The sequence below is a fragment of the Episyrphus balteatus genome, chromosome 3 (genome assembly GCF_945859705.1).
Source record: "Episyrphus balteatus chromosome 3, idEpiBalt1.1, whole genome shotgun sequence".
Lineage (NCBI taxonomy): Eukaryota > Metazoa > Arthropoda > Insecta > Diptera > Syrphidae > Episyrphus > Episyrphus balteatus.
Window position 1 is genome coordinate 52,326,626 of NC_079136.1, and position 240,194 is coordinate 52,566,819.

At 28.5% G+C, this 240,194-nt stretch overlaps 3 protein-coding genes across 3 annotated transcripts; all 3 read left to right on the top strand.

The window, feature by feature from the left end:
* The first annotated feature begins 16,739 nt into the window (after positions 1 to 16,739).
* On the top strand, positions 16,740 to 203,194 carry LOC129915383 (protein similar). Its single transcript, XM_055994883.1, has 11 exons — positions 16,740 to 17,909; positions 44,299 to 44,486; positions 44,567 to 44,829; positions 44,890 to 45,114; positions 49,231 to 49,397; positions 49,464 to 49,570; positions 100,761 to 100,902; positions 171,160 to 172,139; positions 188,338 to 188,600; positions 191,017 to 191,899; positions 201,125 to 203,194. Exons 1-11 carry the CDS (start codon positions 17,365 to 17,367, stop codon positions 202,105 to 202,107), a joined length of 4,746 nt encoding a protein of 1,581 aa, XP_055850858.1. The 5' UTR covers positions 16,740 to 17,364; the 3' UTR covers positions 202,108 to 203,194.
* LOC129915384 (intraflagellar transport protein 88 homolog) lies at positions 111,415 to 112,820 on the top strand. Its single transcript, XM_055994885.1, has one exon. The coding sequence runs from the start codon at positions 111,560 to 111,562 to the stop codon at positions 112,736 to 112,738; it is 1,179 nt and encodes a 392-aa protein (XP_055850860.1). The 5' UTR covers positions 111,415 to 111,559; the 3' UTR covers positions 112,739 to 112,820.
* Positions 203,195 to 230,228: 27,034 nt separating the features above from the next.
* Positions 230,229 to 231,184, top strand: LOC129916313 (SAYSvFN domain-containing protein 1). Its single transcript, XM_055996174.1, has 2 exons — positions 230,229 to 230,508; positions 230,574 to 231,184. The coding sequence occupies exons 1-2, from the start codon at positions 230,362 to 230,364 to the stop codon at positions 230,982 to 230,984; spliced, it is 558 nt and encodes a 185-aa protein (XP_055852149.1). The 5' UTR covers positions 230,229 to 230,361; the 3' UTR covers positions 230,985 to 231,184.
* The last annotated feature ends 9,010 nt before the right edge of the window (positions 231,185 to 240,194 follow it).

Consider the following 240,194-nt stretch of genomic DNA (forward strand, 5'->3'; position numbering starts at 1 on the left):
GTAGCAGTTTCCCGCCATTTGTTTAAATGTTTTCTAATATCACATAAAAGACCTATTTTGAGAGACATTAGTAATTTATCTTAAATGCAACCAAATCGACAAACAAGCCCCCTCCAAAATGACATAGATCTTTTTTAATTGTTGCATCTACTGTAAATATAATTCTCTTCATACCCACATTTTATAATATGGCAAGACTTGCTCATAAACATTATTAATCAGTCATTTCAACGTGTAAGTATTCCCATTTGAGAAAACAAACAGACCAAATAAACGCCATAAAAATGAAAACAATAACGAGTTTTATGAATTGTGGAGAGAAGTATCTCAAGTGTGGAGGAGGTAAAAGATAGATAGGAAAAGAAAGGAAAAAAAAATTGCAAAAGGTCTGCTAATGTCAAGTGGAGAAATTAGATAATTATCGTTTTTATGAAATTTCTATCTGAATTGATGAAATACCGTTCAACAGTTGTTGTTGATTTTTTTTTATCGTGTTGAATAGGTATAAGCAATATATACATTGAATACAAAGTTCAATAAAATGACTCAACCGGTAGACTTAAAAACGATTTTCTCTTTTGAAGGTTATCTTTGACCTCTTTGTTTTTAAGTGTGTTAATTTTTGTTGAATAGGCTTCAGGTTATCTTTTAAAATATCAGATTTTATGGCGAATAAATCATATCCGATCTTTCTTTTTTTTATTTTTCTAAATGTTGTACTCTAAGGGTATGTTATGGTTCTGTAAAAAAAAATCAATTTTTTTTGTCAAAGTTAATAAAACGTGTTAGCCTATATCAGGTGGCACTTTTGTCTCATTCAGGTTTTTGAGAAAAATTTAAAATAGAGGTTTATTGTTAAAACATGTGTATATGAAAGAATAAAACCAGTTCTTATAGGCACCGCTACAAATTTATTCATAATGATTTACCTCACATAAAAACAGAACCTCGAAAACATCCAAAATGACGTTTTTATAATGGTAATATTTCAAAAACGGAGGTCAATCAATTTTTTCTGACTTCTGATTCGGATTCAGCACCCCAAAAAATACTAGAAAAGTATATTTTGGTTCTTGTGGCAAAAAAAAGTTAAATTTTGTTGACCAGTGTTATTTTTCAAATTTAGCCCTGATTTTTCAATCGTCAGTTAGACTTTCAGAAGAATAAATGTCAATATAAAAAAAACTTTCATTCCTAGGAATAAGCCTTAACTGGGGTTTATCTAGCTATTGAAAAATTTGGCTCTTAATGAATCTTCAACCCGAAAACTTTTTTTTTGGAGTTCTTCATTATATTATGTTGGTTTTAATATGAATCTTGAATTAAAGCCAGTTAAAAATACCTTGGTAATAACAGTTTTTGTTTCTTTTCGCTAAATTTGCCAAACGATGAAACATAATTTTAGAATTATTCTTATGCTACATAATTCTTGTATTTTATTTTTAAAAAGCAACAATTTTGATAATTTTTCTATCATTTTTTTTCATAAAAGAGTTGTAGATGTTTGCCTACCATTGTTGCCAATTATTTCAAACATAAACAAAAATTGAAATTATAAAAAAGAAAATACAAATGTTCCACCAAATTGAAAATTTAATATTTCTTTGAACCAGGTATTCTATTAGATTTTGATCTATGACTTCACTCAAAACCATGACGTCACCGGTTTTTCAGACTTCATATTTCAGCAATTCAAGCAAAATTTGAATGTTGTCATCACAAGATGCTTCATCTCTAAGTCCAGAATAGGCTTTTGTGGATAAGAAAATAGACAGCATAGGTATTCTGTCTAATGAATTCAAAAATTCAAATTTCTGTCCACCTCGAGTTCTTTACATACATAGGTATACCAAAAAATCGTCGTTTGTCCACCCTGGGCCCTTATTCTGTAACTTTATCACTTGAGGTAAACGTTTTCCAACGTCTCTATAAAATCCATTTTCTTCCATAAATTAAGCTAAATTTCTTCCAAATTCAGAATTTATGAACGAAACGATTTAAAGTCAATAAAATATTTTATCGTCAGTGATAAAAGTTAAAGAACACAGGCACTGAGTTGAGGAGACATTCAAGTAACAAAATTTTCAATGAAAAAGTCTCCTAAAATCTCCCCGTGGTAGAGATTTAAAACAGAATTTTTGAAACAAGTAAAATTTTGGGGTTTAAGGGGACTTTAAATTTTTCAGTACAAATCTTATTTTTTTAATATCTCCTAAACATCTTGACAAACGATGATTTTTGGTGAACAAACATGGATAAAAAGTGGACAAACTAATTAATTAAGTTTGGTTCACAAATTTTGGAAAAGTTAGAAGGTACTTAGTTCAGGAAGAACAACCTTACTAACAAAAATTCTGTAAAAAAATATTTGCCCATAATAATGATGATAAATTTAATGCAAACTACCTATGTATAATAATTATTTATTTGTTTTTTTTTTTTTTTTTTTCTAATAAAATGTTGATTTGTTGTTTAAGAGAAAATTTGTACGACACAGTTGTGCCTCTTATTTTAATTTCGTAGTGTTTCCAATATGATACAACATTTTTGTATATTTAAATGAAAGTTGTTTACTTTAAAAAATGCAAGTCGAACAGCTGAAATTAATTTGCTAATTTTTTTAACCACCAATTAGTTTGATTTTATGAGGGTAAATCAAGATTGCACAACTTGAATAAATTGTCTGAGTAGAAAAGGGGGAGGCATGAAGTTTGAACTTTTGGTGCTCAAACATTATCACTTTTATTACCTATAGGAAGATAGGACATGAGATTAAGATAAAACGTCAGTAAAACTTATTGTAATTTTTTTGAAAAAAATATTGACGATTACCAGCCGAGCCGGTTGGATTTAATGCAAAATCAAAGGTTGCATAAAATAATAATAAAAAAATATATTATGGAAATGTTTAAAAATAATATTAACGGTCATTGAATGACTATTAATTTACAACAACGTTTATAATCATTTGTTATGAAATATTTAACGAAATACGAGTAGATTGTGAATTTCATTGTATGAGTCAGCAAGATTGAAAAAGTTGATTGGATTTTGATTTTTAGGTGATTTTACCTACCTACCTGTTTAAAAATTCCCTTTTTTTTAGTTTTAAAAGAGAAAGAAACCTATTATATTCCAATTCTATCACTTTTGATGAGTCTACCTGCAGGGCCTTATTTCTTAACCATATTCTATAGAATGAAAGTCAATTAGTTTCAAGTTAATGAACTTTTGAGCATGAATAAAAATAATAAAACTGGTTTCGAGAAGATATATTGATAAAAGAATATACAACTTTTTTTTATTTGCTGTGAATGACAAAAAAAAAATTAATGTTATGTATTTGATTGGGAAAAAATATGCATTTATTCTTGGACTTGTTTATCACTTATTTGAAAATGGTCACTGACTCTATAGCTGGAGAGGCAGTAAAAGTTGAAGTCTTAATTATTATTAAATAACAAATTATATTCATATCGCCCAACTGGAACATATTGAATTAATTTCTTAAGGAAGTTAGTAATAAAATTAAGTTATTATTGCATAGCTTTAATTTTATTTTTATCTAACATTTAAGTTTTTTGATGAAAATATTTAATGGTCATTGGAAGGATTCTCAGGGGCTTCTAAAAAAATGTTAAATGTTTTGTCTTATGCCAATTACCTAGCGTGTTATAAGAACATCGTTTTAGCTAAATTTCACCCTTGACATCAAATCAATCAGTAAATAATTATAATAAAATCAAAGAATCCATAAATATTAAATACAAATGCTTGACCACCTGATCATTTGACCGACAATTTCAATGCCAAAAATACATTTAGCTATCAATTTATCATATTACGGCTGACCAAAGATGCTTTTGTCTATGGCCCCAAGGGTAACTAACACATGATTCAATGCAAAAGACCAAAATACTCTTCAGCTGAAAAATATTACTTAACGAAAAAAAAGTCAAATAAAATAGTTGTGAACAGTTTTAACAAAAATTAAAAAAAAAATAAAATCTCATGTGACTTGGATGATGAGGATGACTTTTTCAGGCCACGTAGGTGGAAAAAAAAACAGCATCACGCCCCTCGCAGTTTTCTTTTCTCGGAAATGTTTTGTTTTTTTTTTTTTTTTTTCATTTGGTATTTTCTAATGCCACCGCAATGTAGATGTACCTGAAGAAATTTTAAAAATTCAAAGACCATAACATTTAATGATATTTGAATGAGTTAATAGAATTTTTCTTAAAGAAACAATGGATGAATTAGATAGTAAAGTGTGGAAATAACTTGTATTTAATTAAATTATTTCTTTCAAATTTAAATTAATTAGAACGGTTTCAATATTTGGTTATATTTAAAATTAAGTTGAAGATAAAATCTATTCCACTTTATGAAGCATTCAAAGTAGTTGTATAGAAATTATTAATCCCGCAGTTTTACGAATATACGATGACAAATTTTATCAAACGAATTTAAAATAAGTTAAGAAAAAAACTCTACAATTTGAAATTACACCAAGTAACAATGTCACTACTTTGCCTAACTTTTATAAAGGAAATGGAACCTGAATGTGAATTTATCCCCATACGTTGTATCTGTAAGCATCATGTCAAAAACATTATTTTCAAATCAATAATAATTTCTTGAGTAAATAAGGGTCATATAAGGTACATAAGGGTTTGTTTGAGAAGTACTATTACATTTTCTTATGTAATTATTTTTTTTTTCCAGGTAGGTATCCTGTGATTGTTAGTACATACCTATGTAATTGATTTAAAGGTAGGGTAGAACCTTTTTTTGGATTAAAATAAAAATGGAAAAGGAATAAACACAACGTAGGTAATTTTTAACCTGTGAAAAATAGATTGGATGTATGAAACTTGAGTGTCAAAATTATTACTTTCTGAAAGATGTCATTTTAAAGGGACTTGATACTTTTGAGGATTAAAATGATGGATTTTTGATTGCATGAAATTGATTGTCAAATATTTCCAGAATTATTGAGACAAATCAGATAGTCTGCCTTTTTTGGTTTCATTTTTGTAATCTAGTTACTTAGCATAAAATAAATCTTCTTAAAAGTTTCGAAATAAATTAAAAAAAAAATATTCTTAGCTTTTTAGTAACTTAATTTTCAATTTATTCATACAAAATATGAGTACCTAATTAACGGTTAGTTGAGAAGTATTACGCTTAAAATTTCGGTTATGCTTTAAAAGTTGATAACAATTTCAAACTTAGAAAATATTATAAAAACTAAAGTAACAGTGGTATTTATTGGATTTTTCTGTTAAAAAACATACACATATTTGACCAAATATTTGATCAAATATGATTTTGTAAAGCAAAGAAATGTCTAGGGACAGCTCATCCCAATATAAAAAACAGCCATATATAAATTTAGAACTGGTTTTATCCTTCCTACATTAAAGATTTTATAAAAAAAATTATTACATTACTACATATTAAATTACAGCGGAATGTGTTTTCTAGGAATTATAATTATACATAATAAACAAAAAGACAAACCTGCTAAAAAAACAGATGGCTGTCTGACTGATAACTGAAGTTATTCAGAAGTAGAAGATTTCCTTAAATACCTATGTAGCATGTTAGATTTGGTATGCTCACGAGATTATGAAAGCGTGATAGCTTTGTAATATGTCTTAACATAAACACGTGCAACAAGTAACAATTGTTGACATAATCTGTAAGGTGAAATTTTGGTTGCGTACCTCATTTATCTATCACGTGTCCAAAGCATATAGGAATTGTTTAATGTAGGTGTGTGAGATATTTTTTTTGTTCCAGACAGATAATAATGTCGGATCAAATCAAAAGGAAGATGACGAAATGACATTTTTCGTCTGAGATTTTATTTTATTTCATTCTTTGCAATGTGAAAGACAACAAAACAATGGCACCACACTGTTTTAATGTTGCCACCCTATAGTCTTATTTTAACGGTCTGTTGGTTTTACGGTACTAGTTAGAATATATAGGAAGATAGCAAAGAATTTTTAGGCACAAGAATAGGGGAGCTGCAAAATAAATAAAAGAAGGGGCTCGAACCAACATCTTTAAGTATGCAGCCAGGGAATTGTTTATGGGCCAAAATTAACGGTATCTGCCATATTACCAATATGGAAAAGCTTGTTTTTCTCGGAAACGGATCTAAGGATTCTGATTAAAAATATCTGTGTTTTGTCAAATAAGGTCCTTCTCATTTTGAACCATTTTCAATCGTTTTTTGTTCTATTTATTTTAAGGGGTCTGACGATTTAAAAAAATGTAAAAATTCTTTGTTGAACAAGCAAATAAGTTAAAAAAAAAAAAAAAAAAAAAAAACTGAAAAACATTTGGGACCATTTTTTTTCACTCGAAGTTAAACATAACTTGACTAATTTTATCTTCAACTTTCGAATTCAGTTTTATTCACCACAAGTTGACGTTTTCAACTTTTGATTCTCTCAACTCGAGAGTTGATAAACTTAAGATTTCTCAAATCTTGGAAAAAGTAGAAAGTTGGCTGAGGTAATTAGAAATTTTACGAGAAAAATTTTGTACTCTTCTTTAGTTTTGTCATAATAATTTGATATTTTTTCACAATTTAACAAATTAAACACAAAATAGAATACACATATGCTATCGACATGACAGATTCAAATTTTAATTTAAATAAATGACAGTTTTTGTTCCATATTTCATAAATATCCCAGGAATATTTATCAAACTTGAAGTTGGCCAACTTAAGATCTTCAAGTGGAGAGTTGAGAAAATAATTAGTGAATAACAGTAACAGTTTTTAGCTCGTGCGACCATGATACGACCTTTTGAAAAACTGGTTATTTTGACCCTTTTTGAAGAATACTCCGACTTTTTTGAACCCATCTGATTGTAAAAGAATTAATAGAAAAACTTAGTTTTCTTTTTGATACGAACCTTTCAACCTTCCATTGAAACAATAAATTTATTTGCCTTCAAATCAAACTCGATCTTCCGATCAAAAACTATTTTTGTAGAAAATTTCTTGCACACGCACCTACACGCTTTAGCCTCTTTTTAGTTTGTTTGAACATATTCCTCTAAGTTCCGTAACTTTGGCTTGAAAAATCGCATTATCTTCAAAACAATACCCACCTATTGAATATTTGACGCTATACAACATTCAATGTGAGGAAAAATTATATAACTATCATAGGCACATAGAAAAAATTGAAAAAAAGTATTATTCGCAAAGAAAAAAGTAAGACGATTTAAGGCTCCTTTAAAATCCTAGCATTTTACAACAAAAATCCACCAGAGATGTGAACAGAGACAATTTAATTTTTATGTGTTGCAAATTTAATTTCACGTCTGTCAATGAGCATGGAAACCAGAATATATAGACAAAATGAAATACAAATAAAATTATACTTGAAGTCTGCTTCGCAAAAGTTATGTATCTAGAAATATTAAAAAATTAAAAAATTTCAGACCAAAAAAAATGTTTGCGATTTTTTGACTATTTTTGAAAGCGGCTTTTTTTTGCTCCAAGACTTTTCAAAATCGGTTCCTTGACAAAATGAATTATAAATAAAATTATACTTGAAGTCTGCTTCGCAAAAGTTATCTGAAAATATTAAAAAAATCAAAAATCGCAGATCAAAAAAAAATGTTTTCGTTTTTTTTTGACTATTTTTGAAAGCCTCCAAATTATTCTGGAAACACTGCCTTAATACCTTATTTTTTGGAAATTTATACGAATTTCGTCTGATTTTAAAATTTGAATGCGACTTTTTTTTGGCTGGTGACCCCTTTTTTGCGACTTTCTCGAATTTCTCAGCGGCAACACTGGTGAATAAAAAGAAATTACAACTTTCGTTTCAACTCTCGAGTTATAGTCAACTCTCAAGTTGCCAAACTCGAGAGTTTGCTTTCAGTTGAGCAATAGTGAAAAAAGTGCACATTAATGATAGGTACATTTTACAGAAAATCTTTTAAAATCAGTAAGTTAGAGCTTAGAATTGATAAGAAATCATTTCATTCTAGTCTAATTTTTTTTAATGAAAATTCTTGTTAAAATAAAATCAAGTTAAATTTAAATTTAACTCAATTTAAACCGATTCCATTCATGTACCATTGTTTTAAGAATATTGGATTTAATGTGGGCATTATTTTATTTTAAAGTGCCTTATTTTATAAAAAATTGTATAAGAAACTACCTACAAAACTTAGGCTCGTGTTGCTTTGCATATTTTATAAAAAATTGTTTTTCCAATTCTGAACCTTTGCCTCAATTAAGTTTTGTGAATATCAGATAGAATTTGTTTGACTGGAATTCTTTGAAACTAACAAATGAATGGTTAAACACACACAATGTTAGGGTGACACATCTTTTTATTTACTCTATACTAGCCGCTGCATATTGTGCAACAAGAATTAAATATAAATTTGGGGGATAGGACCCAGCCTCAAAATTTTTTCCAAAATTATTTTTAAGTGAGAGAAAGAGAAATTAATATCGATCTTAAAAGTTTAAACTTTGCACTCAACAATTTCTTGATTTATAAAATCAATAAAAATTCATCCAAAATTGACAACTTAATAACATATCAATTCAAATTCTGATCATTCATTGATACCATATTTTAACTACCGATCTTCTAGCTCTACAAAAAAATGCCCTTCGATCTAATATAATTTTTTTGTGTGAACTTTTAACTATTAAGAATACAAATCCAATTAACCTCTTTGTTCATTTCCACATTAAATAAACACACAGATTTGTGATAAGATCATGAAAAATTTATAATATTATATTTTTCGGTTCATTTGAAGTTCGCCTGAAACTTCTTTATTCAATAATTCTATCGTTAAAAATGCTAATTTGACATAGAAGAAATATTTTAATTAAATTTAATGATACTAAAATTTTAAATTTTCCCCTCTTCTTTCCAATTCTTGTAACACAACTACGAGAATTAATAAAAGAAAAATAGAAAAAGGGGAGAAAAAAGTAAAACTTTTTCTTTTTTTAAATAAATCAATTTTATTTATGTTATTCCAAAGCGGTTTCGAAATGCCTGCACCAACATCATCTCTCCACAGCCCTCAAACAGAGATCATCGAAATGCATAAGATTGCAGTGAAAAAGATGTTGAAATGATTCTGTAACGAAAGGGATCAAGAAACTTTAACGCATCTCGAGTCCAATCGGACTCAACACAACAATCTATTATATGAGAGCCTTCTTCTTTTCATTCGTCTCGTATCATTTCATTCAGAGGCCCAGAGTCGACCCAAGAAAAACCGCATTTTTCTTTTTTTTCTTCTGGGTTTTCTTGTTCTTCATTTTGCTTTTCTTTTTTTTTTCTTCTTTTTGTTCGTCTTATTTTCTTATCTTTCCTTTGTGTCTGAAGTCTAAAATCTATAAAGAGATACGAGTTCAGCTCAAAATGCATGGCCACAACTTCAATCAAATTTATTATTCTCTGTTATTTAATTTTTTTTTATTTTTGTTTTTTTTTTTATTTTGTTTTTTTTTTTAATTTTGTTTTGATGTTCATTTAAATAAGTCGACCTACTTAACGGATTCAACACGCATTATACATAAATACATACATAACCACATGACTCAAAAGGACCGGACCATCGAATACAGTAGGGCGAAATGATTTCATAGTTGACAGAAATAAAAAAAGTTGTCTTAGAGTGAATTTTTTGGTATTTAGACTAAGGTGAAAGAAGTTTTACCTGTCGCAATACCGGAAATTTTTGGTGGGAAAACGTTTCAAAAAATTAAAAAGCTCGTAATTATGGATTCAAATTTGCCAGTTCGATGATATTGCCCCTTTTCTATTTTTGCTAAATTTACGAATCTCGTACCCCACTGTTAGTTTTTCGAATAAATACAAGTTTATTTGGCATAGAATAAAATACAAAAAAAAAAAAAAAACAAACTACCAGACACAATGACAATAATTATTTTTTTTATTATAAATTTATTTATTTACTGATAATGATAAAATATACGAAATTTTAATGTTTTGGTTACACAAATAAAGTTATTCTTATCAGTAGATATAGTAACACCATACAAAATTGCTTTGGTTTGAGCTGATTAGGTGGGGCAGTAGTAGGGGGCAGATGTAACGCCTTCAAGGTTTTATATTTTATTAGTTTCGCGTTCCATCATGGCCAATTGATGTATATGTGTAGGTGGTTTAGTAGGTGCATTTTAAATGTGTTATCAAAATATAACAACAAAAACATAAATTTTTTAATTAAAGTTTTTTTCTATTTGAAAATACAAAAAACTTATTGCTTATGCCACAAACGATAGAAACTTAAGTCCGAATGCGTTATAGGAAAACTTGATAATTATAATTAATTCTGCTCACCTGTAGGTCGTTCTGTCAATGAACGAATGGAATGATTGCATAGAGGTATTTATGTACATCTAACGTTAGTTGACTTTTTATGCAAAACTTCTAGAGTTTGTTTGATCAATAATATTTGCTCTTTTAATATTCATTATCTTTTTAGAAAATACGTACCTAGTTTCAATTGCTTAAAGTTCTATGCTTTTTCTTAGAAATCTTGTAATCTTCAAATGTTGGACATATACCTAGCTTAATTAGGACCAAATATTCATCAATTTTTTAGCAAACAATGTTTTAGGTTCGTTAAAAAAATGTTAACTCAGTTACAAAGATGAAATGAGTTTTTCAAAAGAAATACTGTTTTTGAGTTAAAAAATAAAGATCAGCATCTTTAAGGCTCAAAAATAAGTCTCTCAAACACAAAATGAAAAATTAGCCATTGGATGCCTTTCTGAACCTGAATTTATGGCGGTTCTATTGAGATATCGGCAAATTCATAGAAAAAATTGTATGTAAAAGCATAAAAAAGAATAAAATAAAGAAAAAAGAAAACATTAACTATGAACATTTTAAGTTGTCATAATATTTTTATTTTCCTACTCTAAAATGGACTACTTAAGTTATCTAATTTAAAAAGTATTTTGTGACTATTTTAAAGCCGATTTTTCCATTATGCTGCTCATGTTGGTTACCAGTAAATTCTAAACAGAAGCCGTCTGCATAGCTTCAGAAAGTAATGTGTTTTTATTTGTTAATTTTCGGCAAACAATTTTGGCGACTCCCAAGAGGGGTCTTTGGAATTAATTTTTCTGGACCAAAAATAACAGTACCTGTCATATACCGATTTTGGAAATGGCTCCACCGATTTTGTTAAAAAAAATTAAATCTTATTTTTTTACAAGGTCTATCTTTTAATGAAAAAAAAAAAAAACTTGGTTTTTTAAATAAGATTTTCTCCCAAACTAATTCGATTTTAACAAAAGTATTTATATAATTTTAATATATGTAGGTAGAATAAAATTTTGAAAAAAATACGTTTTGGATTTAAAAAATACAATTTTGAATTTTTATTTTTTTGAAAAATCAAATTTTCGAAAGAGGAACATTGATTTTTTTTTAAATGCTGGATTAAGATGTTAATTAGGTAATAATTGCAACATTTTTATTGAATTTTTTTTTTTAATGTTATTTATAAAAAAACAAGTCTTATAAAAACACTGCTCTCACGATTTTGAATTTTTTTCTTAATATGCATCTTTATAAAAGAAATGAAATTGCATAGGTACTTTGTTTGAAACCTTATTTCATTTAAAGAGTTGTTTTTACTTGTTTTTAGCGCATTTTATTTACTTAAGTAAAGTGTTCCTGTTCAGGATGTGTTTAGTTATAAAGAAACACAATTAAATGGTGAGTCTAAAAAATTAATGAACATTCTTTAAAATATGCACATCAAAATTACAAATATAATTACTATTTTTGTTGTAAATATTTGTTTTTTTTTTTATTAATAAACCCGGATTTTGAATTTTCCTTTGATATTGTTTTAATTAGAAATTAATTGATAAACCTGCCATTTAAACCTGCTTCATAAAAGCTATTGACAGTAAGCAACATGCTTTATCTTTAACATTTATAGCTACATGTAATATTATTCCTAATTGAACTTGTTAACCTAAGCAAACTAATTCATTCGAATAAAATAATATTTAATTGATTTTAATCATAATTAAAAGCAAACAATTGTTATACAATCAATTAATTAAATGCAAATATTTAAGATTTTTTTCTGTCTGTTTGAAGTTTTCTTATCAATAAAAAGAAATGATTTCAAAAGCATCCCGCTTTTACTTTTAAGTGAACTGATTTTATTTTCTTTAATTTTAATTTATATAAACATCGACTCAGAAACAACCCTCAATGATGATGAGTGTGTTAAAGTAGAGACAACATGAATAAAAATGACATTGGTAAAATATACAAATTGATGCTCTTAGTAAGTGCATAAAAACAAGGCATAATTTATTTTGAATGCGTCCAACTCATGTTTTAATGGAACCTGAGTGACATTATGAAAACAAGAAAAAAAAAATACATATATGATTTACAATCATTTGTCATTGTTAGAATGCGAGAGTAGTTTAGTTGAAAGTTTTGTTTTTTTTTTTTTGTTGCTGGGGGACCTGGATATTAATTGACTTGAGCGAGGGAGCAATGTCCCGGTCATATTCTGTGACATTTGAATTTTGTGATAAGGTCAACGATGATGGCGCGCATTTCAATCAATGCATGGCTAGGGAATACTTCATTAGACCATCAAAGATCTGACAATTAGACATTTAAAAAAAAAGAATAGTTATAGGGTGGCCTTTATTTTCCATTTTTCTCTCAAATCAAAAGGATGATGCATTCTAAATTTACTTAAAATTATAATACTCCAAGAAATTCCAATAAGTAAAAGTTTTTCATTCATAAGCGCTCTGTTTTGTTCACAATATTTTTTTTTACAATTATTAATTTTTTTATTTTCTTTTTCTTTCAGGTGAGAAATGGGTTTGTACTAGAGATGCGCAAAACAGTTCCAAAGCCGGAACGAACATGGAACGGTTCTTTTTTCGGTCGGAACTAGAAAATGTATCAAAAAAAGAAATAGTATGAAATTGAATATTTTTTCCTTCTAGTTCCTGGAACTAGTTCCGCGGAACTATCAAGAATTTGAGTTTTTTTTCAGGAAAATGTATAAAAAAAAGAAATAGTATGAAATTGAATATTTTTCCCTTCTAGTTCCTGGAACTAGTTCCGGGGAACTATCAAGAATTTGAGTTTTTTTTTAGGAAAATGCACCAAAAAAAGAAATAGTATGATATTGAATATTTTTTCCTTTTAGTTCCTTGAACTAGTTCCGCGGAACTATCAAGACATGAAACTGGAACTATTAATGTAATTCCAAGTCCATGAGCATGATTCATAAGAGTGTAGTTGTGGTTTTGCTTTGTGAATTGTTGACGCTCAACTCGTTCGCATCCATGTGTGTTGGCTTTGGATGAGAATTCTATGACATGCGTGTGTGTATTGTGTATTTCAAACAGAGACATTTTCGCTTTCGTTTTGTTTCTTGTTCCTATTCTTCTTTCTTTCTTTTGTGTGTGGCTGTGTCGGAACGATGGAACTGTTTAAATTAATTTTGTGGAACGAGTGGAACTAGTTCCGAGTGAGGAACTAGTTCCAGGAACTATTTGGCTCCGGAACTACACATCTCTAGTTTGTATTTACTAAAACTCAAGAGTTTTATCAAAAGATTTGTCTAAATCAAGAAGATACAAAAAAAAAAAAACAGGAACAAAATTAAATAGCTCGATGAAAGAGAATTACCTGAAAATGACAACGAATACAATAAAACATAGTCGCCTATGATCTGCATTTCATTTTTTGCGAAATTAATTGCCGAAAGTGAAATTTGGTGTTCTCCATTTCACTTATTTACATTTTCTGATCGAAATAAAATCACTTTGTTTCTGTTCGTGCAATTTGTGCTTTTTTCAATGAATTTGCAATTTTAGGACAAAATATTATCAAAATTTATATTTTTATTGTTTTGTAATATTTATTTGTTGTTAATTTAGTACAAAATACAAAAATTAAATACATAAATACTAAATATTACATATGTATATTGAAAAAAAAATCATGTGTGCAATTCACACGTGGTAGAAGTGAAACCTTAAAACCTTTTTTTATTCCATCATCTTTAAATCTATTTTTTTTTATATGACATCCTATAGTAAATTTTATATCATCTGACAGCTTATTGTTTCAGCTCAAAATATTTATACCTATCGACCATGTCTATACAACATCTACGAAAAGAGCTAGAATTTTTTTAACCCAATCAGTTTTGATAAGTTGAAATTGGGCTTAATGATCTATATATCAATCAATTAATAACTAATTTATTCTTTTTCCCAACGTTTCTCCGCTTTTTCCGGCTTCATCAGTGTTTTCGTCAAAAAATCAAAACCACACCTAGAGAATTAACAGAATACATACCTGTTTGAACTATAATATCTGCGGTAATTCTAAGAAGAAATATTATTTAAAGTTCATACAATTTATACCAAAATTAACCTATAACTCTTGAATGCTTACCATTATATATTGTAAATTTCCTAAACACCTTGGAGTGTGTAGTTCCCCGAATTAATCTGTATAATACGAGCCGTTATGAATGAATTCTCTTTAGACTGTTAACATTTTTCTTCGTGATTACATACTTCTATTTGAAATTAATAAAAAATTATTTAAAAACTGTAAACATAACATAAAAGCAATATTAATTTTTTGAAGTGAAAACTTCTTTAGTATCGTAGTGATTTGAAACAATAGTGAATAGAATAAACTATAACTGTACAAAATTTTAATTAGTTTCATATTAAAAATTCTCAGATAACGGTGAAAAGATGTTCTTTTTCTAAACACGTTATATCTTTTGATCTAGAGCACGTACAAATTTGATGTAAATTCTGATAATATTACCTTTCATTTAATATATCACACATAACGGTACGTTCTCTACAAGTTACACAATCTTAAATTGAAGAACTTGAAAATTACCTCAAAACACCTGTCTAGATCTGTTGCCCGGAAGTACCGTAATCTCAGTTTGAAATTTCGACATGGTTTGGCTTTAAAAATTTCTTACTTTTTTTGTAGGCATGGTAGAAATATGATTGAAGCATCATATAAAAGGTGAAATTAAAAGCTTTCAGATGATATAAAATTTGATATACAATTTATAGGTTGTCTTTTAAAAAAAATATATTTAATTGTGTTAGAAGAGAAAAAAGATTGATTTTATTGATTTTTTGGTGAAAAGTGATTGGTTCAACAAATTCTAACTCTTTTGGTAGATGTTCTATAGACATGGTCGATATAAATATTTTGAGCTGAAACAATAAGCTTTCAGATGATAAAAATTTACGATAGGTTGTCATAAAAAAATATGGATTTAAAGGTGATGGAATAAAAAAAAATGTAGATTTTTTCGATTTTTTTTTCTGCAAAAATATGATTTTTTAAGGTTTCAATTCTACCACGTGTGAATTCCACACATGATTTTTTTTTATATTGGAAAGGGCCCAATTCCAAAAATTACCTTAAACTCAACGACAGAATTTTTAACCGTGTACCTACCTTCTATGGAAGTGACATCGAGAAGAAAATTCGTTAAAAGAGAGAAGGGGTGAAGGTACAAAAAAAAACGGTGGAAAAAAATGTGTTTTTTTAAGTAAATTTGAAATTCAGAATTAGTAACAAAAATTTTTTTTACAAAAATGGTACCCAATTAAACATGGTAAAACTGTTTCATTTAACACAAGCATCAAGCATCCAAGAAGTCAATAAATTTTTCTAAGGTGGAAATGTGTTTTTTTTTTTTGGGAAAATAAAGAAAATCTTTGATAAGTCCCATAAGATTAAAAATGTAAATTTGCCATGGGAGTTACAAACAAAGAAGTCGATACAAATTTTCCTTGTGAAAGGATGTTTTTTTGAGGTGTAGGTAGTACGTAATAAGTAATAATAATGGTACACTATTGAAATTCAGCAATTTTGTTACTTTTGAGATTGAAAACAAGAATCTAAGGTCTATAAAAATATCATGATTGAAAGGGTGTTTTTTTTATCGAAAAAAAAAAAATATTGGTCACCCTAATGAAATTTGGCAACAACGCCTTAATTTTTGCCCCTTTGGACGTAACCTTTGCCCCCTGGGAATCAGTACCTACTATAGATTTTGGTTCGAGGGTTTTGTGGCAGGCGTTTGTCAATGTACCCTATTTACTAATACTCAAAAGCTCAAAAAAAGCTCTTAAGCTTAAAAGATCTGTTTGAATTGTTAAGCGCGTCTAAACATTCCTATCCAAATTATATATTTATCTCATTCATTTATTTATCTCATATATTTATCTGATCATTTTTCGAAGAATTTTTTTGTTTTGTATACAAATACTTTAATTCCTCACTGATAACGCGTGAAAACATTCAAAAGTTTTTGTACTTTCATACTCCTACTGATAATGTTGCTTCTAAGAAAAATTTCTTTCCCCTGATGATAACTCATTTATGAAACTAAAATTAATAAAAAAAAATCACATAACGTCATTTACATTATGTATTTTTTTAAATAAATTTTGCACTTGTAACTCTGTTGCCACTTATTTTATATTATATCATTAATTTTGTTTATTTAATTAGTAACTTAAACACATGTATAACATTTTTTTAATTCATATCTTATCTTTTTGATTTTTTTGTATAGTCTTATCTTATTGTTATAGTATAGTCTAACTATTATACCTATACTTTTTTTTCAAGACTAATTTACTATAAGTCTTGGCATCTAATATTCAATTGTTCTTCACCATTCTTTCGACATAAGTTGAAGCTGTCAAAAAATAAAAAGATCGGCTTTTCGTGTTCGATTTAGCCGACCGACACGGCAACGATTGCTGACACATCACGGTTAACATTCCGTAAAAAAAAAGAATTGAGCTTTATCACTGACAACGAGTTACAAGATAATGCTGCACATTGACGTGTCCAGAGTCGGAGTGCTTTATTTAGTGTTAAAGTGAAAATGTGCCTCTGTCATATTAATATTGATAGATATTCAAAAATTAAGTCACTTTGCGATAAGTTCGAAATAGCACGGTGTAAAGAAGTTGATTTCGAAAAAAATTGTTTAAAATATAAATACACCAATACAACTGTAAAAAAAAATCGGATTTTCTAGTTATTCTATTACCGGCAGCAATACTTGATTAATTGTTGTCACAGTTGTTTGTTGGAGCCTCTTTAGTTTATAACTTTAAAGGCTTTGAAGTGGAACGGTTGTTGTCTAGACGTGAGTCGGTGTTGTTGGTTGACCTCGTATTGATTTCTTTGTTCAATTTAGTTTACAAGCAAACTAAAGTTTTTGTTAATTTTGAAATCGAAAATTTCCACAAAAGTCATGTACAACAACGGTAATGTCTGGGAGTCGTGTCGATTCGATCAGGACACCCAAGAATTGCTATTCTATGAAGATGGGGATCAGTTTTCGACGTATGATCCGAAAATCGCGATGCTTTCGAATTCGAATCTTTGTGTAAATGTGCCGGTTGTAGTTAATCAACAAGTTCCAAGCCCTCAATTTTTGACAGCTCCTAAAGAGCATTGTGTGAATTTTAATTCACCGTATAACCAACTGCCAACAGTTCCTTTAGCTTATACACCACCGCCCCTGCCAATGCTGCCAAATCATCAATTTATCTCATCTCAACCATCACCAATAATACCTCCACCGCGACCACCACCAGTGCAACAGTTTGGTTGTGGTGGAGGTATGCCTGTTGCACGTCAAGTTATTACAGCAGCACCCTATTATAACATTGAGTGCAGGGACGCGACTTTTGCACCCTGTCAAAATGTCCAACCTTGGACTTATGCTTATTGCTATGGATATGTTAATCAACAGCCCTGTCAGTTTACAGAGTTTGTTGATATCGAAGATTTTATGTAAGTTTTTTTTTGTTTGTAACAGTAAATAAGTAAAAGATATGTCAAAACAGCTGGATAATATATGTTAAACATGTTGGCATATAATTTATGGTATGCTAAGTCATTTTGGTACAAAATTTCTTCAAAATCTAGTACTTTCATCGCTGCCGGCGGTGTTTATTTGGCTATTAATTTATAGTTGACAACTAAACAATCCATATTTAATATGTCAATGGTTATACATGTGTTGATAATATTATTGATACAACACAATATCATAGCCTAGCACGTTTGTTTATTTTGTGGATTAAAGAAGAGTGCTGTTATTAAAAACTTATTATGTTCAATAATGCAATTTACTTATAATGCTACTGTATTTTTATTTTTATTTCGAGCAAAGTTCAACTTGGTAACCCTGGAATTGTGTTAGCATTCTTTCCCTACCTTCAATTATTTAAAAAAGATTTAAATCAACTAAAACGTACAATTGATTAGTCGCACTTAGCTTTAAAAAAAATCGAAGTCATATTTTATATGAAAAGATTGATTACAATCATTATAATTGATGTTTTTAATGGAAAGTGCTTTAAAATAATTGAAATTAACATAAATAATTTGTTTGATAATAACAAAAAAAAAATTGATCCAACGATTTTTTGTTTTTATCATTTCTACGTGAGTTTTGCTAAAATGTAATTATAGAAGAAAGAATTTAATTTTTTAATTATTATCATGACCGATATGCATTTTCGGTTCAAAGTTTTTTTTTTTCGTTTGTTTATAGCAAAAACATTATATAATAGATAGTGGGTGGGAATGACATATATCTATCATTATTAAAACATCGGATATTTACTTGGTATTTTGAAATTAAAATCATTTACTCTATTAAACTTTATACAGTGTTGGTATTGAATCGTGCCACAAAAATGGAAATAAAATCATTTTTTTTTTCTGGAATTCTTTCTTAAACAAATAAATCAACAATTGGAATGATGAAAGTCGTATTTGCATTTTGCGCTACTATCATGCAATGTAGTCAATAATTTCCGTTGTTCCATGGTGCCATCCCTTCAAATAGATTACCAATATAATGTTGGTAAGCGTTTTTTTTTGCCGAGCTTGAGACAATCACTCGAAGGTCTTACCATCGAAATCTTTGAATTCGGACAGTGGAAACAATTCTTGTTCTGGCTGTTTCCATACATGTAACTTCAAGCTTTTCGCTAAAAAGAAATCATAAGCCCAAACGAGTATCAGCAAATAGTCACAAATATCAATTTTGCAGTCCACAAAGATTTGAATTTGTTTTCTTATAAGGCTCAATAACAAGTACCTAAATTAAACCCCACATACTCTCCCAATTGCCTAAGATTTTGCTAGAAACTCTTTCAACTCACCATATTATTATGCTAGATAAGACCAACTTCGACACTTACACAGAGGTCTACTAAATAAGCAAATTTGTCGAATATGGAATGACGAAGAAGTTATTCCAGTTCGAGTCACACTGGGTGGTGCAATTTATTTATTGTCGGCCCATTGATTGATTGATTGTGATTTGGGGTGTAAGCTGTACTGCGACCTGTAAGATCTATTGTACCCCCCTATTAAGCTATATGAGTTAGTACCTCATTTTATAGCTCCTCCTCTAACCTAATTCCTTTCATGAAATTGATTATTTGGGGTATTTTCAAAGAGTGCAGTTTATCCTCTTCGACTTGGTAGCGACCCATGTGTTTAAATCTTTGGTGTATTAGTGCATTGCAACTACCCAGGATGTGATCCGGTGTTTCTTCTTTCTCGCTACAGAATCTACATGTTGCACTATTTACTAAGCCCAAAATATGTAGGTGCCTTCTTAACTTACAGTGGCCCGTGAGGAGCCCAGTGATTAACCTGAGATTGTTCCTACTTAGACTGATACATGATTTGAAACGCTCACGGTTGTAGTTCCCGAGAAGCATTTTCGCTTGTCTCAGTTTTTGTAGTTCTGCCCAGTTTTTTGCTCTCCTGGTCTCCTCGTCTAGTTTTATTTTATTTTTAATAACATTTTCTCCTATTCCGCAATACGGTTCGGGTCCCATTAAAGGGGAATTTGCTCCCGTTTTTGCTAGAGAGTCCGCCTCCTCGTTACCCTGGACACCAACGTGCCCAGGTACCCAGTGGAGACTGACTTTGTTTATTTTGCCAAGTTCGTTAAGTTTTCCTATACACTCCAATACTAGCTTGGAGTTGATTTCGTAGGATTTAAGTGCTTTTAGGGCAGCTTGACTATCAGACATAATGGCAATATTTTTATTTCGGTGATTTAATTCGAGGTTTATTTCTGCACATTTTACAATGGCATTTACCTCAGCTTGAAAGATACTTGGGGATTGACTTATAGGTACGGAGAGTTTGGTACTAGGCCCAAAGACGCCTGCCCCTGTACCTTCCGCTGTTCTCGACCCGTTTGTGTACCATTTGATGGTATTTTCTTTAAAAGAGTAGTTGATAGATTCACCTACCCAATCTTTTTTACTACTGAGATGTATATTGTAGTTTTTCACAAAGTTATAATTTGTGACCATTGCATCTCTTGGAAAGTCAAGGAAGTTTTCTTCTGAGGATCTGGACAGGAATTCTCTTTCTTTGTCGGCCCATACAATTTCAAAGAAAACTGTCGCACTTTTAAGGTCACTGGATGCGGTAATTTTTGTGCGGTTTTTGAAAAAAGATAGGTAGCTTTCAAAACCAGACCAACAAATATAAATGATTTTAAACAATCCATTTAACAAATGACTGTATCAACTCCTCGTTTAAAGTTTCAGGCACCAATGAGAACTATTTTAGCTTCATAATTTTAAAAATTAATTTAATAAACGAAATAAAATTGAATTATATTCTTAGTCCTGATTTTTCAATCATCAGTTAGACTATCAAACGAACAATTTCCTAGGAATAAGCTCTAGCTGACAATTGAAAAATTGGCCCTTAATGAAATAAAAAAAAAAAAAAACAGAATAAATTATTATTTATTTACGCATATCTCGAAAGGATGGACCCAATTTATTCAAAACCATATCCACAAATATTTCTTATCATTTAAGGGGGGAAATTCCTCTGGACAGCTTTTTCAATTATTTTTTTTTTTGGAAAACCGAAAGCATTTATTGAAATTTGGAAAAGTATACATTTATGCTATTATTGACATTATGAAGTAAAGATACAAAAGTTTTTGAAGTAAAACAAAAGTTTTTGAAGTAAAACAAAAACAAAATGGCGGCTCTACAACTCTTTAAAAGTGACGTCTACAGTTTGCGCCGTGCAATCCCAGGTCGAGAAAATTAGGTATTTATAATCAAAAAAGATTTTTTTTTTCCAATAAAACATATATTGCATGAACCTAAGTAAAAAACAGTGTAAAATAAAAATTAGATACCAAAAAAACGAAAAAACACAATGTTTTTTTTTTAATAAATAAACTGTTAAAAAAAAATATTTATTGTAAAAATTATATTGAACTTTTAGGTTCAAGCAATGGCCAATAAGTTAATTGTAAGTAATTTGCATCAATTTAAATCAAATGAAATTCAAGCTAACTGTTTTAAAAAAAAGTGTCTAAATTGAAAACTATCGAACTATAGCTAAATTTACTACTATTGCAAAAAACATTTAGTTTTTTTTATTAATAAATTGTTCCAAAACAGTTCAAAATTTACCGAGTATTGTATTTAAGCATTCAAAAATAGAGAGCAAAACGATTGCGTCAGTTTCGAATCTGAATGTTATGAGAAATTTCAATTATTGATACTCGTAGAAAATTTGATTTCAGACTGAGATAAAAATGCTTCAAAACTGATTATTACTGTTAATGGTTCAATTGATACAGAAAGATTTCTTAAAAATCAAAATGCATAATCGCAAATGGCGTGATAGATATATTTATGTATTTTGTTAGATGTATGAAAAGGTTCAATGTCCAACTTTTAAACTTGCTTATAATTTTGTAGCTCACATTTGCGATAAGGTATTAAAATTTGTTATACATCTGTTCGAATTATTGGATGCCATTTACTTGCTCCTTATTTTATGTATATTACTACTTAAACTTTGTGTTCAAAAAATGATTTTAGATGCTTAAACATTTTTCAAAAGCTTAAACTAGAGTGTTGAATGAAGGTCTTACAAAGAAGAATTTGTTGAAATTAAGGATTTCCACGAGCAAGTCAACAACTAGAAATTTGGATAAATACATTGAAAGATTTATGTCGTTTTCGATTGGAATCACTCAAGGATTCACTCATTCTGAAATCCAATAAAACAGTTTGAATCGCTTCCACTCAATTCTGTTTTTTTTTTGTGTTTGTTTTTCTTTGAAATTTAAAATGTCAAACATGGCATACGACTTGAAAAATAATTAATATTTAAATAAAATTGTACCTAATTTTTAACGAATAAATGGGAAATTCCTTTTGCAAAATATTTTAAAGGCATAATTTATTTGTTAGAAAATAAATTAACAAATTATTTGCAGAAAACAAAAAGAAAAATTGAATGGAAAACAGAAAAAAACAATGATTGAGTTTTTCTTTGACATGTAAGTATAAATGTATTAGTGCTTCTTGATTCGATTCTGATTTGAAATCGAGAAGAGAATTTCTCTCCTGAGAAGAGTTCTGGCTGTCATTTTCATGCCAATAAAACGGTATCAGAAGGCTTCTGAATGCTTCCGGACGCTTCTGGACGTCCAATCGAAAACGACGTTAGCTTTCACTCCACTGATCAAATTATCTAGTCGAATCGACCATTTAAATATTTACTAATATTATGGAGTTTTCGATTGGCTCTCCGGAAGCGTCCGGAATCATTCAGAAGCCTTCTGAAAGTGTTTTATTCGCACAAAACTGACAGACAGAACGCTTCTCTTCTCGATTTCAAAACAGAATCCAATCAAAAAGCACTAATACATATATACTCACATGTCAAATAAACACTCAATCATGTTTTTGTATTGTTTTTCATTCACTTTTTTTTTATTTTTTGAAATTAATTTGTTAATTTACTTTCAAAGAATTCAATTATGCTTTTAAAATATTTTAAAAACGTTCAAAAAACGAATTCCACATTAATTTGTTGAACATTAGGCACAATTTTCTTTTAATATAAATTATTTTTCAAATCCTATGCCATATTTGACATTTTGAATTTCAAATAAAAACAAACATAAACAAAAAAAAAAACAAAATTGAGTGGAAGCGATTCAAACTGTTTTATTGGATTTCAGAATGAGTGAATCCTTGAGTGTTTCCAATCGAAAACGACATTAACTTAAGGGCGTCGAAGACTGGATTTTTGTTTAAATTATTTTATTAAAATTACCTATGCTCTTAGTTTTAATTTGAGATGAACTCAGAAATAGGATTTCTTAGACAGAATTTTGAATAACATTTTTGTCTAAATTACAATGGTTGAACTTCATTTTAATAACGATCATTGTTACCAAAATATTTTATTGGACTAAAACCATCAAATAGTGATCAATAAAATTATAATTTTCCTTTTTCTTCTTTAAAAAAAGTTTTTTTTCCTGATTGAAATTTACGTAGATTGTTAACAAAATATTTTTCATCAATGATTACTGTTTTATTTTATTTTTAAATTAATTCTAATCAAAACCATATGCAAATTCTAAATTGGTTCTGAATAAACTAGATAAAAACTTACATGTACCTTGAAAGTTCTATTTGTTTACATAATTTTTTTTTTGTTGAAACCAATGACCTTGAGCTAGATTATAACTTGAATACTAATTTTGATGTAAACAATAATAATAAATTATGTTATTTAATATTTTCTCCGTTCAGTTCACTTCAATCATTTTTTTTTTTGAGATAACATTGTTTCTTTTCAAAGATACGAAATTTGTATCCAAGTGTGGTATATCAGGATTTCTTTAATGTGCATTATCAATTTTCGTTTGAATTTTTTTTTCCTCATCAATCAAAGTGAATTGTTTCTTGATGACATAATTAATAATTCTTTTTGACATGATAAATCATAAAGTATAATGAAAAATTCCTTTCTTCTTTTAATTTTTTTCAAACAATTGTGATTAAAAATATCTTGACAGACAAAAAAAATAACCCACGCGAGTATGGACAAGGAAACAGAAGCTGTCAACGAAAAATTTAAATAAATCACATCAAAAAACATTAACCGCCATAGGTCAAAAGTGATTGTGCCGAATTTTATTTCATTTACTTAAAATTGTGGCAAAGATTGAAAAGTTCATTTTCTTATCTAACAACAACTCATTTTATTATTTGAACATTTTTGATTTTTGTTTAACTATCAATTTGCTTTTTTGTATCTGATTTAAAAAAAAAATTGAGGTCATTTACATTAATTCATGCATTTATATTGTTTAACAGGTTTTATGTCTGCGAGCAAAACTACATTTTTGTGTGTGCTCATTGCAGTATTTTGATTTATTGGCGCCTTGTCTTATTTACCTTTTTATAAGATGATTATTTGAATTTCGACCATAGAGCATTTCATAATTTCGAAACTCAAAGTATCTACAGTAGGTAAAACTTGAGATTTGTAGAACATAAGATAAAGGCTTAAAATTTCGAGGGAAACATAAATGTGTCAACTGTTAGTTGAGCATTCCTGATAAATCCTTAAATTTTGCAAAGTCATAATTTTGTGATATTAGGAGAGAAAATGCTTTAATTTTTTTTTCAATTCATTCCTTTTATTTAACCAAAACCGAACTCTCTTTATTTTTCAAAAAAACATGACTTTGTTGAAAATCCAAAATTTATAACAATCCTAAAACTAAATAATTTTCTTCATTCATTGATTGAAACTGTACCCAATATAATAAGTTTCCTCAAAACTTTGAATGAGACTGCGAAATTGTAAAAACAGAGATTGAAAAGAAGTTAAAATTATTTTGGTTTCGTTTTTTTTATATCGGTCAATTTTATTTCAATGCCAAATTTGTCAATGAATCTTCCAGGCTTTCATTCATAAATAAATACCAATAGTTTAATGATAATGGAAAATAGTTTAATGATAATGGACAACAATGATAAAAGTGTCTGCAGGTATAGGGTATAGTTTTGCACTTGAGATATGTTTAAGATTAAACTCGAGATTTTAATATAATTAAGACAAAAATTTGTTTACAGGAAACAACACTTCAAAATAATAAAAAAAAAAACATACAAGATAAAATCTTTAAAACCATATAAAAAGTTTGAAAGGGTAAACCCGATCATAAACACACAAATGCCATAACCTAATTTCACTAAAGAAAATGTTGGCCTACGAGTATGATAATCAACAAGGATTTAAGAAAAGATTTTCTACTAACTCTATTAGATACGTGAGACGTGACCATGATAACGATTTTATGAGTGAGTCATAAAAGAACACAAATTGATATTCAAACCCTAAAATAGACTTGTCTATTTGCATAAATTTATAATAAACATAAAGACTTACAAGCATTTGAAAAACTTATAATTTATTCTGTGGTCGATGTTTGCTACAGGGTGGTTCAGAAAAGAGTGAACAATTCTCACAAAAAAAATAAAAGAACTTCTTAAAGAAAAATAAGATCTGTTCCAGGATTATAACCTTTTTTATTTGGTTCACCCTGTATAAAACATAAATAAAATACATAATACTAAACGTCTAAAAACTAAGAACTACAAAAATTAAATAATTAAAACCAATAACAAGTGTGTTTTCATTGGAATAAAATAATATTATAGTTATTGAATAGCCAAACCAAGAAAAGTTTTTAGCCTTGTTAAGTTTTTTTTATTTATTTTTTCCAATTTTAATTTTGATCAAACCCATCATATCTTAGATCTTTCACTTATTTAATATTTTTTATTCGTTGTGTCCGAAAGTATTTCAGAACAGAGATTGATCAAAGACACCAAACTATATGCGTATATTTTGTGGTTGTATTTGCTTTTTTTTTATTTTATTTTTAATTATTATCGAGGTTAACGACCGAATCGTACGATTTATGTTTTTGTGTCTCACTTATTTAATCATAAAGCATTTGTCTGCCAGATAAAAACTATCTTTTACACAAAATTGAAAATAAAAATAAACAAAAAAAAACAGAACCAGAAATGTTGCAAGATCAGGGCCGGACCTATAATGACAGAGTACTATGTTTAGTAAGGGCATAATTTTTGCAGAAGGTCTAGCTAATTAACATAAACATATCAAAAACGCTCTCGAATCTTATTGCTCTGAAATATTTTTCTAAAAAAACTAATTATTCATTTATTTGAAATCAGTTTATACAGGTTGTTCTAAAATAAAAAATAAGAAAAAGTTAAGGGGTAATTTTTGAGTATACCTATTCTAAAAAAAAAAGATTCCACAGCAACGCTCTATCTGCAAAATTGATACCACTTAGCAAGGTGGACAAACGACAGCAGTTTGAATTTTTGAAAAAGAATTTTTTATTAGGATTTTAGGGGATTTTGAATTTTTCAGTACAAAATTAGTTTTTGTATATCTCCTAATAGTAGGGAGGACAAAACTATGATTTTTGGTGTTTAGAAAGAGCTCAAGGTAGAAAAACGATTACAATTTATTTTAAAGGTCTTACTCTAAATTTGAACGTTTCAGACAATTTTTCATTTATAAGACTTCTTATAAAATAAAATGGACTACTCGGCTGGGATCGCACGTACTTTCTCTTATGATAAAACTGGATCATATCTTAAAGCTTTTCATGAAAAAAAATTAGAGAAAATTATTATTTAATTTTATTTAAGAATATTTCTGATATGTAATGTAAAAAAAAAATAAAATTTGTTTTTATAATTGAATCGTTTATTTTCAAAACATGATAAGTCCACTTTCGTTTCTTAACTGAATATGTTCTTGGGGGATAACCACACCTGCCTTCAAAATATGAAGCATCTACTAAGTCTATACAGCTAAGCGAACAAAATGTTTACTGTCAAAACATGTTAAAAGTTTCGGACTTAACATCTTTTGAGAATGAACAGCAACTTTTTTATGAGTAATTGACTACACATAAAGAAGCTGACTACTGACTCAAAATCTAAAGTTGAAAGCGTCTTTCAAGTAAAACAACTACTCGAAACATTATATTCTACTCCTAAATTCAATTGTTTAATAGACTGAAGCTTTTAAAAAAATTGTATATTCATTTTAAAACTAATTTCACATTCGTTTTTTTTCAAAGTAGGATGAGTCCAAAATCGTTTTTATTTTTTATCTTTTGAACTATCGGTCCAAAAAGTAAATACCAAACGATATTCTGTAGCTAGGTAAAAGTTCTACAAAACATATTTTTTATACATTTTTCTACACTTAACAAAAGAAAATAGAACGTTTTTTTCTTCTCCTGAAAAATTTGAAATCATGGACTTATCATGTTTTGAAAATAAATGATTCAATTGACGAAACACCGTTTTGAATGATTTTGAACACAAAATGTAGTATGCCATCTGATTTCTTGTTTGAAAAGGAATTTTATAAAAAAAATTACATTTTTTCAAAAAAAAAAGTTGACATGCCATTTTTAAGAAATAATTACCTAAGTAACACTTAAAAACGAAATTTCGAAATATTTCACTAAAAATTTTTCAAAAAGTTGATTTTTCAAAAAAAAAAAAAATTGAAGAAGGTTTTCCAAAAATTTGTTTATTGAAAATTTGCGTTTTAATCGCGTAAGTCGTGTAAGAAATATTCAGAAGCCAAAAAAAAAAAATGGTTCTATGACAGATACCGTTAGTAACGGTTCAAACAATATTTTTCTTATTTCAAAAGTTGGGTCTTATCTATAAAATTACACACACAAATTTTAATCGAAATCAAAATTTCCGTAGGTACCGTTAGTTTTGATCCTAAAAAAATTTCAATTTCTCCTACAGGAAATCACCTATAAAACTGTTAACTAATAAGTTTGAAGAAAATCGCTCAACAGGTTTAGACTGTAGAAAAATCGGTACCTCTAAATACTTTTGTTAAGGGCTCATGTTTTGACAGGATCAGTTTATAGGGATATAATGTGATGCATCAATAGCGGGGGTTTTAAGGACTAATTTTTGACAGAGTTTTTCACGCTTATTATCCAGTTTATCTCGTTGAAGAAGCAATCTTTTTTCTTGAAACTTGGTAGGTCTTAAGGGCTCATGATAAAGTTGAAGTTCTAGAAGTTTCAAGAAAAACTAATTCAAAATAGCTAAATTATTAACAGACAAAGACGGTGCCGTGAAATAACGCCGAGCGAAATAACGCCGAATTCCAAAATTCGGCGTTATTTCACTTTACAAAAGCGAAATAACGCCGAATTTCAACATTCGGCCTTATTGCACTTTGTCAAAGTGAAATAACGCCGAGTCCCAACTGAGAAATGAGGCCGAATGTTAGAAAAGTCAGCATAAGAGCAGACGCAAGTTAACCGGTATGTTACCCTTTTTCTTATTTTCAAAGGCATATAAGTCCCAAATTTATTTGGGCACAATGGCTCCCATACCAATTTGGGACTTATGTCCATCCCATCGAGGTATAGGTTCCAAAAAAGTTTTGGCTCTTATTTCTTATATGCCTCTTAATTATTCATTAACCTAGATAAGTTTCAAGATGCGATAAAAATGTGGCGCAGGGACATAAGACCCAAGGACATAACGCCCACTCTTTATTTTTGGGAGTTATGTTCCACTTGAGTGGGACGACATTTAATTTAAGAATTATATCCCACTTGAGTGAGACATTAGCCCAACATATTTTTTATTTAACTGGGACATAAGCCCCACACTTTTCGAAATATAAAATAATAATGTAGAATAACTTTTGTTCTATTTTATTCGCGTTTTGTTTCAGATTCTTTAAATGAAAAAGAAACTTTGAATACAACCAACCTCGCATGATAAGCGCGGGTCATTTTGAAAATTATCTCGCAAATAGGGCGGTCATCACAATACAAAGATAAGAAACGAATAAATCCCACCTGTTTTAATTGGTGGAAGGCAAAGCGGAAAAAAATTTGCTTACATGAGAATATATTTAATTTTCGGAACCCAAACGCGAAGCGGAAAAAAATTTTGCCCACGGGAGAATCAATTTTGATAGGCGTATGTGCCAATAGGGTGGGACATAAGTGCAAAATCGAATTTTGTAACTATCCCAAATAAAGTTGGGAAATAATTTTATAATTTGTGAATTCTTCGTTAGTGAGACATAACGTCCATCTTTTATTTGTGGGTCTTATGTCCAACCTGAGTTTGACAATTAATTTGGAACTTATGTCTCACTCAATTGGGACTTAAGTCCACAAATATAAAGTGTCCATGTCCATGGGCCTTATGTCCCTTTGCCAAGAATATGGCATTTCAATACCAAACTGACTACAGGTGGTTACATTGCAATTTTTCCTAAGCTCCACTTAGCAGGATTTGCCTCACCGAAAAAGTGAAATAATGCCGAATCGGCGTTATTTCACTTTGTCATTGTGAAATAAGCCCGAATGTTGAAATTCGGCCTTATTTCGCTTTTGAAAGTGAAATAACGCCGAATTTTGGAATTCGGCGTTATTTCGCTCGGCGTTATTTCACGGCACCAACAAAGACGGTAACGGAGAAGACTTGTACGCGTCTTCTCCGTTACCGCTTTATCTGTGAATAATTTGGCTACGAACATCAACTTTATCATGAGCCCTCTTAAGACCTACCAAGTTTCCAGAAAAACAAGATAAACTGGAAACAAGGTCAATATATGTTCTCCGGTACTTTGAAATGGCCGAGTTTTAAGAAATAAACTAAGTCTGGCTTGTTTTTATTTAATATTTCATTATAGCTATACCGAACATTTGATCACGAAATTTTTTATTATAAAACAAATGTTTCAGACCTTGAAATCTTTCACCTCTATCATTTTGACCCTTATGTTATTCCAAAGAGACTATTTTTGGATAAATTTGCTTTTTTCAGCTATTTATGTGGACTATATTACCTATGTATTTCTGCTTATTTCACATAAATCAGATACCAGAATAAGAATAAAATTGTCTTACTTATCGTAGTTTACTAACGAAGAAAAAAATAACAAAAATAATAAAAATTATTTAAATTATTTCTATTTTAAGTGGAGCGATTGAATATAATTCAATTTAAAAGTTCAAGTGACCTCAACTCCAAATTTATAAAGCGTTTCGCCCAGGTACGACAGTGGGCTCATCAGTTAGATCTGTCGTACCCTTACTAAGACGCCTTATTTTGGTCGATGTTTACCGACACTATATAAAACTCACAGCATGAATATACTGTGAATTCTAATATTCAAAGGGAATTTGTTTAAATTCAGACCTTAGAAAAATGTATGCGTCTTAGTAAGGGTACGACAGATCTAACTGATGAGCCCACTGTCGTACCTGGGCGAAACGCTTTATAAATTTGGAGTTGAGGTCACTTGAACTTTTAAATTGAATTATATTCAATCGCTCCACTTAAAATAGAAATAATTTAAATAATTTTTATTATTTTTGTTATTTTTTTCTTCGTTATTATATCAGCCTGACCACGGGCATACATTTTTCTAAGGTCTGAATTTAAACAAATTCCCTTTGAATATTAGAATTCACAGTATATTCATGCTGTGAGTTTTATATAGTGTCGGTAAACATCGACCAAAATAAGGCGTCTTAGTAAGGGTACGACAGATCTAACTGATGAGCCCACTGTCGTACCTGGGCGAAACGCTTTATAAATTTGGAGTTGAGGTCACTTGAACTTTTAAATTGTATCGTAGTTTACTCTAAAAGTTGTTATGCTTCCGAATCATAATCAAAATTAACAAAATACATAGGTACTCGTAATATTATGCCTCTCATTTTCATTTCGCTCTATAAGAAAAAAACTACAAATAAACACATTATTATTTTAATCAGGAAATTGATATTCTGAGACATCCTCACCATCAATCCAAAATAAATAAACAAAAACAATTCCAGAAAACGTCAATTAGCCATTGTTGGAGTCTATCTTGAACGTCATTCAAAGTTCGTAACAAAAAACTTGATACTAAATAAAAACAAAAAAAAAAAAAGATGTAAACGCTTTTGAATCTAACCAAAGATTAAACATGCTTCGAATTTCAATTAAACCACTCGAGGAATCAAATTGAATTTTTAAGCATTGTTTGTGGCCCATAATCATGTGCAATACAATGCCTCAGCCAAAAACTATATTGTTTGGTATACTAAAACCGCAAAATTTGCATAAGTATTTTTTTCACACTGTTCAAAAAAAAAAAAAAAAATGGTAGGTAGGTTAAATTTTTTGCTAACGATTTTTATCTAAAAAATTATACTTAAATGCCTGGATACGTTAACTGAAACGTCTCAAAATTGTCACTTCCGAATTCAACAACGTTGATCGTGAGTATTCTCTCATTTTAATTATTTTTTCTGGTTTTCCCATAAAAATTCAAGCATGTGTTGTATATTTTTGTTTGAGACTTTTCCATACTCCTCGAGAACATCTCGAAAAGTCAATGCACTTCGACCATTCAGGCCATTCTATGCGAACAAACTTTAAAACTTGGGCACAAAATAACACTGGATTGTCACGTTATTTTGTTTTGATCTTGCCTCCATTATGATCTTGATACTTTTATTCAAACAAATGCGCATTCTTAAGATTCTAATGAACCTGGGATAAAATTAGCTTTAATTATGCATGTGTAATGCAGTCGCAGGCGTATTTTAAAGAAGAGGAAGTAGTAGTAAAAAAAATATAATTGAAAATTGTATTTACTTTTGCATTATTGACTTTAAAAATTGTATTTAGCTATATTAAAAAATATAATTAATAAAATTATAAAATTTTGGAACCAGTCCTAAGTTTAGCTCTTCACAAAAACGAAATCACAATAATTTGTAACCGGAATAATATTTTGTTTACCCTTTTACAAATGTAACTTTTTTATTTTCATTCGAGTACCATATTTTATTTCTGTACTTTCTTGTCACATTTCAACCCTGACTCCTGCCATGATATTCTGGTTAAGGGAAAACAGACAGCGCATTATTTCCAATATTTTTAATGTGAACAATAGTGATTTAATTGATAGCATTTGATTTTGAGAGGGTGAATTTGATTTGCAAAAGTGTCGTTTGTAGAAGGGTCAACTTGATGTAAAAAAGGTAACGCATTAATATATTACACAGGTCTACAAGGTTTTTGGTGCCGAGACTATGATATATGCTGAATTCGAATCTGAAGTCAGAAATATCCTATCAGCTCCCGTTTTTGAAATTTTGAAACGGGAGCTGATAGGATATTTTTGACTTCAGATTCGAGTTCAACACACCCAAAACCTTCAGAAAAGTATATTTTGGTTCATGTGGAGAAGATCTTGTTAACTCCAAAAAAGTCAAAAAACGATTTTTTTCGAACTTTCTAACGGTAATATTTCAAAAAAGGGAGCTGATAGGATATTTCTGATATTTCAGATTCGAGTTCAGCACATCAAAAACTTATAGAAAAGTATATCATAGTCTCGGCACCAAAAAAAAAATTAAATTTTGTAGACCAGTGTTATGTATATGTTTGATGGTCCTTTTTGTCCTTTTTTTTGTCCCTAATCAAGACTTTTTGATAAACTTATCATTTGCCAAATATGACGTAAAACAGGTAATATTTGGAAGCCCTCAAAATTTTGATTAACTGGATTTACTTTCAAACAAAAAAGAATATTAGCTAAATAATTATATAATCTCACTTAAAATTTCAGAAAAAACAAACTATCCCTAATTATAGCAGGTATAGGTACTTATGAATTATGATTATTTTATTTATACTCTTAAGTGACTTATAAAAAAAAAAATTATCGCTGAGATTAAGATAAGTTGATACAAAAATCAAATTAAGGACGGACGTTATGTACAATAATAATTGTTAATTAAAAAACAATAAAATAATAAAGTTAAGAAACCGGATAACCATAAAAACTAAATACTTAAAAAAAAAAATGTCTACCTAAAGCAAAGCAAAAAAAACCAAAGTTGATAAGTGATCACTCTTTAGTTACATTCTATCGCCGGGCCGCACTAAAGGCCTTGGTCTTGTTTTGAATGGAATTGTGGAAGTATTTAGCCGACAAAAGTTGATTTTGGCTTAGATCAGTGAAGAGATAAGCGAAGAGATACTCAGTCTGAATTCTGAAACTATGCTCCCAAAAAGACAAGCTTTATCTCAAAGATTATCAAAATAGAAAGTTACGACAAAAATTTTTTTTTAATAAATCTGGTTTTCCCACAGACTACTTTTATCTATATAATCAAGTTAAGCAATCTCGGAAATGCTTACAAAGCAGAATTTAATATTTGTTTGTGCACGTCTAGTGATAAAATCAGAGATTTTAAGTGGTAACTTTTTTTATGATAACAACTAACACACAAATTTTAGAGAAAACATCTACATCTCAAGGCCTTTTTCTTAAAGATGAAGACAGAGAGTACGCTATTTTAACAGGAATTAATTAAAAAGTTAACTTCTTCCAATATTGCTAATTTAAGTCTTATTCGATAGATAAATGGACTAGCTATAACTGTTCATTCTAAATTGAGGTTTAAAAAATAAAAAACAGAATCGAAAAGCAAGTTTTCGAAAACTAACAAAAAAGGCCACTTTTTCCTTTATCCAGATATTCGTTTACTGGGTTTGTTTTAACGGATCGACTGTCAAAATTTTGCTATTTTATCAATATGTGATGTATCAAAATATAGTATTTGCTAATAAATTGTTATTATATTGAACTTTTGTGTATACATTTTAAAGTAAATTATGTTACTAGCACGGATTTCATATAAACCGAATGTTAGTAAGCTTTTAAAAAAAGGCACGAGTAGGTACACTTTAGAAATAATTTTAAAAGTAGCTAGCCTGTATGGCTTTTTGTTTTATTTTAAACTATGTCCTACAAAAGCAAACTTTTTTCGCTGTAACTCTGAAAGTATAGTGAGCAAAATATTCAAAAAAAATCACTTAAGATGAAAAAAAAAAACGAGTTGAATGTTTTCAAATATCGTTTTTTTTTATTTGCATTAACATTTTACTTTCCATATTTTGTAAAAACAACTTTTGTTCGCGTCCAATGACACCATTTTCGAATTTGATGCGTTCAAACTTCAAAGAACTCATTTTTTTTTGTTTATTATCAATAATATCTGTTGTAAATTGGAAAACCTTATTTAACATAATATTTCGTTTATTTTTGTTGCTGTTCTTAATTTAGTGTCTGGTCTGTTGTACCATAAAATTATCATTATTACATCATTCGACATCATCTTAATGCCCTTAACTGCAATTTTAGACTATTTTGAGAATTTCTATAATTAATTCCAGCTAAAATAGCGTTCAAGTCCACTGTGCGGCAAGTTGAAACTCATCTGTGAGATCCATACAAAAAGAGAGAAAATCGGACTCAGTTTCATGACTTCGTGCTCAATAGAACTTGTTCTTGTTTTGCAAAACATTAATTTGAACACTTTTTTAGCAGCTAGAATACGTTAATTTTCGATTCTAAAACATCCATGTGCATCGACAATTTAAGATCTAAACGCCTTTACTTTCTGAACAAACGTCAAAATTTAGCTTTTCATCATAAGCAATACATAAAAAAAAGGAAATAAAAAAAAAAAATAAACAAAGCACACAACACATCTTACCATGAACAGGGTATGAATACCAAACACGCAATTCACCCGATTTAAATTAAAAAAAAAATACACATTACGTAGGTATATTTTCATGCAATATTTACTTTTAACTTACTACAGTTCACAGTGACAAAATGGTCAATCTTATGATTTCGTCCAATGAGCGTACCAATCTTGTATAAAGATAGATGAGTAACCCTGAAAATGCATGCCGATTAGAGATAGCCCTTTTAATTTTAGGATCCACAGAGTTTTTCTTCGATTTTCTCTTCAAAAAGCTCGTTGTTGTCGTTCTCGTAGCTTATACCGACCAAAATTTATTCCCGGTTGTATTCTAGGGACATAATGGTTAGGAATTAGGTTCTAGAATCTATTAGGTCTTTGGACATATGTAGGATCTTTTCCTTTTCGTGGATTCGGGTCAGAATTTCACCAGATTGCTTGCTGATACATAACATAAGGTATTTCCCATATTTGGAATACCCCAGGCTGCTTTTTTATAAAAAAGTTCCTCCTAGCGAGTTCTAACCAGATTTCCCTGCGGTGCCATGCCGAAGACACAAACTGTTTCTTTTCTTGCAGATCGGATCATTCAAAAAAAAAAAAAATTTGCGTTCAGAGGTATTATAAGAAAGAGGCATTATAGAAAAGTATATCAAACAGAGAACAGCTTTAAAAATGGTTTGACCTATGTTTTAGCACAGATCACACCTACACAAATGCAGCTAATAGTTTTTTTCTGACTTCGGATTCGATATAAGTACCTCAAAAACCTTCAAAAAATATATTTTAGTTCTTGTGCAAAAAAAAGTTTAATTTTGTTGACTAGTATTATCATTGTAGCCAACCAACATATTGAATTCGTCAGGATAGTTTTGGGGGTACAAAAAAACTTAATGCACCAAAATGTAGGAAATTTAGAGTTGTACCAAAGTTTTTATGACAACTTTTTCGCTCAGACGAATTTAAACCGAAAAAAAATGTAAAACTCATGATCATCTTTTTATACCTACTGATTTTATACTGACAAATCAAAAAAAAAAAATTTATTGAATACAAAAATTAGAGGGAATAAGTTTTTCTACATAACAAGAAGAAAAAAATCAATTCTACGATAGGTAATCAGGAACCGAGAAAATAAAAAAAAAAACATTTTTTAAAATGGCGGCCAAACCACACATTTTTGGGATAAAAAAAAATATTTTTTTATGTTTGTCTCAATGTGCATCTTTTCCAAAAATTCTCAGATGACCCATTTTCAAATCCCTGTTTCATGTAGTATCTGTTGGGTTTCTTTTTAGAAATTTTGAAAAGGCATGCTTATGCCAGTAACTTAAAAACATTTTCTGAACCAGATCAGTTACATCAATTTTTTTTGCCATAAATATCATGTGTATTAGGGTGTGTCAAAATGCTAAAGTATGGAATTTTCAAATATAATAGCTTTTAAAAGTTGCATTACTTATCAAAAATAAATCCTGCGTTTACAATTTTGATTTTAATTAATATCTTTGGCTCGCTCAAAATATATAAAGAAATTGAATTTTTAGAGATTTTTTGAATACAAAAACAATTATATTAAATATATATCTTTATAAGAAAAAACTTTTAAGCTTATATTTGTCGGAATTGAACACTTAGTAAAGAAGCTGCGATATAATATGCGAAGAAAAAAAATCGTTTTTTCCTAACAACTTCAACCGATTTGAGCGAGCCAAAGACGAACGATATTATGATTTTTTTTAACATATTATTAAACCTTAGACCCTAATAAAACTTTTGACCACTATAACATTGCAAAATTAGGGTACTTTTTTTCGGCCATACAAAACTGACACACTTGTCAATGTCTTCTTTTAGTTAAAATATTAGAAATGACAACGAAAAAGGGGACTGTTCTCTCTAAAAAAGGATACATGGCCACACTGAAAATAATAAATTTCGTAAAATTACGAAAATCGTTTCATACACTACATTTTCGTTGGCCCAATGAAACTTTCGTTGGCTCAACGAAAATATGTAATTTTTCGTAATATGAAAACCTTCATCAATTATTGAAAACGTTTCATACACTTTTTCTCCCTTTTTAGTGCCAAAAAAATCCAATTCAATGAAAAATTCATCAATTAACGAAAAATTTCATACTCATTTTAAAGAATAAAAATAAGAATTTTTTCCTTACTTTATCAAAGTTTTAATTAAATAACGAAAAAATTCATTAACTTATGAAATTCAACATTAACTAACGAAAATCTTCATAAGCTTATGAAAATTCTTCATATACTAATAAATGAAATATTACATTGGCTTATGAAAAAATAAATCAGTTAACGAAAAAAATCGTTGCCTTACAAAAAAAAAACCTAGACTTGGGTGCATTTCTGTTTTAATGATTAAAAATTGAATCTTGCTTTATATAGTTCACATTAGGTTTTTGTTTAAAAATCTATGTAAGCTGAGCTGAATATAAAAAATATTTGCGTATTAATATTTTTTCGTAATTTAATTAAAATATTCATAAAATTTACGAAAAAATTCGTTAGCTAACGAAAGTTTTTTCATAAATTAATCAAAAAATACATTGACTAACGAAAAATATCACCGTGGTTAATTAAATTTTACGTTAATCGATGAAAAATTTCGTAAAGTGATGTAAAAATTCATTAACTCTCGATCAAAAATTTTTATGAAAAATTTCATTAAAATACTACAGTTTTCGTTGATTGATGAAGTTCTTCATTAACGTATGAAAGCCATTTCGTTGAGACGATTAAATTTTTCATCGGCTGAAAATTAATTAAATTTTCGTTGGCTCAACGAATTTTTTCGTTGTATTTACGTAAGGATTTGGTTCAGTGCACCGTATTTTAAACGGCATAACGCTATGCACTTACTTTCAAAAGATATGGTTAATTGAAACTATCTAGAAAACTTTTCCGATTGTTCCAAAAAAATAAAAAAATTCGTTCAACTATTATGACCTACTTTCGTATTTAGCAAACTTCCATCATCGTTCAGTTCTCCTTAAAAATAAAATAATACCTAAACTTATCAACTTAATGATTTATATGATTGTCTTCTTAGAACATCTTTTAAGAACAATAAAATTTTCCAAATCACCACACTAACTTGTCATATGACTTCTATATATTTAAATATTTTGTATATGCCCATCTTTTTATAGACTCACACAGCCACATAATATTTTTAAATGACAAAAATTCAGCAATATTAATCACACACTGTCAGCGTAAGCACCGAATGCCCCAGTTTATTCCTTTCAACTAACACGTGGGCTCGGCCATTGACTTCATGCAATGCTTTAACTATAGATACGACTATAGAATACATCCAGCTATAAAAGCCTCTATACAAAATGTTAGATCAGATGTTATGCGATGCTAATTAGTTTTGAAAAGCGCGGTTCTTTTCTGATGGGCTTGTTTTGGTGATACAAACAAACAGTTGTACACGAATGTGTTGTTGCACTATATAATTATAGTGCAAAAAAACTTAAAGTTGATATTTTCGCGAGACTTTAAGCACGTAGACCTTGAGGTAATTTGATATGTTTGGCATTAAGTGTAGATCATAATAATGAACGCTTTTTTTGTTTGATATAGGGTGCTGTTTTGTAAACAAATTATAAAAGTTACTTACATCGCTGACGTACTTGATTTGTTAATTTGAATTTTAATTATTCAAATTATATCTAGTTTTTTTGTTTCAAGTTTCGATTACATAAACGGCTACATATTAGAACATTAAAAAAAAAAATAAAACTTTAAATTATATGTTATCACTGACAGGATTTTGTGGTTAAATAAATTAGAAAATTGGGTACTTTGACGATAAAAAAAATCTTTAAATGAGTTTTGAAAGTAAATCAAAATGATTCACACAATGCGCGTGTTGGGAAACTTAATAAAACAAGGATGTGCCGAATTCTTAAATGAATTCAAAAATGAATTTCTGACCGTCAGAAAATAAACTTAGAACAGATTTAATGATCATTACGATCTTGATGTCTAGGTGATTACAACTCTGCTACGTATCTGATTCACGTTAGTGAGTAAAAAGAAAACTGATTCTTATGCAATATAATAAAAAAATATTTAAGGAAACTAACAAAATGTAGGTATACCTAGAATTCTTCTTGAACAAAGGAGCCTTTGGATCTTTTTGCGGTCAAAAATCATTTGCACAACCATTTCGTTATGAAATTTGGTACACTGACGTGGGAAACCGACGAAGTTACGAATACCAGAGTTACGGGCGACATAGTTACGAGCGTCAAAGTTACGCGAAACCGAAGTTACGAATTATCTATTAATTAATATAATTATTCATAGCGTATTTTGTAATACCCACTTTGTTAGTATTTATATTAAAATAATAACCAAACCACCCCTTTTTTTTACAGACGTTATTTTGGTGTGGTGGAGTGGGGTTTTTGTTTGATTTTTAACTTATCCTGTGTCAAATAAATAAACAAGGAATGGGGTTGTTTTTTGCATAAAAAGATTAAACCACACCCATTATCGTTAAAATCTATTAAAATAACCAATGAGAATCGATATTCTCTTATTTATGTTTCCATAATTCCATATCGTTCCTCGCAATTGTTGCCAACCCAAAAATCACATGTCATAGCTTAACATAACTTTAGAATTCGTAACTCTAGTTATTCGTAACTTCGGTTTCGCGTAACTTTGACGGCCGTAACTCTGTCGCGTGTAACTCTGTTATTCGTAACTCCGTTACCATTTCCACTGACGTATATTAATATAGAAAATACGTAAAAGCTGTCAAAATGGAGGGCACAATAAGAGTTGAATCGGAAATTTCAAAAACCACTTACATAAGTGACATTTTTTTTCAAAAATGATTTTTTGTTGCTCAAAATGGTTCTTTAAAAGTAGATGCGTTTTCTGGGTTAATAAATTCCTTCCCCTTCAAATTATACCGGTAATTCCAAAAACGAATTTAGTTCATGGACTTAAGAGGTTTTTGCATCCACTTTTAAATGGCATGTGTTTGTGTAGTAATATATGGCTGAGTTTAAGTTCACATTGTCCTGATTGTTTTAACCATATATAAATCCTCCATTTTAATCATTTTTCCCATAAACATAAAGGAATTATTACAAATAAACCAGATTTTGATAAAATGAGAGAAAAAAGGTTGGTGGACCCAACCAAGAATGAATATGATTATGACCTTAAAAATAATAAAACATACAGAATAAATACATGTAACATGTTCATAAATAAATTTTTAAGATTAATTTTCAATAATAAGCCACTTCAAATTCGTTAATTTTATATTGGTTAAATTATATATCGGGTACCCGATTGTTTGCTAAGACAACCTAAGTCTAAAACAGTTTTTCGGTTTTTTGCGTTGTTCTTTCTAATAAACTGTGATAAATATTTTTTTCTCTGTTTATTACAACTCTGGAAAAAAAATTATTTAAAATCAACGGTTACACCAACAATAACGTGGTATACTTTTTTCTAAAGCCAAAAATCTAGTCTTTTACAAACATTTTAAATAAATGAAAAAAACTAAAAACTTAATATAAAGAGGTTTCTTTGAAAAGAGTAGTTTTGGTTTTTTGTAGCTTCTCGAAAATGGCAAGATATTTTTGGACCCGGTTTTCTGCTTTAGTTTAAAAACAAATAAGAGCATTGAATTATAAAAACTAAATTAAACCTACCTTATTACATAAAATTTTGAAAAAAATTAGCTTGCAATTTTTTTTTACAATTTTTTTTTAATTGCATCTCCCCGCTAAACGATGGGAATAGACGCCCCCTCCCATAAAATTTTTTTCTTGTCTCGACCCAACCCAACCTGAATCACCCTGTATATTCAATGAAAAACATGATACATTTTAAAACAATGTCCAAAAAGACTTAGACTTTTCTTGGAATTTTTTTTTTCAAGCAGGCACAATTTCAACATATTTCGTATTCTTCTCATTAATATATTTCAGTGTACCAAATTTCATGATTTTTCGTCAATAAATGGCCGTGCAAATGTTTTTTAACTCCAAAAAGAGTCTAAGGCACCACTGTGCATCGATGATCGATGTAACAAATATCTAGATCAGTGACAACGGTGTTTTCGGAGGTCAAACGTTGAAGAAAATTATAAGCAGAAAATGATTAGTGATGTAATTTAGGATTTTTAGGATTTTCAAATCAAAAGATTTTATCATATTTTTTTTTTGAGTTTTAATTCAGCAATTTTTTCGTGACACTAACTTTAAGATGGTATAGAAAAAATTAGTACTATTGCAAAGAAATACTGTCAAGAACTTAAAAAAAAAATGGGTTTTTTTTATTTTCGCATCGAATAGAACAAATTTGGGAAATATCTTAACCAGGGTTTTTTAAAATTTACTTAAAAAAAATTATTTAAAATTGCTAATCAAAAATATTTGCATTGAAAAAAAAAATATTATAAAAAAATGCATTGAAAATAAAATTTTTAAGAACAAAAAAAAATTTTATTGCAAATAAAAAAATGCTACGTTTAATTTGTTTTTCGTAAAACTCCTTGAACATAAATTTTATGATGAGCCTATAATAGTGGGTGCATGATGTATTGTTAAAAAAGAGTTTTTTTGCATCGGAGACTGTTATAAATATTCCATAACAATACAAAAAAAATAAATATTCTATTTAGCCTCTAGCTGAGAGTTATGTATACTCTTACCTACATATATCGTCTGAAAGTGAATTTAAAATAATAATAAAAACAACAACAATAATAAATAAAATGGCAACAAATAAAAGTAAAAAAAAAAATCCACGCGAATTGAATAATTGCAATCAATTGAGTATTCTCACGCAAGGAAGAAATTCATAAAAGCTAGTTGCTAGTTGATCCAGCCATTGCAGATGAGCGATTCTGCACGTAGGTAGGTACTCTCATTGATTTGCAAAAGAAATGAAATATATTATTTCATCTTGATATGGGCGTTTAAAAAACAAGCAGACAAAAAGGGCGGAACATTTGATAATAAATTATTTTCTTCTTCTTTTTATTTCAAGAAAAAACATATCATACAGAGAGAAAGTTAAATTATTATTATTGGCATCCAATAATGACCATTCATTAAATAAAACGACCAAATTATATATTTGTAATAAATAATTGGATTGTATCTCTTTAAGCCGATGATCATTTAAATATGAAATCAAATGATCTCAACCTTATTTTACATTCAATCTTTTCCAGTTTAAGATTGGACATTATTTTATATAATTTGTTATTATAATAGCCCACTACTTAAAGTTAAAATAATATGTAAACTTAACGACCTGATTTAAAAATACGAGTAAATTACACAACTTCACAAGCCTAACCTGAAAATTGAATATTGAAGCTTTAATTGTATCCAATTGTTAAATCCGAAAGTGTCAAAAAAGTTAAAAACACATTTAAATGATCTCTTTCTAGTTATCAATCCGATACTCTATACATCACACCAAGTTCGTTAACAACGGTTTTCATTCACTCTATTATTTTGCGGGTTCAATGAAGTTTTGAATACTCGTACTACTTGCAGAGCCATAGACCCGTGTCCAACTTCATATTGTCTTAGGCTTTCCAAATGACGGTAGCGGAAAAATTCTTTTTTTCTCGTCCTTGTTGTCAGGTTGGGGGTTCCTGGCGTCGAGTTAACTGCCCTGACAGAAGTAGGATGTAGTTTTAGAATGACGACAAGCCACCCTTAGCTCTTTATAAAAGCACGTAGGTAATTTTGCAGTTGCAAACCTCAGGACCTATTTCACAATGTTTTTACTGTGGGTCAATTCTGGTTCGGGGAATAAGTGAATCGAAAAGGTTTTTACTTTTTCTGTGTATAAGTCATAAACAAAATTTATCGATAGAAAAGTAATGATGCTTGAAGTTGATAATGAATTCATTAGATGTTATTTATTTTTTTTAGACCAAATACATATAAATGTGAAAAATGCTTATTCGATTCACTTATTTACAAAACTTAAATTATGCTTTTTCCAAAAAAAATAACTCAAATAGTTTTTCGTTGAACCAAAATATAGATACTTTCTTAATCGATTTTAATATTTTAAATTTGAATCCGAAGTAAAAAAAATATATGTATTACAACACGTTTTTTGAGATATAATAACTTCAAGATGAGTTTTTACCTCCGGAACGTGATAACTGATAATATATTTTTTTTTAAATGGGATTCGAGTTTCGAATATTTGAATATTTATTTTTATTCCTATGAAAAAATTACTTTTTTAGCCCATTTCTATTTTTGTATTTATTTGAACTTCTTTAAACATAAAATGATTCGCTTTTTCCTTTTTCTCTCTCATGAGTAATTTTTTTTACGTAAAACACAAACGTAAAAGCGATTTGGGCTTAAAATGTTCAAATTTCTTTGTTTTAGGAAGTACTCAAAAGAACTTAGTATAATATGTTTTACTAATTTTGCAACTTTAGAGCGTTGTTCTCAATATTTTTGATTTTTGTTCATACTATATGAATAGTTATACCTAAGTCCAATATCTAATACCATTAATACCATTTTTAAATAATTTGGCTGAATTTCTAATTAACATATGCATACAGTTTTCAGTTTTGAAAGAGAAAATTCAATTTAAACGTTTAATCTGCCCGCCATTTTGGAGCCGCCAATTTTGAATACAAAAATTGTTGCCAGCTTTTCAAAAAGAAAAAAATTATAATATCCTTCAGGATGAAAAAATTCTTGATTTTTCGTCAAGAAATGGCAATGCAAATGATTTTTGACTCCAAAAAACACCAAAGTGTCCCGTCAATTTTTTTTGCGGCTGATCCTCACGTAAGACCCCTCAAAAGTTGCGTATTTAATAGCACATTATTTACGGGAAAAATACTAAAAAAAAAATAGTCAAAGGTACTTTTGGGCCTCTACCAGCAGCACAAAGAAGAATTTACCCTCAAAAATCGGTCAAAAGTCCTAGTTAAAAATTTCGGAAAAAATTATTTTTTTATTTTACCCGAATAATTAAGCTATCATAAAGTGCTATCATAATTTTGTATGGTTTTTGACGTCAAATGCTCCCTAGTGAGCCTTTAATTTTGAAAAATAAGCAATGGAAGGGTACTAGCTGATTGTTAATATGCCAGTTTTTCTCAATTTTCACCTGTTATGGGAAACGTAGCTAATATTGAGCAAAGAATCGTAGATTACCGAACAAAAATATCTTTTTGAACTGTGTCAAGCGATCAAATCAGGGTTCTTTCTTTTAACATATAAAACCAACGGTAGAGGCCCAAAAGTTATATCCAAATAAAAAAGTAAGTACATATTCTTAATCTTACATATTCTTAATTCAAAATTCGAAAAAAAAAAAAAAATTGCCCCATACATGGACGGGACACTCTATTGTGTATAGGCGTGGACATCGCAAATATACTTCTTCTTTTATTTTCCTGAATAAGTTTCCAAAAAAAAAAAAACACTTTCGTTTTTTTGGACCAAGGTTTTAAATTTGCCTATAGAATTCTTTTCTTGGACGACCCATACCAATATAATTTATATCTACCTGATTACTTTTATTTTAACTCTATTTATCAATTTTTAATACAATTTTGTAAATTGAAAATTGTAATATCAAAAATTTATTAAAATCCATTCTTTAAAAATTTTTATTTTTACAGGAGCAATGAAAAACGTAAAGAAAAGTCTCGTGATGCGGCCCGTTGCAGACGATCACGTGAAACAGAAATATTCACTGATTTGGCACAGGTTCTACCATTGCCCAAGGACAATGTCGATCAATTGGACAAGGCATCAATTATGCGTGTTGCAATTGCTTATTTGAAAATACGCGATATGCTTCATTTATGTAAGTTTTTTTTTTTTTTTCTTAACAAAATTTCTAACGTAATATGCACTACATTTTTTTTTTTTTAATTAATTTTTCAGTTCCCAAAATTCAAGATATTCCCAAAGAAGAATCTGAAAAATCAGAAACCTCTATCATTTCCAACAAAATCACCAACAACGATGAAGATTATTCTCAATCAAGCAACGATGAAAAAGAACCAAAACCATTTGATTTGTGGAAAGCAGCTGAAACACATAAAATCTTGTCACAAGCTTTAGATGGATTTATGATTATTTTATCAAATGATGGAGATGTTACTTATGTTTCGGAAAACATTAACGAATATTTGGGCATTTCAAAGGTATAAAGAAATAAATATTTTTAATAAATCATTTTTCTAAATTTAAATTTTTTCTTGCAGATTGATATGTTGGGTCAACAAATCTGGGAATACGCCCATCAATGCGATCATGATGAGCTAAAAGAAGCACTCAATATTAAGAAAAGTATTTTATCTGAAAAAGTTAAAGATGAAAATCTCATTGAAGAGGGAATCACTACAGATCATCGTGATTTGTTTATTAGATTGAAATGTACATTGACAAGTCGCGGACGTAGTGTCAATATTAAGAGTGCTTCTTATAAGGTAAACACAATTTGGGGATTTAGATTAATGGGGTTTTTTCTTTGGTCAAAAAATTAATTTATTTTTTTTGATCTTAATCTATCAAAAACATGATTTAATATTAATTTAAGTTAAGTAAAAAAGATTTTGATCGAAAAGTAAAATAATTCTTATCAACGGACAACCCCATAAGATTAAAAAGAAAAATATATACTTTTCGAGTGTTTGAGAATTATGTCAGTTCCATTTAGTTGAAATGCTTTATGCGTGGCCAATATGTGAAAAAGTCATCAATTTTTAACTATTTCGTATATGATATCTTAGTTTGTAATCAAATTAAATTGATAAAACGTCTTTAGTAGAAATAGGTGGGCAAACACAAGTTAAAGATCAGAAAGAGTCAACATGATTGACATCCTAAAGGCAGTTGACGGAGTTTGGTACAACTCTCTATTTAAGTCGTGGTCATTAGATCAGTCAGATTTAAAAAAAAAACTCAATCACTGTTCTTAACGTGACCCGTTTATTGGGATATATTACGGATTGACTCCTTTTTGTGACTTAAATCGATTTTTCGATTTTCGTCTATTTGCGATGGTTTTGAATTTCATTTCTACAGTTTTCTTTGTGATGTTTGGATCCGACACTGCTGTATTTTGGAGATCAGTTTTAAGGCTGTTAAGCACTCCTAATTTAGCTGCATGGGAATGTGGAAGTTGCGATTAGATTAGATTAGAAGTTCAGTAGCCTCAGTTTTAAATTTAAGAAAAACTTCTTTCAATATCTAAAAAAAAATAAATATTGTGGCACGACATGTCATACATGCGACACCCCATGAAAGAGCAATGTCAGAACAACTCTCAACCATTCTTGTGTGCGTGTTTTTAATTTACATTAATTAAAAACAGGTATTGATTGATGAAAAAGTTCATTTATCAATATCTGTTTTTAAAATTATGTCCTTGCCAGGAAAAAGATATTTGTTCACCATTTTGGAAACGCACTATTACTTTTCCTAGCGGTCTATATTTGCGCTTTAAGACTATAAATCAATGTTCCTAGCAATGGTTTTTTTAATTGACAGAAAGATTCCAAAAAGCGATGAGATGTTCTTAATAAGGATAATAGCCCAAGCGAAATGTGAATAAATGCAATTGAAGATTTTTAAATGCAAATATCTTTCCACATTTAATTTTTATTTAAAATGAATTAATACAATCCATTTAAATTTCAATTCACTTGCACTTTTGTCTAGAATCTAGCTGTTTATTTTCTGATATGCAATACGTACGCAAAAAATTCATACCTTGCGTATATATCATAAGTTATTTATAATTTTCAAATGCTGAAAGCTATCGAAAAATACTATATACAAAACTTGTAAGTCATACTTTCTAATGTCCTTATGGCGCTACTTTGAACTTTATTGATTTCTGGTTCTGAAATTCCAATCCTGTTTACCTGTCTTTAGCTATGAAGCTCGTAGGTCGCACGATTAATTATTTGTATTAATTTATTATTAATTTTTCGTATTTCAAGTGTCAAAAATTGATAAAGAAATAAATTAAATGGAAATTGATTCTCTACAGAAAAAATTCCCGACACTTTTCATCTTCCATCACATCGCTTAGAAATAAAGTTATTGCAAAAAAACTTAAATAAGCGAAAATGTGTTTTTTTTGCTTTTAATTCATAAACGGTCAATGTTTCCTCAAATATTTCCATATAAAATTAGTACTTCTATAATTTTTCGAAAATCTATTGTTTAACCTTCCTATGTTAACAGGGGTGCTATACCACTCCACACTTTATTTTAATTTCTTTGTTTTTTTTTTTTACAATCATTATTTGTTTTGTATGAATTATCTATTTTCTGGTTTTGTTATGATTAAATAAATAATTTGTAATACCTACATCTAAAAGTATTTTTATTAAATTTAATCCTACCACCCATATTATATGCGTTGTTATCGGAAGGTTAATAGGTGTAATAAAAAGGAACCAAAAGCCAAAAACAGTCAAAATGATTGCTACGATTTAAGGACATTTTTTTTAATGACCAAATATTTAGAATTTACGTAGGTTAGGTATTGCTATTTTTTGCATATGTTAGATTACACAGGTCAACACGAAATTTGTGCTTGGGTTGTGACTATGAAATTATGATAGATATATTGATACTCATCTGGAAAATACATATATATATTTTTTTTTTAATTTGCTTTTGAAGTCAGCTGAGCAATTTCCAGTTTTCAAGTAAATCTGTCTCGAACTCGAGAACGTCTTACCCGTTTTGGTAGATTTTTGTTTTGTTTTCTTCATTTTAATGATCTCTTCATATTCATATTCAGAAAAATAAAAAAAAGGAAATTTATAAGAAGAAAAAAGAAAAATTAAATCGAAATTTTCTTTTTTTTTTTTTTTTTTTTTGAATTTTTGTCAAATGGGAGCTTGAGGCATTATTTGATACCTTCTATTTTCAATATTTATGGTAAAAGTATTTTTATTATATAAAAATAACTTCTTACACAAATAACTGTAGTTCATGTTGAAATTCTTTATTTATTGAAAAGTTAAATTAATTTTTTTGCATAGTTTTTTTTAATTATTTTGTTGCATATACAGGGTGTCTAAAAAGTAATGGATTAAACGAAATGGGCTGTTAGGCTAACTTAAGATCTCTCAGAATTTGGTAACTTGTTCATCACAAATACTTACGGTTCTTGTGAAATTTCGAAAAATCCCTACTTTGCAACAGTATTTTGCTTCCTCTGCCCATAATTGATTTTTGTTTTTTACAATTCTTTCACTAAAAAATTGCCTAACAATAAGAAACAATTAACTAATAAAAATATTTTTTATTTCATACGCCATTTTTTTGCAAATTAATTAACATAAAAACTCAATTTCTTACTTTTATTTCAGAGCAACAAGACAAAAAAAATTTGTACTGTGTGACTCTGGTTTATTATTTTTAAATCTTGTCCCGGTATTGCAGTTTTCAAAAAAGTATAAAAGTTTCCAAAGTTGAAGTTAGATAAAAAAATATAACGGTTTGAACTAAACAAAACAGGGTTTTTCGGATCAAAAAACCCTTGTATTCATCATAACTTTTTTGTTATAATTTAAGTCGAATAAAGTGCTTTGGCAAAAATGTAGAACTTTAAATTATCTACATTTTAGACCTTAACAGTTTTTTTGAACAATGCACGGTTCTTGTACTATAGCTCATAAGACTCGAGCTAGGCTCACAGGGTATGAAAATTGTATTTTTGCTCCCAACACAAAAAAGCAAATCTTAGGAGGGAAAAGGGTGATTATCTATTTTTTTGGTTTACCATGAACCCAAAAAGTGCAAAGTAAACCCAAGCACAAAAAATATTTTTATTATTGTCGACCTGTGTTATAAATGGAGGGCTTAGAGGTAAAGTGAACCAGAAGTCAATTTGGAGATATAACGAGTTAAAGTAAATACTTTACCATTGAATCCTATGGTGAATATTTTTCTTGAACAAATGACAATTTGATACGAAACACTTTTTGACCAAACTAATGACAGATCTTAATAGAGTTAAATCTTGCACAAGTTTTGTTATACTAGATTTGAATTTTTTATTTTAGTTGACTTGGTCCGCTACAGCTGTGAGACCTCAAAATATAGCTGGCTTACAAGAAAACTGACCAACTGCTTTTGTATTATTGATAGAAAATATATTAGAAAAAAAAAGAATTATATACATTCTGAAAAACACCCTATTTGCTATTTTCCCTAAAAGCATGGAAGTTAACATTTTTGGTAATTTCTCTTCATGTACAAGACATTTTGTTAAAACTGACCTAATTCGGTAGCTAATTTTTTCAGTTGGTCAGTTTTGGCACAAAAGGGAGCAAATTTGTTTTTGTCATTACATATTTTTAACAAAATTTCCATGAAATTGTCGATATGGGTTGTTTCTGTTTTGTAAATCGCCTTGTAACTCTTTTCTCGAGTTGCACATGCCCGGCGCTCCTCCTATCCTATGATTCTACCCTTAACCGCGTACTTGCATTAAGAAACTAGTTGCGAATTTAAAATTATCAAAGATCATCTTTTTATTTTTTTTTTTTTTGTAATTTGTAATTTTTGAATTTTCATAGGTAATACACATTACCGGACATTTAGTGGTAAATGCCAAAGGCGATCGTGTACTCATCGCAGTCGGCCGTCCCATTCCACATCCATCAAATATTGAGATTCCATTAGGAAGTACAACATTTTTAACCAAACATTCGCTGGACATGAAGTTCACCTACGTTGATGACAAGTAAGTAGTTAAATTATATTTTTTGTAAATAATTTCTTTAAAAAAAATATTGTTTTTGTTTTACAGAATGGATGATTTATTCGGGTATAAACCTGAAGATTTATTAGATAAATCATTATACGAATGTCATCATGGAGGTGATTCCGATAGCCTCATTGGAACTTTTAAATGCGGTAAGTTTAGAATAAATGTTTTAAGTATATTACTGTGGTTGAGTTAAGTTTAACATTTTTAACTTCTTTTACGATAATAAATTAGTTAACATGTGGGTTATTTGCAGTTTTCCAATAGTAAAAACTATTTTTTTCGAAATTCTTACTCAAAATTTGTGCATAGTATGTATGTATTTAAATGGATGGATAAATTCTTGATTATAAAAAACTTTGGTTTGCAACAATTTTACACTTAAGAATAATGACATGGATAGTCTATCTATCTTTTTTAAAGATCTATTTTTTAACAATTTTTTTCTTGGTCTCAAAAAATAATTTAATCATATGTCATATGCTTCAAGGATATTTTTTGGTATGGATCTTATTAAACTATGCCAATCGACTATTAAACAAGTTTTAAATGGAAATATTATCCTTATAAATCAAAGTATCTACTGATTAAGGTTTGAATACATAAGAATTAATAAAATCCTTTTGGTGGTTTTAACAAAAAGCATTTAAAATTGACTCATGTTTTGAAAATAAACGATTAAATTTTTAACTACAAAACCATCAAATCAAGATCCAAACAAAGTTTTTGGAGACAAAAAATCATATTTGTTATCTACAGTCCATGCCTGGTTTTTGAAAATACTCTCCTTTAGAATTTTTGTTTTTATATTCAAAACATTTATTTAAAAAAAAACGGCTGTTTTTCTAAAACTCAACATTAATATGAAGGATGTGCTGCTATATACATATTAATCAATAGATTCACTATGGTCTGTTATCTATAATTTTGTTTAAAATACTAAAATGATTTTGTTTACAATTTAAAGTGTGTACAAAATTAAAATATTGTTAAAATTTTACATTTAGTTCAATTTCTATAATGTCACATAAAACATTAAGGGCGATTTTATTCACACGATGTTGAAAACAACTTTAGGATTTTAATTTACAACTTGAGAATTTGTTTTTATTCATCCTAACCTTAAGTTTTAAACTTTTGATTTTCAAATCAAGAGTTTTTCACCTTTTGATATTATCAACTCCCGAAAAATTCTGAAGTTTGCGAACAAACTTGAGGTTTTACTTCGAAATGTCAGTTTTTATTTCTTACTTTTGTGTGACTATCCGTCCCGGTTTACCTGGGACTATCCCGTACTTCTACAGCTTGTCCCGGGTTTTTATTTAAGAAACCCGGGGCGTATAAGTGTCCCGTATTTTGTAATTTGTCCCGTGATTGTTCCGTATTTGCACATTCTCTGATTTTTGTATTCAATATTTTAAATACTTTGTACGGAAAACAAGAAAACAGTGGTTGGAAATTAAAATTTTTCTAATTTTTCGGATAAAGCATTAAGCCTAGTTCGCTGCTGAAGCAAAACGAAAATTTTTCTAAGTCTCCAAAGTCAAAAAACTTTTGCTGCAAGAAAAATTGCCTGGACAAATAAATGGAGGTGACAAACGATTGAAAACTCTCCATATATTCTAGCACAGATAAGAATTTCGTTTCCTAATCTGCGTATTGTGCAACGAAAAGCAAAATTTTTGTTTATGATTTCGTTGTGCTGGTTTTGTACGAAAATTTTCGTTTCGCCCCTAGACTAGGGTATAGTTTTTTTTAAATGTTCGTCAACTATTTAGTTCCAGCTTATGTTTGTCTGGTTGCTACACCAGGAAAAATGCATTCGAATAAAGAACAACATTGTGGAAGAGTAAATAACTCAGATAAGTTTCAAGACTTTCAAGGACATGTTTAAAGTTGTGTTAAAGATCATACAATTTCAAAATCATTTAAAATAAAATTGAAATGTTAAAAAGCAGCTCTCCGGATTTTGATTAAAAAAAAATTTTTTTAGAAGTTATTAATAGACATTATTATAAAACCATTTTCTTGATTTCTGATTTCGTAAACGGCTTAAATGAATTCAACAAAAACGCTCCCAAAAAATCGCTCTTGATATCAAAATAAGGAAAAATTATGAAAACTCATTTAAAGAAAATTGAATTTTTTTTTAAAAAATCAATATTTTCAAGACGTTCCAATTAATTTTGTATCTGTCCCGGGTTTGGATTCCAGAAATATGGTCACCGTAGATAAGTGTCAAAATCGTCAGAAATAGAAAATAAAGGAACTACATTATTGCGGTACCACTATTATCATTCCGGAAATTAAAAAAAAATCGTCCTTAATTTGTGCTCATATTGTTTTATTTATTATTAAAGGAAACCAATTTAAAAATGAAATATAGATATGTATGAATTATTGGGAAATTGATACACTGGTTGTTTTCTAGTGCCTTTTTAAACATACTGTTTAGTCGCTAATATTTCCAGATTCAATCAGCTGCATCCATTCCCATATGAAATTAAGATTGTACCTATTTTGTAAAATCATAGATTAATTGGCTCACGAAATTAGTTTGGTTTTACTAAAACAAAGACTGATATTATGAGAATATAAAACAAAAAATAGAAGCAAAGTATATTTGATTTTAATGACAACATTTAAATGTTCGAAATAACATATAAAATTAACAGAATTTTTTTTAAGTGTCACAATTATCCCAAGGATATTTTCAAAATTGAAAGTTGATCATCTTAAGATGTTAAACTGAGGATTTGAGAAAAAAAAAATACTGAATTAAATTAATTTTCAACTTGAGTTTCAAGTTTCAACTGCCAATTTGAAGACAACTATAAAGTTAGCTAGCTTTAGAGTTTGCTTCAAGTTGAGAAATATTGAATAAAACGGCCCTAATTTTTTTCCGGGACAGAACGCTCCTGGAATATTTTTTCTTCTATGCTTTAACATTCTTTTAATATAAACAAGTTTGTGCCACCACAATAATAACGTTTTGTAATTCTTTAAATTAAAATTATAAAGAAAACAAATTCGGTCGAACGTTATGTAAGAAAAAAACTACACCTTTTTTTTCTGATTTTGACTACTTTATGTACTTGATTAATAGGTTATCAATGATACAATTAAAAGTTGGTAGTTGTCGATCTTGTTTTATAACTGAAAATTAAAAATTAGCTTAGTTTTATTTTGATGGTTTTTTTTTTTTTTTAATTTGAGTTCGAAAAGACATTTTTTTCATATTTGTTGTTAAAAAAACTTGAAACATGCCTCCCCAAACTTTTCTGTTTGTGGGTGGAACATGTGCATATAGATGAGTGGGATTCTTTTGAAATTAAGTTTATTAGAACTTTCTAGTAATTTATCTTTCACGAAGTTAAATTACGTGTTGGAGGTTGTAACTTTGCCGTAGTAAAGTACCCATTCATAGTGGTCTACTCCCGTGAGTGGAGAGAAACTTCAAGAACGATTTTTGAGTTAAGTGGTTAAGTGACAACCTGATCGTTGATGAAAAAGTATTCCTCACGAATTCGGAAAACATAAGCATTGTGTTCTCCTGAACCAAAATATTTGAATAGTTCGTAGAAAAAACTACCGCAAACTATCTCCAAACAAAAATTTTCCATTCATAAGTATGTAAGCTTGCTTAACAAAAATTCGTAACACATTACACGTTTTGATTTATGAATATGAACTGAAAAAATTCACTAAGCAGTACAGACAGCATATCAGAAACTTGTTAATAAATAACTCAAATTACCAAAACTTTCCTCAGACCTTTATTTGAGGTATAAATTCTTGAATTCAGTGATGATTATTAATTTAAACCTATCTTTTAGATTCAGAACGGAAAACTTACCAATGTTATAGGTATTCGGGGATATTTAGAAATTCCTTACCGTGCAAAAGATCAAAGTCTTTCAAAAACCATAAAAAATTCTACTTCCAAGAACTAGTACCTATAACCACTTATAAAAAAAAAAACTAACTAATTTACACTGGCTGTTATAAAACTTCGTTTGGTGAATAATAAAATATTTAATGAAATTACAATTAAAACAAAACTAAAACTCATTAACAAGAAACGAATGTTGAAATTAATTCTCTTAACACGCAAACTTCTTCCTTTTTATACACAACTTTAGTTCAATTTTCGGAGAAAATGCAATATTCAACGAACTCGTGTTCGTCCTGTCCAGTAGTTCATTCCCTTTTTTCCCAACCAGTTCTTTATCAGTCCGTGATTTTGCCCTAATCGCACATAATAAGTTCTTTGGTAATTGCATTACCGTATTAATTAGCTTTTAAAAAGGGACGACAAAATAGTGAAGGATGAGGATAAAAAATAATAAACATGAAAAGTTCACCTTTTCGTCTCGTAAAAGAAAGAATGTCATTTTCACTCCTGGAAGTGAGATATCAACTCAAAGTGACTGTGTCCTACCAATAAACGTAATGACGCTAGCACTTTTTAGTTGGTAAGGATTTTTGTCCCTATATTTACGCTTGGTTGTCTATATAGTTTTTCATCCGCAAAAGACCACAAAATGACATACAGAAATGTATTTTCTTTACTGAAGGGTTGGAAGGGGGAAGTATATTAAATCTGTCGACCATGATGCCAGAAGGACAACAATACCAACAAAACAAAAAAAAAAACAAAAATCGTGGGAAAGCCAAGGAGAAAAAAAAAATAAGCGACTTATTTCGTAGACAGTTTTATTACATTGGCTGCTGGCATTATGCACACCCTTCAATTGTCAATGGACAAGCATACTGTACACACATATCTAACTAAGTTACTCCTTTGGGGCAGATTTTGGGGATATTATGGCAACTTAGAGAAAAATTAATGTGGACTAGTGTTCGCCATGCTTGTGCTCTTTTGCATATATTTGGAGAATTCTTTTATTTTTTTCCTTGAAGAAGTCTTTAAGGGCGTCTCTATGTTACGAAAGATAATGGAGTTAATGTCGCGTACGTTGTTGTATAGCTATTTAAGTTAATGTGTTTTGGTCTGATTACTTAGGTAATATTGTTTGTGGTAACCTTTAAGATATGGCATTTTTAACATTAAGGAAGAAGAAAGGATACAACAAATAAATTGATTGTTCCTAAGCGCGTTAGTAAAAGCCTTTTTCAATTGTTGAAGATAGTGAACAGTGAAACATTGGGTATAGTGTTAATTTAAATTATCTAGTGGTTAATTTTTGTGTATGAAAAGTCAACTTGAGCAGATTGACTCTGTCCCAGAGATGTGATTCCCGAAGCCAAAAGGTCTCGATGTCTAGTAAACTTGATGTTTTCTTATTTGGTTTTGCTATTTTCCTTGGAAGTGGTGTTCTATGAAAGTTAATAAGATTTGTTACGTAAAATTTTCAAGCTTTTTATTTGTGACCCGTAGTTAATTGTTCAAAGTCCTTAAAAATTATAAACTTTTATGTAAGATATTATGTGGCATTTCACTTGCTGCTTGCAACAATTTAACCATAATTTTAAAGGTTTATTGTAGCTATAAGAACAATAGTGGCGTAAGCCCTAAATTTCAGTTTTTAGCTAAAAGAGATTTAAGAAACAGGGTTTTTTTAAAAAACAATACTTTTTTGCGTGCCATCTAGTTTTGAGTGTAGCTTGCTGCATTAATCTATTTTTGTGTTAAAATAGATACATATATTAAGAGACCCATTTCTATGAAAAACTCATTTTTGAAAAAGTGGTCAGTTACTGAATTATATTTTTTGAAAAATATTTTTTTTTGTTTTATGCCATAAATGTATAACTCCAGCACGTTGTTAGATAAATAAAGTTTTTATTTTAAGAAATGTCCTTGGCAACGTTTTATTGATCGAACTTTTAAAAATTAAAAATAGATTTTAATTTTAGATGCATTTTGTGTGCTAAAATTTTTAATTCATCACTAACTATTGCTCAATAGGGCAATTTTCTTGAAAACTGCTCAAACAATTTGGATTAAATTTAGTGTAGGTACCTAATAGTTCAAGTGATATTAACAAAATTGTGTCTTTATTTTAGTAACTATCGTATGTATATTTCTTATAGTTTAAAAAAAATTTCAAAAAATGGTTTGGCAAAAATTAAAAACATTTTTTTTTTAAATTTTTCTTCTGATAACCTAACCCAAAGCTTTTATGTCCAATAGAGATCTAAAATTTAGGAACTTCTAATTAAAAGAGCAAGTTAGTTAAGTGCACCCAATTCTTGTACCTAATTTATTTTCACACGAACCTAGTATAGAGCTGACCTTCAGATTGCTCAGCTCATAAGGTGACAGGTTGTACTGGCGTCTTTTTAAACATAAGTTTAAACCGAAAATGAAAAAAACAGAATAAAAAAAAAATGCCGAACAAATATTAAGATAGGAGAAAAATTAAACTGAAAGAAATTGAGGAATGAGAATAAGATTAATAAATGAAAAACAAAACAGTTAAAACATAACCAAAAATTATGAATTTAATGAGTTGAAGACTAAAATGTACTGCTATTATTAATAAAAATAAAACATTTGGTGAGTTACCACGAGGAGTCAGTTTTGCATATTTTTATTTTATTGTAAGTCAAACAGAACTAATCGAATTGAATTTTTAACTCAGATCTTGAGGGCTTAAAAAAATAAATAAAATAATAATTTATCTTGAAAATTATACCAAGACTAAAATTCTTTGCTAAACTGTTTTTAAGAATATTTTGTAAAAAGGTTGTTAGTTTGGAATACATGTTAATTGGAAATTTGTTAAAATAAATTATTGATCTCGTTACATTCATTTTAAGTGAAAAAGGTCAAAGATTTCTAAATGATTACCAAGAACTGTTATCCCGTCATGATTTAATATAATTACAAACTACTTGTATGTAAATTATCCACTTTATATTTTTTTTTTTATAAACCGCAGGACTTTTACAGCTCAAAATGCATTAATTAAATAAAATCCTTCTTAAGCATCCCTACCAAACTTAAATACAGAACTTCATCGGACAAAGTTTTTTTTCTTTGCCATCAAAAACAGCAGCATCCAACTGAACTGATGATGTTAAATTTCACTCGTTAAGTTTAGTTCATTTGCACACTGTGGTGTATACGTAACTTTTTTCGGAATTCTCAAAAGTAAAACCGAAAACTCATCAAGAAGCTGTAGAAGAAGAAGTCGGAAAAAAAGAATCAACATTCTTAACAAATGAGCCATGTAATAGGTTATTTTCTACTACACAGCGGCGGGCGTTGTTCAACCTCCCATCAAAGTATTTTACCTTAAAGGTGCTGTGGCATGAATCGAATATATATTTCTTGTTGGTTCTTTTGTGGAAAAGATTAATAAAAGAAGGAAAAGTAATCCTAAACGCAACACGTTCTCTCTCTTACTTTTCAAAACTACATAAGCAGCACATCTTTGGCGCATTTTTGGTGCTAAATCATGCACCCCCACTAGCAAAAATGAGTTTCATCATTTGGATTAGATTGACTTAATTAAAGTTTGCATTAATGGTTATAATTAAGTCGATGAAGGTATGCGATTACGAAATATGGGGGCAGGGAAAGACAAAAGGAAGAAGTTTTGAAGTTTTATATCGCCTGCAGCTTTAAGGATGACGTAATTTATTGTTTTGAATTTTCATATAATTTTTGATTATGCAATAAAAATTATACAGTAAAAGTACTTTAATTAAACAATTTTAAGAGTTTTGGGCAAAAATGATTTGATTTTAAGGTTTATGATGCCTCATTTAAGTACTCTGAGATTTATTTTTAAATTTGATAACTTTAAAATCTATGAAATAAAGATACAGCGGATGATACATTAGCGACAACACAATTTGACATTTCATTGTTAATATTTTCTGGTACAAGCCCGTCCAATTCAATGATTCACTATTTGAACATATTTCTGCTTGCGTACTATTATAAAATAATATCATTTTATAAAAAAAGTTGAGATACAAATTTTCCATGATATTACGATGATAGAGAATGCGAAAAAAGTGGGTCTCGAGGTCTGTCAGGATGTCTGTCGGTCTGTATAAAGAGCTACCGCATAAACGGATGGGCTGATTTACTTCAAACTTGGTATATAGATAGCAGTTTTTAGTTCCTGTACAGAGGGGTTTTTCGAATTAATTTGTTTGAACCAAAAAATAATGGTACCCGTCATAGGTATAACAATTTTGGAAAAGTTTAGCTTTCTCAAAAACGGCTTTTGATACAAAAAATTCAAGTAATAGTTCTTAGACAAGGTCTATCTTTTCATGAAAAAAGTTTATATTTTTCAAAAATCGTAATTAACGTTACCGTTTTTTTTTTTAATCTAATTTTGCTTTATTTCAACACAATTTTTTAAACTAAAGCACTTTTATAATTTTTATATAAATCAAAAATTAAATTTTGAAAAAAAATCATTTTTGGATTTTTAAAAAATTTTGAAATTTTTTTTTTTTTAATCGAATTCTCGAAAACGAGACATTGAATTTTTTTGAAATTTTGGTTTAAGTTGTTGAATAATAGTTTCTACTAAATGGCATACCAACTTTATTTTAAAACATTTTTTTTCAAAAAAAATATTTATAAAAAAAATAGTTTTCTAAGGGGGGAAATTCCTCTGGACGACAGCTTTTTCAATAATTTTTTTTGGAAAACTGAAAGCATTTATTGAAATTTGGAAAAGTATGTGATATTTTTGACATAATAAAGAATTGATACAATTGATACAAAAAAATGGCGGCTCTACAGCTCTTCAAAGTTGACGCGTCGAGTTTGCGCCGTGCAATGCCGAGGTCAAGAAAACTATTTAAAATCAAAAAAGAATTTTTTTTCCAATAAAATATATTTATACACATTACATGAACCTAAATTTAGTAAAAAAAGTGTAAAATAAAAATTAGATACCAAAAAAAAACGAAAAAAACACAATGTTTTTTTATAAACAAATTGTTAAAAAAAATATTTATTGTAAAAATTATATTGAACTTTTAGGTTCATGCAATGGCCAATAAATTAAAGAGTAATTTTCAATTTATTTCAAGTCGATAGCTTCATTATTTTTTGAGTTACGTTGCACGGCGCGGAAAAAAACGCGTTTCGAGGAAAAAGTCTTTAAAGTTTTCGTTTTCGTACTGTGGTAGGTTCGTAGGGCATGGGTTTCGGGACTATCTAGGGGCTTTTGAGGCTTCATTTAAGGCTTAGACCACTGAAAATAGTTTCTTCGGTTGATAAATGAATTTATTAGGCAAAAAAAAATTAAAGCAAAAATAAAAATTTCCAGAGGGATTTCTCCCCTTAAAAAACGGCTCATACGATTTAAAACTTTTTTTTTCTAAAAATGCATCATTATAAAAGAAAGTAAAGTGCATACTTTTTTTGGAGCTTGATTTCATTTAAAGAGTTATTTTTTTTTTTGATTTGAAGAACAAATTTTATGTTTTCTTTTATTTTCATATAAATTTACTAGTTTTGTGTAAATTGAATTTTGTGCATTTTGAATTCCAAGAGCAAGTCCGCGCGACCCAGTCGTGCATTTTATTTTTGGATATTTTGGCATGAAGATTTTTGTTTGGGGGTTTTGGGCTTGGGAATGTTAGTTTGCGGATTATGTCTTGGGAAAAACGTCAAACCATAAAAAATAACTAAATCAAATAAAACACTTCTGTTGTCAATCATAATTTTGATGAAACATTTCACCTTTTTTTTTAACATTGGTTAACATTGAAATTTTTCTTTTCTTCTTTTTGTTCATTATTAAGATAGAAAAATAACATATAAAATCTGACCTTTTTAAATAAACGTTTTTGTCTCTCCCCTTTTTTCAATAAACATAAAAAAAGTAGAAAGCCAAAAACAATTTACGAACAGCCCTTGACAACATCAGCTTCTTAATTACATTAATTTAATCCAGAGAAGGACAGACAAAAGTTCTGTTACAACAACCTCCTTAAATTTAAAATGTTGTCGTCCGTTTAATTAAATTTGTATTGAAGGGTTTAATTAGTCAAATAGGTAGGTATACACATTTACATACATAACCGTTCAACCTTAAAAAAAGTGTATTTTACTCCTTTTTAGTACTTTTGGGATATAGCTTTTCATCCGACCTTTAGGACTGGGAAATAAAATAAAACTCCAAAATAGCCTTAATTTTATGTCTCAAACCACATTTCTATCATAATTCGTCCGTCTGTTAATCTTAGAGAAATCTGATATTTTTTGTTGTTTCATTTTAAAAAGTCACCCTTAACTCGGGCATAAAGTTTGCAGCAATGATTTCTTCTTTCTTTTATGACCGCTTGACCATAAAAAAAATATTATTTTGAAAGCTAATTCTTTGGCGATGTAGAGAATTTTAACAACTTCTTCCAGAGATGCATTCATGTGCGTTATTCTTAAGAAAAAGATTTTATGTGGTCTACAGTTGCTACTGTTATGCGAGAACGGACATGGACTACGTATATACTCGTAGTTTGGAATCATAAAGCCATCCTGTGTCCGACTTCATTGCATTTATGTGAAGTCTTGTTATATACGCGAGTTATACTGCTCTGGACCATAATGGTTGCTGACCGTTTGTCGTTGTTGTTGCTTTTCGAGAGGAAACTTTAATAGCTTCTCAAAGGAAGAAAGTCATTTGAGGAATTTTATTTCTTATGCCACTGCTGGCTGCATTTGAAGTGATTGCGAGCTACCAAAAGTTTTATTGTCGCATGGAGAGAATATGAGACATGGTGTGTAATTTTTTTTATATCTTTCTTTCTTTTTTTTTAGATTCTATGAAGTTTCTTTGAGCTATTTTAAGTGATGGATATGAAAAGAAAAATGAAACATGGACGACTTTTGAGAGGTTCAAATTTATTTTTTTATGATTTCACTCTTTTTGTAATATATTTTTTTTACGATTTAAGGTCCTTAGCCTTTAAAAAATCATATTTCTTTTTTGCAATGAATTTTGAATAAACATCAACATAAACATTGAAATATTGATTTAATCCAGTCAAATAAGGGTTTAACCTCGGAATGAATGTTAGTAGAAATTTTTTTTGCTCAATATCTTCCTCTTGCCATTCTATAACATATCTCAAAAGTCTAGAAAAATCTCATGTCCGCTTGTCGCGATTTCAAGGTCAAATCGCGAAATGGAGATTTTCAAAATTAGCAAAAGTAGGCTATTATATTATATACGCATATGATACATGATTTCAAGGTATTTTTTAATGCTGATTCCAAAAAATCTAAAATCAAGACAATCTGACGTCTCTGGAAAAAGTTATACCTGTTTTTCATCTGTCAACTCATATTATTATAACAGTTGCAAACTTACTGCCGAAAAACCCTTAAAAGTTATGGTAGACGAACCAAATTTAGCTTGAAGATTTTAGAATCCATCATTATTAAAAATCAAAACAATCCATTACAAAAAATATATATACCTACGAAATAATGGTATTTTTTGATGGAGGGGCAAATTTTAGGATATGCACTAAAAAAGATTCTTGTTCATCTTAGGAATAAGTGCTAATAGGCTAATTTTTTGATTTTAATCTTTGTTTGGATATTCTTTAACTACCCTCAAAAATCTAAAAAAATCTCATGTCCGCAAGTCCTGATTTTCTTGGTTTGAAGATAAGGTGCAGATTTTAAAAAATTGAAAAACTACACTTCAGATATTTGTGTCAGATCAACATGAATAAAGTGCATTACTTTTCAGGGATGGTCAGGTTGACTTGTTTGTGAGTTTTGTTGGAATAAGTATTAAAAAATACCTTTAAATCATGTCGCTTATGTTGGTATACATATAAAAGTTTAAACTTTTCTTATTAATTTTTTAAAATCTGCACCTTATTTTCAAACCAAGAAAATTAGGACTTGCGGACATGAGATTTTTTTAGATTTTTGAGGGTAGTTAAAGAATATCCAAACAAAGATTAAAATGTAAAAATTAGCCTATTTGCACTTATTCCTAAGATGAACAAGAATCTTCTTTAGTGCATATCCTAAAATTTGCCCCTCCATCAAAAAATACCATTATTTCGTAGGTATATATATTTTTTGTAAGGGATTGTTTTGATTTTTAATAATGATGGATTCTAAAATCTTCATGCAAAATTTGGTTCATCTACCATAACTTTTAAGGGTTTTTCGGCAGTAAGTTTGCAACTGTTATAATAATATGAGTTGACAGATGAAAAACAGGTATAACTTTTTCCAGAGACGTCAGATTGTCTTGATTTTAGATTTTTTGAAATCAGCATTAAAAAATACCTTGAAATCATGTATCATATGCGTATATAATACCATAGCCTATTTTTGCTAATTTTGAAAATCTCCATTTCGCGATTTGACCTTGAAATCGCGACAAGCGGACATGAGATTTTTCTAGACTTTTGAGATTTGTTATAGAATGGCAAAAGGAAGATATTGAGCAAAAAAAATTTCTACTAACATTCATTCCGAGATTTACCCCTTTTTTCTCCTTATTTGACTGTATTAATTAGGTTTTCTTGATTTTGTGTTTTTTTTCTGCATTATAATGGAAAGTGAAATCATAAAAAAAAGACAATGAAGGCTTTTCTTGTTTTTTTATGACTCTAATTTATAGCTTTGTGAGCCATTAACCATTCATCACTTTGGTTTTGAGTGTTAAGAGTGTCAACTCCCAAATATATGTACGTTCAAACATATTTAACATAAAAATGAAAATATTTTTAAGAATTTCATTGTAGAAGAGTTCTACTGAGAAATGGAGTTTTTTTTTTCAACAACCGTTTTGCGAGTATCAACTATCAATTTATAGTTAATAAATACTGAAATTTGGTGTTTTAAAACCATATTTATGGAAAAACTGTTCAACTTTCAATGGAATTTTATAATTACATTTCAAATAATAACAGAAATTTAATAGCTATCAACTATAGGTAATACTATACAAAATAGTAACAGAAAAAAGAATACAAATATATTTTTTCAAATACAATAATATTTTACAATGCATGGTTATAAATTCTAGATTTTAATACAACCTTTGAAATTAGGCCCTTTTCAAAATAAAAATTATTAGTTTTTAATATAGTTTTTGAATAATCTTTTTATTTATTTCAAATACAAAAAATTAAAATGTATTATAGCCCAGTCATTTTAGTCATTTTTAAGCCCAATCTGCGGAAAAATTCCTACTGGGCTGAATTTTGGTATACAGCTTAATGACGGCTTTGTTATGAAGATGTGAAAAATCGACATTGATATCGTGTCCGCGTTAAGAGTTATAGGGGTCAAAAGATCACAAAAACTGGTTTTTCACGATTTTCAGCAAAACGGTAAGTCTTATCAAAAAATTTTCAATGCAAGAATTGTAGACCAGATTATTATAAATAAAAAGTATCATGACACTTTTTTTCCTAAGACCCACCGTTTCTTAGGTATAACGATTCAAAAAGTTGAAGTTTAGTTGTAATCGTCATAATCCTATTCCTGAAAAAAAAACTCCTAACTGAAAAGTTCCTGAAATTTCATTATTTTTTTAGCTTGAATTTTGTTCCTCAACTGTTAAGAATATGGGGAAACCAAAAAAAAATGGAAATTTTCGCCATTTTTCCGATTGGGGCCCTTCTCCCGAAACCATTTCCCTGGGAATTTTTGTTTAGAATATGTCTGAAAATATACAGGGTGTGCAATAGAGAATGGACAACCCTAAAACGGCTTATAGCTACACTTATGATTGTTCTAAAAACAGATAGAAAAAAGTTCTATCGCAACCAGTTCATAAAATATGGACTTTTTTTCGTTCAGTGTATTTTGAATTTTATCATCTTATGTTTTCGTTCACTACAACCACGAATGAATGAATTTTTTTTTTTTTTTTTTATAATTTTCTACAATAATTGGATGAGTACATAAACACTTTAAAAATTTCATAGCTATTGCACATTTTCGTAAAAAAAATTTTGAAATCTGTTTTTTGATGCAAAATGTAAAAAAAGTATTTTATGAAAAATTTTAAACACCTGTGGTATAAAATAAATCTATAGAAGCCTAGGTGGCCAACTTTCTTAAACATATTCTGGTATAAGGAGAATATTTTTAAGAAAGATGGCCACCTAGGTTTCTATAGATTTATTTTATACCACAGGTGTTTAAAATTATTCATAAAATACTTTTTTTACATTTTGCATCAAAAAACAGATTTCAAAATTTTTTTCACGAAAATGTGCAATAGCTATGAAATTTTTAAAGTGTTTATGTACTCATCCAATTATTGTAGAAAATTATAAAAAAAAGAAATAAATAAAATTCATTCATTCGTGGTTGTAGTGAACGAAAACATAAGATGATAAAATTTAAAATACACTGAACGAAAAAAGTCCATATTTTATGAACTGGTTGCGATAGAACTTTTTTCTATATGTTTTTAGAACAATCATAAGTGTAGCTTTAAGCCGTTTTAGGGTTGTCTATTCTCTATTGCACACCCTGTATATTTTCAGACATATTCTAAACAAAAATTCCCAGGGAAATGGTTTCGGGAGAAGGGCCCCAATCGGAAAAATGGCGAAAATTTCTATTTTTTTTTGGTTTCCCCATATTCTTAACAGTTGAGAAACGAAATTCAAGCTAAAAAAATAATGAAATTTCAGGAACTTTTCAGTTAGGAGTTTTTTTTTTCAGGAATAGGATTATGACGATTACAACTAAACTTCAACTTTTTGAATCGTTATACCTAAGAAACGGTGGGTCTTAGGAAAAAAAAGTGTCATGACACTTTTTATTTATAATAATCTGGTCTACAATTCTTGCATTGAAAATTTTTTGATAAGACTTACCGTTTTGCTGAAAATCGTGAAAAACCAGTTTTTGTGACCTTTTGACCCCTATAACTCTTAACGCGGACACGATATCAATGTCGATTTTTCACATCTTCATAACAAAGCCGTCATTAAGCTGTATACCAAAATTCAGCCCAGTAGGAATTTTTCCGCAGATAAAACCTAAAATTACTGGACTATTAGTTTCAAATACAAAACATTAAAATGTAATCAAAAAAAATTTGAATTAAAAACTAATTCCTTTACACCCAAATTATAACTTTATCTGGTTAAGAGTTGGAATTAAATACTCGTCTTCTTTTTTTTAGTACAAGAAAATCAAATTTTAATTAAACTGTAGAAAAAAGTGGAAATTGGAAGCCATTAAAAAAAGAAATACATTTTTTGTGTCTGGTTTTAGGGTTATCGCTACCTGAAAAAGTACCTACATATATAAAACAAGTAAGCATTTTTTTGATAAAAAATAAAAAATCTGAATTTTCAAAGCGCTTTGTGTTTTTTCGAAGTAAAATGTATGAATTACTCAAGAAAAAAAAAAATGATCGGCAATAAAATTTCACTTACCTATAGCCCAGGATCAATAAATTTTGAAACCAAAAAAAATCAAAGTAGAATAAAACCCATTGGAAAAGGAGGCGAATATGATAAAAATGAGAGGGAAAATAAATTACTGGCGAGCTGAGTTTGGGAAGTGGTAATGGTAATGGTAGAAAATGGTATATCTCGATTTCCGGCAAAACTACAAGTCCTATGGAAAAAAATTGTATGGCAAAGTTGTAGGTAATAAAAAGATCTATAAATATAACTTTTTATTTTTTTTCAAAAAAAAGTTTATTTTCTACAAAATTTGGTGACAACTTACCTTATTATGTCTCAAATACACTGTAATTTATTTGATTTAAAATATTTATTTTTGTCACCTTATTTTGACTTAATATCAAAAAAACACCCTAATTTTCAATCGAAAATTCACGTGTCAAAATATCAGCTATTTTTAAAAAGTCGGTGGGCATTATGTTCGTTGAAATATCTACTTTCAGATGTACATTTAGTACATTTTCTTGGAAAATGAAAAAAAGATTGAATTCGAAAATTTTTTTTTATCATTATTTAAAATTTCGGCCTATTTATTAAAATTTACAACTTAATTACTCAAAACCATACGATTTTGAAGGCTTCGGCACTGGTCTACTAAAATAGTTTGTGGAAAAAAAAAAAAATAAAAGAGATTATAATATCACCATTATTTTTATGATGAGTAATCACTTTTAGAAATGTTTTCTTTCATTTTTAAGAAGTAAGAAAGAAAATAGGTACTTAAAATTATAAAAAAAGAAAAAAAAATGAAATATCATTATAATAAACTGAAACTTTCAATTGAGGAATACGTCCTTGATTTTTAATACAAAAATATTTAAATTTCAGTAAATTTTATATTAGACTAAAAAATGTATGCAATCAAAGTATTAAACTTAAATAAAATTTGGGTGTTGCCTCACGTGTAACCAAAATTTTAGTAAAATATACACCGACATTTTTAACCATGTAATTGAAACAAATGTTCTCTACAAAAGTTCCATTGTAATTTTTTTTTGATACGATCAATTAGTTAAGAGCTGTTGGGAGCTTAGAGTTGTTGTATCTAAAAAATACCGGATTTTCAATTTGGAATATCTTTTAGCTTCTTAACAAAACTTTTGCACAATATTTTTCAAATACGTTTGAAAACTTCTTACAAAAAAAAAAATATATATATAATTAGGCTTTTGGGATTTCTTCGTAATAAAAATTGAAACTTTAGCCGGATGCCGCCGTGAAACAAGCCTTGAATTATCAGGAAAATATGCGATTTTCTAGTTTCAAAAACTTGTGTCATTTCTTCTGGACAAAATAAGCAAACCCATAAGTTCTAAAAAGTTTAAATTATAGAAAGGAATTGAGTAATTCTTTTTTTTTTTTCTTATAAAAATAAAACGTCTCTCTTCAACTGCAACTTTAAATATTCATTTAGTTTCCAAACATTTCCATTCTATGTTGTGACAAAATATTCAAATTCAGAACAATTTTCTTTTTTCTCAGTGAAGTGGAAAATTTTCATTAAATTAGAGATTCGTTTTTATCAGATATTTTATCGTATAAATGAAGGAGGAAGGTAACGAACTTTCAAAAGAAAAAATACAGAGAGCACAAAGTGTATCTATAGAGTGTGTTTTCTTATTGTTTTCATTTCACGTCGCTTTTCTTTTTTTTTTTTCATTATTTTGTGACAAAGAAAAAAAAAAACATAACCAAAATGAATGCACAATTGCAATTTGCCAGTCTGAGACTTTAAGCTTACTTTTAGATGTGGTGAGCTAAATTTACAGTCACACTATATTTTTGCCTTGCAATGCACCACACATTCGTATTCACATACATTTATTTAAAAATTGTCAATTCCGTAGAAAAGGCATGATTTGCTACAGAATCATTGCAAACGAAATGAATTTAGCGAAGACAAAGATGTGTGGTGGAAATGTGTGTGATCCTTTCTGGCGTGAAATGACAAATAAAAAATCTTGCACTGCAATTTATTTTTCCCACTACATTTGGTTTTGAAAATTTACATATTCTTATGGAAATTCAATATTTTCTACAAGACAGAGATGTCAATTTTTATGAATTTGGAAAAGTGCTTAATCCTGCAATCTTTGCAATCAGTCAAATCATATCAACTGTTCTTCTTGAGGTTATTGTACCTTTGAGTCTCTGAGGATTAATCAAGAAATTAAACTTAAACCCAGAATTTCTTTTTAATATTTTATTGGGGGACATATTTAATCTTCCTTTAACTCAAAAATTCCTCAAAAGAAAGTTTTTTTTTTTAATTTCAAATCATCACCTTTCAGCAATTTTTTTCCCCCATGTCATCTATATTAAATGAATCCATTAAGAGTTACAACACAGTCACTCGTATAACTTTTGTCAACACTTTTTTCATTTTTTTGTGGGTTTTGGTATGAAGTCTACTCACAAACATACCACATCATCGTGTGAAAATAATTTAATACAAAACAAAATTGGTCCATTCATTCCACACATACCAAGAAAAAGGCAAAAAAAAAAACAACATCACACAATGTAATTTAGGCTTTTGTGTTTTCTTTTGACACGGAACACCCTTAAAAAAAACACCAGCCTTACCATAACATGAGGTTCATTTTCTCAGTTTCTACAAAATTATGTGCTTAGCTTTTAGTATCCTTCAAACAAAAAAAACCACCACATATTTTTTACAATAAAAAAAAAGTATGTTTACGTACTCACACTGTGAAAAAGAATTCATATGTAGGATGTAATTTGTTAAATCAAACGCGAAATTAGAATGAGGAGTTTTTACGTCTACAAAGTGCAATGAATCATCATGTCAAAGTTCATTAAATTAAGGTATTTTATAGAATTCGTTAAAGAAAAAGTAAACTGGAAAATTACTATATAAGCTTACCTACTATATTTTAGAATATTTCTGAAATATTTTTTTCTCAGTTAAATGTTTTTCGATTGAGACTTAACAAATTTGAACCAATAACTTCTATTGTAAAAATCAATTATTTTAATCAAAAAGTGTGACACTGTTAAACATAACTTAATTCTTATTAAAAAAGTAATCTATGTCATTTAATAATATTTATAGAATTCAACTTGAGTAGTCCATAAAACCTATAATTTAAAAGAATATGTATAATTATTAGAAAATTAATTAATTTCAATACCTAATTTAGTTACGTTAAAGGTGTAAGGTAAAATCAACAGATTTTCAAAATTATGTACCTACCTAATATGTTCCGAATTTTAGGTATGTGTAGAGTATTATAACTTTAAAATACATAATATTGCTTTTAATGTACGAGTTCAGGTTTTCTATGTTTTGAGTGCAGTTTGTATGTACTGAATATAGACGTACATATACCGATTAAAAACTTGAATAGAGTACAAAATTTTATGTACTGTATATTTACTGTTTCAGTTAACGTGTACTTTTAGTTATGTAGTACACATAAGCAATGTGCCCATTTTAAATCAAATATAATGAGTTGTACTCAATAGTACCTATATAAACTTATGTTTTTATGTCTTGTACACAAAAATAATTTAATAGTACATTGGCCTAACGGTTTTTTTACTCCATATTGTTTCAGAATTGAGTTTTAAAGCAAATGTAATGATAAGTCCAAGAAACTATATTTTTTTAACATAAAGTAACAAAAAGATGTTCTTCGGACAGATTACCAAGATTACTAATAAAGTACACTTCATACTAGCTGGTACAATATAGGTACATACACACAAATTTTGTACTAAGAAAATAACATAACATTACTTTGTATAAATATAAACCTAAACTTAGTATATTAACCCTACCCTGTACATACAAGTTTGCGTTTAGTACATCGGTTATCTTGCATGAGTACCATCGTTGAATGAAAACTTCTCAGGAAAAGTGTTTGGAAGGAGGGCTCTTAATAAAAAAGAATCAGCGGAAATTTTGCTCTCTTTTCGCTTTTTCATTTCAAAATAATTTTACTTAACTACCAAGTATTGAATGTACATTTTCCAGTCGAATTTGATAAACCATTCAAAATTTTTCATAACACTTAACACGAAGAACAACAAAAGACAAAAATTGTCTTGCAATCATATCATCTATCAAAAATTTGATCACTTTAAGTTACACTACTATTCTTTTACTCTATAAGCTCATTTGAATATCTCTACAAGGATTTATTCACTGAGCCAATTTATATTCCAACCAAAGCACTTACTTTTAAGCAATCTAATCAAAAACTCTCAAATGAAAAAAAGGGTAGATATGCTGTATAACTTTAGATTCAAACTAAATCCAATTTTTGTTGTTTTTTGAATTTTGTTCTCATTCTCTCTGAAATATGTGTTTGGCTTTTTTTTTTTCTTGTTTGATAATAGAAACCACTATAAAATGATATGTCTTTACCCAAAAAAATAGAAAAAAAAAAACAAAAAATGAAAAAGAAAACATTTTCCTCGATACCCTTTTGCCAGTTGACAAACATAAATTCCAATTCCATTGGTTTCTCTCTTATACACAATGACTTCATGATAGCTTAACATCGAAAAGAAAAAAACAAATAATATTTATCAGGACTATTACACTGTTTGATAATAATATATAGTGAAACAAATAAATGTCCTTGGAATGAGTGAAGAAAAGTCATTCCATCGAAAGTAAACAATAAAGTTTATCAAAAAAAAAAAAAAGAAAAGAAGATTTAAGCCTGTGGCTGTTGAACATTCAAGACCGCACATTTATTTCAAGACATTATTAAAACGCATTGGTTTTTGCACATCCTGCAAACTAAACTCCTCCAGTAAAATGCAATAAATTATGACTCTGCCACACGAACACGACGATACCATCATCCGATTGAATGCATTTTTATAAAACACTCGTTTTGCACCACAACACAAAAAAAAAGTAACACAATTTTTAAAATACAAATCGTAAAAGTTTTCTTCTCCTTCTCAAGGAACACCATCTCCCACCAAAAGAAACAATAAATTCTCACGAAATAGAAAAAAAGGACGAAAAAAGGGAACAAAATCCACAACTTTATGTGTTGCCAGCTTAAGGGTGGGGTCTTAGGTGGAGTTGGTGTGGCTTATAAAGGATTCTTATGGAGCTCCTTGGCGCGCAAATCAGAATTATAGAAAAAAAGATATTTGTTGCATCCTGCTGAGGCATTCAACTTTCAACTTTTTCCCACAAACACGAACTGTTCGTTTTATATCCTGGTGTTGTGGCAGGATTGCTTTAATTTGGTGTCTTGATTTTAACTTAAAGGATTTTGTATTTTGAGGTTTGGTGAATATGAGATTTGTTTAAATTCAAAAAAAAAAAAAAAATAAATAAAGAAAAAATGTAATTTAATAGAAACAGGAGAAAGAGTCCTTCAGAATCCTTCCTTGATTATTCTTGGAAAGATCGTAACCCAAAGTCGTAAATTATTATCATTAGACTAGAAGATTAAAAGTCTCTGACTAACTGCAGGAATCTTTCAACATCAAAATGAATGGAATTCGCCCTGTCAATTGCCTTCAACATTTCACTTCTCTTTTCACTTAAATTTTCAAGACAGAAATGCATTCATTCCTTCACTCATTTCGATGTAGCATAGGTACCAACTGTATTTATATTGTGTGAGAACGTGCCATTCCTCCTAAATGTTCTATACACTCGGGAATGCAAGGTATGCGCGGTAACTGCCACCAGCAAAGCTAGAAGCCTTCGCACAGCTGAACGACTATGAAGACGACTATGTTCCACATGAAATAATGACTCAACGTTAGTTTACTGTAAAAAGCGGTTGGAATTCCTTATAGCCCCTTCAGTAGAGTGAGAAACAGTGGGGTCTCAATAGTATTTTATGTACGTTAGGTAGTACCACCGTCAAAATAAACGAAGATAGAAATATTTAGCTTCTAAAAGGGGGTATGGTTTTTTTTCTAGAAACATGTTTGACGTTGTGTTTGTAAGTCGTTCCTTTCTCCCCCCCCCCATCTCGACTGACTTTTTAGTGAGTCTGAGTATATGGCGGCGATATACAACATTGAAATTATGCATAATAAAGTCAACTTCTTACTGTTCCCTTCTCCTTTTTTGCTGCACAGACATCCACAGACAGGACTTTCCCACGTAACTCTCATTTGGCAAAAGCTTACCACCCGGCAATGACGAGTGCATCGACTTGTGAGGCTGATAACTGTGCGCCACTATATTTGGCATTTTTCGTCATTGCATTGGGAGGGATTGATAATACGAAGATAATTTCGTCGCCCCGTTTTAGCACCATCTCCCTTCTACACCCTCCTCTACTCTTCTCTACTCCATTGCTCTTTAGCGCTCTTTGCAGACTTCAAAACGAGCTATTTTATACTACTACTCATTCACTCGTATAATATTTGTATCCTTTCCTTACTTATTCATGGCACGAGACCGGGAATATATAGGAACTTTATGCATTTTCATCGGATTAACGGAAGACTCGACTTTCGTGTGGCAGTTATATGTGAGTGTAGGTATATGCTTTGAAACTTTAGATGGAGTGGTACTATAATGTGTTTATGGAGCTTGAGATAACTAGTTGGGGTGTTTGATTATGTAGCAGTTTTTGTTTTGTTTTTGGTTTTTTGATGAAATAATGCTAAAAACCTTAACTTAACACCGGGACTTACTTTTAATAGTAAAACGTATGGAATGAGATTGAAAAGTTCGTCAGTGAAGAGGCAGCTTGAGACTAATTTTTTTGTTTTTTTATTTTTAGCGGTTGCTTACAAATTAGTTATGTGGCTTTTTTAAGAAAATTATTTTGTTCAAAATTTGCTTGATATCTTTGTTTCATCTGACCAAAGTTGTATTCACGGTATCAGTATCGACAACGTCCGTAATAAGTTTACTATCACAACTCTACATTTATTTAATTAAAGCTATTAGAAACATGTTAATTTTTTTTTTTTTTGTAAAATGTTAATTAATATACAAATTGTGTAAAAATTGTGTTTAATGTTTTATGACGGAAGAATATTTCTTATTTCAAAGCTTATGAATATTTTCTTTTCTTAAAGAGTGTCAATCTGAAAAACAAAAACACAAAATATATTAAAACCTATCGATTTAAAAATGAAGCATATAAGAATTCATAACATGTTTTCAATATTTAAAGCAATTTAATATCAAATCATTCAAAAAGAAAAAAAAAAAGAACAAAACTTCAAAACAATTAAATCCAACAGTTTCTCTCGACAGGAAAATCAAAGGAAAACTTTTTTCCTTTCCTTACAGAAACGTGTTCCTTGTCAATACCAACCAAGTCAATACAACGTGCACTTTTTTGTATTGTTCTTGTTGTTTTGACAGCAACACCTTTTTAATTGTTGTTCACACTGCTGGTATTTATTCTTGCCCACCCAGCAGCAAAAGTTTTTTTTAACTAATTTACAGAAAACGCCAATTCAGATTGTTAAAGTTTTCCTTCCAATCGGTTTTCCTACAAAAGAAAAAGACAAATAACTAACTTCTTTTGCTTTTTAAAAACACTTATAGTATTTGCACTTTTTGAAATAAAACTTCTTTTAGTTTGGCAATTTCTTTTAGAAAGAACATACTCATGAAAAAGAAAATAGTTTGTTGTTTGGCAGTCAAACATGAAAAAAGACAAATTGACTATCATTTGGCTTCTCACAAGGATACACAGTAGGTATAGGAAGGAAATGAGTTGGAGTGGATATTTTTTTTACGAGATCGTAAAAAATCTACCAGACACGCCATTAAAGTTTACTTTCTCTGATGGAAAACTATTGATTTTTTTTTTACATGATAAGAGTTTTTTTTTCATGTGTTTTGGACATAATTTTGCTTTTGAATAAATTAATATGGCTTACAAAAAATATATAAAAACTTTGAACATGAATATTGAATTGTTGTTAACAATTTTAAGAATGTCGATGAAACCCAACATGCAAACTGTCAATTATTGGTTTAAAAAAAAAAGCTAATAAACCGAAAATTTAGTAACTTCAAAGGGTTTTTTTTATTGCTGACCATTAAAAAACGATTAGGTAAAGGATGCGTTAATTAGACCCTTTCAACGTTACTCTTGTTGTGGAACCAACAGTTGAAAGATTATTTGAGAAATTGACAGAAAGCTTTTAAGGGACTCGAACATTGGATCCACAACCTAGAGGGTTGGTTTTTTTCACATAAAAGCATGATTTGATGAGGAAGCTTTAACGGGCGGAGTTTTTTTTTTGAAAAAATAAAGGTAGTGAAAATTTTTGTTCATTTTTTGAATGTGATATTTATATTAGCAAATTTAAGGAAGAAAACAATTTTTAAAATATTTTAATTTTTATGAGTTGAAGGAAGATCACAATTTAAAATATTTTTTTGGTGTATTTTTTCAAAATTTAGTTTTTTAAATGTTGATTACTATGTATATTCTTAAAAATGGCATACCAACTTTTTTTTTATTGTTATAAAAAATAAAAACAAATTTTTTTTAATGATATTAAATTCTTATTTTAAAAATTCCTTTTTAAACCACAAACCAAATGGCATGCTTCATTTTGTGGTAAAAATTATTTAAAAGTGTTTTAGTGAGGCGGCTTAGCAACTAAATCGTGCACTTTGTGATAAAAGCATGAAATTGACATCGTTGGTAGAACTCAATATAAGAGTTATTTTGAGATATTGGGCCACCTTGTATTGCATCCGGACTTTTTCTGTGTTGCACTCGATTTGTTGCATATCATAGTATAGGCAATGAAACATTTGTATTAATGCGATACATGATTTCGAGGTATTTTCTAACGCCCGATTGAATAAAATCAATACCAAAATGTCTCGACCATCTTGTAAAAAGTTATTGGACTCTTTATGATTTGTCTTTTACTCAAAGAGCAAGAGTCAGAATATTACCAAGTACTCCTTGAAAAAAAGTGATAGGTTAATAAAATTTCGTGTGGACGTTTCATATACCATAGAAAAAATAATAAAATATGTCCATCAAAAAATTTCAGGTCAAAGAGTGTTTTTGTTTTAGCGAGAAAGAGCACTTTTGAAATGGTACCATTGCAACACATTGAAAATGTTTGCATTTTTTTGAACCGCATATACAGGGTGTCCCAAAAGTAATGGATCAAACGAAATATGCTGATAGGCCAACTTAAGGGCTCTCAGAATTTGGTAACTTGTTCATCCCAAATCCTTACGGTTTTCGATTTAATGCATTTTTTGTGAAATTTCGAAAAATGCCGACTTTGCATCAGTATTTTGCTTCCTTCGCTCATAATTGATTTTTGTTTTTTACAATTCTTAGACTAAAACGTTGCCTAATAATAGGAAATAATTAATTAATCAAAATATTTTTTATTTTATACGCCATTTTGCTGCAAATTAATTAACAGTTTCATGTTTTATAAAAACTCAATTTCTTACTTTTATTTCAGAGCAGCATCCCGAAAAAAATTTGCTTGGTGTGATACTGGTTTATTATTTTAAAAACTTGCCGTGTTATTGCAGTTTCCAAAAATGTATAAAAATTTCCAAAGTTGAAATTGGAACGAAAGATAATACAATTTAAATGTAACAAAACAGGGCTTTTCAGAGAAAAATAACAAACAAAAGTCGAGACTTTTATTCAAAAAGAAATAAACAAACTACAGTCGAGAAAATGTGTTTATTTTTCTTTGTTATTTTTCTCTGAAAAGCCCTGTTTTGTTGCATTTAAATTGTAATATCTTTTGTTATAATTTCAACTTTGGAAATTTGTATACATTTTTGGAAACTGCAATAACACGGCAAGTTTTTAAAATAATAAACCAGTATCACACCATGCAAATTTTTTTCGGGATGCTGCTCTGAAATAAAAGTAAGAAATTGAGTTTTTATAAAACATGAAACTGTTAATTAATTTTCAGCAAGATGGCGTATGAAATAAAAAATATTTTGATTAATTAATTATTTCCTATTATTAGGCAACGTTTTAGTGGAAGAATTGTAAAAAACAAAAATCAATTATGAGCGGAGGAAGCAAAATACTGATGCAAAGTCGGCATTTTTCGAAATTTCATAAAAAATGCATTAAATCGAAAACCGTAAGGATTTGGGATGAACAAGTTACCAAATTCTGAGAGCCCTTAAGTTGGCCTATCAGCATATTTCGTTTGATCCATTACTTTTGGGACACCCTGTATATTTTATACATCGTATGAGAATCAAAAATAATCAAAAAATGAATTATATATTTACCATGGAATATTGAATTTTCATGCAAAACTTAAATTGCTGGCTTTTATTTTTTATTAAATTTTCATACAAATTAATATTTTGAAGGAGTGAGGTGCAAAAGTAAAAGTATGAAAAATAATTGTGCAGTTTGTGATAATAGGATCAAAATAATAGGATTGTTAGTACCTTCAATATGTAACCCTCATTATAAGATACTAGCTAACCCCCACCCGCTTCGCTGAGTGCACTTTTAAGAAAAATTTAACCTGTTATATCCAACGAATTAAAAAACTCCGTTGGTTAATTTACTACATCGCTTTCATTTGTGATTGTGTCAACCGATTTGTAGGCAAAATATTGTGCATTTATCGCGTTCAAAATTGTTGCATTGATTTTAGAAATATTTTTATTTGTACCAGCCATTATTGCATGTTCACTCAGCCAAGCGTGATTTTTGTAATTTATCTTTATACTTGGAAATACACTTTGAATCAACTCATTTTTTGAATTTACATTACAATAAAAATTGTTTTGAGGTGTAATTCGGCCTTCAGAATCAAGTTGCATTATTCAATTACCAATGTAAAATAACTGCTTAGAAAATTCTGCTGCAGATACATAATCGTTTTGTAACTGCACACGAACATTTGTGGTCAACAAAATCGAAGATTTTAAACAGGCATTTAATTCTTCTGCAGCAGTGCAACTTGGTATAACCGGCAAAGTTTTTCGAAAGTCACATGGTACCGTACAATATTTTTTGATTTCCTCGCAAATCCTTCAAGATGCGATCTAAGGGTTCAAGTGACTTTTTGTGCGCCATTGTGCTCTCATCCCAGACAATAATCTGACACTGTTGCAATACTTTTGCCATTGCCGAAGTTTTTGAAATATTACATGTAGGTGTTTCATTAACCTGCATATTCAAAGACAATTCCGGACGAAGCTAGAGCCAATGCTTTTTTATATTCAGATCGTATCGATGCTAGAATTAATGATAGTAAAAATGTTTTTCGCGTACCACCGGGCGTCGGGTGCATCTAAGGGTTCAATTATAGCTATCAGTAAAATCCATCAGTAAAAATTCTGTTTTGTTTATTTGAATACTTTAAGATTAAAGATTAAAAACACATTTTCGCTAACTTTTTGAAAAAGAAGCAATTCATTTGGTGTTATATTTTGGTCACAAATTCATTAGATGAAATTTCATTTTACTGAACAGTAAAATTTATAAAATGGATTTGTGAAAAAAAAAAAAATGTACACCAAATGCATTGCTTCTTTTTGAAAAAAATAGTTAAAATAATCTCCCAACTTATTACATCAATATTTTGCTCAAAATAAAAGTTTAAAGTACCTATTCAAAATAGCTAAACAAAATTTTTACTGATGGAATTTACAGAAAGCTTTAACAGAGCCCTAAGAAATACAAACCACCACTCTGATTGATGACACCTTGCACAATGGTGTCATACACATACTTTTGTTGATCGTTTAAATTCGGCACATTGGTTTGCACAAATATATTCAACGTAATTGTATTGCCTTTCACGTAGTATTTCTGATCAAGAATATCTTGGTCTCCACGATTTGGAGCAACCAATCCTAACTGTTCCAATGCTTTATTCGTGTCCTCAATGAAGATCAGAGATTGATTGTACATTTTATTTGTGCAGTCCAAATGTGGATTTAATGTCACTAGACGAATAATTATTTGTTTCATTCAAAATCAGGCTTTTGTAATTATTTTGAAAGCTTGTCTTAATAAATTTGTTTACAAATTAAGCTTAGTTAAAATTTTTAAAAAGCGAGAGTGTTTCTTTACTCGTACAAATTGACAGCTATGTAAAGATGCGAGAAAGGGTATTATTTTTTTTTTGATACAAACCATCTACATATTAATACCTTTCAAACAAAAAAAAAAATTACCAAAATCGGACCAGCCAAACGCGAGTTTATCGGCCACACACACTAAACGAACTCATTTTTATATATAAGATTGGGCCACTTATTATTTCACCTATGAGGATGTTTATAACGATGCACAGAAAAGAATTTAAATGAAGTTTTGTGAAATTTGTGAGTATTAGATGGGTCATGTACATATTATGTTCAAAATTATTTTGTCTCTAACTTCCACGTTTCCATCTACATATTTCTATGTGGGTCACTGTGGTGTATGCGTAACTTTTTTGTTTTATAGAAAACAATTTACATAAAATTACATTTCAATCTAGTCCGAAGATAAATCTACGGACTAGAAACACTGCAGCTTGGGAAACTTTATCCATCGGCTGGTACAACACAAGATATTAATACGACAGAGATAGACAAAGAATAGAAAGAACAGACTAACATAACAAAACTACATGGCATAGAGGGGAAGGCATAGTTGAAAAAACAAAACCCAAAAGTTATTGACACTGAAAAATTGCATTTTTTTTGCTATGAGATGGTATACTAAGTTGTACAGAAAACGCAATATTTAAAAAAAAATAGTTTGGAGTTATGCCGTTTTTTCAAAAAATAGAACTATTTTCGAAATTGTTTTTTGCTGACTCTAAACAAAAACTTATTAAAAAGCCGAAATGAAGAAAAAATCTTACCTGGTTGCTCTTTTTTTATGTGACATTTTCTTAGTTTTGCAGTTTTCATTAAAGGCGGCACTTTTTCATAACGCGGGAACTAGAAGAAGTAGAAAAGCGCTGATTACACAGAAAAATTGTTTTTTTTTTATCAGTTCTGTGCTCTAAACTCAAAAATGACAAATTTCGACTTACCTATGCCACTTTGCCTTGAAAGCGGCGATATGTGTTTTGTATTACTCACGTGAAATTTCAGCTTTTTAGGTGAAGTGTAAGTGGGCGCTCAACAGGCTCAAAGTTGCTCAGATGCTGTTCTAGCTAGGTGCTCATGTCAAGTAATTAACTTTTTTTGTATTTATCAAGTGAATTAAGTTGTGACGTGGTAAAGTTTTTTATGATATGTTTTTTCTTTCATACAAAAACCACTAGTTAAGTGATGTTTTCACAGATTTTTGTTGTTCATTTAAATTCGTCTGTAAGTATTTTTTACTTAAAGTTAAAACAAAACAGAATTAATCAATGAAATATGAATGACTCAAAACCAAAGAAACATGAAAATCATTATGTAACTTGGTTGTCGGAAGCATGCGTCCTTATCATATTTAAGCCAAATTCCAACTCCAAGCCAAGTCCTATTACGATATAATTAGATATTAAGGGTAACAAAGTCTAATGTTTCAAAGCTGATGAGCGCCCTCTTCCTTTTACTTTTGAGAGCTAAAACTTTCAGCATATGTTGGTATAGATGTCTGTAGCAAAATAATGTGTGGGGAAGTAATGAATTATATGGTTTATTTTTTTGCCTTATAACGTGGACCACACTAACCTAAAGTTCCAAAAGTTGAGAATTTTCGTTTCAGCTCTGGCATTTTTATCTTGTTAGGTAGTTTTTGAAAAAAAAAAAAAAAAAAAAATCCGTTAACATCATAAAGGCGATCGTCACTGACCGTTAAGTTGCAACCACCTTTATCGAATAGAAATATTCTGGGTTTTAAAGAACAGTTTTGGAAAATTGCACACGACCCTGTGACACCAGCAGAATTTATTTCCTTCTAATGGAATAATGCGCACAGTCAAAATACGATTTTCATCATAAAAATTAACGATTACAAGCAATTTAATTTGAAATTACATTTTGACAATTATCATTTTTTTTTTTAATTCCAAAATCGAAGGGATGGGAAAGGAACGCTTTGTACCTACTCAATTCGTATATAAAAAGCCAAATTAAGGCAAATTGCTTGATTAGAAACGTAAATCGAATAATTTTATCCGCCCAGAGAGACAATGCATTCAAAAAAGCTAAAAGGTTACAAAGTTATCTTACTCATTGTATGACCCTTTTATAAACTATTTCAAAAGTACTTAATATTCATCGTAAGATTTTACAACGTCTTTATTCACTTACATCGCAGATGACTTTTCCAGATAGATCTTTAACCCCCGTTAAATATCTTAAAAGAACAAAAAAAAAATCATCACTTCGACTTCATTAGATTTTTATATCTTTTCATTCCCTATCGGATGAAATGCAATTCAAAAGACGACCGACCAACTCAATGGCGAAAACTTCATTTGACATTTTTGACTGCTCAAAACTGAATCTCCTTTGCGAACACAGCAAAATATTTGAGTACTAACGTATCTTTTCAAAAAATTCAAAAAAAAAAAAAACCCAAACTGAAACTGAAACCTCATCTTATACTCCAAGATTCTCGTTAATTTTTACGATATTTTCAATTGTACACTGTGGACCAATAAGAGACCCAGTTAAGCGAGTATCTCCTCCCGGTTAAGAGTCTTCCAACAATGACGATTTGCAACAAGAAGACAGAACTGAAAAAAAAGGTCAATAGAATGATTGAATTTTATGATTAAGTCAATTTCCTTGCACAACTCCTGCGAACCGATAAAAGATGCACATCCTGGATATAAACCGATTGAATGCGTTCATTTTTATAGTGTGAGGGTGTTGTGTGTACCATCAGAGCAATTGTGAGAGAGACTTGTCCAACGTGACAAGGATCTGAGGCACGTAATCTTCATTGCTAGTGGGTGCTCCTCCGCACAGCTACTTTTTCTTTCGAGGAATAAAAATCCTTTTCATCTATTTAAGTATCTTTTGTGCAATTTTCGGTGGTTTCAGTTTATAGATATAAAAGCTGCTTACAGTGTTCTCGTATGACTTCGCGTTGTTGTGCAGAACATATGGCAGGACATGCATGCATGCGATGAATTTTAAGTTATTTTTTTTTGTGATTTTTTGAATTGTTGCTTAAGTAAGATCATAAACATGCAACATATGCAACACAAGATGTTAAATAGAAGATTAAATTTTTATTTATTTCATTTTTACAAGTCGTCCTTTTTTTATGGAGAGAGAGATCTTGTCTCTGCGTTTGCATGAAAGATTTATGGTTAATATTTTCAAATTTTTCTTTCTGAGAAGTAGCAGCAGAAAGACAAAGTGGTGCGGAGTTGCTTTCGGAAATATTAGTTGCAAGTTTGTGTTGCTGCAACCCAGGCAGAGAGTTCATGGAACTTTAAACAGAGAGAATAGCTAAAAGCATTTTGCCATTAATTAGGTGAGAATTCTACTAACAAGTTGGTTTGTATTTATGTATGGAGCCACAGAGTTACCGTTCCCATGAAGTTTGTTTAGCATTTTCTAATGAAAATATTTTTACTTTGCTTTTTCCTTCCTTCCTTCCGTTAGGGTGTTTTCTTCAGGGACCAAAGTCAAGAATTCATTTTTCATATTTTTTACTTATTTCCTTAGGTTTGGAATTTAGTTTTTTTTTTGTTTATGAATTTGAGAAAAAACTAAGAAATAAGATTTAATGTCGAGTTGTATAGATTTGCTGTGTTTTTGAAAAGATTTTCTTAGAATACTTCTGCTTGGTAAAAAAGATAAATAAATTAGAAAAAGTAAAAAAATTTCTGAACCACCTTACAATTAAATGTCCACTGAGTCAATCAAGGCAATTTAGACATAAGAGTTATTCTCACTTTTGTACTTTTTTAAAAATGAGTTAAAATCTTAAGAACACGCAAAGCTTGTCAGATAAGGTACTTTTTAGTTAAAAACTGTTGCCATTGGCGTTTATGTAAAGTCGCCAATTTTTAATTAATTAATTAATTTCTTAACTTAATAGTACGTTGCCTAGCCCGCTTTGAATGTTCTCAATACAGCCATGGGTGGAATATTATTTCTATTTAAAAATTGGATTTGAACCAGCTCGAAAAATGAATTGGCCTTCCGGGCATTACGTCTTAATTAAAAAGGAATTAACACCCACGTTGATTAGTTTTGTGGGCCTTTAACGCTAACTGCGTTTGTTTTCCTTTTTAATTCACTTTTTCTTGGTAAAAGTGGAATTTATTTTCACATTCAGAGAGAACAAAGACAACACAATTTTTTCGGAATTAAATCCCGAGTAAGAACTAAGGCACTCAGTGTAGGTACTTAGTTCCGAGGGACTTAATTCCCAGCAGCAAGAAAACTTATAGGTATTCTTTGTTCACCTTTAAAAATCAATTTTATGAACTGGTATACGGAATTACAAAACTAAAATAGATCTGAATAGACTAAAAAAAATGAAGTAACTACAAGTTACATTTTAATTGTATCCAAACTTTTTAATTATATTCTGTGTTGCTAAAAGTGAAACTATTTCCCACCATCCGCGGGTAATAACATCACATAAAAGAGGCATATTCAATGGGACTTAACTTCAACAGAAAAACGTGAAATTGTTTCCCAAGTAAAGGTACATAGTTCCCGCGTAGTTAGTTCCCTTTTTAATGAGTAATGACATCTTTTAAGCACTTAATCAAGTGGTAATTTCATCAGCGTATCAAACAAAGAAGAAAATTATTTATTTTCTTTTGGGATTTTCGGCATTATTTGGTATGTCAACAGGTACAGAATATGCTTATATGAATTTTTTTAATTCTAAAATGACGGCGTAGGTTTGGATGATAGAAAGCTAATTTTTTTATCTTTGCGACTAGAACAAAAAAAAAAAACCATAATTCAGTGAAGCACGTGAATTTTTTGATTTTTAAAGTACCTATATTGGCATTAGTTTGAAAAAAAAAATAATAATTTTTTTTGAAAAAAAAAGTCGGTGCAAGAAGGACCAATAAGAAATTAAATTTTAAAGTATCGAAAAACGTACTTCACTGAAAAATAGTATTCATAAGCTACACCAACATTTCAGCGCGACCGATTAAAAAATGTAGGAGTTGGTTGCAATATTTTTTATAGGTAGCTAATGTCTTGTCGAAAATTGATTGGTATCGGCATTTGTTATGATTTATGACCGTAAAATATAATTTTTGCCTTTTTAAAGCTTAAGAAAAACAAAACTTTTGTAAGACTTTTGGAAACAAATTGCAAACACCTATAAAACAAGTTTGTGTTCATATGTGAATTATATTAATAACTCAAGTGCAGAAAATTCTGTTAAGAATTGTTGAAGATAACAGAAATCTAGAACAGGCAATTAAAAACGCAACAATGCAACAATAACTAAAAAAAAAAACAAACAATTCTGCTCCTTAAATTTTTTTCTGAATAGTAAAGATTTTCCATTTGAAATATGACAGGATAAAACAAGTCTCATTTTCACTTCAATTAATTAATTAATTACCTACTCTTGATTCCAAATTTCACTTGAAACCCGATTTCTTTTTACAGGTTCTTATTCATAAAAAGAAATCAAAAGTTGAAAACCGACTAACACAAAATCGTGGATAAGCCACTGTCCATAAGGAATACCTCAAGGTTGTTATTTGCGGCCTATTTTCTTTAATTTTATTTGTAAGAACAATCTACTCTGTGTTAAATATATTTAAAGTTTCGTTTTAACAAGCGATGTTACAATCTTGCAATAACTGATCACATAAACCACCACACAATGAATTCTTAAATTCTTCTTCTGATTTATAAGGTTGTATTTTTATGACACCAATACTTTCCTCTTAACAAAAAAATATGCACTTTATTGAAATATACAAAATATCTCATCCTTCTTTAAAACCTGCTTTTTTAAAACGTGAATGCATTTTTCATTTTAACTCTTAGAGAAAGAGACACACACAGAAAAAGAGATAAGGCATTAGCTCATGTAGACAACGTAAGTTTATAAATAAAATTGCAAGGACCAAGTCGTTTCTCATTCATTTTATTTCATTAATTCAATTCAACTATAATATACAGAAAACAAGAAGAAGAAAAAGATACGGAACCATACACTGAACCAAATCCTTACGTAAATACAACGAAAAAATTCGTTGAGCCAACGAAAATTTAATTAATTTTCAGCCGGTGAAAAATTTAATTGGCTCAACGAAATGGCTTTCATACGTTAATGAAGAACTTCATCAATTAACGAAAACTTTCGTATTTTAATGAAATTTTTCATAAAAAATTTTGATCGAGAATTAATGAATTTTTACATCACTTTACGAAATTTTTTCATCAATTAACGTAAAATTTAATTAAAACTTTCGTAAACTAACGAAGTTTTTCGTAAATTTTATGAATATTTTAATTAAATTACGAAAAAATATTCGTTAGCTAACGAAACTTTTCGTTGTATTAATTATTTTTTTAGTAGATTATTTTTACATTCTTTTCGTAGAATTACGAATTTTTTCGTTAACCTACGAATTTTTTCATTAATTTTTATTTTTATAAATATTTAATTGGACCTGTTAAATCATTGATTCAATAGTCCAAACCAAAAATTGGCGTTTCGACCCGGTGGAGCTCACTTAAGTCAACTGATGAGTCCGACTTATCGTGAGACACCTTGTCAATACGCAAATATTTTTTATATACAGCTCAGCTTACATAGATTTTTAAACAAAAACCTAATGTGAACTATATAAAGCAAGATTCAATTTTTAATCATTAAAACAGAAATGCACCCAAGTCTACGTTTTTTTTTTGTAAGGCAACGATTTTTTTCGTTAACTGATGTATTTTTTCATAAGCCAATGTAATATTTCATTAGTATATGAAGAATTTTCATAAGCTTATGAAGATTTTCGTTAGTTAATGTTGAATTTCATAGGTTAATGAATTTTTTCGTTACTTAATTAAAACTTTAATAAAGTAAGGAAAAAATTCTTATTTTTATTCTTTAAAATGAGTATGAAATTTTTCGTTAATTGATGAATCTTTTCATTGAATTGGATTTTTTGGCACTAAAAAGGGAGAAAAAGTGTATGAAACGTTTTCATTAATTGATGAAGGTTTTCATATTATGAAAAATTACATATTTTCGTTAAGCCAACGAAAGTTTCGTTGGGCCAACGAAAATGTAGTGTATGAAACGATTTTCGTAATTTTACGAAATTTATTATTTTCAGTGTACAAAGTTGAGACTCTATTCTATGAAATATTCTAACGTAGAGATGTATTTATTTGTATTTGTGATGGGATTCTTTATGTAGTCAGTAGTTAGTATTTCACAGCAGTATAAAGTCCTTTTTCCAGTTCGAGGAAAGATAATTTAATCCTTGGCAAATGTATTTTTCATTTGGCGCGATGACTTATGATGATAAATGAATTTTGCGTGATAACGTGAATGGATTGTATATTTATTATAGTGTCCCATGTCCATAGGATAGAATTTTATCAAGGTGAGGACATTGGCTTTTCTTTGTAAAGGATATTAATATGCAGGTAGTTTTTTTTTTACTTTTTACCTTGAGCATATTATATTTTTGATGACAGCATTTTATGAACTATCTTTAAGACACAGTTGTGTCTTTTATACTACTGTAATCTAAACTAACAAACAACAAAAAAGTCATCTTTCAATCAAGTTTAAAACCCAGAGAAGTCAACTAAGCCCCAACAAACAAAACCCACACAAAAAAAACCTGCTATTGTCAGCAGAACGAAAAAAAAATCTTTTTAAGTAAATCTTTTAACTCGATCTAACTTGCACAATCAACGAACTTAAAAAAAAAAAATTAAATTGCTTCCATAAAGACGGAAAATTCTGACAAAAAAAAAAAATATAATAATATATTTCACTTGGTTGCGTCTTGTGTGTGAAGAAGAAAATTGTGGAAAAATCTTTCAGAAGACCGTGAAACTATTATGCGTTTATTTTCCTCAAACTTCCTCCTCACCAACAACAAAAGTCCTTTCGTTTGCTACTTTCTTTTACTTTTAGCCTCAGTCTTCACATGATAGGTAGGTGCTGCCATCTACATACACACACACACATTACCAATCCCTCTATAATAGGATTAAGGCAAACATGTTTAAAAAAATCGCGAGCGCTTTTCTACTTGACTGGTAAAATGCAAAAAGAGCCGTCAATTCGTGCCAGTCAAACCAAGCCAAGACCATCAGGACTTAGGAGACAGCTATATGTAGGTATAAGGTACTGAGGCAGTCAGGGAGCAAATCCCAGTCAGGCATCCAAATCCTTTTCTTCCTTCGTTGGCTGTTTCCTTCCGACCAAAAGCAAAAATGATCGTAAAATATAACTAAGAAAAAAAAAAAAAAAAAACTGGAAATAGAAACCATCCGCCAAATGAAGACTGCCAGGATATATGTACGATGAAACTGCAACAGCATACCTTCCTTTCGCATCTTCTTGGATGTTTGGTAATAGTTTGATGTGATGATGGTTTCTGGCTTGGCTTTTTTTTTTTTTGTATTCTTTGGTCTTGGAAAATACCATGACGTTGGCAATGGGTGCATTCACCTATGTCATGTGGTGTATTTGTGAGAATTGAGGGGTTGTATAATGTAAGGAGAACCCCCAAAATATATGCAGTACCAAACAAAGTAGGATTTCATTTTTTTTTTGGTTTGTTTAGTTCCTTTTGTTATTACTAAATGACAGAATGATATCTGCAAATGAAATGTATTATATTCTCCCGAAAGGAATCTTTTGACATTTTCATAGCGTTGTTCTTTGGAATGAGGAGCTCATGCAGTTTTAGGTATTCTATTTTTATCATATTGTCATATACGTAGATAACTACCACCCGTTATGCTTTCATTTTTATGATCAAACTCATTGTCAAACTGTTTCAACTGTGTGGAAAAAAAAAATGCATAGATAACCATGGTTTAACTTGGCAGATTTTGTCTTTCTAATAAATTGAACATTTAAATGATAGAATAAATTGAATCGATTTATTGAAATGGGCAAATGGGTGATTCAGGACAGGAGTAATGTGCCAAAAAGCTAGAGCATGTAGGTTAGGTCGAGACAAGAAAAAAATCGTATAGGAAGGGGGGGGGGTCTTTTCCCCCTACTTTAGCCGGGAGGGGCAATTTAAAAAAAATTGACTTATTTTGGAAAAAAAATTATTAAAAATCAACGGTTGTACTTAAAATAACGTGCTATACCTTTTTGTAAAGCCAAAACCCTAGTCTTTTACTAGTCTTAGTTTAAAATCAAAATTTTGAAAAAAAAAAATTGGAAAAAAAAATTCAAACTAATTTTTTTTTTAATTTTATGTAATTAAGTACTAATTTAGTTTTTAAAATTCAATGCTCTTATTTATTTTTATACAAAAACAGAAAACCAAATTCAAAAATATCTTGTCATTTTCTAGAAAACCTCTTTATTTTCTGTTTTTACGTGGCTGGACTTGTTGATAAGTTAATTTATGAAACATTAACCATTCGCCAAGTATTATTTCATTGTTTTTCATTAAAATAAAACAATTTTACTGCCTTAAGGCCCTTAAAGCTAGAATCCATGGGCGGCGAGCACCCCAGACATAGTAAAAAAAATTCTCGGGTAAGTTTTCAGGTGTTATCAATGAAAAAAGTTGATCAATTCAGCGTTAATCCAATACTGTATCACTTTATTGTATCCTTATTTAAGTCTAAATGTTTAAAAAATAATTGGCGAATGGTTAATGTTTCATAAATTAATTTATCCAAAAAGTCCAGCCACGTGAAAGCAGAAAATAAAGAGGTTTTTTTTAGAAAAAAGTAGTTTTGGTTTTTTGTTAGTTTCTCGAAAATGACAAGATATTTTTGAATTTGGTTTTCTGTATTTTGTTTTTTTTTAAGCACGTTATTGTAAGTACAACCTTTGATTTTTAATAATTTTTTTTCCAAAATAAGTCAATTTTTTTTAATTGCCCCTCCCGGCTAAAGTAGGGGGAATAGACCCCTCCTCCCATACGATTTTTTTCTTATCTCGACCTAACCTACACGCTCTAGCTTTTTGGCACATTACTCCTGAATCACCCTGTATAAAAGTTACCTATCAACACGAATTGCAAACGCCCAAAAGATAAAAAAAAAATTAAAAAAGTATTACACATACACCACAGTAGCCGAAAACGAAATTAATATTCTATAGCCTGCAACAATTGAATATAAATATACACTCATGTTCAAGTTCAAAACACACTGTATTATTTATCAAGAAAAAAAAAACCTTTTATCACAGTGTTATGGTTATCATCGCAAATGTATGAAATGTGTTAGGAGAAAGTTTGGGGAAATTTGATGAGGTATGTTAATTCGTGAACCTTCTAGAGATGGGTCATGTTCCTGGGTTAGAATCTGTGTTAGGGGAGAGTGGGGCTAAATGTAACAGGGGTAAGAATTAACAGCTAAAAAAAGCGATGTTCCTTTCAATATTAAGAAACGCGTAAAGGAGAAAAATGCTCAATTTTTGCATATCTACCTGCACATTTTCTTCAGATGAAGATTAGACGACAGGGTGAGAAGTTACACTAGTGGTGCCCAAAAAATGCATGTTTGTAACTTTTTTTTTTAATTTTATTTTTGGTCTACCTCTTTACCCGAAAAAGATAGAGTGCTAGGTGTTTTTTTGTTATATGCAACTGTGTTTTGGCTCAAATTGCGTGTATATGTTATGTCTATATCAGTTTCGCTTTTTTTTAAATTGATTTTGTTTGAAAAATTTCATGCTGGGGCTAGTTGTAACATTTTTCCGGGGCAAGTTGTACCATGTAAAAACCTACCTATACTGAAAAATTGTTTACCTAATATAATTAACAACCCTGGATATGAATGCTTGTAATTGAATTTGTATTCATTTTGAAATTGGAAACACTTTTTGAACCACAACTTGAATTCATAAAGCTTATAAAACAATTTATGAATTCAAATAACTTTAATTTAAGACTACTGTCAAATTTTCTCTGGAAATCTTGGATTTGCTCCACTTTTTTTTTTAATTTGCACCAAAATTTCATGACTGAGGTTTGTTTTTATTGTTATTAATTAAAAATAAATAAATACAAACAAATAAAGGTATTTTTCTCTTATTTTTAGTTCTTGGTACAACCTACCCCGGTATATGTTACACTTTGCCCCGTATGTGGGGTAAGTTGAAACAACACGATTTTTTTTTTGGAAGCTTTATTTTTCAACATTATAGTTATGTTTTGCTAAATTTTTATGATGGATCTTGGAGCTAAAACATGGGTCTTTAATTTAAAAAAGGTCTGGTTGACCCACTTTCAAATTTGTAGGAGAACCATCGATTTTAGAAAAAAGTGTTACATTTGGCCCCACTCTCCCCTACAACACGTAAGTTTTTATAGATCCGTTTTGAGTAGTCGAAAAAAACTTGTCAGACATTTTCGAAAAGAATGCGGTGCCAACCAGCCCTAGAATTGGTGCACAGTTTGTTCGGTGAGCACTAATGTACGAATTCATAGTGCTTGAGTGGTTTTCACTTTTGGTTCACCCAATTCAATACAAGAATGCTGAAGAGACGAACTTATGTGATCAAAATTTAAAAAGTATCTTTTTTTCAAAAATTGTTCTAACGAATTTGATTAAAAAAAAATATGTAATTTGAAAAATAAAATCCTTTTTTTCATAGGTATAGTAAAAATATTTTTTGGACTGTTTTTACGGACCCTGATATAGAGCCGTTTTATTGATTTTGATTGATTTCTGACGAAACTGATTTATTTTTTGAAGTGAAAACTTCTTTAGTATTGTAGTGTTTTGAAACAAGATGAAACAAAAAAGCGACACGAAAAATGAATTGATCATAACTTTTTTGTTTTAATAGATAGAAGAATGAAATTTATACAGTAGATAGATAATTAAATAATTTATGACTTATATTTATTTCAATTAATTTCATATTCAAAATTCTGAGATAACAGTGAAAAGATGTTCTTTTTCTAAACACGTAATATCTTTTGATCTAGAGCAAACTTATTTACCTTTAATACGCATGCTGATAATATTACCTTTTATTTAATATATCACACATAACGGTACGTGCTCTACAAGTTATATAATCTTTAATTGAAAAACTTGAAAAATACCTCAAAACACCTGTGAAGATTTGTTGCCGATAACCAGCCAGCAGTAGAGAAAGTACCGTAATCTCAGTTTGAAATTTCGACATGGTTGGCTTTAAAAAATTCTTACTTTTTTTGTAGACATGGTAGAAATATGATTGAAGCGTCATATAAAAGGTGAAATTATAATGATATAGAATTTATTATAGGTTGTCTTTTAAAAAATGGATTTAATGGCGTTAGAAGAGAAAAGAGATTGATTGTTTTGCTTTTTTTTATGAAAACTAATTAATAATAAAAAATTCTAGCTCTTTTTGTAAATGTTGTATAGATATAGTCGATATAAATATTTTGAGCTGAAACAATAAGCTTTCAGATGGTGTAAAATTTATTGTAGGTTGTCATATATAAAAAAAGTGATGGAATAAATAAAAGTTATATTTTTTCGATTTTTTTAAATGATTTTTAAGGTTTCACTTCAACCACGTGTGAATTACACACATGATTTTTTTTATACACTTTCTAGTTACGTTAATGTTAAAATAAAAAACATTAAAAAAAAATTGGGATTTTTCCTTTTTAAAGGCATGCCAATTTTATACCTATGTAGATAGGTACATAACAGAATTTATGTATTTAGAAAAAACAACTCCAACGATTTTCAAAAGCTTTTTTTCCTTAAAATTCTTTGTTATACAAGAACTTAAATAGATATTTTTTGTAACTTAAAACCAAATTTTTTATTATTTTTTAAGTTTTAAATTTTTAATAAAAAAATATTTTTAACATTCAATATTTGTGCCCTTAATTATTATGAAAGTGGACTAAGTCACTCCTAAAAATACGACCAAATCTAGCCTAAAAATAATTATTATTTAAGGGGTAAACTTTTTTTGATAGCGAAATTGCAGTAAATATACTTCTTTATTGCTCCTTCGGTGATTTTATAAAAGAAATACAATTAAATCGTTATAAGAAAATTATTATGTACGTTTTTATTAAAACAATGCAAAAAGTGGGTTAGTCCACTTTCATAATCATGAGCACATCTGTAGACGGGCCCGCTGACGCCACTTTGTTGCTCCGTTAAGGTGTGTTACATAAATAGTTTTTTTTTTTTTTAACTAAATCTCACATTTGCAAAAATTGCTCTATTATTAGTTGATTATTTTTGTTAATTGTTTATTTATTATTATTTTATTTATTTTATATTCTCCCGCGAAACAACACGCTTTCAACCAACATTTTCTTATTAACTCCTTAGATCCTTTATTATTACCGACTTCCAAAAAGGAGGAGGTATTCAATTCGTCTGTACATTTTTTTTTTTTTTTTTTATGTTTGTTACCGCATAACTTTGGACTGAGTGAACCAATTTTGATAACTTTTTTGTATTGGAAAGCTGGTGGCTGCAGTGTGGTCCCATAGGAACTATTTTAAAAACCATAAAACCCAGTTTTGATCCATGGAAGTCGGTTTTGTTTTTTTGCTAAAAATGATTATTATTGCAAAAAAAAAACTGTTTTTCAAGTTTTATGAGGATAACAATTTTTATTGGCGATTCTTTATGAAGGATGCATATTTTTAATTTGTGCGGTAAAAACTTTTAAATTAGTATTCTTCATTTTTGACATGATCTCTTATGTTTTTAAAATGTGTGTTTTATTAACATACGTCAAGTGTAACCCTTTTTTTAAATATGTTATAAAAAACTGCCAAAAATGCGTGGTCTCTTTTTTTGACCAATTTTACTACCACTGTAATAATAATAATATAGTTTTCAAATTCACCTTTTGTAAGTCAAAATAAACGTCCCATATTAATAAAATGAAACAAAACTCAAGACGAATACACTGTTGTCGAAGCTATACTGTTTTCCTAAACGTCCAGCCGAAAGGTGGGTAATTTGTTTTTCTTACTGAAACATTCTTTAATTTGGAAGACATTCATTCTGAATTAAAAATTCGTCTACCAATTTTCAATTTGCTCATTTCGTATTCATAAACTCAATCCACAAAAAAAAAAAAAAAAAAAACATACAATATTCCTTCTAATTGAATTTGAATTCATTTTGAAACAAACAATTTATTCAAACAATATAACCATAGCCAATCTGTCACACAGAAAACTTGTGCCCAAGCACATTGTTTGCATAGAGCAAGAGGCGACTCAAACTCAAAAGTCAAAAACTAAACCCATCATTTCAAAAGTTGATATATTTCTTTTCTATCAAAAAAAAAAAAATCTTAAGATGAGATTAATTTCCCTCCAACATCATCTCTATATCATCTCTTGCATTTCTTGTGCAAATGCAAAGTAGCATATCCTGGCATTGAAGGAGAACAAGTATATAGATAGTATTATGTTGCACAAAGGATATACAAGATTAAACCGAATAGAAGCAGGAGTCATGTATTCGTTATGAGATACAATAAAGACAACTGGCATCAGTATCCACAAATGAAAGCAAACATTTACTCAAGATGTTTATTCTGAGTTCTTGTCTTGTTTTTTTTTTGTTGGTTTTTTTCTGTCCACAAATCGACCACGAAACTTTGTCTATTTTCTATTCCCATTCTCTATCTTAATAGGAAGGAAAAGGAGTTTTTCCTTCCGCTGCTGAAGAAGGAACCAACCCGACATCGAACATCGAGAGAAGTTTAAAAGGAGTCAGGGGTCATTGGACATGGACATGGAGTGATGGTGGTAGTATCCTGTGCACGTACTCATGAAAAGGTATAGGTACACTTTTCCAGTTGGTTTGTCCTTTATTCAAGGACGTTACCGGCATCTTTCAAGTTTAAGTTTTCGTATTTTTTCTTCATTTTGATTGGGTAACAAGAATTTATGAATGCCAAGGAATTTTGGAGATCCTTGGAAGGATATTTCTTCCTTCTTGTAGAAAATAGGAAATCCTTTTTGTCTTAAAGCTTCGGGAATAATAATTCAAATATAGATTCGCTCAGCTTGATAGAGTATTCTTACCTCGCTTACAAATCACACATCGTTTGATTTTGGCAAATCCTTTAAATCCCACACAAGCTTATACCTCCCAGACAGTCGAGACAGATAGACAGCAGCGCAACGAGAGGCAAACAGACAGGAAGATGTACTGTGTGGTGAAGAGTGGAGAGATGGTCGAATATATAAAGAGAAATCGACATCCAAAGAAAGGACATTAAACGAATCATATAAATCAAGGATTTGTTTGGCATCCTTGAGGAGGTAAAGGATGCTGCCGCCGACTGCAACAAGGATGATAGCACACCACGAAAACTCAGAAAAGTGAAGATTGTTTCGTTTTTTTTTTTTGTCCTTTTTGTAGTTTGTGGATTTGTTTGGAAGGGTTATTCAGATAAACAATGAAACAGGAGTGTGTAACACACTTAAGCGATATCTGTCATCTTTTGGAATAAAATGTCGTCGTTGTTTTCTTGGTCGTCATCGTATACTCAATGGAAGGAAAATTGGATTTCACATGCATCCTTGCATTTTATTGCAAATTGCATTTGAAGTTTTTTCTTCTTTTGTTATAATACATTTGCAGGATATATGGAAATTTTCCAGAACATATATATTTCCAGGTGAGTGAGAGGAAAAAAAATGACGCATGATTGATGTGAATGTTTATTTTCATAAACATCAACCGAAAAGTCCTGGAAGAGTCCTTATATTGAAAAATAAAAGAATGTCGCAATGGTTTTATGGAAATCCTTTCTGAATTTAAATGTTATCCTTGACACTCACATCCTTTGCTTAGGTAGATAAAATCATGACACTCTCTCTCTTACTATTGTGAGTTTTTGGGATAAGTTTCAAGTCGTTTATGGATCATGAATCAGGTTGCGTTATCCTAGCGAATAGTGATGTTTTTTTTTTGCTTTGTTTTTTTTTCCTTTAACTTAACCATCGATATAGTTTTTCGAGTCGGTGAGATGGCATTATGACAATGTGCTTGAACGTGATTCGCATAAAAAGGGATTCCAAAAAGGACAAACTTGGTAAAATAGATGCTAAAGACGGAATTTATATGATTGTGATTTCCACGTTTATGGCTTTTATGAGGTTTTAATAGAACCAACCAAAAACCATAGAAACTTGAATTTGGCTTTTAAAAAGTTGTGTTTTAAAGGTTCGCAAAAGTTCTTAGTTTATTTTTACGAAACAGAAATAACATTTTCTTTTTTCTATTTTATGTAAGTTACATAATAATTAAGTATAAAAACAAAATATAATTTCAATTGAAAATAGACACATTATACATGTTTTACATTTGTTAAATGCGTAGAAAAAAATAGAAAAGAAAACAACTTTGAAAAAATTGTATTAAAAAAAACGATTTAAAAATAATAAAACGTACAAACAATTAAATTGCCATTTCGCCTTTACGATAACTGATAGACACTTTGAAAAATTGTCAACAGATTGGACAGATATTTATTTAAAATATATAAAAAACAACATAGCAGATGATTCTCGTAAATGTCAATTTTATGAAACGTTTGAAGAGGAAGGCAGAAAAAAACACATCGTAAAACTTTAATTGTTTACAGCATAAATTAAAAAAAAAAAAACAAAACATTATTATTTTTAATTAAAACACACTCAATAAAGCCCATAGGACTTAAATTTCTTCATTAAGTATTTTTACGACTTTTCACGAAAAATTAAAAGATCAAGAATTTCTTATAACAAAAGTGACATTATTTTTTTAAAAACAAAAACAAAATATTGATGATCCATAAACATCAAAACTTAAGGGTTGAAAAATAAGATGCTGTATGAAATGCTTGTATTTTATGCGAATTCCTAGGCGTGTCAACATACAAATGAAGGACTTTTCTACTAATTTAATGTACCTACAGTGTAAAATAAAAACAATAAATGAATAACAGGTGGTAAAATAAACATTTTCAAAGAATGTCTATTTTATGATGTTTTCACGTTTTGAAACATAACAGTTTATATTTCAAACCAATTAAATGCTCTTGTGTGTTTGTTTTTTAAATATACAAAGGTATAGGTATTGTTTTTAAATTGTTTTTTTTTTTTTTATTTCTTATTCTTTTCAATAAACAATTAAAACAACAACAGGAATAAAGATCCAGAAAACTAGGCATATCTTGTTTAAAGAAGTCAGATTTTAATCTAATAAAAATGATAAGCACTGCAGTAAATTCAACACATCGACTAAAATTTTCCGATTGTATAGTAGAGTAACTAAAGCAAATTATTAGGGAACCCGGCCGAACAGCTCTGATTTTGACGATTTTTTTTTCAAACGTAGGTAATTAAAAATACTTTAAAGTATTGTTTTTTAAAATTAAAATTAATTTTTTTTTTTAACAAAACCATTTTTTTTTGCTTAAATTTCATAAAACAAATGATAGCAAAAGATTCTCTATATAATTTAAGGAAAAAAATATAAGGGAGTAAGGGACAATCTTCCACCGTTTAAGCGATAGATGCAATTTTCTTACACTCTGACCTCCAACACAAAAAAAAATATTTAAAAAACAACGGCAACACCTACAATATTTTAAAATACATTTTTAAAAAGCCAGAAGGTCATTCTTATCTCGTAAATTTAAATCCACTAAATTTAATCAAGACTTTTTGAAAAAAAATTTTTATTAGAAAAATTTAAAATGACTTTTTTCCAAACTTTTTCTAATAAAATATGAATTTATTTAAAAAAAATTTTTGGCCATAAATATTATCAGTTGAATTTCGAAGCAAAAAAGGTAAAATATATCACACTTTTGAAAAAAAAATGAAAAATTACTTCAATTTCAATGGTTTTTTTTTATTAAAACTGAATTTTTGCATTGAAATAATTAATTTTCTCAAAGACTGTGGTAAATAGGAACTTTAAATTTTTGCTATTTAACTTTCAACAGTAAGGGTTATTAAATGAATAAAAAATAATTTTATGTTTAGATGTTGAACTTAAAAAAAAAGTTCGAAAATGAAATACTTTTTAATTTTTTTCATAAACCGTAATACATATTGACATTTCCTTTTATAATTTGAAATCATAAAAAATGCGGCCAAAAAAATTTGAAAATAAATGCATTTTATATTACGACCAAGTTTAAAAAATGAAATGTTAAAATTTTTTAAATAATTTTTTTTTTTCAAAAATCTGAGTTCAATTACCATTTTTTCAAAAGCCCTTCATTCAATTAACTTAATTTTAATTTTACATATATGACTAAGCTTCTAGCTTTTAAAAAATATATATTTGAATATTGTAGGTGTTGCCGTTGTGTTCAAATATTTTTTTGTGTTTGATGTCAATTAATAAGAAAATTGCATCTATCGCTTCAACGATGGAAGATTGTCCCTCACTCCCATATATTTTTTACTTGCGATATAGGTACTATATATCAAGTTATGCATTCGTACAAAAAAAAAAAGTTGAGATAACATTTTTCCATGACATTACGATGGTAGACAATGCCAAAAAAGTGGGTCCCGGAAGTCCGTCTGTCTGTCTGTCAGTCTGTCTGTCAGTCTGTCAGTCTGTCAGTCTGTCAGTCTGTCAGTCTGTCAGTCTGTCAGTCTGTCAGTCTGTCAGTCTGTCAGTCTGTCAGTCTGTCAGTCTGTCAGTCTGTCAGTCTGTCAGTCTGTCAGTCTGTCAGTCTGTCAGTCTGTCAGTCTGTCAGTCTGTCTGTCTGTCTGTCAGTCTGTCTGTCAGTCTGTCAGTCTGTCAGTCTGTCAGTCTGTCAGTCTGTCAGTCTGTCAGTCTGTCAGTCTGTCAGTCTGTCAGTCTGTCAGTCTGTCAGTCTGTCAGTCTGTCAGTCTGTCAGTCTGTCAGTCTGTCAGTCTGTCAGACTGTCAGTCTGTCAGTCTGTCAGTCTGTCAGTCTGTCAGTCTGTCAGTCTGTCAGTCTGTCAGTCTGTCAGTCTGTCAGTCTGTCAGTCTGTCAGTCTGTCAGTCTGTCAGTCTGTCAGTCTGTCAGTCTGTCAGTCTGTCAGTCTGTCAGTCTGTCAGTCTGTCAGTCTGTCAGTCTGTCAGTCTGTCAGTCTGTCAGTCTGTCAGTCTGTCAGTCTGTCAGTCTGTCAGTCTGTCAGTCTGTCAGTCTGTCAGTCTGTCAGTCTGTCAGTCAGTCTGTCAGTCTGTCAGTCTGTCAGTCTGTCAGTCTGTCAGTCTGTCAGTCTGTCAGTCTGTCAGTCTGTCAGTCTGTCAGTCTGTCAGTCTGTCAGTCTGTCAGTCTGTCAGTCAGTCAGTCTGTCTGTCTGTCTGTCTGTATAAGGAGCTACAGCCTAAACGGATGGACCGATTAATGTCAAACTTGGTATGTAGTGTTATTTGGCGATTCTCCAGAGGGGTTTTTGGAATTAATTTTTTTGGACAAAAAATAACGGCACTTGTCATATACCGATTTTAGTAAAACTGAAATATCTCGAAAACGGCTCCAACGATTTTATTTAAAAAATTCAAATGTTAGTTTTAAGCTAAGATCTATCTTCCAATGAAAAAAAAAAAATTTTTGAAAATCATTATTAACGGTACCTGCCATAGAACCGTTTTTTTCAAATCCGATTATTTCGGAAACTTCTTGTTCGATTTCAACGAAACTTTTTGTGAAGAAGCATTTATATAATTTAAATATAAGCCGAAAATAAAATTTTGAAAAAAATAATTTTTGGATTTTTAAAAAAAATTTGAAAATTTTTTTTTGAAAAATCAAATTTTCGAAAACGGGATGTTTTTAGATGTTGATTAGTGATTTCTGCAAAATGGCATACCAATTTTATTTTAAAACTTTTTTTGCAAAAAATTATTTATAAAAAATTAGTTTTTGAAAAAACGGCTCTAACGATTTTGAAAATTTTTTGTCTAAAAATGCATGTTAATATATCAATCAAAACTGCATACTTGTTTTGGAGGGCAATTTAATTTCAGATTTTATTTTATTTTTTTTAAAAAACGAATTTTTTTTTTCCAAATTTCTATACATATAAAAAGTCTTAAAAATTTAAGCAACTTTAACTCTAAGAGCAAGTACGTGTGACCCCAGTCGTGCAATTTATTTTTCTTGAATTTCCTAGACAATCTTTTGACATCAATTAATTTATGAAATTTAAGAAAATTTTTTGAAATATTAATCAATTAAATTTAAAAAATCAAAACGGCAACACCGGCTATTTTTAATCTATAGACTTAAAAGTATTTTTAATTACCGACGTTTGAAAAAAAAAGATCATCAAAATCTAAGCTGTTCGGCCGGGTTCCCTAATATTACCAATTTTTGAGCTTTAAGCTATGATTGCACGGTCAACGAAATCGGTCAACGCGTTGACTCTCTGACGTCAAGAAAAAATCCATATTCTCTATGTCATCTCACAGTCAACGTTCACAGTGTCAATATTGCGTCATGTTGTCCTAAATTACGTTGACGCGCAGGTGTGTCAACGTGACGTTTACTTAGCAGTGTCAACGCGTTGACTCGCAAAACTGTTGATCACACTGTTTGACACAAAGCAAAAATTTAAATTTTCCAAAAATATTTTGTAAAAAAAAAGCGGAGAAAATGAGATTTGAAAAAGGCTCTCATAGAAAAATTAAACGGAAATATGTTTGACATTGTTGCATGTAAATATTTCGAGATATACGCAATGCACTTTTAAGATAAAAGTCTTAAATGAATTCTAATAAGATTGTTGAACGAATACAAATTTAAAATTACTTAATTTGTGTCGAAAAATTAGAAAAAAAAATAAAAAAGCTTCCACATTTGATTTTTAAAAAATCGAAAAAAATCAACATTGCCACCTTCAAACGCTTATACCATAGGAACGCCGCACCCAATGTTAATGGTTATGGTTTTAAAATTTAGCTTATAATATACAGGGTGTCCGGTAGAAAATGGATAAGCCTAAAATGGCTGATAGGTGCACTCTTGACTGTTCTGAAACTGAATAGAAAAAGTTTCTATCGCAACCAGTTTAGAAAATATTAGCTTTTTTTCGTTCAGTGTACTTTAAATTTCATCATCTTACGTTTTCTTTAACCACAACCACGAATGAATGAATTTTATAAATTTCTTATTTTTATAATTTTCTACAATAATTGGCTCACTACATAAGAAGTTAAAAGTTTTTACAACTGTTGCATTTTTTCTTTAAAAAAAATTTGAAATTAGTTTTTCGATGCAAAATGTAAAAAAAAATATTTTATGAAAAATTTCAAACACCTGTGGTATAAAAAAAATCCATAGGAACGTAGGTGGCCAACTTACTTTTACACGGTTTGCAATTAATATATCTGCATTCGGCTGTTGCAGAAGCAGTAACTAATCGAGGAAGACAAAAAAAAATTTTCGCCCACTATACAATCGACGCACTGTACAGCGGGTCCAAAACAGAAACAGATGTAGAACACAATTCAAAGTCTTGTTTGTGAAATTGTATCTGATTCAAACCGATTTAAAGCAAGGAGAAACCGATTCCTAAACGCATAATCCCGAATTCAATCATCAATGTTTAAAATCAATGTTTAAAAGATAGAAATCTTGACGTTAGAAATGTTTCAGGCCTTTCAAAGTCTTTTTAGGCATTCCACCCTTTAACTTTGTATTATACGATTTTTGAATTTGCTCGATATCTCAATCGGTTCTAGGAATATAATTTATAATCAAAACAAATTCGAACAAATATCGTTTTCCTCTTCTTTAACTTTAGATACTTGCCATGTGACAAAACACAAAAACAAAAAAAAAAATTGTTTTCCTCAAAAACGACTCCAACGGTTTTTATTAAAAAAAAAAGTGTGGACTTTAGCAAATGAGGTCCAACTTTTAAAATTAAAAAAAAAAACATTTTTTGAACCATAATTAACGGTTTCTGTCATAGAACCGTTTTCTTCATTTCTGACTTTATCCTAAACGACTTAACTTATTTGAATGGAAAATTTTATACAAAAACGTTTGAGTAGCTTTTGTAAAAACTATTTAAATAAAATACTTGCTCTAAAGTAAAAAATTGCTTAGAATATTTTTTGTAATATTTTTGTAGGAATTTAGCACCGGTTAAGATAAATTTCAAAAATCGTGTAAGAAAAAAACAGGCTCTTCTTCCCAACTGTTTGTGCAACATAATATCAAAGCTAATTGAAATGCCCTTATAAAAATGTATGTCCTGACTGATAAAGTTCCTGTAAAGCAGTACCTACTAAATATTATTAAGGAAACAATAAATTTCATTCCTCATAAAAATCTGTGTAGTTTAAGTTAGTTGATTTCTTGTTGGTACATAAAACTCACATACATACAAAAAATACATAAAATACTTAATTTTATGTTAGAAGCATTTCAAGACTTTGAATCTTCTTGAATCCTATAGAAGAAAACTAGTAAGAAAAGAAAATAAGCTATAAGAAGAAATCCTTAAATGAAAAGAAATGCGAAATAACTATCGCGCGAAAGAGTCATTCCCAGTCAGATTAAATGTTAAGAATAAATCCTTGGTGCTTAAGGAGGATATCCTTATACACCAGTCACATATCACGTCTCCTGGATGTTGCATTGCATGGACTCATATCATTCTTAAACACACACAAACACTGTCGAAGGCTGGCTGTTCTTCTTTCTCTTCCTTTCTATTTCAGGATTGTATGTAATTTATCTATTGCCAACAATTTCACGTTCGTTGAACAGTGATACTGATTTTTCTATTTGTTAGGACTTCTTAATTCCCACAGATACTCGTCGGATTAGGAATTACTGAATGTTGTATGGAAAGAAACTACGACTACGACGACGACGTTTTATGACCTAAAATGTGTAATGGATGAAAACAAAAAAAAAGTCTTGTTCTTTTTCTTGGTCATAATGTTAGAAAAGTTTTTTCTTTCATTTGCTGATTCTGATTTTGGGTGCGGCCAACAATTTTGTTAATAAATTTAGCCTCGAAGAAAAGTTTAATTTCGCATTTCTTCTACCGAAAGCTAACTTAGTAAATTCTTCTTAAACGAATAATTCATTTGGAAATGTAAATTTAAGAATATTTTATTTTTCCGGCGAAAGAGAAATCGACAAAAATGTCAACGACTTGTACATGTGTAGCAAGGAATTTGAAGGGGGAAATTTAAATTTCCATTTATCCCTCAAGCGAACAAAAAAAAAAAATAAAACGTGGAAATAAAATTCAATCTAATGGTTACAATTGAAATAAAAACAATGAATTAATAGATGTTCTATGCGGTTGGAATAAAACAACAAATTTATTCAAATAAGGACATTTTTCTCGATTCTATTTTGCTCTAAGCAGAAAGTAATCATTTTAATGGCGGATTTTTATCAAATACAATTTAACGACAGGTAGATAAATTTTAAAATGGAATGGTTTATAGATTCGAGACGTTTTCGTTTTTTTTTTGTAGGTTCAAGGTGAGACATTTTTGTCTAATCGGATTTTATAAAGAAACTGCCTAAATAAAGCATTTTTTTTTATTCAGTTCTGAATTGATTAAATAAACAAAAGTGGCAACCATTATAAAGTGTCAGTAAAACCATGTTAAATTTGAATGGAATCAAATTTATTACTTATTTTTATTTTTTTATGTGATATTACTCTTTTGAGTGAATTTAAAATAAAAACTACGAAGTTTATTGTGGTGTTTATTTGCTAATTTAAATTGTGATTTCTGGCGCCCATCTATATTTACCACAAAAAAAATTTAAAAAATAAGAAATCCGATACAATTAACATCAACTTAACTCAACCGCATCTATATTGACAATTATTATGGGTTTTAGAACAACTCGTTAAGCTTTATATTGAAATTTTGGATTTTTTATTTTATTAATTTTGATATTTTTTTTTTCTATTTTTTTTATAGCACTCAGTAAGGGACAAGGTGAGACATGTCGTTATCGTTTCTTGGGAAAATGTGGTGGTTATTGTTATATTGTGACACAAGCCACAATTGTCTATGACAAACAAAAACCACAAAGTGTTGTTTGTGTTAACTATGTTATAAGGTAAGTGATTTAGTTTTTTTTTTTTGTTTTGTATTTAAAATAACATATATTTATGTATTTAAATTGAGGTATTTAAATATGTTAAGATGATTAATGTGCCTCATTTCAAAATTATTTGAATAAATTGTTCATTTTTGTAAGAATATTATAATTTAATATATTGTGAATATGAAAAATAATTTTTTATAATTACAAATTCCTGATAAATTCAAATATATCCACTAGAATTTAAGCTTGATTCAATAAACAAATAAATAAATAAATAAAGACCCTTTGAAAAGTTGCAATTTTTAAAAAGTTAGGTAAGACCTAAAATTTGTTAATTCTTAAAATAGAAGTTTAAGTTTTGCTTAGAATCGCTTTTCTAATCATCCAAGCTGAACTTTAAGTCTAAAGCCCGACCCGAACTGAGGTACTCTCCACACGGACAAAAATAGTTTCTTATAGAATAGAATCTGTATTCAACTATGCGGATGGTTTCGTCTTCCGTCATAAATTAAGCGGACTATCTTTTGATTTTTTTAATTTAATAAGAAAATCTTTTTTTTTTTAGACTTCAAGACAAGTTAATTTACGTGAAGAAATTTTAATTTAAAGTGAATTTACTTCCATTTAACAAAAGTGTAAGGCACTCTTTAAAAACACAATACGTTCTATGATTGAATTTACTTAAAATGCTTTTGTTTTGAGATGTGATCCTGTAAAAATAAAATGTCAAAAACTTTAATATTACTCGTCTTTAGATAAATTTTACCTGGAAATCGTTTCCTTTTAAAACTTTTTACTATCACAATTAAAAATATTTCCCATTATTGACCCGCTAACTGTTGTATTTAACCAAAAAATCTATATGCCAAAAAATAATTAGCCAACATTCATGTTTTTAACCGATTTTCTCATTAAATTAAAATTAAAAGAGATTTTAAGAAAGATTAATAAATGGTGTTCCACAGAGAAGTGTTTTTGGCCCTACACTATTTCTGACAGTGGAATACTTTTTTGAGCTTCACTTTGTCGTAGACTAAGAACTTCTTAATGAATCTTGAAATTTCTACTAGAAATCTTCAGTAACTATTGCTTTCTTTCTTGTGCACCCTTATTGCGATTTGCAACTATCAATCGATAGTTGATAAAAATTAAATGAAATCTAATAACAAAATTCCATTAAAAAATTGACCAGTTTTCCTATAAATTAGGTTTAAAAATCCCAAATTTTTGTATTTATCAACTATCGATTGATAGTTGTAAATCACAATATAGCTGATGATTATGTTTGTGTTCTTGAGCGTATCAGATCCGAAGTTACTATATAGCTTGTAGTCGATGTTGAAACAGTTAAGTTCTCTTTGATACTTGCATTCATCGAAGCCGTTCTTCCTTACGTACTGACATAAAAGTACTTACTGGAGATAAGATGCCAATCCATTCCTTGATGCTCAAAATTTTTGAAAAAAATTTAATCGTCTTGTATCTACATAATTTATATTTCGATAAAAAAATGTTTCACGATTCCATTGAAACAACTGCCCAAATATTGAAAGGTTTTCAAAATCTTCTCCATATGTACTTTCCTGAACAAGAAGTTAAAAAACTCAATTTTAAAGAAAGTCATTTAAGCTATTGAGTTGCAGTTGAACTACATACACACTCGTACCTATATTTTACGACAAACATACATATATTTTTTTTGTCTGGTTCGAAACCAATGCACTATTTTAAGGCGAGTTGTTACTGATTTGTTTCAAAAATTCAACCATTTCTTCATGAAATTCTTCAAAAATATTTAATGTAAATCCCATCACGAATTTAATTTACTTTTTCCATAAAATATACTTCAAGTTCTTCCGTATTTCTTAAATTGATTCTGAAGACCTTCTATCTCTAAGAAAAAATGACACAATAGCTTATGTAATTCAAATTCCATATAACGACAAGAGAACTTGAAACCAAAAATCTATTTCTTGGTTTCTCTTTATGTTTTTTTATTAAAATCAAAATATATGTTTTTTCACTGAGAAAAAAAGTTTCTAGATTAATTTTCTTTAACTCAATGGTATCATTGCCTAAAAATGTATTCAATTAATATAGAAGAAATAGTGTAGGTAGGACCCAAAATTCTTCCTTGTGGAGCACCATTTATTTATTAATTTTCCTAAAATCTCTTTAACCTTTTCTTCATTTCATTAACTTGGAAACGCCTGAAAGTGAGGTTTAAAAAATTCTAAACCTTTTTCTTTAGTTTAAAAAAAAAAACTTCCAAATCATCTACTAAGTACACCTTTTTACGTTAAGTAACGATACTATTATTGTTTTATATATTTTTCGAAGTAAATTTTTATCTGTGTATTTTTACTTTATCCCATAATGTGGTGGATACTTGAAGTTTAAAAGCTGTTGAGTTATATCTATCATCGTCTTGTGTTTTATATATTTTTTTTTGGTTGGTGCGTGTGGAATTGAAATTGAGAATAATGGTAGTGAAAAAATATCATAAACACCAAATCCTTCGTTTCCAATTTCGTTTATAATATTTTTTGCCTTCTGTGGTGCCGTGGTAATGATGATCCTAAGCCCCATCTTATAAAATATTTCCAAATATTTCCACACCTTTTGTGTTGTGTTGGAGGATGGTGGTGTTGAGTTGTGTTGTTGTTGGAGAGGAGGCTTTTAGGTTAAAATTTATGGGATTTTACCGTCCCACACGAAGAATGCTAAATATTTTTCAACCTTTTATTTTTCGTAAATATGCTAGGTGATTAAAATTATGGTCAACTAGATTGTGGATCCCTAAATACACAACACAACATAACACAACCGCCCCACATTACCAACAATTGGTCCCATTAAAATCCGGTATTCATATACATTAATTTGTATAGATTTTTTTATTATGTTAGCATACTTTTAGGCGTAAATCACGCCAAATAACTACTATCCTTGGTCAAGATTTAAGCATTGTTTGTATAGACTTTTGTTGTTGTGTTGTGGTCAAAAGTTATAGAATTTATAGCTTCATATATGGTTTTTAGAGGCTTTTGTGCGAAATAAAACTTTTATGTGAAAAAAGGTAGTTAAACTAACCTGCCTCGATAGATATTTCTATCAAAGTCCTGATATGGGTACTTGCATATTTGTTTTTGTGTGGTTGACCATAAAAAGAAAACCATTATAGGGGCTGTAAAAGTTAGTGAAACCAAAGTTGTTGAAATATCTTTTTGCCATTAGAATCGATTAAGAGGTTTTCAGTGCGTTTTTTTCGGTGGTTTATGAGGTTTTTGAATACAAAACAAGAAAGGATTTTAATTTAGATTAATGAGGAATTTGTTTCGGAAGTGATGGTTTGTTTATGAATAGTTTTTATAGTTTTAGAACATGTCCCCAAATTAGAATGACCTTTTTTATTTAAAAGGGCAAAAGTGAGGTTTTTATAGAATATAACTATTAAGTTTTAGGTAAATAATATTTTATTTTTTTCAGAGCGAGAGGGTAAGTAAAATATTTTTTTAACCTTAACATTTTTGTAAAGTAAATACATATAACTTGGAGTGAACAATTTATATTTAAATAATTCGGAAGTAAACATAATTGTTGTACATTTTTTCAATTCAATCGAAATTATTTTTTAGAAATTTTTAAGCTTGTTCAGTACGAAATTTTGAAATGAGGCCATTTTAACAATATAAATATATAAATTGTCAGCAGAAATTAGGTATAAACATTTTTTTCATATTTAAAACAAATGCAATAAATTATTTTATTTTTTTAATAAGAAAGTACACTTTCGACTTCATAAAATTGGTTATGAGTGTAATAATCTTGAAAAGCTTCGTTGCTACAGAAATCATTTTTCAAAAAACATAAAATTTTAAAAATGTGTTTTGATATAATTTAAGTGGTTTATCCTAAGCTCAAAAAATAGTATTTTTTGGAATCGGACTCAAGAGCTCTGTTTAATGATTTTTTTAAACACCATGTGGGTAGTTATTTGGGATACAAAAATCGTTTTTTTTGAAAAGTCAATATTCGGAAGACGTATCGAAGGTTTTTTTTTTTTGAATTTTTGTTTTTATATGTCGATTAATATTGGCGTACGAATTTTTTTTTTTTTGAAAATCTTTATTTCTGAAAAACTAATTTTTTAAATGGCGCTAACGTCGAAAAAAATACATTTCTTAGTTACCTATACATTTATGGCATAGGTACTTCGTTTGGAGGTCAAAACTACTCAAAGAAACTTTTTTTTTTTTTTTATAATTTTCAATACAAATTTTGTACCTATTATTTTGCAAGTTTTAATTAAATTTCTTAAAAAAATTAAATTAAAAAATATTTTTTTATGAAATTTTTAAAATGTTTAGTGTCTCAATCAGTTCTTGAAAGCAGCTTTGAATTTTCTTATCATTTTTAAAATTGAAATACAAGGATTTGTGATTTTTTTTTTAAAGCTCATCGAATCTTTAAAAATATGTGATTTAAACATCATATTCTGAGACGTCTTGTGGTGTTACAATTAAATAATAACACGGTTCAAAAACTTCATATGTTAATTTAAAGCCCAGCGTGTTAAATATATTAATTTTATTTCTGAATATTTTTCAGACAGATTCGTAGTGTTTTGTTTAATTTTTTTTATACTCTGTTGTTGTATAAATGTTGCCTTGTGTAATTTCATAACTAACATCTTTTCAAACCATCAAAGAGGTTGAAGTTGTCTTTAAAAACGAACCATTAATGCTTTCACGTTGATAGTCTTCACGCAGCTTAAACAACGATTTTATTTTTTCCCTTTTAAATCGGTAGAGATAAAAAAAAAACAAAAGTTCTAAGAAATAGTATAGAACTTTCACATTTAAGATGCCAAAAATATTTAAATAATCTTAACTCCAAAATGAGAAAGGGTTTGAGGCCTTAAGAAACATGATAATCACTTTACAACTGTCTATATCAGGCATGTCAAACTCAATGCTTTCAAGGGGCCAAAACAGCGAGGTATAAATTTGTATGGGCCGCAGAACATGTTAGGCTACAATTTTTATATGTAAAACAATTTTGTAAAAAAAACAGCAAGAATGATGAAACAATTTTTTTTCATTTACCATTTTTTTTTTAGACCAAAGTTAGTTATTCAAGATTTAATAGGTAAATCATTCCTCTTAATTACTGAAATATCTGCTCACATCGACAGGTACCTACTGTGAAATTTGCAAACGATTTTATATGGCAGTTTTCAAGTGCACAAAAATACTTAAAAATCGGGTATTTCAACGAATTTGGAACTTACTTCGGAGTCAAACTAGAAATCGCTTTCCTCCATTTTCACATGATTCGGCATTAATTCTATGTTTATGGAACAAATCGGAAAAAATCAAGAGAATTATTATTAAATTAAATTATAATCTAAAACTCAAAATTAATAAAAATGTGGACAGGGCCGCAAAGTTATTCGTCGTGGGCTGCATGCGGCCCGCGGGCCGCAAGTTTGACATGCCTGGTCTATATGTTTATTTGTAAGCCTATACTTCTCACAAGCTTACACTTATTCTTGCTTTAATATTGCCTGATAGCATTTTAAACTCTTAGAAATAATCTCTGATTCGTCAAAAAAAAAGCATGAATCGCTTCTTCGTATTTTAAAAAATTTCCCAAGAGTCAATCCTAAGGCAATTTTACACAGATATGCCTCAATTTAACTTTTTAATTTCGAATCTTCCATACAAAAGTCTTCAAAAGTCATCATTCAAACTTTATATCATTCTCGTGTAGGTGTGTCTATAAGAACGCAGGTTAATAAACATTTGTCATTTTTTCTTCTGTCACAAAGTTTAAAAAAAAAATAACACAAAAATAAAGTGAATTTCTCCTAGGGGTATTAAAAAAAAAAGTTTAATACAAAGTAACGAAAAAGGCGAACAATCAAATCAATATTTGGAAGATAGAATTTGTAGTTTTCACAAAAAACTCAAATCCATAACAAAAACTAACAAAAAAAAAAAAAACATTCAAAAATATTTTTCAACTAAAAAAGGAATATCGTTGAAATTTCTAAAATATAAAAGAACTAAAAATTCTGAGTTCATTTATTGGCTGAATCTATAACAAACAGCATAAAAGATAGAATGATTATGTATGTACACCTAGAGAACAAGCTACTTCATTAAATTCTTGCACATTCTTGATGTCTGTTGACTGCATATAAATCAAATAGCACACAAAATTATCTATACAAATCTGCTATAAGAGAAAGTTTTAATTTTTTTGTTTAAAATTTAATTTTGTGACGTATTATCCTTTCACTAAAATATTTTGCACCATGCGCCATTTATCTATTAAGTTTTAAAATAATTTTTTTTTCTTAATAGCCTTGAATCTACTTGACCTGCATTGCAAACAAATTGTTACTTAGACTTGCAAAAAAGAAAAGAGGATGGTGGGTGGGTTGGTTTGGTATTTTACATAAAGGCACAACTTAAAAATACATTTTCGATTTATTTTCAAAAACAGAAACAAAAAAAAAAAATGAACAAAAATAAAATATAGAGCGCACTATACTAGAAAAAAATAAGTGCGACAAAGCAGCTCAAGGCAAGCGTCCTCTTAGAAAAAATAAGACAAAAAAAAAATAAGATAAACTGAATTGTATTTAAAGTCAAGGCTGTCATGCATGCTGTGCGATGTTGTTGTATACTTTTGGGCCAAATAAATATATTCAATTTTTTTTTTTTCATAAAATTTTTGAAATATTAAATATTTATAATTCAGTTGTCATCTACACCATCTGTGTGTGGCTAAAAAAAAAACAATACATATTCTGGTTTTTCTAGACATAAAAGTTATTTGCATAACAAATCAATATATATTTCCTTAAAGAAAAATAAAACAAATAAAAAAAAAAATTAAATCTATTTTTAGGCGTCATGCATAAACAAATTCACATTTTATTAAAATAAAATAGAAAAAAAAAAACTTACAAACAAACAAAAGATTTTTATATTTATCTCAATCGACAAACAAAGCATCCAAAATGGCCCCAAGTTTTACGTAACGTAACTCGTCGGTTGTTCAAACTTTGTACCAGATATACCAACACTAAGTTGCAATTTTGCATCAGGTAAACTATAACAATTCATTTGGCCGACAAAATTCATTCGAGAAAACGGAAAACAGAATTGCATTCCGTGCAATAAATTTTTCACAGTCGTTGTGGCTGTGACGCACGGCGGCGGTGGCGGGTTGCAGAGAGTGCTAATTATTTTACATGTAACAAAATGTGTGTTTATTTTTTTTTTCTTTTATTTATGTACTCTCGTGCTCTCTAGCCATGACCTATCTCATTGTATGTATGGTTGGGTTATATTAAATTTGTTAATAGAATAGGAGGTAAATTACATTATAAAGGGTGTTTTGTTTCCAACTGAATTTCCTAGTTTTTACGATTTTTGTAAAAGTGTAAATAACTGTTGTTATTGATTAATGTACATGTACTTAAAAACTTCCACATTCGTGTAGTAGGGCTTAAGAAAAACTCTCTGTACATTACAGTCGGATCTTAAACGGATCGAAGAGTTATCTGATGTGCGTTCATTATAGAAATGTACATTCTAAAGGAGCACCCTTGAATTGTATTCAAAAGACTCACGATAGTTGTATACCTTTACAAACCTTTAGAGATTGCATTGCATTAATCATTATTTTCGAAAAAAAAATGTCTGCTCACATTAATCTGAGACTTTCTTCGTGTGTGGATTGATTCTGTCCCCAAATTTGATAATTTCATTCAGAAATGAACTACTTGTAGCCCAACACCAAAAAATTATAGCTCAAAATCTTTTCAACCTGAAAAATATCGGGTTCCATATCATCTTCCAATAGGAACATGTTGATACTTATTTTTTTTTTCTGTACAGAAATTGAATTGAAATTTTTTTAGGACCAAAACTAACGTTACCTAACATATAACAGAAAAAAAAGTTAATTATCTTCAAAAACAGCTCTAACGTTTTTGATAAAATTTTGTGTGTAAAGTTTCAAATAATAGCCAATTTTTTAAATCAAAAAAATTATTTTTGAAACCGGTATTAACGGTACCTTCTATAGAACCTTATTTTTGGTTTCTGAATATCTCGTACACGACTAACCCGATTTCACCGAAAATTTTTATACAAAAGTGTTTAAGTAATCGTAATACAATTATTTCAGAAAATTTTCAAAATGGGCAGGTTCAGAAAAGTTAGGGACTAAATATTTAGGTAATTTCTCGGCCTCTGATTGGTCAACTGTCAATAAAAAACCTTCCAATTTAGGTAATTTTATTGGAAAGCTGACTGGAAAATTAGGCAAGAAATTTTTCCCTAAAAAATTAGGAAAGTTTTTTTTTGTCAACATGACAGCTGATTGTTTTTGATTTCAGAATTACGGTATAGGTCGTTTCAAATCAAAAGTCCTGACTCAGAGTTTATTTTCTCCCTTCCAATAAAATTGAGAACAAATAAACAAAAAACTCAATTTTATTGGCTCATTGCAACAAATCAACTCAAAAATAACAACAAATCATGCTTGTTTGAATGAAAGAAATGCTAGAGAAAAAAATAAACAAACGAAAAATCTGAATTTGTTTATTAATTATTTCTATGGTGACGACTCCAAAATAATTGAAAAATAAAAATAAGATATATACTGCCCAATTATACAAATGAAAAGATGTGAATAGAATTTTAAGTTATGAATTGCTATCATATGAACTGGACATTTCTGGTCCATCTTCGCCTAGTCCTATAACAATATCTTCGGCAAAGTTATCCCAACTGCCTTCAAATGATATTGTATTGTATTGTCAGCGGATATGGAGTGATGCTTTCTGAGGCTAACCCAGTGAATCTCACAGAGGGACCAATTAATTAAAAAAGGGATATCAAGAACTGTTCTTCATTATTTTATCGTAATTTTAGAAAAAGTTCAGCTGCTTCATAAATGCTTCCTTCCAGTAAGCGAATGAGTTTTTTTATTTTTGCTCAATTTTCCATGGGACTTTTGATTTGAAACGACCTATAGCAGAATTAAATTTATTTGTGTGAAAAACGAGTAAAAAGTGCATTATCGGTTATAATTAATATTATTTATTTATTTAAGTGAAGTGAAATTTGGTGTCTGCCCCATGCGATCTCTAAAATGCTCAAGTAAATTTCTAAATTTGACAATAATGGTGTATCCAAACTAATTTAGTCAATTTACTCAAATTTTCGTTCAGAAAATGACGTTGCCTAAATATTTAGTCCCTAATATTTCCTGAACGTGCCCAATAACAAATTTTTTAATTTTTAATAAATATTTCATTTCTTTTAATCAATTTTTTAAAAATTTAATTTTTAAGTTGTTAATTATTTCTTCAAAATAGCATACCAAATTTTTTTCGGAAAACGCTAGAAATTTTTTACATAAAAATTATAAAAAAAAGGCTCTCACGATTTTCAATTTTTTTAGTACGTGCGATGCAGTCGTGCATTGTGTTTTGTTTTGGACCTGTTTAATTTGTTTTTCATACCCTAAACAGGACATAATCCTTTCCTTAAGATATCAAATCAAACTATTACATGTTTCTATCGGTATTATAATTATAATAATATAATTTGTTTCAGGTACTTTAGTACTTTAACAAACAAACAACATAAATCTTTAATTCTTTATGCGTAGTGTAAGTATAGATATTCTCAGTAAGGTCGGTAGTTGGCATTCCTTCGCATATCTCACGAACATTTAGTTTATCACCACAGATTCAAAAAATTTTTAAGATTTTTAGCCTTTAAGAAATTCCTTAGAATACCACCATTTTACTTAAGTTTTCTGCAGTTGTTCAATTTTATTTCCGTTAAAACAACCTTTCTCTAACAGTTTTACTATTTTAGAAATGTTCGTCATTTCCTGGCGATTTTATTTTTCACTCAGGCTAAAAAAAAAACACCCTCAATTGTTCAATCGTGATGCAAAAAAATTCCATAAGATTTATTTAAATTTATAAAAATAATTGAAATTAATGAGACTGAGACGACGACAACATGACCACAAAATCGAGTAGGAATTTCGAGACAAATTTGTTTCAAATAAAATAAATTATTTATTTATTTACTATCTGTTGAAACTATACAGTATTTTTGCGGTTGATGTTTAGGGTTATCTGTTGACAGATGGCAACAATTTTTCAAAAAAAGAAAAACATGCAATAAGATTGTGCATTAAACTAATTTTCATGTTATCTGTTAGGTATGTGTTTAATTTTTTTTTATTTTGAAAAATTCAAATAACAAACTAATTTATTGACGTTTTTAGTCTATTTTTAAACTTTAAACTAACGTCATTTGAAAACGTTACAACATTTTGTTTGTACAAATAAGATGCTTGTTTGTTGTGATAACAAGGAAAGATGTGAAATGTATTTCACTTATCAAGAAGACCTTCAAAATACATAGTTTCGGAACTACAGTTTTTTTCATCTTTGAACCAAGATTTTAAGCTCGAAAAGAAGAATGAAAAATACAGACACTAGAAAAAGTACAGTGGCAAAAAACCCTACAAATTTTTTTGAACAAGTTCAACAAGTTCTCAGGCTTTCAAAAATCTGACAAAGACTTTCAAAAATATTTACATAACATCAATTTAATTTGATATGGAAAATATCTGCCCGATTAAACCACCCTACAAAGCTTTAATACTCGCTGAGGCCTACGAACATAAATCAGTCTTTCGCCCAGCCTTGAACATTTATCAGTCTTTGGTGAAAAAATCTGAAATTTCACTTCGTGTCAAAATAAATCTTGGAAATGTTCATTTCAAGCTTGAAAACTATCCATTGGCAATTAAATATTATAAAATGGCATTGGATCAAGTTGGACAGAATAAAAAAGAAATTTACTCAAAAATTATGCATAACATTGGTTTGGCATTGGTACAGCAGAAACTCTATTCAGAAGCTGCTTTTGTTTTTGGTTACATTGTGAAAGAGAATCCTGATTTTAAAGCTTATTTGCATTTGATTCTTTGTTGGGTGGCTTTGAAGAAGACTTCGAAAATTCGTAGATATTTCACTGATATTTTTAGTCTACCAAAACTTGATAAAATTCAAGAAATCGAAAAATTGATTTTTCTAATTTCGCCTCTTTTGGATGATATCGAAGAAGATGGATTCAATTGGTGCTTAGATGTCATTCGAATAACAGACTATGCTTGGATGTCAGATAATTTAGAAATTGCTCGAATAGTTCGACAAATGAGAAAAGGCAATTTGGAAGAACCTATTAAATTTCTAGACAAATTCGAATTGAATGTTCAAAATTTGACAGAAAATTCTAAAATTAATTTAAGTTTTGTTTACTTGCATTTGAAAAAGTATCAACAAGTCGAAGATTTACTGAAAGGTTGTAGAAAACCAAAAGCATACAATAATTATGGAGTTTTAAAATTCTTACAAAACGACTATAATGCAGCTAAAAAAGCTTTTCAAACAGCTGCTGAATCAAATGAAAAGATCTATGAATCAAAATACAATTTGATTTTAGTCGATAAGAAGTTGAAAGACTTGAAAAAGTCTCAAGAATTATGTGAAACTTTGCTAAAACAATATCCATTTCCATGCAATTTGATGGTAAAGTATCAAATGTTGATTGTGAATGAAGAATCGAAATCGATTTTTGAAAATTTAAAGTCTACTTTGGAGATTTTTGGACTATCAAATGTTAATGATCCTGGGATTTTACGAAAAATTGCTGAATTTTATAAAAATCTTTCAAATTACAAAATGGCAAAGTGGTTTGATGAAGAAGCTTTGGCTATCAATCCTCTGTTATAGTCTTTTGTTAGAATAAAAAGTGCCAATATTGGAAACGAAAATATTATGAAAAATTAAATTTTGTCTTTGAAAGTTTAAGAAATGGATTTGTTTTGTTCTTAGTTAATCCTTCTTTTACCAGGATTCTTCCAACTTTTTGCTGTAAATTTGTTGGTTCCTTTCGATTTTTATCTTCTTCCACTTTGTTTCTTGTATCTATTAATTACGTCTTTCAAATCAATTAGCACTTTTATGACTTTTTATAACTCTAATCATGCATTTTTCTCCTTATTTTTATGTTTTTGCTATTAAAAATAAAATTGCCAAAAAGTGACTAGTATTCCTTTTTGAAGGAAAAGATCCCTTTTTCCTTTTGAATTATGCATTTTGATTGAGCATGCAAGATACGCTTTTTATAGTGTCGTTACTCAATTAAAATTGTCGACACAAAGTTATCATTTATTTTTTGATAAAATTGCGTTAATTAAAACACGCAACATTGCGTTTCGAAATAATTGAAGTAAATTGAGTTGGCAAACAGCAACAGTAATAAAAGAATTTTGTAACTATTTTGTCATTACGAAATAGAATGGGGATATAAAAGTGTCTCGATTAGATCAAATTGTTTAACTTACCATTTTTTTTCCACCAGTTATTTATTTTTGTACTCTTTATTTCTCTTGAGTAAAGTACTTAAGTTTTGATTTAACATCTATACTGTTTTTTTTTTCACAATTAAAAAAATCATGCAATTCACACGTGGTAGAAGTGAAACCTTAAATAATCAATTTTCTTGAAAAACAAAAAAAAAATCTAACTTTTTTTCTTCCATCCCCTTTCTTTTTATTTGTTAACCTATAATAAATTTTATATCATATGAAAGGTTATTATTTATTTTCTTCAACATCATCCAACATCTACATACAAAACGAGCTCGAATTTTTGTAAGCCAATGAATTTTCATCCAACAATGCAAGAAAATCAATCTTTTTTTACTTCCATCACCTTAAAGTTGACTGTTTTGTATGACAACCTATAATAAATTTTATATTATCTGAAAGCTTATTATTTAAGCTATTATATGATGCTTCAATCATATTTGTACGACATTTAAAAAAAAGTAACAAGTTTTTGAAGCCAACCATATTAAAATCTCAAACTGAGATTACGTTACTTCCTACACTGGTGGTTGGTCATCGACAACAGGTGTTTTGAGGTATTTTTCAAGTTTTTCAATTCAAGATTGTGTATTTTGTATAGCACGTACCGTTATGTGTGATATATCAAATGAAAGGTTAAATTAATTGAAATTTTGTACAAATATACACATCTACAGTAATTTCATTCATCTATCTATTTAAAAAAAAAGATATAATCAATTAATTTTTACTGTCGCTTTTTCCTTTCATCTTGTTTCAAATCACTACGATACTAAAGAAGTTTTCACTTCAAAAAGTGTTATTCCAAATGAGATTTTTGAAAAGAAGTTATTTCAAACTGATAAACTCACTGCATAAGTTGTTGAATTTTTTTGAACGATTGATTAAAAAAACATTCCTTTTTCTACATTCCCCAAAAAAGTGTAGGGAATAACGGTAAAATTTTTAACATAACATTTATTAAGACTTGAAGGAAATAATAATAGATTTTTTGGATTGGCCTACTTTTTGCCTTCTTGCATCAAAGTCATTCTTTTACTCTTCAATGTATCTTATTCCCAAGTAATTGATGAATTCTGTTAAAAAAGAAGACGAAAAAGGTAAGCAATTGTGTCTTATAGAGTTAAATACTTGGAGTTTTTGAAAAAAATCATTTGAAATGAAAAAATACCCTTTTTAAACGAAACCTTAAAAAATGCGTTCAAATTCAAAGCACATGTGGATTGTTTCCTGAATGAATCAGCACATACTCTAAGATAATAAAAAAAAAAAAATCGGTCACTACCAAAACTATACTAAAAATCCTGTCTACTTTGAAAACTTCCTAACCCAAATTTTACGACTATCTTCATACATAAATCCTTAGAAAAATACTTCCTTTTCCAATACAATTGGTTCCTTTTTTTGCTGACTTTATTTCTAAAGGTGTATGTGAGGGGTGTGAATTCGATTATATAGGTCGAAAGTAAATCTATCACAAAAATCTGCTAACGAAGCCAACAAAAATAACAAAGAATGAAGAAAAAGAAGAAGAAGTCCAAGCAAAATAAAATCTACGTCAAATGTCTCTCATGACTCATATGAGACATAAAATCTTTTTTCCTATTCATGAAAAATAAAAATGATGTATGTATGTCACCTTATTTTTCACACGTTTCCTCTTTTTATTACAGATATGTACCAAATAAAATCAAAATTAAGGTTCAAATACAAATTTGTTTTTTATGACAAAAAAAGATTAGTAAAAAGTTGCAGAAAATTGTAAAAAAAATCAGTGATTATGACAGTTGTTTTTGAATTATAAAATAAACTATACCTACAAAATTTATTTTTTAACTAGATTCTTAATATTAAAAAAAAAAAAAAAATTTACGAACAAATTTGTGCGTCTACCTACGCCTTCAGGTATGCAACAATTTTTCCAAGAAGTTTAAATTCACTTGTTTAGTAGCGTTCTAATTGTAAGTAGCGAAAGAAATGAGTCGATCGGTGCTCTAAATGTCCTAAAACTTTGCGTTTTTTTTCGTTAAAATTCTGAACTCGTTATCAGATTTTAATGCCTACTTAAAATAAATTTTAATAATAATAAAATTTTGAATTCAAAGTTCGTTTTTTTTTGTTTTCCATTAAAAACAAAAATAACATCTGGTATTCTCATAAAAATAGACCCGACAAAAAAAAAACAATATTTTATGACAGATTTCTGTCAACAACAAGAAAAAAAATGCAAGCTGTTCCATTAAATCAAAATCAGCAAATTTTCACAAAGATAAAACCATAAATAGAAATAGCTAATCCAATTCCTTACATTTTATCTCACTTTGTCAACAAAAATCCATAAAAATAACTCCTCTCATAGAATGTGTTCCTTTCATTTCAATCTTTCTTCAACAAAAAAAAAAAAAAAAAAAAAAAAACCGAAACAAAATTCCCGATAAATGCTTCTTTTCGTATATTAAAGATATTTCAATGACCTATTTACACTTCTTATAACCATAGCCATAGCCAACCAACCCCCTACTTCATTCCTTAAAAAAAAAAATGCCTCAAAATTCAATATAAGAAACCATTGAAAAGTCGAATAAGTATGCCGAAAGAAAAACCAATGACTCAAGTGATTAAATCGAAGAAGAGATTAGAGAAGAGACTCGCTTCTATTTTATTGATATCCTATGGGCTGATAGGGAAGTCCAAAACCGAAATGGTTTGTAAAAATCGAAACTATATAAATAGAATACTTATCACCACTCATGGCTTGTGGTCGATTTTCTAATGAAATTAGATTGTTGATAATGTTACTTAGATTTCCGAAACAGATTGTATCTCGTAGACATTAAGTCCAAAGTTATTGTCAGCTTATGTGTCAGATTAAAACATTATATTCGTTTAGGTAGCTTCACCTTAAAGAAAAGTTTAGGCCACTCAAACTGTCAATTATAAAATAAAAAGAAAATTTCCACAAACAGCCGTTTTATAATTGGTTTTTTGAGATTGTTTAACTCAGATTTTAAATAAAATACTTATTAAAGTTGCATATTTGGTGATAATGGTTGGGTAGTTGGTAAAATGTAGTGCTCAATAAACCTTATTAAAGGGTTAGCAGTATTTTATTATCTCCTCTGATTTGATTTATTTTTACATGTCCAACAAATGTTTATTCGTTAAAGAATTTTTTTTAAATTATTTGATACCTATCATAAAGTTTGAAATATGCACATTTCTGATGGTCTCAGGGGGATCGGGTCAAAATTCTGGCTTCAAAATTCTGCTTTTTCAGTGAAAATTCTGTTTTTCAAAATTCTGCTTTTTTTCTGTTCTGTTTTTCAAAATTCTGTTTTTAAAAATTCTGCTTTTCAAAATTCTGCCAGCATTATATTTGAACAAAAAAATTCTGCTAATTCTGTTTTTTTTTTTATAGCATATGCGCTGGCTAAAGAAAAATACACCTCATTAATGTAATTCAACATTGGTACTTTCCTAAATTTTTTTATTTAAGTGTCGCAAATATTTTTTGAAATGCATATACTGACTTTCTTTCAAATAAAATATGTATACTAATTGGAACCGATGTTGTACATTCCTTTTCTTATTCAAAATTTGAATATTCATCTTTATTTGATAAATTAATAAATTTTTAGTTATTTTCGGAAATGTTTAATATTAAAAACCTTTTCTTAATATTTTCAAATTTATTCATTTATAAAACAAAAATTAATTCGCATTTAAAAAAATGACAAATTATGTAGGTAAGTAATCAAATAAGCGCGCTTTTTAACATTTTCCAAACCCTTTTTTAATTTTTGCAGAATTTTGAAAAGCAGAATTATGAAAAGCAGAATTTTGAAAAACAGAATTTTGAAAAACTGAATTTTGAAAAGCAGAATTTTGAAAGCAGAATTTTGTAAAGCAGAATTTTGAAAGCAGAATTTTGACAAAAGAATTTTGACCCCGGCAGAATTTTGACCCCAACCCGATCTCAGGACTTATTTCATAAAAAGTTTATTTTATTGATTTTACCTTTGGGTGGTTCACAATCAAACTACCAGATGGTTTCCTATTTAAATTGTTACCCCAATTTAAAGTAAAGGGTCTAAGTTCATGTCTGTGTTTCTTAATTTTGAGAATTTAAAGTTATTAATGGAATATATGAGTATGTTGTTTATAGACATAATTTGTTTTAATCAAGTACAAGTGTTTAATTACTATAAGAGTTGCTTAAATCCAAAAAATTTATTTGTAACCATATTCATGAACTTGGAACTTATATAATTTTGACTCGCTCCCATATATTTTTATTAAAGGTTTCAAATTTAGATTTTCATGAAAAAATTAAATTTTAACCAATTTTTGTTAAGACAACATTTTTCAAAAAGATTTTTGGTACAAGTTCAATACTTTCCTTCCTACAAAAAAAAATTTTTTTAACCGTTTATATTTCTCTGGAATCCTAAGTCAGTCAATCTATTTGTCTGTATAAGGTTCTAAAGCCTATTAATCGTTTTTTGGTGACGATTTTAGAAATTAATTTTTTTTTTAACTAAAAATAACTGTACCGATTTTGGAAATGCTTTATTTTCTCAAAAACGACTAAAACGATTTTCATGAAAAAAATTCAAATCTTAGTCACAGAGTTTATCTTTTAGTGAAAATTTTGATTTCGCAAATCATTCTTAACGGTAACTGCCATAAACCGTTTTTTTGTTTTTTTAAATTATATTTTCTCTCAAGCTAAAAATTCGATTTCAACAGAATTTCTTATTCAAAAGCATTTATATAATCTAAATACATGTATGCTAAAAATAATATTTTGAAAACATAAATTTTTGAAATATCGAATTATCAATAACCGGACTTTTAAATTTCTTGAAATTTTGGTTTTAGGTGTTGATTAAAAATTGTATACCAAATTTATTTTTTTAACATTTTTCAAAAAATTATTCTAAAAAAATTATTAAAAAAAAAACGCCTCTAACGATTTTTATTTTTATTTTCTTCTTAAAATGTATCTTTATCAAAGAAATTAAAGTGCATATTTTTTTGGAGCTCAACTTCATATTAAGAATTGTTTTTCATTTGAAGAACCAAATATGTGTAAAAAAGTCCGAAAATATTTAGAAATTTGAATTCTTAAAGCAAGTTCGTATGCAACGCAGTTGTGCATTTTATTATTATTAGATATTGTCGTCTTAGAAATTTTTTAAGTAAACAAATATTTCGAACGAGACAAAAAGAAAAATTGAGCGACTATAAATTACATATGAAATAATTTTATGTAGCGATATTGGAAACACCGTAAACGTACCAGGGAAAGCCAGGGTGTGTCATATGTAGATATTTTGTCATCTGTTTTTTTTCAATTTTTCAGAACTTTTCTGGTTTTCAAAACCCTTTGACGATTAGTGCCATCAGTGCAAATTCATACTTTCCATTCTTTATAAACTGAAATTCTAAAAATAGAACTTTAATTTCTTCAATTGTTTGCATGATAGTTTCAACAACCACTCATTTAAACAAAACAAAAAAATTAAAAACAAACGTCAACTCCTGTTTAGCTTTTGACATAATAAACAAAGATTCATTCAAGTGTCATCTCAGCGTTGAATGTGAATTTTATTCAAAATCGCCTACTTCAGTCAAGTTGTTTCTACGAATATTTGTCCCAATGGAATATAATTTTATACCAACCACCCTCGCATTCAAGGAATAGAAAAAACCATGACTCGCCTAAGGACATTTCTTCATTATCTTCCATTTAAAAAAAGATACAAAACTGTAATCTTTGCGAAAATAAGGCAATTTTTTCGATTCTCATTCACTTAATGGGTATTAAAGAGCTTCGTTGCTGCTGCCGTTGCTTTATAAATGCTCCCGAAATGGTGACTTTGTTTTTTTTTGTGTTTAAATGTTTACATTGAAACGCAGTTTTTTTGTTGTAAATTCCTTTGGGAAATATACAAACGCAAAAACCACCATCAAAAAAAAGCTTAAAAGTTGAGTATATAATGTCTACCAAACTACCACCTACCTCAACTGAACACATTGACAATGCGGTGGTGTTACGTAAGGCTAATGAAAAATATTGTGGTGGGCCTTTATTTTCATTCTCTCTTATTTTTGAAAATGGCAGATCAGCTGATTTTGTTTTTGTGTAGAAATAGTATTTTTCTCTGTATCTCTGTATACCTACGCACTATGAAAGCTACTTTTATAGTTTAGGCGGTTTGAGTTGTAATTTTAGTGCACAGAATTAAGATGACAAAATATTTTGTATAACAAGTAAACATCTAGATGCTAGAGAATTGAGTTCCTTAACTTATTAGGCTTTGAACGGAATACGTCCTTCTGTGATACCGCCATTCATGCATTAAAGGCCATTCATTTTCGGGCAGCATACCCCAATAATTCATTTTTGGAGCCTTGTTTTTTTGCAGGGTATTTTATAAAATTTTTCCGAGATTCCTGACAATGTCCTTTTTAAAAAAAGGACTTAATTTAAGTAGTTGTTGTTTACACCATATAAAGATTTTTATCATAATTTAATTTCTAACACTCTTTGCAGTACTATGTAAATAGGAAAATATATTTACATTTACAGTCTGGATTGTTGTATTAAAACAACATATATATTTGCAATTACATAAAACAAAAAACAAAATTTGTAAAAAGTTGTTTTTTTTTCAAACATTAGATATACCTACGTTTTGGTTTTTAACTTGAAACAAAAATAAAAGATTAAAAATATTATGTGACGAGTTTTATTTAAAAATTGCTTTAAATTGAATTGAAGTTTATAAAAAATTGATTAATTAATAAAAAAAAATCTACTCTAAAAAATTCTGTATTCAAAGTTCTGCTTTTCAAAATTCTGCTCTTCAAATATCTGTTTTTCATAATTCTGTTTTACAAAATTCTGCAGAAAATTAAAAAAGGGCTTAGAAAATTTTAAAAAGCGCACGTCTTTTTTTTCTGCAAAGATGTGAGCGACTGTTTCTTAAAATACATTCTAAACTGAAGTAATTTTCCTTGACTTGGAGAATTTGATTTTTTTTTCAGGACCAAAACTAACAGTGTCTTCCAAAAAACCAACGAAAAAAACCTTATTGTTCTCAAAAATTGCTTTAACCCTTTGTACTGTCGCAAACAAGGTTGTACTTTTAAAGTAAAAAAAAAATATTTTTGAACAGTTATTTATTTTCATTTCTGACTCGTAAAACATTCAACCGATATCTATGAAAATTTGTATACAAACGCTTCTTAATAGAATTTTTGGCAAGCACATTTTTGGAATATAAAAAAATTTGTTTTTATGTGTCTATTAAGTATTTCTTTTGCATGGCATACCTACCTAACAATTTTTTTTTCTGAAAAAAACTGCTGTAACGATTTTAATTTTTTTTTGTTTTATATTTTCTTTTTTGTATAAGAAATCAAGTGACATACTTTGTTTGTACATAGGTCAAAATTTATTAAAGCGTTGTGTATTTGTACAACAAATGGAAATGGAAAAAAATATAACTCATACGCCTCAGTGACCACTTTAGTTTGAACTACATATGTAATTATATGAAAATTGGTTGACGATTTTTTGCCACTGCGCTGTACCAAGAAATGAAACCGAATGAGATTGTTTGGATTATTTGGTCATTTAAGATTTGTTTTTTTTCATTAAAACTGTAGTTTTTAAATTAATGGAATAACAAAAAAATTAATGAAAAAAAACTAAAAAAAGAAATAAAAATCATACCAAGTAAAGCGTACATTTAATTGCTGTTGACATTAAAACAATTTAAAAAAGATAATAAGTAGGTAAAAAAAACTGTTCCCTTAAGTTATTTCAAAAATTTAATTAAATAAAACAAAAAAGATTCTGTAGTTTTTTTTTCTGTAAAAAAAGACCCTATTATTTTTTTCAATTTTTTTTGTGTTCACTGTTTCATTTTTCAAAGAACAATCAAAAGCTCTTTTTCTTGTTTTGTTTAAGTTAATGTGTAGAAAGCTAATACTTGCATTCCACGATACATAAAAATATAAAAACCCCAAAACTATAATTTTCAAATATGTATTTATTTTAAGCATAGTCAAAAAATAGTCAGTTAAAAAATCGCTAAAAATGGCAGAAATAGTATCTGACTTTGCTGTTCATTTCATATTAAAAATGTCGTCTGTCGTGCGAAATATATGTTTCAGAAAAAAACATAGAAATCACTTTATAACTCAATTTTTTTCGGAAATTTTCATTTCCAACTGATTAAAATATTGACATTTTTCTTATGTCAAAAATCATATCATCTTCATTAATTCCTGTCTTTTTTAATTATTTTTTGAAGTCAATTAAAAAATGTTCGTGTTCAGTATCGACATTATATTCGTTCATTTTTTCCAGAACTTGTAATATGTATAAAAAATAAACCCAACATGATGCTTCACAAAAGGCACTGAGTGTAGTCTCCTATTTGCGTGTATGCGTGTCTTCTCTCCCAATAACATCATCCCTACAACCCTACGTCAGAAGCAACCTTCCAGCCCTGTTGTAAGCTTCCACACAATCATTTTTTGTATACCACAAAACAAAAAAAAACCTACCAAATTCAGTTCACAACATAGTTGAATCCTGCCAACATGATTCTTGTGCGTGTATCTATACGACTCTGCCTTTAAAATATCGAAGTAAATCGAAAAAATCTTCCTATAAAATTTAATCCAATTAAATACAACAAAAAAAAAAATCCAAGTGCTTTCTTAAAATATTAATCGAATGCAATAAAAAAAAAACGTTAAGTGAGTTCTAATAAAAAAAGGACGAAAATCCTTTTATTTGATTTTTGTGAAAGTGAAAGTGGTGTGCTTTTATTTGTTATTTTTGTTGCCTCTTTCTCTTCTCGTTCTCCTTAAGGATATGCCATAAAAATCGCTTAAATTTAATTAAATAAATAAAAAAATAAAATTCGCCAAAATTTGTATGACGACCAAAACGACCCTTGAAAGAAATGACATAGAGTAATCCGAAATAATTGGATATTATTATGGTTCTGTGACCATCATCGAGAGACAATACCGAGGATAAAATCTCTCATTTTTCATGCATAAAATTTTCGGTTTCAAAAATTGGAATTTTATAGCCGCTTAGACTTTTTCGTCATTTTTTGTTGTTGTTTTTGTGCTGATGTGAGTGCGGTTTGGTGTCATATTTTATTTTATTTTATTTTTTTTTGTATATGAAATGTGTCCTTATTTTTATTATTTTTTGTTTTTCAGCTAAAAGGATCAAATGTGCGTATCACATTTTTATTTTAGATTTAATATTAGTCACGATATTTTTTATATATATTTTTTTTGATTTAATAATAAAGATTTCTGTCGTTGGCAGGAACAGAGAAAATTGTTGTACGTGACTTGAAGAAATCCAAACAATCCGCACCCAGTATCCTTAATTTTGGAAAACCAATAAAAAAATATATCCTGCCCTTTTTTTTTTGATTTTTCAAACCAATGATTTTACTTATATTTTTGTGTATGATGACGATGGACACGTGTGGAAAATCTATAAACTCTAACTCCTTTTTTATGAATTCTACTTATCCCCGACCAAAACGGCTGTGTTATCTTTTGGAGTTTGCAATTTATATTACGATCTTCCGGAATTGGAATAAAATAAATAAATTTAATTGCCACCCTGACCTGACCATAGGCAAAAAATTCTCTTATAATCCTCCTTATAACCACCTTTAACCCTCACAAAAAAAGGGTTAAATTCTTTGAAGATTGTAATTATCTTCTATTTGAAATCAATATTGACTCATTGTTTTGTGAAGGTTTTGTTTTTGTAGCCAAATATAGAAGAGAAAAATTTGTCTGCCTTTCTGTACATCCTTACCAGACACCCAGGTCAGGTGGTTTGGTAAAACACCTTAGGGGTGAGATATTTCACAAAAACAAAAAAATAATCTCCACTTTCACTTTCACTTTACTTTGCCCACAACAAAAAGGCCGAAAGCCAAAAGGAGTCAATAATTCTCTCTCTCTCCTCTATCCCCATTACGACTTTGGAATGAATTCCTTTGCCAATTTCTATCTAACCACTAACCAACCCTTGTCAGAGTTTCAACCTCCAAAAAAGCAAAAGTGAAAGTGAAAATATTTCTGAAAAAAAAAAACAAAAAAAAAAATTAAATTGAATTCCTTCAAACTTTAGAATAGTGTATCCATTTTTTATTATTGTGAAAATTCGATATAAGATTTCAGAACCATTACACAGACGACCAGCCTTTAAATTTTTGTTATGACAATATCCATTTAATATCTTTAATTTTATACAAAAACAAGAAATGAGAAATATAACATGACAAACCTCGATTTCTATAAATAAACTTGAAGCATCAAGGACATTTTGTGTTGCATACGCACGAGCCTAATATTATACAGGACATACCTTCTTTTTGCAGTTTTTGTTGCTAAAAATAATATTCTTCTCGAATTAAAGCTTGTTAAAATGAGTAGGTGTAAAAGGAAGAGAAGAAGTAGAACAAAAAAAAAACATGGAATGTGAAGTACCTACACATAATGTCTGATGTATAGGTAGGCTGAAACGTGAAGAAGTTTTGGTGAAAAGCTTTTTTTGTTTGATTGTATCGGTGATGATAGAAATACTCAAAGCTAAGGGTTTTTGTTTTTTTTGTTAAAAGTTGCCAGACATAATTTTTCTTGTGGTTTCACTTTTGAAAATTTTCTTTACAAAAGAAGCCTTTCCAACATGTCTGGTCTCTGGCTACCGGCTTTTTTTTTTTCTAGTGTCACACCCGCTACATCAAAGTTACACACTTCGTCCGCCAAGATATTCGGGTGCCCTCTTGTACAGAGAAGACAATTAGAGACGAATGCAGATATTTGACATGGCTTTGTAACAAAAAAAAAAAAATTTTACTGAACAAAATTATTGAAAATTTAAATTTTAAAGAAATTCATAAATAGTTTAAAAAAAGTAAAATCTGTTTTTATAATTAAATACCGTTTTAAATGATCTTTTTCAAAAAACCAAGTATGCCATTTGATTACTTGCATAAAAACCAATTAAAAAAAATTTTTTTTTAAATTATTTTTTATATATAAGTAAGTAATTTTCTAAAATTTTTCAAAAAAAAGCGGTATGCCATTACCGCAAATATTGTTCAACACAAAAAAAAACTAAATTTCGATAAAAATTATCAACCCGTTTTCAATAAAATTGATTTAAAAAAAATTTAAATATTTTTTAAACTCCAAAAATATGTTATTTGAAAAATTTTAAAAATTTTTTATACAGGTAATAATTATTTAAATGTTTCTGTATACAAAATTTGGTCGAAATCTGCTTCGTCGTTCACGAAAAATACATAAATCAAAAAAACCGTTCTGTTGCAGTGCAGGTACCGTTCATAACGTTACAAAAAATATTTTTTTTATTTCCAAACGAAGCTTTTATGCGTTGCACTAAACACAAAAATTTTAATTAAAAACGTTAAAAAAAATTAACTTTTCTTTTGGTCCTAAACAAAAATTTCAATTTGTCCTATAAGGAATCATCCAAAACTGTTAACTACCGAGTTTGAAGAAAATCGCTCCATTAGTTTAGGCTGAAGCTCGAGGTACACACAGACAGGCAGACAGACAGAATTGCCGGACCCACTTTTTGCGTTCTGCATCATCGTAATGTCATGTAAAATTGTTATTTTGAGTTCGATTTCTTTTTTCGAATCCTAAATTTGCCCTATAATAGGTACATACCTATATCGCAAGTAAAAAAAAATATTTATTGCAATCGAAAAAAATTTGCATTAAAAAAAATTTATTGCAACTCAAAAATATTTGCATTAAAAAAAATATTTATTTCAAATTTATTTATTTTGCATTAAAAAAAATGTTATCGCAACTGAAAAATATTTGCATTTAAAATAAAATTTTTATTGCAAATGAAAATATTTTGAATTAAAAAAAATTCAATGCAAAATGTGTGAATTAAATATATTTTTTTTTTTTAATATTCGTCGAATTTCTTTCAATTTTGACTATTTGGCCTTATATTCTGTTCAAAATTATACATAGTTGAAATAGTCAAAATTGTTAAAAAATTGTGTGCATTAAATATTTTGTTTTAATACTACAAAATATTTAATGCCCACATTTTGCATTGCATTTTTTTTTTATGCAAAATACTTTTATTTGCAATAAAATTATCTTCAATGTATTTTTCTTTCAGTTGCAATAAATATTTTTGAGTATTTCAAATTCATTGTTTTTCAATTGATATTATTAGATACAACTCTGCTCGATGGCTTCTTTCTCTTAACAAAAGAAGTAGCAAACGTTTCGTACATTTTCTATCATAATAAAAACTATAGGGTACAGAATACAAACTTGTTTTCCCCACAATTGGCTTCGAGTTTCGCTGATAGCTTCCCTCATCACATTAGTTGAGTTTTTTTTTTTTTTTTCGAAAATAGTTCTTTGCGAACGAAGGCAAACAAATTCTTCTTTTACTGTGTAAATTTAGGTAGGTATTCGAATTTTGAAGAATAATAACTAAAAAAATATTCTTCTATGGCAACTCCTTTCGAATTTGTCTATATTTGCCTCCTTCACATCGTTTACTTCGAAATGAAAGTGAAATCATTGCGTGTTTACCTATAAAAAAAAAAAAGTGTCAGTGTGTATAACAAACCTACTAATACATCACCGTTAGAGTAAAAAAGCCTATTCACACATACCCTTGGGATTTCACTATATCCTGGAGTTCAAGGTCCTGTCAAGGCCGCATGCTCCAAAAACCCAAACAGACATTGAGAATTGTATAACAACAATTTACTCATTCCTTCACACACAATTGAAGATGAAGCAAAAAAAAAAAAAAAACAAGAATCATCAGAGAGAATATAGTTTAGGCCTTGAGAATGTATTCTTCTCATTCCAATACATAAAAAAAACAAAGCCTATACACAGATGCAAAGAAGTACTCGTCAGAGAATTTTACGTACTTCTTTTGTAAAAGTGTACCTATAACAGTTGTTATCCTACCTACTTGTAAATTCTCACTCCTACGATAACGCTTCAAATGAAAGTGAGTGAAGGAGAGCTTTTATTATGCCTCTCATAAACAGGACTATTTTCTTTAATAAAAGTTTAAATGTAGTCCCACAAAGTATAGGTATAGAATAAAAACATCCAAAAGAGAAGAGAAAGAGTAACAAAAGAAGAATGTTTGTAAGGGCAAATAGTGTGAAGGAATTGCCTCCAGAATGTCTATGCTGTTTTATATCCAGACTTTCCTTGATTACGTTTTATTTTACTTTTTTCTTCTTTTATTTGATTTTCTAAGAAAGAGAGTAAGTAGACAAAAGGAAAAACGACAAGAAAAGGAGAGAAAATTTAATGTTTTGCTTACGTCTTTTGTGATGAATTGTGAATTAGGACTATTTGACTGAAACTACTTTTACACGTGCACGCGTTTATTGGGTAGAGAAAGAAAGATTTTGAGAATTTCCAAGTATTTTTTCTGCTTCTTATTTATGATGACAAATTTATTGGAAACACGTGTATTTCCACTTTTGTGTGTCTTTTCGCACTTACTTTATTTCCCACGAAAATTTGTTCTTTTTACGATACAATGGATGATGGGTTTATGAAACCTGCTAAGTGCCTAAAATTTAGCTCATTAAAATTGAATTGCCTATAATATAAAACTTAAAAATAGTAAATTTCCTTGTAAATAGGACATTTTTATGAGACCAAAACTTCCAAAAATGTACGCCAGAATTTATATCAGTCTACATTTTTAGATTCTTGAAATTAATGAAAATAAAATTGAAATCGTCTAAAGGTTTTCTTCATTAAATTCACTCATTTGCAAGTGAAATTCATTAATTTGCAAATCAAATTCACCCTTTCGCACCTAATTTCTTTAACCTGTATAAGTTTTTTTCTAATCTCGATTGGTAATCGCCAAATTTTACGCACATATAATATCAGCATAATGTTGATAAATCTCACTAAAAGAAAAACACAACATTTTTCTACCTCTTTAATTTTGTTGATTTATTTCATTCAAATAAGAAATTTATCAAACAAAACTAACCCATTTGAGTCATTGGAAGAAATTCAAAGAAACGATAACGAATTTAGGGAATTTCCATTGAAGCAATATTAAATAACTTTTTGATAAAATAACGCATGTGTCAGTTAAATTAGTGACATAATTGTCGCATAAAAGTTATTTTAAATAAACAGAGTTTACATTATTTCTACATTTTTGTTAGAGTATTTCAGGGCAATTATTCAACATAATTTAAAATTTTTTAAAAAAATATTCTTCAAATTTAATAAAAAAAACTTCGTCAGTATAATATAATGGGTTTAAGTTAATTCTTTAAGAAAAGATTTACAACTAAAAGCTTCTGCCATTAAACTAAAATGGAAAAAATTATTTTTGTCAAGAATAACTCTAATGATGTTGGTATATGTTTATTGTGTACGAATAATGTTGTGTTGAAAAAAAAAAAAATAATTTTTAAACCTTGATTAATGACGTTGGTCATTGAAATATTACCCTTTTCTTGATTATTCACCTTTCCGCAAACCACTCAACCGATTGCAATGAAAGTTTTTGAAACAAAGCGTTCAACTTACCGTAGAATTAAAATTAAGCAGATTTTTGAGAAACAATTTTATTTAATTTTATTATTTTTTTTTAATTCGTTGTAAAAAATTTAAACGCAAATTTTTGGTACATGAAAAGAACTCTTACTTATTATGTCTTTCATTTTTATGCCATGTATTTATATTTCAGTCATTTTTCTTCAAACATCCAGAATTAAAAATAAAGTTTCTTTTGAAAAATATAAAATCCATCGTTCTCAAAGGTAAAAATCTTGTCATAAATATCTTTATTTTGCCGTGTAAATATGTATTTAAATTGCAGTAAATTTTACTTTGAATACATTTTTTTTAAATTCCAAGTTTAAAACAATCCAAAATTTTGAAAATTATTTTTTTCGATAAAACAGGTTTTAATAAATTGATTTGTCAACATTTTCTCATTACCTATAATTTTTTGAATTCATAAAAATTAAGTTAAAAATTGTTTTCCACTTTTCTGATGTTCTGTATTTTATGGCAGTTACCTATTAGGCGTATTATTGGCAGAATATCAATATTTAACAAAGATTTAAATACACGCGAAATTTTACCATTTGATTTTTTGAAATTTCGAGGTTTATGCCATAAACACTAAAATGTTTACCGTGGTTAAATTTTGACACTTAAAATATGTTAAAATTTAATTTGCTCAAGAGCAGAATAATTTTACTCAAGGTGAATATTTTAACCAGGTTTATAAGATTTTTTTTCTTTTTTATTTTATTTTAAAACTCGGTCTTAAAAACACTGAAAAAGTTACATATTTTGTACCAATTACACTGGTCGGCAACGAAAATGGAGCTTGAACCAAACCATACTTTTGCTGATTCCGAATCTGAAGTCAAAATTACTCTTGCACGTCAAGTTTTCGAAATATTTAAATATTAACAGGTCAAAAACGCGTTTTTGTGGTACTTTTGGCGTTGAATTTCATCACCGTTAAATTTTTTTTCGCAAAAATTGTATTGTATCTAAACAAAGAGCCAAAAACGACTTACGAGGTTTTGCAGTTTAACCGTCGATATGCAATATTCAAAAGCCATATTTAATTATCTTAAATACGTTTATTTTTATTTTCAATATTATTTTTTTCTAAAAGATATTTGTTATAGAAAGGTATGATATCTCAAAATCTTGGTGGTTAAGGTAACTTTTGGTTTTTGAAGCAGATTTAAGGTAACTTTTGGTTTTTGAAGCAGATTTGAAGTAAATTTCAGTTTTCGACTCCTGATTCGGTTGAAAAAATAGCAAAATATTACTTAAAAATAATATTTTTAGATCAAATGTCAAAAAACATTTCATTTAAAATTAGTTTTTGGGACTTTATAGCTAAAATTGTGATAAGCAGAGCTCAAAGACTAGACGTGATGGAAAAAATCTGTAAACTGTTTTGAATTCAGCACACTCAAATTTATTAAAATCACCCCTCAGAGTTCTTGCTCCCGACTTTTTTTGTTTTTTTTTGCCTGGTGAAAATACCCAATTTATTGAGGTAGTTTATTTTATCAATTTATCCCGTAATGAAACCCAAAGTCTTGACAAAAATAGTATTCAATGTATATTTTTAAACTTCTTTTTCACAATTGTTGACTTTGAAATCGATTGTTTCGAAAATAACTGTTTAAAATAACTTGGTTTAAAAACTTTAATTAAGTGTACAATTCTAGCTTTTGAAAAAGGTATCATTCATAACTGTAAGTGTTGCCATTGTTTTTTAATAATTTTTTGTTTGATTTTTTAGAAAACTGCCCCTCCCGCCTAAAGGGGGGGACATAGACCCTCCCTCCCAAAACCAAAAATGATTGTATTGAATACCTCTACTAAAAACCATTTTCAATTCTCGGCGCCTAAGTTATCGTACTCGAGCCTTGCGTTTACGGGGGGTATCTCGAAAAAGGAAGCTAATCCGATTTTGGTAAAAATGGATTATTATTGCTGAGGCCTTCAGGAACAAAGCCTCATCTTTAGTTTTTGTCGTCATTTTAGGTCAACCTTAAACTTGTTCAGGCTCACTGTGAGTACTAGTGTTGTACTACTTCTTTTCTAGAGACAAACATGGCTCAATTTGTTGCTGAGCGAGCAGTTGCTTTCTTACTGAGTTTGACATTTAATACGAATTCTACAAAAATGGCGCCATGTAACATTTATTTAAATTTATGATCATACCTTTCTTTTATAATTCGCCAACACATAAATTTTGCATACGTATAAAATAGAAGTTAATCGTTCTCGCTTCATTTGTTTCGGATTACAAAGTATTTGCTCTTCTCTCTAAATAAGATAACATTATCAGAAAAATAATTCTACAAATTTTAGAGCAACTTTCCCCTCACAAAGGCATAGCTTTAAAATTGTAGATCGCTAATGTCCTTAAATTTGTTTAGTTTATCTTGCATTTAACCATAATGTACAGATAAATCTGCCTTAAAGATATTCATATTTTCAAACGTTTTTTGAAACATATTTTATTGACATATTATTCGCATATAAATTTAATCTTTCAATAGTACATAATTTTATAAAAAGCGAAAGGTGTATAATTTGACACCAATCTTTTCTCACCCTGTAAAAAATATTTCGTTTTCTTAAAAATTCCTTTTACATTGGCATTAATCCAAAAAGGTATCAATTTATTTTGTTTCCAATGAAATATATTTAATAATTTTTATTTAACTTTTTTTATTTAAGATTAATTCACAAAACAACATAAATAACTTAATTTTATTTGATCCATTAAATCAAATACCATGGAATTAAATAAGTAGTTTGACAATATCAAACTGGTGTTAATTTAGTAAAAATTCGAATCTACATGGCACAAATTTCTTTAAGATACTTTCGTTAATCATTTGTCATAAAGACAAGACAACGACATCACGTGAAAATAATGAAACTTTGAAAAAAAAGAAAAAATATGCGTAGGTTCAGAGGTTGTGGATATATTTTTTGATAGTGTGATGAATTAATTTTGCACGTGGCATATAAAACTAAGCCGCCAAATAAAAAATAAATTTTGGCAATGACAACGCGAAGTAAAAAAATTTTTTTAGACACTTTTTTGCTATTACAACAAAAACCTGTCGTAATTTTGAGAATACAAAATGGTCCACAAAGTCTATACTCCCACGCACGATCGCTTTTATTTCCTGCTATTTAATAAAAAAAAAAATGCAGAAGAAAAAAAAAATACCCTCAACTTAATTGACATGTTCCTGATATTTCTAGTTTATTTTTTTTTGGTTTGTTGTATCTTTTGAACATATTCAACGAAGTAAAAAAAAAAGAACGAACATACACACACACACAAAAAGAAAGCCATAAAAGTAACTTGGGTATTTTTGGAGCACGTAATGAAAAACGTGCACTAGACCCTTATATCCATCTATAAGATACATTCTGAGTGTTTCTTAGAGTATGTGTTTTGTGTGGCCAGGATAAAGTATGTATGTAACATACCTTTTTGTGTATGTCCTTTATCCTTATACAGGAATAATATGAGGATTTGTTTTTCTCTTCCTATTTCTTTTATTGTTTTTTTTCTACTTCTCTTTTTCATTCATTGATGATGATGATGATGGCAGTGAGAATGGATGTCGGTTGAATATGAAATTCTTTTCAAATTAGTTATTAAGATACAAGACAAAAAAAAAGAAAGAAGAAAAAAGGACAAAAATACAAAAAGATTCTTTTTTAACTTAAATCAAGATAAGTCCCCTATTGAAAAGGTTTAACTATTCAAATCAATATTTAAGGTGAATTGAACAGCTTTTGGAGTTTTTTTTTAACATAGAATTCTAGGGCATTTTTATGAATTTAATATTAAAATTTAATTTGGTCTTCAGAAGGTCGAAGCCATTTAATAGGAAGAATAAGCTTCGAGACCTGATGTCATTTCAGAAAGTTAAAGAAAATTTTGTCTGCTTACGGTTGCTAGAATTGCAATATTTTTTATGTCTACCCTTCAACGCCAAACTAATAAAGGTGACTATCAATCTATCAAAAGATTGTCTGCTAAACTAAAAGATTGAAAATGTTAGACACATCAAATGAAAGGAAAAAAAACAAAAATCAATTAATTAATTGATTATTTGACGGTGACTATAATTTAAGTCATTATACCCCGATACAAGCCTACAACTGTCATTTGTCACGCAAAAGTCAAACCATGAAAAATTAGTAATTTTTTGTTTGTTCTTATAAAGAACTCAAACTCACTTAGTCTACACGTTTACCTTTGAACTAAAGGCTGTTTTTTTTTTTTATTAAGGTGATTAATTTCAAATGGTCAATCTTTTTCTTTTGATTAAAATAAGAACCAAATCATGGAGTTGGGGGTGTTTTTTTTTTAATGTTTTTTTTCATCACGCAACCCTCGTTATTGTTTTTTATTTTTGTTTGTTTTCTTACGAATTTACTTTAATGTTTTCTTGTGCCTTAAATTTCAATTAAAACTTTTTCTTCGTTCATCGTTAAATAAAACAATACGACTGGATTGCAAGTGCCTAATATTGGTGCCTACACGAATCCTTTGCAAAAAAAACAAAAAAATACCCGCACATTTTTATCCTTTATCAAACTTACTCAAGGTTTGAAAAGAATCGATTTATATTTGCTCCTTTAAGCAAGCAATTTGTTTAACTTGTGAGCCAGATGAATTTAACAAAACTCAAAAGGTTTCAGGATAGACAGTTAATCAACTATGGTGTGGTACAAACTCAAACCAATAATCTTGTAACAATCCAAGATTCCTTAAGTCACGCATCATCCTTGATTAGAACGAACACGATGTGTTTCGAAATAAAATTAGATAAAATTTATCTTAGTCTTAATCATCATCAAATAGCAATTCACAAAAGATTTCAAGATTTAAATTGAATAAAAAAGGGTGTCTTTTTCAGACCTTTTTTTAAATTAAAAACTAAAATCTTCAAAAATTTTTAGATATGAATTTTAACTTTGAGCTCGATTATCTTTCAAATGGTTATAGACCATTTTTTTGAAGACCAATTCAATTCCCAATTGGGAGTTAAGGCTATGTGACATCACATTTAATTTATAGACACAAAAGTCGGCATCTTTTGTTTTTAAATATAACGGCTTTGCAAAATTTTGATCAAGAAATTTTAAGCCCATAAATAATTTAAATACAAAAAAAACAAGTTAGATTTTATGTTACATTGATAAATCTATTGGTTATTGAGTAGTTAAAGTGTAAATTTTAATAAATAGGCCAAAATTGTTAATAATGATAAAAAAAAATTTTCGAATTTAAGTTTTTTTTTCATTTTTTGCATTTTCCGAGAATATGTACTATGGTATACTAATGTAAATTTATGTTTACACCATCAGAAAGAAGATATTTTAACGAACAAATTACAAACCGATTTTTTGAAAAAAACTGATATTTTGACACGTGAATTTTCGATTGAAAATTAGGGTGTCTCTTTGATATTAAGTCAAAATAAGGGTAAAAAATTAATATTTTAAATCAAATAAATTACTGTGTATTTGAGACATAATAAGGTAGGTTTTCACAAAATTTTGTAGAAAAAAACATCTTTTTGAAAAAGATAAAAATAAAAAAACAAAAACTCGGTTTTTAGAATGTTTCATATAAATTTTGAGGTTATGTGAAAAAATTGTAAATGCATAAGTTGTAGATCTTTTTATTACCTACAACTTTGCCATACAACTTTTTTCCATAGAACTTGTAGTTTTGCCGGAAATCGAGATATACCATTTTTTACCATTAAAAACTCAACCCACCCACTTCCCGAACTCGACTCGCCCGTAATTTATTTTTCCTTTAATTTTTATCATATTCACCTCCTTTTCCAATGTATTTCATCCTACTATGATTTTTTCTTACTTTTTAATGTTTTTGAAGGCTTCGGCACTGGCCTATATATGTATATTTCATTTTGAAGCTCATTTGGCCAAATCTTCAACTCATTTAACGTAGTTGAAAAAGGCCTTAAATAAATAAATAAATACAAATTTTGCTCATTGATTTAATTTTAAATGCTCCATAGTAATGTTCCAATCCAATCATTAAAAAAAAAACACCTTTTAAAATATTAAAAATAAATCTTTTCAGTTTTTAAGGCCATATTCCCAAAACTTCCCTGCAGCTAATAAAAGTTGTTTTCCTTTCAAATTTAAATTGAGTTTATGATTCTTAAAAAATAAATCGTAACAATTTTTTTCGGTCATTGTAACTTTTTTGCAAACAAAATGCAAAAAAAAGCTTTTAAGTTTTTATTTTCTTATTTTGTTGGTTCTTAATTAGTTTAATCAGGTTGAAGAGCATAATGTACTGGTGTACACATTGAGTCAATTTATTTCAACTCATTCAAACACGAAGCAATTTCTATTCATTATGGCGATGCTGATGTTATAGGAATTGCAGCAACAATATAATTAAATAAAATAGAACAAAAATTTATATTGTTGAAAATACCAAAACAAAAATTCTGTATATTTATTTGTGAGTGTATTCTTTGTGTATATAAAAGTTTGGCCCCATCATAGACATAATATGTTGGTGTTGGGCCAACGTTAATGATCTAAATCGATTGATCGAATTTGTTTGAATTAAATATAACGACAATGATGTGCTGGTCGTTATATTGAGTCTATTTTTTTTTTCTTTTTTTATATATTGTTGATTTGACAAAATCAAAACACATTTTTTTTAATGGAAGAATGAAAAAAAAAAAAAAAAATAGAAAAACACATTTATCTCCATCAAATACAACTTTACCTTAAATGCTTTGACGAGCTGACTGTGATGTGTATTTGGTTTCATTGAAAATCCAATTAAATTGTGATTGAATCGATTAGGTGATATATTTTTATCATTGTCATCAACATTATCATCAAAATCATTTGTTGTAACCAAATGTTTGAAATGATTTAAGGTGACGCGAGTGTTCTTAGGGCTTAATGCAAATTCAAATGTATTGTTGCTTACGACTTTAATGACTTTTGAAAACCAAAATTCTAAAAAAAAACGTTTTTTTCATACATTTTCGAGATTTATTAAAAATATAGTTCAAAAAGAATTCTTGTTTTGATTTAACTTTAAAAATATAAACATTGAATTTTGTATGAAAATATTTATTACTGTTTTGAGCTAATATGCCTCGAAAAATTTTGATGATTCCTTCCTTCAATTTGCCATAATGTAAGTTTGTTTTTGAAAGAATTATTGATATACCATTTCATTTTGATTCTAAACATCAATCAATCAAAAGTTTTTGTTTGCCTAAAAGACGAAGAAAAAAAAAACAGGAAATTCTCCAAAACTGCAAAATGCCACCCAGAAAAAAAAATATACCTATCGAATCTTCTTCTGTGTTGACATAATTTTAAAAAAAGACCTACATCTTTCTATACACTCTCAGTTTTGTTTTGTTTATTTAGGATTGTTTATATAACCATCATTATTGAGGTATTTTCACACATTAAAAAAAATAATGTTTCAAATTGTGTCTTTAAATATTTCTTTCTTAAGAAAAAAAAAAAAAAACAAAAAAAAGTAGAAGTGTAATAACTTCAGTAGGAAACTACCTGTCATTTTTTGTACTAAACATTATATTTATTGATCCAACCAATTTAGCAAGAGTAATCGGATAGCGTGTGTTAAGTGTCAGAGAATTTGATGTTTAAATTATAAACACGAATGCCTATTATTATTGTGTTGTTTTAAGTATACATGCAGTGATGAACAGCGACACTTAAAAAGCGTCGTCGTTGGTTAATTACAAATCATAATACTTGTCTGGTGAAATTTGAAATCAAATATATTTTTTTTAAATTTTAATAATTCTAAATTGATGTTGAAGAACAATTACACATATTGATATCTTAAGTTCACTTTGGTTGAGACCTTTTTTATTAACCTCGCATGTGTCAACATTTCCAAAAAGTCCTTATAAGTTAAAAAAAATATAAGACGTATTTCCAAGTCTTTCCGCCCATCTTAAAAGCAACTAAGAGTAAATTTAAGTACAATCAGCGCGTCCACTTTGTCCGTTTTTTTTTTTCTAAGTCATCCAAACCCACTCCACATGTTAACTTTCAACATATATTTGAAAAAAAGACTACAAATCAGAAAATTCTCGGGATTTCGTTATTTTTTTGTTAAGACAAAAAATTCTGTGTCCCGCAACTCTGTGTGTCTGTCTGTCTGCCAGTCTGTAAATATATTAAACTGCAGCCTAAATTACTAAAGCGATATTTTTCAAACGTTTTAGTTATAAGTTTTTGAGATTTCGGCGATAGAAAATTCGAATTTTATTTGTGTGAAATTTCGAAAATAAGTTAGTACTTTTAGGGCCAATTTTTCAAAAGTCATATAAACCTCAGATAGAGCTTTTTCCTAGGAATAAAAGTTTTTTTTTATATTAACATTTATTCTTCTGATAGTCTAACTGACGTTTGAAAAATCAGGGCTTAAAGTAAAAAAAAAATAACGTTTTTAACCAGTCATAGAACCGTTTTCTTTATTTCTGGCTTACTCGTAAACGTTTAATTTTATAAACAGATGCGTTTATAGAAACCGTATAATGAAAATGAATAAAATTTTGAAAAAAAAAACACATTTTGTATTTTTGAAAAAATCATTTTTTTTTTTGAACGACTGGAGAAAATGTATAAAAACTTTGTTTTTATTTATCCTTTAATTAAATATTTTAAAATTTTTTTTATGCAAAAATCTGTTTTTTTGAAAATTAATTAAAGTGGTTTAACGATTTCATGATGTTTTCACAATTTTATGTTTTTTTTTTTTTGTTAATTTGTTTTAGAGATTAAATTGAAATTATTCTGTAACGAGTTATTAAAGTCTTTACATTTTTATGCAACTGTCACTAGTTATAAGAGCAAGTAATACAACCAAACCGTGCATTTTATTTCGAATCTATTGTTTGAAAAATAAAAAAAAAGTCATGTGTGCAATTCACACGTGGTAGAAGTAAAACCTTAAAAAAATTTTTTTTCTTGCTAAAAAAAAAATCTACCTACTTTTTATTCTATCTCCTTTAAATACATGTTTTTTATATGACAACCTATATTAATTTTATATCATCTGAAAGCTTATTGTTTCAGCTCAAAATATTTAAATCGTCCATGTCTATACAACATCTAAAAAAAGAGCTTATTTTTTTCAAACCAAATCACTTTTCATAAAAAAAAATCAATCTTTTTTCTCTTTTAACACCATTAAGTATATTTTTTTAAATGACAACCTATAGTAAATTTTATATCATCTGAAAGGTTATTTCACCTTTTATATGACGTATGAATCATATTATTCTACCATGCCTACACTGAACCAAATCCTTACGTAAATACAACGAAAAAATTCGTTGAGCCAACGAAAATTTAATTAATTTTCAGCCGATGAAAAATTTAATTGGCTCAACGAAATGGCTTTCATACGTTAATGAAGAACTTCATCAACTAACGAAAACTGTCGTATTTTAATGAAACTTTTCATAAACATTTTTATCGCGAATTAATGAATTTTTACATCACTTTACGAAACTTTTTCATTGATTAACGTAAAATTTAATTAACCACGGTCATATTTTTCGTTAGTCAATGTATTTTTTGATTAATTTATGAAAGGACTTTCGTTAGCTAACGAGTTTTTTCGTAAATTTAATGAATATTTTAATTAAATTACGAAAAAAATATTCGTTAGCTAACGAAACTTTTCGTTGTATTAATTTTGTTTTTTTTAGTAGATTTAGATTTAGTAGACTATAGTATAAATATTTATTGGACTTATTAAATTATTATTAATTTAATACAGTCCAAACCAAAAATGACGTTTCGATCCGGTGGAGCTCACTTGGACTCATCAGTTGACTTATCCGTGAGACACCTTGTCAATACGCAAATATTTTTTATATTCAGCTCAACTTACATAGATTTTTAAACAAAAACCTAATGTGAACTATATCCAGCAAAATTAAATTTTTAATCCATAAAACAGAAACGCACCCAAGTCTACGTTTTTTTTTTGTAAGGCAACGATTTTTTTTTCGTTAACTGATGTATTTTTTCATAAGCCAATGTAATATTTCATTAGTATATGAAGAATTTTCATAAGCTTATGAAGATTTTCGTTAGTTAATGTTGAATTTCATATTAATGAATTTTTTCGTTACTTAATTAAAACTTTGATTAAGTAAGGAAAAAAATAGTATTTTTGTTTTTTAAAATGAGTATGAAATTTTTCGTTAATTGATGAATCTTTTCATTGAATTGGATTTTTTGGCACTAAAAAGGGAGAAAAAGTGTATGAAACATTTTCATTAATTGATGAAGGTTTTCATATTACGAAAAATTACATATTTTCGTTGAGCCAACGAAAGTTTCGTTGGGCCAACGAAAATGTAGTGTATGAAACTATTTTCGTAATTTTACGAAATTTATTATTTTCAGTGTAGAAAAAAAATAAGAATTTTTTAAAGCCAACTATGTCGAAATTTCCAGCTAAGATTACGGTACTTCCTACACTGGTCATCGTTAACAGATCTCCACAGGTGTTTTGAGGTACTTTTCAAGTTTTTCAATTTAATATTGTGTAACTTGTAGAGCTCGTACATAATTGTGATATATCAAATGAAAGGTTATGTTATCAGGGTGCGTAGAAAAAGAACATCTTTTTACCGTTATCTCATAATTTAAATATGAAATAAATTGAAATTTTGTACATTTATAGTTTATTTCATTACCTTTCTACAGTACATAATTTCATAAATCTATCTATTAAAACAAAAAAGTTATAACAAGTTGAATGTTCGTGGAGCGTTTTCGTTTCATCTTGTTTCAAATCACTACGATACTAAAGAAGTTTTCACTTAAAAAAAAAAACTATTTTGATTTTGAGAATTTCACTTTGACTTTTTTACGAAAAAATAAAAAAAACTATAAAAACCCAGTGTTTTAATATCATTAAATAATTTTTTTTTTTTTTAATTTAAAAAATATATTTATTTTTTTAATTTAAAAAATATTTTTTTTTTTTAATTTTTACACAGACATATTAACAGTGGTGCTTCTCCTGTATTTTAGGGTAAAAAATTATTTGCATGGCCCTTTTCTTGATGAAAACTTCTAAATTTGCATCAATTTTAAGAGTTGATACAATGTAAACCTCAATGAATTATTCCCTAGCATACATTTACAAGATTTATAATTATGAAATGTAACAATTAAATAGCCACGAAATTCAAGATAAAAAATGGACAATTCCTCACACAATCTACTTAGTCTATGAAAATTCAAATTACATTTTTAGAAATTATAAAATATCTTTTCTTACGTCTTTAACACATAACGTGAAACATCTTACTTAACAATCAACCACACCCACTATATGATGGTGTTCGTTATAGAAAGCTAGATCCAATAAAAAACGCAAATTTGTTTAGCAAGTCCATACCAACCAAAACCAATTTGCATTGCCAAGCAAAATGATTTTAATTGGAAAGAACAAAAAACTACAAAAAACAACAACACCTACTTATCACACGGAAACACTTACAAAACAAAAAAAAAAAACTGAATATTCTAATTAACACAATTACACCCCTCCAATCTGGATCCTGAACAAAAAGCGCAATAGATTTGTTTACCCCTACGCTAGAGCTGGCTTGCTGTAAAGTCATATAGACTAGCCACCACTAGTTGCAACTTATTTGTTGGACGTTTCCGTTTTTGGTTTTTTGCCACTTATAGTACCTGGCATTCATACCTATATCGAAGAAGATATATATGTATATATTTTTTGTTTACGACTGAAAAAGTTTCAAATTAAATTTGCATTTAAATTACAATAATTTTTTTTTTGCTCTCGTGCACTTGGATGCACTTGACTATCTATTGGTTTGGTGAGCTATTTAATTACAAAAGCAATTCAAGCATTTTTGAAAATTATTTTTGTTTTTGGTTTGGTAAACCTTGAACTAATACTACATTCAGTCACGATAAAAATTATAACCACTTATATCTTAATTATACCATAAACACTGAGTCATACACCTCACAGACGAGCCCCTTTTTGGTGTTTAGCTTTAGCATACACACAAATACAACCTTAATTATAGAGAACAGAATTTTATATACATACGTCACATTTCGATTTCAAGTTCATATTTCAACAAAAACAAAAAAAAAGTCAAGAACACTGATACTTTTACTAGTATTTGCGCATTAGTTTGGTAGGTTTTTTTTTTCGTCACAATAGTATCGAATTAGATAATACAAAACAGTGGGACAATTAAAAAGAAAATAAATTCCAAAAAACATATAAAATAAGCTTTGAAATAAAATAAAACGCAAATTATTGAGATATAAGGATTTTAATATTGGGAATAATTCCACCATTTTTAAAATAATTACTAAAAAGACGATTATCTTTTTACAGTTTGAGAATCTTTAATTGAAATCATGCCTGATTTAATATTTCCTAAATAGTTTTTTTATAAATTAAAGTTTTCATATCCTTAAAAGTCGTGTTAGTCAAAATTACTCGGCATTTTTTCAAACGATTTCGTGTCTTCTATGAGTCTGACAGGGCTCCCACTCTTGATGGGTGGTGAGTTCTACAGAAAAGTGTGTTTCCATCAGGGTTGTAAAAATATCAATTAAAAAAAAAAATGCATTTTAAATTAAAAAAAAATATTTATTACAAATAGAAAAAAATTGCATTTTTGCAACTGAAAAAATGTGCATTAAAAAAAATGTTTTTGCAACTGAAAAACATTTGCATTGGAAATAAAATTTTTATTGCAAGTAAAAATATTTGGCATTGAAAAAAAAATCAATGCAAAATGTGTGTATATTAATTATTTTTTTTTTTAAATATTCGTCGAATTTTTTTACAATTTTGGCTATTTGACCAAACAAAAGCTATTTCAACTATAATATTGAACCTAACGTATGGTCAAATAGCCAAAATTTAAGAAATTCGATGAATATTAAAAAAAAAAAAATATTTAATAGGTACACATTTTGCATTGAATTTTTTTTTTCAATGCAGAAAATTTTTATTTGCAAAAAATTGTTTTTTAATGCAATTTTTTTTTTTTTTTGTAATATTTTTTTTTTTAAGCAAATATTTTTTAGTTGCAATACAAATACTTTTTTAATGCAATTTTTTTTCAGTTGCGATAGTTTTTTTTTTAATGCAAACATTTTTTATTTGGAATAAATATTTTTTTTAAGTTTGGAATGTAAAACAAATGCATTAAAAAAATTATTTTTTACAACCCTGGTTTTGTCAGATGTTTAAACTAATGACTTTCAAACCATAAGAATGTTTCCAGAAAATTTTCCAAATACTTCGGCATGATAGGTAGAATGATCCACTGGTATTCTTATCTGAGGCTTTCTTAACGGCCTCTTGAGTTATTGTAGTTACGCGCCATCTTTTTGGGTAAAAGCTTTAATTTCACATTTTGCATCATGTTTTTAAAGAAAATTGTCATGTTTCAATATTTTCTCCATTTTGCTCCTAAATTATCTGCAACGTATTCAAAAAGCGTAATATAAAAGTTTAATAATTTGAGTCATACTGAATTCTATTACGTATACCTCTTCAAAAAATTATTTCGAACAGACAAAATGGTTTCGAAGTTCTTGAAGAAATTATTCTTCCATCACTTCAAGATAACAGTTTTAGAATTCTGAATCAATTTGACAAAATTTCATTGAAAAATTCAAAATCAGTTCGATCTTTTCTATAATCTTATAATTCACACTCACTTTTAGTAATCGAATTTTGAATATCTTTTCTATTTCATTATAAATTTTTAATAACATGTTCTACTGTGTTTTTGTTTGAATTTGTTATTAAATATTTTTAAAATAAGGTAAACATGAGTGTGAATTAACATTAAACATTATTCACTCAATACATATTTTTTGTATTGAAACCAATTTCAAAATTTTCGTTGAAATTTATCTCATCGATATGTGGTGTGTAATATCAAATTTTTTTGCAATAAACTTTTCCACGATGAAATTCCAAACAAAATACCTAAAATGCACTCAAAATATTCCTTCCACTCTTCACACATCAAATACAAAATTACTCTCCACTCACAAGAGTACATATTTTACTTGATGAGTTGGTTGATGACTCTACAAAAAGAGTTATGATGAAATAATTTTATACAAAGAGAAGATGATGACGATGACGCTAGCAAACTACTACTGTGGTAACAAAAACCATCTCGAAATACCCAGTTAACATTTGGTTAAGAGTTGTATTTTAGTCTTCGTCATCATTTTTACTTTGGAATGGTTGGTTTGGTAAGTGGTGATAAGAAGCTTTGAATTTGAAAAAGTGACTACGTGCCTTTGGTCTACGAAGGTGTCTGTATCTATAAATATTGTTGGTAAATTGAAACTGAGTGGTGTGTTTGATTCTTGAGGAAACCCCTTGAATTTGCAAGAAAAAAAAAAATAAATACATTTTTGGTCTTTGACTGCGTGTCTGCGTGTGATATATTTGACGGTATTATAGTTGCTGGGCCACAGACCGGCTTATGTTTGTTTCGTGTGTTTATTCACGTAAGAAGTTCGAATTGAGGTTTTATTTAATTTAATTTTTTTCTTTCTTTGCTTTCTTCAAAGGTTTGCAATTCAAATGGAAACAACACTTAAGAGTCATTAATTATAGATAATTTTTTGTTGTTGTTGTTGTTCAGAGTAAACGAATGTTGGACTTTCTATTTGAATATTTTTTGAGCATACCGTTTTTATTTTTTTTTTGCAAATTATGATTGCGGTTATATCTGGTGAAGTTAAGTTGAGTAATTGACAAGATTTTAGATAATTGTTTATGAGTTTTCAAGAATGTCTGCAAAAAAGAATAGATGTGTGGATTTGCTTGCACTTGGAAATAATAATGATACTTTAGAAAAAAAAAAAAAAATAATATTTAATTTTTCAAGAAATTATAGAATTATTCTAGTTTACTTTTGTTATTATTTTCATAGTTAAATCTAGATAATTCTGTTTCAATGTTATTTTTTTTTTTTCAAATAGAAGATAAATTGCCAAAAAGTCTTCACTTAAACATAGGAGTAATAAAAAATTTTAAGAACTTAAATAACTCTTTTTTTATTATATTTATTTATTAATTAATTACACCAAAAAATTTTGTATTTTTCGTTTTGACAATTATTCAAAGTGTAGTTTTTTTTTATATTTGCAAATCAAATTCACCTTCTGAAAACAAATGTTTTAACTTATTAATTACTTTACTTAAGTTCACATTATAAATAATAATAGTTGTCCAATTGATACTCTGTTGACTTTCTTCATTGCTTATTTGAGCTACAAAAACTAGGAAAAAACCTTGTATTATAAGTTGTATTCATCGCGAAGTCAGATTGAAGTCTAAAGCCTTAGGCAAAAATGACAAAATATATCAAAAAATATATTCAAGCATTTCATTTTCAGGAGGTGAATTTGATTTGCAAAAGAATGCATTTTCAAAGAAATTAACCCTTTCGAATCCAAGCTATGAAAATCAATATTAAAAAATGTTTTTTTAGGTATTATCGGGTCAAAAACATCACAACTAAGAAATATGATTAGCAAAAAGTTATTTTCCAAAATATTAAATAGCAAAACTGATGTTTTTCTCATGTTACATGTAAGTAACATGCACTGCCTATGACCACCAAAAAAAGTCGGAGAACTGAGAAAATAACTTTTTATGAAACTATAATGTATGCTCCTTCTTCTAAGCAAAAAAACAAAACACTTAATGCATTAACATTTTTTATATCTTTTTTTCAAAATTATGACCATATTAAAAAAAAAATTTTTTTGCATAAAAAAAAAATGTGAATTTCAGTCCCTTTCTCGATAAAAAAAAATTAAAGGTATAATATTTGACTAACTTTTTGTAATAATCCAGTAACTAGGCATTATTATCTTTCAATTAAGCCATCGTAACCTAAAACATTGTTTAATTTAATATTTTTTACGAATTTTTAAAAAAATGTGACATGAGAGTAACGCTGGGTCCGAAAGGGTTAACTAAATTTGAAAGTGCTAATTTAGTTTGTAAAAGGTTGAAGTTATTGTGGCTTTTTCAACCCCTTCATTCCGCGAACTTTTTGACCAGCATCGTATGTGGTCAAAATATTGGTAAGTTAAACACCAAGTAACTCCTTCGTTTCCATTTATTTATATGTGTGTTCCATGATCTGTGAACTTCGTTCAATTTATCGAACTGAACATTTAGTGTAGTTAGGCAAAATTTATACAAATGAGTTACCTTTTAAGTTGAATTTTGTCTGGACTAAAGTTCATAAAACAGACTTTTTGAATCAATGGTTCAAAAAGTCTAATTAAATAACAAGAACTGGGTATTTTCATTGACTCATTTTTATCAGTGTAGTCTTATAATAAATTGTCCTATTTTTAACTACGATTCTGCAAAACATTTAAGATAAGATATTAAAAATGGGTGTGATAGAAAATAGAAATTGATAACAGAAATTATAAGGCTTGTCAAGATTATCTTTTAAAACGTCGCCCTCGTTGATTCAAAATCTGAATTAAAAATTAAATATATGATCAAATAAAATACTTTAAACCTTTTATAAACCAAAAATTTAAAAAAAAATCTTTAAGGAAAAAAATGTTACATTGAATCACTCATAGGTATGCAAAAAATCAGATGCCATCAAGATTTAAAATTCCGTGCTAAAATAATGATTAACTTCAATATATAATAGTCCACGCGCCAAGCTGACAATCGAAGACTCTTGACCTGAATTCTTTCTTTAAACTTGAAAAAGATTGGTGACTCTTTTGTTTGCAATGGGGACTTTATAGTTTTAATTTACATTTTTACCTATTCAAAAACATTTATCAAATTCTTTGCTCCACTAAAGAAATTTTTTTTTTTTAAACCCATAATATTTGTTATGATGACTAAAGCCCATTAAAATAGTAGGACAAAATTAACAAAAACAACTTTGAGTCTTTTTACTAACTCATTTTACTTTTTACTAAGAATCATGAAAGAAATAAAAACCTTATGAAATTCAGTTCATGGAATCTTTTTATGATTAAAAACATTAGCTTTATCTTTATATGTGATAACTTTCTGCAGAACATTTAAGATAAGATAAACAAAAAATGGGTGTGATACTAAATAAAAATGATAATTAATTACGTCAAAAAGTGTTTTAAAAAATACGTCGTTACTAAAATCTGTATGATAAAAATCAGCTTAGCAATTGTATACGTCTTTGAATATATGTAATTAAATAAATGAATGACTAGTAACATTTGAAACATAGTTTCATAAAACTGATTTGATATGTACTCAGATATCTTTAATGACTGTTGATTCCATTTTAAGACTACTAAATATAATAGTGAGGAGAAGAAAATAATAACAATTGCGTCACAGATTTGTATTGCTGATTATGATTTGAGTGTTGCTTAAGCGTGTTTAGAACACTTAATTTTACTATATTTCTTAGCATACTGAACGTCTGGGTCGATTGTTATACTGAGTAACGTATATTTTACTAAAACAGTTAAAAATTTTCTTTTAGAACCAAAAAACGATACAACAATGGCACGAAAATTTAATATTTATGAATTTTCGATTTTTTACTTAAAACCGTTTTTGTAAATTTTTGTAAATTTTTTTTATTATTTTTCAAATTAGTTATACATTTTGATAGAAATTATAAATAAAAGTATTCAATTTGGTTTATACTTCCGTATAATTTCGAAAAAAAAAAACAAAAAGTAACCAACAAATATTGCCTTCCTAAATTCATGAGAACATTTTGCAGAATTTATTGTTTTAAGGTTTCCTAGGTCCACACAAAAAATAATCATATTTTTTTTCATTGTCAAGGACTATTCAATGATGATACAATATTTAAAAAAATTGCAGAAATAATATCTATTCATAAAAAAACTCCTTTCAAATATTTTTTTTTTTTATTTTGTTCAAGTGTTGCTTGGAACTTAAAGAAGTTAAGTTGATATTTTTTTTTTTTTTTTTCAAAATGCCACCCAAATTCTCAAAGACACTTCTGTGTTTAGTTCTAAACAAACATCAATGTTTATGATTCATACTTCTTATTTTTTCTATTTATTCAATTTTATGGTTTTTTTTTTTGTCATCTTATAGACCTCGTAGTGAGGGTCGAAAAAAATGTCTATAACATCAAAAAAAGTAAAAAAGAAAATATTCTTATTGGAATCTTAAAGTACTCTTCACATTCTCCGAATTATGTAAAGAATTCTCTGAGGATAATTTCAATGAAAGTATTCGTAGGTAGAATTATGACAAACAAGCACATGTACATATGTATGTACATATATTGTAGGTATACTCGTTCGAGTTTATAGTTCTCTAGTGAATCATACTTTTTCTCTAATTGGACTGTTAGTCTATATTGAGGATAACAAGAAGAAAGGGAAGAAAGGAGCAATTGTGTTTCAGGGTTTAATATAATTGAGAACATTAGATCATATTAAAACTAGCGAGTTTTTCTGAACAATCTTGTGTACTTACATAATAGAATGATAGTCACACTTTTAATAATAAGTGGAATTTGAAAATTTTACATAATTTTAAAAATTCACCCTCGCGGCAAATGATTTTCGGACATTTGGATTCGAACTTGGAAAACCACTACAGGAATGATAGGAAGATAAATTCAATAAATTATGCTCTAGGGATAATATTTTTCCAATATATCATCTCAAATAGCACCAAAAATCTATTATTCATTACTTTCAACTATAACAAACGCCCCCATCCCCTCACCTTATCAACTCTTTTGACACCTTTCTCCATCCATTTTTTTTATAAATTTTATTTTTTATGAATCCGTTACCTTATTTAGTAGCAAACAAAAATTTCGTGTAATTACAGTAAAACCCGGATAAGTACCTCACCTTAAATGCCCCGTTTTGTTAGGCACTAAAGCGGCTAAGTTACTTACAAGAACCCGCTTAAGTGCTCATAGGCACTTATCTCTATATTTACTTAAAAATAAAAAAACACATGTTTGATTACACTGGTCGGCAAAAAACAAAAAAAGTCGCTAGCAAGAACTTTGTAAGTTGATTTTAATTAACTTTAGTGTGCTGAATTCAAAACTCTTTACAGATTTATTCTATCACGTCTAGTTTTTGAGCTACACTCATCACTATTTTCGCTATAAACTCCCAAAAACTAATTTTAAATTTAGTTCTTTTTGATGTTTAGTCAAAAATATATATATTTTCCCGTAATATGGTGCTTTTTTTAAGTCAAAAACAGAAGACGCAAACTGGAATTTGGTTCAAAAACCATTCATTTCTTTGGAAAAAAACAAGCAAGATTTGGAGATATTTATCATAAATTTCTTTTTTCAATATCTTCGAGAAATAAAAATAATTTGAAAAAAAAAAATAAGTAACTTAAGGACGTTTTAATATGGCGTTTCGAGATTGCATAAGTAGTTTTGGAAAAAAAATAACTTAACGGTAATGTAATTTGACGTCAAATGTACCCAAAAAACGCGTTTTTGACCTGTTAATATTCAAGTATTTCGAAAACGTGACGTGCTAGTGAAATTTTGACTTCGGACTCAGCACACAAAAATCCTTTAGAAAAGTAGGTTTTGCTTCCTGCTCTATTTTCGTTGCCGACTAATGTTATTAAAAACAGAATCTTCACAAACAAAATAACTTTGAAAGTTTAAAATAACTAACTACTTAGTTTCTACTTTTAGTAGAATTTTTGAATCTTAAAGCTCTTTAGCAAATGAAGTTTTTCTTACTGCTGAAACTTAAAAGAATTTCCTGCAAGTAAATTCAATTATAAGTATTTAAAATAGAAGGTAGTTAAGCGGGAAAGGCAGTTAAGCGAAAGGTACTTAAAAGATGAGTTTTATATGAAAAAATCCTTAAAATTTTGGTTCTAAGAAACAAAGGGACTTATGCGGGTTAGGCACTTAAGCGAGAGGCACTTATCCGGGTTTTACTGTAATCGGTTTTTATTCATGTGAACTTGTATGTTCTGTTATAACTAGTGGAGTAACTAAAGCTCAAAAATTGGCAATATTAGGGAACCCGGCCGAACAGCTTAGATTTTGATGATCTTTTTTTTCAAACGTCGGTAATTAAAAATACTTTAAAGTCTATAGATTAAAAATTGCCGGTGTTGCCGTTTTGATTTTTTAAATTTAATTGAAGATTTTTGTGAACAAAAACAAATTTTTTTCAAAAATTTTTCTTAAATTTCATAAATTAATTGATGCCAAAAGATTGTCTAGGAAATTCAAGGAAAAAACATATATGGGAGTGAGGGACAATCTTCCATAGTTCAAGCGATAGATGCAATTTTCTTATTAATTGACTTCAAACACAAAAAAAAATATTTGAACACAAGGGCAACACCTACAATATTCAAATATACATTTTTTAAAAGCTAGAAGCTTAGTCATATATGTAAAATTAAAATTAAGTTAATTGAATGAACGGCTTTTGAAAGAATGGTAATTGAACTCAGATTTTTGAAAAAAAAAAATTATTGAAAAAATTTTAACATGTCGTTTTTTAAACTTGGTCGTAATATAAAATGCATTTATTTTCAATTTTTTTTGGTCGCATTTATTATGATTTCAAATTATAAAAGGAAATGTCAATATGTATTACGGTTTATGAAAAAAATTAAAAAGTATTTCATTTTCGAAGAACTTTTTTTAATAAAAGTTTTGAAAAAAAATGTAACTTATTTTTTTTTTAAAGTTCAACATCTAAACAAAAAATTATTTTTTATTCATTTAATAACCCTTACTGTTGAAAGTTAAATATCAAAAATTTAAAGTTCCTATTTACCACAGTCCTTGAGAAAATTAATTATTTCAATGCAAAAATTCAGTTTTAATAAAAAAAAACATTGAAATTGAAGTATTTTTTCATTTTTTTTTTCAAAAGTGTGATATATTTTACCTTTTTTGCTTCGAAATTCAACTGATAATATGTATGGCCAAAAATTTTTTTAAATAAATTTTTATTTTATTAGAAAAAGTTTGGAAAAAAGTCATTTTAAATTTTTCTAATAACATTTTTTTTTTAAATTCTGAGTTTGAGGACCATTTTTTCAAAAAGTCTTTATTAAATTTAGTGGATTTAAATTTAATTGATAAGAATGAGCTTCTGGCTTTTTAAAAATGTATTTTAAAATATTGTAGGTGTTGCCGTTGTTTTCAAAATATTTTTTTTTGTGTTTGAGGTTAGAATGTTAGAAAATTGCATTTATCGCTTAAACGATGAAAGATTGTCCCTTACTGCCTTTTATATATTTTCCTTAAATTACCTAGAGAATCTTTTGCTATCATTTGTTTTATGAAATTTAAGCAAAAAAAAATGGTTTTGTTAAAAAAAAAATTAATTTTAATTTTAAAAAAACAACACGGCAACACCGGCAATTTTAAATCTATAGACTTTAAAGTATTTTTAATTACCTACGTTTGAAAAAAAAAATCGTCAAAATCAGAGCTCTTCGGCCGGGTTCCCTAATAATTTGCTTTAGTTACTCTACTAAACTGCTAAAGTATTTATCATAATTTGATAAATGAGGTTTTGTTAGGAGCGTCTTGATTTTCCACTAGTTAAAGGCTATTTTAAAATGTCTAATATGGCACCATCTGGCAAAAGTCATGAATTACAAAAAATAATTTTAATACACCTACAAAGTTTCAGCAAATACCTTATTAAATTTACATAATTTATATGAAAAAATAAATTCAAAACTAAAACTCAGATAATTCACTTTTGATTCATTAAGATGGTGCCTTATTAGAGAATTTTATACAGCTTATATGTAGGGCCCAAGCAAGACGCTTCCAACGAAACATTATTAAATAAACTATGATAAGTGCTTTAGAAGATAAGAGAGAACATATGAACTCAAATGCATTAAAAACTGGTTAAAAACACATTCTGAAATACACCTATGTGATACAAAAAGGGTGCCTTAAATGCATAATTATTTACAAAAGTCCAAAACCAAGGGGAATTATTATTCGTTAAAAAATGTAAACAATTCTTTAAACTTAAAACTTTCTATGTAATTATTTATGTAAGTAAATTGCATTCAATTGAATTCTTCGAAAAGTTTATTGTAATTTTATTGTTCCGAACAAAATATACCGATTTTTCATCATCAACAATAACAACAACAATAATTGCATTCCAATATTGAATTATCTTAAGAATTTGTTCATTCATTTTGTTCGGTTGTTGAAGTCTTCGATGTCATTCAATGCATTATGTCTATACTAATTGCTGAAATTCTTTTTGGTATTTTTCCAGACACTTCTTGTGGTTAAATATTTAAAATATCTTAAAATATGTTGTTCTTGTTTGCTAAATAAAAGTCATTGAACTTGTGCCTTATTTTCCTGAATCTGGTTGTAAAGAGCTCCCACTTCCAGGAATTGTTAACAGTCACTAAGTGTTTTAAATTGTACAAAAAAAAAAAAGTGAAAGAAAAACTGAAAAAATTGTGTACAAAAATAAAATAAGGCCAACGCGAATTAAATGCAAGAGTCATTCCATAATTATATCTACCAACCAGACCCAGATAGACATAACGCATATATCGATTTATCTGCAAGATACGCAAGGCAAACGCATTTAGCTCAAAAAACCGGCACCGATGAAGCAAAGAGAATTTAAAAAAAAATTCTTGATATAGGGAGCTGATGACAAACTGATCTCCCAAATTTCGGAACGTTTTCCATATTTATTTTACTTAGATAAAAGTTAAACAATTTTTTTTTCAAATGTTGCAGGAGATTCGGAAACTTGTTTGCTGTGAATAGTCTTATCTATCAGGCAATATTTTTCATTTTTTATTTATCTTTTTCCTAAAACAACTGCCTCCAGCTCCTTAACAATAAGAGGGCCCGTCTAGAATAGTCTTAAGTCTTAAGAGAGAAAAAAAAATCGTATGATTTGGAGGCATGCCCAAAGAAATGTATGTGTTGTTGCTATGTGTGTTAACCGGCTACGACGACGTAGTCGTCGCGACCGGCTGACTGAATTTGTGAGTTGGAGACCACTTTTTTTTGAGTGATTTCTTGTATAACTCGACGGCGACGTTTATATGGAGCTTTTATTTTTGTATCTCATTTTTTTTTTTTCATTCTTTTTTTTCAATTTTTTTGCAAAATTAGAAAACCAGTCATGCCGGTACTTTTTTTTGCAAACAATTCACTTCTTTGGATATTTTTTTTGCATTATCTTTCAATTTTTCTCTTTTTTTTTTTTTGTTTGATTTTATTTATTTTTACGTAGTTTTTTTGCTTTATTTTTGATTTGGGAGTGTCTGGAGGAAAAAGCCGGTACAAGAATCAAAGATATAAAAGACAGAAAAAATGTATAAGATACATGCGTTTCAGATTTTGTACTTATTTTCAAAAGTGAATCGAGAGGGGATTTTTATATTTTGATAGAATTGGTAAACGTGATGTTTTACAGGTCACAAAATCAAACGTGTGCTGTTCTCTTTTTTGCTGTTTGCTTTCTGTATTTTTACATCAGATGAGTAATGGTTATTTGTTGGCCAAGTGAAATTATTCAAAGATTCGTCAAATATTTTTTTCTTATCGATGAATAAGATTCAAGTTATGAACAAAAAAAACTCGAAATCGGAATTTTACAATCAAAGTTTGTATCTTAAATAAGAAAGTTCGGAAATTGGTCTTTTGGTTTTGTTGTTATAATACAATAATGACAAATTTTGCAATGTGCTAGGAAAATGTCCGCACTGAAATTCAAATTTTGGTTCTTTGCAATTCTCAAAAATGCATGTACCAATCACGATAATCGATCAATCAATATATTGGGTTGGGGTCGAAATTCTGTATGTGCCAAAATTCGTATTCCAAAATTCTGTACTCCAAAATTTTTTATTTTAAAATTCTATCTGGTATTTTAAAATTCTGTAAATACAAAATTCTGGATTTCAAAATTCTGTATTCCAAAATTCTGTAAATGATGAAAAATTTTTTTTTAATATAAAAAAGTGCGCACTGTTTTTCATGATCAATACAATTTTTCTTTTATTATTTACAGAATTTTAGAGTATAGATTTTTGGTATTTTTTTTGCAGAAAATGCTTTGAAGTAAAGTTATTCCCCAATAATTAATGACTTACAGCTATTACATTGAATTTGAATGATAAGGTATGTCATAGAAGACCAAAACAAGACTAATATCTATATGGTAGTTCAAATTTATAGCAGAGCGGAAACACATCGATTCTAGTTAATTCGAGTCTGCTGAATTCAGTGGTGGTAGCCGTTTTAAAAACTTGGGTCAGGTTTGCGAGATATTTCGAAAATAAAATCTTGTGTCGGGACTTTCAAAATACTGATATTATTCAATAATTTTGGTCGTTTTTAGCAGTTTTTAGTTTAAAAGAAAGCTATTCTTGTATTAAGCTATAGGTATAAGGGTGTACAAAGCATTTTTTAAACAAAAATAACATTTTTTCAGGTTTTTTGTTTGCAATTTTTAATTTTTTGACTTTCAAATATGATTACAATTTAAGTATAACATTGATTCAGCATATTTAATATTATTGAAATAGCAACTTATTCCAAATACGAATAAAATATTGCATACCTCTAAAAATTCAGGAGTGAAAATCAGTCGACTAAGCTACGGAAATGTCAAATTTTATAGGTAAAGCTTGAAAGAATTTGAGGATTTAGTTATTGTACCAAACATTTTTTCTAACCATTTTAAACTTTTCAATATTTGTCTTAGAAGTTCTCGAAACCCCAATAAATGTGTATGAAATCGGTTGCTTATGCAGCTAAAATTTTTAAAATTTTTATGTAAATATTTGCTCTGGCATTGTTGCCTCCTTCTTAAAGCAGACTGAATGAAGTAACTCCTGGATGAAGTAACTTCTTACCTTCGACCTAGTTTTCTACTTAATTCAAACCTTGAAACCCAAAGTTCTTTCCTACATAGCTTGACATTTTCCGATACAAATTTTATATCTTTTCAAACTTTGCTATATATATATATCCCCTAACCAGAAAATTTATATTAACATTAATTTGCCTAATTCTATATCATTATCTAGCTCGAAAAATAGAAAAAAAAAAACAAATTGAAGATAATTTTTCGTTTATTACTTTCCAATCGGCAGACCATTGGATTTATTGTGTACCAAAACTTTTTCGCTAAATTACGTAATTATTTTTGTCTTGAGATGTTCTATAGCCTATGACTAGGTAGGTGTACCAACTGAAACAAGTCATGTGCATCGGTTGCGCAACAACAACAACAAAAAGCTAAATAAAATAAGAAAATATAAAACAATTTCCACAAGAATCCAGTTTATTTTTTTTTTTTGTCTGTTGTGAGATATATTTTTTTTCGTTTGTATCTTTTACGCGAGATAAAAATATTCATAATGTATCTGGGAAAATTCCGGTACTGCATGCGGGGTTTATTTTTTTTTTCTTCTATTTTTTTCAGTTCAATTCTTGAAGAAATCATGTGACAAAATAAAATAGAAAGAAAAAAAATTGCCTCTTTGGAGAATATCAGGAATTTTAAAATTAAATTCACGTGGGGGAATCGGAATATATGTTTTTTCTTGTTCCTATCCTAAATTCTATTCATATGATCAAATTGAATGGAAGACTTTAAAAAATTCTTATAAATTCTTTTATTCAACTTAGGACTTAGGACAAGAAAAGTCCTTAAATCTTGTCAGTGACACTATATAAAAACACAATATAAACGAGAAAACAACAACTGACTATCAAATCAAAACCTTTAGTGGGTTAACATCCTCAAACTTCCAAGAAGAATATAATAAAGTTTCCTTCAAAAAAAAAAAAAGGATACAACTCTGGGTAGGGCTTACACAACTTTGGGTTGTGACAGCAAGGGGTTTAACTATATACACAAATGCTCTACGATATAATCAATAAATTTGAATCTGCCACAGAGGTGATTACGTTAATGCCATACACATAGCCAAGTCAGTTGTTGTTGATATAGTTTGGCTGCTAGCTGCTGCTAGACAGACAGACATAATAAACGTGGTTAAACCATTTCGAAGCACCTCGCCACAGACGTTGTGTCGTTACTCGAACAGGATGTACTCGTATATTGAGAATTCATGTGTGGAGAGAAAGGATTTTATTGGCAATGTAAACGAGTTGGATGTACTGTTTTATTTATTTATGTTTTAAGGATTATCCATATATGTACTTGTATACAATAAATATACCATTACCTTTAGTACGAAAAATGTGTGCACTCCTTGGGGCATGCCACGTGTATTTTTGGAGGCTTGGCTGAAGTTAAAAAAAAAATATTAAATAATAAGACATGATGACGTAAGTTTTTGCATTTTTTACTTACTCATCTTAATAGGTATGTTGAATGTGTTTTTTTTACTATCGAAAAAAATGTCTCATCATGAAAATTATCTAATAACTCATGAAAATTAGGTTGAAATGAAACGGCTCATCCTAAACGATTGGTAGTTTCTAAGACAGACGTATTGGCAGTCGGAAAGAATGTCCCCGTTGCTACATGGTTCCTGCCTAGTAAGTAACTATCCTGAAATCCATGACAGTGATAGGGGTGTGCTAATGAGCGATTTTGAAAGAGTAGTGATAGCAGTGAGCAGCATATAAAAAGAGCAGCTACTAATAGCTGCTCTTTAATCAATCTTTAAGTAGATTAATCGTACCGCTACCGCATACCTTTCCGGTCAAGCCTTTAAATGTCTTCCTGATTAGAAATATGATTTAAAATATGGTTAAACAGACTTAATAGAAAGAGAGTAAATATATCCGAATCTTTGAATAAGAAATAACACCTAGAAATCATGAACTGAAATAATGGTATTTTAAATTGAACTTCTCTGTTTCGTCATCTTCATAGTAAACTTTTTTCTACATATTTCCTTTTTTCATCGTTAGTAAAATCATTAGATTTGAAGAACAGAATGCTCACAAAAAGCAGTCGAATCTCATATAGACGAGAACATTTTCTGGAAAAGAGCAGTGAAGTTACAAAGAAGAAGAACAGAGAGCAGTTTGACTTATAAAAGCAGTGAAATCTTTAAGAACATAGAAGAATTTTACTGTTCTTCCTCTTCACTTAATCAATTCGTGTTCATCATTGTTACGAAAAAAAAGAACACAGCAAATTGGAGTGGGTTTGACTTTTGTATGGCTGAGGACTGAACTGCTCAGTGAAAGAGCAGAATGATTGATAGCAGCTGTCATAAAAGTGTTAGAATTTTTTTTTGTTCAATAGCGTTCAAATTTTCTGAAAACTAAATTTTGGATTTTTTTTTAATTTAATTTTTTTTTAAACAATATTGATGTCCAAACATCATAATGTCCAAAGTCATAATAAAGATCCAAGTTAAAATTTAAAATCCCCGCTTTCATCAATCTAGTATATATTTTTTATTCAATATTTTGGGTAAAAATTGAATTAGAAATTAAAAAAAAAATCCTCCGAATATTTCAATCAGGCTTGTAAAAAATCATTTTTTTATTACGAAAAAAAAAAAAAATATTATTTGTAAATAAAAAATATTGCATTTATCAAAATTCAATGCAAAATGTGGAATTTTGGAAGAAGACCTATATTTAATGTTTTCATTGAATTATTTTTTCGATGTAAAACTTTTTTATTTACAATTGATATTTGTTTCTCAATTTTAAATGTATTTTTTTTAATTTGATATTTTTACAAAACATTACTTAGATTAACGGCTTTTTTAAGCTAGTTTACGAACAGCCATGCTTAAAATGTTTAACACAAACTATTTTTTTTACTTCAAATCTGAAATCTGTCAAATAAGAACGAACGTTTTTTCAACACATCGTCTATAGGTATACATATTTTTACATTCTTAGACTATTTATTATTTAAATTATTGGTCTTACAAAAACAAAAAAAAAAAATATAAACTATAACAAATTCCATGTGGTGAAAATATAGTTCTTTTGAAAAACAATAAAAAAATAAACTCGACAAAAACAAACTCAATGCCATATTGATGTGTGTAATAATTTACAACAAATACTATGTAGATCTGGATCCCCATGACAAAATCTAAAAATATAAATTAATTGTTTTGAATTTTTTTTTTGACGAGTAGGGCATGCCCTCATCAGTTCATCGATGTTTTTGTTTTTATTTTTTAGTTTCATAAATTGATGTGAAAAATAGATCGGTAGTTTTTTGTTGATGGTTATGTTATTGAAGTTGTTTTGATATTTTAAAAATGTCAACGACTTGTTAATTGTAAGGGCCTTAAAAAATATATAAAAATAAATTCAAAAAGTTAACGTAGTAAAGTATCGCTTTCGTTTTTCAATTAAGAAAATGTTTAGAGAAATTATGCAATAACCTCTGAAAACTAAAACACAGAACTATTAAAAAAAAAAAAAGTTTGCCAAACGTTAAAAGGTTAGGAAACTAATTCATAAATCGTTTTTGGTATATTTTTTCTTAAAACAAAAATCTTGTTTACCTTCCTGACAGAACTTGATTATTTGTTCTATATTAATACAAGAATTTATTATTTTTTGATAAATAACAATAATTATATTCAGCTTAGTTAAAGTCAATTAAATCCTTGAGGATATGTTTCGTCAAGTGAATACAATATATGTTTTTTTGTGTCCTTAAAGATTTTACCCGACTACATAATATTTCATCACAAATGTTCAACTGTTGTACGTGAGCAGAATGCTGCAAATCTGAAACAAAAAAAAAAAATCATTCACATAGGCAATTTATTGTGAAATTCAGTTTGAATAGATGAATAAGAAAAAGTGGTGGATGAATGAAATGAAAATGACTATGCGTGCTGGATAAGTCTGTTTCACAACTTGAACATAAATTAGCATCGTTTTGGAATTCCTATTTCATAACAGTTGGATTAAATTAAACAAAAAATAATAAAATCAAATCTCTATTTCTCCATCAGTTCTTCCTCCAACTTTTGCATTTAAAAGACAAGGCTAAAAGAGTTAAAAGAAATAGTGAAACTGATTTTGTTCCATTAGATATGTAGTTTTTATTCTCTTCGAAAGACTAGAAAAACATTTTCAAACGGTTTAACTCTTGCCTTTGTTACTTTAATATTTTAAAGTGAGTTTCACTTCATAAATTTCTTTTTTTTATAAAATTTATTCCAAAAAAACACTTCATAGCCAAAATAAAAAACGGATGCACGTGCACATGTATTATAACCAACAAACAAAAAAAAAAAAAGATTTCAGATAGCCAGTTAAAGGAAGGAAATCCTTACTTAACCCGTCTGTCCTGTTGCTGTCCATGTTCTTTCAGCACAAAACATAATATTTGCAGATACAACAGTCATAGGTATCAAAAAAATAAATATATACAAACAAATTTAATTGTAATTAGTATTCTGATGATGTAATTCATTTTGGTTTGTCATCGGAATAATTAACAATACAATAAGAATTTTTAAAATGCACAATTGAGTCGCATAAAAATGCTTTCCCTCTCTCCTTTGGTGCTGATGAAAAAAATCAAATAGTTAAAGAGTTGAAATTTTTTGAAAAGTTTGATAGAAATTTTTTAGCTAAAGAAGAGCAATGATTTTTTAGCTTAACAAACCAGCACGAAAACCATCTTTTTTGTATTTATTAATTTTTTATCAAACCAAGTAAAAAATAAAAAATGCACGACTGGGTCGCACGTAATACCTCTAACGGTAATGAAACAAAAATTTTAATTTTATTTTATTATTAATTTTATAAGAAATAAAAAAAAAGGATTAAAAATAGTTTTTAATATAACAAAAACACCCTTAAAAGGGTGTATGCCATTTAATATCTTGTATAACAAAACATTTTTAGATTTTCTTTGGAATTTTAGGAACGTTTTTTTTTTAATAGTTTTAACTAAATAAAAATAAAAAAAAAAATTCAAAAAAAAAATTTGGTATGCTAAGGAAATTAGTATTCAACACATACAAAATTTTTCTTTTAAAAATAATTTTTTTAAACTTTTTTGAAAAGTTTTCTTAATTTTAACATTTAGGCTATAAAACGTTTTTGTACAAAAAATGTCGTTGAAATGAATTTAGTTCTTCATCCAAAAGTCAGAAATCAAGAAAACGGTTCTATGGCAGGTACCGTAAATAATTATAATATGACAAAGTTGGGTAAATGACGAAAAAATGGAATTTTTGAACTTTGACACCTTCTAAATTCTAAGTGCTTTAACCGAGTTACATGTTTTATACATTTTTGAAAAGTTATATTTATCTCGTATCAGAAACTGTAAAAAAATCGAAAATGGGTAAAAATTTGACGAAGCTAGATTTTTTTCAATGGGTGAAGGTCAAAAAACCGTTTTTTGCCCCTAACTCCAGATTTTGGGGGTGTTAGGGACTTTTTAAATACCGTTTCGTAATCAAAGCGACTAGCTCTACAAAACGTGATAGGTCTCCGCCCGCGTATATTTTGAGTGTTACACCGTGTAATTAGCATACCTATTTATATTTTTTTTGACAGTTCCGTGATCTGCTGCAGTGGTAAAAAAAGCCATATATCTCTATGTTGTTTCTGTCAAATATGAGTTCCCTTTTTAAAATTGGGAAAGAGCTTTATTAAAGTTAATATGAGCGCATGAATTTTGAAATAAAAGTTATAAACTCAAAGCAGATATTCCTTAAATGCCGAGGTGGAGTTTTTGAAAAACTTTAGAAATTCCATCAATTCTCTTTATTTTTGGAAAGGTTTTATCAAATTCTCCCATAACTATTGCCAAAGCAAGTTTGTAAGTTTCTGAGTCCAGAAATGCATAATAAAAAAGGTAAAGTTCACTGCTGTCTGTCAATAATCATGGAAAGAAAGAGACAAAAATATCACCTTGTAATGAACTGCCACTTAACCGTTTGGTATCACCTAATACCAACACGCTTTTTCGAAAATTACTAACGATATACTTTTATTGATCTTCAAAGTTTGTATGATTTTTGAAAAGAAATACAAATCTTTGATTGTATATTACAAAAACTATGGGTTTTATTTATGTTAAAAAAAAAACTACAAAAAATTAAAACAAAAAATGGTTATGTGACAAGCACCTATACATTTTCAAAAGTAAGACCTTATTCAGGACAAAAAATGTTGGCTTCAGGCGTTCACATTATACAGAAAACTGATCTGCAATTGGTACAGATCAAAGGGTTCCCCTTTTTTTAAGAATAAGGCATAATTAATTTTTAACCTTGTTCAACTGATGAGTTATTCAGTTACTACTGTTTTAACAACGAAACTCGATCGGAAAAGCACCTTGCGATATTAGACTTCCACTTTCGAACTTCTTCACAATATTTCCTTCTACGAAATATTGCGCTGAATCTGTGCTGGTTTCTATGAACTTTCGGAACTCCTCGCACCTTTTAGATATTTTGATCAATTGTTACAAAAAAAAAGTTTATTAAATCAGAAACCCCAAGTCCAAATTCTTCCTCTAACCCCGATTTCCAAGGGGAATTATATAATTGAAAACGATATCTCTCCTTTCGAGTTCGTTGTCACCATCGATTTCCAGCTGGGATTTTACCCGAATCTTTTGTTTGAGGTACGTGAGTACCTACACACATCCTCTTTTTTTCTGATTAAACATAAAACTTTTTCATTTAATCAGAAATCAAGTATCTGATCAACCTATGTGCAACAACTTTTGAAAAAAAAAAAAAAAAAATCAATTTACTTCTTTTTAATACGACAAACAACTTTTCATCCTCACCGAACCCAATCATTAAACAAATAACAATTCAAGATTGTATCGGGGGGTTTATCTAATCATTCATAATATTATTCTAACACATAAATTCAATCCAATAAAAAAAATAAATCAAGAAACCCACTTGATTAATAAATCCTCATCTAATAAAACAACCAATAACTCACTATGCAATTGTACTGGGGTGTAGAATTTTCTTATATGCACTGAGTGTTAAATTTCTAACTCATCTAAATTCTCTCTCACACTCTCTTCGTCTGGTCTTTCTCTCTTTCCATATCAAAGCAAAAAAAAAAAAAAAACAGAAGTAAGGAAAAAAAATAGTTTTTGTTTACATTTACTGCGTCGCTATTTTATCACAATAATATATAACCACCACTCTACAGTCTACAACCACCACAACTCAATTCCATATCAATGTGGGTAATTCGAGACTCGCCACTCTAAAAACTACAATTTTGTTGTTGTTGTTTATTTTTTTTTTTTTTTTTTTTTTTGCAAAACAAAAATCTTATGTTATTGTGCTTAGATTATTAAATTCTACTCAAATAACATCTGTTTCTAATCAAATATCATGCGCAAACTCAAATCTAAATCATATAGTAAAAAACTCCACTCAAATAGAAAGCTTTTCACACAGTTTCAAAAGAGAAATTTGAGTGGAATTTTCAACTTGAGTCTTTTTCGAATTGCAAGTATATATCGCCTCCAATACTCGCACTCGAAAATAATCTTCTGATTCTGTTAGCCGCGTTCTATCGGACCGCACCGCACAAACACGTTCCTTGAGTTTTATAATTTTTTCTTTAATTTTTAACTCTACTGCTACTGATTAGAGTGGAGTGTCGTGTCGCTGCTCTCGCCTACATAAATTCAGCCTTAATTTAATTTTTTTTTTTTAATTTTTTCTTGATTTTTCTGTTTTAAAAATTCTCTTCTATCGCGTACAACAACAAGAAAAAAAAGTTTTTAATTAATTCAAAAATTTGAATTATTCGCTGATTTTTTGAGTTGATTTTTTATTTAAAAATCTTTTCTTCTCTGTGCAAATAAATACATACCTTTAAACGAGAAGATCTCAATTTTTTTTTTTTCCATAATAAGAAAAAAATTATATTTAAAGAGAAAAGAAAACACAGTGTGTTGTGCAGCAAATTTTAATTAGAAATTTTTTTACTCAATGAGATGAAAAAATTGATAAAAAAGATTATGGAGTGATAGTTCTTTGAAAAGGTGAACATCCCAAAAATTTAATTAAAATTAAAAATTTCACACTTTTCACAATAATTTTGTGCTTAAAAAAGGTTTTAAGTGATTTTTTGATTATTTTATATAAGAAAAAACAAATAAAAAATTAAAAAAATAATTAAAAAAAAAAAAAAAAATACACTCTTTGGAACCTGTGCTAATGAGTTGAGTGAATTTTTAATTAATTAAAAAAATTATTTAAAAAAAAAATAAAAACCAATTAAAACGCAATAAAATGAGAAAATACAACCCCTTATTTATCTCAAACCGAATAAATCCATCAAATTAGTGATAATTTATACAAAAAAAGTGATAATTAATAAAAAAAAAAAACAAAATTGTTATACAATTATTTTCATTTTTTTTTTGTTGGTTCAATTGAAAACGAGAAAAAAAAATTTAAAAACGTCTGTTACACAATTTTTCGTTTTGTGTTATTTTGTGCCCCTTCATCATCATCATCATCCACTTCGTTGCTCTTCTTTCGTTTTGTTGTCCGTTTGTCTCTTTATTATTATTATTACAATTTTTGTTTAATTTTTTTTTTATTTTTACAATTTTGTTCAATGAAAAAACAAAGTAGGCATGTGTTGATGTAAAACTGCCCTATCCTTTTTTTGTGTGTGTTGGTGTACAAAATTTGTACTGTGCATTAATTTAAAAAAAAAAAAATCAACAAGAAGAGATAAAGATACATCATCAACAACAAAATAGCATCTAATAAGAGAATGAAGAAATGAAAAACAAAAAAAAAATCTAAATCAGAATAAATAGAGGCGAACTGTTGTGTAGTGTATAGTGATGAGAGTGTACAGAATAAACAGCAACAGAAGCAGTAGCAGAATCCCCCCAACAGAAACCCATCAGAGACGAGGTAGAGAGCGAGAGAAAATTTCTATAAAACTATGTTAGTAGGGTATGTGCGCCTATTTGGGAGGCTTCAAATAAAAAAAAAAAAAACAAAGATTGGTAGGGGGAAGGACAACATTCATAGACATATAAGAGGGTGTGTATTTTTGTGTGTAATCAACACAGTATTGCCATGCCGATGGTTGTAAGATATTATAGACAAAAAAAAGGAAGCTCATGGGGATTAAAGGACTTTTTCTTTTTTTATTGAAAAAATAAAAAAAAAAAAACAGAGAAATAAATAAATATAAGGCAAAGAATGATTGATTGCAGTGTTTTTATTGCTTTTTGGGGTTAGAAAGTAAGACCTTTTCAAGAGTTGATAAGATATTAAGTGGGTTGTACCGGTACCGAAATTTGGGAGTGTTATTTTATATTTATGAAAGATTTGAATTTTTAAAGATAATTCAAGAACGAAGATTGGCTTAAGGATTTCAATGTTATCAAAATCTAGTTAGTGTTTTGCTTCTTTGATGTTTTTTTTTTTTCGAAAACACTTTATTAAGGCCTGCCATTGGAGAATCATTTTTTATATTTGATGAGTTAACTTTAACACGTTTCCAATTCGATTACACTTCGAAAAAAGGACAACCGAAAGCAAGTTTCAAGATACTATTTTCTGGTTTTTATCTGGTAAAAAAAAAATACTTGACAAGAGTTTTTAGATTAAAACAAATAAGCGTGACTTAGAGACCGTACAGAAGGGCTTTTGAAATTAATTTCTTGGGACCAAAAATATCGGTATGCCTTGCAGGTCCCAATCTTAAAAAAGTATAATTTTCTTCAAAACGACTGTAATAGTTTTTTTTTTTAAATAAATTTAAAATAAAAACACATAACTAAAATAAATAAATAATGTGTTAAAATTTTTTTAAACGTCTACTAACCTCGTTTATACAATTTTGGAAAAAGTTAAGTTTTTTAAGTTTAAATAAAAAAGATCACTGATGCATTTCTACACGAGCTTCATTAATTGATTTATTTTCAAAATTATTACTGACTTCTAGCTAGCTTCAAAACAAACCAATGTCATACGATTAAATCGGCCTTGTTCATATTTAAGTTAATTCCAAGTTGATTCAAAAATTAAATTTTCAATTCACATTAAAAATGAATTATTTCAGGAAATAAAATAAAAAAAAATTTTATTTTTCTAATTTTGTCAAAAACAAATGAAATTCTTATTTTATAAATACTGATTTTTGAAATTTTTTTAATAACCCAACGGTTTATAAATTTGGTATCTTAAAATGCAACTCAAAGAAAAAAAAAAGAAGAAGCTAAGTTTTTTGATCCTCACTTAAAAATTTTTACTTTGAATTAATTTTTTTTTTTTTCAACAAAATATAGAAGTATAAAATAAATAAATAAAATACCGACATCTTTGTACAATCGACTATTTTATGAATAGTATTTTTCGTACAAATAGGATAAATTTGCTTTTCAAAAAGTATAGACTTTCCAACTTGCCTAAATGTTGTAACCATATTGTCTCTAATAAAAAGTCGGCCATTTTGGATTAAATATAACCATAAGTGCAATGAACTAATTTCCAAAATTTTCTTCCGACAAACTAAATAGGACCAAGACTACATTGCAGAAAATAGAACAGTGAAATAACTTAGCATTAAACTTTTCATTAGTACAAATTTATAAATTATAATGAAAATTAACTTTGTGACTTCATAAAACTATAAAAGTGTAAGCTTTGCCGCCACATATATTTGTATAGGTATCATCGGTAAAAGTACTTTCATTCCAAGAAAAAAAATAAATTCCAAACCCAAATCGGTTCGTTTTAGAATTTCCAATCGTTTTTTTTTTATTCAAGTTCTATTACTTTTAATTTGATAAAAGAAGTTTATATTTTCTTGATTAATGGATTCTTGGCATCTATAATGAACGTAAACAATTTGTGCTCTTAATTCACATGATATCTTATACCGATTATGTTGCATTAATATACAAACAATATGTACATTAAAAATAATAACTCATTGTGAGTTTTCTTAGTAATTAATTTCCAATTAATGTTTTTGCTTTGATCTAAAAATACAACATAAGCGTCAAAAAAAATTGTTGTGATTTTTGTGAGATGATTGATTGCATCAAAACAAATTATATTTTGTCTCTGATCCAATGCCAAAAATCTATTGAACAACAATTTAAATTTTGTTTTGCCAACAGCTTTAAAGTTGCTTATTTAAATTAAAAAAAAATTCTTAACAAAGGATTTTTAAAATGAGTGTATATGTAGGTATTATAGATTTTTTCCAAGACACTACCTGAGTGTTACTTTTTAATTTTTTTCTAGCTTAAAACGGGTTAAAGCATTTAATTGCTCCTCATTAATGAATTTTTTTCTGTAGACAAATACTAAAAAAACTCTAAATTTGAATTAAATTACACTAATTTAATAATTAAACCAGTTTGTAATTGCAAAACAAATTTTAGAATAGCTGCAGTTGTTAATGACAAAAAGAACTTATTACAAATTCTTAGAACGTTTCAAATAATTAAAATGCACTTTAAAATCAAACGAACTTTTTGTTAAATTTTTAGTTACTAAAATTTGTTAAAACTTTTTATTTAAAATAATTTTAAGATGTATAATTAAAACAAATATTAAAACATAATTTTTGTTACTCAGAAAAAAAAAAAAATACACCACTGAATTCCTCTTAGTTGCTCATTTTACTCAAGTTCAATTAAAAAGTTATTTAAAAAAGACCTTTGAAAAAGTTTTTTGAGAAAGACCTTAAAATTTCTTTTCGCAAACCACTCTACAAAAAAAAAAAAAAATCAAAATTATTACCAAAACATTGAATAAAAAAAAAAAGGAAATTAAAACGTTATCTTTGTTTCTATATTCAAATCATGAACTGCAGTTCAAGACTATTTGTTTCAATTTTAATATAAAAAAAAGATAAAGAAAATAATGTTACTCTATTTTTAAAACTTTCCATACCTAATAAATTCACTCTTAAAATGATGATATAAGCAACAGGCAATAAAAAAAATATTATCAAAACAAATCTTTGAAAAAAAAAAAAACGTGATATCCCATATTTGGATAAGAGACACACGCTGATTATTATGATTAATCATTCAAGTTTAAGGTCATCAAATTTTGTTTCACAAATAGATAATGAAAAAAAAAACTAAAAACAAAAAAACATATGACAAATGAATGTCATTTTTTTGAATATCTTAAATAAAAAAAGTAAATTAAAAAGAAAAACGAGATAAGAAATTGTAGGTTTTTTTATTTTTCATTTAATTGTAGGCAACTTCTAAATTTAAAAATTTGAAGTATCAATATACTTTTGGGGATTTATGTAGATCCATCTTCCAATAGTAGAATAAAGATAAATAAATTTCGTTAAAAAAAAATCTCAAATCCAATCCTTTGGCAGTCAATTAAATAAATCAAACAAAACTATAGACATCTATAGGCATTTAGCACGCACGCACAATATTAAAAAGCAAATATCATTTAAAGACGAAGATTAATGGACAAACCTTCAATGTGTTTGATTAAGTAATAGTCGTCTGTACTATCAATAACAAATTCTCCTTAAAATCATATCAATAAAATCTACAAACATTTTTAGGTAGCTACTTTTCCACTCAATCTAATGAAACAATTTTTTTTCTTGAAATTTTATAAAAAAAAAAAAAAAAAAAATACTGGCGCTTATGTAATGGTCATGCAAACGTCAAATGCCCAGAAAAATATAAATGATAGCCATTTAAACAAAAACAAAAAGTCTCATAGTAAAATGTTGTGTTTTTATTATTATTAATTTTATTATTTTCCTCGCTTGTTTTTTTTGTTTTTATTAAAGCGATAAGATGGATGTTTTGCGTCGAGCATTTAACGACTTAGACTCATGTCTCCCCCAAAAATAAGTACCATTTAAGCTGACAAGCTTACATGCTCCCAATCTGACTCGACTTAAATTGGAAAGAGAAATATGAATACAAAACAGAAAAAAAAACAAACAAAATTTCTTTCTTCTTATTCTTTTCTTCTGCTTTCAAGAAATAAAGAAGAATAAATTTTTGTTTTGCTATTGCGAATCGTAAAGCTATGTAAGTATATGTTACATAATCCTTTTGCTCACATAATAGTCATCTTCTTCATCTCTTTCGTATTTTTTTTTCATCTTGTATCTTATAGATACTTTTTTCTTTTTTGCATAAATTTCTCTGTTAAACCCTTTCATTCGCATATATTTCTTTCTTTTTTTTTTTTTTGTTTAAATAAGCATGAACAAGCTAAAGTCATATACCCATGAATGTGCTTTAAATTTTGTTGTTGTTGTAGGTAGCATCTTTTGATGTGGAGGCTCTATTAATGTTGATTATAAAAAGTCACATGTGATATGTTAATAGATATGTGTGATACCCCAGGAGCCATCCATGCACTACATTCATTTTTACTGAACAATTTGTATCTAATAGATAATCCGCGCAACACAAATTTTTCAAAGACAAGAGTGATGAAAGAGAGGAAAGATAGGGGGAGTGGGGGGAAATAATGGAGAGATTATAATAATTTTTGTGTTTATATTGCGGATGAGAGATGAATAAACCGCGATTTATTATTATATCGCGTGATGTGTTATTTATGTGGCTATGTACATTCATTCAAACATTCAAGCACAAACTCAAATGCAAAATTGTTAATCATCGAATCTATTTGTTTGCAAAAAAGAAAAAAAAAAAAATAATAAAAAAAAATTAGGTACACAAACAGAAAAACCATATGAAGAGAACTTAAAGCTGTTGAGTATTTTATTTTCAATTGCGTAGATGCAGTTGATATTGGTTTCTATTAGATTTTTTTTGTTTCTTTATTTGAAATACTTGTAGGTATCTGCTTATTTGCACAAATGTTTGGATCGTTTATTTGAAAAGTTTAATTTATGTTTGTTGATATGAGAAATGTTTTTTTTTTTTTTTCAAATCGTAAGATTTTAGTTTTTTTTTTTTTTTGAGATCATCGAACTTCTTGCGAAGGGTTTACGAAAGAACGTATTATGTGCACTTAAGCTGTAATTTTGTATAAAATAACAAGTGTTTTATCTTTAATGTTTTGAGTTTTTTAAAGCAATCAAGTAGTCAGTTAAAAAAAAAATCGGACTCGATATTTCAAAGGAACAAAATATTTCCGTAATTCTGAAATAAAAAAAGTTGAATTTTATAAAATTTATATACCTAGGTATACCAGTAGCCTTAACGAAAGGATCGATTTACTTCAAAATTTGTATGTTGCATTTTTTGAAGAACATTCTCATTAAAGCAGTTGTTTTTTTTTTTAAAGAGTTTAAGGAAAGTTTGGAAAAATTATAACGGCTCGTTTAAATCCAAAAGCTGTAATTTTTTTAGAAACGAAGATAATGTTTTTTTTACTTTTTTGGCTTGTAACTTTTTTAATATTCAGAATATCGAAAAAGTGTTCTTAACATAAAAGATGCGAAATTTAATTGCCTACACACAACTTTTATGTAGGATAAATAGAAATCGAGATATTTAACAAAAACTAAAATCCAAGATGGCTGCCGAGAGGTGAATTTCGCTAGTACGAAAAATCAGGGTAATGATATTTAGCCAATGCTCTATCGAATGAGCAAAAAAAATTTGGGGTCTGTACAAGCATTTCGTACAACATTGAACGGCGGAGTTGCATGGAATTTACTTTGAGAAACTTTATGTTGTATCTATACTTCATAGGCTGAAGTTATCGCTATTTCACGGGGAATAACCCGATCATAAGTCTTCTTTTATTAGTTCTGGCCTTTAAAAAATGTTTTTATTTTATAATTTGTTTGCCCTTTTAGATACAAAGTACATATCCTATAAACAAATGTTCGGTTCCACGAAAAAAGGCCCCAGGAAATAAGGCCAATACAAATAAATTGCACGACTGGGGTCGCACGTACTTGCTCTTATGCTTAAAGTAACTATAATGTTAAAGCTTTTTATTCAAGAAATTTAAAATTTGATATTTTGAAGAAATTTCATAAGTAGTATAAAAAAATTAAATCTGTTTTTATAATTAATTAAACTCCGTTTTAAATTATCTTAAAAAAAAAAACAAATATGCCATTTTATTTCTTGTATAAAAAGGTATTTTTAGAAAAAAATTTTCGAAAATTGTAGGAGCCGTTTTTTAAAAAAATAATTTTTTATGTATAAAAATTTTTTAACATTTTTCAAAAAAAAAGTTGGTATACCATTTTGAAGAAATAATTAATGTACACATAAAAACTTAACCTCAAAATTTTTCATTGATCCGTTTTCAAAAAATTGATTTTTCAAAAAAAAATTTTGAAATATTTTTTAAAAATCCAAAAATGCGTTTTTTGAAAATTTTCTAAAACTTTAATATTATCTTTACTTACACACGTTTGTATAAAAATTTTCATTTAAATCGGGTTAATTTTGTACGAAATATTCAGAAACGAAAAAAACCGTTCTATGACAGGTACCGTTAATAACGGTACAAAAAATATTTTTTTTATTTAAAAAGTTGGCTCTTATGTGTAGTACTACACACAAAAATTTTAATCAAAATCGTTAGAGCCGTTTTTGAAAAAAATTAACTTTTCTATTTCCGTTATATGGCAGGTACCGTTAGTTTTGGTCATAAAAAAAAAATTTCAATTTCCCCTCTAGGGAATCACCAAAAACTGCTAACTACCAAGTTTGAAGAAAATCACTTCACTCGTTTAGGCTGCAGCTCCAGATAGAGACAGACACACAGACAGACAGACAGACAGACAGACAGACAGACAGACAGACAGACAGACAGACAGACAGACAGACAGACAGACAGACAGACAGACAGACAGACAGACAGAATTGCCGGACCCACTTTTTTGGCATTCTCCATCATCGTAATGTCATGTAAAATTGTTATCTCGAGTTCGATTTTTTTTACGAATCCTAAACTTGCCCTATAGTACCTATATCGCAAGTAAAAAGAGCAAAACAAAAAATACACACAAAACTACAAATTTTTTAAATTTTTGGGTGTTATTTAATTTTTTGTTGCTTATTTAATTTTTGTTTTGGAGCATAACTTCGCTATGAAATACAACCAAGAGTTATTTTGGGGCTTAATTGCATTTTATTTTATAAACAATTTGGGTCCTTATTTCTTATTCATAATTTAAATGAAAATGCTAAACTAAATTACCTGTCACAAAAAGTTTTGTGAAAACACGCTTATCGAGTACCCAAAATTAATGAAGTACTTTTTGAAACTTAGTCCTTATATCTTGGGACCTAATTTCGGGAAGCCGTCATTAATTTTGTGGCCAATGTAACATTTCTATTTATATTAAAATTTGGCTCACCTTAAAAAAATGTTAAATTTCATTTTTTTAAAGCCTGTTTCACAATTTATATTTTGTTTCAAGTAATGTACAGAAAACTTGTCTTTTTTATGTTTTAAATGAAAATTAAGTTAAAAAAAAAAATTACTAAAAAAAGATATTTTAAACAAGTACTAAATCTTTCAAATTAACCTTCTTTTTTGAAATCTTTGGCTTGAATTGATCGATTTCAATTAAATTTTTGTTTATGGTCTTGCAAACAAGAATAAATAGTATACAAATACCTACATACATACATGTTATTTAATTTTACTCACAAAGAACAATTTGGTTTAAATTCCAAAAGAGTCTCAAAATCAGTTTTGTTTTTATTCGTCTCTCGTTTAAAATAGTTTTTCCCATAATAAGAAATAAACGCAACATACCAAAACGGTCATAAAAGAACAAAATTCCAATATAGACAGTAGACACATTAGAGCATTTAATTTAAATCATTAAAGCGCATTTTTTTATTCGACTACAAATATGGCATGAATTCATACTAATATGCGAATGATAATAATCGTCTGTCTTATATAAAAAAAAATTTAGTCATATAAATAAAAAATTCTAAACAAATAAAAGTTAAATGCGTAATAAAAGATAGAAAAAATTACTCAACAATCATAGCCGGTATTTTTTTTTTAATTTCTAAAAAAAATTCCAATCAATAATTCTCGATGTAGCAATAATTTTCACACCGCCACAAAGTCATTGATACTTCTTTAAAACCTACTCCCCATGTAATTGAGTCATGTTATGAAAATTTATTAACAATAATTATATCTACTTAATGATAAACGAGACAAGATTTTTTTTTTAATTAACTCAACTATTTTCTGCTGATAATTTATATATTTACATTTTTTTTTTTAATCATTAACATTTTTAAGTAATTTATATAAAATTCCAACAATTTATATAAAAAAATAAAATATTTTATTTGCACAATATAAAAAAAAATACCTAAATTATAATCATCAATCCAAATTAAAAAAAAATTCATGTGTAAATAAACCAACACACGTGAGGTTGATCTCTTGTATACCTTACTAAAGTAATAGATATCTATACGAATGTAAAACGTAAAGAGAAAGAAGAGCAACAAAACGAGAGTGCACTTTTATTACAACGTCAAAAAGTGAATGAAACAAAATAAAAATAAAATTAAAAAAAAAAATTCATCTAAAGAGAAACGAAAAAAAAAGCTGTAAAATAAAACTTGAGCTCGAGAATTGAGTGGATTTATATTGCAATTGTCGCGCGCGTCGCATTACAATCACACTCAATCACACAATTAAAACGTCATTTGTCGTTTTTCTTTTAATTATCACTTTTATCGTGCTCTTTCATTACATTTTTCCTTCTCCGATTTGATGGTGGTATTTTTGTATTCTCTCATTTTATATTGAAAGAAAAATCAACGAGAATCACGTGCTTTTTTCTTGAAAAAAAGAAAAAAGATAAAAATGAAAATAAAATGAATAAAAATTAAGAACAACTGTCAAGAGTGTCAAAAAAAAAATTGAGAAAAGTGTGCAACGACATTACAAAAAAAAAATATCGTGTCTTTGGTTTTGAATGAGTTTTATTATTATTATTTATTTTTTTTTTTTTATTATTTTAATGAAGTGATAAATAATTTTTAATTAAAATTATAACTCGTTCATTACCAAAGTGCCGGTTTATTTATTTTTTTTTCTTGAAATGTGAATTACAGTAATCTTGAAAACAACAATGAGATTTATTCACTTGCTCAATTCGAAGCAAGTCAATTACAACAGCAACAACAACAACAACAACAACAAGTTGATGATAAAATCGACTCAACTGTCACATCATCACCTAAACCACAAATTGTCATTGAAAATCAACAACAACAAAAACCAATTGTTGAAATAACTACAGAAAACAAACCCAAATCAATCATTATTCAAAAACAACAACAACAACAAAAAGATTCAAATATAAATATTATCGATCTTGAAAAAACAGATCTTGTGCCTAAATTGTCGTCAAAGAAGACATGCGTAGACGTCGACGAGAAAATATCCACCTCCGCCGCCGAATTACAAAACAATTTAAAACGTGAAAATCCCAATAACAACACCAACGATATCAACAATCAATCTCTCAATAAACCAATAATAATAAATTCTGATTCAATTAAATTCGTTCCGTCGTCATTGGTGACACAACCTTCGTCATCACCATCATCTTCTTCTAATCTTCGTAATCTTCAACATCGTCCTGATTTATTATTTGGACGTCATACTGCTACACCTCCTTTATCGGTTATTACTACAAACCCACCGAAATTTATCGAAGAAAAACGTCCCAAATCTGTTACGGCATCAGTTTTTCGTATTGCAACTGTCGAAAAGTTGCCTGTTAACGCTTTTGCTAATTCATCATTATCATCAAATACAATTTGTGGTTCAATTGCATTGAATCAATCAAATTATCCACAATTGAACGTTGCACCGACTGCTCAATCGGTAACAGCATCGGTGTTTACACCAATTTCGAAATTACGTGCATCGTCGCAACAGAATTTTACACCAACAACACCAACATCAGGAGCAACAGGTGCAAATCAACAACAACAACAACAAAACTCATCTTCAACTGGACAGCGTTCTGTTGAAATGAATAAAGGATTCCATTTATCATTTGCTGACGATACAACAGGACTTACAAGTAAGTACATTTTTTGACATTTCATGTTTTTTTTTTAATTGTTTATTTACAATTTCTTAAATAATTTTGAGTTGTTTCAGTAGAAGAGTAATGCTGAAAAAAACACCCTTTAATTCCAATATTGTTATTGTGAACGCGTTTTTTTTTTTCTATTTTAACCGATCTCATTTAATTTGACAGTTCATCGTATATGAAACAATATGGCGTACCTGACAATTCTGTACCTTTCTACTCTCTGGATGCGTTCAGTGATGCAATAGCAACAGAATTTTTAGTTATGGTAGTTCACAATAGATATTTAAAATAAATTGCTCCTTTGTTTATTTGACTTTTACTACCGCAAACAAAGAATAAATTTGTTACGAGTTATTAATTAAACTAAAAATTAATAACAACTATATACTTCATAAGCCCTTTTTAAACATCAGAGCAATAGCCTGATAATATTAATAGATAATAGACAAGGTCACAGTGATAACATATTTTCTTAATACAAACAACTATAATATAAAAATAAATTAAAAAAAAATATTTATAAAAATAAAATAAACAAGTTGATAATCTTTTTTAAACTAATATACGAGTATTATCTACGATTAATCTGTGACAGATTCACTCAAATAATGATGCGATATCACGCTGATTGCACGCTTTCCTATCTTAACAATTAAATTGTTTCATTAAGATATTGTTAATCAAACACGACCCCTTACAAGAAAAACCATTAATTTTTTAAGATTGTTGCGCAAGCTTATAAATTCTATTGATAATACATTTAATAGTTTAGGAGATATGGTTGCAAAAAGTTTAAACGTGATTGTTTATAAATTGTGATGAAAAAAAAAACAGTAGGTATGTATATAAGATTAAGAACGATACGATCACTGGTTCTTTCGTACAATATAAAGCAATGTTCCTGGTAAAAATCTGTTTTTCATTTTGTTCGCATATTTTGTCTGAAATGTTTTTAAAAAAATTTTCCGATTTCGAAGAAATTGGAGAAAAATGGCTGACTTACAATCAGTTTAGTTTTTTTTGAATTTTTTTAATGTCAAACTTTGAAATACTTCAAATATTTGGAACTATACTTTGTTTCTTTTAGAACGAGCTTTTTTTTATTGTTCTCGTTAAACTATAATTGATCTTTATCTTGTCAGAGTTTATAATTTTCATTTAAATTTCTGTAGGTCATCTTTTTTCACATAGTTCTGAATATTCTAAATATTAAAAGTATAAGGAAGCTTTTCTCGAAAAAAAAAAAAAAAAAAAATAAATACAAAACCTACTTTGTAATTTGACATCGTTCTCACGCCAAACGGATAGCTTCCAAAGACAGTTTAATGCACGATAACAAAGTTGCAAACTGTCAGAATATATTAAGCACAAAGAATGATTTCGAAAATTTGATATTTCGTTAGTGAACATTTTTAAAAATAGCAATGGTCCTATGTGACTTCCTTGAGGTACACCAAAAGTAGTTTAAACAGAATACGTATGAATAACCATAATTCATTCATACATATTGAATGCCTTGTGTTGATACGCACCCAACTTTCCTAAAATATCAGACTTTCGATAGTAAAATTAAGTTATCAACTCTTTCGAAGATATAGAAAAATCTCTATTAACGACATCACACTGACGTCCTTGCTGCATACTGAAAATAGTTGAAATAGTTGTAGAGGATCTAACCACCCTGCTGGGTTGCTGATCTATCTTTTTCTATATTCCAACTTTAATAGATTTCCTGGTGCAAGTTTATGTTTCCAGAAGGCAGCTCTGTATTTTGAAACAAAAAAGTAAGGTTCTGAATTTTTGAAAAATAGGATTGATTTTCAATTTTTCTTGTTCTCTTAAGAATTTTAAAATTTTAATAATGTTGAAAGATGTTAAGCTTTAATTCATCTGTTTTTGGTTGGTAGGTCTTAATTGCACTTTGAGCAGCTTTTTAGCAGCAAAATAGTTATGAGCAGTTTGTTGCGGGCTTTGCGTTATTTAAAAAAATACTTTGAGTTCCGAAGTATGCCTACCGGCGAAAGGTTCTATCCATTTAAATTCTATAAAAATATTAATTAAAAGAAACAAAAAATTTATTTAAAATATTGAAACTAAATAGTTGAACATGAAATTTTTCCATTAAAAAACTTTCCATTTAATTTTGATGGTTGCAATTTTTCATTAATCTTCGTTCATATATTATTTTGAAGTCATCAATGTTCTTATCGAAAAATACCAACACAATATGTAGGAGTAGGTGTACCGGTCACTCAAATATTTTCCTTAGATAAAAATTATATAAATTTATCAACTTTTTTTTATTCTAAGATAAAAGATAATGAATTTTGCATGTTATTTAAAGTCACGATCACGAGTAATCATGACGGCAATTTGATTCCAATTTATATCACAAAAATCTACGCATTAATTAAAAAGCGAACCACATTAATTTTACAAATTTCTTAACTTTATTACTTCCAAAAATTTCATTAATAAAAATTCATTTTGTTTTTTTTTTTGTGAATAAAATTTAATCACCGATATGATACACTTTTTGTTCTAAAAATTAATTGATTTTGAGTCAGCAATAACTTACCTCATCCTCAAACACCTGCTTTGGCAATAAATTATGGCGAGCTCAAATTTTTACACTGCGATTCACTTGGTTAGTTATTTATTTAAAATTTTGTTACCAAAATTAAAGTAAGTTTTCAAAATTTATTTAAAAATGTATATCATGTGCGAAAATTAACTAAAGTATTGCCATGAGAAAAACACAAAACTTGAACTTTTTTTACTGACTCTTATCAAGTTAACCAAAGTGTGTGCGTAAACGTCATATCTTCGTTTGTCATAAAATGTGTTATTTTAGTTAAAAAACTGAAAGAAAAAAAAAAAAAAACAAAATACCCATAAAATACTTGTCCAAACTAAAAACAATCGTAAAAATGAAATTCATTTCGAAAGAAATAAAATAATTTACTCACGAGATGCAATAAAATATTCTTCATTGTCGGACATGAGTTTCTTAATGGAATTAGATATCTGAATAGATTGGTTATGTGAGAAGGAGGCAAAAAAAAAAAGTTCTCTCAATTTGCCAATTTTCCCTGAAAAAAATAAAAATAACAAACAAAAAAACAAAGAAAAAACGTTTTATTTTTTATATTTTTCCTCAACTACGTTTGTATTTTTATGCCAGGACAAAAAAATGGCTGACCAAATTGAAAATTCCCTACGCAAAAGGAAATAGAAAATACGACTTTATTATGTAGACAATTTTTATTTTTTTTGTTACATGAGACATAAATGCGTGGGTCAACATTTTAAATGAATAAATTGTTAAAGTATATCATCTTAGAGAGACCACAAAGACATAATTTAACCACAGTCCTTTTTAGTCCTTTAATTTATTGAGGTAAATAATGAAATCAAATTAAAATTATTTTGATAATTTAGTTCAAAAATAGACATAAATTACAGAAATTAAATTTTTTGTTGGAGGAGAATTTAAAAAAAATATAATAAACTGTTTACTTAAGATAATTTCAAAATTTTTGCAGACCATTTTCTATTAAAGTTGCTTCATTTATCTGATTTCTTGAGAATCCTAAAATAAATTTTTAATCTTCTTACCTTATTTTAAGTGATTTTTTCAATCAATTTAATCTAAATAAAAAAAATACAAAAAAAAACCCCAAAGCATTTTTCCACTTCAATTATCTCAAAATAATAAAAGCAATTAAAACAATTAAATAATTAGATTTCTTTGTTTAACCTACACAATCTTTTAAGTATTTAACTGCAAATTATTGACACTAACTACCTACAAGAGACTCTTGAATTACTCACTTAAAAATTGTTTTTTTCTCATGAATTTTCATCTTCTATAGATTAAAAAAACCTTAATTTCAAAAAATGAAAACAATAAAATCAACTGCGGAATGAGTTTCCAAAGTATTCCAACCCGTAGCTGTCCATCTTCTTCGTCGTAAAGAATAAAAGTAAACAATTTTTTTTGTTTTGTTTACTTGGCTTTTGGTATTAAAATTCAAAAAAGGTGCGGTATACTCTTAATGCACTACTTAATAACAACAAAGATGTTTCTTATTGCATAACCTACTTCCCAGAGTGAAGGATATATATACATTTATCTCGGCTTTTTTTGTAAGGTTGAGTGACCAAAGCCGGCCGGTATACAGTGGAAAATTTTGTATGCAAAATTGGTAAAAAATTTCATTCATTCAATAGGTTTTAAATACAAAAAGTTTTGATAAAAAATTCAGAAATACACAAACATTTCAAAAAGACAATTTGAGAAGTAAAACTGAAAAAAGGCTGTTTTAACTCAATTTTCTTTGAAGTTAATATTAGCTGGATTTAGCTAAGTTTTGACGGTTTTGTGGTCCACTGTAATTTCGTGCTGTTGTTATAAAACCTTTTTGCGGAATTTTTACTTCTTCTTTCAAACATTCATCACTTTTGTTCTTTTTTTTTTTTTTAATTTCAGAGATGTATGATTTTGTTTTGCATTTGTTTGCATTTTAAGTAGGTAGGTACCTACTTACTTACTTAGCACAAGGAAGTTAATTTATTAAAACAAAATTAGGTAAATTGAAGAATAATCCATTTTAATGTCTATAAACAGAGTTGGGTTGCAATTACTTGAGTGATTTATGAATATGGGACTCTTCAAACAGTTTAAATCATAATTTTAAATTAAAAAAAAGAACTCATTATTATTATTGTTTATTCATAAATAGCAATCTAACAAAGATATGCGATATCCGTGTTCAGTGTTTATATAAAAACAAGTTTTTTGTATTGAACTAACCTAAGTCAATGCAGTACCAATAATAATTTATTTATTTATTCACTGATTTTCTTAGTGAGGGAATTCTTAAATAGAAATAAAAAAAAGGTGCCATATTTCTCAACAAATATGTTGTTGCCCACTAAGAATGTTTGCAAACTTTTCATCAGCAATTGAGGTAAAAAGTGTAAAAAATAACATTTAAGCCAGTTTTTGAACATCAGTTCTTTTCATATTTGCCTTCGATCCCGATTTTGAGTGAAACCAACAGTATTTGCCCAAAAGTTTCGATAAAGGTCCATTTAATACCTACTCTAAACTGCCGTTGTCCTCAAAATACAATGTTTATATTTATTTAACTAAATTACTTTTAAGGACAGAGGATGGTAAATTAATAAAATTTATTTAGTTACCTACTCTGAAAGTTTTTCCATAGAAAAAAATGTTACGCATACGCCACAGTGAACGTTTATTTTTTAAATTTCTTTAAAAAAATTTAAGAAGTACTCTTTGAGATAAATATAAAAAAAACTGTTGGCCATTATTCAACTGACTTAAAACCAAATAACAAAGCAGTCCATTATTTTGGTCAGAAGTGGATGGAGTAATGAGCCAACCAAAACAAATTAAAAAAATAGGCCTCAGAGATTTTAGAACAAGTGTTACGATAAAATTTTCACAAATATTGGAAAAAACAATGTGTAAAAATCAATACAATTCTTGACAGCTTAAAATCAAAACCAACGATTTTACAAAATAATACAAAAAAAAAAATTGCTGCTCAAACTTTACCTAATAAATTATTGCGATAGATTAGTGTCAATTTTAATGATGCAAAACACTTATGTAATACCAATTACCAATTAACTGATAATGCAATAAGCTGTTGCAAACCTGCATAACAGCACTGTTTCTAACTGACGATTATTTTCATTAACAAAATTTTCTAATCACAAAATTAATAAATGATTGATTTGATAGCATTTGGTTATTAATAAGTTGAAGAATGCAGTGGCTCGATCAATTTTGTTTGTAATTTGTTCTGATTTAGATTTGCACGGCCGTTTTGTGAGCTTAATTTACAAAAAATTATGTATCTCTATAAAAGTAGGTATGCAAAAAAAAAACTATATTTTTTTCGCAACGGGTTTGAATTTTTAAGTTTATACTTGCTATCTTGTTTCTCTAGAAAAGATTTATTCATTTTGTAAATTAAATAAAATGATTGCATTTTAATTATTGACCACTACAAAGAAAAACACAATCACTCTCAAAAATTCACTCAACCTAGATAAAAAAAGTGGTAACTTAATTTCTTATCAAGATAAATAAATTTTTGCTCTCTGTGTATCAAATATAGAAATGCTTTTTTTTTTTTAATCGAATTGGGGATGCAAATTCAACCAGAAATTAGCAACAAAAGACTTTTAAGTAAACAATTAACATTCAGCCCTCATTTTATTTGTGGTGGTATTTGTGTGTGTTGGTAAACTTTTGTTTGTTCATTCTGCAAAAATATTTATACAACAAAAACCAAACAAATTATAAGTGCAAACACTTGTAAGTAGGCAATTGTTTTTGTAAAACAAAAAAAAAAAAATGTATACAAAAAATATAAACAATGAGACATTTATAGAATGTAGGCCGGGATAAAATTATGTTGGAATTTTCTTACAAAGATTTTGTATCCCCAACGAAAAAGAAGTAATTAATCATTAATTTTGTGTAGAATGTGTCATATTTGATGAATAATTTTAAGCTTGCATTACATACAGAATATAAAGAAATAAAAAATAAAGATTTAAGCTCCTAAAGTCAACTGTCAAGTTTAAGGTTTGTTTTCAGGATTTATTGCTTGTATTTTTTTGCGAAAGAACCTTCCAAATTTAAGATGTTTTTTTTTTTAAATATGTTTTTTCTCATTGGATTAGATGTTTTAAATTCGTGTGTGTTTAAAATTAAATAATTTGTGTAGGTGGAATGGAAAATTTATGCGGGAAATTTTTTTAATTTTCACCATTTCATCCGAAATAAAAATAATTTTGATAAAATTGTTGATCACAACATAAATAGACAATATTTATTTGATTGTCAAGGACAAGGATTAATATTTTATACAAAAAATACTTAAAGATTTAAGTATTTATATAGTTTTTATTGTTCGAATTAAAAGTCATCGAACTTGTGATTATTGTGCGTTCAAGGCGAAGGCCTTTATAATTCTTTTTGTTTTTTGTCAACAATTCTGTTTTCCAAGAATTTTTATATTTAATTTTGAATATTTTCAAAACTGTTTTTATTGGTTTTAATATTTTTTTTTTGCCTGTATCACATTATGAATCATCTCTCCTTCACGGAGAAAAAAAAAAACATTATCTCACCGCCTTAAAAAATAGGATATCCGCTTAAAATAAGTGGAATTCGCTCAAATTTTATTATATTTAAGGTGAACCTCATTTCATTTTTTTCATTTTAATGTTTGATGGTAAAGCACTGCCATTTTTTTCCGCTTAAACTAAGTGGATTTTTTTTAAATTGTCTTATTTAATAGGTAAGTTAAGAAAATTTATCCGCTTAATTTAAGATGGAAGTCGTCTTGGCAAAAAACATGCAAAAATCCGCTTAATTTATGCGGAATCCGCCTAATTTATGCGGAATCCGTTTGTTTTTCCGTGATAGCTAGTGACAATAATGAGATCTTTAAAAAGTTTTTGTGAACGAAATATATCCTAATCATGGGGTTTAATTACTAATGAAATCAATCTCAGAATCTTAGTTTTTAAAACATTGCGACTTCTTTATTCTAAACAAGAACACAAACCACATTCCTCTCTCAAAAGAAGCAAAATCAGTGACCTCAGTACCATCCTAATCATAAACAAATTACTTATTCCTTCCCTTTCCCTATGAGTTCAAGTATGATGATAAACTTCAAGTAAATTGATATAATCTTTGATTGAGAATCAAAATATAAATTTATTTATTATTTTTTTTCTTCTGTAATTGTTGTTTTGTAACATTAATTAAAAAATAAAAAAAATAAACACCTAATCTCTAAAATAAAGCTGACTGCGCACGAACAATTAACAAGCAATCCTACACAGTATAGTATCAGTCTTATTTTATAGTAAAAACGTTTTTTTTTTTTGTCAATATCACGCCATTTGATCAAAAGTAATTGGCGGCGAGTCGAACATTCCAAGCACACCAGCAGCAGGCACAGTGTGATAATTTGTTTTTCGTATTTTACATTTGAAAACTGCAATTTCCTCTAACGTCATACTATGACTGAATGACAGCAGCAACAGCAAAAAAAATGTATAAACAAAATTGCAAACAAAAACAAAAGATTTATGCGTTTACCCGCTGTTCTGTATGGTGTTAAGCTTAAAAGCTAACAAGTAAAATTATAAAAATTGCTAATCAGTTGACAATAAAAAAAAAAAAAAACAACAACTTGAAATTTATTTTTGTGTGTGTGTGTTTTTTTTTTTAATTCGATGTAGAATGCATAACATTTTGTTCAAATTCGATCGTAAAAAGAAAATAAACGACGAATTTTTCTCACGGGGAATTTGATTTACGATTTTTGTTTTGTTTTTGAATTGCTAGAAAGAGCATCCCCCTGACACGACACTTAGCAACAACAACTGTCTTAGTAATTAATTTAAAAAAAAGAGAAGGTAAACATTTTCAAAGAAACAATATTTTTAAAAATAGAAAACAAAGAAAAAGAATGTTTTATTTAATATTAAATTGATGTTATGTAGTATTTTAGCAAAACAAAAAAAGCGAAAGTACTTAATTGTAGAATTTAGGTGACATAATTTTGTGTGTTGTTTTTTATATACGTTTAAATTTAATGTTCGGATACTAATTTCATTAAATGTTTTAACTTTACTTGAATAAAATCCGTCATTGGAAGGGAAAAAACAGCATCGTAAATGAATTTGAGATCCAATTATTGGATGCAATTTTAAAAAAAGAGTCGTATTTTTTTTTTAACTATTTTTTTTTTTTAATAAAGTTTTTATGTACATGTCATTTTGTAGCAATTACACTGGTCGGCAAAGGATAAAGAGCAAGAACCAAACACTACTTTTCGAGAGGAATTTTGTGTGCTGAGTCCGAATCTGAAGTCAAAATTTCAATGGCACGTCACGTTTTTGAAATAATTGAATATTAATAGGTCAAAAACGCGTTTTTTTGGGTACATTTGACATCGAATTACATCACCGTTAATTTTTTTTTTTTTTTGTAAAACTACTTATGCAATCTCAAAACGCCATATTAACACGTCCTAAAGGTATTTATATTTTTTCAAAACTATTTTTTTTTTCTCAAAGATATTGAAAAAAGAAATTTATGATAGATATCTCAAAATCTTGATTATTTTTTTCAAAGTAATGAATGGTTTTTTGAATCAAATTCCATCTTGCGTCTTCTGATTTGGACTTATAAAGAGCAACATATTACGGAAAATATATATTTTTGACTAAACATAAAAAACATAAACATTAAAAATTAGTTTTTGAAGCTTTATAGCGAAAATAGTGATGAGTATAGCTCAAAAACTAGACGTGATAGAAAAAATCTGTAAACAGTTTTGAATTCAGCACACTAAAGTCAATCAAAATCACCTTATAAAGTTCTTGCTCCCGATTTTTTTTAGTTTTTTGCCGACCAGTGTTATTAATCAACAACGAAAATTTGATTTGAAAAAAAAAAAAAAAAATTAAAATTTTTATTTATGTATATTAGTTAATATAACAATTTTATTTATGTGTGTTAGGTAATATAATGTTTTTGTAAGCTATATTTCGCTGAATTGTGAATTAGTCCTTCGTACAAATTAAATTAAAAAAAAAAAAAACTCGTTTTATCGCAGGCCGTCAGTAAAAATTTTCAAAAAAAAAAAAACTAACTTATTTCATAACTTTTTTTTTCATCAAAATCGTTTCCAAAATTGGTTTATGGAAGGTACCCTCTGGAGATTTTCCACAAATGAAAACGTTTTGTCTGAAGTTAAAAAGGCCATCCGTTTAAACTGATTCCACTTAGCGTTAATTAACTTATTTTGGTATACCTTTATTCATGTTAATGATAATTTTTTTCTTATTACGAACGCTTGAAATCTCCTTAAGGTTTTTATTTTTAAGAAAAATGTAATTTCTCGTAACTGCATTTAAACAAATTATCTTTTTTTGATTGAACAGATATTAATTTTTAAAGGTTGTTTTTTTTTCAAAAAACTCGTGCTAAAAAGTGTTTTCTCAGTTTTTTTTATTGCTCCTTTAAATATATGCAAAACGTTTATAAATACATTTAAGTTCAAGAAAAGACATAAAATAAACTTTATAGTCATATATGTGACGTTTGGTAGATTTTTATGATGTGTAAAAAATAAATCGCAGATATGATATAATATCATAAATATCACTCAACACAAATTCATTGTTCCGTAAAACTTGAATACTCACAGACAATTTTGTCTTATAAATAAGTGTTCCCACTCTTAAAATTTATTTAAAAAAAAAAAATACATTTAAACTTGATCCTTTTCTTTTGTTTTTTGTTTTTTTCTCTTGAAAAATAAGAAAGATGCAATCCACGAGCCGGCAATTTGTTAAAAAAAAAATTTTTCATAGCCATGTCTATATTTTGTTTTCCAAAAACAAAAAAAAAAAAATTATTGAAAATGCAAAAACAACAACAACTTTATAAATCAGGTGATTTTTCAAATGAAAATTTGGTAATTTTCGTTGATTTGTATATTAATTGAAATATTTTTAATCCAAAATAAAGAAAAAAATTATCGTTTATTTTTTAAAGCAATATATTAATTTGTTGTCAAGGATACATTTTTAAGATATTTAAAGAATCAAGATATATTTATAATATTTACTGCAATAATTCGTTTCCAAACAAAAATGCAGTTATTTCATATTCGCTCTTAAAAACGCGCTTAATACTGAAAATAGCCTTTCTTTCAATAAACATGAAAAATAAAAAAAAAAAACATTTTAACATGAGTAATTGGCATGAATTTGTTTTTGAACAAATTGAAAAAAAAAAACAAAAAAAATATCACTTTGATATTCAAGTAAAGAGATGAATACACAAACATTCCATAGAACATTTCAATGATAAGTATTCACTTTGTAAAGTTGATTGAGTTAAATGTATCAATTTACAATTGATTTTGTTAGGTAGGTAAGGAGAAAAACATAAAAAAAATATATGAAAACGACGTGAAAAGTGATGAATACAAAGTGAGAAAAATATTCTGTTCGTTGAATGAATTTTTGTATACGGAGGGAAAAGTAATTTAAGAACATATTTTATCCCACAGCAACCGAATGGCCTTGAACCTATTTTCATACAATTCGTTACCTTGATGCACAAGAGATTTATATTATTTGAATTTAAGACTTTTTTTCTAGGCATTTCAAATCAGAAATGCTTTTGTTTTATTGCAAATACCAGAGGTCACTATGGTGTATGAGTGATTTTTTTTTGAAATTTTTTTTTTAATAAGAGTTAGCATAGAATGGATGTTTTTGTTAGAAATTTTCATAGTAGCAGTAGTAGCCGAATATGCTACAAGAGATTTACTAGTTAAAGTTTTTGGATTGTGTACTTTTAATATCTTTAAAGTTCTTTAACTTAGTCAAAATGAAATAAGATAATGTTTGAATTAAGTGTTGTTAACAAGAACAAACAAACTTACTGCTACAAAATGAATACAAATTAATATCAATTTGTCACGATTGAGTATTTAATTTCTATTTTATTCATGAGATTTTTTGTTTGTTTAAAAATTCTTATAACACGACAAATAATTCAAATTTGCTTTAAGTTAATTTTTTTTTTCATCAAAATGACATAAATGCAAGTGATTCACTATGAAAACTCTCTTCAATAACAATAATTGCACTTGAATTCTTGCGTCATGCCAGTTTCTTTACATTGATAGCCAGTTTTGAATCATTAATCTTGTGTTTAAAAACTTAAAAAAAAAAAACAATCATCATCACACATGGTGCTATGTCAAATTGCACGTATTTAGTTCAAAATAGACGTCGCCGGCCGCTCCGCCATTAGTCTATGATACATTGCTGTACATTGACGACGACGACGCCATCAATATAGTATACATTTTTTTGCAATTTTTCGACGTAGATTGCAACTATTTTTACTACACTTGCTTTGATTGAAAAACATGAATGCAGTCACGTATTGTAAACTTATTGAGGGAGGTCTAGAAATTTTGGCAGTTAATGAAAAAGTTGTTTACTTTAAAAAATATAAAAAAAAAAACAAACAAACAAAAGAAGATCCATTTAAAGAAATTTATAGAATTTGTTTGAATTTGGTCAAATGGATAAATAATGCTTTTGCCATGACTATTTAAAGATTTAGTAGACGAACATTTTCTTTGTTCCTAAAGGTCAATTTTATGAAAAAAGTTAAACAAAATTGTAAAAAGAAAGTAAACTATTCTCAAGACTTGCGTTCGAATTCTTGAGTCTTGACATAAAAACAGATTAAGCATCATGGTGGTGGTGGATTTATTCATTATCTAGCTTTGGCCTAGAAAAACACCGAATGTAATCGGTTTTAGATAGATTTTTTTTTATTTTATTTTTTTGCATTGTCATTTTTTTTTTTTGGAAAGGATTATTTCCTTTAATTCAAGTTAGCTTTGCTCGTCCGAAAATAAAGAAAAAGAAAATATTTTGCGGCCGAAATTTACCCAAAGGAATATTTTTTTACCAAAATTTAGTGAAAGGAATATTCTTCGTTCAAAATTTAGACAAAAAGACTATTCTTCGTCCCAAAATTTAGAGAAAAGAATATTCTTCGTTCGAAATTTAGACGAAAGGAATATTCTTCGTCCGAAATTTTGAGAAAGGAATATTCTTTGTCCGAAATTTAGACAAAATTAAAATTCTTCGTGCGAAGATAAAGAAAAGGATAGGACTAGATACAAAAAAATATTCTTCGCCCTAAATTTAGACAAAAGGAATATTCTTCGTGCGAAAATAAATAAAAGGAATATTCTTCAATCGAAATTTAGACAAAAGGAATATTTTTTCGTCCGAAATTTAGACAAAAGGAATCTTCTTCTTCCTTTTTCTCGGCGCTGTTATGATCTCGATGTCGAGGGGATCATAACCTTCGTTTGAAATTTAGACAAAAGGAATATTCGTCCAAATTTTAAGAAATTAATATTCTTAGTCCAAAATTTAGACAAAATGAATATTCTTCGTCCGAAAAATAATGAAAAGAATATTCTTCGGTAAAAATTTGGATTCTTCGCCCGAAATTTAGACAAAAGATATTTTTCGTGCGAAAATAAAGAAAAGGAATATCCTTCAGCCAAAATTTAGCCAAAGGAATATTTTATTTCCGAAATTAGTGAAAGAAATATTCTTCGTTTGAAATTAAGACAAAAAGAATATACTTCATCCCAAAATTATGGAAAAGGAAAGTTTCTTTACATTGATAGCCAGTTTTGAATCATTAATCTTGTGTTTGAAAACTTAAAAAAAAAAAAACAATCATCATCACACATGGTGCTATGTCAAATTGCACGTATTTAGTTCAAAGTAGACGTCGCCGGCCGCGCCGCCATTAGTCTATGATATACTGCTGTACGTTGACGACGACCCCATCAATATACGACGTAGATTGTAACTATTTTTACTACACTTGCTTTGATTGAAAAACATGAATGCAGTCACGTATTGTAAACTTATTGAGGGAGGTCTAGAAATTTTGGCAGTTAATGAAAAAGTTGTTTACTTTAAAAAATATAAAAAAAAAAACAAACAAACAAAAAAAAGAAATTTATAGAATTTGTTTGAATTTGGTCAAATGTATAAATAATGCTTTTGCCATGACTATTTAAAGATTTAGCAGACGAACATTTTCTTTGTTCCTAAAGGTCAATTTTATGAAATAAGTTAAACAAAATTGTACTCCATTGTAAAAAGAAAGTAAACAATTCTCAAGACTTGCGTTTCAAATTCTTGAGTCTTGACATAGAAATAGATGAAGCATCATGGTGGATTTATTCATTATCTAGCTTTGGCCTAGAATAGATCTTAAAAACACCAAATGTAATCGGTTTTAGATAGATTTTTTTTATTTTAGTTTTTTGCATTGTCTTTTTTTTGGAAAGGATTATTTCCTTTAATTAAAGTCGTTAATTAATTAAATTGTTTTATTCAAATTAGCTTTGCTCTAACCGTTACTAAAAGAACCCTTAGGGAGCCACTTTCGTTCATGAAAATTGGTCGCTCCGCCAAAAGCATATAGTTATTTCGATACTTTTCGTCCGAAATTTAGACAAAAGATATTTTTCGTCTGAAAATAAAGAAAAAGAAAATATTTTTCGGCCGAAATTTACCCAAAGGAATATTTTTTACCGAAATTTAGTGAAAGGAATATTCTTCGTTCAAAATTTAGACAAAAAGTATATTCTTCTTCCCAAATTTTAGAGAAAAGAATATTCATCGTTCGAAATTTAGACGAAAGGAATATTCTTCGTCTGAAATTTTGAGAAAGGAATATTCTTTGTCCGAAATTTAGACAAAATCAAAATTCTTCGTGCGAAAATAAAGAAAAGGATAGGATTAGATACAAAAAATATTCTTCGCCCGAAATTTAGACAAAAGGAATATTCTTCGTGCGAAAACAAATAAAAGGAATATTCTTCAATCGAAATTTAGACAAAAGGAATATTTTTTCGTCCGAAATTTAAACAAAATTAATATTCATCCAAATTTTGAGAAATTAATATTCTTAGTCCAAAATTTAGACAAAATGAATATTCTTCGTCCGAAAAATAATGAAAAAGAATATTCTTCGTTCAAAATTTGGATTCTTCGTCCGAAATTTGGACAAAAGATATTTTTCGTGCGAAAATAAAGAAAAGGAATATCCTTCAGCCAAAATTTAGCCAAAGGAATATTTTATGTCCGAAATTTAGTGAAAAAAATATTCTTCGTTTGAAATTAAGACAAAAAGAATATACTTCATCCCAAAATTTAGGAAAAAGAATATTCTTCGTCGAAAATTAAGACAAAAGAAATATTCTTCGTCCGAAATTTAACAGAAAAAACATATTTTTCGTCAGAAATTTAAGAAAAGGAATATTCTTCATCCCAAATTTAGAGGTCTGAAAATTAGCCAAAAGAACTTTATTTTGATTTAGAATGCCGTTTTAGTGTGATCAATCTGATATTTTTGGGAGTTGAATGTGCTTTTATTTCTGCTCTTGGGTTATTTCACAAAAATAAATGCTAATAAAACTAGACCAAAAACATTTCCTTGCGAAACACTATTGTCAAAGATCTTTGATCTGCTTGTGTATTTTAGGAAAAATCAAATACGATTTTCTCATATTCAAGTTTGATTTGTTTTTAATTTCACACATTTTTTAAACAATCAAAATAACGGCCACTATGTATTAAAAAAAAATTGAAATAAATAAATCTGAAATAAAAAACCCATTAAACCAAATCAAACAAATCAAGTGTTGTGTCTGTTTGTTTCGTTCGTTCCCCAAATTTATATAAAATATGTGTACCAATCTTCTTTCTAAGTGATATTTCAATTAACTTCAATTGAAGTAACCAATTAACAGCTTCTTCCCCCCATCACAGAAACAATACACACTAACAACAACAAAACCAAAAACGTCAAAGATATCTTATATGTCTCCATGAACATTTCGTTCTCCAAAAACAAACAAAAAAAAGATATTATATCTCAGTCAAGTGATGTATAACATCGCAATATATAGAAGTAATAATAATGCATTGTATAGTATATAGCTTAGAAGAAACTGTGAGATACTGTGATGATGCTTCTCTATGAAACCTTATAGATACTCCTCCATAATTCGTGTTTGTTCAATTTTCATAATAATAATATCACTGAGCTCACAAGTCGTCGCTCAAAAGCAAACAAAAAAGAAATGACAGAAGGCAAAAACAATATAAGAAGACGACACCTTAATTATCTTGAGTATCTCTATCTTTCTAAGGCGGTAGGAGTTAATGAGCAGCAATTTGTATCTGTATCCATATATCTTTTGTTTTATCTATTCTAAGTTGCAAGTTGTTTGTATGTATAAAAATAAATAAAATAAAAACAATTTGCCTTGCAACAGCTTGCGCGCACTTGAAAACCATTTATCATTTTAATTCTAAATAGGTTTTGTTACTGCGTTCCCGTTTTATTTTTACTTCTTTTGTTTTTTTGTTTTTATTGCATCTGAACTGAAAACTACTGAAATAACCTCGTATCTTATCGAAATATTTTTAAAAAATTAGAAGAATTATTTATTTATTTTTTTCTATTTTACTTTCTTTTCAGTGCTTAAAGAAGAACCAGATGATTTGGCACATTTGGCACCAACTGGATTAGATGAAAATACACCATTATTCAATGAAATGCTTGCTGGACTTATGTCTTATAGTGGACTCTTGCCAGATGATATTAATTCATTGGACTCACAAAACAGTGGCAATCAGTCGACAAATAATAAAGGACACATTGATCCATTTATTAATTATCGTGAAGAATCAAATGATACAAATTGTTCACAGCATTTACTATCGCCAGGTGGTGCCTCAAAGGTAAGTTTGTGTCTCGATAATAATAAACACGAAAATATAATTGATTTTGACATGATTTTTGTTAATTTGAAAAAAAAAAAAACTAGAAAGGGCTTAGATACATTTAATTGATAAACTTTATTGGTCCTTTGGAATATTCAAACTGATTTACAATTTCTTTCTTTGAATGTAGGCACTATAGCTTTACGAATTTTTGGGTTTTTCTAAATTTATAAACCACCTTCTTATAACATTTTTTTTTTCACAAACCATAATTTCGAAAATAACAAAAAAGTTTACAAATTTTATGATAACGAGAGCAACTGCTTATAGATCTATGAAGAGGTAAAACCTAGTAACTTACAATTCTCATTCCGTTTACCAGAAAAGAATCCAGACAATTCTGCAGGGATCAAATATTTCTGGTATACTAAACTAATTTCTCTTATGTTTAATTTATATTTAATTTATCTTACAAATATTTTTTTAAAAAGATAATAACAAATTTCAAGAACCGCGATGGTTAAAATTGCCTTAAAAATTTGACGGGAGGCAAAGAAAAGCTTCTAGAAAATAAGGAAAAATAAGGATAAGGAAATAAAATAAGGAAAAATAAGGATTTTGGGGAGAATATTCGTTCAGAGGTCTTTTTAGATGTGTCTCAAGCTTTTGACAAATTAAGTCAAGTCCTGCCTAGAGGACTCTATACTACACCCAGAGAAAAAACGCATAGTAATATTTAATACGTTCTACATTGAATTAATGGTGAAAAATATATGCATTCATTTTCTTAAAATCGTCCTATGCTTAAGTTACAGTTTGTCACATAAATTTTTATAAGTGAGATGGCACAGTGGTAAAGCACAAGCTTGTCAACCCAGGTATAGGAGGTTTGATCCCCAGCGGATGCTACACTGAGGGAAAAAATAAATTGAAGTTGAAACGTCGTTGTTTCAAAGTTGAACTACTTTGATTTATGTGACTTTAAGATACGAAACCATCAAAAATTAACCTATTTTCCACGTTAATTCCATCTTCAACGCAAAATCATTCCGAATAATAGTTAAATCAATGTGGTTTTCATTGATTTCACGTTGTTTTATGGTGGCTTTTCCCTCAGTGTAGTTTTACTTTTTTTTTATTTTTTTTTAATGTGTGAACAACTTAGATTTTAAGGGTACTACTTTGATTCAATCATTTTCCACTTTAGGCTAAAAATGTAGTGATTTTCCATTGATTCAAAGTGGTTTCTATTGATTTTACGTTGTTTTTTGGCTCAGTGTATACACGGAAATGGTAACTCAGACTTTATTAAAATATAGGCTGGCATACCAAAAGGTAGTGTTCTAGGTCCCACCACCTTTTGTTTAAAAGCGATATAACTTATGTACTATAATACTTATGCTGAGTCCATTCGTATTCCGCATTAGTAGGTAATTAAATGCGGCGAAAAATAAAATTGAATGTTTTAGAAAACAGCGGTACATCTGTTTAGTTTCTGACACAGTTTTTTGAAAGAGCTGTAAGAATATTACTTAATATAGCAAGCTTTTTAAGGCGAAATAACAGATGTTATCTAGTTCTGCTCATTTCTTTTGATGACTTCTACTTTTTCTTCCGGAATGGTAAAGTCGATGTTGTTTATGGGGTCACTGGTGGCATTAATTTTGCTGAATTGCCTTGTATCAGTTTTCATTCTCTTGTGTTGCACTGTAGTATTGACTTCTAAAAACTCCGGATTCAAATTCTGAATTGATTTGAAGGGTTTTTGACAAGTCGGTAAATGCCATAGATTTTAATAACTAGAACAAAATTATCTTAAATCCGCTAAGACTTGATATTTCAATACAGACATTGACCTTTTTTCATTGGCCTTCACTCTGTTAAGAAGCTATTAAAAGTTGCAGTAACGTTGCGAAAAATTTAAAATGCAGTATTTTCGAAAGCAACTGATACACGGTTTGCGCTTGTTTGGGCTGTAACCTGCGTCTTTCAGTCATACTACCTTCGAATTCAAAAAAGCCATTTAGTAAGCAATAATGACGTGGTCCTGTCCTGCTTAACTTTTTTTTTAAATCTGACCATTCAAATATAAAGTGGAATATTCATTCGTTAAAAATAATATTCACTCTAATTTCGTCTTATCCAAAATTTAAGATTTATCGGTCTTTAAATCGAAGTAATTAGTGTTATAAATCTCGAAAACAGCGTATGTACAGCTTTTTATCTATTAATTGTTTCAATTTTTAAAGGTCTAATCGAAAACAATTTATTTCGACAAAGAGAAGCATTTAGATCCTCTCAATCTTCGAAGTTTAGCAAGTTAAACCAAATAAAATACCTGTCAAAATCAGTTCTTTTTTCCAACTCATCTTACTTTTCCCTCACAGAAATTAAATTTTTTATTAATTGCTGATAATTCTTTTTCTTCTTTCAGAGTCCAGAAGCCAGCAGCCTACCATCACTATGTAGTCCAAATTCGCTCAGTCAAGAAGATGACTTCCCATTCATGACAATGAATGTGGACGATGAAATCGATCTGTCAATGCGCGCCCCATATATTCCAATGAACGAACAAGAAGATTTACCTCTACTCACCGACGATCTAATGTGGGGTGTTGGCTTTGCTTCTGAAGATTTGGCCATACATAAAGACGATGCCATGCAATACAATACATTAAAACAACAATTGAATTTATCACCAACACAAACAAATACATCAACAACAACAACAAATAACCGAATTATGTTGAATAACCATCAGAACTGTCATAACTCAACGAATCTATTATATTCTTCACCATCAGCTTCGCCGATGTCAATGTCATCATCATCGGCAGCATCATCGCCTTCGCCATGTTCGCCGCATTCATCGATATCATCGATGCACAATCAATCAAACTTTGGCGGAGCAATGTTATGTAATAATGCACGAGGAGGTGGAAGTGGAGGAGGAGGTGGATGTGGAAGTGGTGGTGGCGGTGATGGTGGTTGTTCATCAGGAGCAGGAGGATGTGGTTCATCGTTGTGTGTGGATGACAGTGACAGTGGCATAAGTAGTATTAACTCAATGTCACCACAGCACACACACCAACAACAACAGCATCATCGACAGCAACAACAACACCACCACCATCATCACCTAAGCCATCATCAACATCAACAACAGCAAACGCATCAGCAACAACAACAACAACAGCATCATTCGCCGATGTCACTTCGAAATGATGGTTTGGGTTTGATAACGTGTAAAAAAGAAATCGATGGAGGCAATTTGTGTGAATCAATTGATGCCTTCGACAGTGTGTATACCAAGGATTGTAAGTATTTTCGTTTTTTTTTGTGTTCGTTTAATATGTAATCAGAAAAAAAAAAAAAAAAAAAAACAACACATTGAGATTATCAAGAAAGAAAGAATGAATGTTCATCGTTGAAAATTTTTTTTTTTCTGTTTGTCTTCAAATGGTTGTCTTGAAACAGCTTGAAATAAAATAGCTTTAGATAAAATTTTAGCATACATGTGGAATATGTATATGTTTAAATCTCTGCGAATTCCACAAGGATACTTTTTCTTTTTGAAGGCTGCCAGTAAGATTAAAAAAAATTAATTAAATTAGTTTGATTGCTATTAGTACATTATTTTGATGTAGACAATTAAAACAGATTAAAGATAATCAGATCATAGATAATCAGAATTAAAAAATTTAATTTGATAAAGATCAATCAGATTTTGGATTATAGTAAACAAATTTAATAGAATTTCTAAAATTAACTGATCTGAGACAGATCAATTATAGAAAACATGTTGAACTTTTAAATGTTATCTGCAAATTTACTAAACCTTTATTTGACCTTAGATTGATTGCTAGAAATATGATATTCTCTTTAAAAAAAATTGCCAGTCAATAAAGATACTTTGATCTTCACAAATATTTACTATTAAATTTTTGTTGGACAGAATTTTAAATGTTTTTGTTTAATCTTAATTAAAAACATTGAGCTTGATTAATATTTTGTTATTAAAAAGACAACAATCTGATGTTGAAAATGGGTTATCGTCAAATATGTGTCGAACTTATGTTGTTGAAGATTTTTAGTATTGCCTATCTCTGAAAGAATAAATTGAAGAATTTTTTTAGAATTTTTATCTATTGCGTTGTTAACATTGCATTGGTTTGATATTATCAATAGAAGTGAAATAATAGAAAGTCGTATTTAAGTCTTTTGCGGCTTCGGTTTTCAGAGGAAAACGCTGAAAATGATATTAGTGATATAGTGATAAAGTATTTCTTTCATATCTATATACTTTTGATTGTTCAATGATTTCTTCTAAAGCTTTAACAGTTACAATGGCTCTAACAAATATATTATCAAACATTTTTTCGAAAATCTAGTCTAGTTATTTATTTCAAGAAATTTTTAAAATACAGAGCTGTTATTTTCTTAAACTGGTTTCTATAGACTTTTTCCATAAAATGCACTGATTTGATTTATTGAGGAATTATGTACAAGATGACATACTTATTCTTTTAAAATCCCTCGAATTCAATGAATTTGAAAGTTCAGTTTAAAAGTCCAAAACATACAAATTATTACCCTTTATTGAAAATTTCAAAAATAAAGTAAAAAATAATGTAATACAGCTGACTTTTAAGGAGTGTAGTAAAAAAAATTCTCAGTTTTGTAAATTTTGTAGTGGCTGAAACATATTTAATAGACTAATGAGCTTTTTCTTATTTTTTTTCATTTCTTATTTACATAATTTCGGAATACAAAATTTTAGTATTTCAAAATTTTTAAATGCAGGATTCTGAAATAATAGAACATTGGTAAAGCATTCGCCTAGTGATCCAAGAGTTGCAGGTTCGATCCCCAGCGGCTGCCCATTTTTTCTTCTTTTTAATAAATTGATGCTTTTTTTCAAAGTTGATACAACTTTGATTTAAGGAACCACTTTAAACTAACGATGTTCTACATTGATTTTAAAATTTTCGTCAAAATTATTCCAAAAAATAGTTAAATCAATATGGTTTTCGTTGATTTAACGTTGTTTTTTCCCTCAATATACTGTGTCAGTTTTCTACTTTTTCTCTTTGTTTCAAGTGTAGATTTTATCAAATTTAAATAGTACCAAAATGAAACTAATCGGCACAGAACTTGAAATTTTCAAAAGAAAAAAATATTATCATTTGTGAAATATTCACATTTATGTTGTTATTAGAAATCAATACAAGTTATAACGTTCGCCATTTGAAAATATCAAATTAAAACCTAGTGGAGCCATCTTTTGTCACAGGCTCCTTAAAAAATTACAAAAATGAATCATCAAAACCATAGCAATTTTAGTTGAAGCTTCAACTTTCATGAGGCGTTGTATGATCACGAGATACGTTTCGTGTCATCTCACTCTTATGTGAGCGAGGGCGGTACCAATCGGTTTCTAACATTTAGACGCCGAGAATGTTCATTTTTGGCACGGTAACGCTTAAAATCTGCTGTCCAATATTTCACTCTACACCAAAGTTCCTATATCAAAAAAAAAAATGTTTCATGACCACTCGACAGTCAATTTTTCCATTTTCATTTTCACAAAAATAATTTCAATCAATTCAAAATTCACAAAAATTGCCTTTCACATTTATCCATTTCTTAGCTTCTATTGATAAGTGTTTAAATCTTCACATTTGCCTCGGATATTTTTTAGACTATCATCGTTAAGTTAGGCTTTGTGTGTTTTTTAACCCTTAAAAACAAAAAAAAACTTTGTCTCTTTAAAAAATTGACAATTTTTTGAACGTACCCTTTTTTATACTTCTACTTCTAACATACAGATGACGCTTTGAGTTATCTTTAAGTTATCTCATTCTGCCCACTTAATATGACAATTCTACAGATTTTAAATGAGTTTAATTTTTTCTGCCTTTTTGGGCTATCTCTTTCTCACCAAAATGTGCAAGTGGGAAACTTTCTAACCATGTCGAAATAAGTCTTTGGAGTAGGTCCAATGTGAACACCATTTTCAATGTATGTATGTTTGTATATGTCACTGTCACTTTACTAATTATTTCGTATATAAGTATACTGCAACCAGGAGTCATTTCGGGACATGATATAAAAAGAGAAGGTATGATCATTAGAAAAAACTCAGTATCGAGAACTGTCAAAACTTATGGCTACTTAAGGTTTTGACAGCCCAGCCCATTGAAATTGTTGTTGTAAACAAATTTGTCTTGGAAATCGTTGTTGCTTTTGACTTTGCCAAATCCCGAACGTCAAAACCTTATTACCCCATTTTGTAAGATGGCAGCTCTAATGATCATACCTTGTCTTTTTATACCATGATTTCGGGAACGCCAGTTAAAACTGCTAAATTCAATTCTCGGGAACCCGCTATATCCGGAACACTCCGAAGCTTTGGCGAATTTAGTTTGTGTCGTTCTCTATTTATGATCCAATTGATATTTGATAGAGATTATAGACAAACCTAACACATGATAGTGGTATTCACAATTATAATTTGTTAGCGTCTGCCTATGTAAAAAAGTATCTACACAAAAGACAAAAGTTCGAATTCGAATAATTTTATTATAACTAACTTAAAAGTTCACTGGCACCACTTTCTAATTTTAAACTCAACTTAAAAAAAAAAAAAAATAAAAAAATTAGGTTAATATTCCCTCCCTTCTTTTAAATAATTATTCAAGCGACACGGAAAAACATCCATTCATTAAATTGTGACGTGTATGTATCAAAAAATTATTCTAGTCACTTCTAAATGATTATGCAATTTTTGTGAATATCACACAATTTACCTCTGTCATAATTTTAATGACAGATAAAATGAATATAAAAATTCATTGTGAATTAAACAATTAGAATTTTTTCGAAATGATTAGGTCACAATCGTGTTTTTTTACTTTATATTGTACCTATTAAAATGCATTTCTTTATTTTGTTAAAAAATCTTAGGTAGATAAATATATTTATTTAACTAAAATTAACTCACAAAAAAAAAAAAAAAAAATATATATAAATTCGCACGACCAACAGGTTTCGTTTAAATTAATTCTGTTTATTTTTTTTTTTTGGTTTGGTTTCAGGCAAAATGAAAAAAAAAATGTTCACGTGATTTGTTGTATATTCATCATCACTCAAGAACGTATGAATTTTTTTCTTCTCTTGTTGCTGAATGTTTTGTAGATATTTTGTTGTCTTTTTTGTTGTACCTCTATGTGTCGGGTCTTATTCACATTCAACACCACCCAGGCTGCCTGCGTGTTTAGTGAAAGGACTAAAAATAGCATCCGTTGGCAATGAATCTAGTGGCGTTAATTTCTCTCCAGTTTCTATCTTTTTTTTCTACTTTTTTTTTAATGATTATTTTATTATATCCAACAATATAATCGTAATCACCTCAAAACCTAATGATAGAACATAAAATATAAAAGAAGAAGGAGAACAAATACAAAAAAAATCAAGTTTATTGCGAAGAAATGCAACGTCTCGAGATTTTTTTTATTTTATTTTTAGTTTTATAATCTATTGGTTAAACAATAGGAATGAATAGAATTTATGCCTACGTAAAAAAAAATATTTTTTTAAGAGTTTAAGGCTGTATGGAAAATTTTTCAATCCTACTAAATGAACGGATCGTAAATTACTCCATCATTCTACCGGGAGGTGACACTTAAACACAGGATATGCACATAGTGAAACTGTTCCTCCCCTTTCATGTTGCCTCTTCATATTTTTAGCGTCCGTCACCATCTTGACGACGACGACGACGTAATGCCGTCGGCAGACTTTTTTTTTTATTCCATGTACCGGCCGGCAATATATCTTTTTGTCCCAGTAGTGGAGAAGAATGAGTGTGTCTAAAATAAAACAAATGTCTTCGTCGTCGCCGGGAATAATTGAAAGTAAAGAAGGCAGTGAAGAAAAGAAATTGAAATCAGTGATGCCATTTGATTTTTCTAATACTTTTTCCACAAAAATAAAATCAATCCACAATTACTTCTGGACTCTTGACTTTATTTATTCGTAGGTCTCATTTTTTAGTCAAAAGTTAAAGGAATATATCTGAATGATGCTATTTAAAAACATTTAAGTGGCAACACTTTTCAGTATTGGTATTTTTAATCTTAAAAGTGGCAACACTTTTGAACTATTTTTTTTTTCTCTCTTTAAAGAACAAAAAAACGCAATTGGATTGTACGGTTTTTTTTTGGATAAGGTGAAAAAATATTGTTGAACAGTGTTTCCACTTTTTAAAAATAATATCGTTGACCAATTTTTTTGTCACATCAAAATAGAATTGGAACTAATTTTAAAATGTTCTCTAAAGCGCAAAGAAAATTAGTTTTTTGTTTTGTGTGTACTTTCGAACTCATGGCAACACTGGATTTTGTAAAAAAGTTCACTTAAGCCTGAAAATGTACCTCAACTTTAAGAAAGAAGCATACAAAATGAATTCGAGAAGGGTAATTAAAACCTACACGGTTAAATATATATCCAACACTTTCATGTGTATTTCTGCCTTACGTACACGCTACTACTCGTCTTATAAGATATCTCGCATTCTAATAACGAAGGGGCTAACAAACCAACAACAAAAAAATCCCAATCGAGATGCATTTTGCGTTGCAAAAATTTAACGATGCAGGATGGAGCAAAAAATCTAAGATGACAGCAACAGAAGAGAGGGTCAAGAAGCGATAGTTACTCATTTTTTTTTTTAATAAAATGATGTTACCAAGTCGGCGGCGGTCATTAGGTTTAACTTGTATCAAACTGAAATGAAAGAATAGAACTTGAAAGTAACAATAGAAGTAATAGGTATAGTATAGGACGGATAAATGTAGGCCAAGTTACACGATGACGGGCCCAAGTTCAAGAAATTGATACTTTACCTTATTTTTTTTTATTTTTTGTATGTAAGGGATTGTCTTGGACAGGGGTTGTCTTAATGTGCAATAAAAAAATGTTATTTAATACTTTAAGTGATGGAAGTGTTTGTACAATTTTTTTTTTAATTTTATATGAAGTTAGTCATCCAAAGAAAAAGTATTAGATAGCAGACGAGACGATAATTAATATAGGCAATGCATTTGTAATACTTTGTGTCTCTTCAAGAAAGCGTAGGTAATATAACTTTTTTCTCAAAATTAGTAATAAAATAGTTTGGAGAAGATTAGAAATAGGATCAAAAAAATTGATTTATGAATTTTTATGATTGGTATCGAATGAAAAGATGAGGAACTGATAATTGACTAAGTTGGAAAAGATGCGTTAATGTAATTTGACCATCTCACTGCCCATAATCTCGTTGGAGATTGCCCTAACTACATTTTTCATACTTCTGAGTTATAGAGGAAAAATCAAATACAGCAATTTGCATATAAAATTGAAAAAAATTTCAAAAATATTTGGAATTTTCTGACTTATTTAAAGACCTAGTCTAAAAAAATAAATGAAAATAAATCAGAGACAATGACCTCACTCAAAATATGCAAAAAAATCAAAATCGAAAATTTTGTAGTTATTGCCTTTACGAGACTATGGGCAGCTCAGGCATCATCTGTTTGGGTTAATGGGAAGATTTGAAATGGAACTCAAATCCGGGCAGGATTAGAGCAACTTTCACTGGTGAATCATACAAAATTCTGGAATTATTTTTTCACGGTACTAGATTTTGTATTTTTTATGGACAAAAAGTTTAGTTAGTATTGGTACATTATTTGTTAACTCTGAAACTGAACTTATATATCTACTGAAAAACTGCTTCTTGAGTTAATTGCAGTCAAGTCCATTTGAAATTTATTTTACTGATTTTTATGTATACATGCTTCCTCATAACTTCTAAACGACTTATAATCAAGCCTATTACCGAAGACGCAGAAGCACTGCTGCGGGAATGAGAGTCACTTTCGTCAGATTTCCTATAACTGAACTCGCCGGTGCGGAAGTGATAAAATGACATTTGACATATGTCTAGATCTGTCCGGTTCTTGTTCAGCTTCAATTTAAAGTTCGATACGAACACTTCCACGCTGAGATATGGAACCGTGAACGGTAAAGGACATTTTTGTCTTTAACCGTCAATATCTCAGGAATGTGTTGTAATATTGAAAACACTGATTGCACGAGAAAATTGAGGAGTTTTTGAAATCTTGTCGAAGTTTTGAAGAAAAAAAATTTTTATTTTTTGCATCAATTTGAAAAATCAAGATAAAGTGGCTTTTGTGCTAAGTTGTAAATATCGAGAAAACCATTAATTTTGTTTGTGCCTTTTACAGTCAATGTAATATGTTACAGTTATATGCCCACAAAAACCCTACAAAATTTCGATTCAATCCATGGAGCTTTTTTTTTGTTCTAGTCGATCGAATTTTTGCTAAAAATTTTGTCTTGCATTTCCATTAATACGTAGAAATGTCATAGTTAAATCATTTTTATCAGTAGAAATGCATACAAATATGAAAAAAACATTTTTTTTGTTAAAGACTATCATGATCCTTTTAAGTCAAAGAAGTGATCTTTTATTTTTTTGCTTGAATTAGAAAATCCTCAAAAAAAAAAATTAATTAAAATTTAATGACCAATACAAAAAATCTTCAATAAATCAATTCCTCATCGAATATTAAAAATAAATCAAAATAATGCATTAAAGTAATTATTAAATAAAGAGTAAGAGCAATCAAACTTTTTCTAATTGAACGAACCTCCGTCCTTTTCCGTTCATACACCACTCAATGTTTATACCAAAAAATTCTCCAATAGCAACATTTTAAGGTCATAAACTTAAAAATTATTGAAAAAGACAGTCAGTATTGGTAGTAATGAAATAATGAAGGTAATTTGGTTTAAAAAAAAAAAAAAAAAACAATGTATTTTTGGCAATTTTTTATATTATATTAAAAAAAGATCCTCCCTCAATTTGTCAAGCCTATTTCGGTAATGCTTAAGATATTCTTAATATTTTGCAACAGTCTCGTGGCATTAATTTCAATTTAAATTTAATAAAATTTATTGCATTTCTAAGTCATTCCATAAGAAAAACCAAGGCCACTTTAAGTCTTTTTCTAAAAAAAATTTAACCAAACGTTCAATGTCAATCAAAAAATAAAACGAAAAATTGTGCTCCAACACCCACAAGTTAGAATCAATTTAAAAAAGAAATATTTGCATTTGCAACAATTTAAGCAAATAATATAACAAAAAAAAAAAAAATATTGCATAAAAAGCAAGCACGAGCCAAAAAAAAAATCACACAATAACAAGAGTGTCGCTTATTTTTGTTTCTTTTTTTTTGATCTTGACATAAAAAAAAAAAAACAACAAAAACACAAAAAAAAAATTGAATGTCACGGTCGAGGGGTAGCGTTTTTTATTTAATTTAAATTTATTACGTGTTCATGGCTAGCTAAATTAATTTTAATTAAGTACAAAAAAAATATTACACTCCTGCTCAAATTTAACGCACATCATATTTATTTTACAGAAAATTCCTACTATTACTTTGTCTCACAGTATCGTGGTTATTTTCTCAAATAAGACAGGAGTGATCTTAAATTGAAGGTATGGAGTAAAATGTTTGTGGGGAAGATTTGGAGAGATATGCTGAAGTCTATCTGTCAACCCGCTAACCTTTTAGAGATGAGTCATAAATTTTCATGAAGTAAACTCTGCTTTACAACACCTACGGAGTTAGTGAGCTCTCCTAGACCTACTTTAAATACCCAAAAATACTTGACTGATATCCTCGAACACCATGCGGTTCCAATAACCCCTAGATTTGGTCCACAGTTCAGTCTGATGCACGATAATGCATGCTAGAGTGGTTTGAAAATATCTTCAAGATTAAAATATGCCACCCTTGAATTGACCACACAGATATTCGGATTTGAATTCAATAGAACATGTCTAGGAAATGTTGAAAAAAGTGCATTTGAGGCCGAAATCCACCTCCAAGCATTCTTGATCCACAGAAAATTGGAGTGAAAGAAAAGTTACAATAAAACCTTCAAATGTTAATTCGTGGAATGAATAGATGACTCCAAGTTGTCATAAGCGCTAGAGGAGACAATGCCAAGTATTGAATAAAATTATTGGAAAGAACTGTCACGTGCTTCCATTTTTTAAAATTTTTTTTCTTAAAAAACAAAAATTATTTTAATATCAGTTTTCAGACCTTAAATTGCTAAATTTGGTTCATCTTTTTTTTGGTTGATAATACTGTTGCAGTTTAGCATTTTTCTGACTTGCTTAATAATAACCAAACACAAAAAAATACAACAAATAATTTAAAAGCCATTTTAAATAAGATGTAGGGGTATGACTAAAGAAAAAAAAAGTGTGCGTTAATTTTGAGCAGGAGTGTATGTTTTCTTTTTGAGATGACGCACATTTCAAAAACAATATTGTACAATACGTAAAAAAGGCATTTTCAACTATGAACAGAAATTTGATGATAATTTTTCAGAAAAAAAAAACAACTTTATTAACTTTTATTTCTTCCCTTCTTTTTTTTGTTTCGATATGAATAGCTTCCAATCTAGATTGTTGGACGGTACAAGAATTACTCAACATTAATTCAACCGATTCAAATATCGCCATTGATAATAATTTACAACAACAACAGACGAACAAACAGCAACAACAACAACAACAAAGCATAATTATAAATACGGCGACAATGCCAACCACTACCCTGCACGTTCCCCTAATCACAATTCAAAATAATAAAAATATTTCAATGAACCATCAACAACAACAACAACAACAGCAACAACAATTAGAACAACGTTCTACATCATCCCCATTAGGAGGAGCAACGACGATTGTTGCAACAAATTCAGCTTCAAATTGCCACAATTCAAATAACACTAGCAGCAATAAGCAGCAGCAGCAACAATGCGGCAATGGCAGTTTAATTCTTAGCGAGGAAATTATCCAAAACAATAGAAAACTGTCACCGAAAATACCCACCAGCAATACGGCTGCTACTATTCGAATTACAACCACCAATGGTGGCAACATTGGTCGCCATCATCAAACGTCACCCAAGACAGCAACCATTCTTCATACGACTAATTTGACAGCATTGCAGAACAGTGGCAGCACTGGCAACAACCACAAACGTCATCTAACCACCGGAGGTGCTTCGACATTGGAATCGAAACGTTTGAAGAATTCCTCCACTAGTGCGGAAATTCAAACGTCACTGCTGCAACAATTGATGGCTACAGCGCCCCAACAAAAGCAAAAGGTAGTGGTCAGAGGCGCAGGGGGATATGACAAATCCCAGTCGACGTCACGTTGGAATAATGAAAATGGTGGCTCAATGTCACAGCAACAACAACAAATGCTTCGAAATCAGGACCGTAACCATCAATCACTAAATCAGTCGCTGAATTCATCATCGTCAGCATCGAATTCAGTACTGAAGAATTTACTCATCAGTGGATGCGATGTAAGTGCTGGTTATTGTATAGTGCCTGTGCGACCGAAAAAGTTAGCAAAGGCATGAACCTTATTAAATCCAAATCAATCGTTCACACCTTTTATCCCACCCTTAAAACCCTCATCATCCCTATTTTCCCATGCGTTGTTGTAAATTATTTTATTATAATTTTTTTTTTAATTAATTAAATAAATATTATTCATTTTACAATGAAAATTGTAAAATGGGTAAAAATCCACGGATGATTTAGAGCGACATTCGCCACCATTAATATAATTTTTTTTTTTTGGTAACGTTTTCTACCAAAAAAAAAAAAGGTTTTAATTATAAAACAATGGAAGCGAAAAATTTAATTTAAGTAAAAAAATTGTAAATTTTCTTAAAACAAATTTTATTGTTATTTGTACAGTGCGTAGCAAAACAAAAAAATAAATAAGTAAAAAAAAAATATTAATCATTTTTAAAAACAATTTTTACATTTTGTAAATGGATCGATTTTATTATTAACTTTTTTGTTAGTTAAAAAAGAAAAGAAAAAAAAAACTATATAAATATTATAAATAATTTTAAAAAAAATATGAAATATTATTAGTAAATATTAATATTATCACTTTTATCTTTGTTGTTAAGTTAGTTTGTAGAGATAAATAAAAAAAATATTTAAGAAAAGTTTTAATGCTTTAATTTTTAGTTTTATTTTAATTTTGTAAATAATTAACATAAACACACACAAAAAACACACTATATTACCGAGAAATATTAGCTAAGTAAAAATATTGTTTTAGCTATTTTTATGTTATTTCATACATCACTGTTAAATTATATTTAAATAAAAAAAAATAATAAATAATTAAAAAAAAAAAAAATTCATTGCGACTTTAATTTTTTTTACTGTGATAGATATTTTCTTTTGTTTTTAATTTTATTTTTTAATAAAAATAAAAATATAAATTAGAAAAATTAAGTAAAGTAAACATAATTACTCTTACAGAAAAATAAAATGTAATTAAACTCAGAACACGAAACCAAAAGAAAAAAAAAATAAAGAAAATTACATAAAAATAACTTTAACAATAAAAAAAAATATTCTTATCTATGTATAACGAAAAATTAAGGAAATAAAAATACAAAATCGAATAAAATATATATTTTTTGTTTAAATTGTATGTTTTAGTTTTTTTTTTTGTTTAACAAAATAAAATTTTATTTAATTAAAATAAAAAAAAAAAAAAACTTGACAAACTATTAAAAAAGAAAAGAAAATTCAATTCGAGCGCTGACGGTACAAAAAAAGACACACTAAATATATTAAATAAAAAATAAACATTTTTAAACAATTTTAGACAATTTTTAAAAGCAAACAAAAAATATATATGAAAATATCTATATAGCAAAAATTTAATAAAAATAAAATTAACATAAACTTCGAACAAAACAACAGATGATTACGACCTACTGATGTAAATAAATTTGATAATACAAACAAAAAAATAAATAAATAAAATATATATATTTATATACAATTTAAATAAATCGACAAAAAATATAGATTTTGGATGCCTTCAGTCAAATACACAATATAATACCGCCGCCGCCGTCAATTTACACGACCATAATTACACGAACAAAAAATACAAAAAACGAAATGTCGAAAATCTGAATTTTTAAACTTAATTTGTTTTTAATTTTTAATTCTGTCTAAGTTGCTTTTATTTTTTTTTTTCTCAAGTCAGGCAGCACAATAAGTAACTTTATTTTTTTTTTTTTTAATTTGGAGATCATTTTTATTTTAAGTAAAAATATACTCTGTGTTTTTAATTTATTTTTTAATTATTATAAAGAAATATTTTATTCTCTTTTCACTTATATTCAAGACAAAACTTAAGAATTAACTGAAAGCAAAAAAATTACAAAAAATATTAAAATTATTTATATTTATAAAAATAAAAAAAAAAACAAAAAATTATAAAAAAAAAAATAAAAAAATAAAAAAAAAAAACTGATTGTTATTAAAAAAAACTGCTTTTTTTCAAAATTTGTTTTATTTTCTTTGTTGTTTGTTTGATATTCTATAATTTTTCTTTTTGATTTCATTCTATTTTCTGCTACAAATTGCAATATTTGTTAAATTTTGCAATTTAAATTGTTTTCATTATAGAACTACTCCGTCTTCGAAATATTTTTGAGGCTTTACATTTTTTTGGTGAAACTCAAAACACTTGTTTACTTAGAGTTCAAACGTCAAAATAAAAAAAAGTCTCAAACAACAGCTCCCACTGTTAAAACCTAGTTAGTTACTATGGTGAATTACTTAAGGGGGTCTTAGCATTTGCATAAAATCAACAAAATTAAATTAAAAATTTAATTATTTTGTCCTCAATTCCAGATTCTGACTTCCCTCAGCAAATTACAACGTATTTCCTGAAAACTTATAAACAATTTCGGCCATGCTTATAGAAATTTCGATTGGAATTTGTCAATTTCAGCTGAGATTAGCCAATTTCATCTGAGATTTACCAGTTTCAACTGAAATTCTTCAGCTTCGCTAAGATTTACTAGTGGTTGCTGAATTTTACAAGTTCTTGCTAATATTTATCAGTTTCCAACAGTATTTATTAATTTCTCCTCAATTTAAGAAATTTTTGTTAATATTCCTGCTGGAATTTTCAAGTTTCGTTTGAGCTGTTTCCCTCTTGAATGAGCAGTTTCTAGTGACATTTAACAACTATTGTTTTTGCTAAAATGTATCAGTTTCTGCTGAATTAAGTTTATCAGTTTGAGTTGATATTTACCAGTTTCTGCTGTATTTCCCTTGATTTAACAATTTCTGCTGAGATCTACCAGTTACGGCGGTTTTTTTCTGCGAAAAATTTAGATTTAGCTGAAATTTACCAGTATTGCTGATATTTCTCAGTTTCTGTTGAAATTTACTAGTTTCGGTTGGTATTTTTCAGATTACCAAATTTCTGCTGACAAATACCAACAATGTTTGATATTTCTTCTGTAATTTTACAGTTTCAGTCAATATTTACCAGTTTCTGCAGGAATATATCAGGTTTAGCTAAAATTTACTACTTTAGCTGATATTTATCAACTAAAAAAATTACCAGTTTCTCATCTGACACTCAGCAACCTGTTAAATTTATCTGTTTTGGCCATCGGTTAACAGTTTCAACCTAGATTTACCAATTAGTGCTTAACTGTACCTGCTGAATTTTATCAGTTTAAGCTAACAATTAGCAGTTTACGGTCCTATTAACCAGTTTCTGTCAATATTCACTAGTTTATGGTAAGACTTACTGCATACAGTTGATAAATCGTTTAAGCTGAAATTTGCTAGTTTTCGCCTTGACTGACCAGTTTCAGTTAAATAGTTTCCGATGCGATTTACCAGTTTCTGTTAAAGTTTACTAATCTCTTCGAAGATCTATTAATTACGGCCGAGATTAAGCAGGTTACACCGTATTTTACTAGTGTTCGCTGAAATTTAAAGCTGCATTATTTGATATTTACCAGTTTTAGCAGAATTTTATCTTATTCAGCTGAAATTTACTCTTTCAGCAGAACTTTTTTAATTTAAGCTGAAGTTTGCCACACTTGACTGATATTTTGTAGTTTCTGCTGAAATGTATTAATTTCTGCAGAAACTTACCAATTTTAAGTAAATTTGATAATAAAATTTGCAGGGAATTTCGTATGAAACTAAGCTCAAAGCATGCAGTAGGCGTTTAACTCAAAAATTTCCTCATAGTTTTCTGCAAGTTCGCCTGAAATGTTTCGTCAAGGAGCTCATATTTTTTTAATTACCTCAGGGATAAGTCGGAATGAAAAATTATTGGATTGGATGGTGAATTTAAAAATTAATTATTCTAATTTTTTTTTTCTTTTCAAACAATAATAAAACTTAAGCATATCTAAATCTTCCTCCATTTCAACTCAAGAACAAAAAATACCCTGTAGCCTTTTCCATTACGATCTATTGTTTCTTAAATCCTCCTGAAATCCTAGAAAAACTTTACACATTGCCGTAAGCACTTTTACGTATAAAATCAAACTTTATTTCAAATAATATCAACACAAAAAGTTACAAAGTTACACTTCGTCAAAATTGCTTTCCACAAAAAATAAGTAAAAAAATAAGAATAGAAGAGTTATGCTGTTTAGACATAGGAATCCTTAATACTTTTACAGAACTTGTTATAAATTCAAATAAAACTTTTTAACAAACACCACATCACAGCTAAAAACTAGGTCAGTTATATGACTATGTTATACCAACACACAACAAAGCTTTAAAAAAGCCTTTAAGGCAAAACTGAATAAAATCGAAACAAACTGAACTGAAGGCAGGAAAGATGATTTTGCAAACTTATCACGTGTACCGTACACACTTACTTCTTTTTGATAAAGAGAAAGTTAAAAGGGTACACCAGGGAGTTAATATGTGACATAACCTAGCGAGGTTCATTGAGTTTATAGTTTCTTTGTGGAAAGTCTTTCGCTATTCAGAAATATGAAATGTCAGTCAATTATATTGAAATTAAAGGGTTGTGAAAGGTTGGATAAAATTGCTCTTTAATATTTTATGACAAATATTAGAAATATTTTTAGTCAATTTTGAGCGTTTTTAGTTTGAAAAAGTGATACATTTTTCACTAATATTTTTAGGGCTATATAAATGAATAGTCCAAAACTTAACTAGTTAAAATATTATTAGAATTAGAATAACTTATCGTTCAAAATTTTATTCTAATACAGTTCTGTCGAAAAATTGACTTTATGTTTTTCAAAAGTAAAATTTCGAAAATAGGTATAAAAATTATTTCAAAAACATGTTGTTTTCTTGGTTCAAATACTTGGTACATCAGAAAAAATAAAAAAGTTACTTCCAGTAAACCTTGGGGAAAAATAAGAAAATTAACCATCTATTCTATGTTTCGAAGTCCGAACATAATAATATTTCGCACTCCAATAAATATGCAATGTAAAAAATATACTCATTGTGATTTCTGTGCATTTAATTTGCTTAAAGTGAGGAAATAAATAATTTAAAAATATTGTACGAACGCAACTAATCACGGAACAGCTGATCGTAGAACAAGTCATTATTAGTTAGTGGAGTAACTAAAGCTCAAAAATTGGCAATATTAGGGAACCCGGCCGAACAGCTTAGATTTTGATGATCTTTTTTTTCAAACGTCGGTAATTAAAAATACTTTAAAGTCTATAGATTAAAAATTGCCGGTTTTGCCGTTTTGATTTTTTAAATTTTATTGAAGATTTTTGTGAACAAAAAAATTTTTTTTTCCAAAATTTTTCTTAAATTTCATAAATTAATTGATGCCAAAATATTGTCTAGGAAATTCAAGGAAAAAAAATATGAGGGAGTGAGGGACAATCTTCCATAATTCAAGCGATAGATGCAATTTTCTTATTAATTGACTTCAAACACAAAAAAAAATATTTGAACACAACGGCAACACCTACAATATTCAAATATACATTTTTTAAAAGCTAGAAGCTTAGTCATATATGTAAAATTAAAATTAAGTTAATTGAATGAACGGCTTTTGAAAGAATGGTAATTGAACTCAGATTTTTGAAAAAAAAAATTATTGAAAAAATTTTAACACGTCGTTTTTTAAATTTGGTCGTAATATAAAATGCATTTATTTTTTTATTTTTTTTTGCCGCATTTATTATGATTTCAAATTATAAAAGGAAATTCCAATATCTATTACGGTTTATGAAAAAAACTAAAAAGTATTTCATTTTCGAAGAACTTTTTTAATAAAAGTTTTGAAAAAAAATATAACTTATTTTTTTTTTTAAAGTTCAACATCTAAACATAAAATTATTTTTTAATCATTTAATAACCCTTACTGTTGAAAGTTAAATAGCAAAAATTTAAAGTTCCTATTTACCACAGTCTTTGAGAAAATTAATTATTTCAATGCAAAAATTCAGTTTTAATAAAAAAAAAGTATTGAAATTGAAGTAATTTTTCATATTTTTTTCAAAAGTGTGATATATTTTACCTTTTTTGCTTCGAAATTCAACTGATAATATTTATGGCCAAAAATTTTTTTTAAATAAATTCATATTTTATTAGAAAAAGTTTGGAAAAAAGTAATTTTAAATTTTTCTAATAACATTTTTTTTTTTAATTCTGAGTTTGAGGACCATTTTTTTAAAAAGTCTTGATTAAATTTAGTGGATTTAAATTTAAGAGAAAAGAATGAGCTTCTGGCTTTTTAAAAATTCATTTTAAAATATTGTAGGTGTTGCCGTTGTGTTCAAAATATTTTTTTTGTGTTTGAGGTCAGAATGTTAGAAAATTGCATTTATCGCTTAAACGATGGAAGATTGTCCCTTACTGCCTTCTATATATTTTCCTTAAATTACCTAGAGAATCTTTTGATATCATTTGTTTTATGAAATTTAAGAAAAAAAAATGGTTTTGTTAAAAAAAAATTAATTTTAATTTTAAAAAACAATACGGCAACACCGGCAATTTTTAATCTATAGACTTTAAAGTATTTTCAATTACCTACGTTTGAAAAAAAAAATCGTCAAAATCAGAGCTGTTCGGCCGGGTTCCCTAATAATTTGCTTTAGTTACTCTACTAAGTATCCGATGAAAGAAAAAATAATCGCAGGAAACTTTGAATCAAGAGAAACAACTAAAAATAATAAGTTAAAATAACCAAGAAAAAAGTATTTCTTCAGAAAAGTGGAACACATTTAAATAAATTAAACTATAGGTAAACCAATTTGTTTCAATCGAAACCTTGTCATGACTTTTTTCATGGTGGTGTGTCCATGATGAGTTGTCCTATGATGGAATGTGTTTGGTTGATTCGATATTATATGATTTTATAAATTTCAAATAGGTATGGATCCTGCGAAATCCTTGCTACAAAGTCTGTAAAAAAAATCAGGTTTTTTCGCATAGTCTGAAAACTGTACTGATAAAATATTGACCATAATGACCATATAAACCATGCTTAAAATATCGACCAATTATATTATTTCTATATGATAAACATTTACCGATCTTCTCATTCAATATATCCCTAACAGGGTGTGCATTCGTATGAACATGCAATTTTGATCCAATAACACCTCTAACTTAAACTTTTCCGTTGCTTAATCGGAGGAGATTTGGAAAGGGTGTTTTTTCTGTAAGGTATAACAAATTTAAGAGTAATAGGTATTAGTATTGAGAGGTCTTTAAGGATAACTAATTCCCAGTTAATAAAATCCAATACTTCAGTGTAAAGAAAAACACCCTTTTTTATCAGTGTAACTTAACAAATACATCGATGTTCAAAATATCAATACAAAACATCGACCGAATAATATGGTTTATGGTATATCTATTTTTCTTGTAATAATAATTAAATAGAATTAAAGAAGATTTAAGGGATTTATATCTCTGTCAAAATAGAAATAGTAGTCCATAAGGTTTCGTCCTTAGCTTTTAAGTGATATTTTCATTCCGATTATATCTATTCTATTCTATAGGAACGATTCAATTGAAAATTCTCTGGCTGTTTGAATCAGATAAAGATTATTATGTAAATCATTTTCAAATGTTCAAATTCAAAAGATAAGCCAGCCCTAAAGCATAAACCAATTGTATTTTTAAGTTGTATTTGTGTATAAATGTACATCTATATATAGCTAACATCCTTAAAATACAAGCTGTGTGTAATGTTTTTTTCTTTTTTTTTTGTTAGAGAAAAGGGATGTCAATTTCGATTTAAGCCGACCAATATGTATAGATTTCAATAGTAGACATTTATGGATTTTCAACTTGAATTGTGGATTTGCATGTTAAATATCAAATAAATATTCAAAAAAACAAGAACGAAAACTATTTTAATACAAAAAAAAAAAGGATTCCTTTAACTGTGACATTGCACGCAACGTCTCGTTACACTTTCTGATTGTTCGTTAAACACGAACTTTTTTTTTGTTTCAGTTTTCTGCCAAAGAAAGGAAGAGTTTTTTTTTGGTGTGATTAAAATCAAATACATATTTTGTGGTTTTTGGTTTTATTAAGTGAAGTCACAGTTGGTTGTGTGTTTTGCTGTCAAGGTGACAGGAAAAGGCTTAAGTTATCACTCAAATTCTTAATGCCAAAAAACTATAACAACGCCAAAAGTATAATGTTCTTGTCTGGGGGTTGTTACTTTCACTCCATATTTTATTGCTATTTGTGTGATTTTAAATACTATTGCCTTTGAACATGACAAGATGCTACAAAAATACCAGGACGGGGATGATGACAAAAGTTTTGAATAAGGACACATAAGCTGCCTTTTTACACCAAACTCTTTTATATTTTTTATTAATGCTTTGCATTTTTGTGCTGCCCAGCTATATTTCAATATTATTTAAATTTTCATTTTTTCTTTTTTGTAATTTAAAACCATAATTCAACAGCTCGAAGTAAAAAAATAAAATAAAACAAAACAATCTACCTCAACAAAATAAAACAACACAAAATTCTACCTCTTGCATTTAACAAAAAAAAAAAAATCCCATAACTCAATACCAAAACAAATGATAATAATTCTTCAACACAATAAATAAAAATTCAATAGAAAAAACCTGAATAAAAAAATTTAAAAAAAAAATCATATTAATTAAATTCATTTTGCTAATACAATAAAAATAATTGATGTCGTGCTAAAATATTAATAGAAAATAGACATTCCACATTTTAAAATCATTTATAAATACAAATTTAAGGCTTGTGTAAACCAATATTGAAAACTTAGGAATATGTGCATAATATAAGTAAAATAGGTGCGTCTTATGAATAAACTTATGATTAAGTTTATATAAAAATAAAATTAATTTATTAACAACTCATATACATTTTTAAGTTTCTTTTTAAAGTATATAAAAAGAAATTTGACTTGTTTTATTTTTTTTTTACATTATCTTAATTTTTACCACGCCCTCCAATAGTTTACAAATCAAATTCAGTTTTTGAGTTTTTTTTTCAAAACAGGCCAATTTGTAAGCTTATTGTTTTACACATTTTTTTTTGTAAAATTTATTACAATTTTGAGAAATTTACCAATTATATCATACTTTGTTTTTAAAGGGTATTTTTGAATACCTAATTTAGTCCTTGAGAGTTCTCGAAAAGAGCATTCAAAGTATAGGATTGGTTTTTATTTCTTTCAAAAGCAACCTTGCTCAACAAAAAAAAAAATATAAATAAATTAACATAAAATAATCACTATAAATCATAAAATGATTATGTGGAATGTTTAAACAAAATGTAAATAATAAAAATATAAATTAATACATAATACAATATCGAAATGAATTAAATTAAAAATTATCTAAAAAAAAATGAAAGTAATGATAAATAAAAGACTGCGAGAGTACACTCTTAAAAATTAAAGATAAATTAAAAACAAACTAAAAATATAAATACAAAAATTTAAGTTTATTAGATACCTACAATTTAAAAAAAAATCTTCAATGTGCGTTATTATTATGTAAAATGTAAAAAATTAAATCAATTCTCTTAAGATAAAAATATTCAAACACCAATTCGAATAATAGGTATTGTTTTTTGGTGTTAATGCTTTAAGCAATTTTAAAACTAACCATAAACTTATTGATAGAGAAGAAACGTCCCTTATTAGAAAAGACACAGAATTATTATTATATACTTACAACTTACATACAAATCTAAATGGTGTAATTTTAGTGACAAATTATTAAAATAAAAATATATATTTTATAGCTTTAATTGTAAATTCAAAATTTTTAAAACTTCTGTTTTTATCAAAGAAAAAGATGTAGATTAATTTTATGATTTTTTTTTCTTTTCTCTATAAAAATGTTGATATTTTTATGTGAAATTTTTCATATCCTTGAACATCCCCCACCGGAGTTGTGAAAATTAAATAGACAAAATACCATAGTAAAATTGAAAAAAAAAAATATAGTGAAAGAATTTTGATCCAATTTTGTTTTATATTTTTATTTTTACAAAAAATATAAAATATATTTATAAAAAAACTAAACAAAATTGCAAACAAAAAGTACATTTGGAAATAAAAATACCTCCCTCATAGATGTCGTATACACACATAGCTATATTAACTACCTCTTAATGTTATTTAAAAAGATTAAAACTCAAACATATTCATACCAAAATTAAATAGATAAATATTTGTAGTTAAAAAAAAAAGCTTCAACAAAATCATATATAACTATAATAATCATAAAAATAGTAAAAAAAAAAACAACAAAGATAAAAGGCATAGATAATTTAAAATATGAAAATAGATAAATTGTATTTACCAATCTCCAAATAGACAAATTTTACCCTAAAAAAATAGTTACAAATATAAAAAAAAAAAAATACCTCAAGGATAGAAATTCCTCACAAAACCAACAGTTTGATACAAAATAAAATAAAATAAAATAAATTAAAAAAAAAATACTATAAATAAAAACAATAAATACTTTATAATAAATTAAGATAGGTATACATATCGTTTAAATAAAAAAAAAAAAACTAAATATACTAAAAATAATATAATATAAAGGCTTATTTTTTTACAATTTAAATACTTTGTCATAGAGTCTATTGTTTTTGTCGCAAGGTTTTTTGATTTTTTTTTAGTCATTGCCTAAAGTTTTGTTTTTTATTTTATTTTTGTTAATCAAAGCTGTCAGATCAAATAAAAACTATAAGGCTCAATTTTGTAATACTCCATTAAATTTTAAGTTGCTATTTAAATCGGGAAATTTTTAAATTTGTATGTATCTTGAAAGATTTCGTCTTTTTAATGGCGACTTTAAATATAATGGACAGTGAATAAATTGGAACTTAGTTCAAAAATGAAAAAAAAAAAACTCTCCTTAATTGGATCCTGATGCCCTCATCTCCCTGATTATAAGAACACCTATCATAGCGTTTTATCTGCGCTCAAAAACCCGACAGACGAGTCCAAATATGCGTATTTTTTTTGCAAATTTAAGGATTAGGAAAACAACCTGAAAGTATTTGGACCCTGACGTCCTCGTCAAAAAAAAAAACACTTATGACTGAATTTTTACGCGTCCAAATAACTCTCAGACAAGTCAGAGAGTCAAGGGCAACAGAATGAGACCCAAACCCCAAAAACAACGTTTTATTTTATTCGGGATTTATAAAAAAAAATATGGAAGCATGTTGACAATTTTTTTTTTTAATTTTCTTCTTACCAGTTGAATTTATTCCATGTCCCTTCATATGTCTTTTCTTAATGTGTCATGTCAAACTATTTTCCATTTTTCTTCTTAAAACCTTTTCTAAAATGTCTGGAGGACAAAATAGTGTAACTCAAATACGTCTTCAAAATCCCTTCTTCACATTTATTTTACATGAAATCTGAGACTATGCCCAAAAAAATGTATCCTTTTTATTTATAACCCCTAATCAATTTTCATAAAATCAACTCAACAAGTCTCTTTTTGCATTAATCCTTCAAAACAAAAGGAAATCTTGTCTATGAACAAACAATTAATCAAATTGTCGTCTCAAAATATTTCAAAGTCTTATTATAAGAGTAATTATCATCATCAAACACTGGCATTCTATTTACAAAGGAATATGACAGGATACCCTATTAAAGATGCCGACTGGCCGGCAACATGACTAGGGAATTGATATATACCAACCCTTAACAACGTATTTTTTTTTTCTTTACCGAAAAGTATTTGTGTATGCTTTAAATCCTGGAAGTTGAGTTTTAAAATGTTTTTGTATTTGGTTTGAAATAGTTTTGAAACTACGACAACCAAAATGAAATCACGAAGTTTCGTAATGTTTTCTTTTTCAACAAAATTTATGAAAAAATATATTAAATATTTGAAATGGCAGTTAAAAAAAAAACAGTTTCTTCTTTATTTTTATTTATAAATAAATATTTAAAAAAAAAATGTATTTTAGTTATTAAAAAAATTAACAAGCGCTTATATTAAATAAAATACATAATAAAAATGAAACGAAGCATATATGCTAAGCATAGTTTTATAAGATAATATGACATAAGTAGAATTATAGAATAATATTCTACAATTAAATACAAAATAAATTTTTAAATCTAAATGTCGAAATATTTTATAATATTTAGAAATAACTATTAATTTAAAATTAAGTTAGGCTTAAAATAAAACAACAACAGTAGTTTCAATTTATATTATAATTATATTTATATAAATTTTACATTAAATATGGTGTAATAATGCTATGAATATTAAATATAAGATAAACGAAAATATTAATATAATAACATTTTATTATTTAAGATAACGAAAATACTAAATAATAATAATAATAATATTAAATTTATATATACACGAATAAATGCAATATTAAATTTAATAATAAATGCGATTTGAAATACAAAAAACAATGTAGTTTTATTGTCTAATGCATAATTTTTTTTAAAATCATTTTTATTAATCCCTTATTTTGTTGCTGTTTGCTTACCTCAAATGGCAATTTAGCCAATTTAAAAACTCGACCAAAATGTATCTTTTTTGCTAACCGTGTTTTGAGAACTCTGTAAAGTACATCGACAATTTGACGAAAACCCTACAAAGTCACTCTGATTTTAAAGAACTCTTTCTATGAATATTCCATAGTTACAAACAGTTCCCAAGTATTTATGCCAACTAAATGTAAAGTAATTTTTAGTATGAATTTTTGGTTTTGGACTCTGTGTAAATTATTACTGACTGAAGGTAGAAATCTCACGAAAAACGTTTTTAGTTTTTCTCAAAAAGTGGTTGTCTGTAAACCGGTTGTGTGCTTTTGTTAAAAAAAAATGACCCAAAAATTATTTATTTTTCAACTTTCTTGTAAGAAAATTTATAATATAATAATTCATATGAAGGCTCCAGAGGAAAAACATCACAAGTCCATTCCAACTCATTGCGAGAAAAACGCATTTTTAAATGTTGCTCTCCATATCACTTAGTACAAAACGCTAAAAAAAAAATACCTTTTTTTTCTTTTCTCACTATATCAATTTTTTTTATATAAAAAGTTTACAAAAAAATTACGCCATAAAAAGTTTAATATATTTTTTAAGGAATAAAGCCATACCTACTTAAATTTTTACAATGCGTAAAAGGTATAAAAAAAAATTTATTGTAAACAATCTTTTTTCAAACTTTTTTTCTTCTAACACCATTAAATCAATTTGTTTGTACAAATTTTATACCATCTGATGAAAGCCTATTGATCCAGCTCAAAATATTCATATCAACCATGCTGCGCAACATCTACAAAAAGAGATAGAATATTTTGAACCCAATCAATTTTCATAAAATAATCTATCTTCTTTTTTTCAATTACCTTAAAGTCCATTTTTTATTTAATTGACAACCTAAAATGAATTTTATATTATCTGAAAGCTTATTATTTCACCTTTCATATTTCTACGATGCCTACAAAAAAAGTTAGAATTTTTTAAAGCCAAAACCATGTCGAAACTTCAAACTGAGAATACAGTAGGTACTTCCAACAGCTCTCCACAGGTGTTTTGACGTTATAAGACGTTATCACGTCAAAATTCGGCAAGAATATTTTCTTAATTTTCCACGATATCTGTTTAAATTAGCGTTTATCACTGATTAATATAATATTGAGGACAATATACAGCCTTGTCTGACCCCACAACTGCAAGTCATCTGACAATCTTTCTGCATGCAGAACTTGGCATTTCCATCCATCTTACTTATTCCGATATGCAGTCGCAGAAAGTTCCTAGACAAAACCCATATTTTAATACTTCCAACTTGTATATCTCGTGAGAATTAAAATCCATTAAATTTATTTTAAATTTTTCTATCAAACTTGATTGACAAAACATTATTCTTGTCCCCAATTCTTCCTCTCTTTATGCCCTCAAACAAAAACTGAATAAATTTCAAAATAAATTCCAAAGGCCAATCTGTGCCAACCCCCCACAAAACCTATAAAAGAACAAAAACAAAACAATATACTGTCAATATATTTTATTACCTTCTCAATGTCTAAAAAGAAAAAAAAAACCATTAACATTAATAAAAACCAATTGAACGGGACCAGCTTATATACGTCCAAGAGCATGAATTACAAAACACATAGTATATAAAATTACCCTGGGTCTACCCTGTATTCAAAAATATCCCTCAGGTCAGGGTCATATACACAAAAAGCTTCTTCAACAATAAATTGAGTGGTGGTATATCACAATTCTTTGTAAAGTATAGGTATATAGTGTGTATGGAAGTGGTGTCTTGTGTCTTCACCTTAATTTAATCAGAACATTGACTTTGTCACGTGAGTTTGAGTTTTTTGTATTTATTTTGTTGACACTTATTTTTGAATTAACATCATCTGACACATACCAGAGGGTGATTTTCTAAGGTTCCTGACCTACTTTACACAAAATTGTATAATATTCAATTTTATGGTTTTTCATGGCCTGTATTTGTGTGTGAGTAAGTGCAAATTTTCCATTTGATTTAAGAATTTATATATTGATTAACCTTTTGTGTATCTGTGTGTCATTTGACTTGTAATTTTATTACAGTGTTAAACCCTTTTCATTTATGTAGGTTGTAACAAGATGAGGGAAATTTAATTATTTAGGAATGAAATTATTCAAACGTGAGATTTAATAAAAAGCACCAAATATAGGTGTTTTATGTACCTATTTCAAGTTCACAAGTCACAATAAAAAAGCTTTCATATCACAATGTCTGAAAGTGACATTTATTTGACAGATAAAAACTGAGTTTGGATTTTTTTTTTAGAATAAATGTATCATTTTGCGGTGAATTTGTGAACTAAATTTGTAAATTAAAGAAAAAAGGGTTAATCCGAAACATTATTTGACACATATGGTTTGTCACTATTACTCCAACATTCTTTTTAATTCATTGATATATTAGTTGTATCTTGTCACTTTGAGGATTTCTTGAATTTCTTAAAAAATATTAGATTTTTTTTTGTAGTAAAAATTTTAATCATTTGTGACGCCTCCACACGGCTAAAGTCGAATATTCACCTGCTGCTTTTATGAGCGCATGGAAAAAATCGAGACGTAAGAAACTATCAATTGCGATGAAATACTTTGTTTAATATACTGTCACGCCCGAAACATTGGCTCAAATCCTGCGCAAACTTGTTACTGAAGTTCCAAATTGTTCCGACAAGTTCTTTGTCGATTTCAAGATAATTTTGAATAGTTTAAGTCAGAAAACAGTAGAATAAACGATAAACCCTTTGAAATTGTCAAAGGTTCCTTTTTGTTGTTTTTGAAATTTAAGCTATTTCTTACGTCAATCAAACTAGTGAGCTGATGCTTGACACTAATCACTCACTAGCTCTACCTCAAAAGAAGCAGTGGTTCAAAACAATCAAATTTAAAATTAAATATCAATTCAGGGGCCCCAACATAAATACATCAGGGCCCAAAATAAAAACATTACGTTATTGGTGGCATTCGGCGAACCCCACATGCGGAGCCGTAGTGTGAAGCAGTAAAGTGGGAGAGTTGTGACCCCATCCGAGATCATGACTATCGTCGATAATGGAGAAAAAGAAGAAGACGTTATTGGTGGCATTCCGAATATTACTTCAGAACAGAGGCCCCAATACCTATTAATTCTTGGCTCCAAAAAAAATTCTATTATATTAAAGGGGCACTTAATTTTGAGGCCCCAAAAATAATTTTTCAGTTGCCCCAAAAGAAATAAACTATGTTTGATGATGGAAAATCAAATGTGTACATATGTATTACTTCAGAAAAGAGGCCCCAAGAACTATCAATTCTAAGCTAAAAAAAAAATTATTTTAGGGGCGTCTAAATATTTAATTTTGGGGGCCCCTGAAAAATATTTTTGGGGCCCCAAAATAAAAAAAAATATGTCTGATGATGGAAAATAAAATATGAATTTATTACTTCAGAACAGAGGCCCCAAGAACTATCAATTCTAAGCTAAAAAAAAAATTTTATTTTAGGGGTCTCTAAATATTTAATTTTTGGGGCCCCTAGTACAAGTATTTACTACTTTTATGATAGAAATTTTAAGTAAGTATAGCAAAGTGCATTACGAAAATATTAAAACATTAAAATATTAAAATAAACCTAAAATTAAATAAGCCATACAAAAAAAAAATGTATGGCGTATACGTCCTTTTTTTTGTATCTAAGGGGCCCCTAAATATCAAAGGGGCCCTAAATTTAGTCTTGCCCCGGGGCCCCGGCGACGCAACGTACGCCACTGAGCACAGGAAATCTTTAACTATACCTACTTGATGGAATACAAAATATCAGAATGTACTAGATTTTTTGAACAGTTAAATTGTTTTCATGAAACACAAAAACATAAACATTTAAAATATTTTCTTTTCTGTGCGGAACAGATTCATTAAACAGACCTATTAGTTCTTTGTAATTTTTTTTAAAGATTTTTCTTACCCTGATGTAAAATCTAGTACCTACCCTTTAAACCAGTTTTATCAGTCGAGTTTTTGACATATTTATTTAAACCTGAAGTTGTTCAGATAGTCGGCCCTAGCGAGGTAATTTGTCCGTTAGGGAAAAAATTAGGACAAAACAAAATTCAGAGAACCAAAACGGAACCATCAACCTCTCCTTTGAAATATAGGCATGGTTAAAAAAAAACTTATTACGTTTTTAATTTATGCTTATTACAACTAGTAGCCAACAATTTCAGTCAATTGAAAAACGGAAACGGATCCTTATCCACAGACAAAACATTCAAAATTGAATCAACACTAATTAAGTGTTGATTCTCCTTTTTAATTCCTAAATCTTGAAATAACTCAATGTTTTTCCTGTTTCTCATTTTACTTTGTTCACTCTTTTGCTTTCTACCTTCCTCAACAAAAATAATTAAATCCTCTAAAATCACAAAAAAAATATGTCCTTCTGCCTATAAAAACCCTGTTTTTGCTAAGAATTAATTTTGCTTAAAGTTGATTAAAACATTAAAGCTAAAATATCATCATTCCACCCATCTCAACGTCATACCCCAGGAAGAATATGTACCTAAGTGTTATGCTACTTCAGCATGTTTTACTTCTTATTGTGTGGATATTTTTTATGAAGAATTTATTTGTATACCACCTCTATGTTGTATGTATGTATTGAGATTGTATTGTTGCTTTTTGGTCCTTATCAGGTTTTATTGTAAAGAATATGAAAAGATGGATATATATTTGCTTTACGCCTTATGAAATGAATTTAAATAAAGAAAAACATGAAAATCGTTTGATTTAGAAAATTTTTCTAATTACTATATTTTTGGTTCACATTGAAAGGCACAAGTTAAGAGGAATTTTGGTAGCAAAAACTAGAGCATAAAGGCCCTTTTGAACTTTGAACAAAATTGATATCCATTCAGAAATATATTTTTACATTTTTTTGATCATGAAGATAATCTAAAAAATAATGCTTGAAAAAAAACTGCTAAACAAAGTTAGTAAATGAAGTTTGAATAATTTCATGTATCAAAAATCAACAATACTGGACCAAAAACACCTCCTTGTGGAACATCATGAACATTTGAACGTAAAAAAAAGAAATATGCCAGGACACCTTAGTTCGATGTTAAGATCCAGGAACTACGATCTACGACAAAACATTAAACCCCAAACTAGAATAATCCTTAAATGTCCCTTTAAGGCATAGTCTTAATTAAAACTGCCTTATGCCCACATTTTTTTTTTTTAAATAAAAACACATCCTTGTTCATTTTACACAACAACTGTGTTGATATCCCTGCTTGAATATCACCCTGAATAATGGTCCTCCACACGTAATTATCTATTCCATTCCAAGCCGTTTGTCAAGCTGTGACATCTAAAAGCAAAAAAACATACAACCACATAATGTCTTTTGAAATTAATTAAAGATTCTTGTAAAACACAATCAATCAATACCACATCCTTTCAATCAATCTACAATGAACACAGTTCCTGCATTAGTATTACATAACTTTCGATAACTGTGCGTCTAGGAAGAAATTTCAAATTAACTTCCTGAATAAAAATCAATATTTGCCTTGAAATGAAAAAAAAAAAAAGTATGAAATACTTAAAGTTCTCTCAGTACTTGCCAAGTGGGATATAGAAAATGAAATTCGCCATAAGAAAATATTAATTCTTTTTCTTTTTTTAATCTCAAAGGATACGTTATATCGTTATAAATGGATATTGACCCCAAGAGAACGTGCAAAAATTATATCAACAACAAAAAAATAATAACCTCCCAAAAAAGGATGCGCAGAGACTATGGCGAGCCTCCGGAACAGAACCAACGTCATACTTTTATTTACTTTCTCTTTCACTTAGATGAAGTTTAATATCCTCATTGGTATTTTTTTTTCGCGAAGTCATTGTATTTGGGTTTGGGTTTCTGCAAAATTGCTTTTTTTGATTTCTGTACACAATTTCACTTTCGAATGAACTTGTTTGTATTCATTCAAAATTATTATTCTCGTGACCCAGTTATTTTGTATATCTTCTTTAAATAAGTTCATCTTATAAATGAAATGTGACAGCCAAAAAATATAAGCTTAGTCGCAAGCTTTTGTTTGAAGTTCAATATATTCAGGATAATGACATTTTTATAGGAAGTGAAAAGTGAAGCTTTTTTCTTTGTAAGTTCTAAATTATAACCTGAATGTTGTAATATCCTCACCTCACTGAATAAAATAAAATGATACAATTTTGTGTGAGTGAAAGCTTTTTATATATGTAAAAAACCACTGTGCAAAAGCTAAGGAGTCAGAATTGTAGACTTTGCACAAAAAAAGCTACAAATTTCAATATAAAAGTTTTACTTGATACTGCGAAATTCACCTCTAAACTCGATAAATACACAAGTTTACCCACGATGAAAAATATAATATTCCTTACGTTTTGAGTGTTTTTGAAATATTAAGACTATTAAAGTCATTTTTAGTGGAACATTTCCCAAAGTTAGACTTATTCTGGAAACCAATTACAAGCCAAAGCCGTAAGCCTCTCTGCGAGGTGAAAACTTTTCAAGTCGCCAATACATTAGAATCTATCCCAATTTATACATCAAACATTTTGACCACTCTCCGTTTCGACGCCTCTACTTTTCTAATATTACTCGTAAATTTAAAAACCTTATAATTTTCTTAAACAAATGGCTCTTCATAAAGTAACGGCAATAAGAATATGATCGAATGTTATTCACCAGAACCTTTTTGAGTAATAGACTTGCACATCGGGTATTCTACTGGACGAACCTTTTCTTTCGTAAATTCGCATCTTAAAAAAGGTCTTTAGCTCATACTTTTTCCTACTTGAAGCCATCATTCGTCATGAAGACCTTTTTCTTTCGTAAATTCGCATCTTAAAAGAGGTCTTAAGCTCATATTTTTTGCTACGTGAAGGTCTGATTCGTCATGAAGACTTTTTTCTGTCACAAATTCGCATCTTATTAGTCTTTAGCTCCTACTTTTAGCTACATGAAGGCTTGATTCTTCATGAAGACTTTTTTCTTCCATAAATTTGCATCTTAAAAGAGGTCTTAAGCTCATATTTTGCTATGTGAAGGTCTGATTCGTCATGAAGACTTTTTTTCTTTCATAAATTCGTATCTTAAAAGAGGTCTTAACCTACCTTCAGGCCCTGAGGTGCTCAATAGGAACCAGAGTTTAAAACATCAACCTGTCATGTAGACGCTGCTGCTGTTTTGTGCGATGGATAAAAATTCGCTTTAAATACAAGCAAGGGCAGTGAGGCTACAAATTAGTGATGCGATTGAAAAAGAGACTTGCACATCGGTTATTACGGTGTCCGAAAGGTAGATTCAGTCCAACTATCTTTCACAACCAAAATGATAAGTGATCACAGGTTTTGTCTTCTTGGCCAGAACCACAGTGATCCTTTCAGCAAACAAATTACGCAGCTGGAGTTATTGTAAAAAAACTGCGCTAACCAGCGCAAATTGGTCTAATGTGCTTTAAAGAAGAAGCTAAAAGAGGAATAGACAGAAATTGTTCATTTACTTCTCGTGAGTTGTTGAAAACTCTAGTGGTCTCAAAGAATTTAGCTGCTTTTCAAAGCGAATTGCGAGCCAAAAACTTGAACTAAGTAAACAGTAGAATGATGATCAGTAGATCTAGTTCCAAAAATCAACACAAGAAAAAGGAAAAACATTGTCAGATCGAGTCCCAAAAAAAAAAAAAAAATCTATTACATTTAGATGTTGATCTCTAAACGCGCATGAAGCTGAAAACGCATTTATTAAACAGCTCATAACTCTTATAAATAACATTTTTGCGTTTAAGAATTTTTATGTATAGTTTCTTTAATGCTTTAATAAATAAGGTTGTAAGAATGTGAAGCTATTCATGTGACGTGTTAAAAAAGTGGCAAACGCACAATTCTGATGGAGCGGTTTTTTTTTCTTAACAAAATATACAAAATATAACAAGCTTAATCGCGTAGATTTGAAAGGTAAGTTGATCAGTATTATGTTATATTAACCATTTACAGATTCAAGTGAGCTCGAGCATTATGGAAAAAAATCTTCTTTTTCGAAATCAAATGGAGCAAACATTTTTTTTTCGAACTGTATAAATTATTGTAAATACAGAAACTTATAAAGTTTTATAAATTTATAAAATCAAGAGAAGAAAAAAAAAACTATTTATAAGATTTTAGTTATTTAAGAAATTATATAAAATCTATTTATTTTAAATTAAACCAAAAAACTTATAAAGAAAATATTTTTAAACTCAAACACCTGTAAAATAAAATTAAATTATTGTTAAAATTTCTTAAGAACATCGATCCATCGTTATAAAAATTAACTCTACAATTATTTCAATGTAAAAAAAAAAATTCCTGAACAAATCCCAATCCATATTCCCAATTCCAAGTATTCTTTAACATAAATATGATTAATCTTAGTTTTATGTTTAATTTGAAAATTGTTTAATGAAAATCTCTACAATTTTAATAGTTAAAAATCCATGTCAAATGTTGCTCTTGAAACAGAAATTAAACATTTAATTAAACTAAAATTAATCTTTTTGTTATTAAAATTTTAAAATCTTATACTATTTATTTAACTTATCTAATTACTTGTTTTTATTTCTTCCATTTTTTCTCTGTTTCAAATAGAATGCAGTTGCAAATAATTTCCCCGAAATTATGATGACAGATGAAGATGCCATTGCTCAATTGTCACCATGTGACAACAGTATGAATTCATTAAATTCTGAAACATCTAGATCCAAAGTAATGCTTTATTTACACTCAAATCCGATGATTGGTGGACCGAGAATTCTTCCATCGCCACCATTTCCGATGGATGATTCCAATCCGCCGGCCCTATGCACAATGAGTGACAATGATTGTAGCAGTGACAGTGGCATTGATGACATCAGTACTCCAAGAAAACCACCATCTAATGGAATTTTGAAAGATATCAAATCAACATCGAATGCAGCTGAGAAACTATTTTCGAAATTTGGCATCACTGGCGATGATGCTGTCAAACATGGTGGGCTACTCATTTCAAATTCAAATTCTATGCCTGGTGTCATTCAAATTGAGACAACTCCACCCCTTGAGTCACCAAATTACAATCGCAAAACATCTATATCCTTTATGGATAATGGAAATCCATTGATGACGCCTTTTTTGTTAGGTCTTAGTGACGATGACTACAACATGGCAGAAAGTGAATATTTGGTGGATAATGAATTGACTCAGGTTTTGAATGAATTGACCAATATATAATATAATTTTTTTTTTTATTAAAATTGACAATATTTTTTTCGTTCTTTCAAAAATTTGATACCTACAACAAATAAACAGAAAATACTATTTTTTTCATTTTTTCTTATAATTTTTTTTTAATAAAATCAGCATTTATTTAATAAAATTCGTCAAATTAAAATTTAACTTCTGTTTTTTTTTTTTTTTATTCTTCAATTTTGTCTTTCATTTTGTTTCAAACTTTAATTCGCATTTAATTAAAATAAAATTAGCAACAAAATTAAATAAATGCTGATCAAAAATTAAACATTTTCTTAGTGTTTCACAAATTGTTACACAAATTAATTGCAAAAATATATGTTTTACAGCAAAATAAAATAATTAAATAAATAATTGTTTAGTAAATTTAAGTACACTTTAACTGCCTAGAGAAAATATTTTAAACAAAAAATACAAAAACAAAATTGTAATCATTTTATGTTTAGTTTTCTAATTTTTTTGTCAAATTTAAATTTAAGATTTACGAAATTTTCATATTATTTTTTATATAATTTTTTTTTTTTAAATAAAATTTTGGTGTGGGTTCAATAAAAAAAATTGACGTAATTATTTTTTTCTCTATATTCTTTAAGGTGCAATCTCTTTGATATTGTTTTATATTTTTTTTTTCTTAAAATTAATTCTTTAAACATGATTACACTAAAAAAAAACTACAAAAAAAAAAAATAACATAAAATAACCATACGACGAATGTATACAAAAAACGAAGTGACATAATTTTCTAATATTTTTTTTTGTTTGTTTGTTCTTTGTTTGTTTTTCTTTTTAAAATAAATATTTTGTAAGTAACTTTGTTTCTTTTTTTCTATTCAATAAATAATAACGTTTTATATTATAACAAACCACATGAAATGTTTAAACTTTATGTTTTTCTCTTACACGAAACCGACAAAAAAAAAAATAATTATGGTTAGTAAAATAAAACCAAAAAAAAAAACACAAGAAAATAAAAAGTTTATTGGAATAAATATGTTTTTTTCAATTGTTAAAAAACGAAATGAGCAGGAATGAAAAGAAAAATGAATTAATATACAAAAGAATGTGGATTTTTTTTACAAATGTATAATTTTTATAATGAATATAATATATTACATAAATATTTGCTTACAACAACGTGTAAGAGTTACAGAGAGAAAGAGAGAGGAAAAAAAGAAAGGAAGAAGTAAAAAATAAACAGAAATTATGAAACAAAATGTTTAGGATTATTGAAATTATAGTAATATTAAGTTCGATTGGTAAAAAAATAAATACAAAAAAAAAGCGTAATATGGATTGGTGTTTTTATTTTGTGAAAGATTTTTTAAATTTCAGCATTAGTTTTTCGATAAAGATCTTCAAACTTGTATTAAGTTATGATAAGGATAAGCTTGTTGTTGCTGAGGAAAAACATTCGCCCGAATTCAGTTTGTTTTAAGGAGATGCTTTTCTCCTCAAAGTTATATTTTTAATACAAAATTCTACAAAAGTGTCTCAAAATACGGGCTAAAATGCCAGATGAAACATTGACATCGTAGCAGTCGAGAATTTATTTCATATCAGAGTTATGAAAGAAAATATCATTTTATTTTTAATGCATTTGTTTTCCATTATAAATTAAAAAAAATATTTATTGCAAAAAAAAATTGCATTAAAAAAAAAAATATTTATTGCAACAACTTAAAAATACTTTTAGTTGCAATAAATATTTATTTTTAATGCAAATTTATTTCAATTGCAATAAATATTTTTTACTATGCAATTTTTTTTTTATTTGTAATAAATATTTTTTTAAAATTTCAAATGCATTTTTTTTATTTATATTTTTATTTTTATTTGCAAATAGATTTTGAAGCTAATGGTCTTAAGATGTTTTCATTGGATTAGGAAATTATTTAGTATAGTTCGTTATTCATTCTAAAGTAAATAGAGTCATTTGGGGTAAGATCGCGCAGTGGGTAAGAGCGCGCACTGCTTATTTCTCGAGTTGTGTCCAAAAAAAACTAAAACTGAAAATGAGGAAATCAGCGCTTAGTAAGACGTCAATAAGTGATAACCTTCGGGAGTGTGTGCTCAGCTCCATTTTATTTTAAAACAGGCTTGAAAAAATATGACTAAAAACAAAAAAAAAAAAAGTTGTAAGGGAAAAGTGTGTGGCGTCGGCGTGGGAGCATTATATACCGAAAGTAGCATATATTTTTGAATTGTGCCTATTTATATTTGATTTAAGTCAAAAATTTGTTAGACTTTCTTATATTTTATAATAAATTTGATAAATAGAAAAAAAAGTACCTTTGTGGGTAAAATCGCGCAGTCCTTTTGTGGGTAAGAGCGCGCACTTCTTCCCATATTAAACTTTTCTTTTTTCAACAAGACAGAGAAATGTCAAACTTGAATCTTGAGAAACGAAGGCTTTTATTCCTTAATTTCAAAAAAGAAAGGCAGTTTTCTTTTAATTTAATTAGAAATATTATTTTGTTTGTTTTATTTTGTAAATAAAGTTTAAGTTTTTGTATTTGAACTTAATTTGTTTTTTCTTTTATATTTTCATTAATTTTAGTGAAAACTTGGAAGTTTTGAAACAAAGTTTTGTTTAACTAAGTATAACATAAAGTTTTTAGAAATTTAGTCTACGTAAACTGTCAAGATTCCTATTAAAACTATGTGCACGCTCTTACCCAAGATTTTGCGCGATCTTACCCTGACTTTGGGGTAAGAGTGCGCACATTGACTTCATTTGGTTTTTGTTTATAATCATATGAAATATTTAAACTAAAAAACTTTTTTTTTGTGTTTTCTTGTTCCCAAAATATAGGTTTATCAAACGTAAAAAACTTTATTCTGATATCTTTTATAGAATCTTCACAATTTTGCCTTAAAGTGAAAAGTGCGCGCACTTACCCCAACTGACTCTAAATGAGAAAAAAATGGTGAAAGAAATTAGGTAGTCCTTCAATTGCATCGAAATACTGAACTTACTAAAAGTACGCAAAGGATTTTTGAAAATACTGTTTGGGAAAGTCCTTAGTTATGCTAGCGAGAGAGAGAAGACTAAATTAATTCAACAGTTTGTAGCTTTTAAATGTTAACACATAGAAAAGAGAAATACTTTTTGGTACCTATATTTCTTGTATAAAAGAGTTGAAATGACTAATGAATTGTTCATTCAATTAAAAATTCTCCTTTTACAAATTTTAGGTTAAGAAATATATTTGCGTGATTTTTTGAATTAACAGTATACCAATAATACCTCGCCTTTACGGTTTTAAAGATTGTTACTCGTTACGTTCTTCATAATTTTATATTTTATTAATTTTTTTTGCAATGGCGTTTTGTTTTTTTTTTCATCGGTAAAAAATGATTCGGGTAAAATTTTTTCTTTCCAATGTTAAGGCAGTGAGAATAGTAACGGATTCTTGTAGAGGCGTTCAATACAGCCATTTTTTACAACGGGAGGGGTGTCTATCTCCACCCTTTTAGGAGGGAAGGACAATTTTCAAAACAAACAAAAATACTCAAAATAAAAAAGAAATATTTAAAAACAACGGCAACAACTTTAAACAATTGTTTTTGAAATAAAAATCGATTACAAAGTCAAAATTTGGTAAAAAAAAACATTAAATACTATTTTTGTCAAGACTGGATATTTTTTAATACATAATAGTTATGAGTTTTTATATACAAAGGTTCTCACTCAGATCTCACGATATAAAGTAACTAGCAAAACTAGTTAAATACATTTTGTCATTCCAAACGTAAGTTTTCACGTTTGTAAACCAATTCTAAACAATTTATAAAAAAAATTAGTTTGGTAGCACAGATTTAAAATTTTTCAAATAGAGAAATCTCCGGGCTAAATAACTAAGCCCAAAGGGATAAGGTGTTGTTCTATTTAACATTTAAATTACTTAGCCACTACTGCATTTCTTTTTTTTTTTTGTCCAGTTAAGCCCGGTGGTAATAAAAAACACACCTATTGTCAAAAGTGTCAAGAACAAAAAGTAAGCGCTCAGCTGAGAATTTTTGTCTCACGTATGTCGTTTTCAATTGGTAATCCGGAAGAGCTCTCCGATCCCGAAAGCCAAACAAAAAAACACCCAAACAGCTCTTTTCAGTTTGAAGTTTCATGTGGATGTATATGTGTGATTATTCACAATCTCCCTCATCACTTATTGACGACTATGAAGATTATAAAGAGGGAAACTTTTCAGGAGTTTATTTATTAAATTTTATATTTTGCTAAACAATCGCATCAAAAAACAAACAAAAAATGAAGGTTGAAAGATTTGACGTTTAAAGGTTTGAATGGGTGAAAGCAGAAACACAATCACGCTTTGCCAGACGCGTCATCGCCTTACGTTGAGAAATCCTCAAAGCGCGCTTCTGTCACTTTGACTTCGAACAGCTGATTGAAACATAAAATCTGCTGTCAAATAAAAAAAAAAACACAGTCACTCACAAAATTATTGGGCCAAGTCTTTATCTTGATTTAATTGTGGAAAAATGAAAAAGGATATTAATGTGTTTAAAAAATGCATAGAAATTATTTTATTCTTTAATCCTATAGTTATAAAAACAAAACCAATCAAAATAAATTGTTTTTACCAGTAAATTGTTATGCTTTAAAATATCTCGATGTCGTTTTTATGTGCAGCATCTATAAAGAGAAATTAAAAAACACACTTAGTTTTGCAATAATTTATTTTCTTTATTCACATTTGGCTTAATAATTATGTGGGTGACTGTAACTATGTCTGATAAATGTCAAAAAGCAAGCAAAAGTTCAGTCTGGTTGAACTTTTGCTCGCTTTCTTACGTTTCCTTACGTTGCACAGTGTGGCCAATGGTATCAAAAGCTGGCAAAAATAGCTATTTTCAAATTGTACCGAACTGCCAAATACAAATTTACTTTAATAAAGGGATTAATAAGCTACACAAAACCGGTTTTTATTCCACGGTTTAAGTCTAACGCGGTGAGTAACTACACTTTAAAATGTCGCCATTGACGAAATTATTCGTTATTTACCTTTTTCTAGCTCCCGTCTGTGTTTCAAGTTTTAAGTGCTATTTCGTTAAATCAAAAGATAAAAATTTGAAATAAATATGGAATTACAAGCAAAAGGGAAGCTTTCGATTCTCATTTCTCTTTTGAATTATGAGTGTCTAGTTTGTTTGAAAAAATTATTCGAATTCGGTGTCTTTAAAATCATTCGTTTTTTGTGTGCGTCATACAAACTCGTTAAGAAAAAGTTCACAAAGGTGTGAAGTGGCGCTTTGTTTTTGGTGTCCCTTTATTGTTGAGAGTGTCGTCTTTCGTGTCAATTAAAAAAGTGGTGCCCATGTTTGCCCCTTTTTGAGTAAACACTATGTGAAGTTATCTAAAAATAACGATTTTTTTGTATATATTTCTCAGATTCCAGAAGTACTGACAATACAGTTCAACAGAATTTTACTTTTCTGAAGGTGTTAGAAATTCTGAACTCGTATCCATTGTCAGAATTATTCTATTAGCCAAAATTGAAAGTGTGTACGGTTAGCATTGTGGCTAAACATTTAAGGAAATAGTGTTGATCTACACAATGGAGACGCAGGCGCAGCTTGAGATATCTCATACATGAAAAAAGATCGGAAAATTTGAAACGGTAAATAAATAACAATTTTCTTTCTCAAACAACTTCAAAGTTAAAGGTAACAGATACTTATGTCCTTATAATGTGCGTTTTTGATAATTTTTCATAGAATCACAAAAGTTGTCTCAGTTTTGTGCTTTATAGTATTTTTACCCATAACAAACTTAGAAACGAAGAAAAATAATTTTTGCCAACTTTTCCTACCATCGGCCACACTGTGCGTTGGTCAAAAAAAGCGTACGTAAGAAAAGCGTCATTGTGGGAGGTTACACAGATTTCGTATGGTTGAACTTTTGGTAGTTGTCAAAATCGACGGCAAAGCGTGATTGTGTTTCTGCTTTGAGTGCTTCTGATTCTGGATTCTGATTTCAAAATTAGAAGAGAAATTATTTTCTTCCAGAAGAAGAACTTTCATCCGATGCCAATTAAACACTTTCAGAAGCATCCGGAAGCATTCCGAAAGACCAATCAAAAACACCATTAAAAAATCCCTCAGAAATCTCTATTTGTTGGACGCACCTTATCAAAAAGTATTCATCACAAAAACAACTTACTAAACGAACAGTACTAAACAAAAATTTGGTTTTGAACTCTGCTAAATGTCATTCAAAATGTGTTTATTATTTCTTACAAGTAGATGTCACTACAATCTTTTGAAAGAAAATTAACAAACAGAACCACAAATGTCATCATTTGACATTTGTTTTGTTTACGTTTTGTCTTCGTCTACGTGTCGCCGAATTTTTGGATGAAAATACTTTTCACAAATTTTGTTTTTATCAATTTTATATAAATAAACAAAATAATGTAAATTCTGTTGTGAATATAAAACCCCCAAAACCAATGGAATCAAAACTTGAAGCTTACAGATTACGCAAACGACGACAACAAAAATACGAACAATTCAAAGGAATTCTCCAAAGAATGGTTTCTTTTGGAACTGGTGCTAGGACGGATAGAGACAAAGAAGATCATATAATTGATGTTCCAGTAAAAGAAAATTATCTTTACACTTAATTAAAAACCAAATAATAATAAAATTCTTCTTCCTAAAGGCAAATAAACTTGAAGATGTTTCTTTGGAAAAAGATAATCAACTTTCAGACATTTTATCCTCTTCCGATGAAAATGAACCCTCTTCAGCTCCCGAATCCGCAATTGAAGATCCGAATGCTGCTCCCCCAATCGACCATCACAAAGAATACATCAATTACACATTGAAAACCTGCTATTTTCTCTTTTGGGCCACTTGCTTTGTCATTGCCATCGAATTGCAATTCGGAATTGTTTTTCTAATGTTTTCAGCTTTGTTGGGAATTTATTTCAATACGAGAACAGGTCCGAAACCAAAACACGAACCGAGTGCTTATAGTGTGTTTAATAAGAACTGTGAGAGTATAGATGGAACTCTAAAGGCAGAACAGTTCGAGAGGGAGATTAGATATGGATCGAGCAGTGTTCGGTAAACACTTTCTTGTCCCAACTGATGACTGATTGACAAGATTTAATTCTCGAATCTGAGATCTTAAAAAAGAATATTTATATGTCTTTCGATAGAGTTAAGTCTTTTTTTTAGAAGAATTTACAAGTTCTTTTTAGAAAATTTGTAAAAGTTTTTATTTATACAAACAAAAAGAAAAATGTTTATAAATTTTTGTATTTATTAAGTATACAGGGTGTCCCAAAAGTAATGGATCAAACGAAATATGCAGATAGGCCAACTTTAGGGCTCTCAGAATTTGGTAACTTGTTCATCCCAAATCCTTACGGTTTTCAATTTAATGCAGTTTTTGTGAATTATCGAAAAATCTCGACTTTGCAACAGTATTTTGCTTCCTCCGGTCATAATTGATTTTTGTTTTTTACAATTCTTTCACTAAAACATTGCCTAATAATAAGAAATAATTATTTAATCAAAATATTTTTTATTTCATACGCCATTTTGCTGCAAATTATGTAACAGTTCCATGTTTTATAAAAACTCAATTTCTTACTTTTATTTGAGAGGAACATCCCGAAAAAAAATTGTATGGTGTGATACTGGTTTATTATTTTAAAAACTTGCCGTGTTATTGCACTTTTCAAAAATGTATAAAAATTTCCAAAGTTCAAATTAGAACGAAAGATATTACAATTTTAAAGCAAAAAAACAGGGGTTTTCAGAGCAAAATAACAAACAAAAATCGGGGCTTTTATTCAAAAAGAAATAAACAAACAACAGTCGAGAAAATGTGTTTATTTTTCTTTGTTATTTTTCTCTGAAAAGGCCTGTTTTGTTGCATTAAAATTGTAATATCTTTTGTTCTAACTTCAAGTTTGGAAACTTTTATACATTTTTGTAAAGTGCAATAACACGGCAAGTTTTTAAAATAATTAACCTGTGTCACACCATACAAATTTTTTGCAGTGTGTTGCTCTGAATAAAAATGAAGTATTTGAGTTTTTATAAAACATGGAACTGTTAATTAATTTGCAGCAAAATGGCGTATGAAATAAAAAATATTTTGATTAAATAATTATTTATTCTTATTAGCCAATGTTTTAGTGAAAGAATTGTAAAAAACAAAAATTAATTATGACCGGAGGAAGCAAAATACTGTTGCAAAGTCGAGATTTTTCGATAATTCACAAAAACTGCATTAAATTGAAAACCGTAAGGATTTGGGATGAACAAGTTACTAAATTCTGAGAGCCCTAAAGTTGGCCTATCAGCATATTTCGTTTGATCCATTACTTTTGGGACACCCTGTATAATCTATGAGCCGGAGCAATCCTTGAAATTTAGATGAATATTTCAGAATATACGAATGTACTCATGGCCAATTTCGTAACGTCTTTTCAAAAATATATCGGGCTTATTAATCCTAAAATGACGATATTGTTCCATCCAAAAAAACGTCATTTAAAAGTTTAAAAGCCTTTTAAATGTTTATGAAATCGGTCATCAGAGAATTATATTCTTGCATATTCATCTTAATTGATGAAACTCTGAGAAGGAGTTATAAAGTTTTGTCAATGATGAAACAGATTCAATTATAAACATATTTTGCAATTCAATGCATTTACAATAAATTCATTGTTTTATAAAATTAATTTCTTTGAATTTTGTTGAGATTGGTTTCATACACCGTTTGGATCATAATGAGGCGTTCAGAATACTAATGGGTCAAGTCCATTTCTCTATAGGTTGGATGTTTTAAGGCCCTAAAAATTAGGTGTTTCGGGTTGTATCAAATAGTAAAAAGAAAGAAAGAGAATCGAGCTATTGATCTGTGAAACATTTATTCCAAAAGTGCTTTTAGTTCTTGAGAAAAAGCTTCTCAAAGTTCAAAATAATGCACAAATTTCAAATGGACTTCACCCATTTATTATTCTGAACGCCTCTTATACAAGTAAGCTAAGTTGGGCATGTCCTGAAATTACGCTGTGTTCTGCCGATTATGTCAATATCATTGGCATATGCTAGCAGCTGGCTGGACTTTTGGAAGAGTAAGACTACGGTATTATTCTTTCAATCTGTATTATTCTAAAATCTTTTTTGAAATCAAAGTATCGGTGAGGTTGTTACCGTCCCTACAAAGGCGGACGAATTCGGCATGGTTCTATGCAGCTAGTCCCTATAGATACTGTCATACGCGGTCTTGAAATTGATAAGTAGATGATGGATATTGATTTGATGTTTCTGGACTTTTTTCGAAGATTTATGTATGTATTTGGTCGATGGTAGACTTTTCTGGTGTAAAGTCTCGCTGATAAGGATTTTTGACGAAGGGATTAAGACATTCACATTTGATTAAAGAGAGGATCTTATAGGCGATGTTAAGAAGACTGATTGGCTTCTTTATTTAAAAATCGGCTGTACAATGTGGAAGTTCCATTCCGCGGGCGTGCTTTAGTTTAACCATATTCAACAGACGAGTTGGTGCATACTCCCAACCAGGTCATCGCCCTCTTAAATGCTAACCAATAGACCAAAATGGCTGAAAAGCCTTCATAACAGAATAATTTCTACGCCCAATGTGAAAAAAAACTCAAATAACAGTTTAAGCAAATGCCATATATGAACAGTATGAAAGGATTGTACAAAAACACCATTTTATCGTTTTTAAAAATTTGAAGAACGTGTAAGTTATTATAATTGAAAGTAGAATGCAGTGATATTTTGCATTCCTTTGGAAAATCGAGCGGTAACGTTATAACAAAATCACGCAAAGCTAAATTTCGCATTTTAAACATCTCACATAACAAAATCTCGCATTTTCAAAATCCTGCAAGCTCACTGATAAGGAGTGAGTTTTTAGGAAAAAAAAAAATTTCGCTAGTACCTACATTTAATTTTTGCTAATGACAATCTCGCATAAAATAAGAATTATTTTGACAGACTATAAATTTCGAGATTTTAGTTTGCAAGATTTTAATGTTGCGAGCTTTAAACAAGATTTTGTAATTGCGAGATTTCGATATAAAAACTTTTGTAATGCGAGATTTTAAGAACGAGGTTTTAAAATGCGGTCAATCGTAACCAACCCTTTGTTGGAAAAGTATCATTTAAAAAAAAAAAAAAAAACTAAATATAACGAATTTTTATTTAAAAATGATTTTGGTTTAGTCGACGGAGAAAAAAAAAATACAAAAATTATTTCAGTATCAAATTAATTCTTTCTTGTTTATTCATTCATAAAATTGATCTCAAAAACTTTTGTTTTGACAGATCAACAAAATGGAAAATAAGTCGTTCCTAGATAAAAGTTGAAATTTTCTAACAAAATCTAACAAAAACAACGATTTTTTTGACTCAACAAGCAAAGTTAACTTTATTTAATATAATCATTTTTAGCAAAAAAACAAAACCGACTTCCATGGATCCAAACTGGGTTTTATGGTTTTTAAAATAGTTCCTATGGCTAAAAGTGAACGAAATTGAAATGGGACCACGCTGCAGTCACCAGCTTTCCAATACAAAAAGAATTATCAAAATTGGTTCACTCAGTTATGCGGTAACAAACATAAAAAAAAAAAAAAAATACAGACGAATTGAATACCTCCTCCTTTTTGGAAGTCGGAAAAAAAGAACGGGCAACTACTCTGTGTTACTATTTTAAGTGGTGGGGTAACCACTAGATATAAAAATATAAAAAGTTTTGAAATCAGGACCGTCAGCTTTAGGTATGAGAGGGGGTTGAAGGTTCCCCTTTTTGGTATTTCGTTTTAGGTTTTTGTTTTTTTGTGTAGGTATCTAATTTTTTAAATATGGCGAGCGACCCTAATATTTTAACTAACTTAGAGGACATTTTGATGCTTGTTTTTTAGTTTATCTCGTCGAAAAAGCAATCTTTTTCTTGAAACTTTTGGTGAGTCTTAAGGGTTCATGATTAAGTTGATGTGCTAGAAGTTTCACGAAAAACTATTCAACTATTCAAAAGACGATAACGGAGAAGACGAGTATATTTGGTTACGTTTATTAAGTATTTCGTGAAATTTTAACAACATCGACTTTACGATTAGCCCTTTAATCTTACCAAGTTTTGAGAAAATAGATTGATTCTCCAACAAGATAAACTAAACAGGTAACAAACGTCAATATGTCCTCGCCGTTAAATTGGAATGACAAAATTAAATTTTTTGAATTCGTAGAGCACCAATTTTGCCAAACACGATTTTTATTATTAACAGTTATAGGCATTTTTTGTTAATTGCTCTGTTAACTGGATTTAACTTTCTGTTAACTTTGATTTACTAAATTGAGGGGCATACAGAAAAGCTTTTTTTAACATCAAAGTAGAAATGGAAAACATTTTATTTTAATGTTTTTTTTTTTTTTTCATTTGTGACGGGTTCAAGTCCAGGCAAATCCTTAGCATTAAGATTTAAAACTTCATAGCACATTTCTTTCATATATTTGGCATGTTTTGTTTGAATATTTTTTGCATATTATATTTTGTACATTTTCGATATACCTACATTAAAATTTGTTAGGTGTATTTGATCGATTAAACATCTAAACACAAAATTCGGTATCAATATGATGACAAATTTTATGAACTTATACCTACCGAGTACATCGTGGAAAACTGGAAATCCTGATTTGCGCGATATTCTTAGTCTGTTGAGATATGGTATATAAAGGCATTTAAGAAAACTTTTAGTTGATTAGTATTCATTTCGAAATTACATAAATCATTGTTCGACCGGCCTACATCAATTTTGTAAGTTTTAACAAAACCGGTCCCTGTGGCGTATGTGTAACATATTTTTCATGAATTATGAATGGAATGAAATAAATTTCTTTTGGTAATGTATAAAGCTTAACCGCATGTTTAAATAAGACTTCTGGGACTATGTAGTCTATGTATAATTTAAATTAGTTATGATTTATCATCATCCACAAAAAAAGAAGAAAATGCATTTTCAATTTCTCTGTAGCTATTAAATGACGTGAAATAAACATGCCATATTCTTGAATTTTGCATAGAGGATTCAAATAGCTACAAACAAATGTTACCCATTTTCCACTCCTAAAATCTGCTTGACCCTTAGACTTAAAGAAATAAAACACAAGCATTTTTATTTGGTGTACGAAATAACAATATATTTGTTTTGTCATTCTATTTTTGTTTTGTTTTGTTTTTTTTTTTTTTTTTTTTTTTGTTTTTATTTTTTATTACATCAAAAGTGCAGATTATACATATTTAGGTAATAATACATTTGCTTATACTAAATATACAATAATTTGTGATTTTTGTTTGTAGGTGATTTTCCATAAATTAAGGAATAAAAACCAAAACAAATGTGAATTAAAGTGATAAATAAATTTTAAAATTTAAAAATATTCAACATTTAACATTTAATGCATTTTAAATAATAAATAATATTTACTATTAATAGTTTTTAATACAAAATTAAATTATATTTTTTATTACATAGGTAGTTGTTATATTTTAAGTAAAAAATAATTCTATTACACTCAGATAATCATCTCTTTGTCTTAGGAAACTTCATACCATAGCGCTTATTTCGGAAATAGCTTATCATTCTTTTAACATAACTTTTTGTGTTACAAAAAAATAAAAAAATAAAATAAAACCAACAAATAATATTGCAAAGCTCCCTCTTACATTATGAACGAAAAACAAGTAAAACGAGGTTTGAAATAGTTTCATGTCAATTAACCGCTTTTAATTGATTTGATGAATCCGCCATTAAATCATAAGGAAATAAATCCTAAACTCATTAAGTATTTTATTGAGGTATCTAAAATAGCCCTTTAAATTTAATTACACATTTATAAACTGTTTTCTGTAGCAAAATTAACTATCACGTTGCATAAAGGCAAAGGCTAAACTCAAGTGTGTAAATGTATTAAATTATAAGCCTATTTCGCTTGCAATATAATGGGATTATATTACTGCTGGTTTTGCTCCTTTTGGGAGTTAATATCCTTATGACAAGAACGTTGCTACTTCTTTATGCTCGCGTACACAAAATATATAGCAACAAGAATACACACAGCCATACACAAGGCTTGATATAATGGAGTGTTTATGGTACTTAAATTAATCAATTTCTAAGATTGTTATATATATTTCAATGATTGATGGATATTGAGAGCTTCTGTTATTGATGCTTATCAAAAGGATATATGATATAAGATAGGGTAAGTTATACAATACATTCTCAAACAAAGGGTGAGATCTTTTTAAGTGATTTATGTATAAGTACAAAAAAAAAAATAATCAAGTTGCTGTGTATAGAAAAACTAAGGATTTTATTCTAGAACATTAAAAAATGGTGAAAAATCACAAGAATACAAATATTACTTTAAATCAATGATTTCAGAGTAAAAACATGAATTGGAATTTGTTTTTGGGAAAACATCTTATTAATTGACAAAGAATCTGCGAAAATAGCACCCTGCATTGCGAAAAGTTTGGAAAGGTTTAAAAAATGAATTGCAGAGGATTTTACTCCAAAATTAACTAATCGTCGGAAGATTCATCACTTTCAATATAACGTATTTAAAAAAAAAAATAATGTTGCAGATTTTAATTTTTTCAAAGAATTAAGTTGTTTTTCACAAGCGAAATTGTTTTTTGGTAAATCGCCAAACACATCGAAATTAATTTAAAATCATTCCACGATGAATTTCAGGCAAGTTCTAGGTCTAGTTTTCGATTCGTTAATTGAGTTTCTAGTTTGATTTGGTATAGATGTAAACATTATGAAGATATTCCTTTAATGCCTCAAATTAATTATAAAAAGAGAAGCGGTCAACGTCACGTATTCGACGGAATTAAGATAGTAGCCATTCAAATAGTAATTGTTTAATAGTTGACAAGGTATTACACTTTGAGTGAGATGCATACAAAAATTAAATGTTTTTTCTTGAAAAATTGTATAGTACCTATGAACTTTTTCTATTCACATATAAAAACTAGTTTATAAGTACTATAATTATTCCATAGTACAAGTGTTTACTATTTTCTTTGTAGGGGCCTTTAACTGTCGATTTTAATGAAAGCTAAGATGTTTCTAGTATATTGGTATGACTTTTTGACAAGGCATTTTTTTTGTATCACTTAAAAAGACACAGAACACTCAACAAAACTATAATCTCTACTAGTTTTAATATTTTTGCAACAGAAACAAAATTGGTATCTCTTTAAAACTTCAACGGTCACTGTGGTGTATGAGTAACTTTGGCTTAAACAATTTTTTGTTGCTTAAGAAAAAATAAATTAAATAAATTGTAAAACCAGTTTACCAGGAACCATTATTATGTTGTGATAACTCGAAATTTTGCATATAACCAAACTTCTTTTACAGCGTTATTAAAAAGGCTTCACTCTGAATACGGTGGCATGAATGAGTTCTAAACTATTATATCAATCAATTTTACGTATTGGACTTCTAAGTTCACATTTTGTTTGGGTCTCTATTTCATGCAAATTAATATATCGATTTCTTTTTGCAAGATTTTTTATATATTAAACAAATTTACAGGAAACAAAAAAAAGCTTCTTATTTAGTCATTTATTTATGTATCTCAACATTATCTTACAAGTAAAGGAAGCGATAAAGGTAGAAAATTTGAACATTTTAAAAGTCTTGGACGCTTAGTACAATTTTTCCTTACAAAAGAATTTAGAAGAATTTTTCTGGGTAAATAGAACAAATTTCATCGTTCATTCTACATTCTTGAGCAACTGTAACAAAATGTGCGGATTAGCTCAATGCAGAAGTTTCTATTAAATAGTGATTTTAGGAAAGTTTCACGGTTCTGCTTTCCATCCATTTCTTTTTAAGAAGTTCCACTTTATATGCTACAGAGAGCTAGAACTACTGCAAAATACACACCAGAAGTGTAATTCTAATGTTTTTAGTCTCAAAACGAAAAATCTGTTACGCTCAAAAGATTAATTAGTCATAAAAATGCTGTTTTGCAAATTAAAATTTTTAATCCAAATATTGATTGTAAATTCGTCTTGGTACATATTTTGTGTCTAAATTCTAAAATGATCTGAGTTTTTTGATTAAATGTACTTTTTTACATTTAAAATTTAAATTGATCAGTCTAGCTCACCCTCGATGCAGAATAATTGCTGTTTTCATAAGAGTCAATATCCTTAAGAAACCTGAAACAAATTAGCCTTCTTAAGGACGAAATTTCCCATTGGCCGAGCTACTCTTGCATAAAACAATATTGAAAAAAATTGTTAAAATTTTTAATTGATGATAAAATTGGAAGCAATATTTTGGAAACAACTACACAGAGAAAAATAGACCACATAAAATAGAACAAAAACAATAAGATTTCTCTATGGTTTTCATCCAAGAAGGAAACCTTATTAAAACAATCGGGTTTTCCTTATTGTTTTAAAATCTGCAAAAAAATAAAAAAAACGATGACCAGGCTGGGAATCGAACTGGAGACTTCAAATCATTAGTCGCCCACCTTACCACCTGAACCAACCTGCCATGAAAATATTGATCGCGATTTTTGTTCAAGTGCTTAGTTGTAAAAAAAATCAACTTTTCAGTAAAATTTTAATAAGATTTTCTCTATAAAAATAATAAGAAATCTCCTTAAAAAAACCTTATTGATCGTTGATTTTAATAAGATTTCCTTATGAAATGTATGGACGGTTAAACAATATGGCAATCTGTTAGTTTTTAGCGGGTCATATTTTTCTCTGTGTAATAAAGCATTTTTAGGCTTAAATTAAAGGAAATTGTACTAGTTTAAAAGCCGATACACATGGTGTTTGTCGAAAAGTAGTCCTTAAAGGCTAAAATCACTAAAGAAAGACTCCGAAATTCTTTCGACATTTTATGCATTTTTGACTATGTTGGATTGGATGCTCGAGTCTTATATCCAAAATTTTCCTTTTTTGCAACTTTGCCAAAAGTATGTTTAGGCTATTGCCAAAATCTTTACTCCTTCTTTTACTCGTATTAATTTTGAAAGTTTACTTTTTCGATAAAATAATGGTTTTTATTTGGAACGTTGAGATTTGAAAACTTTCCTTTAGAAATTTTAACAGCGAATACATAAATCAAATTTGCTTTCAAATTGAACAGGCACGTAAAATGAAATACATCTATAAAAACTCCAACAAAAATATATAAAAACAAAATAAATAATAAAAACCAAAAAGTTTTATAAAATATAATAATAA

Excerpts from the sequence above, each read along its gene's own strand:
- LOC129915384 (XM_055994885.1), top strand. The coding sequence starts at position 111,560 with ATGGAAAATATCTGCCCGATTAAACCACCCTACAAAGCTTTAATACTC.
- LOC129915383 (XM_055994883.1), top strand. The coding sequence starts at position 17,365 with ATGTACAACAACGGTAATGTCTGGGAGTCGTGTCGATTCGATCAGGAC. Across the intron at positions 17,910-44,298 it reads GTTGATATCGAAGATTTTAT|GAGCAATGAAAAACGTAAAG; the intron begins GTAAGTTTTTTT and ends TTATTTTTACAG. Across the intron at positions 49,571-100,760 it reads CATTGGAACTTTTAAATGCG|CACTCAGTAAGGGACAAGGT; the intron begins GTAAGTTTAGAA and ends TTTTTTTTATAG.
- LOC129916313 (XM_055996174.1), top strand. The coding sequence starts at position 230,362 with ATGGAATCAAAACTTGAAGCTTACAGATTACGCAAACGACGACAACAA. Across the intron at positions 230,509-230,573 it reads ATCATATAATTGATGTTCCA|GCAAATAAACTTGAAGATGT; the intron begins GTAAAAGAAAAT and ends TTCTTCCTAAAG.